Source organism: Melospiza melodia, chromosome 5, assembly GCF_035770615.1.
Source record: "Melospiza melodia melodia isolate bMelMel2 chromosome 5, bMelMel2.pri, whole genome shotgun sequence".
Classification (NCBI taxonomy): domain Eukaryota; kingdom Metazoa; phylum Chordata; class Aves; order Passeriformes; family Passerellidae; genus Melospiza; species Melospiza melodia.
Window position 1 is genome coordinate 54,668,512 of NC_086198.1, and position 285,053 is coordinate 54,953,564.

The following is a 285,053-nucleotide window of genomic DNA, read 5'->3' on the forward strand; positions in this document are numbered from 1 at the left end:
ATGCTGCAAAGTGGCTCCTGCAATCTGCCATCCAGAAGCGGGGTAGCTTACTTTTGTTTGCCAGGGAAACGGGCCGAGCTTTGTGTCTGGGGGCCTATGGCTGGGAGTGACCGGCTGGCTCCTGAAAAGCTACGATAGGCAGGATGGTGACCAGACCCATGGTGGCAGCAGTGCCAAGTTGGGCTGATTTGATTGTAGCAAGTGGCTCCTGCAATCTGCCATCAAAATGTTGGCAGACGAGTTTTGATTTCCAGGGAAAAGCGCCGTTGATTGTGTTTGGGGGCCTGTGGCTGGGAGTGACCGGCTGGCTCCTTAGAATCCACGATACGCAGGATGGTTCCCAGACCCAAGGTGGAACCACTGCCAAGTTGGGCTGGTTTGATAGTACCAAGTGATTCCTGCAATCTGCCGTCCAGATGCGGGGCAGCTTACTTTTGTTTGCCAGGGAAACGGGCCGAGGTTTGTGTCTGGGGGCCTATGGCTGGGAGTGACCGGCTGGCTCCTGAAAAGCTACGATAGGCAGGATGGTGACCAGACCCATGGTGGCACCAGTGCCAAGTTGGGCTGGTTTGATAGTACCAAGTGGCTCCTGCAATCTGCCATCAAAAAGTTGGCAGGCGAGTTTTGTTTTCCAGGGAAAAGCGCCGTTGTTTGTGTTTGGGGGCCTGTGGCTGGGAGTGGCCGGCTGGCTCCTTAGAATCCACGATACGCAGCATGGTTCCCAGACCAGAGGTGGCACCAGTGCCAAGTTGGGCTGGTTTGATAGTACCAAGTGGTTCCTGCAATCTGCCATCCAGAAGCTGGGCAGCTTACTTTTGTTTGCCAGGGAAACGGGCCGAGGTTTGTGTCTGGGGGCCTATGGCTGGGAGTGACCGGCTGGCTCCTGAAAAGCTACGATAGGCAGGATGGTGACCAGACCCATGGTGGCACCAGTGCCAAGTTGGGCTGGTTTGATAGTACCAAGTGGCTCCTGCAATCTGCCATCAAAAAGTTGGCAGGCGAGTTTTGTTTTCCAGGGAAAAGCGCCGTTGTTTGTGTTTGGGGGCCTGTGGCTGGGAGTGGCCGGCTTGCTAATTGGAATCCACGATACGCAGCATGGTTCCCAGACCTGAGGTGGCACCAGGGCCGAGTCGGGCTAGTTTGATGGTGCAAAGTGGCTCCTGCAATCTGCCATCCAGAAGCGGGGCAGCTTACTTTTGTTTGCCAGGGAAAAGGGCCGAGGTTTTTCTCTGGGGGCCTATGGCTGGGAGTGACCGGCTGGCGCCTGAACAGCTACGATAGGCAGGATGGTGACCAGACCCATGGTGGCACCAGTGCCATGTTGGGCTGATTTGATAGTACCAAGTGCCTCCTGCAATCTGCCATCAAAATGTTGGCAGGCGAGTTTGTTTTCCAGGGAAAAGCGCTGTTGTTGTATTTGGGGGCCTGTGGCTGGGAGTGGCCGGCTGGCTCCTTAGAATCCACGATACGCAGGATGGTTCCCAGACCCAAGGTGGCACCAGTGCCAAGTTGGGCTGGTTTGATAGTACCAAGTGGTTCCTGCAATCTGCCATCCAGAAGCGGGGCAGCTTACTTTTGTTTGCCAGGGAAACGGGCCGAGGTTTTTGTCTGGGGGCCTATGGCTGGGAGTGTTTGGCTGGCTCCTGAAAAGCTACGATAGGCAGGATGGTGACCAGACCCATGGTGGCACCAGTGCCAATTTGGGCTGGTTTGATAGTACCAAGTGGCTCCTGCAATCTGCCATCAAAAATTTGGCAGGCGAGTTTTGATTTCCAGGGAAAAGCGCCGTTGTTTTTGTTTGGGGGCCTGTGGCTGGGAGTGGCCGGCTTGCTAATTGGAATCCACGATACGCAGGATGGTTCCCAGACCCAAGGTGGCACCAGTGCCAAGTCGGGCTAGTTTGATGGTGTAAAGTGGCTCCTGCAATCTGCCATCCAGAAGCGGGGTAGGTTACTTTTTTTTGCCAGGGAAACTGGCCGAGGATTTCTCTGGCGCCCTATGGCAGAGAGGGACCGGCTGGCTCCTGAAAAGCTACGATAGGCAGGATGGTGACCAGACCCATGGTGGCAGCAGTGCCAAGTTGGGCTGATTTGATTGTAGCAAGTGGCTCCTGCAATCTGCCATCAAAATGTTGGCAGACGAGTTTTGATTTCCAGGGAAAAGCGCCGTTGATTGTGTTTGGGGGCCTGTGGCTGGGAGTGACCGGCTGGCTCCTTAGAATCCACGATACGCAGGATGGTTCCCAGACCCAAGGTGGAACCACTGCCAAGTTGGGCTGGTTTGATAGTACCAAGTGATTCCTGCAATCTGCCGTCCAGATGCGGGGCAGCTTACTTTTGTTTGCCAGGGAAACGGGCCGAGGTTTGTTTCTGGGGGCCTATGGCTGGGAGTGACCGGCTGGCTCCTGAAAAGCTACGATAGGCAGGATGGTGACCAGACCCATGGTGGCACCAGTGCCAAGTTGGGCTGGTTTGATAGTACCAAGTGGCTCCTGCAATCTGCCATCAAAAAGTTGGCAGGCGAGTTTTGTTTTCCAGGGAAAAGCGCCGTTGTTTGTGTTTGGGGGCCTGTGGCTGGGAGTGGCCGGCTGGCTCCTTAGAATCCACGATACGCAGCATGGTTCCCAGACCAGAGGTGGCACCAGTGCCAAGTTGGGCTGGTTTGATAGTACCAAGTGGTTCCTGCAATCTGCCATCCAGAAGCTGGGCAGCTTACTTTTGTTTGCCAGGGAAACGGGCCGAGGTTTGTGTCTGGGGGCCTATGGCTGGGAGTGACCGGCTGGCTCCTGAAAAGCTACGATAGGCAGGATGGTGACCAGACCCATGGTGGCACCAGTGCCAAGTTGGGCTGGTTTGATAGTACCAAGTGGCTCCTGCAATCTGCCATCAAAAAGTTGGCAGGCGAGTTTTGTTTTCCAGGGAAAAGCGCCGTTGTTTGTGTTTGGGGGCCTGTGGCTGGGAGTGGCCGGCTTGCTAATTGGAATCCACGATACGCAGCATGGTTCCCAGACCTGAGGTGGCACCAGGGCCGAGTCGGGCTAGTTTGATGGTGCAAAGTGGCTCCTGCAATCTGCCATCCAGAAGCGGGGCAGCTTACTTTTGTTTGCCAGGGAAAAGGGCCGAGGTTTTTCTCTGGGGGCCTATGGCTGGGAGTGACCGGCTGGCGCCTGAACAGCTACGATAGGCAGGATGGTGACCAGACCCATGGTGGCACCAGTGCCATGTTGGGCTGATTTGATAGTACCAAGTGCCTCCTGCAATCTGCCATCAAAATGTTGGCAGGCGAGTTTGTTTTCCAGGGAAAAGCGCTGTTGTTGTATTTGGGGGCCTGTGGCTGGGAGTGGCCGGCTGGCTCCTTAGAATCCACGATACGCAGGATGGTTCCCAGACCCAAGGTGGCACCAGTGCCAAGTTGGGCTGGTTTGATAGTACCAAGTGGTTCCTGCAATCTGCCATCCAGAAGCGGGGCAGCTTACTTTTGTTTGCCAGGGAAACGGGCCGAGGTTTTTGTCTGGGGGCCTATGGCTGGGAGTGTTTGGCTGGCTCCTGAAAAGCTACGATAGGCAGGATGGTGACCAGACCCATGGTGGCACCAGTGCCAATTTGGGCTGGTTTGATAGTACCAAGTGGCTCCTGCAATCTGCCATCAAAAATTTGGCAGGCGAGTTTTGATTTCCAGGGAAAAGCGCCGTTGTTTGTGTTTGGGGGCCTGTGGCTGGGAGTGGCCGGCTTGCTAATTGGAATCCACGATACGCAGGATGGTTCCCAGACCCAAGGTGGCACCAGTGCCAAGTCGGGCTAGTTTGATGGTGTAAAGTGGCTCCTGCAATCTGCCATCCAGAAGCGGGGTAGGTTACTTTTTTTTGCCAGGGAAACTGGCCGAGGATTTCTCTGGCGCCCTATGGCAGAGAGGGACCGGCTGGCTCCTGAAAAGCTACGATAGGCAGGATGGTGACCAGACCCATGGTGGCAGCAGTGCCAAGTTGGGCTGATTTGATTGTAGCAAGTGGCTCCTGCAATCTGCCATCAAAATGTTGGCAGACGAGTTTTGATTTCCAGGGAAAAGCGCCGTTGATTGTGTTTGGGGGCCTGTGGCTGGGAGTGACCGGCTGGCTCCTTAGAATCCACGATACGCAGGATGGTTCCCAGACCCAAGGTGGAACCACTGCCAAGTTGGGCTGGTTTGATAGTACCAAGTGATTCCTGCAATCTGCCGTCCAGATGCGGGGCAGCTTACTTTTGTTTGCCAGGGAAACGGGCCGAGGTTTGTGTCTGGGGGCCTATGGCTGGGAGTGACCGGCTGGCTCCTGAAAAGCTACGATAGGCAGGATGGTGACCAGACCCATGGTGGCACCAGTGCCAAGTTGGGCTGGTTTGATAGTACCAAGTGGCTCCTGCAATCTGCCATCAAAAAGTTGGCAGGCGAGTTTTGTTTTCCAGGGAAAAGCGCCGTTGTTTGTGTTTGGGGGCCTGTGGCTGGGAGTGGCCGGCTGGCTCCTTAGAATCCACGATACGCAGCATGGTTCCCAGACCAGAGGTGGCACCAGTGCCAAGTTGGGCTGGTTTGATAGTACCAAGTGGTTCCTGCAATCTGCCATCCAGAAGCTGGGCAGCTTACTTTTGTTTGCCAGGGAAACGGGCCGAGGTTTGTGTCTGGGGGCCTATGGCTGGGAGTGACCGGCTGGCTCCTGAAAAGCTACGATAGGCAGGATGGTGACCAGACCCATGGTGGCACCAGTGCCAAGTTGGGCTGGTTTGATAGTACCAAGTGGCTCCTGCAATCTGCCATCAAAAAGTTGGCAGGCGAGTTTTGTTTTCCAGGGAAAAGCGCCGTTGTTTGTGTTTGGGGGCCTGTGGCTGGGAGTGGCCGGCTTGCTAATTGGAATCCACGATACGCAGCATGGTTCCCAGACCTGAGGTGGCACCAGGGCCGAGTCGGGCTAGTTTGATGGTGCAAAGTGGCTCCTGCAATCTGCCATCCAGAAGCGGGGCAGCTTACTTTTGTTTGCCAGGGAAAAGGGCCGAGGTTTTTCTCTGGGGGCCTATGGCTGGGAGTGACCGGCTGGCGCCTGAACAGCTACGATAGGCAGGATGGTGACCAGACCCATGGTGGCACCAGTGCCATGTTGGGCTGATTTGATAGTACCAAGTGCCTCCTGCAATCTGCCATCAAAATGTTGGCAGGCGAGTTTGTTTTCCAGGGAAAAGCGCTGTTGTTGTATTTGGGGGCCTGTGGCTGGGAGTGGCCGGCTGGCTCCTTAGAATCCACGATACGCAGGATGGTTCCCAGACCCAAGGTGGCACCAGTGCCAAGTTGGGCTGGTTTGATAGTACCAAGTGGTTCCTGCAATCTGCCATCCAGAAGCGGGGCAGCTTACTTTTGTTTGCCAGGGAAACGGGCCGAGGTTTTTGTCTGGGGGCCTATGGCTGGGAGTGTTTGGCTGGCTCCTGAAAAGCTACGATAGGCAGGATGGTGACCAGACCCATGGTGGCACCAGTGCCAATTTGGGCTGGTTTGATAGTACCAAGTGGCTCCTGCAATCTGCCATCAAAAATTTGGCAGGCGAGTTTTGATTTCCAGGGAAAAGCGCCGTTGTTTGTGTTTGGGGGCCTGTGGCTGGGAGTGGCCGGCTTGCTAATTGGAATCCACGATACGCAGGATGGTTCCCAGACCCAAGGTGGCACCAGTGCCAAGTCGGGCTAGTTTGATGGTGTAAAGTGGCTCCTGCAATCTGCCATCCAGAAGCGGGGTAGGTTACTTTTTTTTGCCAGGGAAACTGGCCGAGGATTTCTCTGGCGCCCTATGGCAGAGAGGGACCGGCTGGCTCCTGAAAAGCTATGATAGGCAGGATGGTGACCAGACCCATGGTGGCACCAGTGCCGAGTTGGGCTGATTTGATAGTACCAAGTGGCTCCTGCAATCTGCCATCAAAATGTTGGCAGGCGGGTTTTGTACTCCAGGGAAAAGCGCCGTTGTTTGTGTTTGGGGGCCTGTGGCTGGGAGTGACCGGCTGGCTCCTTAGAATCCACGATACGCAGGATGGTTCCCAGACCAGAGGTGGCACCAGTGCCAAGTTGGGCTGGTTTGATAGTACGAAGTGGCTCCTTCAATCTGCCATCCAGAAGCGGGGCAGCTTACTTTTGTTTGCCAGGGAAACGGGTCGAGCTTTGTGTCTGGGGGCCTATGGCTGGGAGTGACCGGCTAGGACCTGAAAAGCTAAGATAGGCAGGATGGTGACCAGACCCATGGTGGCACCAGTGCCAAGTTGGGCTGGTTTGATAGTACCAAGTGGCTCCTGCAATCTGCCATCAAAAAGTTGGCAGGCGAGTTTTGTTTTCCAGGGAAAAGCGCCGTTGTTTGTGTTTGGGGGCCTGTGGCTGGGAGTGGCCGGCTTGCTAATTGGAATCCACGATACGCAGCATGGTTCCCAGACCTGAGGTGGCACCAGGGCCGAGTCGGGCTAGTTTGATGGTGCAAAGTGGCTCCTGCAATCTGCCATCCAGAAGCGGGGCAGCTTACTTTTGTTTGCCAGGGAAAAGGGCCGAGGTTTTTCTCTGGGGGCCTATGGCTGGGAGTGACCGGCTGGCGCCTGAACAGCTACGATAGGCAGGATGGTGACCAGACCCATGGTGGCACCAGTGCCATGTTGGGCTGATTTGATAGTACCAAGTGCCTCCTGCAATCTGCCATCAAAATGTTGGCAGGCGAGTTTGTTTTCCAGGGAAAAGCGCTGTTGTTGTATTTGGGGGCCTGTGGCTGGGAGTGGCCGGCTGGCTCCTTAGAATCCACGATACGCAGGATGGTTCCCAGACCCAAGGTGGCACCAGTGCCAAGTTGGGCTGGTTTGATAGTACCAAGTGGTTCCTGCAATCTGCCATCCAGAAGCGGGGCAGCTTACTTTTGTTTGCCAGGGAAACGGGCCGAGGTTTTTGTCTGGGGGCCTATGGCTGGGAGTGTTTGGCTGGCTCCTGAAAAGCTACGATAGGCAGGATGGTGACCAGACCCATGGTGGCACCAGTGCCAATTTGGGCTGGTTTGATAGTACCAAGTGGCTCCTGCAATCTGCCATCAAAAATTTGGCAGGCGAGTTTTGATTTCCAGGGAAAAGCGCCGTTGTTTGTGTTTGGGGGCCTGTGGCTGGGAGTGGCCGGCTTGCTAATTGGAATCCACGATACGCAGGATGGTTCCCAGACCCAAGGTGGCACCAGTGCCAAGTCGGGCTAGTTTGATGGTGTAAAGTGGCTCCTGCAATCTGCCATCCAGAAGCGGGGTAGGTTACTTTTTTTTGCCAGGGAAACTGGCCGAGGATTTCTCTGGCGCCCTATGGCAGAGAGGGACCGGCTGGCTCCTGAAAAGCTATGATAGGCAGGATGGTGACCAGACCCATGGTGGCACCAGTGCCGAGTTGGGCTGATTTGATAGTACCAAGTGGCTCCTGCAATCTGCCATCAAAATGTTGGCAGGCGGGTTTTGTACTCCAGGGAAAAGCGCCGTTGTTTGTGTTTGGGGGCCTGTGGCTGGGAGTGACCGGCTGGCTCCTTAGAATCCACGATACGCAGGATGGTTCCCAGACCAGAGGTGGCACCAGTGCCAAGTTGGGCTGGTTTGATAGTACGAAGTGGCTCCTGCAATCTGCCATCCAGAAGCGGGGCAGCTTACTTTTGTTTGCCAGGGAAACGGGTCGAGCTTTGTGTCTGGGGGCCTATGGCTGGGAGTGACCGGCTAGGACCTGAAAAGCTAAGATAGGCAGGATGGTGACCAGACCCATGGTGGCAGCAGTGCCATGTTGGGCTGGTTTGATAGTACCAAGTGGCTCCTGCAATCTGCCATCAAAATTTGGCAGGCGAGTTTTGTTTTCCAGGGAAAAGCGCCGTTGTTTGTGTTTGGGGGCCTGTGGCTTGGAGTGGCCGGCTGGCTCCTTAGAATCCACGATACGCAGGATGGTTCCCAGACCAGAGGTGGCACAAGTGCCAAGTCTGGCTAGTTTGATGGTGCAAAGTGGCTCCTGCAATCTGCCATCCAGAAGCGGGGCAGCTTACTTTTCTTTGCCAGGGAAACGGGCCGAGGTTTTTGTCTGGGGGCCTATGGCTTGGAGTGACCGGCTGGCTCCTGAAAAGCTACGATAGGCAGGATGGTGAGCAGACCCATGGTGGCACCAGTGCCAAGTTGGGCTGGTTTGATAGTACCAAGTGGCTCCTGCAATCTGCCATCAAAATGTTGGCAGGCGAGTTTTGTTTTCCAGGGAAAAGCGCCGTTGTTTGTGTTTGGGCGCCTGTGGCTGGGAGTGGCCGCCTGGCTGCTTAGAATCCACGATACGCAGGATGGTTCCCAGACCAGAGGTGGCACCAGTGCCAAGTTGGGCTGATTTGATAGTACCAAGTGGCTCCTGCAATCTGCCATCAAAAAGTTGGCAGGCGAGTTTTGTTTTCCAGGGAAAAGCGCCGTTGTTTCTGTTTGGGGGCCTGTGGCTGGGAGTGGCCGGCTGGCTCCTTAGAATCCACGATACGCGGCATGGTTCCCAGACCAGAGGTGGCACCAGTGCCAAGTTGGGCTGGTTTGATGGTGCAAAGTGGCTCCTGCAATCTGCCATCCAGAAGCGGGGCAGCTTACTTTTGTTTCCCAGGGAAACGGGCCGAGGTTTTTCTCTGGGGGCCTATGGCTGGGAGTGACCAGCTGGCGCCTGAACAGCTACGATAGGCAGGATGGTGACCAGACCCATGGTGGCACCAGTGCCAAGTTGGGCTGATTTGATAGTAGCCAGTGGCTCCTGCAATCTGCCATCAAAATGTTGGCAGGCGAGTTTTGTTTTCCAGGGAAAAGCGCCGTTGTTTGTGTTTCGGGGCCTGTGGCTGGGAGTGGCCGGCTGGCTCCTTAGAATCCACGATACGCAGCATGGTTCCCAGACCAGAGGTGGCACCAGTGCCAAGTCGGGCTGGTTTGATAGTACCAAGTGGCTCCGGCAATCTGCCATCCAGAAGCGGGGCAGCTTACTTTTGTTTGCCAGGGAAACGGGCCGAGCTTTGTGTCTGGGCGCCTATGGCTGGGAGTGACCTGCTAGGTCCTGAAAAGCTACGATAGGCAGGATGGTGACCAGACCCATGGTGGCACCAGTGCCAAGTTGGGCTGGTTTGATAGTACCAAGTGGCTCCTGCAATCTGCCATCAAAAAGTGGGCAGGCGAGTTTTGTTTTCCAGGGAAAAGCGCCGTTGTTTGTGCTTGGGTGCCTGTGGCAGGGAGTGGCCGGCTGGCTCCTTAGAATCCACGATACGCAGGATGGTTCCCAGAGCCAAGGTGGCACCAGTGCCAAGTTGGGCTGGTTTGATAGTACCAAGTGGTTCCTGCAATCTGCCATCCAGAAGCGGGGTAGCTTACTTTTGTTTGCCAGGGAAACGGGCCGAGTATTGTGTCTGGGGGCCTATGGCTGCGAGTGACCGGCTGGCTCCTGAAAACTACGATAGGCAGGATGGTGACCAGACCCATGGTGGCACCAGTGCCAAGTTGGGCTGATTTGATAGTACCAAGTGGCTCCTGCAATCTGCCATCAAAAATTTGGCAGGCGAGTTTTGTTTTCCAGGGAAAAGCGCCGTTGTTTGTGTCTGGGGGCCTGTGGCTGGAGTGGCCGGCTGGCTCCTTACAATGAACGATACGCAGGATGGTTCCCAGACCTGAGGTGGCACCAGTGCCAAGTCGGGCTAGTTTGATGGTGCAAAGTGGCTCCTGCAATCTGCCATCCAGAAGCGGGGTAGCTTACTTTTGTTTGCCAGGGAAACGGGCCGAGGTTTGTGTCTGGGGGCCTATGGCTGGGAGTGACCGGCTGGCTCCTGAAAAGCTACGATAGGCAGGATGGTGACCAGACCCATGGTGGCAACAGTGCCAAGTTGGGCTGATTTGATAGTACCAAGTGGCTCCTGCAATCTGCCATCAAAATGTCGGCAGGCGAGTTTTGTTTTCCAGGGAAAAGCGCCGTTGTTTGTGTTTGGGGGCCTGTGGCTGGGAGTGGCCGGCTGGCTCCTTAGAATCCACGATACGCGGCATGGTTCCCAGACCAGAGGTGGCACCAGTGCCAAGTTGGGCTGGTTTGATAGTACCAAGTGCGTCCTGCAATCTGCCATCCAGAAGCGGGGCAGCTTACTTTTGTTTGCCAGGGAAACGGGCCGAGGTTTGTGTCTCAGGGCCTATGGCTGGGAGTGACCGGCTGGCTCCTGAAAAGCTACGATAGGCAGGATGGTGACCAGACCCATGGTGGCACCAGTGCCAAGTTGGGCTGGTTTGATAGTACCAAGTGGCTCCTGCACTCTGCCATCAAAAAGTTGGCAGGCGAGTTTGTTATCCAGGGAAAGCGCCGTTGTTTTTGTTTGGGGGCCTGTGGCTGGGAGTGGCCGGCTGGCTCCTTATAATCCACGATACGCAGGATGGTTCCCAGAGCAGAGGTGGCACCAGTGCCAAGTCGGGCTGGTTTGATGGTGAAAAGTGGCTCCTGCAATCTGCCATCCAGAAGCGGGATAACTTACTTTTGTTTGCCAGGGAAACGGGCCGAGATATTTGTCTGGGGGCCTATGGCTGGGAGTGTTTGGCTGGCTCCTGAAAAGCTACGATAGGCAGGATGGTGACCAGACCCATGGTGGCACCAGTGCCAAGTTGGGCTGGTTTGATAGTACCAAGTGGCTCCTGCAATCTGCCATCAAAAAGTTGGCAGGCGAGTTTTGTTTTCCAGGGAAAAGCGCCGTTGTTTGTGTTTGGGGGCCTGTGGGTGGGAGTGGCCGGCTGTCACCTTAGAATCCACGATACGCGGCATGGTTCCCAGACCAGAGGTGGCACCAGTGCCAAGTCGGGCTGGTTTGATGGTGCAAAGTGGTTCCTGCAATCTGCCATCCAGAAGCGGGGTAGCTTACTTTTGTTTGCCAGGGAAACGGGCCGAGGTTTGTGACTGGGGGCCTATGGCTGGGAGTGACCGGCTGGCTCCTGAAAAGCTACGATAGGCAGGATGGTTACCAGACTCATGGTGGCACCAGTGCCAAGTCGGGCTGGTTTGATAATACTAAATAGCTCCTGCAATCTGCCATCCAGACGCGGGGCAGCGGATTTTTGTTTGCTGGAGAAAAGTTCCGTGGTTTTTTTTTGGGGGTATATGGCTGGACGTGGCCGGCTGGCTCCTTAAAAAGCTCGATACGCAGGATTGTTCCCTGACCCAAGGTGGCATCAGTGCCAAGTCGGGCTGTTTTCGTAGTACCAAGTGCGTCCTGCAATTTGCCAGCCAGAAGAGGGGCAGTTGAGTTCTGTTTGCCAGAGAAAAGGGCCGTGGTATATGTTTGGGGGCATATGGTTGAGAGTGGCCGGCTGGCCCCTGAAAATCCACGATAGGCAGGATGGTTCACAGAACCAAGGTGGCACAAGTGCCATGTTGGCCTGGTTTGATAGTACCATGTGGCTCCTGCAATCTGCCATCCAGAAGCGGGGCTGCTTACTTTTGTTTGCCAGGGAAACGGGCCGAGGTATTTGTCAGGGGGCCTATGGCTGGGAGTGACCGGCTGGCTCCTGAAAAGCTACGATAGGCAGGATGGTGACCAGATCCATGGTGGCACCAGTGCCAAGTTGGGCTGGTTTGATAGTACCAAGTGGCTCCTGCAATCTGCCATCAAAAAGTTGTCAGGCGAGTTTTGTTTTCCAGGGAAAAGCGCCGTTGTTTTTGTTTAGAGGCCTGTGGCTGGGAGTGGCCGGCTGCCTCCTTTGAACCCAGGATACGTAGGATGGTTCCCAGAGCCAAGGTGGCACCAGTGCAAAATTGGGCTGGTTTGATAGTACCAAGTGGCTCCTGCAATCTGCCATCAAAAAGTTGTCAGGCGAGTTTTGTTTTCCAGGGAAAAGCGCCGTTGCTTTTGTTTAGAGGCCTGTGGCAGGGAGTGGCCGCCTGTCCTCGTAGAATCTACGTTACGCAGCATGGTTCCCAGAGCCAAGGTGGCACCAGGGCCAAGTCGGGCTGGTTTGATAGTACCAAGTGCATCCTGCAATCAGCCATCCAAAAGTGGGGCAGCTTACTTTTGTTTGCCAGGGAAACGGGCCGAGGTTTGTGTCTGGGCGCCTATGGCTGGGAGTGACCGGCTGGCTCCTGAAAAGCTACGATAGGCAGGATGTTTACCAGACCCATGGTGGCACCAGTGCCAAGTTTGGCTGATTTCATAGTACCAACTGGCTCCTGCAATCTGCCATCCAGAATCGGGGCAGCTTACTTTTGTTTTCCAGGGAAACGGGCCGAGGATTGTGTCTGGGGGCCTGTGGCTGGGAGTGACCGGCTGGCTCCTGAAAAGCTACGATAGGCAGGATGGTGACCAGACCCATGGTGGCACCAGTGCCAAGTTGGGCTGGTTTGATAGTACCAAGTGGCTCCTGCAATCTGCCATCAAAATGTTGGCAGGCGAGTTTTGTTTTCCAGGGAAAAGCGCCGTTGTTTTTGTTTGGGGGCCTGTGGCTGGGACTGGCCGGCTGGCTCCTTAGAATCCACGATACGCAGGATGGTTCCCAGACCCAAGGTGGCACCAGTGCCAAGTTGGGCTGGTTTGACACTACCAAGTGCGTCCTGCACTCTGCCATCCAGAATCGGGGCAGCTTAATTTTGTTTGCCAGGGAAACGGTCCGAGGTTTGTGTCTGGGGGCCTATGGCTGGGAGTGACCGGCTGGCTCCTGAAAAGCTACGATAGGCAGGATGGTTCCCAGATCCAAGATGGCACCAGTGCCAAGTCGGGGTGGTTTGATGGTGCAAAGTGGCTCCTGCAATCTGCCATCCTGACGCGGGGCAGCGGATTTTTGTTTCCAAGAGAAATGGTCTGTGGTTTGTTTTTGGGGCTATATGGCTGGGCGTGGCCTGCTGGCTCCTTAAAAAGCTACGATAGGCAGGATGGTTCCCTGACCCAAGGTGGCACCAGTGCCAAGTCGGGCGGTTTTCGTAGTACAAAGCGCGTCCTAAAATTTGCCATCCAGAAGAGGGTCAGTTGAGTTTTGTTTACCAGAGAAAAGGGCCGTGGTTTGTTTTTGGGGGCATATGGCTGATAGTGGCCGTCTGGCCCCTGAAAATCCACGATACGCAGGATGGTTCCCAGACCAGAGGTGGCACCAGTGCCAAGTCGGGCTGGTTTGATAGTACTAAATAGCACCTGCAATCTGCCATGCAGAAGCGGGGCAGCTTACTTTTGTTTGCCAGGGAAACGGGCCGAGGTTTGTGTCTGGGGGCCTATGGCTGGGAGTGACCGCCTGGCTCCTGAAAAGCTACGATAGGCAGGATGGTGACCAGACCCATGGTGGCACCAGTGCCAAGTTGGGCTGGTTTGATAGTACCAAGTGGCTCCTGCAATCTGCCATCAAAAAGTTGTCAGGCGAGTTTTGTTTTCCAGGGAAAAGCGCCGTTGTTTGTGTTTGGGGGTCTGTGGGTGGGAGTGGCCGGCTGGCTCCTTAGAACACACGATACGCAGGATGGTTCCCAGACCCAAGGTGGCACCAGTGCCACGTCGGGCTGGTTTGATGGTGAAAAGTGGCTCCTGCAATCTGCCATCCTGAAGCGGGGTAGCTTACATTTGTGTACCAGGGAAACGGGCCGAGGTTTATGACTGGGGGCCTAGGGCTAGGAGTGACCGGCTGGCTCCTGAAAAGCAACAATAGGCAGGATGGTTCCCAGACCCAAGGTGGCACCAGTGCCAAGTTGGCTGGTGTGATGGTACCAACTGGCTCCTGCAATCTGCCATCTAAACGATGTCAGGCGAGTTTTGTTTTCCAGGGAAAAGCGCCGTTGATTTTGTTTGGAGGCCGGTGGCTGGCAGTGGCTGCCTGTCGTCTTAGAATCCGGGTTACGCAGCATGGTTCCCAGAGCCAAGGTGGCACCAGTGTCAAGTTGGGCTGGTTTGATAGTACCAAGTGGCTCCTGCAATCTGCCATCCAGAAGCGGGGCAGCTTACTTTTGTTTGCCAGGGAAATGGGCCGAGGTATTTGTCTGGGGACCTATTGCTGGGAGTGACCGGCTGGCTCCTGAAAAGCTAAGATAGGCAGGATGGTGACCAGACCCATGGTGGCACCAGTGCCAAGTTGGGCTGGTTTGATAGTACCAAGTGGCTCCTGCACTCTGCCATCAAAATGTTGGCAGGCGAGTTTTGTTTTCCAGGGAAAAGCGCCGTTGTTTGTGTTTGGGGACCTGTGGCTGGGAGTGGCCGGCTGGCTCCTTAGAACACACGATACGCAGGATGGTTCCCAGACCCAAGGTGGCACCAGTGCCAAGTCGGGCTGGTTTGATAACACCAAGTGGCTCCTGCAATCTGCCATCCAGAAGCAGGGCAGCTTACTTTTGTTTTCCAGGGAAACGGACCGAGATTTTTTTTTTTGGGGGCCTATGGCTGGGAGTGACCGGCTGGCTCCTGAAAAGCTACGATAGGCAGGATGGTGACCAGACCCATGGTGGCACCAGTGCCAAGTTGGGCTGGTTTGATAGTACCAAGTGGCTCCTGCACTCTGCCATCAAAATGTTGGCAGGCGAGTTTTGTTTTCCAGGGAAAAGCGCCGTTGTTTGTGTTTGGGGGCCTGTGGCTGGGAGTGGCCGGCTGGCTCCTTAGAATCCACGATACGCAGCATGGTTCCCAGACCAGAGGTGGCACCAGTGCCAAGTCGGGCTGGTTTGATGGTGCAAAGTGGCTCCTGCAATCTGCCATCCAGAAGCGGGATAGCTTACTTTTGTGTGCCAGGGAAACAGGCCAAGGTTTGTGTCTGGGGGCCTATGGCTGGGAGTGACCGGCTGGCTCCTGAAAAGCTACGATAGGCAGGATGGTGACCAGACCCATGGTGGCACCAGTGCCAAGTTGGGCTGGTTTGATAGTACCAAGTGGCTCCTGCAATCTGCCATCAAAAAGTTGGCAGGCGAGTTTTGTTTTCCAGGGAAAAGCGCCGTTGTGTGTGTTTTGGGGCCTGTGGCTGGGAGTGGCCAGCTGGCTCCTTAGAATCCACGATACGCAGGATGGTTCCCAGACCCAAGGTGGCACCAGTGCCAAGTCGGGCTGGTTTGTTAGTACCAAGTGGTTCCTGCAATCTGCCATCCAGAAGCGGGGCAGCTGAATTTTGTTTGCCAGAGAAAAAGGCTGTTGTTTGTGTTTCGGGGCCTGTGGCTGGCAGTGGCCGGCTGGCTCCTGAAAATCCATGATACGCAGCATGGTTCCCAGACCCAAGGTGGCACCAGTGCCAAGTAGGGCTGGTTTCATAGTACCCAGTGGCTCCTGCAATCTGCCATCCAGAAGAGGGGCAGTTGAGTTTTGTTTTCCAGAGAAAAGGGCCGTGGTTTGTGCTTGGGGCCTATGGCTGAGAGTGACCGGCTGACCCCTGAAAATCCACTATACGCCGGATGGTTCCCAGATCCAAGGTGGCACCAGTGCCATGTTGTGCTGGTGTGATAGTCCCAAGTGGCTCCTGCAATCTGCCATCCAGAAGTGGGGCAGCTGAATTTTGTTTGCCAGAGAAAAAGGCTGTGGTTTTTGTTTGGGGGCCTATGGCTGGGAGTGGCCGGCTGGCTCCTGAAAATCCATGATACGCAGCATGGTTCCCAGACCCAAGGTGGCACCAGTGCCAAGTGGGGCTGGTTTCACAGTGTCAAGTGCCTCCTGCAATCTCCCATCCAGAAGCGGGGCAGCTGAGTTTTGTTTGCCTGTGAAACGGGCCGTTGTTTTTGATTGGGGTCTGTGGCCGAGAGTGTTCAGCTGGCTCCTGACAATCCACAATACGCAGGATGGTTCCCAGACCCAAGGTGGCACCAATGCCAAGTCGTGCTGGTTTGATAGTACCAAGTGGCTCCTGCAATCTGCCATCCAGAAGCGGTGCAGCTGAGTTTTGATTGCCAGAGGACAGGGCCGTGGGTTATGTTCGGGGGCATATGGCTGGGAGTGGCCGGCTGTCTCATTAAAAAGATCGATACGCAGGATGGTTCCCAGACCCAAGGTGGCACCAGTGCCAAGTCGGGCTGTTTTTATAGTACCAAGTGCGTCCTGCAATTTGCCATCCAGAAGAGGGGCAGTTGAGTTTTGTTTGCCAGAGAAAAGCGCCGTTGTTTGTGTTTGGGGGCTTGTGGCTGGGAGTGGCCGACTGGCGCCTTAGAATCTGCGATACGCAGCATGGTTCCCAGACCCAAGGTGGCACCAGTTCCAAGTTGGGCTGGTTTGATAGTACCAAGTGGCTCCTGCAATCTGCCATCCAGAAGCGGGGTAGCTTACTTTTGTTTGCCAGGGAAACGGGCCGAGGTTTGTGACTGGGGGCCTATGGCTGGGAGTGACCGGCTGGCTCCTGAAAAGCTACGATAGGCAGGATGGTGACCAGACCCATGGTGGCACCAGTGCCAAGTTGGGCTGGTTTGATAGTACCAAGTGGCTCCTGCAATCTGCCATCAAAAAGTTGGCAGGCGAGTTTTGTTTTCCAGGGAAAAGCGCCGTTGTTTGTGTCTGGGGGCCTGTGGCTGGAGTGACCGGCTGGCTCCTTAGAATCCACGATACGCAGGATGGTTCCCAGACCAGAGGTGGCACCAGCGCCAAGTCGGGCTGGTTTTATAGTACCAAGTGGTTCCTGCAATCTGCCATCCAGAAGCGGGGCAGCTTACTTTTGTGTGCCAGGGAAACGGGCCGAGCTTTGTGTCTGGGCGCCTGTGGCTGGGAGTGACCGGCTGGCTCCTGAAAAGCTACGATAGGCAGGATGGTGACCACATCCATTGTGGCACCAGTGACAAGTTGGGCTGCTTTGATAGTACCAAGTGGCTCCTGCAATCCGCCATCAAAAAGTTGGCAGGCGAGTTTTGTTTTCCAGGGAAAAGCGCCGTTGTTTGTGTTTGGGCGCCTGTGGCTGGGAGTGGCCGGCTGGCTCCTTAGAATCCACGATACGCGGCATGGTTCCCAGACCAGAGGTGGCACCAGTGACAAGTCGGGCTGGTTTGATAGTACCAAGGGCGTCCTGCAATCTGCCATCCAGAAGCGGGGCAGCTTACTTTTGTTTGCCAGGGAAACGGGCCGAGGTTTGTGTCTGGGGGCCTATGGCTGCGAGTGACCGGCTGGCTCCTGAAAAGCTACGATAGGCAGGATGGTGAGCAGACCCATGGTGGCACCAGTGCCAAGTTGGGCTGGTTTGATAGTACCAAGTGGCTCCTGCAATCTGCCCTCAAAAAGTTGGCAGGCGAGTTTTGTTTTCCAGGGAAAAGCGCCGTTGTTTGTGTTTGGGGGCCTGTGGGTGGGAGTGGCCGGCTGGCTCCTTAGAATCCACGATACGCAGGATGGTTCCCAGACCTGACGTGGCACCAGTGCCAAGTCGGGCTGGTTTTATAACACCAAGTGGTTCCTGCAATCTGCCATCCAGAAGCGGGGCAGCTTACTTTTGTTTGCCAGGGTAACGGGCCGAGGTTTTTCTCTGGGCGCCTATGCCTGGGAGTGACCTGCTAGGTCCTGAAAAGCTACGATAGGCAGGATGGTGACCATATCCATGGTGGCACCAGTGCCAAGTTGGGCTGGTTTGATAGTACCAAGTGGCTCCTGCAATCCGCCATCAAAAAGTTGGCAGGCGAGTTTTGTTTTCCAGGGAAAAGCGCCGTTGTTTGTGTTTGGGTGCCTGTGGCAGGGAGTGGCCGGCGGGCTCCTCAGAATCCACGATACGCAGGATGGTTCCCAGACCCAAGGTGGCACCAGTGCCAAGTTGGGCTGGTTTGATAGTACCAAGTGCGTCCTGCAATCTGCCATCCAGAAGCGGGGTAGCTTATTTTTTTTGCCAGGGAAACGGGCCGAGGTTTTTTTCTCGGGGCCTATGGTTGGGGGTGACCTGCTGGCTCCTGAAAAGCTACGATAGGCAGGATGGTGACCAGACCCATGGTGGCACCAGTGCCAAGTTGGGCTTATTTGATAGTACCAAGTGGCTCCTGCAATCTGCCATCAAAAAGTTGGCAGGCGAGTTTTGTTTTCCAGGGAAAAGCGCCGTTGTTTGTGTTTGGGGGCCTGTGGCTGGGAGTGGCCGGCTGGCTGCTTAGAATCCACGATACGCAGGATGGTTCCCAGACCAGAGGTGGCACCAGTGCCAAGTTGGGCTGGTCTGATAATACCAAGTGCGTCCTGCAATCTGCCATCCAGAAGCGGGACAGCTTACTTTTGTTTGCCAGGGAAACGGGCCGAGGTTTGTGTCTGGGGGCCTATGGCTGGGAGTGACCGGCTGGCTCCTGAAAAGCTACGATAGGCAGGATGGTGACCAGACCCATGGTGGCACCAGTGCCAAGTTGGGCTGGTTTGATAGTACCAAGTGGCTCCTGCAATCTGCCATCAAAAAGTTGGCAGGCGAGTTTGTTATCTAGGGAAAAGCGCCGTTGTTTGTGTTTGGGGGCCTGTGGCTGGGAGTGGCCGGCTGGCTCCTTAGAATCCACGATACGCAGGATGGTTCCCAGACCCATGGTGGCACCAGTGCCAAGTTGGGCTGGTTCGATAGTACCAAGTGGCTCCTGCAATCTGCCATGAAAAAGTTGGCAGGCGAGTTTTGTTTTCCAGGGAAAAGCGCCATTGTTTGTGTTTGGGGGCCTGTGGGTGGGAGTGGCCGGCTGGCTCCTTAGAATCCACGATACGCAGGATGGTTCCCAGACCTGAGGTGGCACCAGTGCCAAGTCGGGCTAGTTTGATGCTGCAAAGTGGCTCCTGCAATCTGCCATCCAGAAGCGGGGTAGCTTACTTTTGTTTGCCAGGGAAACGGGCCGAGCTTTGTGTCTGGGGGCCTATGGCTGGGAGTGACCGGCTGGCTCCGGAAAAGCTACGATAGGCAGGATGGTGACCAGACCCATGGTGGCAGCAGTGCCAAGTTGGGCTGATTTGATTGTAGCAAGTGGCTCCTGCAATCTGCCATGAAAAAGTTGGCAGGCGAGTTTTGTTTTCCAGGGAAAAGCGCCGTTGTTTGTGTTTGGGGGCCTGTGGCTGGGAGTGGCCGGCTGGCTCCTTAGAATCCACGATACGCAGCATGGTATCCAGACCCAAGGTGGCACCAGTACCAAGTTGGGCTGGTTTGATAATACCAAGTGGTTCCTGCAAACTCCATCAAAAAGTTGGCAGGCATGTTTTGTTTTCCAGGGAACAGCGCCGTTGTTTGTGTTTGGGGGCCTGTGGCTGGGAGTGGCCGGCTGGCTCCTTAGAATCCACGATACGCAGCATGGTATCCAGACCCAAGGTGGCACCAGTGCCAAGTTTTGCTGGTTTGATAGTACCAAGTCGTTCCTGCAATCTGCCATCCAGAAGCAGGGCAGCTTACTTTTGTTTGCCAGGGAAACGGGCCGAGGTTTTTCTCTGGGGGCCTATGGCAGGGAGGGACCGGCTGGCTCCTGAAAAGCTACGATAGGCAGGATGGTGACCAGACCCATGGTGGCACCAGTGCCAAGTTGGGCTGATTTGATAGTAGCAAGTGGCTCCTGCAATCTGCCATCAAAATGTTGGCAGGCGAGTTTTGTTTTCCAGGGAAAAGCGCCGTTGTTTGTGTTTGGGGGCCTGTGGCTGGGAGTGACCGGCTGGCTCCTTAGAATCCACGATACGCAGGATGGTTCCCAGACCCAAGGTGGAACCACTGCCAAGTTGGGCTGGTTTGATAGTACCAAGTGATTCCTGCAATCTGCCGTCCAGATGCGGGGCAGCTTACTTTTGTTTGCCAGGGAAACGGGCCGAGCTTTGTGTCTGGGGGCCTATGGCTGGGAGTGACCGGCTGGCTCCTGAAAAGCTACGATAGGCAGGATGGTGACCAGACCCATGGTGGCACCAGTGCCAAGTTGGGCTGGTTTGATAGTACCAAGTGGCTCCTGCAATCTGCCATCAAAAAGTTGGCAGGCGAGTTTTGTTTTCCAGGGAAAAGCGCCGTTGTTTGTTTTGGGGGCCTGTGGCTGGGAGTGGCCGGCTGGCTCCTTAGAATCCACGATACGCAGCATGGTTCCCAGACCAGAGGTGGCACCAGTGACAAGTCGGGCCAGTTTGATGGTGCAAAGTGGCTCCTGCAATCTGCCATCCAGAAGCGGGGCAGCTTACTTTTGTTTTCCAGGGAAAAGGGCCGAGGTTTTTCTCTGGGGGCCTATGGCTGGGAGTGACCGGCTGGCGCGTGAACAGCTACGATAGGCAGGATGGTTCCCAGACCCATGGTGGCACCAGTGCCATGTTGGGCTGATTTGATAGTACCAAGTGGCTCCTGCAATCTGCCATCAAAATGTTGGCAGGCGAGTTTTGTTTTCCAGGGAAAAGCGCCGTTGTTTTTGTTTGGGCGCCTGTGGCTGGGAGTGGCCGGCTGGCTCCTTAGAATCCACGATACGCGGCATGGTTCCCAGACCAGAGGTGGCACCAGTGACAAGTCGGGCTGGTTTGATAGTACCAAGGGCGTCCTGCAATCTGCCATCCAGAAGCGGGGCAGCTTACTTTTGTTTGCCAGGGAAACGGGCCGAGGTTTGTGTCTGGGGGCCTATGGCTGCGAGTGACCGGCTGGCTCCTGAAAAGCTACGATAGGCAGGATGGTGACCAGACCCATGGTGGCACCAGTGCCAAGTTGGGCTGGTTTGATAGTACCAAGTGGCTCCTGCAATCTGCCCTCAAAAAGTTGGCAGGCGAGTTTTGATTTCCAGGGAAAAGCGCCGTTGTTTGTGTTTGGGGGCCTGTGGCTGGGAGTGGCCGGCTTGCTAATTGGAATCCACGATACGCAGGATGGTTCCCAGACCTGACGTGGCACCAGTGCCAAGTCGGGCTAGTTTGATGCTGCAAAGTGGCTCCTGCAATCTGCCATGCAGAAGCGGGGTAGCATACTTTTGTTTGCCAGGGAAAATGGCCGAGGTTTTTGTCTGGGGCCTATGGCTGGGAGTGACCGGCTGGCTCCTGAAAAGCTACGATAGGCAGGATGGTGGCCAGACCCATGGTGGCACCAGTGCCAAGTTGGGCTGATTTGATAGTAGCAAGTGGCTCCTGCAATCTGCCATCAAAAAGTTGGCAGGCGAGTTTTGTTTTCCAGGGAAAAGCGCCGTTGTTTGTGTTTGGGGGCCTGTGGCTGGGAGTGACCGGCTGGTTCCTTAGAATCCACGATACGCAGGATGGTTCCCAGACCAGAGGTGGCACCAGTGCCAAGTCGGGCTGGTTTGATAGTACCAAGTGGCTCCTGCAATCTGCCATCCAGAAGCGGGGTAGCTTACTTTTGTATGCCAGGGAAAGGGGTGGAGGTTTTTGTCTGGGGGCCTATGGCTGGGAGTGACCGGCTGGCTCCTGAAAAGCTACGATAGGCAGGATGGTGACCAGACCCATGGTGGCACCAGTGCCATGTTGGGCTGATTTGATAGTACCAAGTTGCTCCTGCAATCTGCCATCAAAATGTTGGCAGGCGAGTTTTGTTTTCCAGGGAAAAGCGCCGTTGATTTTGTTTGGGGGCCTGTGGCTGGGAGTGACCGGCTGGCTGCTTAGAATCCACGATAAGCAGGATGGTTCCCAGACCCAAGGTGGCACCAGTGCCAAGTTGGGCTGGTTTGATAGTACCAAGTGCGTCCTGCAATCTGCCATCCAGAAGCGGGGTAGCTTACTTTTTTTTGCCAGGGAAACGGGCCGAGGTTTTTGTCTCGGGGCCTATGGCTGAGGGTGACCGGCTGGCTCCTGAAAAGCTACCATAGGCAGGATGGTGACCAGACCCATGGTGACACCAGTGCCAAGTTTGGCTGGTTTGATAGTACCAAGTTGCTCCTGCAATCTGCCATCAAAAAGTTGGCAGGCGAGTTTTGTTTTCCAGGGAAAAGCGCCGTTGTTTGTGTTTGGGGGCCTGTGGGTGGGAGTGGCAGCCTGGCTCCTTAGAATCTGCGATACGCAGCATGGTATCCAGACCCAAGGTGGCACCAGTGCCAAGTCGGGCTGGTTTGATAGTACCAAGTGGCTCCTGAAATCTGCCATCCAGAAGCGGGGCAGCTTACTTTTGTTTGCCAGGGAAACGGGCCGAGGTTTGTGTCTCAGGGCCTATGGCTGGGAGTGACCGGCTGGCTCCTGAAAAGTTACGATAGGCAGGATGGTGACCAGACCCATGGTGGCACCAGTGCCAAGTCGGGCTGGTTTGATAGTACCAAGTGGCTCCTGCAATCTGCCATGAAAATGTTGGCAGGCGAGTTTTGTTTTCCAGGGAAAAGCGCCGTTGTTTGTGTTTGGGGGCCTGTGGCTGGGAGTGGCCGGCTGGCTCGTTAGAATCCACGATACGCAGCATGGTATCCAGACCCAAGGTGGCACCAGTGCCAAGTTGGGCTGGTTTGATAATACCAAGTGGTTCCTGCAAACTCCATCAAAATTTGGCAGGCGTGTTTTGTTTTCCAGGGAACAGCGCCGTTGATTTTGTTTGGGGACCTGTGGCTGGGAGTGGCCGGCTGGCTCCTTAGAATCCACGATACGCAGGATGGTTCCCAGACCCAAGGTGGCACCAGTGCCAAGTCGGGCTGGTTTGATTACACCAAGTGGCTCCTGCAATCTGCCATCCAGAAGTGAGGCAGCTAAGTTTTGTTTGCGAGAAAAAAGGGCCGTGGTTTTTGTTGGGGGCCTGTGGCTGGGAGTAGCCGGCTGGCTCCTTAGAATCCACGATACGCAGGATGGTTCCCAGACCCAAGGTGGCACCAGTGCCAAGTCGGGCTGGTTTGATTACACCAAGTGGCTCCTGCAATCTGCCATCCAGAAGTGAGGCAGCTAAGTTTTGTTTGCCAGAAAAAAGGGCCGTGGTTTTTGTTGGGGGCCTGTGGCTGGGAGTAGCCGGCTGGCTCCTTAAAATCCACGATAGGCAGGATGGTTCCCAGACCCAAGGTGGCACCAGTGCCAAGTCGGGCTGGTTTGATAGTACCAAGTGGCTCCTGCAATCTGCCATCCAGAAGAGGGGCAGCTGAGTTTTGTTTGCCAGAGAAAAAGGGCCGTGGTTTTTGTTGGGGGCCTGTGGCTGGGAGTAGCCGGCTGGCTCCTTAAAATCCACGATAGGCAGGATGGTTCCCAGACCCAAGGTGGCACCAGTGCCAAGTTGGGCTGGTTTGATGGTACCAACTGGCTCCTGCAATCTGCCATCCAGAAGCGGGACAGCTTAATTTTGTTTCCCAGGGAAACGGGCCGAGGTATTTGTCTGGTGGCCTATGGCTGGGAGTGACTGGCTGGCTACTGAAAAGCTACGATAGGCAGGATGTTTACCAGACTCATGGTGGCACCAGTGCCAAGTCGGGCTGGTTTGATAATACTAAATAGCTCCTGCAATCTGCCATCCAGACGGGGGGCAGCGGATTTTTGTTTGCTGGAGAAAAGTTCCGTGGTTTTTTTTTGGGGGTATATGGCTGGACGTGGCGGGCTGGTTTCTTAACAAGCTTGATACGCAGGATTGTTCCCTGACCCAAGGTGGCATCAGTGCCAAGTCGGGCTGTTTTCGTAGTACCAAGTGCGTCCTGCAATTTGCCATCCAGAAGAGGGGCAGTTGAAGTTTTGTTTGCCAGAGAAAAGGGCCGTGGTATATGTTTGGGGGCATATGGTTGAGAGTGGCCGGCTGGCCCCTGAAAATCCACGATAGGCAGGATGGTTCCCAGAACCAAGGTGGCACCAGTGCCATGTTGGCCTGGTTTGATAGTACCATGTGGCTCCTGCAATCTGCCATCCAGAAGCGGGGCTGCTTACTTTTGTTTGCCAGGGAAACGGGCCGAGATATTTGTCTGGGGGCCTATGGCTGGGAGTGAGCGGCTGGCTCCTGAAAAGCTACGATAGGCAGGATGGTGACCAGACCCATGGTGGCACCAGTGCCAAGTTGGGCTGGTTTGATAGTACCAAGTGGCTCCTGCAATCTGCCATCAAAAAGTTGTCAGGCGAGTTTTGTTTTCCAGGGAAAAGCGCCGTTGTTCTTGTTTAGAGGCCTGTGGCTGGGAGTGGCCGGCTGCCTCCTTTGAACCCAGGATACGCAGGATGGTTCCCAGAGCCAAGGTGGCACCAGTGCCAAGTTTTGCTGGTTTGATAGTACCAAGTGGCTCCTGCAATCTGCCATCCAGAAGCGGGACAACTTACTTTTGTTTCCCAGGGAAACGGGCTGAGGTATTTTTCTGGGGGCCTATGGCTGGGAGTGACCGGCTGGCTACTGAAAAGCTACGATAGGCAGGATGGTTACCAGACTCATGGTGGCACCAGTGCCAAGTCGGGCTGGTTTGATAATACTAAATAGCTCCTGAAATCTGCCATTCAGACGCGGGGCAGCGGATTTTTGTTTGCTGGACAAAAGTTCCGTGGTTTTTTTTTGGGGTTATATGGCTGGACGTGGCCGGCTGGCTCCTTAAAAAGCTCGATATGCAGGATTGTTCCCTGACCCAAGGTGGCATCAGTGCCAAGTCGGGCTGTTTTCGTAGTACCAAGTGCGTCCTGCAATTTGCCATCCAGAATAGGGGCAGTTGAGTTTTGTTTGCCAGAGCAAAGGGCCGTGGTATGTGTTTGGGGGCATATGGCTGAGAGTGGCCGGCTGGCCCCTGAAAATCCACGATAGGCAGGATGGTTCCCAGAGCCAAGGTGGCACCAGTGCCATGTTGGCCTGGTTTGATAGTACCATGTGGCTCCTGCAATCTGCCATCCAGAAGCGGGGCAGCTTACTTTTGTTTGCCAGGGAAACGGGCCGAGATATTTGTCTGGGGGCCTATGGCTGGGAGTGACCGGCTGGCTCCTGAAAAGCTACGATAGGCAGGATGGTGACCAGACCCAAAGTGGAACCAGTACCAAGTTGGGCTGGTTTGATAGTACCAAGTGGCTCCTGCAATCTGCCATCAAAAATTTGGCAGGCGAGTTTTGTTTTCCAGGGAAAAGCGCCGTTGTTTTTGTTTAGAGGCCTGTGGCTGGGAGCGGCCGCCTGTCCTCGTAGAATCTACGTTACGCAGCATGGTTCCCAGAGCCAAGGTGGCACCAGGGTCAAGTCGGGCAGGTTTGATAGTACCAAATGCATCCTGCAATCTGCCATCCAAAAGCGGGGCAATTTACTTTTGTTTGCCAGGGAAACGGGCCGAGGTTTGTGTCTGGGGGCCTATGGCAGGGAGTGACCGTCTGGCTCCTGAAAAGCTACGATAGGCAGGATGTTTACCAGACCCATGGTGGCACCAGTGCCAAGTTGGGCTGATTTGATAGTACCAAGTGGCTCCTGCAATCTGCCATCCAGAATCGGGGCAGCTTACTTTTGTTTTCCAGGGAAACGGGCCGAGGTTTGTGTCTGGGGGTCTATGGCTGGGAGTGACCGGCTGGCTCCTGAAAAGCTACGATAGGCAGGATGGTGACCAGACCCATGGTGGCACCAGTGCCAAGTTGGGCTGGTTTGATAGCACCAAGTGGCTCCTGCAATCTGCCATCAAAATGTTGGCAGGCGATTTTTGTTTTCCAGGGAAAAGCGCCGTTGTTTGTGTTTGGGCGCCTGTGGCTGGGAGTGGCCGGGTGGCTGCTTAGAATCCACGATACGCCGGATGGTTCCCAGACCCAAGGTGGCACCAGTGCCAAGTCGGGCTGGTTTGACACTACCAAGTGGCTCCTGCAATCTGCCATCCAGAATCGGGGCAGCTTAAATTGGTTTGCCAGGGAAACGGTCCGAGGTTTGTGTCTGGGGGCCTATGGCTGGGAGTGACCGGCTGGCTCCTGAAATGCTACAATAGGCAGGATGGTTCCCAGACCAATAGTGGCACCAGTGCCAAGTTGGGATGATTTGATAGTACCAAGTGGCTCCTGCAATCTGCCATCAAAAAGCTGGCAGGCGAGTTTTGTTTTCCAGGGAAAAGCGCCGTTGTTTGTGTTTGGGGGCCTGTGGCTGGGAGTGGCCGGCTGGCTCCTTAGAATCCACGATATGCAGGATTGTTCCCAGACCCAAGGTGGCACCAGTGCCAAGTCGGGCTGGTTTGATGGTGCAAAGTGGCTCCTGCAATCTGCCATCCAGACGCGGGGCAGCGGATTTTTGTTTCCATGAGAAATGGTCCGTGGTTTGTTTTTGGGGGTATATGGCTGGGCGTGGCCGGCTGGCTCCTTAAAAAGCTCGATATGCAGGATGGTTCCCTGACACAAGGTGGCACCAGTGCCACGTCGGGCGGTTTTCGTAGTACAAAGTGCGTCCTAAAATTTGCCATCCAGAAGAGGGGCAGTTGAGTTTTGTTTGCCAGAGAAAAGGTCCGTGGTTTGTTTTTGGGGGCATATGGCTGATAGTGGCCGGCTGGCCCCTGAAAATCCACGATAGGCAGGATGGTTCCCAGACCAGAGGTGTCACCAGTGCCAAGTCGGGCTGGTTTGATAGTACTAAATAGCTCCTGCAATCTGCCATGCAGAAGCGGGGCAGCTTACTTTTGGTTGCCAGGGAAACGGGCCGAGGTTTGTGTCTGGGGGCCTATGGCTGCGAGTGACCGGCTGGCTCCTGAAAAGCTACGATAGGCAGGATGGTGACCAGACCCATGGTGGCACCAGTGCCAAGTTGGGCTGGTTTGATAGTACCAAGTGGCTCCGGCAATCTGCCATCAAAAAGTTGGCAGGCGAGTTTTGTTTTCCTGGGAAAAGCGCCGTTGTTTGTGTTTGGGGGCCTGTGGCTGGGAGTGGCCAGCTGGCTCCTTAGAACCCACGATACGCAGGATGGTTCCCAGACCAGAGGTGGCACCAGTGCCAAGTTGGGCTGGTTTGATGGTGCAAAGTGGCTCCTGCAATCTGCCATCCAGAAGCGGGGTAGCTTACTTTTGTTTGCCAGGGAAACGGGCCGAAATATTTGTCTAGGGGCCTCTGGCTGGGGGTGGCTGGCTGGCACCTGAAAAGCTACGATAGGCAGGATGGTGACCAGACCCATGGTGGCACCAGTGCCAAGTTGGGCTGATTTGATAAAACCAAGTGGCTCCTTCAATCTGCCATCAAATGTTTGGAAGGCGAGTTTTGTTTTCCAGGGAAAAGCACCGTTGTGTGTGTTTTGGGGCCTGTGGCTGGGAGTGGCCAGCTGGCTCCTTAGAATCCACGATACGCAGGATGGTTCCCAGACCCAAGGTGGCACCAGTGCCAAGTCAGGCTGGTTTGTTAATACCAAGTGGTTCCTGCAATCTGCCATCCAGAAGCGGGGCAGCTGAATTTTGTTTGCCAGAGAAAAAGGCTGTTGTTTGTGTTTCCGGGCCTGTGGCTGGCAGTGGCCGGCTGGCTCCTTAAAATCCATGATACGCAGCATGGTTCCCAGACCCAAGGTGGCACCAGTGCCCAGTAGGGCTGGTTTCATAGTACCCAGTGGCTCCTGCAATCTCCCATCAGGAAGAGGGGCAGTTGAGTTTTGTTTTCCAGAGAAAAGGGCCGTGGTTTGTGTTTGGGGCCCATGGCTGAGAGTGACCGGCTGGCCCCTGAAAATCCACGATAGGAAGGATGGTTCCCAGATCCAAGGTGGCAGCAGTGCCATGTTGTGCTGGTGTGATAGTCCCAAGTGGCTCCTGCAATGTGCCATCCAGAAGCGGGGCAGCTGAATTTTGTTTGCCAGAGAAAAAGGCTGTGGTTTGTGTTTGGGGGCCTGTGGCTGGGAGTGGCCGGCTGGCTCCTGAAAATCCATGATACGCAGCATGGTTCCCAGACCCAAGGTGGCACCAGTGCCAAGTGGGGCTGGTTTCACAGTGTCAAGTGCCTCCTGCAATCTCCCATCCAGAAGCGGGGCACCTGAGTTTTGTTTGCCTGTGAAACGGGCCGTTGTTTTTGATTGGGGTCTGTGGCCTAGAGTGTTCGGCTGGCTCCTGACAACCCACAATACGCAGGATGGTTCCCAGACCCAAGGTGGCACCAGTGCCAAGTCGGGCTGGTTTGATAGTACCAAGTGGCTCCTGCAATCTGCCATCCAGAAGCGGTGCAGTTGAGTTTTTTTTGCCAGAGAAAAGGGCCGTGGGTTGTGTTTGGGGGCATATGGCTGGGAGTGGCCGGCTGTCTCATTAAAAAGATCGATACGCAGGATGGTTCCCAGAACCAAGGTGGCACCAGTGCCAAGTAGGGCTGTTTTTATAGTACCAAGTGCGTCCTGCAATTTGCCATCCAGAAGAGGGGCAGTTGAGTTTTGTTTGCCAGAGAATAGCGCCGTTGTTTGTGTTTGGGGGCTTGTGGCTGGGAGTGGCCGACTGGCGCCTTAGAATCTGTGTTACGCAGCATGGTATCCAGACCCAAGGTGGCACCAGTGCCACGTCGGGCTGGTTTGATAGTACCAAGTGGCTCCTGCAATCTGCCATCCAGAAGCGGGGCAGCTTACTTTTGTTTGCCAGGGAAACGGGCCGAGGTTTGTGACTTGGGACCTATGGCTGGGAGTGACCGGCTGGCTCCTGGAAAGCTACAATAGGCAGGATGGTGACCAGACCCATGGTGGCACCAGTGCCAAGTTGGGCTGGTTTGATAGTACCAAGTGGCTCCTGCAATCTGCCATCAAAAAGTTGGCAGGCGAGTTTTGTTTTCCAGGGAAAAGCGCCGTTGTTTGTATTTGGGGGCCTATGGCTGGGAGTGGCCGGCTGGCTCCTTTGAACCCACGATACGCAGGATGGTTCCCAGACCAGAGGTGGCACCAGTGCCAAGTTGGGCTGGTTTGATACTACCAAGTGGCTCCTGCAATCTGCCATCCAGAAGCGGGGCAGCTTAATTTTGTTTGCCAGGGAAACGGGCCGTGGGTTTTGTATGGGGGCCTATAGCTGAGAGTGGCCGGCTGGCTCCTGAAAATCCACGCTAGGCAGCATGGTTCCCAGATGCAAGGTGGCACCAGTGCCAAGTCGGGCTGGTTTGATGGTGCAAAGTGGCTCCTGCAATCTGCCATCCAGAAGCGGGGCAGCTGATTGTTGTTTGCCAGAGAAAAATTCCGTGGATTGTTTATGGAGGCATATTGCTGGGAGTGGCCGGCTGGCTCCTTAAAATGCTCGATACGCATGATGATTCCCAGGCCCAAGGTGTCACCACTACCAAGTCGGCCTGCGGTTTTAGTATCAAGTTCATCCTGCAATTTGCCATCCAGAAGAGGGGGAGTTGAGTTTTGTTTGCCAGAGAAACGGGCCGAGGTTTCTGTTTGGGGACATATGGCTGAGAGTGGCCGGGTGGCCCCTGAATATCCACGATACACAGCATGGTTCCCAGATCCAAGGTGGCACCAGTGCCAAGTTGGGCTGGTTTGATAGTACCAAGTGTCTCCTGCAATCTGCCATCCAGAAGCGGGGAAGCTTACTTTTGTTTGCCAGAGAAATAGGCCTAGGTTTTTGTTTGGGGGCCTGTGGCTAGGAGTGGCCAGCTGGCTCCTAAGAATCCACGATACGCAGGATGTTTCCCAGACCCAAGGTGGCACCAGTGCCAAGTCGGGCTGGTTTGATAGTACCAAGTGGCTCCTGCAAACTCCATCAAAATGTTGGCAGACGTGTTTTGTTTTCCAGGGAACAGCGCCGTTGATTTTGTTTGGGGACCTGTGGCTGGGAGTGGCCGGCTGGCTCCTTAGAATCCACGATACGCAGGATGGTTCCCAGACCCAAGGTGGCACCAGTGCCAAGTCGGGCTGGTTTGATTACACCAAGTGGCTCCTGCAATCTGCCATCCAGAAGTGAGGCAGCTAAGTTTTGTTTGCCAGAAAAAAGGGCCGTGGTTTTTGTTGGGGGCCTGTGGCTGGGAGTAGCCGGCTGGCTCCTTAAAATCCACGATAGGCTGGATGGTCCCCAGACCCAAGGTGGCACCAGTGCCAAGTCGGGCTGGTTTGATAGTACCAAGTGGCTCCTGCAATCTGCCATCCAGAAGCGGTGCAGTTGAGTTTTGTTTGCCAGAGAAAAGGGCCGTGGGTTGTGTTTGGGGGCATATGGCTGGGAGTGGCCGGCTGTCTCATTAAAAAGATCGATACGCAGGATGGTTCCCAGAACCAAGGTGGCACCAGTGCCAAGTCGGGCTGTTTTTATAGTACCAAGTGCGTCCTGCAATTTGCCATCCAGAAGAGGGGCAGTGGAGTTTTGTTTGCCAGAGAATAGCGTTGTTGTTTGTGTTTGGGGGCTTGTGGCTGGGAGTGGCCGACTGGCGCCTTAGAATCTGTGTTACGCAGCATGGTTCCCAGACCAGAGGTGGCACCAGTGCCAAGTTGGGCTGGTTTGATAGTACCAAGTGGCTCCTGCAATCTGCCATCCAGAAGCGGGGCAGCTTACTTTTGTTTGCCAGGTAAACGGGCCGAGGTTTCTGACTGGGGACCTATGGCTGGGAGTGACCGGCTGGCTCCTGGAAAGCTACAATAGGCAGGATGGTGACCAGACCCATGGTGGCACCAGTGCCAAGTTGGGCTGGTTTGATAGTACCAAGTGGCTCCTGCAATCTGCCATCAAAAAGTTGGCAGGCGAGTTTTGTTTTCCAGGGAAAAGCGCCGTTGTTTGTATTTGGGGGCCTGTGGCTGGGAGTGGCCAGCTGGCTCCTTTGAACCCACGATACGCAGGATGGTTCCCAGACCCAAGGTGGCACCAGTGCCAAGTCGGGCTGGTTTGATACTACCAAGTGCGTCCTGCAATCTGCCATCCAGATGCGGGGCAGCTTAATTTTGTTTGCCAGGGAAACGGGCCGTGGGTTTTGTATGGGGGCCTATAGCTGAGAGTGGCCGGCTGGCTCCTGAAAATCCACGCTAGGCAGCATGGTTCCCAGATGCAATGTGGCACCAGTGCCAAGTCGGGCTGGTTTGATGGTGCAAAGTGGCTCCTGCAATCTGCCATCCAGAAGCGGGGCAGCTGATTGTTGTTTGCCAGAGAAAAATTCCGTGGATTGTTTTTGGGGGCATATTGCTGGGAGGGGCCGGCTGGCTCCTTAAAATGCTCGATACGCATGATGGTTCCCAGGTCCAAGGTGTCACCACTACCAAGTCGGCCTGCGGTTTTAGTATCAAGTTCATCCTGCAATTTGCCATCCAGAAGAGGGGCAGTTGAGTTTTGTTTGCCAGAGAAACGGGCCGAGGTTTCTGTTTGGGGACATATGGCTGAGAGTGGCCGGGTGGCCCCTGAATATCCACGATACACAGCATGGTTCCCAGATCCAAGGTGGCACCAGTGCCAAGTTGGGCTGGTTTGATAGTACCAAGTGTCTCCTGCAATCTGCCATCCAGAAGCGGGGCAGCTTACTTTTGTTTGCCAGAGAAATAGGCCTAGGTTTTTGTTTGGGGGCCTGTGGCTAGGAGTGGCCGGCTGGCTCCTAAGAATCCACGATACGCAGGATGTTTCCCAGACCCAAGGTGGCACCAGTGCCAAGTCGGGCTGGTTTGATAGTACCAAGTGGCTCCTGCAAACTCCATCAAAATGTTGGCAGACGTGTTTTGTTTTCCAGGGAACAGCGCCGTTGATTTTGTTTGGGGACCTGTGGCTGGGAGTGGCCGGCTGGCTCCTTAGAATCCACGATACGCAGGATGGTTCCCAGACCCAAGGTGGCACCAGTGCCAAGTCGGGCTGGTTTGATTACACCAAGTGGCTCCTGCAATCTGCCATCCAGAAGTGAGGCAGCTAAGTTTTGTTTGCCAGAAAAAAGGGCCGTGGTTTTTGTTGGGGGCCTGTGGCTGGGAGTAGCCGGCTGGCTCCTTAAAATCCACGATAGGCTGGATGGTTCCCAGTCCCAAGGTGGCACCAGTGCCAAGTCGGGCTGGTTTGATAGTACCAAGTGGCTCCTGCAATCTGCCATCCAGAAGCGGTGCAGTTGAGTTTTGTTTGCCAGAGAAAAGGGCCGTGGGTTGTGTTTGGGGGCATATGGCTGGGAGTGGCCGGCTGTCTCATTAAAAAGATCGATACGCAGGATGGTTCCCAGAACCAAGGTGGCACCAGTGCCAAGTCGGGCTGTTTTTATAGTACCAAGTGCGTCCTGCAATTTGCCATCCAGAAGAGGGGCAGTTGAGTTTTGTTTGCCAGAGAATAGCGCCGTTGTTTGTGTTTGGAGCTTGTGGCTGGGAGTGGCCGACTGGCGCCTTAGAATCTGTGTTACGCAGCATGGTTCCCAGACCAGAGGTGGCACCAGTGCCAAGTTGGGCTGGTTTGATAGTACCAAGTGGCTCCTGCAATCTGCCATCCAGAAGCGGGGCAGCTTACTTTTGTTTGCCAGGTAAACGGGCCGAGGTTTCTGACTGGGGACCTATGGCTGGGAGTGACCGGCTGGCTCCTGGAAAGCTACAATAGGCAGGATGGTGACCAGACCCATGGTGGCACCAGTGCCAAGTTGGGCTGGTTTGATAGTACCAAGTGGCTCCTGCAATCTGCCATCAAAAAGTTGGCAGGCGAGTTTTGTTTTCCAGGGAAAAGCGCCGTTGTTTGCATTTGGGGGCCTGTGGCTGGGAGTGGCCAGCTGGCTCCTTTGAACCCACGATACGCAGGATGGTTCCCAGACCCAAGGTGGCACCAGTGCCAAGTCGGGCTGGTTTGATACTACCAAGTGCGTCCTGCAATCTGCCATCCAGAAGCGGGGTAGCTTAATTTTGTTTGCCAGGGAAACGGGCCGTGGGTTTTGTTTGGGGGCCTATGGCTGAGAGTGGCCGGCTGGCTCCTGAAAATCCACGCTAGGCAGCATGGTTCCCAGATGCAAGGTGGCACCAGTGCCAAGTCGGGCTGGTTTGATGGTGCAAAGTGGCTCCTGCAATCTGCCATCCAGAAGCGGGGCAGCTGATTTTTGTTTGCCAGAGAAAAATTCCGTGGATTGTTTTTGGGGGCATATTGCTGGGAGTGGCCGGCTGGCTCCTTAAAATGCTCGATACGCAACATGGCTCCCAGGTCCAAGGTGTCACCACTACCAAGTCGGCCTGCGGTTTTAGTATCAAGTTCATCCTGCAATTTGCCATCCAGAAGAGGGGCAGTTGAGTTTTGTTTGCCAGAGAAACGGGCCGAGGTTTCTGTTTGGGGACATATGGCTGAGAGTGGCCGGGTGGCCCCTGAATATCCACGATACACAGCATGGTTCCCAGATCCAAGGTGGCACCAGTGCCAAGTTGGGCTGGTTTGATAGTACCAAGTGTCTCCTGCAATCTGCCATCCAGAAGCGGGGCAGCTTACTTTTGTTTGCCAGAGAAATAGGCCTAGGTTTTTGTTTGGGGGCCTGTGGCTAGGAGTGGCCGGCTGGCTCCTAAGAATCCACGATACGCAGGATGTTTCCCAGACCCAAGGTGGCACCAGTGCCAAGTCGGGCTGGTTTGATAGTACCAAGTGGCTCCTGCAAACTCCATCAAAATGTTGGCAGGCGTGTTTTGTTTTCCAGGGAACAGCGCCGTTGATTTTGTTTGGGGGCCTGTGGCTGGGAGTGGCCGGCTGGCTCCTTAGAATCCACGATACGCAGGATGGTTCCCAGACCCAAGGTGGCACCAGTGCCAAGTCGGGCTGGTTTGATTACACCAAGTGGCTCCTGCAATCTGCCATCCAGAAGTGAGGCAGCTAAGTTTTGTTTGCCAGAAAAAAGGGCCGTGGTTTTTGTTGGGGGCCTGTGGCTGGGAGTGGCCGGCTGGCTCCTTGGAATCCACCATACGCAGGATGGTTCCCAGACCCAAGGTGGCACCAGTGCCAAGTCGGGCTGGTTTGATAGTCCCAAGTGACTCCTGCAAACTGCCATCCAGAAGCGGGGCAGCTGACTTTTGTTTGCCACTGAAATGGGCCGTTGTTTGTGTTTGGGGGCCTGTGGTTGGGAGTGTTCGGCTGGTTCCTGAATATGTACGATACGCAGGATTGTTCCCAGACCCAAGGTGGCACCAGTGCCAAGTCGGGCTGGTTTGATGGTGCAAAGTGGCTCCTGCAATCTGCCATCCAGACGCGGGGCAGCGGATTTTTGTTTCCATGAGAAATGGTCCGTGGTTTGTTTTTGGGGGTATATGGCTGGGCCTGGCCGGCTGGCTCCTTAAAAAGCTCGATATGCAGGATGGTTCCCTGACACAAGGTGGCACCAGTGCCACGTCGGGCGGTTTTCGTAGTACAAAGTGCGTCCTAAAATTTGCCATCCAGAAGAGGGGCAGTTGAGTTTTGTTTGCCAGAGAAAAGGTCCGTGGTTTGTTTTTGGGGGCATATGGCTGAGAGTGGCTGGCTGGCCCCTGAAAATCCACGATACACAGGATGGTTCCCAGATCCAAGGTGGCACCTGTGCCAAGTCGGGCTGATTTGATAGTACTAAGTAGCTCCTGCAATCTGCCATCCAGAAGCGGGGCAATTTACTTTTGTTTGCCAGGGAAACGGGCCGAGGTTTGTGTTTGGGGGCCTATGGCTGAGAGTGACCGGCTGGCTCCTGAAAAGCTACGATAGGCAGGATGGTGACCAGACCCATGGTGGCACCAGTGCCAAGTTGGGCTGGTTTGATAGTACCAAGTGGTTCCTGCAATCTGCCATCCAGAAGCAGGGCAGCTGAGTTTTGTTTGCCAGAGAAAAGGGCCTTGGTTTGTGTTTGTGGGCATATGGCTGGGTGTGGCCAGCTGGCTCCTTAAAATGCACGATATGCAACATGGCTCCCAGACCCAAGGTGGCACCAGTGCCAAGTTGGGCTGGTTTGATAGTACCAAGTGGCTCCTGCAATCTTCCATGATCACGTGGAGAAATACTTTCTGGTTTCAGCCTCATGCTCTTTCTTCTCTCCCTCAACTTCTCTATCACCTCTCATCTGGTTCACATGCGCTGTCTTCAAGGTCCACAGGCTACTTTTCACAGAATCTTCTGGCCTGATGAAGTAAGAATGATGAATAGAACAGAGCTGGGATCTATTTTCCAGTTTGGATAAAATGCATTCTGCACACAAATCCAAGGAGAACGGGCTGCCCCGATGCCCAGAAAATCTTTCACTCCTGCTAGTGTTCTACGTCAACCGCAACTTAGTCTGAAAGAAAAGCTTTTTCTCTGAGAGCATCTGAGAGGATTGCATGAAGCACTGATATCTGACATATGCAATTTTGAATAGGAGAGGAAAAAGAAAATGGCAAGGAGTTTTTAATTTTAGTGGTTTCAATTTTAATTTCCGTGCACTTTTTCAAAACTTGTCAGCTCAAATGCCCATCAACATCTTTTAGTCATCTGTAAGTCAGTATTCATATAAAATGTGCTTCAAATCCAAAGAATTTCAAATTTGCACTCCAAGCTTCTATGCCTAGATTTATGATTTCCTACACATATTAGATGAAAGGAAGGCCTTTTTTACTGTGGGAGTGCTGGAACACTGGAACAGGTTGCCCAGAGAAGTTGTGGGTGTCCCATCCCTGAAAGTATTCAAGGTCACCTTGGACGGGGCTTGGAGCAGCAACAAAGGAGAAGCTTGATGGTAGAGAAACAAAGTTGGACTATAGAAGAAACTCGGATTGAAGTATAGGATCAAGTTTTCTCTCAGCTCTTGGGGTAAATTCAAAGTTGTACAAAATGACATTTATCTGTGCTATTCACTACTGTAACAGAAAGTTTCATGAAAACTGTACAGAAGATAGTAAATTTTAAAAGAGATAAGAATTACAGCATAAAATCCATGGGATAGGTTACAACATGAGACACTCTCTAAGAGAAAATCTCTTTGTTTCAGCACTTCATCGGGGTAAGATTTCATGAAGTGCCAAAGAAGGCGGCAAAATATCATTCGGGACATTATTTACTGGAATTCAGCCTGGCCATTAGTAGGAACTGCCTTTGAACATATCATGTAGATATACCACACACGCTTTCCCTTCACTGAAAAATTACTGTTTACAACAAATAAGCAATTGACGATCAAAATTGATTGAAAGCATCTTAAACATGTCAAGTATTTCATTGTAGATGATCTGTGATCCAAATGCTTCTTCCACCTTCGAGAGGGACAGAAGAATTCTTCCATATCATGATGGTTTAAAATTGTATCAACCAATGTTTTCTGCTGAAAAGATATCATCTATTTTTTTCTATTTTTGGAAGAAAATATTCCTAGACATACAACAGGTGAGAACTAAGTAATTTTAAAGAAACAAATGAAATGAAAATATTCTGTAAATAGAATGAAATGAAAAGCTGTGTTTTAAATAGGAGCTAAATATTAAACAGAATTTTTGTACCAGGCATTTGAATTACTGCACCAGCTCTTTTGCCCATCAAGAGAGGCATTTAGCATTTCAGTCTTTTCCAAGGTGTTCATGATCTGCTATGCTGATCTCTGTGTGTGCCTAGGTGTGTGTGGAGGGGGGGGCATATGAAGGGGAGTGTGTATGTTTGCTTTACAATTGTTGTGGCAGATTCATGCCTCAGCTCCACATTTTGTTTTAAAAAGGTCACACCGAGTGGATATGAAGTTTACTATCAACAAGAGATCGATTCCCAAATCATCCATTTGACTCTCCCTTATAAATCATGTGCTTTGTTGCATATTTTATCAAATATACTTTCAAGCCAGATGGAGGAAGGAGGATGTGGGAATCCCTCCACCATCTTGCAACTTTTATGTAAGTAGGTTTTCAAGAAAATCATCATTTCTCTTTTAAATATGTCTGGAACAGGCATGATGGTAGTGTCAACCTGTTGGAGTTTTTGTTGCTGGAAGAAGTTGTACAAAAGGATTGGTTTTTACATTGACCAGTTACTGAATCAAGCGCAGGAATACATTGGAAATTTAGCTGGGGGTTCCTTTTCCCAGCAGACTACTTCTAGAACGAGCTTGTACACTGAAGCTGACTCTTTTGCTCTCTTTTTGTTTCTTTCCTATTTTCTTGGCTTCTTTGCCACTATCTAGACAATTTTGGAACTTTGTTCCCAACTAAAATGGTTTCAATAGTCTGATTGTGATCATACATTTTTACAAGGAATTTTTAAAATCTTTCCTCGAGTCCAGAAAGTCAAGGACTTAGATCTTTTTCTTCCCTTATCAATATTGCCATGAAATTGATAAATAAAGACCAACTCTTTATTTTTGTTTTTAACCCACGTAGATAATTCCCATCCATTAATCCATTTTGTGGACCAATAGCTGCCATTCTGATGGAAGCTGTCACTTCTTAACAATAGGCATTCTGTGACTATGTTGACTGCACTTTGGGTGAAGATCCTAACTGGTCTTAGATATACATAGGGAGAAATTTGCTCAGCCAGTGTCAGTTTTAAGCATGCGTATCAGAAGATCTTTCTAGAGCTGGGAATTTTCCCATGAAAGGGATTCAGTTAGGGAAGAGACACTTGTGCCAGAGTTTTACATTCTTCTTGAACACTGCTTAAGGAACTTAGATGCCATGTCCATTTGGATCTCTGTCTGCACAGAACTTTGTCATGCCAGTGCTTTGAAATGCATCTTGAAGAGAATTCACTAGCACAGAATGAAAGAGAGTGGAAGGGGTTGGTGGGGCTAACCAGGCCCAACCCCCCTGCCTAAACCAGGATACCTAGAGCCTCTTGCCCAGGATTCTATCTGGGTGTACTTTTAATGTCTTCAAAGATCCAGGCTCCACAATCTTTCTGGGCAGTCTGTGCCGTGGTTCAGTCACCCTGACAGTAAAGAAACATTTACTGATGTTCAAAGGCAATCTCCTGTATTTCAGTGTGTGCCCACTGCCTCTTGTCTTTTCCCTCAGCATCACTGAAAAGACACTGATTCCCTCCCCTTTGCACTATTGCTTCCATATGTATGTGTGATGCCATGTAGAGGTATGTCAAAAACCTCCCTGAAGCCCAGGCAGATAATATTCCCTTCATCTACCAGTCAAGTTGATTCATCAGAGGAGTTTAAAGTGATGTTCAGCATGAAATTCCCCTGAAAAATCATGCTAACTACATTATTTGGTCATCTGTCATGTGCCTGGCAAGGATTTCCAGGAAGAGCTGCTTCATCAACTTCCTGGGGATAAAAAAGAGGCTGGCTGGTTTGTACTATGGCGAGTCCTCTTAATTGCCTTTTTTGAAGATGGGTGTCATTTGCTAACATCCACTCTTTAGCTCCTCTTCTCATCTACACCTCGGCAAAAAGCTTTTCCACTATGTCTGGCTAGGAAAAACTGTGCCAGCACAGAAAACATCTCCCATCGTGTTCTAGAAGTTGCACGGATGTCTGCCAAGTGTTTGGCAGGAAGAAAAGAAAAGTTGTCCAAAACAGCTTCCAATCGAATGTTCCTGTGATTGAAAAAGTCAGGAGAGTGCAAAGGTACTGTTTTCTATCAGTTGGCAAGGTGCGCACACAATCCCAGTGTTGTACAGCTTGCTTCTTCACCTTCCCGAAGCTGCCGCTCTCGCCGGCTGCCGGAGCCCAAGAAGCGGCTTCTTCGCGCAAAGACGATTGTGCCGCTCACAGTGCTCTCCTTAGCGCGGCTTCTGCCGAAAGACGCCCGGCAGCGGCTCTTACCTCCGGAGAGCATCCTACCTTCGTCGTTAGCTCCTCTTCTCATCTACACCTCGGCAAAACGCTTTTCCACTATGTCTGGCTAGGAAAAACTGTGCCAGCACAGAAAACATCTCCCATCGTGTTCTAGAAGTTGCACGGATGTCTGCCAAGTGTTTGGCAGGAAGAAAAGAAAAGTTGTCCAAAACAGCTTCCAATCGAATGTTCCTGTGATTGGAAAAGTCAGGAGAGTGCAAAGGTACTGTTTTCTATCAGTTGGCAAGGTGCGCACACAATCCCAGTGTTGTACAGCTTGCTTCTTCACCTTCCCGAAGCTGCCGCTCTCGCCGGCTGCCGGAGCCCAAGAAGCGGCTTCTTCGCGCAAAGACGATTGTGCCGCTCACAGGGCTCTCCTTAGCGCGGCTTCTGCCGAAAGACGCCCGGCAGCGGCTCTTACCTCCGGAGAGCATCCTACCTTCGTCTTTCGCGTCTTTTGTAGTCTACATCTTAGCAAAACGCTTTTCCACTATGTCTGGCTAGGAAAAACTGTGCCAGCACAGAAAACATCTCCCATCGTGTTCTAGAAGTTGCACGGATGTCTGCCAAGTGTTTGGCAGGAAGAAAAGAAAAGTTGTCCAAAACAGCTTCCAATCGAATGTTCCTGTGATTGGAAAAGTCAGGAGAGTGCAAAGGTACTGTTTTCTATCAGTTGGCAAGGTGCGCACACAATCCCAGTGTTGTACAGCTTGCTTCTTCACCTTCCCGAAGCTGCCGCTCTCGCCGGCTGCCGGAGCCCAAGAAGCGGCTTCTTCGCGCAAAGACGATTGTGCCGCTCACAGTGCTCTCCTTAGCGCGGCTTCTGCCGAAAGACGCCCGGCAGCGGCTCTTACCTCCGGAGAGCATCCTACCTTCGTCTTTCGCGTCTTTTGTAGTCTACATCTTAGCAAAACGCTTTTCCACTATGTCTGGCTAGGAAAAACTGTGCCAGCACAGAAAACATCTCCCATCGTGTTCTAGAAGTTGCACGGATGTCTGCCAAGTGTTTGGCAGGAAGAAAAGAAAAGTTGTCCAAAACAGCTTCCAATCGAATGTTCCTGTGATTGGAAAAGTCAGGAGAGTGCAAAGGTACTGTTTTCTATCAGTTGGCAAGGTGCGCACACAATCCCAGTGTTGTACAGCTTGCTTCTTCACCTTCCCGAAGCTGCCACTCTCAGGAGATAAGAGCCGCTGCCGGGCGTCTTTCGGCAGAAGCCGCGCTAAGGAGAGCACTGTGAGCGGCACAATCGTCTTTGCGCGAAGAAGCCGCTTCTTGGGCTCCGGCAGCCGGCGAGAGCGGCAGCTTCGGGAAGGTGAAGAAGCAAGCTGTACAACACTGGGATTGTGTGCGCACCTTGCCAACTGATAGAAAACAGTACCTTTGCACTCTCCTGACTTTTCCAATCACAGGAACATTCGATTGGAAGCTGTTTTGGACAACTTTTCTTTTCTTCCTGCCAAACACTTGGCAGACATCCGTGCAACTTCTAGAACACGATGGGAGATGTTTTCTGTGCTGGCACAGTTTTTCCTAGCCAGACATAGTGGAAAAGCGTTTTGCTAAGATGTAGACTACAAAAGACGCGAAAGACGAAGGTAGGATGCTCTCCGGAGGTAAGAGCCGCTGCCGGGCGTCTTTCGGCAGAAGCCGCGCTAAGGAGAGCCCTGTGAGCGGCACAATCGTCTTTGCGCGAAGAAGCCGCTTCTTGGGCTCCGGCAGCCGGCGAGAGCGGCAGCTTCGGGAAGGTGAAGAAGCAAGCTGTACAACACTGGGATTGTGTGCGCACCTTGCCAACTGATAGAAAACAGTACCTTTGCACTCTCCTGACTTTTCCAATCACAGGAACATTCGATTGGAAGCTGTTTTGGACAACTTTTCTTTTCTTCCTGCCAAACACTTGGCAGACATCCGTGCAACTTCTAGAACACGATGGGAGATGTTTTCTGTGCTGGCACAGTTTTTCCTAGCCAGACATAGTGGAAAAGCGTTTTGCCGAGGTGTAGATGAGAAGAGGAGCTAACGACGAAGGTAGGATGCTCTCCGGAGGTAAGAGCCGCTGCCGGGCGTCTTTCGGCAGAAGCCGCGCTAAGGAGAGCACTGTGAGCGGCACAATCGTCTTTGCGCGAAGAAGCCGCTTCTTGGGCTCCGGCAGCCGGCGAGAGCGGCAGCTTCGGGAAGGTGAAGAAGCAAGCTGTACAACACTGGGATTGTGTGCGCACCTTGCCAACTGATAGAAAACAGTACCTTTGCACTCTCCTGACTTTTTCAATCACAGGAACATTCGATTGGAAGCTGTTTTGGACAACTTTTCTTTTCTTCCTGCCAAACACTTGGCAGACATCCGTGCAACTTCTAGAACACGATGGGAGATGTTTTCTGTGCTGGCACAGTTTTTCCTAGCCAGACATAGTGGAAAAGCTTTTTGCCGAGGTGTAGATGAGAAGAGGAGCTAAAGAGTGGATGTTAGCAAATGACACCCATCTTCAAAAAAGGCAATTAAGAGGACTCGCCATAGTACAAACCAGCCAGCCTCTTTTTTATCCCCAGGAAGTTGATGAAGCAGCTCTTCCTGGAAATCCTTGCCAGGCACATGACAGATGACCAAATAATGTAGTTAGCATGATTTTTCAGGGGAATTTCATGCTGAACATCACTTTAAACTCCTCTGATGAATCAACTTGACTGGTAGATGAAGGGAATATTATCTGCCTGGGCTTCAGGGAGGTTTTTGACATACCTCTACATGGCATCACACATACATATGGAAGCAATAGTGCAAAGGGGAGGGAATCAGTGTCTTTTCAGTGATGCTGAGGGAAAAGACAAGAGGCAGTGGGCACACACTGAAATACAGGAGATTGCCTTTGAACATCAGTAAATGTTTCTTTACTGTCAGGGTGACTGAACCACGGCACAGACTGCCCAGAAAGATTGTGGAGCCTGGATCTTTGAAGACATTAAAAGTACACCCAGATAGAATCCTGGGCAAGAGGCTCTAGGTATCCTGGTTTAGGCAGGGGGGTTGGGCCTGGTTAGCCCCACCAACCCCTTCCACTCTCTTTCATTCTGTGCTAGTGAATTCTCTTCAAGATGCATTTCAAAGCGCTGGCATGAGCACTCTCCTGACTTTTCCAATCACAGGAACATTCGATTGGAAGCTGTTTTGGACAACTTTTCTTTTCTTCCTGCCAAACACTTGGCAGACATCCGTGCAACTTCTAGAACACGATGGGAGATGTTTTCTGTGCTGGCACAGTTTTTCCTAGCCAGACATAGTGGAAAAGCGTTTTGCCGAGGTGTAGATGAGAAGAGGAGCTAAAGACGAAGGTAGGATGCTCTCCGGAGGTAAGAGCCGCTGCCGGGCGTCTTTCGGCAGAAGCCGCGCTAAGGAGAGCACTGTGAGCGGCACAATCGTCTTTGCGCGAAGAAGCCGCTTCTTGGGCTCCGGTAGCCGGCGAGAGCGGCAGCTTCGGGAAGGTGAAGAAGCAAGCTGTACAACACTGGGATTGTGTGCGCACTTTGCCAACTGATAGAAAACAGTACCTTTGCACTCTCCTGACTTTTTCAATCACAGGAACATTCGATTGGAAGCTGTTTTGGACAACTTTTCTTTTCTTCCTGCCAAACACTTGGCAGACATCCGTGCAACTTCTAGAACACGATGGGAGATGTTTTCTGTGCTGGCACAGTTTTTCCTAGCCAGACATAGTGGAAAAGCTTTTTGCCGAGGTGTAGATGAGAAGAGGAGCTAAAGAGTGGATGTTAGCAAATGACACCCATCTTCAAAAAAGGCAATTAAGAGGACTCGCCATAGTACAAACCAGCCAGCCTCTTTTTTATCCCCAGGAAGTTGATGAAGCAGCTCTTCCTGGAAATCCTTGCCAGGCACATGACAGATGACCAAATAATGTAGTTAGCATGATTTTTCAGGGGAATTTCATGCTGAACATCACTTTAAACTCCTCTGATGAATCAACTTGACTGGTAGATGAAGGGAATATTATCTGCCTGGGCTTCAGGGAGGTTTTTGACATACCTCTACATGGCATCACACATACATATGGAAGCAATAGTGCAAAGGGGAGGGAATCAGTGTCTTTTCAGTGATGCTGAGGGAAAAGACAAGAGGCAGTGGGCACACACTGAAATACAGGAGATTGCCTTTGAACATCAGTAAATGTTTCTTTACTGTCAGGGTGACTGAACCACGGCACAGACTGCCCAGAAAGATTGTGGAGCCTGGATCTTTGAAGACATTAAAAGTACACCCAGATAGAATCCTGGGCAAGAGGCTCTAGGTATCCTGGTTTAGGCAGGGGGGTTGGGCCTGGTTAGCCCCACCAACCCCTTCCACTCTCTTTCATTCTGTGCTAGTGAATTCTCTTCAAGATGCATTTCAAAGCGCTGGCATGACAAAGTTCTGTGCAGACAGAGATCCAAATGGACATGGCATCTAAGTTCCTTAAGCAGTGTTCAAGAAGAATGTAAAACTCTGGCACAAGTGTCTCTTCCCTAACTGAATCCCTTTCATGGGAAAATTCCCAGCTCTAGAAAGATCTTCTGATACGCATGCTTAAGACTGACACTGGCTGAGCAAATTTCTCCCTATGTATATCTAAGACCAGTTAGGATCTTCACCCAAAGTGCAGTCAACATAGTCACAGAATGCCTATTGTTAAGAAGTGACAGCTTCCATCAGAATGGCAGCTATTGGTCCACAAAATGGATTAATGGATGGGAATTATCTACGTGGGTTAAAAACAAAAATAAAGAGTTGGTCTTTATTTATCAATTTCATGGCAATATTGATAAGGGAAGAAAAAGATCTAAGTCCTTGACTTTCTGGACTCGAGGAAAGATTTTAAAAATTCCTTGTAAAAATGTATGATCACAATCAGACTATTGAAACCATTTTAGTTGGGAACAAAGTTCCAAAATTGTCTAGATAGTGGCAAAGAAGCCAAGAAAATAGGAAAGAAACAAAAAGAGAGCAAAAGAGTCAGCTTCAGTGTACAAGCTCGTTCTAGAAGTAGTCTGCTGGGAAAAGGAACCCCCAGCTAAATTTCCAATGTATTCCTGCGCTTGATTCAGTAACTGGTCAATGTAAAAACCAATCCTTTTGTACAACTTCTTCCAGCAACAAAAACTCCAACAGGTTGACACTACCATCATGCCTGTTCCAGACATATTTAAAAGAGAAATGATGATTTTCTTGAAAACCTACTTACATAAAAGTTGCAAGATGGTGGAGGGATTCCCACATCCTCCTTCCTCCATCTGGCTTGAAAGTATATTTGATAAAATATGCAACAAAGCACATGATTTATAAGGGAGAGTCAAATGGATGATTTGGGAATCGATCTCTTGTTGATAGTAAACTTCATATCCACTCGGTGTGACCTTTTTAAAACAAAATGTGGAGCTGAGGCATGAATCTGCCACAACAATTGTAAAGCAAACATACACACTCCCCTTCATATGCCCCCCCCTCCACACACACCTAGGCACACACAGAGATCAGCATAGCAGATCATGAACACCTTGGAAAAGACTGAAATGCTAAATGCCTCTCTTGATGGGCAAAAGAGCTGGTGCAGTAATTCAAATGCCTGGTACAAAAATTCTGTTTAATATTTAGCTCCTATTTAAAACACAGCTTTTCATTTCATTCTATTTACAGAATATTTTCATTTCATTTGTTTCTTTAAAATTACTTAGTTCTCACCTGTTGTATGTCTAGGAATATTTTCTTCCAAAAATAGAAAAAAATAGATGATATCTTTTCAGCAGAAAACATTGGTTGATACAATTTTAAACCATCATGATATGGAAGAATTCTTCTGTCCCTCTCGAAGGTGGAAGAAGCATTTGGATCACAGATCATCTACAATGAAATACTTGACATGTTTAAGATGCTTTCAATCAATTTTGATCGTCAATTGCTTATTTGTTGTAAACAGTAATTTTTCAGTGAAGGGAAAGTGTGTGTGGTATATCTACATGATATGTTCAAAGGCAGTTCCTACTAATGGCCAGGCTGAATTCCAGTAAATAATGTCCCGAATGATATTTTGCCGCCTTCTTTGGCACTTCATGAAATCTTACCCCGATGAAGTGCTGAAACAAAGAGATTTTCTCTTAGAGAGTGTCTCATGTTGTAACCTATCCCATGGATTTTATGCTGTAATTCTTATCTCTTTTAAAATTTACTATCTTCTGTACAGTTTTCATGAAACTTTCTGTTACAGTAGTGAATAGCACAGATAAATGTCATTTTGTACAACTTTGAATTTACCCCAAGAGCTGAGAGAAAACTTGATCCTATACTTCAATCCGAGTTTCTTCTATAGTCCAACTTTGTTTCTCTACCATCAAGCTTCTCCTTTGTTGCTGCTCCAAGCCCCGTCCAAGGTGACCTTGAATACTTTCAGGGATGGGACACCCACAACTTCTCTGGGCAACCTGTTCCAGTGTTCCAGCACTCCCACAGTAAAAAAGGCCTTCCTTTCATCTAATATGTGTAGGAAATCATAAATCTAGGCATAGAAGCTTGGAGTGCAAATTTGAAATTCTTTGGATTTGAAGCACATTTTATATGAATACTGACTTACAGATGACTAAAAGATGTTGATGGGCATTTGAGCTGACAAGTTTTGAAAAAGTGCACGGAAATTAAAATTGAAACCACTAAAATTAAAAACTCCTTGCCATTTTCTTTTTCCTCTCCTATTCAAAATTGCATATGTCAGATATCAGTGCTTCATGCAAACCTCTCAGATGCTCTCAGAGAAAAAGCTTTTCTTTCAGACTAAGTTGCGGTTGACGTAGAACACTAGCAGGAGTGAAAGATTTTCTGGGCATCGGGGCAGCCCGTTCTCCTTGGATTTGTGTGCAGAATGCATTTTATCCAAACTGGAAAATAGATCCCAGCTCTGTTCTATTCATCATTCTTACTTCATCAGGCCAGAAGATTCTGTGAAAAGTAGCCTGTGGACCTTGAAGACAGCGCATGTGAACCAGATGAGAGGTGATAGAGAAGTTGAGGGAGAGAAGAAAGAGCATGAGGCTGAAACCAGAAAGTATTTCTCCACGTGATCATGGAAGATTGCAGGAGCCACTTGGTACTATCAAACCAGCCCAACTTGGCACTGGTGCCACCTTGGGTCTGGGAGCCATGTTGCATATCGTGCATTTTAAGGAGCCAGCTGGCCACACCCAGCCATATGCCCCCAAACACAAACCAAGGCCCTTTTCTCTGGCAAACAAAACTCAGCTGCCCTGCTTCTGGATGGCAGATTGCAGGAACCACTTGGTACTATCAAACCAGCCCAACTTGGCACTGGTGCCACCATGGGTCTGGTCACCATCCTGCCTATCGTAGCTTTTCAGGAGCCAGCCGGTCACTCTCAGCCATAGGCCCCCAAACACAAACCTCGGCCCGTTTCCCTGGCAAACAAAAGTAAGCTGCCCCGCTTCTGGATGGCAGATTGCAGGAGCTACTTAGTACTATCAAATCAGCCCGACTTGGCACAGGTGCCACCTTGGATCTGTAAACCATCCTGTGTATCGTGGATTTTCAGGGGCCAGCCAGCCACTCTCAGCCATATGCCCCCAAAAACAAACCACGGACCTTTTCTCTGGCAAACAAAACTCAACTGCCCCTCTTCTGGATGGCAAATTTTAGGACGCACTTTGTACTACGAAAACCGCCCGACGTGGCACTGGTGCCACCTTGTGTCAGGGAACCATCCTGCATATCGAGCTTTTTAAGGAGCCAGCCGGCCAGGCCCAGCCATATACCCCCAAAAACAAACCACGGACCATTTCTCATGGAAACAAAAATCCGCTGCCCCGCGTCTGGATGGCAGATTGCAGGAGCCACTTTGCACCATCAAACCAGCCCGACTTGGCACTGGTGCCACCTTGGGTCTGGGAACAATCCTGCATATCGTGGATTCTAAGGAGCCAGCCGGCCACTCCCAGCCACAGGCCCCCAAACACAAACAACGGCCCATTTCCCTGGCAAACAAAAGTCAGCTGCCCCGCTTCTGGATGGCAGTTTGCAGGAGTCACTTGGGACTATCAAACCAGCCCGACTTGGCACTGGTGCCACGTCAGGTCTGGGAACCATCCTGCGTATGGTGGATTCTAAGGAGCCAGCCGGCCACTCCCAGCCACAGGCCCCCAACAAAAACCACGGCCCTTTTTTCTGGCAAACAAAACTTAGCTGCCTCACTTCTGGATGGCAGATTGCAGGAGCCACTTGGTGTAATCAAACCAGCCCGACTTGGCACTGGTGCCACCTTGGGTCTGGGAACCATCCTGCGTATCGTGGATTCTAAGGAGCCAGCTGGCCACTCCCAGCCACAGGCCCCCAAACAAAATCAACGGCGCTGTTCCCTGGAAAACAAAACACGCCTGCCAACATTTTGATGGAGTTTGCAGGAGCCACTTGGTACTATCAAACCAGCCCGACTTGGCACTGGTGCCACCTTGGGTCTGGGAAACATCCTGCGTATCGTGGATTCTTAGGAGCCAGCCGGCCACTCCTAGCCACAGGCCCCCAAACAAAAACCTAGGCCTATTTCTCTGGCAAACAAAAGTAAGCTGCCCCGCTTCTGGATGGCAGATTGCAGGAGACACTTGGTACTATCAAACCAGCCCAACTTGGCACTGGTGCCACCTTGGATCTGGGAACCATGCTGTGTATCGTGGATATTCAGGGGCCACCCGGCCACTCTCAGCCATATGTCCCCAAACAGAAACCTCGGCCCGTTTCTCTGGCAAACAAAACTCAACTGCCCCTCTTCTGGATGGCAAATTGCAGGATGAACTTGATACTAAAACCGCAGGCCGACTTGGTAGTGGTGACACCTTGGACCTGGGAACCATCATGCGTATCGAGCATTTTAAGGAGCCAGCCGGCCACTCCCAGCAATATGCCCCCAAAAACAATCCACGGAATTTTTCTCTGGCAAACAAAAATCAGCTGCCCCGCTTCTGGATGGCAGATTGCAGGAGCCACTTTGCACCATCAAACCAGCCCGACTTGGCACTGGTGCCACCTTGCATCTGGGAACCATGCTGCCTAGCGTGGATTTTCAGGAGCCAGCCGGCCACTCTCAGCCATAGGCCCCCAAACAAAACCCACGGCCCGTTTCCCTGGCAAACAAAATTAAGCTGCCCCGCTTCTGGATGGCAGATTGCAGGACGCACTTGGTAGTATCAAACCAGCCCGACTTGGCACTGGTGCCACCTTGGGTCTGGGAACCATCCTGCGTATCGTGGGTTCAAAGGAGCCAGCCGGCCACTCCCAGCCACAGGCCCCCAAATACAAACAACGGCGCTTTTCCCTGGAAAACAAAACTCGCCTGCCAACTTTTTGATGGCAGATTGCAGGAGCCACTTGGTACTATCAAACCAGCCCAACTTGGCACTGGTGCCACCATGGGTCTGGTCACCATCCTGCCTATTGTAGCTTTCCAGGAGCCAGCCGGTCACTCCCAGCCATAGGTCCCCAGTCACAAACCTCGGCCCGTTTACCTGGCAAACAAAAGTAAGCTGCCCCGCTTCTGGATGGCAGATTGCAGGAGCCACTTGGTACTATCAAACCAGCCCAACTTGGCACTGGTGCCACCTCTGGTCTGGGAACCATGCTGCGTAACACAGATTCTAAGGCGCCAGTCGGCCACTCCCAGCCACAAGCCCCCAAACACAAACAACGGCGCTTTTCTCTGGCAAACAAAACTCCACTGCCCCTCTTCTGGATGGCAAATTGCAGGACGCACTTGGTACTATAAAAACAGCCCGACTTGGCACTGGTGCCACCTTGGGTCTGGGAACCATCCTGCGTATCGATCTTTTTAATGAGACAGCCGGCCACTCCCAGCCATATGCCCCCAAACACAACCCACGGCCCTTTTCTCTGGCAAACAAAACTCAACTGCACCGCTTCTGGATGGCAGATTGCAGGAGCCACTTGGTACTATCAAACCAGCCCGACTTGGCACTGGTGCCACCTTGGGTCTGGGAACCATCCAGCCTATCGTGGATTTTAAGGAGCCAGCCGGCTACTCCCAGCCACAGGCCCCCAACAAAAACCACGGCCCTTTTTTCTGGCAAACAAAACTTAGCTGCCTCACTTCTGGATGGCAGATTGCAGGAGCCACTTGGTGTAATCAAACCAGCCCGACTTGGCACTGGTGCCACCTTGGGTCTGGGAACCATCCTGCGTATCGTGGATTCTAAGGAGCCAGCCGGCCACTCCCAGCCACAGGTCCCCAAACAAAATCAACGGCGCTGTTCCCTGGAAAACAAAACACGTCTGCCAACATTTTGATGGAGTTTGCAGGAGCCACTTGGTACTATCAAACCAGCCCGACTTGGCACTGGTGCCACCTTGGGTCTGGGAAACATCCTGCGTATCGTGGATTCTTAGGAGCCAGCCGGCCACTCCTAGCCACAGGCCCCCAGACAAAAACCTAGGCCTATTTCTCTGGCAAACAAAAGTAAGCTGCCCCGCTTCTGGATGGCAGATTGCAGGAGACACTTGGTACTATCAAACCAGCCCAACTTGGCACTGGTGCCACCTTGGATCTGGGAACCATGCTGTGTATCGTGGATATTCAGGGGCCACCCGGCCACTCTCAGCCATATGTCCCCAAACAGAAACCTCGGCCCGTTTCTCTGGCAAACAAAACTCAACTGCCCCTCTTCTGGATGGCAAATTGCAGGATGAACTTGATACTAAAACCGCAGGCCGACTTGGTAGTGGTGACACCTTGGGCCTGGGAACCATCATGCGTATCGAGCATTTTAAGGAGCCAGCCGGCCACTCCCAGCAATATGCCCCCAAAAACAATCCACGGAATTTTTCTCTGGCAAACAAAAATCAGCTGCCCCGCTTCTGGATGGCAGATTGCAGGAGCCACTTTGCACCATCAAACCAGCCCGACTTGGCACTGGTGCCACCTTGCATCTGGGAACCATGCTGCCTAGCGTGGATTTTCAGGAGCCAGCCGGCCACTCTCAGCTATAGGCCCCCATACAAAACCCACGGCCCGTTTCCCTGGCAAACAAAATTAAGCTGCCCCGCTTCTGGATGGCAGATTGCAGGACGCACTTGGTAGTATCAAACCAGCCCGACTTGGCACTGGTGCCACCTTGGGTCTGGGAACCATCCTGCGTATCGTGGGTTCAAAGGAGCCAGCCGGCCACTCCCAGCCACAGGCCCCCAAATACAAACAACGGCGCTTTTCCCTGGAAAACAAAACTCGCCTGCCAACTTTTTGATGGCAGATTGCAGGAGCCACTTGGTACTATCAAACCAGCCCAACTTGGCACTGGTGCCACCATGGGTCTGGTCACCATCCTGCCTATTGTAGCTTTCCAGGAGCCAGCCGGTCACTCCCAGCCATAGGTCCCAAGTCACAAACCTCGGCCCGTTTCACTGGCAAACAAAAGTAAGCTGCCCCGCTTCTGGATGGCAGATTGCAGGAGCCACTTGGTACTATCAAACCAGCCCAACTTGGCACTGGTGCCACCTCTGGTCTGGGAACCATGCTGCGTAACACAGATTCTAAGGCGCCAGTCGGCCACTCCCAGCCACAAGCCCCCAAACACAAACAACGGCGCTATACTCTGGCAAACAAAACTCAACTGCCCCTCTTCTGGATGGCAAATTGCAGGACGCACTTGGTACTATAAAATCAGCCCTACTTGGCACTGGTGCCACCTTGGGTCTGGGAACCATCCTGCGTATCGATCTTTTTAATGAGACAGCCGGCCACTCCCAGCCAAATGCCTCCAAACACAACCCACGGCCCTTTTCTCTGGCAAACAAAACTCAACTGCACCGCTTCTGGATGGCAGATTGCAAGAGCCACTTGGTACTATCAAACCAGCCCGACTTGGCACTGGTGCCACCTTGGGTCTGGGAACCATCCTGCGTATTGTGGGTTGTCAGGAGCCAGCCGAACACTCTAGGCCACAGACCCCAATCAAAAACAACGGCCCGTTTCACAGGCAAACAAAACTCAGCTGCCCCGCTTCTGGATGGGAGATTGCAGGAGGCACTTGACACTGTGAAACCAGCCCCACTTGGCACTGGTGCCACCTTGGGTCTGGGAACCATGCTGCGTATCATGGATTTTCAGGAGCCAGCCGGCCACTGCCAGCCACAGGCCCCCAAACACAAACCACAGCCTTTTTCTCTGGCAAACAAAATTCAGCTGCCCCGCTTCTGGATGGCAGATTGCAGGAGCCACTTGGGACTATCACACCAGCACAACATGGCACTGCTGCCACCTTGGATCTGGGAACCATCCTTCCTATCGTGGATTTTCAGGGGCCAGCCGGCCACTCTCAGCCATAGTCCCCAAACACAAACCACGGCCCTTTTCTCTGGAAAACAAAACTCAACTGCCCCTCTTCCTGATGGGAGATTGCAGGAGCCACTGGGTACTATGAAACCAGCCCTACTTGGCACTGGTGCCACCTTGGGTCTGGGAACCATGCTGCGTATCATGGATTTTCAGGAGCCAGCCGGCCACTGCCAGCCACAGGCCCCGAAACACAAACAACAGCCTTTTTCTCTGGCAAACAAAATTCAGCTGCCCCGCTTCTGGATGGCAGATTTCAGGAACCACTTGGTACTAACAAACCACCCTGACTTGGCACTGGTGCCACCTTGGGTCTGGGAACCATCCTGCGTATCGTGGATTCTAAGGAGCCAGCTGGCCACTCCCAGCCACAGGCCCCAAAACACACACAACGGTGCTTTTCCCTGGAAAACAAAACTCGCCTTCCAAACATTTGATGGCAGATTGCAGGAGCCACTTGGTTTTATCATATCAGCCCAACTTGGCACTGGTGCCACCATGGGTCTGGTCACCATCCTGCCTATCGTAGCTTTTCAGGTGCCAGCCAGCCACCCCCAGCCAGAGGCCCCTAGACAAATATTTCGGCCCGTTTCCCTGGCAAACAAAAGTAAGCTACCCCGCTTCTGGATGGCAGATTGCAGGAGCCACTTTGCACCATCAAACCAGCCCAACTTGGCACTGGTGCCACCTCTGGTCTGGGAACCATCATGCGTATCGTGGGTTCTAAGGAGCCAGCTGGCCACTCCCAGCCACAGGCCCCCAAACAGAAACAACGGCGCTTTTCCCTGGAAAACAAAACTCGCCTGCCAACTTTTTGATGGCAGATTGCCGGAGCCACTTGGTACTATCAAACCAGCCCGACTTGGCACTGGTGACACCTCTGGTCTGGGAACCATCCTGCCTATCGTGGATTTTCAGGGGCCAGCCGGCCACTATCAGCCATATGCCCCCAAAAACAAACCACGGCCCTTTCTCTGGCAAACAAAACTCAACTGCCCCTCTTCTGGATGGCAAATTTTAGGACGCACTTTGTACTACGAAAACCGCCCGACGTGGCACTGGTGCCACCTTGTGTCAGGGAACCATCCTGCATATCGAGCTTTTTAAGGAGCCAGCCGGCCACGCCCAGCCATATACCCCCAAAAACAAACCACGGACCATTTCTCATGGAAACAAAAATCCGCTGCCCCGCGTCTGGAATGCAGATTGCAGGAGCCACTTTGCACCATCAAACCAGCCCGACTTGGCACTGGTGCCACCTTGGGTCTGGGAACAATCCTGCATATCGTGGATTCTAAGGAGCCAGCCGGCCACTCCCAGCCACAGGCCCCCAAACACAAACAACGGCGCTTTTCCCTGGAAAACAAAACTCGCCTGCCAGCTTTTTGATGGCAGATTGCAGGAGCCACTTGGTACTATCAAATCATCCCAACTTGACACTGGTGCCACTATGGGTCTGGTCACCATCCTGCCTATTGTAGCATTTCAGGAGCCAGCCGGTCACTCCCAGCCATAGGCCCCCAGACACAAACCTCGGACCGTTTCCCTGGCAAACAAAATTAAGCTGCCCCGATTCTGGATGGCAGATTGCAGGAGCCACTTGTTAGTGTCAAACCAGCCCGACTTGGCACTGGTGCCACCTTGGGTCTGGGAACCATCCGGCGTATCGTGGATTCTAAGCAGCCACCCGGCCACTCTGAGCCACAGGCGCCCAAACACAAACAACGGCGCTTTTCCCTGGAAAACAAAAATCGCCTGCCAACATTTTGATGGCAGATTGCAGGAGCCACTTGGTGTTATCAAACCAGCCCAACTTGGCACTGGTGCCACCATGGGTCTGGTCACCATCCTGCCTATCGTAGCTTTTCAGGAGCCAGCCGGTCACTCCCAGCCATAGACCCCCAGACACAAACCTCGGCCCGTTTCCCTGGAAAACAAAAGTAAGCTGCCCCGATTCTGGATGGCAGATTGCAGGAGCCACTTGGTACTATCAAACCAGCCCAACTTGGCACTGGTGCCACCTTGGATCTGGGAACCATGCTGTGTATCGTGGATATTCAGGGGCCACCCGGCCACTCTCAGCCATATGTCCCCAAACAGAAACCTCGGCCCGTTTCTCTGGCAAACAAAACTCAACTGCCCCTCTTCTGGATGGCAAATTGCAGGATGAACTTGATACTAAAACCGCAGGCCGACTTGGTAGTGGTGACACCTTGGGCCTGGGAACCATCATGCGTATCGAGCATTTTAAGGAGCCAGCCGGCCACTCCCAGCAATATGCCCCCAAAAACAATCCACGGAATTTTTCTCTGGCAAACAAAAATCAGCTGCCCCGCTTCTGGATGGCAGATTGCAGGAGCCACTTTGCACCATCAAACCAGCCCGACTTGGCACTGGTGCCACCTTGCATCTGGGAACCATGCTGCCTAGCGTGGATTTTCAGGAGCCAGCCGGCCACTCTCAGCTATAGGCCCCCATACAAAACCCACGGCCCGTTTCCCTGGCAAACAAAATTAAGCTGCCCCGCTTCTGGATGGCAGATTGCAGGACGCACTTGGTAGTATCAAACCAGCCCGACTTGGCACTGGTGCCACCTTGGGTCTGGGAACCATCCTGCGTATCGTGGGTTCAAAGGAGCCAGCCGGCCACTCCCAGCCACAGGCCCCCAAATACAAACAACGGCGCTTTTCCCTGGAAAACAAAACTCGCCTGCCAACTTTTTGATGGCAGATTGCAGGAGCCACTTGGTACTATCAAACCAGCCCAACTTGGCACTGGTGCCACCATGGGTCTGGTCACCATCCTGCCTATTGTAGCTTTCCAGGAGCCAGCCGGTCACTCCCAGCCATAGGTCCCAAGTCACAAACCTCGGCCCGTTTCACTGGCAAACAAAAGTAAGCTGCCCCGCTTCTGGATGGCAGATTGCAGGAGCCACTTGGTACTATCAAACCAGCCCAACTTGGCACTGGTGCCACCTCTGGTCTGGGAACCATGCTGCGTAACACAGATTCTAAGGCGCCAGTCGGCCACTCCCAGCCACAAGCCCCCAAACACAAACAACGGCGCTATACTCTGGCAAACAAAACTCAACTGCCCCTCTTCTGGATGGCAAATTGCAGGACGCACTTGGTACTATAAAATCAGCCCTACTTGGCACTGGTGCCACCTTGGGTCTGGGAACCATCCTGCGTATCGATCTTTTTAATGAGACAGCCGGCCACTCCCAGCCAAATGCCTCCAAACACAACCCACGGCCCTTTTCTCTGGCAAACAAAACTCAACTGCACCGCTTCTGGATGGCAGATTGCAAGAGCCACTTGGTACTATCAAACCAGCCCGACTTGGCACTGGTGCCACCTTGGGTCTGGGAACCATCCTGCGTATTGTGGGTTGTCAGGAGCCAGCCGAACACTCTAGGCCACAGACCCCAATCAAAAACAACGGCCCGTTTCACAGGCAAACAAAACTCAGCTGCCCCGCTTCTGGATGGGAGATTGCAGGAGGCACTTGACACTGTGAAACCAGCCCCACTTGGCACTGGTGCCACCTTGGGTCTGGGAACCATGCTGCGTATCATGGATTTTCAGGAGCCAGCCGGCCACTGCCAGCCACAGGCCCCCAAACACAAACCACAGCCTTTTTCTCTGGCAAACAAAATTCAGCTGCCCCGCTTCTGGATGGCAGATTGCAGGAGCCACTTGGTTTTATCAAATCAGCCCAACTTGGCACTGGTGCCACCATGGGTCTGGTCACCATCCTGCCTATCGTAGCTTTTCAGGTGCCAGCCAGCCACCCCCAGCCAGAGGCCCCTAGACAAATATTTCGGCCCGTTTCCCTGGCAAACAAAAGTAAGCTACCCCGCTTCTGGATGGCAGATTGCAGGAGCCACTTTGCACCATCAAACCAGCCCAACTTGGCACTGGTGCCACCTCTGGTCTGGGAACCATCATGCGTATCGTGGGTTCTAAGGAGCCAGCTGGCCACTCCCAGCCACAGGCCCCCAAACAGAAACAACGGCGCTTTTCCCTGGAAAACAAAACTCGCCTGCCAACTTTTTGATGGCAGATTGCCGGAGCCACTTGGTACTATCAAACCAGCCCGACTTGGCACTGGTGACACCTCTGGTCTGGGAACCATCCTGCCTATCGTGGATTTTCAGGGGCCAGCCGGCCACTATCAGCCATATGCCCCCAAAAACAAACCACGGCCCTTTCTCTGGCAAACAAAACTCAACTGCCCCTCTTCTGGATGGCAAATTTTAGGACGCACTTTGTACTACGAAAACCGCCCGACGTGGCACTGGTGCCACCTTGTGTCAGGGAACCATCCTGCATATCGAGCTTTTTAAGGAGCCAGCCGGCCACGCCCAGCCATATACCCCCAAAAACAAACCACGGACCATTTCTCATGGAAACAAAAATCCGCTGCCCCGCGTCTGGAATGCAGATTGCAGGAGCCACTTTGCACCATCAAACCAGCCCGACTTGGCACTGGTGCCACCTTGGGTCTGGGAACAATCCTGCATATCGTGGATTCTAAGGAGCCAGCCGGCCACTCCAGCCACAGGCCCCCAAACACAAACAACGGCGCTTTTCCCTGGAAAACAAAACTCGCCTGCCAGCTTTTTGATGGCAGATTGCAGGAGCCACTTGGTACTATCAAATCATCCCAACTTGACACTGGTGCCACTATGGGTCTGGTCACCATCCTGCCTATTGTAGCATTTCAGGAGCCAGCCGGTCACTCCCAGCCATAGGCCCCCAGACACAAACCTCGGACCGTTTCCCTGGCAAACAAAATTAAGCTGCCCCGATTCTGGATGGCAGATTGCAGGAGCCACTTGTTAGTGTCAAACCAGCCCGACTTGGCACTGGTGCCACCTTGGGTCTGGGAACCATCCGGCGTATCGTGGATTCTAAGCAGCCACCCGGCCACTCTGAGCCACAGGCGCCCAAACAAAAACAACGGCGCTTTTCCCTGGAAAACAAAAATCGCCTGCCAACATTTTGATGGCAGATTGCAGGAGCCACTTGGTACTATCAAACCAGCCCAACTTGGCACTGGTGCCACCATGGGTCTGGTCACCATCCTGCCTATCGTAGCTTTTCAGGAGCCAGCCGGTCACTCCCAGCCATAGACCCCCAGACACAAACCTCGGCCCGTTTCCCTGGAAAACAAAAGTAAGCTGCCCCGATTCTGGATGGCAGATTGCAGGAGCCACTTGGTACTATCAAATCAGCCCAACTTGGCACTGGTGCCACCATGGGTCTGGTAAACATCCTGCCTATCGTAGCTTTTCAGGAGCCAGACGGTCACTCCCTGCCATAGGCCCCCAGACACAAACCTCGGCCCGTTTCCCTGGCAAACCAAAGTAAATTGCCCCGCTTTTGGATGGCAGATTGCAGGATGCATTTTGTACTATCAAACCTGCCCGACTTGGCCCTGGTGCCACCTTGGCTCTGGGAACCATGCTGCGTAACGTAGATTCTACGAGGACAGGCGGCCACTCCCAGCCACAGGCCTCTAAACAAAAACAACGGCGCTTTTCCCTGGAAAACAAAACTCGCCTGCCAAATTTTTGATGGCAGATTGCAGGAGCCACTTGGTACTATCAAACCAGCCCAACTTGGTACTGGTTCCACTTTGGGTCTGGTCACCATCCTGCCTATCGTAGCTTTTCAGGAGGCAGCCGGTCACTCCCAGCCATAGGCCCCCAGAGAAATATCTCGGCCCGTTTCCCTGGCAAACAAAAGTAAGCTGCCCCGCTTCTGGATGGCAGATTGCAGGAGCCACATGGTACTATCAAACCAGGCCAACATGGCACTGGTGCCACCTTGGCTCTGGGAACCATCCTGCCTATCGTGGATTTTCAGGGGCCAGCCGGCCACTCTCAGCCATATGCCCCCAAACACATACCACGGCCCTTTGCTCTGGCAAACAAAACTCAACTGCCCCTATTCTGGATGGCAAATTGCAGGACGCACTTGGTACTACGAAAACAGCCCGACTTGGCACTGATGCCACCTTGGGTCAGGGAACAATCCTGCGTATCGATCTTTTAAGGAGCCAGCCGGCCACGTCCAGCCATATACCCCCAAAAAAAAACCACGGAACTTTTCTCCAGCAAACAAAAATCCGCTGCCCCGCGTCTGAATGGCAGATTTCAGGAGCTATTTAGTATTATCAAACCAGCCCGACTTGGCACTGGTGCCACCATGAGTCTGGTAACCATCCTGCCTATCGTAGCTTTTCAGTAGCCAGCCGGTCACTCCCAGCCATAGGCCCCCAGAAAAATACCTCGGCCCGTTTCCCTGGGAAACAAAAGTAAGCTGTCCCGCTTCTGGATGGCAGATTGCAGGAGCCACTTGGTACTATCAAACCAGCCCAACTTGGCACTGGTGCCACCTTGGCTCTGGGAACCATCCTGCGTATCCTGGGTTCAAAGGAGGCAGCCGGCCACTCCCAGCCACAGGCCTCTAAACAAGAACAACGGCGCTTTTCCCTGGAAAACAAAACTCGCCTGCCAACTTTTTGATGGCAGATTGCAGGAGCCACTTGGTACTATCAAACCAGCCCAACTTGGCACTGGTGCCACCATGGGTCTGGTCACCATCCTGCCTATCGTAGCTTTTCAGGAGCCAGCCGCTCACTCCCAGCCATAGGCCCCCAGACAAATATCTCGGCCCGTTTCCCTGGCAAACAAAAGTAAGCTGCCCCGCTTCTGGATGGCAGATTGCAGGAGCCACATGGTACTATCAAACCAGGCCAACATGGCACTGGTGCCACCTTGGTTCTGGGAACCATCCTGCCTATCGTGGATTTTCAGGGGCCAGCCGGCCACTCTCAACCATATGCCCCCAAACATATACCACGGCCCTTTTCTCTGGCAAACAAAACTCAACTGCCCCTCTTCTGGATGGCAAATTGCAGGACGCACTTGTTACTACGAAAACAGCCCGACTTGGCACTGATGCCACCTTGGGTCAGGGAACAATCCTGCGTATCGAGCTTTTTAAGGAGCCAGCCAGCCACGTCCAGCCATATACCCCCAAAAAAAAACCACGGAATTTTCTCCAGCAAACAAAAATCCGCTGCCCCCCGTCTGGATGGCAGATTGCAGGAGCTATTTAGTATTATCAAACCAGCCCGACTTGGCACTGGTGCCACCATGAGTCTGGTAACCATCCTGCCTATCGTAGCTTTTCAGTAGCCAGCCAGTCACTCCCAGCCATAGGCCCCCAGACAAATACCTCGGCCCGTTTCCCTGGGAAAGAAAATTAAGCTGTCCCGCTTCTGGATGGCAGATTGCAGGAGCCACTTGGTACTATCAAACCAGCCCAACTTGGCACTGACGCCACCTTGGCTCTGGGAACCATCCTGCGTATCGTGGGTTCAAAGGAGGCAGCCGGCCACTCCCAGCCACAGGCCTCCAAACACAAACAACGGCGCTTTTCCCTGGAAAACAAAACTGGCCTGCCAACTTTTTGATGGCAGATTGCAGGAGCCACTTGCTACTATCAAATCAGCCCAACTTGGCGCTGGTGCCACCATGGGTCTGGTCACCATCCTGCCTATCGTAGCTTTTCAGGAGCCAGCCGGTCACTCCCAGCCATAGGCCCCCAGACAAAAACCTCGGCCATTTTCCCTGGCAAACAAAAGTAAGCTACCCCGCTTCTGCATGGCAGATTGCAGGAGCCACTTTGCAGCATCAAACCAGCCCGACTTGGCACTGGTGCCACCTTGGGTCTGGGAAACATCCTGCGTATCGTGGATTCCAATTAGCAAGCCGGCCACTCCCAGCCACAGGCCCCCAAACACAAACAACGGCGCTTTTCCCTGGAAATCAAAACTCGCCTGCCAAATTTTTGATGGCAGATTGCAGGAGCCACTTGGTACTATCAAACCAGCCCAACTTGGCACTGGTGCCACCATGGGTCTGGTCACCATCCTGCCTATCGTAGCTTTTCAGGAGCCAGCCAAACACTCCCAGCCATAGGCCCCCAGACAAAATCCTCGGCCCGTTTCCCTGGCAAACAAAAGTAAGCTGCCCCGCTTCTGGATGGCAGATTGCAGGAACCACTTGGTACTATCAAACCAGCCCAACTTGGCACTGGTGCCACCTTGGGTCTGGAAACCATCCTGCGTATCGTGGATTCTAAGGAGCCAGCCGGCCACTCCCAGCCACAGGCCCCCAAATACAACAACAGCACTTTTCCCTGGAAAACAAAACTCGCCTGCCAACATTTTGATGGCAGATTGCAGGAGGCACTTGGTACTATCAAATCAGCCCAACATGGCACTGGTGCCACCATGGGTCTGGGAACCATCCTGCCTATCGTAGCTGTTCAGGCGCCAGCCGGTCACTCCCAGCCATAGGCCCCCAGAGAAAAACCTCGGCCCTTTTCCCTGGAAAACACAAGTAAGCTGCCCCGCTTCTGGATGGCAGATTGCAGGAGCCACTTTGCACCATCAAACTGGCCCGACTTGTCACTGGTGCCACCTCAGGTCTGGGAACCATGCTGCGTATCGTGGATTCCAATTAGCAAGCCGGCCACTCCCAGCCACAGGCCCCCAAACAAAATCAACGGCGGTGTTCCCTGGAAAACAAAACACGCCTGCCAACTTTTTGATGGAGTTTGCAGGAACCACTTGGTATTATCAAACCAGCCCAACTTGGCACTGGTGCCACCTTGGGTCTGGATACCATGCTGCGTATCGTGGATTCTAAGGAGCCAGCCGGCCACTCCCAGCCACAGGCCCCCAAACACAAACAACGGCGCTTTTCCCTGGAAAACAAAACTCACCTGACAACATTTTCATGGCAGATTGCAGGAGCCACTTGGTACTATCAAACCAGCCCGACTTGGCACTGGTGCCACCATGGGTCTGGTCACCATCCTGCCTATCGTAACTTTTCAGGAGCCAGCCGGTCACTCCCAGCCATAGGCCCTGAGACACAAACCTCGGCCCGTTTCCCTGGCAAACAAAAGTAAGCTGCCCCGCTTCTGGATGGCAGATTGCAGGAGCCACTTGGTACTATCAAACCAGCCCGACTTGGCACTGGTGCCACCTCTGGTCTGGGAACCATCCTGCGTATCGTGGATTCTAAGGAGCCATCCGGCCACTCCCACCCACAGGCCCCCAAACACAAACAACGGCGCTTTTCCCTGGAAAACAAAAGTAAGCTGCCCCGCTTCTGGATGGCAGATTGCAGGAGCCACTTGGTACTATCAAATCAGCCCGACTAGGCACTGGTGCCACCTCTGGTCTGGGAACAATCCCGCGTATCGTGGATTCTAAGGAGCCAGTCGGCAACTCCCAGCCACAGGCCCCCAAACACAAACAACAGCCCGTTTCCCTGGCAAACAAAAGTAAGCTGCCCCGCTTCTGGATGGCAGACTGCAGAAGCCACTTGGTACTATCAAACTAGCCCAACTTGGCACTGGTGCCACCTCTGGTCTGGGAACCATCCTGCGTATCATGGGTTCTAAGGAGCCAGTCGGCAACTCCCAGCCATAGGCCCCCAAAAAAAACCTCGGCCCGTTTCCCTGGCAAACAAAAGTAAGCTGCCCCGCTTCTGGATGGCAGATTGCAGGACGCACTTGGTACTATCAGACCAGCCCGACTTGGCACTGGTGCCACCTCTGGTCTGGGAACCATCCTGCGTATCGTGGATTCTAAGCAGCCAGCCGGCCACTCCCAGCCACAGGCCCCCAAACACAAACAACGGCGCTTTTCCCTGGAAAACAAAACTCGCCTGCCAACTTTTTGATGGCAGATTGCAGGAGCCACTTGGTACTATCAAACCAGCCCAACTTGGCACTGGTGTCACCATGGGTCTGGTCACCATCCTGCCTATGGTAGCTTTTCAGGAGCCAGCCGGTCACCCTCAGCCATAGGCCCTGAGAAAAAAACCTCGGCCCGTTTCCCTGGCAAAAAAAAGTAAGCTACCCCGCTTCTGGATGGCAGATTGCAGGACGCACTTGGTACTATGAAACCAGCCCAACTTGGCACTGGTGCCACCTTGGGTCTGGGAACCATCCTGCGTATCGTGGATTCTAAGGAGCCAGCCGGTCACTCCCAGCCACAGGCCCACAAACAAAATCAACGGCGCTTTTCCCTGGAAAACAAAACTCGCCTGCCAACATTTTGATGGCAGATTGCAGGAGCCACTTGGTACTATCAAATCAGCCCAACTTGGCACTGGTGCCACCATGGGTCTGGTCACCATCCTGCCTATCGTAGCTTTTCAGGAGCCAGCCGGTCACTCCCAGCTATAGGCCCCCAGACAAAAACCTCGGCCCGTTTCCCTGGCATACAAAAGTAAGCTACCCCGCTTCTGGATGGCAGATTGCAGGAGCCACTTGGTACTATCAAACCAGCCCGACTTGGCACTGGTGCCACCTCTGGTCTGGGAACCATCCTGCGTATCGTGGATTCTAAGGAGCCAGCCGGTCACTCCCAGCCACAGGCCCCCAAACACAAACAACGGCGCTTTTCCCTGGAAAACAAAACTCGCCTGCCAACTTTTTGATGGCAGATTGCAGGAGCCACTTGCTACTATCAAATCAGCCCAACTTGGCACTGGTGCCACCATGGGTCTGGTCACCATCCTGCCTATCGTAGCTTTTCAGGAGCCAGCCGGTCACTCCCAGCCATAGGCCCCCAGACAAAAACCTCGGCCATTTTCCCTGGCAAACAAAAGTAAGCTACCCCGCTTCTGCATGGCAGATTGCAGGAGCCACTTTGCAGCATCAAACTAGCCCGACTTGGCACTGGTGCCACCTTGGGTCTGGGAAACATCCTGCGTATCGTGGATTCCAATTAGCAAGCCGGCCACTCCCAGCCACAGGCCCCCAAACACAAACAACGGCGCTTTTCCCTGGAAATCAAAACTCGCCTGCCAAATTTTTGATGGCAGATTGCAGGAGCCACTTGGTACTATCAAACCAGCCCAACTTGGCACTGGTGCCACCATGGGTCTGGTCACCATCCTGCCTATCGTAGCTTTTCAGGAGCCAGCCAAACACTCCCAGCCATAGGCCCCCAGACAAAAACCTCGGCCCGTTTCCCTGGCAAACAAAAGTAAGCTGCCCCGCTTCTGGATGGCAGATTGCAGGAACCACTTGGTACTATCAAACCAGCCCAACTTGGCACTGGTGCCACCTTGGGTCTGGGAACCATCCTGCGTATCGTGGATTCTAAGGAGCCAGCCGGCCACTCCCAGCCACAGGCCCCCAAATACAACAACAGCGCTTTTCCCTGGAAAACAAAACTCGCCTGCCAACATTTTGATGGCAGATTGCAGGAGGCACTTGGTACTATCAAATCAGCCCAACATGGCACTGGTGCCACCATGGGTCTGGGAACCATCCTGCCTATCGTAGCTGTTCAGGCGCCAGCCGGTCACTCCCAGCCATAGGCCCCCAGAGAAAAACCTCGGCCCTTTTCCCTGGAAAACAAAAGTAAGCTGCCCCGCTTCTGGATGGCAGATTGCAGGAGCCACTTTGCACCATCAAAGTGGCCCGACTTGTCACTGGTGCCACCTCAGGTCTGGGAACCATGCTGCGTATCGTGGATTCCAATTAGCAAGCCGGTCACTCCCAGCCACAGGCCCCCAAACACAAACAACGGCGCTTTTCCCTGGAAAACAAAACTCGCCTGCCAAATTTTTGATGGCAGATTGCAGGAGCCACTTGGTACTATCAAACCAGCCCAACTTGGCACTGGTGCCACCATGGGTCTGGTCACCATCCTGCCTATCGTAGCTTTTCAGGAGCCAGCCGGTCACTCCCAGCCTTAGGCCCCCAGACACAAAGCTCGGCCCGTTTCCCTGGCAAACAAAATTAAGCTGCCCCGCATCTGGACGGCAGATTGCAGGAATCACTTGGTACTATCAAACCAGCCCAACTTGGCAGTGATTCCACCTTGGGTCTGGGAACCATCCTGCGTATCGTGGATTCAAAGGAGCCAGCCGGTCACTCCCAGCCACAGGCCCCCAAACACAATCAACGGCGCTTTTCCCTGGAAAACAAAACACGTCTGCCAACATTTTGTTGGCAGATTGCAGGAGCCACTTGCTACTATCAAATCAGTCCAACTTGGCACTGGTGCCTCCATGGGTCTGGTCACCATCCTTCCTATCGTAGCTTTTCAGGAGCCAGCCGGTCCCTCCCTGCCATAGGCCCCCAGAGAAAAACCTCGGCCCGTTTCCCTGGCAAACAAAAGTAAGCTGCCCCGCTTCTGGATGGCAGATTGCAGGAGCCACTTTGCACCATCAAACTAGCCCGACTTGGCACTGGTGCCACCTCAGGTCTGGGAACCATGCTGCGTATCGTGGAGTCTAAGGAACCAGACGGCCACTCCAGCCACAGGCCCCCAGACACAAACAACGGCGCTTTTCCCTGGAAAACAAAACTCGCCTGCCAACATTTTGATGGCAGATTGCAGGAGCCACTTGGTACTATCAAACCAGCCCAACTTGGCACTGGTGCCACCATGGGTCTGGTCACCATCCTGCCTATCGTAGCTTTTCAGGAGCCAGCCGGTCACTCCCAGCCATAGGCCCCCAGACACAAAGCTCGGCCCGTTTCCCTGGCAAACAAAAGTAAGCTGCCCCGCTTCTGGATGGCAGATTGCAGGAGCCACTTTGCAGCATCAAACTAGCCCGACTTGGCACTGGTGCCACCTCAGGTCTGGGAACCATCCTGCGTATCGTGGATTCTAAGGAGCCAGCCGGCCACTCCCACCCACAGGCCCCCAAACACAAACAATGGCGCTTTTCCCTGGAAAACAAAACTCGCCTGCCAACTTTTTCATGGCAGATTGCAGGAGCCACTTGGTACTATCGAACCAGCCCAACTTGGCACTGGTGCCACCATGGGTCTGGGAACCATCCTGCGTATCGTGGATTCTAAGGAGCCAGCCGGCCACTCCCAGCCACAGGCCCCCAAACACAAACAACGGCGCTTTTCCCTAGATGACAAACTCGCCTGCCAACTTTTTGATGGCAGATTGCAGGAGCCACTTGGTACTATCAAACCAGCGCAACTTGGCACTGGTGCCACCATGGGTCTGGTCACCATCCTGCCTATCGTAGCTTTTCAGGAGCCAGCCGGTCACTCCCAGCCATAGGCCCCCAGACACAAACCTCGGCCCGTTTCCCTGGCAAACAAAAGTAAGCTGTCCCGCTTCTGGATGGCAGATTGCAGGACGCACTTGTTAGTATCAAACCAGCCCGACTTGGCACTGGTGCCACCTCTGGTCTGGGAACCATCCTGCGTATCGTGGATTCTAATTAGCCAGCCGGCCACTCCCAGCCACAGGCCCCCAAACACAAACAACGGCGCTTTTCCCTGGAAAACAAAACTCGCCTGCCAACATTTTGATGGCAGATTGCAGGAGCCACTTGGTACTATCAAATAAGCCCAACTTGGCACTGGTGCCACCATGGGTCTGGTCACCATCCTGCCTATCGTAGCTTTTCAGGAGCCAGCAGGTCACCCCCAGCCATAGGCCCCGAGAAAAAAACCTCGGCCCGTTTCCCTGGCAAAAAAAAGTAAGCTACCCCGCTTCTGGATGGCAGATTGCAGGACGCACTTGGTAGTATCAAACCAGCCCAACTTGGCACTGGTGCCACCTTGGGTCTGGGAACCATCCTGCGTATCGTGGATTCTGAGGAGCCCGCCGGCCACTCCCTGCCACAGGCACCCAAACACAAACAACGGCGCTTTTCCCTGGAAAACAAAACTCGCCTGCCAACTTTTTGATGGCGGATTGCAGGAGCCACTTGGTACTATCAAACCAGCCCAACTTGGCACTGGTGCCACCATGGATATGGTCACCATCCTGCCTATCGTAGCTTTTCAGGACCTAGCAGGTCACTCCCAGCCATAGGCGCCCAGACAAAAACCTCGGCCCGTTACCCTGGCAAACAAAAGTAAGCTGCCCCGCTTCTGGATGGCAGATTGCAGGAACCACTTGGTACTATAAAACCAGCCCGACTTGGCACTGGTGCCACGTCAGGTCTGGGAACCATCCTGCGTATCGTGGATTCTAAGGAGCCAGCCGGCCACTCCCACCCACAGGCCCCCAAACACAAACAACGGCGCTTTTCCCTGGAAAACAAAACTCGCCTGCCAACTTTTTGAGGGCAGATTGCAGGAGCCACTTGGTACTATCAAACCAGCCCAACTTGGCACTGGTGCCACCATGGGTCTGCTCACCATCCTGCCTATCGTAGCTTTTCAGGAGCCAGCCGGTCACTCCCAGCCATAGGCCCCCAGACACAAACCTCGGCCCGTTTCCCTGGCAAACAAAAGTAAGCTGCCCCGCTTCTGGATGGCAGATTGCAGGACGCCCTTGGTACTATCAAACCAGCCCGACTTGTCACTGGTGCCACCTCTGGTCTGGGAACCATGCCGCGTATCGTGGATTCTAAGGAGCCAGCCGGCCACTCCCAGCCACAGGCGCCCAAACACAAACAACGGCGCTTTTCCCTGGAAAACAAAACTCGCCTGCCAGCTTTTTGATGGCGGATTGCAGGAGCCACTTGGTACTATCAAAGCAGCCCAACTTGTCACTGGTGCCACAATGGATGTGGTCACCATCCTGCCTATCGTAGCTTTTCAGGACCTCGCCGGTCACTCCCAGCCATAGGCGCCCAGACACAAAGCTCGGCCCGTTTCCCTGGCACACAAAAGTAAGCTGCCCCGCTTCTGGATGGCAGATTGCAGGAACCACTTGGTACTATAAAACCAGCCCAACTTGGCACTGGTGCCACCTCTGGTCTGGGAACCATCCTGCGTATCGTGGATTCTAAGGAGCCAGCCGGTCACTCCAGCCGCAGGCCCCCAGACACAAACAACGGCGCTTTTCCCTGGAAAACAAAACTCGCCTGCCAACTTTTTGATGGCAGATTGCAGGAGCCACTTGGTACTATCAAACCAGCCCAACTTGGCACTGGTGCCACCATGGGTCTGGTCACCATCCTGCCTATCGTAGCTTTTCAGGAGCCAGCCGGTCACTCCCAGCCATAGGCCCCCAGTCACAAACCTCGGCCCGTTTCCCTGGCAAACAAAAGTAAGCTACCCCGCTTCTGGATGGCAGATTGCAGGAGCCACTTGGTACTATCAAACCAGCCCAACTTGGAACTGGTGCCACCTTGGGTCTGGGAACCATGCTGCGTATCGCAGATTCTAAGGCGCCAGTCGGCCACTCCCAGCCACAAGCCCCCAAACACAAACAACGGCGCTTTTCTCTGGCAAACAAAACTCATCTGCCCCTCTTCTGGATGGCAAATTGCAGGACGCACTTGGTACTATAAAAACAGCCCGACTTGGCACTGGTGCCACCTTGGGTCTGGGAACCATCGTGCGTATCGATCTTTTTAATGAGACAGCCGGCCACTCCCAGCCATATGCCCCCGAACACAACCCACGGCCCTGTCCTCTGGCAATCAAAACTCAGCTGCACCGCTTCTGGATGGCAGATTGCAGGAGCCACTTGGTACTATCAAACCAGCACGACTTGGCACTGGTGCCACCTTGGGTCTGGGAACCATCCTGCGTATTGTGGATTGTCAGGAGCCAGCTGAACACTCTCGGCCACAGACCCCAATCAAAAACAACGGCCCGTTTCACAGGCAAACAAAACTCAGCTGCCCCGCTTCTGGATGGGAGATTGCAGGAGGCACTTGACACTGTGAAACCAGCCCCACTTGGCACTGGTGCCACCTTGGGTCTGGGAACCATGCTGCGTATCATGGATTTTCAGGAGCCAGCCGGCCACTCCCAGCCATAGGCCCCCAAACAAAAACCACAGCCTTTTTCTCTGGCAAACAAAATTCAGCTGCCCCACTTCTGGATGGCAGATTGCAGGAGCCACTTGGGACTATCACACCAGCACAACATGGCACTGGTGCCACCTTGGATCTGGGAACCATCCGGCGTATAGTGGATTTTCAGGGGTCAGCCGGTCACTCTCAGCCATAGGCCCCAAACACAAACCACGGCCCTTTTCTCTGGAAAACAAAACTCAACTGCCCCTCTTCTGGATGGCAGATTGCAGGAGACACTGGGTACTATGAAACCAGCCCTACTTGGCACTGGTGCCACCTTGGGTCTGGGAACCATGCTGCGTATCATGGATTTTCAGGAGCCAGCCGTCCACTGCCAGCCACAGGCCCCGAAACACAAACAACAGCCTTTTTCTCTGGCAAACAAAATTCAGCTGCCCCGCTTCTGGATGGCAGATTGCAGGAACCACTTGGTACTAACAAACCAGCCCGACTTGGCACTGGTGCCACCTTGGGTCTGGGAACCATGCTGCGTATCGTGGATTCTAAGGAGCCAGCTGGCCACTCCCAGCCACAGGCCCCAAAACACACACAACGGCGCTTTTCCCTGGAAAACAAAACTCGCCTGCCAACTTTTTGATGGCAGATTGCAGGAGCCACTTGGTACTATCAAACCAGCCCAACTTGGCACTGGTGCCACCATGGGTCTGGTCACCATCCTGCCTATCGTAGCTTTTCAGGAGCCAGCCGGTCACTCCCAGCCATAGGCCCCCAGACACAAACCTCGGCCTGTTTCCCTGGCACACAAAAGTAAGCTACCGCACTTCTGGATGGCAGATTGCAGGAGCCACTTTGCACCATCAAACCAGCCCGACTTGGCACTGGTGCCACCTCTGGTCTGGGAACCATGCCGCGTATCGTGGATTCTAAGGAGCCAGCCGGCCACTCCCAGCCACAGGCCTCCAAACACAAACAACGGCGCTTTTCCCTGGAAAACAAAACTCGCCTGCCAACATTTTGATGGCAGAGTGCAGGAGCCACTTGGTACTATCAAACCAGCCCAACTTGGCACTGGTGCCACCATGGGTCTGGTCACCATCCTGCCTATCGTAGCTTTTCAGGAGCCAGCCCTTCACTCCCAGCCATAGGCCCCCAGAAAAAAACCTCGGTCCGTTTCCCTGGAAAACAAAAGTAAGCTGCCCTGCTTCTGGATGGCAGATTGCAGGAGCCACTTGGTGTTATCAAACCAGCCCGACTTGGCACTGGTGCCATCTTGGGTCTGGGAACCATCCTGCGTATCGTGGATTCTAAGGAGACAGCCGGCCACTCCCAGCCACAGTCCCCCAAACACAAACAATGGCGCTTTTCCCTGGAAAACAAAACTGGCCTGCCAACTTTTTGATGGCAGATTGCAGGAGCCACTTGGTACTATCAAACCAGCCCAACTTGGCACTGGTGCCACCATGGGTCTGGTCACCATCCTGCCTATCGTAGCTTTTCAGGAGCCAGCCGGTCACTCCCAGCCATAGGTCCCCAGACAAATACCTCGGCCCGTTTCCCTGGCAAACAAAAGTAAGCTGCCCCGCTTCTGGATGGCAGATTGCAGGAGCCACTTGGTACTATCAAACCAGCCCAACTTGACACTGGTGCCACCTTGGCTCTGGGAACCATGCTGCGTAACCCGGATTCTAAGACGACAGGCAGCCACTGCCAGCCACCGGCCTCCAAACAAAATCAACGGCGCTTTTCCCTGGAAAACAAAACTCGCCTGACATCTTTTAGATGGCAGATTGCAGGAGCCAGTTGGTACCATCAAACCAGCCCAACTTGGCACTGGTGCCACCTTGGGTCTGGGAACCATCCTGCCTATTGTTGCTTTTCAGGAGCCAGCCGGTCACTCCTAGCCCTAGGCCCCCAGTCATAAACCTCGGCCCGTTTCCCTGGTACACAAATGTAAGCTACCCCGCTTCAGGATGGCAGATTGCAGGAGCCACTTTTCACCATCAAACCAGCCCAACTTGGCACTGGTGCCACCATGGGTCTGGTCACCATCCTGCCTATCGTAGCTTTTCAGGAGCCAGCCGGTCACTCCCAGCCATAGGCCCCCAGACAAATACCTCGGCCCGTTTCCCTGGCAAACAAAAGTAAGCTACCCCGCTTCTGGATGGCAGATTGCAGGAGCCACTTTGCAGCATCAAACTAGCCCGACTTGGCACTGGTGCCACCTCGGGTCTGGGAACCATCCTGCGTATCGTGGATTCTAAGGAGCCAGCCGGCCACTCCCACCCACAGGCCCCCAAACACAAACAATGGCGCTTTTCCCTGGAAAACAAAACTCGCCTGCCAACTTTTTCATGGCAGATTGCAGGAGCCACTTGGTACTATCGAACCAGCCCAACTTGGCACTGGTGCCACCATGGGTCTGGGAACCATCCTGCGTATCGTGGATTCTAAGGAGCCAGCCGGCCACTCCCAGCCACAGGCCCCCAAACACAAACAACGGCGCTTTTCCCTAGATAACAAACTCGCCTGCCAACTTTTTGATGGCAGATTGCAGGAGCCACTTGGTACTATCAAACCAGCGCAACTTGGCACTGGTGCCACCATGGGTCTGGTCACCATCCTGCCTATCGTAGCTTTTCAGGAGCCAGCCGGTCACTCCCAGCCATAGGCCCCCAGACACAAACCTCGGCCCGTTTCCCTGGCAAACAAAAGTAAGCTGTCCCGCTTCTGGATGGCAGATTGCAGGACGCACTTGTTAGTATCAAACCAGCCCGACTTGGCACTGGTGCCACCTCTGGTCTGGGAACCATCCTGCGTATCGTGGATTCTAATTAGCCAGCCGGCCACTCCCAGCCACAGGCCCCCAAACACAAACAACGGCGCTTTTCCCTGGAAAACAAAACTCGCCTGCCAACATTTTGATGGCAGATTGCAGGAGCCACTTGGTACTATCAAATAAGCCCAACTTGGCACTGGTGCCACCATGGGTCTGGTCACCATCCTGCCTATCGTAGCTTTTCAGGAGCCAGCAGGTCACCCCCAGCCATAGGCCCCGAGAAAAAAACCTCGGCCCGTTTCCCTGGCAAAAAAAAGTAAGCTACCCCGCTTCTGGATGGCAGATTGCAGGACGCACTTGGTAGTATCAAACCAGCCCAACTTGGCACTGGTGCCACCTTGGGTCTGGGAACCATCCTGCGTATCGTGGATTCTGAGGAGCCCGCCGGCCACTCCCTGCCACAGGCACCCAAACACAAACAACGGCGCTTTTCCCTGGAAAACAAAACTCGCCTGCCAACTTTTTGATGGCGGATTGCAGGAGCCACTTGGTACTATCAAACCAGCCCAACTTGGCACTGGTGCCACCATGGATATGGTCACCATCCTGCCTATCGTAGCTTTTCAGGACCTAGCAGGTCACTCCCAGCCATAGGCGCCCAGACAAAAACCTCGGCCCGTTACCCTGGCAAACAAAAGTAAGCTGCCCCGCTTCTGGATGGCAGATTGCAGGAACCACTTGGTACTATAAAACCAGCCCGACTTGGCACTGGTGCCACGTCAGGTCTGGGAACCATCCTGCGTATCGTGGATTCTAAGGAGCCAGCCGGCCACTCCCACCCACAGGCCCCCAAACACAAACAACGGCGCTTTTCCCTGGAAAACAAAACTCGCCTGCCAACTTTTTGATGGCAGATTGCAGGAGCCACTTGGTACTATCAAACCAGCCCAACTTGGCACTGGTGCCACCATGGGTCTGCTCACCATCCTGCCTATCGTAGCTTTTCAGGAGCCAGCCGGTCACTCCCAGCCATAGGCCCCCAGACACAAACCTCGGCCCGTTTCCCTGGCAAACAAAAGTAAGCTGCCCCGCTTCTGGATGGCAGATTGCAGGACGCCCTTGGTACTATCAAACCAGCCCGACTTGTCACTGGTGCCACCTCTGGTCTGGGAACCATGCCGCGTATCGTGGATTCTAAGGAGCCAGCCGGCCACTCCCAGCCACAGGCGCCCAAACACAAACAACGGCGCTTTTCCCTGGAAAACAAAACTCGCCTGCCAACTTTTTGATGGCGGATTGCAGGAGCCACTTGGTACTATCAAAGCAGCCCAACTTGTCACTGGTGCCACAATGGATGTGGTCACCATCCTGCCTATCGTAGCTTTTCAGGACCTCGCCGGTCACTCCCAGCCATAGGCGCCCAGACACAAAGCTCGGCCCGTTTCCCTGGCACACAAAAGTAAGCTGCCCCGCTTCTGGATGGCAGATTGCAGGAACCACTTGGTACTATAAAACCAGCCCAACTTGGCACTGGTGCCACCTCTGGTCTGGGAACCATCCTGCGTATCGTGGATTCTAAGGAGCCAGCCGGTCACTCCAGCCACAGGCCCCCAGACACAAACAACGGCGCTTTTCCCTGGAAAACAAAACTCGCCTGCCAACATTTTGATGGCAGATTGCAGGAGCCACTTGGTACTATCAAACCAGCCCAACTTGGCACTGGTGCCACCATGGGTCTGGTCACCATCCTGCCTATCGTAGCTTTTCAGGAGCCAGCCGGTCACTCCCAGCCATAGGCCCCCAGTCACAAACCTCGGCCCGTTTCCCTGGCAAACAAAAGTAAGCTACCCCGCTTCTGGATGGCAGATTGCAGGAGCCACTTGGTACTATCAAACCAGCCCAACTTGGAACTGGTGCCACCTTGGGTCTGGGAACCATGCTGCGTATCGCAGATTCTAAGGCGCCAGTCGGCCACTCCCAGCCACAAGCCCCCAAACACAAACAACGGCGCTTTTCTCTGGCAAACAAAACTCAACTGCCCCTCTTCTGGATGGCAAATTGCAGGACGCACTTGGTACTATAAAAACAGCCCTACTTGGCACTGGTGCCACCTTGGGTCTGGGAACCATCGTGCGTATTGATCTTTTTAATGAGACAGCCGGCAACTCCCAGCCATATGCCCCCGAACACAACCCACGGCCCTGTCCTCTGGCAATCAAAACTCAGCTGCACCGCTTCTGGATGGCAGATTGCAGGAGCCACTTGGTACTATCAAACCAGCACGACTTGGCACTGGTGCCACCTTGGGTCTGGGAACCATCCTGCGTATTGTGGATTGTCAGGAGCCAGCTGAACACTCTCGGCCACAGACCCCAATCAAAAACAACGGCCCGTTTCACAGGCAAACAAAACTCAGCTGCCCCGCTTCTGGATGGGAGATTGCAGGAGGCACTTGACACTGTGAAACCAGCCCCACTTGGCACTGGTGCCACCTTGGGTCTGGGAACCATGCTGCGTATCATGGATTTTCAGGAGCCAGCCGGCCACTCCCAGCCATAGGCCCCCAAACAAAAACCACAGCCTTTTTCTCTGGCAAACAAAATTCAGCTGCCCCACTTCTGGATGGCAGATTGCAGGAGCCACTTGGGACTATCACACCAGCACAACATGGCACTGGTGCCACCTTGGATCTGGGAACCATCCGGCGTATAGTGGATTTTCAGGGGTCAGCCGGTCACTCTCAGCCATAGGCCCCAAACACAAACCACGGCCCTTTTCTCTGGAAAACAAAACTCAACTGCCCCTCTTCTGGATGGCAGATTGCAGGAGACACTGGGTACTATGAAACCAGCCCTACTTGGCACTGGTGCCACCTTGGGTCTGGGAACCATGCTGCGTATCATGGATTTTCAGGAGCCAGCCGTCCACTGCCAGCCACAGGCCCCGAAACACAAACAACAGCCTTTTTCTCTGGCAAACAAAATTCAGCTGCCCCGCTTCTGGATGGCAGATTGCAGGAACCACTTGGTACTAACAAACCAGCCCGACTTGGCACTGGTGCCACCTTGGGTCTGGGAACCATCCTGCGTATCGTGGATTCTAAGGAGCCAGCTGGCCACTCCCAGCCACAGGCCCCAAAACACACACAACGGCGCTTTTCCCTGGAAAACAAAACTCGCCTGCCAACTTTTTGATGGCAGATTGCAGGAGCCACTTGGTACTATCAAACCAGCCCAACTTGGCACTGGTGCCACCATGGGTCTGGTCACCATCCTGCCTATCGTAGCTTTTCAGGAGCCAGCCGGTCACTCCCAGCCATAGGCCCCCAGACACAAACCTCGGCCTGTTTCCCTGGCACACAAAAGTAAGCTACCGCACTTCTGGATGGCAGATTGCAGGAGCCACTTTGCACCATCAAACCAGCCCGACTTGGCACTGGTGCCACCTCTGGTCTGGGAACCATGCCGCGTATCGTGGATTCTAAGGAGCCAGCCGGCCACTCCCAGCCACAGGCCTCCAAACACAAACAACGGCGCTTTTCCCTGGAAAACAAAACTCGCCTGCCAACATTTTGATGGCAGAGTGCAGGAGCCACTTGGTACTATCAAACCAGCCCAACTTGGCACTGGTGCCACCATGGGTCTGGTCACCATCCTGCCTATCGTAGCTTTTCAGGAGCCAGCCCTTCACTCCCAGCCATAGGCCCCCAGAAAAAAACCTCGGTCCGTTTCCCTGGAAAACAAAAGTAAGCTGCCCTGCTTCTGGATGGCAGATTGCAGGAGCCACTTGGTGTTATCAAACCAGCCCGACTTGGCACTGGTGCCACCATGGGTCTGGGAACCATCCTGCGTATCGTGTGTTCTAAGGAGCCAGCCGGCCACTCCCAGCCACAGTCCCCCAAACACAAACAATGGCGCTTTTCCCTGGAAAACAAAACTGGCCTGCCAACTTTTTGATGGCAGATTGCAGGAGCCACTTGGTACTATCAAACCAGCCCAACTTGGCACTGGTGCCACCATGGGTCTGGTCACCATCCTGCCTATCGTAGCTTTTCAGGAGCCAGCCGGTCACTCCCAGCCATAGGTCCCCAGACAAATACCTCGGCCCGTTTCCCTGGCAAACAAAAGTAAGCTGCCCCGCTTCTGGATGGCAGATTGCAGGAGCCACTTGGTACTATCAAACCAGCCCAACTTGACACTGGTGCCACCTTGGCTCTGGGAACCATGCTGCGTAACCCGGATTCTAAGACGACAGGCAGCCACTGCCAGCCACCGGACTCCAAACAAAATCAACGGCGCTTTTCCCTGGAAAACAAAACTCGCCTGACATCTTTTAGATGGCAGATTGCAGGAGCCAGTTGGTACCATCAAACCAGCCCAACTTGGCACTGGTGCCACCTTGGGTCTGGGAACCATCCTGCCTATTGTTGCTTTTCAGGAGCCAGCCGGTCACTCCTAGCCCTAGGCCCCCAGTCATAAACCTCAGCCCGTTTCCCTGGTACACAAATGTAAGCTACCCCGCTTCAGGATGGCAGATTGCAGGAGCCACTTTTCACCATCAAACCAGCCCAACTTGGCACTGGTGCCACCATGGGTCTGGTCACCATCCTGCCTATCGTAGCTTTTCAGGAGCCAGCCGGTCACTCCCAGCCATAGGCCCCCAGACACAAAGCTCGGCCCGTTTCCCTGGCAAACAAATGTAAGCTACCCCGCTTCTGGATGGCAGATTGCAGGAGCCACTTTGCAGCATCAAACTAGCCCGACTTGGCACTGGTGCCACCTCAGGTCTGGGAACCATCCTGCGTATCGTGGATTCTAAGGAGCCAGCCGGCCACCCCCACCCACAGGCCCCCAAACACAAACAATGGCGCTTTTCCCTGGAAAACGAAACTCGCCTGCCAACTTTTTCATGGCAGATTGCAGGAGCCACTTGGTACTATCGAACCAGCCCAACTTGGCTCTGGTGCCACCATGGGTCTGGGAACCATCCTGCGTATCGTGGATTCTAAGGAGCCAGCCGGCCACTCCCAGCCACAGGCCCCCAAACACAAACAACGGCGCTTTTCCCTAGATAACAAACTCGCCTGCCAACTTTTTGATGGCAGATTGCAGGAGCCACTTGGTACTATCAAACCAGCGCAACTTGGCACTGGTGCCACCATGGGTCTGGTCACCATCCTGCCTATCGTAGCTTTTCAGGAGCCAGCCGGTCACTCCCAGCCATAGGCCCCCAGACACAAACCTCGGCCCGTTTCCCTGGCAAACAAAAGTAAGCTGTCCCGCTTCTGGATGGCAGATTGCAGGACGCACTTGTTAGTATCAAACCAGCCCGACTTGGCACTGGTGCCACCTCTGGTCTGGGAACCATCCTGCGTATCGTGGATTCTAATTAGCCAGCCGGCCACTCCCAGCCACAGGCCCCCAAACACAAACAACGGCGCTTTTCCCTGGAAAACAAAACTCGCCTGCCAACATTTTGATGGCAGATTGCAGGAGCCACTTGGTACTATCAAATAAGCCCAACTTGGCACTGGTGCCACCATGGGTCTGGTCACCATCCTGCCTATCGTAGCTTTTCAGGAGCCAGCAGGTCACCCCCAGCCATAGGCCCCGAGAAAAAAACCTCGGCCCGTTTCCCTGGCAAAAAAAAGTAAGCTACCCCGCTTCTGGATGGCAGATTGCAGGACGCACTTGGTAGTATCAAACCAGCCCAACTTGGCACTGGTGCCACCTTGGGTCTGGGAACCATCCTGCGTATCGTGGATTCTGAGGAGCCCGCCGGCCACTCCCTGCCACAGGCACCCAAACACAAACAACGGCGCTTTTCCCTGGAAAACAAAACTCGCCTGCCAACTTTTTGATGGCGGATTGCAGGAGCCACTTGGTACTATCAAACCAGCCCAACTTGGCACTGGTGCCACCATGGATATGGTCACCATCCTGCCTATCGTAGCTTTTCAGGACCTAGCAGGTCACTCCCAGCCATAGGCGCCCAGACAAAAACCTCGGCCCGTTACCCTGGCAAACAAAAGTAAGCTGCCCCGCTTCTGGATGGCAGATTGCAGGAACCACTTGGTACTATAAAACCAGCCCGACTTGGCACTGGTGCCACGTCAGGTCTGGGAACCATCCTGCGTATCGTGGATTCTAAGGAGCCAGCCGGCCACTCCCACCCACAGGCCCCCAAACACAAACAACGGCGCTTTTCCCTGGAAAACAAAACTCGCCTGCCAACTTTTTGATGGCAGATTGCAGGAGCCACTTGGTACTATCAAACCAGCCCAACTTGGCACTGGTGCCACCATGGGTCTGCTCACCATCCTGCCTATCGTAGCTTTTCAGGAGCCAGCCGGTCACTCCCAGCCATAGGCCCCCAGACACAAACCTCGGCCCGTTTCCCTGGCAAACAAAAGTAAGCTGCCCCGCTTCTGGATGGCAGATTGCAGGACGCCCTTGGTACTATCAAACCAGCCCGACTTGTCACTGGTGCCACCTCTGGTCTGGGAACCATGCCGCGTATCGTGGATTCTAAGGAGCCAGCCGGCCACTCCCAGCCACAGGCGCCCAAACACAAACAACGGCGCTTTTCCCTGGAAAACAAAACTCGCCTGCCAACTTTTTGATGGCGGATTGCAGGAGCCACTTGGTACTATCAAAGCAGCCCAACTTGTCACTGGTGCCACAATGGATGTGGTCACCATCCTGCCTATCGTAGCTTTTCAGGACCTCGCCGGTCACTCCCAGCCATAGGCGCCCAGACACAAAGCTCGGCCCGTTTCCCTGGCACACAAAAGTAAGCTGCCCCGCTTCTGGATGGCAGATTGCAGGAACCACTTGGTACTATAAAACCAGCCCAACTTGGCACTGGTGCCACCTCTGGTCTGGGAACCATCCTGCGTATCGTGGATTCTAAGGAGCCAGCCGGTCACTCCAGCCACAGGCCCCCAGACACAAACAACGGCGCTTTTCCCTGGAAAACAAAACTCGCCTGCCAACATTTTGATGGCAGATTGCAGGAGCCACTTGGTACTATCAAACCAGCCCAACTTGGCACTGGTGCCACCATGGGTCTGGTCACCATCCTGCCTATCGTAGCTTTTCAGGAGCCAGCCGGTCACTCCCAGCCATAGGCCCCCAGTCACAAACCTCGGCCCGTTTCCCTGGCAAACAAAAGTAAGCTACCCCGCTTCTGGATGGCAGATTGCAGGAGCCACTTGGTACTATCAAACCAGCCCAACTTGGAACTGGTGCCACCTTGGGTCTGGGAACCATGCTGCGTATCGCAGATTCTAAGGCGCCAGTCGGCCACTCCCAGCCACAAGCCCCCAAACACAAACAACGGCGCTTTTCTCTGGCAAACAAAACTCAACTGCCCCTCTTCTGGATGGCAAATTGCAGGACGCACTTGGTACTATAAAAACAGCCCTACTTGGCACTGGTGCCACCTTGGGTCTGGGAACCATCGTGCGTATTGATCTTTTTAATGAGACAGCCGGCAACTCCCAGCCATATGCCCCCGAACACAACCCACGGCCCTGTCCTCTGGCAATCAAAACTCAGCTGCACCGCTTCTGGATGGCAGATTGCAGGAGCCACTTGGTACTATCAAACCAGCACGACTTGGCACTGGTGCCACCTTGGGTCTGGGAACCATCCTGCGTATTGTGGATTGTCAGGAGCCAGCTGAACACTCTCGGCCACAGACCCCAATCAAAAACAACGGCCCGTTTCACAGGCAAACAAAACTCAGCTGCCCCGCTTCTGGATGGGAGATTGCAGGAGGCACTTGACACTGTGAAACCAGCCCCACTTGGCACTGGTGCCACCTTGGGTCTGGGAACCATGCTGCGTATCATGGATTTTCAGGAGCCAGCCGGCCACTCCCAGCCATAGGCCCCCAAACAAAAACCACAGCCTTTTTCTCTGGCAAACAAAATTCAGCTGCCCCACTTCTGGATGGCAGATTGCAGGAGCCACTTGGGACTATCACACCAGCACAACATGGCACTGGTGCCACCTTGGATCTGGGAACCATCCGGCGTATAGTGGATTTTCAGGGGTCAGCCGGTCACTCTCAGCCATAGGCCCCAAACACAAACCACGGCCCTTTTCTCTGGAAAACAAAACTCAACTGCCCCTCTTCTGGATGGCAGATTGCAGGAGACACTGGGTACTATGAAACCAGCCCTACTTGGCACTGGTGCCACCTTGGGTCTGGGAACCATGCTGCGTATCATGGATTTTCAGGAGCCAGCCGTCCACTGCCAGCCACAGGCCCCGAAACACAAACAACAGCCTTTTTCTCTGGCAAACAAAATTCAGCTGCCCCGCTTCTGGATGGCAGATTGCAGGAACCACTTGGTACTAACAAACCAGCCCGACTTGGCACTGGTGCCACCTTGGGTCTGGGAACCATCCTGCGTATCGTGGATTCTAAGGAGCCAGCTGGCCACTCCCAGCCACAGGCCCCAAAACACACACAACGGCGCTTTTCCCTGGAAAACAAAACTCGCCTGCCAACTTTTTGATGGCAGATTGCAGGAGCCACTTGGTACTATCAAACCAGCCCAACTTGGCACTGGTGCCACCATGGGTCTGGTCACCATCCTGCCTATCGTAGCTTTTCAGGAGCCAGCCGGTCACTCCCAGCCATAGGCCCCCAGACACAAACCTCGGCCTGTTTCCCTGGCACACAAAAGTAAGCTACCGCACTTCTGGATGGCAGATTGCAGGAGCCACTTTGCACCATCAAACCAGCCCGACTTGGCACTGGTGCCACCTCTGGTCTGGGAACCATGCCGCGTATCGTGGATTCTAAGGAGCCAGCCGGCCACTCCCAGCCACAGGCCTCCAAACACAAACAACGGCGCTTTTCCCTGGAAAACAAAACTCGCCTGCCAACATTTTGATGGCAGAGTGCAGGAGCCACTTGGTACTATCAAACCAGCCCAACTTGGCACTGGTGCCACCATGGGTCTGGTCACCATCCTGCCTATCGTAGCTTTTCAGGAGCCAGCCCTTCACTCCCAGCCATAGGCCCCCAGAAAAAAACCTCGGTCCGTTTCCCTGGAAAACAAAAGTAAGCTGCCCTGCTTCTGGATGGCAGATTGCAGGAGCCACTTGGTGTTATCAAACCAGCCCGACTTGGCACTGGTGCCACCATGGGTCTGGGAACCATCCTGCGTATCGTGTGTTCTAAGGAGCCAGCCGGCCACTCCCAGCCACAGTCCCCCAAACACAAACAATGGCGCTTTTCCCTGGAAAACAAAACTGGCCTGCCAACTTTTTGATGGCAGATTGCAGGAGCCACTTGGTACTATCAAACCAGCCCAACTTGGCACTGGTGCCACCATGGGTCTGGTCACCATCCTGCCTATCGTAGCTTTTCAGGAGCCAGCCGGTCACTCCCAGCCATAGGTCCCCAGACAAATACCTCGGCCCGTTTCCCTGGCAAACAAAAGTAAGCTGCCCCGCTTCTGGATGGCAGATTGCAGGAGCCACTTGGTACTATCAAACCAGCCCAACTTGACACTGGTGCCACCTTGGCTCTGGGAACCATGCTGCGTAACCCGGATTCTAAGACGACAGGCAGCCACTGCCAGCCACCGGACTCCAAACAAAATCAACGGCGCTTTTCCCTGGAAAACAAAACTCGCCTGACATCTTTTAGATGGCAGATTGCAGGAGCCAGTTGGTACCATCAAACCAGCCCAACTTGGCACTGGTGCCACCTTGGGTCTGGGAACCATCCTGCCTATTGTTGCTTTTCAGGAGCCAGCCGGTCACTCCTAGCCCTAGGCCCCCAGTCATAAACCTCAGCCCGTTTCCCTGGTACACAAATGTAAGCTACCCCGCTTCAGGATGGCAGATTGCAGGAGCCACTTTTCACCATCAAACCAGCCCAACTTGGCACTGGTGCCACCATGGGTCTGGTCACCATCCTGCCTATCGTAGCTTTTCAGGAGCCAGCCGGTCACTCCCAGCCATAGGCCCCCAGACACAAAGCTCGGCCCGTTTCCCTGGCAAACAAATGTAAGCTACCCCGCTTCTGGATGGCAGATTGCAGGAGCCACTTTGCAGCATCAAACTAGCCCGACTTGGCACTGGTGCCACCTCAGGTCTGGGAACCATCCTGCGTATCGTGGATTCTAAGGAGCCAGCCGGCCACCCCCACCCACAGGCCCCCAAACACAAACAATGGCGCTTTTCCCTGGAAAACGAAACTCGCCTGCCAACTTTTTCATGGCAGATTGCAGGAGCCACTTGGTACTATCGAACCAGCCCAACTTGGCTCTGGTGCCACCATGGGTCTGGGAACCATCCTGCGTATCGTGGATTCTAAGGAGCCAGCCGGCCACTCCCAGCCACAGGCCCCCAAACACAAACAACGGCGCTTTTCCCTAGATAACAAACTCGCCTGCCAACTTTTTGATGGCAGATTGCAGGAGCCACTTGGTACTATCAAACCAGCGCAACTTGGCACTGGTGCCACCATGGGTCTGGTCACCATCCTGCCTATCGTAGCTTTTCAGGAGCCAGCCGGTCACTCCCAGCCATAGGCCCCCAGACACAAACCTCGGCCCGTTTCCCTGGCAAACAAAAGTAAGCTGTCCCGCTTCTGGATGGCAGATTGCAGGACGCACTTGTTAGTATCAAACCAGCCCGACTTGGCACTGGTGCCACCTCTGGTCTGGGAACCATCCTGCGTATCGTGGATTCTAATTAGCCAGCCGGCCACTCCCAGCCACAGGCCCCCAAACACAAACAACGGCGCTTTTCCCTGGAAAACAAAACTCGCCTGCCAACATTTTGATGGCAGATTGCAGGAGCCACTTGGTACTATCAAATAAGCCCAACTTGGCACTGGTGCCACCATGGGTCTGGTCACCATCCTGCCTATCGTAGCTTTTCAGGAGCCAGCAGGTCACCCCCAGCCATAGGCCCCGAGAAAAAAACCTCGGCCCGTTTCCCTGGCAAAAAAAAGTAAGCTACCCCGCTTCTGGATGGCAGATTGCAGGACGCACTTGGTAGTATCAAACCAGCCCAACTTGGCACTGGTGCCACCTTGGGTCTGGGAACCATCCTGCGTATCGTGGATTCTGAGGAGCCCGCCGGCCACTCCCTGCCACAGGCACCCAAACACAAACAACGGCGCTTTTCCCTGGAAAACAAAACTCGCCTGCCAACTTTTTGATGGCGGATTGCAGGAGCCACTTGGTACTATCAAACCAGCCCAACTTGGCACTGGTGCCACCATGGATATGGTCACCATCCTGCCTATCGTAGCTTTTCAGGACCTAGCAGGTCACTCCCAGCCATAGGCGCCCAGACAAAAACCTCGGCCCGTTACCCTGGCAAACAAAAGTAAGCTGCCCCGCTTCTGGATGGCAGATTGCAGGAACCACTTGGTACTATAAAACCAGCCCGACTTGGCACTGGTGCCACGTCAGGTCTGGGAACCATCCTGCGTATCGTGGATTCTAAGGAGCCAGCCGGCCACTCCCACCCACAGGCCCCCAAACACAAACAACGGCGCTTTTCCCTGGAAAACAAAACTCGCCTGCCAACTTTTTGATGGCAGATTGCAGGAGCCACTTGGTACTATCAAACCAGCCCAACTTGGCACTGGTGCCACCATGGGTCTGCTCACCATCCTGCCTATCGTAGCTTTTCAGGAGCCAGCCGGTCACTCCCAGCCATAGGCCCCCAGACACAAACCTCGGCCCGTTTCCCTGGCAAACAAAAGTAAGCTGCCCCGCTTCTGGATGGCAGATTGCAGGACGCCCTTGGTACTATCAAACCAGCCCGACTTGTCACTGGTGCCACCTCTGGTCTGGGAACCATGCCGCGTATCGTGGATTCTAAGGAGCCAGCCGGCCACTCCCAGCCACAGGCGCCCAAACACAAACAACGGCGCTTTTCCCTGGAAAACAAAACTCGCCTGCCAACTTTTTGATGGCGGATTGCAGGAGCCACTTGGTACTATCAAAGCAGCCCAACTTGTCACTGGTGCCACAATGGATGTGGTCACCATCCTGCCTATCGTAGCTTTTCAGGACCTCGCCGGTCACTCCCAGCCATAGGCGCCCAGACACAAAGCTCGGCCCGTTTCCCTGGCACACAAAAGTAAGCTGCCCCGCTTCTGGATGGCAGATTGCAGGAACCACTTGGTACTATAAAACCAGCCCAACTTGGCACTGGTGCCACCTCTGGTCTGGGAACCATCCTGCGTATCGTGGATTCTAAGGAGCCAGCCGGTCACTCCAGCCACAGGCCCCCAGACACAAACAACGGCGCTTTTCCCTGGAAAACAAAACTCGCCTGCCAACATTTTGATGGCAGATTGCAGGAGCCACTTGGTACTATCAAACCAGCCCAACTTGGCACTGGTGCCACCATGGGTCTGGTCACCATCCTGCCTATCGTAGCTTTTCAGGAGCCAGCCGGTCACTCCCAGCCATAGGCCCCCAGTCACAAACCTCGGCCCGTTTCCCTGGCAAACAAAAGTAAGCTACCCCGCTTCTGGATGGCAGATTGCAGGAGCCACTTGGTACTATCAAACCAGCCCAACTTGGAACTGGTGCCACCTTGGGTCTGGGAACCATGCTGCGTATCGCAGATTCTAAGGCGCCAGTCGGCCACTCCCAGCCACAAGCCCCCAAACACAAACAACGGCGCTTTTCTCTGGCAAACAAAACTCAACTGCCCCTCTTCTGGATGGCAAATTGCAGGACGCACTTGGTACTATAAAAACAGCCCTACTTGGCACTGGTGCCACCTTGGGTCTGGGAACCATCGTGCGTATTGATTTTTTAATGAGACAGCCGGCAACTCCCAGCCATATGCCCCCGAACACAACCCACGGCCCTGTCCTCTGGCAATCAAAACTCAGCTGCACCGCTTCTGGATGGCAGATTGCAGGAGCCACTTGGTACTATCAAACCAGCACGACTTGGCACTGGTGCCACCTTGGGTCTGGGAACCATCCTGCGTATTGTGGATTGTCAGGAGCCAGCTGAACACTCTCGGCCACAGACCCCAATCAAAAACAACGGCCCGTTTCACAGGCAAACAAAACTCAGCTGCCCCGCTTCTGGATGGGAGATTGCAGGAGGCACTTGACACTGTGAAACCAGCCCCACTTGGCACTGGTGCCACCTTGGGTCTGGGAACCATGCTGCGTATCATGGATTTTCAGGAGCCAGCCGGCCACTCCCAGCCATAGGCCCCCAAACAAAAACCACAGCCTTTTTCTCTGGCAAACAAAATTCAGCTGCCCCACTTCTGGATGGCAGATTGCAGGAGCCACTTGGGACTATCACACCAGCACAACATGGCACTGGTGCCACCTTGGATCTGGGAACCATCCGGCGTATAGTGGATTTTCAGGGGTCAGCCGGTCACTCTCAGCCATAGGCCCCAAACACAAACCACGGCCCTTTTCTCTGGAAAACAAAACTCAACTGCCCCTCTTCTGGATGGCAGATTGCAGGAGACACTGGGTACTATGAAACCAGCCCTACTTGGCACTGGTGCCACCTTGGGTCTGGGAACCATGCTGCGTATCATGGATTTTCAGGAGCCAGCCGTCCACTGCCAGCCACAGGCCCCGAAACACAAACAACAGCCTTTTTCTCTGGCAAACAAAATTCAGCTGCCCCGCTTCTGGATGGCAGATTGCAGGAACCACTTGGTACTAACAAACCAGCCCGACTTGGCACTGGTGCCACCTTGGGTCTGGGAACCATCCTGCGTATCGTGGATTCTAAGGAGCCAGCTGGCCACTCCCAGCCACAGGCCCCAAAACACACACAACGGCGCTTTTCCCTGGAAAACAAAACTCGCCTGCCAACTTTTTGATGGCAGATTGCAGGAGCCACTTGGTACTATCAAACCAGCCCAACTTGGCACTGGTGCCACCATGGGTCTGGTCACCATCCTGCCTATCGTAGCTTTTCAGGAGCCAGCCGGTCACTCCCAGCCATAGGCCCCCAGACACAAACCTCGGCCTGTTTCCCTGGCACACAAAAGTAAGCTACCGCACTTCTGGATGGCAGATTGCAGGAGCCACTTTGCACCATCAAACCAGCCCGACTTGGCACTGGTGCCACCTCTGGTCTGGGAACCATGCCGCGTATCGTGGATTCTAAGGAGCCAGCCGGCCACTCCCAGCCACAGGCCTCCAAACACAAACAACGGCGCTTTTCCCTGGAAAACAAAACTCGCCTGCCAACATTTTGATGGCAGAGTGCAGGAGCCACTTGGTACTATCAAACCAGCCCAACTTGGCACTGGTGCCACCATGGGTCTGGTCACCATCCTGCCTATCGTAGCTTTTCAGGAGCCAGCCCTTCACTCCCAGCCATAGGCCCCCAGAAAAAAACCTCGGTCCGTTTCCCTGGAAAACAAAAGTAAGCTGCCCTGCTTCTGGATGGCAGATTGCAGGAGCCACTTGGTGTTATCAAACCAGCCCGACTTGGCACTGGTGCCACCATGGGTCTGGGAACCATCCTGCGTATCGTGTGTTCTAAGGAGCCAGCCGGCCACTCCCAGCCACAGTCCCCCAAACACAAACAATGGCGCTTTTCCCTGGAAAACAAAACTGGCCTGCCAACTTTTTGATGGCAGATTGCAGGAGCCACTTGGTACTATCAAACCAGCCCAACTTGGCACTGGTGCCACCATGGGTCTGGTCACCATCCTGCCTATCGTAGCTTTTCAGGAGCCAGCCGGTCACTCCCAGCCATAGGTCCCCAGACAAATACCTCGGCCCGTTTCCCTGGCAAACAAAAGTAAGCTGCCCCGCTTCTGGATGGCAGATTGCAGGAGCCACTTGGTACTATCAAACCAGCCCAACTTGACACTGGTGCCACCTTGGCTCTGGGAACCATGCTGCGTAACCCGGATTCTAAGACGACAGGCAGCCACTGCCAGCCACCGGACTCCAAACAAAATCAACGGCGCTTTTCCCTGGAAAACAAAACTCGCCTGACATCTTTTAGATGGCAGATTGCAGGAGCCAGTTGGTACCATCAAACCAGCCCAACTTGGCACTGGTGCCACCTTGGGTCTGGGAACCATCCTGCCTATTGTTGCTTTTCAGGAGCCAGCCGGTCACTCCTAGCCCTAGGCCCCCAGTCATAAACCTCAGCCCGTTTCCCTGGTACACAAATGTAAGCTACCCCGCTTCAGGATGGCAGATTGCAGGAGCCACTTTTCACCATCAAACCAGCCCAACTTGGCACTGGTGCCACCATGGGTCTGGTCACCATCCTGCCTATCGTAGCTTTTCAGGAGCCAGCCGGTCACTCCCAGCCATAGGCCCCCAGACACAAAGCTCGGCCCGTTTCCCTGGCAAACAAATGTAAGCTACCCCGCTTCTGGATGGCAGATTGCAGGAGCCACTTTGCAGCATCAAACTAGCCCGACTTGGCACTGGTGCCACCTCAGGTCTGGGAACCATCCTGCGTATCGTGGATTCTAAGGAGCCAGCCGGCCACCCCCACCCACAGGCCCCCAAACACAAACAATGGCGCTTTTCCCTGGAAAACGAAACTCGCCTGCCAACTTTTTCATGGCAGATTGCAGGAGCCACTTGGTACTATCGAACCAGCCCAACTTGGCTCTGGTGCCACCATGGGTCTGGGAACCATCCTGCGTATCGTGGATTCTAAGGAGCCAGCCGGCCACTCCCAGCCACAGGCCCCCAAACACAAACAACGGCGCTTTTCCCTAGATAACAAACTCGCCTGCCAACTTTTTGATGGCAGATTGCAGGAGCCACTTGGTACTATCAAACCAGCGCAACTTGGCACTGGTGCCACCATGGGTCTGGTCACCATCCTGCCTATCGTAGCTTTTCAGGAGCCAGCCGGTCACTCCCAGCCATAGGCCCCCAGACACAAACCTCGGCCCGTTTCCCTGGCAAACAAAAGTAAGCTGTCCCGCTTCTGGATGGCAGATTGCAGGACGCACTTGGTAGTATCAAACCAGCCCGACTTGGCACTGGTGCCACCTCTGGTCTGGGAACCATCCTGCGTATCGTGGATTCTAATTAGCCAGCCGGCCACTCCCAGCCACAGGCCCCCAAACACAAACAACGGCGCTTTTCCCTGGAAAACAAAACTCGCCTGCCAACATTTTGATGGCAGATTGCAGGAGCCACTTGGTACTATCAAATAAGCCCAACTTGGCACTGGTGCCACCATGGGTCTGGTCACCATCCTGCCTATCGTAGCTTTTCAGGAGCCAGCAGGTCACCCCCAGCCATAGGCCCCGAGAAAAAAACCTCGGCCCGTTTCCCTGGCAAAAAAAAGTAAGCTACCCCGCTTCTGGATCGCAGATTGCAGGACGCACTTGGTAGTATCAAACCAGCCCAACTTGGCACTGGTGCCACCTTGGGTCTGGGAACCATCCTGCGTATCGTGGATTCTGAGGAGCCCGCCGGCCACTCCCTGCCACAGGCACCCAAACACAAACAACGGCGCTTTTCCCTGGAAAACAAAACTCGCCTGCCAACTTTTTGATGGCGGATTGCAGGAGCCACTTGGTACTATCAAACCAGCCCAACTTGGCACTGGTGCCACCATGGATATGGTCACCATCCTGCCTATCGTAGCTTTTCAGGACCTAGCAGGTCACTCCCAGCCATAGGCGCCCAGACAAAAACCTCGGCCCGTTACCCTGGCAAACAAAAGTAAGCTGCCCCGCTTCTGGATGGCAGATTGCAGGAACCACTTGGTACTATAAAACCAGCCCGACTTGGCACTGGTGCCACGTCAGGTCTGGGAACCATCCTGCGTATCGTGGATTCTAAGGAGCCAGCCGGCCACTCCCACCCACAGGCCCCCAAACACAAACAACGGCGCTTTTCCCTGGAAAACAAAACTCGCCTGCCAAATTTTTGAGGGCAGATTGCAGGAGCCACTTGGTACTATCAAACCAGCCCAACTTGGCACTGGTGCCACCATGGGTCTGCTCACCATCCTGCCTATCGTAGCTTTTCAGGAGCCAGCCGGTCACTCCCAGCCATAGGCCCCCAGACACAAACCTCGGCCCGTTTCCCTGGCAAACAAAAGTAAGCTGCCCCGCTTCTGGATGGCAGATTGCAGGACGCCCTTGGTACTATCAAACCAGCCCGACTTGTCACTGGTGCCACCTCTGGTCTGGGAACCATGCCGCGTATCGTGGATTCTAAGGAGCCAGCCGGCCACTCCCAGCCACAGGCGCCCAAACACAAACAACGGCGCTTTTCCCTGGAAAACAAAACTCGCCTGCCAACTTTTTGATGGCGGATTGCAGGAGCCACTTGGTACTATCAAAGCAGCCCAACTTGTCACTGGTGCCACAATGGATGTGGTCACCATCCTGCCTATCGTAGCTTTTCAGGACCTCGCCGGTCACTCCCAGCCATAGGCGCCCAGACACAAAGCTCGGCCCGTTTCCCTGGCACACAAAAGTAAGCTGCCCCGCTTCTGGATGGCAGATTGCAGGAACCACTTGGTACTATAAAACCAGCCCAACTTGGCACTGGTGCCACCTCTGGTCTGGGAACCATCCTGCGTATCGTGGATTCTAAGGAGCCAGCCGGTCACTCCAGCCGCAGGCCCCCAGACACAAACAACGGCGCTTTTCCCTGGAAAACAAAACTCGCCTGCCAACTTTTTGATGGCAGATTGCAGGAGCCACTTGGTACTATCAAACCAGCCCAACTTGGCACTGGTGCCACCATGGGTCTGGTCACCATCCTGCCTATCGTAGCTTTTCAGGAGCCAGCCGGTCACTCCCAGCCATAGGCCCCCAGTCACAAACCTCGGCCCGTTTCCCTGGCAAACAAAAGTAAGCTACCCCGCTTCTGGATGGCAGATTGCAGGAGCCACTTGGTACTATCAAACCAGCCCAACTTGGAACTGGTGCCACCTTGGGTCTGGGAACCATGCTGCGTATCGCAGATTCTAAGGCGCCAGTCGGCCACTCCCAGCCACAAGCCCCCAAACACAAACAACGGCGCTTTTCTCTGGCAAACAAAACTCAACTGCCCCTCTTCTGGATGGCAAATTGCAGGACGCACTTGGTACTATAAAAACATCCCGACTTGGCACTGGTGCCACCTTGGGTCTGGGAACCATCGTGCGTATCGATCTTTTTAATGAGACAGCCGGCCACTCCCAGCCATATGCCCCCGAACACAACCCACGGCCCTGTCCTCTGGCAATCAAAACTCAGCTGCACCGCTTCTGGATGGCAGATTGCAGGAGCCACTTGGTACTATCAAACCAGCACGACTTGGCACTGGTGCCACCTTGGGTCTGGGAACCATCCTGCGTATTGTGGATTGTCAGGAGCCAGCTGAACACTCTCGGCCACAGACCCCAATCAAAAACAACGGCCCGTTTCACAGGCAAACAAAACTCAGCTGCCCCGCTTCTGGATGGCAGATTGCAGGAACCACTTGGTACTAACAAACCAGCCCGACTTGGCACTGGTGCCACCTTGGGTCTGGGAACCATGCTGCGTATCATGGATTTTCAGGAGCCAGCCGGCCACTCCCAGCCATAGGCCCCCAAACAAAAACCACAGCCTTTTTCTCTGGCAAACAAAATTCAGCTGCCCCGCTTCTGGATGGCAGATTGCAGGAGCCACTTGGGACTATCACACCAGCACAACATGGCACTGGTGCCACCTTGGATCTGGGAACCATCCGGCGTATAGTGGATTTTCAGGGGTCAGCCGGTCACTCTCAGCCATAGGCCCCAAACACAAACCACGGCCCTTTTCTCTGGAAAACAAAACTCAACTGCCCCTCTTCTGGATGGCAGATTGCAGGAGACACTGGGTACTATGAAACCAGCCCTACTTGGCACTGGTGCCACCTTGGGTCTGGGAACCATGCTGCGTATCATGGATTTTCAGGAGCCAGCCGTCCACTGCCAGCCACAGGCCCCGAAACACAAACAACAGCCTTTTTCTCTGGCAAACAAAATTCAGCTGCCCCGCTTCTGGATGGCAGATTGCAGGAACCACTTGGTACTAACAAACCAGCCCGACTTGGCACTGGTGCCACCTTGGGTCTGGGAACCATCCTGCGTATCGTGGATTCTAAGGAGCCAGCTGGCCACTCCCAGCCACAGGCCCCAAAACACACACAACGGCGCTTTTCCCTGGAAAACAAAACTCGCCTGCCAACTTTTTGATGGCAGATTGCAGGAGCCACTTGGTACTATCAAACCAGCCCAACTTGGCACTGGTGCCACCATGGGTCTGGTCACCATCCTGCCTATCGTAGCTTTTCAGGAGCCAGCTGGTCACTCCCAGCCATAGGCCCCCAGACACAAACCTCGGCCTGTTTCCCTGGCACACAAAAGTAAGCTACCGCACTTCTGGATGGCAGATTGCAGGAGCCACTTTGCACCATCAAACCAGCCCGACTTGGCACTGGTGCCACCTCTGGTCTGGGAACCATGCCGCGTATCGTGGATTCTAAGGAGCCAGCCGGCCACTCCCAGCCACAGGCCTCCAAACACAAACAACGGCGCTTTTCCCTGGAAAACAAAACTCGCCTGCCAACATTTTGATGGCAGAGTGCAGGAGCCACTTGGTACTATCAAACCAGCCCAACTTGGCACTGGTGCCACCATGGGTCTGGTCAGCATCCTGCCTATCGTAGCTTTTCAGGAGCCAGCCCTTCACTCCCAGCCATAGGCCCCCAGAAAAAAACCTCGGTCCGTTTCCCTGGAAAACAAAAGTAAGCTGCCCTGCTTCTGGATGGCAGATTGCAGGAGCCACTTGGTGTTATCAAACCAGCCCGACTTGGCACTGGTGCCACCTTGGGTCTGGGAACCATCCTGCGTATCGTGTGTTCTAAGGAGCCAGCCGGCCACTCCCAGCCACAGTCCCCCAAACACAAACAATGGCGCTTTTCCCTGGAAAACAAAACTGGCCTGCCAACTTTTTGATGGCAGATTGCAGGAGCCACTTGGTACTATCAAACCAGCCCAACTTGGCACTGGTGCCACCATGGGTCTGGTCACCATCCTGCCTATCGTAGCTTTTCAGGAGCCAGCCGGTCACTCCCAGCCATAGGTCCCCAGACAAATACCTCGGCCCGTTTCCCTGGCAAACAAAAGTAAGCTGCCCCGCTTCTGGATGGCAGATTGCAGGAGCCACTTGGTACTATCAAACCAGCCCAACTTGACACTGGTGCCACCTCTGGTCTGGGAACCATGCTGCGTAACCCGGATTCTAAGACGACAGGCAGCCACTGCCAGCCACCGGCCTCCAAACAAAATCAACGGCGCTTTTCCCTGGAAAACAAAACTCGCCTGACATCTTTTAGATGGCAGATTGCAGGAGCCAGTTGGTACCATCAAACCAGCCCAACTTGGCACTGGTGCCACCTTGGGTCTGGGAACCATCCTGCCTATTGTTGCTTTTCAGGAGCCAGCCGGTCACTCCTAGCCCTAGGCCCCCAGTCATAAACCTCGGCCCGTTTCCCTGGCAAACAAATGTAAGCTACCCCGCTTCAGGATGGCAGATTGCAGGAGCCACTTTTCACCATCAAACCAGCCCAACTTGGCACTGGTGCCACCATGGGTCTGGTCACCATCCTGCCTATCGTAGCTTTTCAGGAGCCAGCCGGTCACTCCCAGCCATAGGCCCCCAGACACAAAGCTCGGCCCGTTTCCCTGGCAAACAAAAGTAAGCTACCCCGCTTCTGGATGGCAGATTGCAGGAGCCACTTTGCAGCATCAAACTAGCCCGACTTGGCACTGGTGCCACCTCAGGTCTGGGAACCATCCTGCGTATCGTGGATTCTAAGGAGCCAGCCGGCCACTCCCACCCACAGGCCCCCAAACACAAACAATGGCGCTTTTCCCTGGAAAACAAAACTCGCCTGCCAACTTTTTCATGGCAGATTGCAGGAGCCACTTGGTACTATCGAACCAGCCCAACTTGGCACTGGTGCCACCATGGCTCTGGGAACCATCCTGCGTATCGTGGATTCTAAGGAGCCAGCCGGCCACTCCCAGCCACAGGCCCCCAAACACAAACAACGGCGCTTTTCCCTAGATAACAAACTCGCCTGCCAACTTTTTGATGGCAGATTGCAGGAGCCACTTGGTACTATCAAACCAGCGCAACTTGGCACTGGTGCCACCATGGGTCTGGTCACCATCCTGCCTATCGTAGCTTTTCAGGAGCCAGCCGGTCACTCCCAGCCATAGGCCCCCAGACACAAACCTCGGCCCGTTTCCCTGGCAAACAAAAGTAAGCTGTCCCGCTTCTGGATGGCAGATTGCAGGACGCACTTGTTAGTATCAAACCAGCCCGACTTGGCACTGGTGCCACCTCTGGTCTGGGAACCATCCTGCGTATCGTGGATTCTAATTAGCCAGCCGGCCACTCCCAGCCACAGGCCCCCAAACACAAACAACGGCGCTTTTCCCTGGAAAACAAAACTCGCCTGCCAACATTTTGATGGCAGATTGCAGGAGCCACTTGGTACTATCAAACCAGCCCAACTTGGCACTGGTGCCACCATGGGTCTGGTCACCATCCTGCCTATCGTAGCTTTTCAGGAGCCAGCAGGTCACCCCCAGCCATAGGCCCCGAGAAAAAAACCTCGGTCCGTTTCCCTGGCAAAAAAAAGTAAGCTACCCCGCTTCTGGATGGCAGATTGCAGGACGCACTTGGTAGTATCAAACCAGCCCAACTTGGCACTGGTGCCACCTTGGGTCTGGGAACCATCCTGCGTATCGTGGATTCTGAGGAGCCCGCCGGCCACTCCCTGCCACAGGCACCCAAACACAAACAACGGCGCTTTTCCCTGGAAAACAAAACTCGCCTGCCAACTTTTTGATGGCGGATTGCAGGAGCCACTTGGTACTATCAAACCAGCCCAACTTGGCACTGGTGCCACCATGGATATGGTCACCATCCTGCCTATCGTAGCTTTTCAGGACCTAGCAGGTCACTCCCAGCCATAGGCGCCCAGACAAAAACCTCGGCCCGTTACCCTGGCAAACAAAAGTAAGCTGCCCCGCTTCTGGATGGCAGATTGCAGGAACCACTTGGTACTATAAAACCAGCCCGACTTGGCACTGGTGCCACGTCAGGTCTGGGAACCATCCTGCGTATCGTGGATTCTAAGGAGCCAGCCGGCCACTCCCACCCACAGGCCCCCAAACACAAACAACGGCGCTTTTCCCTGGAAAACAAAACTCGCCTGCCAAATTTTTGAGGGCAGATTGCAGGAGCCACTTGGTACTATCAAACCAGCCCAACTTGGCACTGGTGCCACCGTGGGTCTGGTCAGCATCCTGCCTATCGTAGCTTTTCAGGAGCCAGCCGGTCACTCCCAGCCATAGGCCCCCAGACACAAACCTCGGCCCGTTTCCCTGGCAAACAAAAGTAAGCTGCCCCGCTTCTGGATGGCAGATTGCAGGACGCCCTTGGTACTATCAAACCAGCCCGACTTGTCACTGGTGCCACCTCTGGTCTGGGAACCATGCCGCGTATCGTGGATTCTAAGGAGCCAGCCGGCCACTCCCAGCCACAGGCGCCCAAACACAAACAACGGCGCTTTTCCCTGGAAAACAAAACTCGCCTGCCAACTTTTTGATGGCGGATTGCAGGAGCCACTTGGTACTATCAAAGCAGCCCAACTTGTCACTGGTGCCACAATGGATGTGGTCACCATCCTGCCTATCGTAGCTTTTCAGGACCTCGCCGGTCACTCCCAGCCATAGGCGCCCAGACACAAACCTCGGCCCGTTTCCCTGGCAAACAAAAGTAAGCTGCCCCGCTTCTGGATGGCAGATTGCAGGACGCACTTGGTAGTATCAAACCAGCCCGACTTGGCACTGGTGCCACCTCTGGTCTGGGAACCATCCTGCGTATCGCAGATTCTAAGGCGCCAGTCGGCCACTCCCAGCCACAGGCCCCCAGACACAAACAACGGCGCTTTTCCCTGGAAAACAAAACTCGCCTGCCAACTTTTTGATGGCAGATTGCAGGAGCCACTTGGTACTATCAAACCAGCCCAACTTGGCACTGGTGCCACCATGGGTCTGGTCACCATCCTGCCTATCGTAGCTTTTCAGGAGCCAGCCGGTCACTCCCAGCCATAGGCCCCCAGTCACAAACCTCGGCCCGTTTCCCTGGCAAACAAAAGTAAGCTACCCCGCTTCTGGATGGCAGATTGCAGGAGCCACTTGGTACTATCAAACCAGCCCAACTTGGAACTGGTGCCACCTTGGGTCTGGGAACCATGCTGCGTATCGCAGATTCTAAGGCGCCAGTCGGCCACTCCCAGCCACAAGCCCCCAAACACAAACAACGGCGCTTTTCTCTGGCAAACAAAACTCAACTGCCCCTCTTCTGGATGGCAAATTGCAGGACGCACTTGGTACTATAAAAACAGCCCGACTTGGCACTGGTGCCACCTTGGGTCTGGGAACCATCCTGCGTATCGATCTTTTTAATGAGACAGCCGGCCACTCCCAGCCATATGCCCCCGAACACAACCCACGGCCCTGTCCTCTGGCAATCAAAACTCAGCTGCACCGCTTCTGGATGGCAGATTGCAGGAGCCACTTGGTACTATCAAACCAGCACGACTTGGCACTGGTGCCACCTTGGGTCTGGGAACCATCCTGCGTATTGTGGATTGTCAGGAGCCAGCTGAACACTCTCGGCCACAGACCCCAATCAAAAACAACGGCCCGTTTCACAGGCAAACAAAACTCAGCTGCCCCGCTTCTGGATGGGAGATTGCAGGAGGCACTTGACACTGTGAAACCAGCCCCACTTGGCACTGGTGCCACCTTGGGTCTGGGAACCATGCTGCGTATCATGGATTTTCAGGAGCCAGCCGGCCACTCCCAGCCATAGGCCCCCAAACAAAAACCACAGCCTTTTTCTCTGGCAAACAAAATTCAGCTGCCCCACTTCTGGATGGCAGATTGCAGGAGCCACTTGGGACTATCACACCAGCACAACATGGCACTGGTGCCACCTTGGATCTGGGAACCATCCGGCGTATAGTGGATTTTCAGGGGTCAGCCGGTCACTCTCAGCCATAGGCCCCAAACACAAACCACGGCCCTTTTCTCTGGAAAACAAAACTCAACTGCCCCTCTTCTGGATGGCAGATTGCAGGAGACACTGGGTACTATGAAACCAGCCCTACTTGGCACTGGTGCCACCTTGGGTCTGGGAACCATGCTGCGTATCATGGATTTTCAGGAGCCAGCCGTCCACTGCCAGCCACAGGCCCCGAAACACAAACAACAGCCTTTTTCTCTGGCAAACAAAATTCAGCTGCCCCGCTTCTGGATGGCAGATTGCAGGAACCACTTGGTACTAACAAACCAGCCCGACTTGGCACTGGTGCCACCTTGGGTCTGGGAACCATCCTGCGTATCGTGGATTCTAAGGAGCCAGCTGGCCACTCCCAGCCACAGGCCCCAAAACACACACAACGGCGCTTTTCCCTGGAAAACAAAACTCGCCTGCCAACTTTTTGATGGCAGATTGCAGGAGCCACTTGGTACTATCAAACCAGCCCAACTTGGCACTGGTGCCACCATGGGTCTGGTCACCATCCTGCCTATCGTAGCTTTTCAGGAGCCAGCCGGTCACTCCCAGCCATAGGCCCCCAGACACAAACCTCGGCCTGTTTACCTGGCACACAAAAGTAAGCTACCGCACTTCTGGATGGCAGATTGCAGGAGCCACTTTGCACCATCAAACCAGCCCGACTTGGCACTGGTGCCACCTCTGGTCTGGGAACCATGCTGCGTATCGTGGATTCTAAGGAGCCAGCCGGCCACTCCCAGCCACAGGCCCCCAAACACAAACAACGGCGCTTTTCCCTGGAAAACAAAACTCGCCTGCCAACATTTTGATGGCAGAGTGCAGGAGCCACTTGGTACTTTCAAACCAGCCCAACTTGGCACTGGTGCCACCATGGGTCTGGTCAGCATCCTGCCTATCGTAGCTTTTCAGGAGCCAGCCCTTCACTCCCAGCCATAGGCCCCCAGAAAAAAACCTCGGTCCGTTTCCCTGGAAAACAAAAGTAAGCTGCCCTGCTTCTGGATGGCAGATTGCAGGAGCCACTTGGTGTTATCAAACCAGCCCGACTTGGCACTGGTGCCACCTTGGGTCTGGGAACCATCCTGCGTATCGTGTGTTCTAAGGAGCCAGCCGGCCACTCCCAGCCACAGTCCCCCAAACACAAACAATGGCGCTTTTCCCTGGAAAACAAAACTGGCCTGCCAACTTTTTGATGGCAGATTGCAGGAGCCACTTGGTACTATCAAACCAGCCCAACTTGGCACTGGTGCCACCATGGGTCTGGTCACCATCCTGCCTATCGTAGCTTTTCAGGAGCCAGCCAGTCACTCCCAGCCATAGGTCCCCAGACAAATACCTCGGCCCGTTTCCCTGGCAAACAAAAGTAAGCTGCCCCGCTTCTGGATGGCAGATTGCAGGAGCCACTTGGTACTATCAAACCAGCCCAACTTGACACTGGTGCCACCTTGGCTCTGGGAACCATGCTGCGTAACCCGGATTCTAAGACGACAGGCAGCCACTGCCAGCCACCGGCCTCCAAACAAAATCAACGGCGCTTTTCCCTGGAAAACAAAACTCGCCTGACATCTTTTAGATGGCAGATTGCAGGAGCCAGTTGGTACCATCAAACCAGCCCAACTTGGCACTGGTGCCACCTTGGGTCTGGGAACCATCCTGCCTATTGTTGCTTTTCAGGAGCCAGCCGGTCACTCCTAGCCCTAGGCCCCTAGTCATAAACCTCGGCCCGTTTCCCTGGTACACAAATGTAAGCTACCCCGCTTCAGGATGGCAGATTGCAGGAGCCACTTTTCACCATCAAACCAGCCCGACGTGGCACTGGTGCCACCTTGGGTCTGGGAACCATCCTGCGTATCGTGTGTTCTAAGGAGCCAGCCGGCCACTCCCACCCACAGACCCCCAAACACAAACAACGGCGCTTTTCCCTGGAAAACAAAACTCGCCTGACAACTTTTTGATGGCAGATTGCAGGAGCCACTTGGTACTATCAAACCAGCCCAACTTGGCACTGGTGCCACCATGGGTCTGGTCACCATTCTGCCTATCGTAGCTTTTCAGGAGCCAGGCTGTCACTCCCAGCCATAGGCCCCCAGACACAAACCTCGGCCCGTTTCCCTGGCAAACAAAAGTAAGCTGCCCCGCGTCAGGATGGCAGATTGCAGGAGCCACTTTGCACCATCAAACCACCCCGACTTGGCACTGGTGCCATCTTGGATCTGGGAACCATCCTGCCTATCGTAGCTTTTCAGGAGCCAGCCGGTCACTCCCAGCCATAGGCCCCCAGACACAAACCTCGGACCGTTTCCCTGGCAAACAAAATTAAGCTGCCCCGATTCTGGATGGCAGAGTGCAGGACGCACTTGGTAGTGTCAAACCAGCGCGACTTGGCACTGGTGCCACCTTGGGTCTGGGAACCATCCTGCGTATCGTGGATTCTAAGCAGCCACCCGGCCACTCTGAGCCACAGGCCCCCAAACACAAACAACGGCGCTTTTCCCTGGAAAACAAAACTCGCCTGCCAACATTTTGATGGCAGATTGCAGGAGCCACTTGGTACTATCAAATCAGCCCAACTTGGCACTGGTGCCACCATGGGTCTGGTCACCATCCTGCCTATCGTAGCTTTTCAGGAGCCAGCTGGTCACTCCCAGCCATAGGCCCCCAGACACAAACCTCGGCCCGTTTCCCTGGAAAACAAAAGTAAGCTGCCCCGATTCTGGATGGCAGATTGCAGGAGCCACTTGGTACTATGAAATCAGCCAAACTTGGCACTGGTGCCACCATGGGTCTGGTAAACATCCTGCCTATCGCAGCTTTTCAGGAGCCAGCCGGTCACTCCCAGCCGTAGGCCCCCAGTCACAAACCTCGGCCCGTTTCCCTGGCAAACAAAAGTAAGCTACCCCGCTTCTGGATGGCAGATTGCAGGAACCACTTCGCACCATCAAACCAGCCCGACTTGGCACTGGTGCCACCTCTGGTCTGGGAACCATCCTGCGTATTGTGGATTCTAAGGAGACAGCCGGCCACTCCCACCCACAGGCCCCCAAACACAAACAACGGCGCTTTTCCCTGGAAAACAAAACTCGCCTGCCAACTTTTTGATGGCAGATTGCAGGAGCCACTTGGTACTATCAAACCAGCCCAACTTGGCACTGGTGCCACCATGGGTCTGGTCACCATCCTGCCTATCGTAGCTTTTCAGGAGCCAGCCAAACACTCCCAGCCATAGGCCCCTAGACAAAAACCTCGGCCCGTTTCCCTGGCAAACAAAAGTAAGTTATCCCGCTTCTGGATGGCAGATTGCAGGAGCCACTTTTCACCATCAAACCAGCCCGACTTGGCACTGGTGCCACCTCTGGTCTGGGAACCATGCTGCGTATCGTGGATTCTAAGGAGCCAGCCGGCCACTCCCAGCCACAGGCCCCCAAACACAAACAACGGCGCTTTCCCTGGATAACAAACTCGCCTGCCAACATTTTGATGGCAGATTGCAGGAGCCACTTGGTACTATCAAACCTGCCCAACTTGGCACTGGTGCCACCATGGGTCTGGTCACCATCCTGCCTATCGTAGCTTTTCAGGAGCCAGCCGGTCACTCCCAGCCATAGGCCCTGAGACACAAACCTCGGCCCGTTTCCCTGGCAAACAAAAGTAAGCTGCCCCGCTTCTGGATGGCAGATTGCAGGACGCACTTGGTACTATCAAACCAGCCCAACTTGGCACTGGTGCCACCTCTGGTCTGGGAACCATGCCGCGTATCGTGGATTCTAAGGAGCCAGCCGGCCACTCCCAGCCACAGGCCCCCAAACACAAACAACGGCGCTTTTCCCTGGAAAACAAAACTCGCCTGCCAACTTTTTGATGGCAGATTGCAGGAGCCACTTGGTACTATCAAATCAGCCCAACTTGGCACTGGTGCCACCATGGGTCTGGTCACCATCCTGCCTATCGTAGCTTTTCAGGACCTAGCAGGTCACTCCAAGCCATAGGCGCCCAGACACAAACCTCGGCCCGTTTCCCTGGCAAACAAAAGTAAGCTACCCCGCTTCTGGATGGCAGATTGCAGGAGCCACTTTGCACCATCAAACTAGCCCGACTTGGCACTGGTGCCACCTCAGGTCTGGGAACCATCCTGCGTATCGTTCATTGTAAGGAGCCAGCCGGCCACTCCAGCCACAGGCCCCCAGACACAAACAACGGCGCTTTTCCCTGGAAAACAAAACTCGCCTGCCAAATTTTTGATGGCAGATTGCAGGAGCTTCTTGGTACTATCAAATCAGCCCAACTTGGCACTGGTGCCACCATGGGTCTGGTCACCATCCTGCCTATCGTAGTTTTCAGGAGCCAGCCGGTCACTCGCAGCCATAGGCCCCCAGACACAATACTCGGCCCGTTTCCCTGGCAAACAAAAGTAAGCTACCCCGCTTCTGGATGGCAGATTGCAGGAACCACTTGGTACTATCAAACCAGCCCAACTTGGCACTGGTGCCACCTTGGGTCTGGGAACCATCCTGCGTATCGTGGATTCTAAGCAGCCAGCCGGCCACTCCCTGCCACAGGCACCCAAACACAAACAACGGCGCTTTTCCCTGGAAAACAAAACTCGCCTGCCAGCTTTTTGATGGCGGATTGCAGGAGCCACTTGGTACTATCAAACCAGCCCAACTTGGCACTGGTGCCACCATGGGTCTGGTCACCATCCTGCCTATCGTAGCTTTTCAGGACCTAGCAGGTCACTCCCAGCCATAGGCGCCCAGACACAAAGCTCGGCCCGTTTCCCTGGCAAACAAAAGTAAGCTGCCCCGCTTCTGGATGGCAGATTGCAGGAGCCACTTGGTACTATCAAACCAGCCCGACTTGGCACTGGTGCCACCTCTGGTCTGGGAACCATGCTGCGTATCGTGGATTCTAAGGAGCCAGCCGGCCACTCCCAGCCACAGGCCCCCAAACACAAACAACGGCGCTTTTCCCTGGAAAACAAAACTCGCCTGCCAACATTTTGATGGCAGATTGCAGGAGCCACTTGCTACTATCAAATCAGCCCAACTTGGCACTGGTGCCACCATGGGTCTTGTCACCATCCTGCCTATCGTAGCTTTTCAGGAGCCAGCCGGTCACTCCCAGCCATAGGCCCCCAGAGAAAAACCTCGGCCCGTTTCCCTGGGAAACAAAAGTAAGCTGCCCCGCTTCTGGATGGCAGATTGCAGGAGCCACTTTGCACCATCAAACCAGCCCAACTTGGCACTGGTGCCACCTCTGGTCTGGGAACCATGCCGCGTATCGTGGATTCTAAGGAGCCAGCCGGCCACTCCCAGCCATAGGCCCCCAAACAGAAACAACGGCGCTTTTCCCTGGAAAACAAAACTCGCCTGCCAACTTTTTGATGGCAGATTGCAGGAGCCACTTGGTACTATCAAATCAGCCCAACTTGGCACTGGTGCCACCATGGGTCTGGTCACCATCCTGCCTATCGTAGCTTTTCAGGACCTAGCCGGTCACTCCAAGCCATAGGCGCCCAGACACAAAGCTCGGCCCGTTTCCCTGGCAAACAAATGTAAGCTGTCCCGCTTCTGGATGGCAGATTGCAGGATCCACTAGGTATTTTCAAACCAGCCCGACTTGGCACTGGTGCCACCTCTGGTCTGGGAACCATCCTGCGTATCGTGGATTCTAAGCAGCCAGGCGGCCACTCCCAGCCACAGGCCCCCAAACACAAACAACGGCGCTTTTCCCTGGAAAACAAAACTCGCCTGCCAACATTTTGATGGCAGATTGCAGGAGCCACTTGGTACTATCAAACCAGCCCAACTTGGCACTGGTGCCACCATGGGTCTGCTCACCATCCTGCCTATCGTAGCTTTTCAGGAGCCAGCCGGTCACTCCAAGCCATAGGCCCCCAGACAAAAACCTCGGCCCGTTTCCCTGGCAAAGAAAAGTAAGCTGCCCCGCTTCTGGATGGCAGATTGCAGGAGCCACTTTGCACCATCAAACGAGCCAGACTTGGCACTTGTGCCACCTCTGGTCTGGGAACCATCCTGCGTATCGTGGATTCTAAGGAGCCAGCCGGCCACTCCAAGCCACAGGCCCCCAAACACAAACAACGGCGCTTTTCCCTGGAAAACAAAACTCGCCTGCAAAATTTTGATGGCAGATTGCAGGAGCCACTTGGTACTATCAAACCAGCCCAACATGGCACTGCTGCCACCATGGGTCTGGTCACCATCCTGCCTATCTTAGCTTTTCAGGAGCCAGCCGGTCACTCCCAGCCATAGGCCCCCCAGACACAAAGCTCGACCCGTTTCCCTGGCAAACAAAAGTAAGCTGCCCCGCTTCTGGATGGCAGATTGCAGGAGCCACTTGGTACTATCAAACCAGTCCAACTTGGCACTGGTGCCACCTCTGGTCTGGGAACCATCCTGCGTATCGTGGATTCTAAGGAGCCAGCCGGTCACTCCCAGCCACAGGCCCCCAAACACAAACAACGGCGCTTTTCCCTGGAATACAAAACCCGCCTGCCAACATTTTGATGGCAGATTGCAGGAGCCACTTGGTACTATCAAATCAGCCCAACTCGGCACTGGTGCCACCATGGGTCTGGTCACCATCCTGCCTATCATAGCTTTTCAGGAGCCAGCCGGTCCCTCTCTGCCATAGGGCCCCAGAGAAATCCTCGGCAAGTTTCCCTGGCAAAAAAAAGTAACCTACCCCGCTTCTGGATGGCACATTGCTGGAGCCACTTTACACCATCAAACTAGCCCGACTTGGCACTGGTGCCACCTCAGGTCTGGGAACCATCCTGCGTATCGTGGATTCTAAGGAGCCAGCCGGCCACTCCAGCCACAGGCCCCCAAACACAAACAACGGCGCTTTTCCCTGGAAAACAAAACTCGCCTGCCAAATTTTGATGGCAGATTGCAGGAGCCACTTGGTACTATCAAATCAGCCCAACTTGGCACTGGTGCCACCATGGGTCTGGTCACCATCCTGCCTATCGTAGCTTTTCAGGACCTAGCCGGTCACTCCCAGCCATAGGCCCCCAGACACAAAGCTCGGCCCGTTTCCCTGGGAAACAAAAGCAAGCTGCCCCGCTTCTGGATGGCATATTGCAGGAGCCACTTTGCACCATCAAACTAGCCCGACTCGGCCCTGGTGCCACCTCAGGTCTGGGAACCATGCTGCGTATCGTGGATTCTAATTAGCCATCCGGCCACTCCCACCCACAGGCCCCCAAACAAAATCAACGGCGCTTTTCCCTGGAAAACAAAACTCGCCTGCCAACATTTTGATGGCAGATTGCAGGAGCCACTTGGTACTATCAAACCAGCCCAACTTGACACTGGTGCCACCATGGGTCTGGTCACCATCCTGCCTATCGTAGCTTTTCAGGAGCCAGCCGGTCACTCCCAGCCATAGGCCCCCAGACACAAACCTCGGCCCGTTTCCCTGGCAAACAAAAGTAAGCTACCCCGCTTCTGGATGGCAGATTGCAGGACGCACTTGGTGCTATCAAACCAGCCCAACTTGGCACTGGTGCCACCTTGGGTCTGGGAACCATCCTGCGTATCGTGGATTCTAATTAGCCATCCGGCCACTCCCACCCACAGGCCCCCAAACAAAAACAACGGCGCTTTTCCCTGGAAAACAAAACTCGCCTGCCAACTTTTTGATGGCAGATTGCCGGAGCCACTTGGTACTATCAAACCAGCCCAACTTGACACTGGTGCCACCATGGGTCTGGTCACCATCCTGCCTATCGTAGCATTTCAGGAGCCAGCCGGTCACTCCCTGCCATAGGCCCCCAGACAAAAACCTTGGCCCGTTTCCCTGGCAAACAAAATTAAGTTATCCCGCTACTGGATGGCAGATTGCAGGAGCCACTTTTCACCATCAAACCAGCCCAACTTGGCACTGGTGCCACCTCTGGTCTGGGAACCATGCTGCGTATCGTGGATTCTAAGGAGCCAGCCGGCCACTCCCAGCCACAGGCCCCCAAACAAAAACAACGGCGCTTTTCCCTGGAAAACAAAACTCGCCTGCCAACTTTTTGATGGCAGATTGCAGGAGCCACTTGGTACTATCAAACCAGCCCAACTTGACACTGGTGCCACCATGGGTCTGGTCACCATCCTGCCTATCGTAGCTTTTCAGGAGCCAGCGGGTCACTCCCAGCCATAGGCCCCCAGACACAAAGCTCGGCCCGTTTCCCTGACAAACAAAAGTAAGCTGTCCCGCTTCTGGATGGCAGATTCCAGGAGCCACTTGGTACTATCAAATCAGCCCAACTTGGCACTGGTGCCACCTCTGGTCTGGGAACCATCCTGCGTATCGTGGATTCTAATTAGCCATCCGTCCACTCCCAGCCACAGGCCCCCAAACGCAAACAACGGCGCTTTACCCTGGAAAACAAAACTCGTCTGCCAACTGTTTGATGGCAGATTGCCGGAGCCACTTGGTACTATCAAACCAGCCCAAGTTGGCACTGTTGCCACCTTGGGTCTGGGAACCATGCTGCGTATCGTGGATTATAAGGAGCCAGCCGGCCACTCCCTGCCACAGGCCCCCAAACAGAAACAACGGCGCTTTTCCCTGGAAAACATAATTCCCCGGCCAACTATTTGATGGCAGATTGCAGGAGCCACTTGGTACTATCAAATCAGCCCAACTTGGCACTGGTGCCACCTCAGGTCTGGGAACCATCCTGCCTATCGTAGCTTTTCAGGAGCCAGCCGGTCACTCCCAGCCATAGGCGCCCAGACACAAAGCTCGGCCCGTTTCCCTGGCAAACCAAAGTAAGCTGCCCCGCTTCTTGATGGCAGATTGCAGGAACCACTTTTCACCATCAAAGTAGCCCGACTTGGAACTGGTGCCACCTCTGGTCTGGGAACCATGCTGCGTATCGTGGATTCTAAGGAGCCAGCCGGCCACTCCCAGCCACAGGCCCCCAAACACAAACAACGGCGCTTTTCCCTGGAAAACAAAACTCGCCTGCCAACTTTTTGATGGCAGATTGCAGGAGCCACTTGCTACTATCAAATCAGCCCAACTTGGCACTGGTGCCACCATGGGTCTGGTCACCATCCTGCCTATCGTAGCTTTTCAGGAGCCAGCCGGTCACTCCCAGCCATTGGCCCCCAGACAAAAACCTCGGCCCGTTTCCCTGGCAAACAAAAGTAAGCTGCCCCGCTTCTGCTTGGCAGATTGCAGGAACCACTTGGTATTATAAAAACAGCCCGACTTGGCACTGGTGCCACCTCTGGTCTGGGAACCATGCTGCGTATCGGGGATTCTAAGGAGCCAGCCGGCCACTCCCACCCAAAGGCCCCCAAACACAAACAACGGCGCTTTTCCCTGGAAAACAAAACTCGCCTGCCAACTTTTTGATGGCAGATTGCAGGAGCCACTTGGTACTATCAAACCAGCTCAACTTGGCACTGGTGCCACCATGGGTCTGGTCACCATCCTGCCTATCTTAGCTTTTCAGGACCTAGCAGGTCACTCCCAGCCATAGGTCCCCAGACACAAACCTCGGCCCGTTTCCCTGGCAAACAAAAGTAAGCTGCCCCGTTTCTGGATGGCATATTGCAGGAACCAATTTGCACCATCAAACTAGCCCGACTTGGCACTGGTGCCACCTCAGGTCTGGGAACCATCCTGCGTATCGTGGATTCTAAGGAGCCAGCCGGCCACTCCCAGCCACAGGCCCCCAAACACAAACAACGGCGCTTTTCCCTGGAAAACAAAACTCGCCTGCCAAATTTTGACGGCAGATTGCAGGAGCCACTTGGTATTATCAAATCAGCCCAACTTGGGACTGGTGCCACCATGGGTCTGGTCACCATCCTGCCTATCGTAGCTTTTCAGGAGGCAGCCAGTCACTCCCAGCCATAGGCCCCCAGACAAAAACCTCGGCCCGTTTCCCTGGCAAACAAAAGTAAGCTGCCCTGCTTCTGGATGGCAGATTGCAGGAACCACTTGGTACTATCAAACCAGCAAAACTTGGCACTGGTGCCACCTTGGGTCTGGATACCATGCTGCGTATCGTGGATTCTAAGGAGCCAGCCGGCCACTCCCAGCCACAGGTCCCCAAACACAAACAACGGCGCTTTTCCCTGGAAAACAAAACTCTCCTGCCAACTTTTTGATGGGAGTTTGCAGGAGCCACTTGGTTTTATCAAATCAGACCAACTTGGCACTGGTGCCACCATGGGTCTGGTCACCATCCTGCCTATCGTAGCTTTTCAGGAGCCAGCCGGTCACTCCCAGCCATAGGCCCCCAGACACAAAGCTCGGCCCGTTTCCCTGACAAACAAAAGTAAGTTATCCCGCTTCTGGATGGCAGATTGCAGGAACCACTTGGTACTATCAAACCAGCCCGACTTGGCACTGGTGCCACCTCTGGTCTGGGAACCATCCTGCGTATCGTGGATTCTAATTAGCCATCCGTCCACTCCCAGCCACAGGCCCCCAAACAAAAACAACGGCGCTTTTCCCTGGAAAACAAAACTCGTCTGCCAACTTTTTGAGGGCAGATTGCCAGAGCCACTTGGTACTATCAAACCAGCCCAACTTGGCACTGGTGCCACCTTGGGTCTGGGAACCATGCTGCGTATCGTGGATTATAAGGAGCCAGCCGGCCACTCCCTGCCACAGGCCCCCAAACAGAAACCACAGCGCTTTTCCCTGGAAAACAAAATTCGCCGGCCAAATTTTTGATGGCAGATTGCAGGGGCCACTTGGTACAATCAAATCAGCCAAACTTGGCACTGGTGCCACCATGGGTCTGGTCACCATCCTGCCTATCGTAGCTTTTCAGGAGCCAGCCGGTCACTCCCAGCCATAGGCGCCCAGACACAAAGCCCTGCCCTTTTCCCTGTCAAACCAAAGTAAGCTGCCCCGCTTCTGGATGGCAGATTGCAGGAACCACTTTTCACCATCAAATAGCCCGACTTGGAACTGGTGCCATCTCTGGTCTGGGAACCATGCTGCGTATCGTGGATTCTAAGGAGCCAGCCGGCCACTCCCAGCCACTGGCCCCCAAACACAAACAACGGCGCTTTTCCCTGGAAAACAAAACTCGCCTGCCAACTATTTGATGGCAGATTGCAGGAGCCACTTGGTACTATCAAACCAGCCCAACTTGGCACTTGTGCCACCATGGGTCTGGTCACCATCCTGCCTATCTTAGATTTTCAGGACCTAGCCGGTCACTCCCAGCCATAGGCCCCCAGACACAAAGCTCGACCCGTTTCCCTGGCAAACAAAAGTAAGCTGCCCCGCTTCTGGATGGCAGATTGTAGGAAGCACTTGGTACTATCAAACCAGCCCAACTTGGCACTGGTGCCACCTCTGGTCTGGGAACCATCCTGCGTATCGTGGATTCTAAGGAGCCAGCCGGCCACTCCCAGCCATAGGCACCCAAACACAAACAACGGCGCTTTTCCCTGGAAAACAAAACTCGCCTGCCAACATTTTGATGGCAGATTGCAGGAGCCACTTGGTGCTATCAAACCAGCCCAACTTGGCACTTGTGCCACCATGGGTCTGCTCACCATCCTGCCTATCGTAGCTTTTCAGGAGCCAACCGCTCACTCCCAGCCAGAGGCCCCCCGACAAAAAGCTCGGCCCGTTTCCCTGGCAAACAAAAGTAAGCTGCCCCGCTTCTGGATGGCAGATTGCAGGAGCCACTTTGCACCATCATACTAGCCCGACTTGGCACTGGTGCCACCTTGGGTCTGGGAACCATCCTGCGTATCGTGGATTCTAAGGAGCCAGCCGGCCACTGCCAGCCACAGGCCCCCAAACAGAAACAACGGCGCTTTTCCCTGGAAAACAAAACTCGCCTGCCAAATTTTGACGGCAGATTGTAGGAGCCACTTGGTACTATCAAATCAGCCCAACTTGGGACTGGTGCCACCATGGGTCTGGTCACCATCCTGCCTATCGTAGCTTTTCAGGAGCCAGCCGGTCACTCCCAGCCATAGGCCCCCAGACACAAATCTCGGCCCGTTTCCCTGGCAAACAAAAGTAAGCTGCCCCGCTTCTGGATGGCAGATTGCAGGAGCCACTTGGTACTATCAAACCAGTCCAACTTGGCACTGGTGCCACCTCTGGTCTGGGAACCATCCTGCGTATCGTGGATTCTAAGGAGCCAGCCGGTCACTCCCAGCCACAGGCCCCCAAACACAAACAACGGCGCTTTTCCCTGGAATACAAAACCCGCCTGCCAACATTTTGATGGCAGATTGCAGGAGCCACTTGGTACTATCAAATCAGCCCAACTCGGCACTGGTGCCACCATGGGTCTGGTCACCATCCTGCCTATCATAGCTTTTCAGGAGCCAGCCGGTCCCTCTCTGCCATAGGGCCCCAGAGAAATCCTCGGCAAGTTTCCCTGGCAAAAAAAAGTAACCTACCCCGCTTCTGGATGGCACATTGCTGGAGCCGCTTTACACCATCAAACTAGCCCGACTTGGCACTGGTGCCACCTCAGGTCTGGGAACCATCCTGCGTATCGTGGATTCTAAGGAGCCAGCCGGCCACTCCAGCCACAGGCCCCCAAACACAAACAACGGCGCTTTTCCCTGGAAAACAAAACTCGCCTGCCAAATTTTGATGGCAGATTGCAGGAGCCACTTGGTACTATCAAATCAGCCCAACTTGGCACTGGTGCCACCATGGGTCTGGTCACCATCCTGCCTATCGTAGCTTTTCAGGACCTAGCCGGTCACTCCCAGCCATAGGCCCCCAGACACAAAGCTCGGCCCGTTTCCCTGGGAAACAAAAGCAAGCTGCCCCGCTTCTGATGGCATATTGCAGGAGCCACTTTGCACCATCAAACTAGCCCGACTCGGCCCTGGTGCCACCTCAGGTCTGGGAACCATGCTGCGTATCGTGGATTCTAATTAGCCATCAGGCCACTCCCACCCACAGGCCCCCAAACAAAATCAACGGCGCTTTTCCCTGGAAAACAAAACTCGCCTGCCAACATTTTGATGGCAGATTGCAGGAGCCACTTGGTACTATCAAACCAGCCCAACTTGACACTGGTGCCACCATGGGTCTGGTCACCATCCTGCCTATCGTAGCTTTTCAGGAGCCAGCCGGTCACTCCCAGCCATAGGCCCCCAGACACAAACCTCGGCCCGTTTCCCTGGCAAACAAAAGTAAGCTACCCCGCTTCTGGATGGCAGATTGCAGGACGCACTTGGTGCTATCAAACCAGCCCAACTTGGCACTGGTGCCACCTTGGGTCTGGGAACCATCCTGCGTATCGTGGATTCTAATTAGCCATCCGGCCACTCCCACCCACAGGCCCCCAAACAAAAACAACGGCGCTTTTCCCTGGAAAACAAAACTCGCCTGCCAACTTTTTGATGGCAGATTGCCGGAGCCACTTGGTACTATCAAACCAGCCCAACTTGACACTGGTGCCACCATGGGTCTGGTCACCATCCTGCCTATCGTAGCATTTCAGGAGCCAGCCGGTCACTCCCTGCCATAGGCCCCCAGACAAAAACCTTGGCCCGTTTCCCTGGCAAACAAAATTAAGTTATCCCGCTACTGGATGGCAGATTGCAGGAGCCACTTTTCACCATCAAACCAGCCCAACTTGGCACTGGTGCCACCTCTGGTCTGGGAACCATGCTGCGTATCGTGGATTCTAAGGAGCCAGCCGGCCACTCCCAGCCACAGGCCCCCAAACAAAAACAACGGCGCTTTTCCCTGGAAAACAAAACTCGCCTGCCAACTTTTGATGGCAGATTGCAGGAGCCACTTGGTACTATCAAACCAGCCCAACTTGACACTGGTGCCACCATGGGTCTGGTCACCATCCTGCCTATCGTAGCTTTTCAGGAGCCAGCGGGTCACTCCCAGCCATAGGCCCCCAGACACAAAGCTCGGCCCGTTTCCCTGACAAACAAAAGTAAGCTGTCCCGCTTCTGGATGGCAGATTCCAGGAGCCACTTGGTACTATCAAATCAGCCCAACTTGGCACTGGTGCCACCTCTGGTCTGGGAACCATCCTGCGTATCGTGGATTCTAATTAGCCATCCGTCCACTCCCAGCCACAGGCCCCCAAACGCAAACAACGGCGCTTTACCCTGGAAAACAAAACTCGTCTGCCAACTTTTTGATGGCAGATTGCCGGAGCCACTTGGTACTATCAAACCAGCCCAACTTGGCACTGTTGCCACCTTGGGTCTGGGAACCATGCTGCGTATCGTGGATTATAAGGAGCCAGCCGGCCACTCCCTGCCACAGGCCCCCAAACAGAAACAACGGCGCTTTTCCCTGGAAAACATAATTCCCCGGCCAACTATTTGATGGCAGATTGCAGGAGCCACTTGGTACTATCAAATCAGCCCAACTTGGCACTGGTGCCACCTCAGGTCTGGGAACCATCCTGCCTATCGTAGCTTTTCAGGAGCCAGCCGGTCACTCCCAGCCATAGGCGCCCAGACACAAAGCTCGGCCCGTTTCCCTGGCAAACCAAAGTAAGCTGCCCCGCTTCTTGATGGCAGATTGCAGGAACCACTTTTCACCATCAAAGTAGCCCGACTTGGAACTGGTGCCACCTCTGGTCTGGGAACCATGCTGCGTATCGTGGATTCTAAGGAGCCAGCCGGCCACTCCCAGCCACAGGCCCCCAAACACAAACAACGGCGCTTTTCCCTGGAAAACAAAACTCGCCTGCCAACTTTTTGATGGCAGATTGCAGGAGCCACTTGCTACTATCAAATCAGCCCAACTTGGCACTGGTGCCACCATGGGTCTGGTCACCATCCTGCCTATCGTAGCTTTTCAGGAGCCAGCCGGTCACTCCCAGCCATTGGCCCCCAGACAAAAACCTCGGCCCGTTTCCCTGGCAAACAAAAGTAAGCTGCCCCGCTTCTGCTTGGCAGATTGCAGGAACCACTTGGTATTATAAAAACAGCCCGACTTGGCACTGGTGCCACCTCTGGTCTGGGAACCATGCTGCGTATCGGGGATTCTAAGGAGCCAGCCGGCCACTCCCACCCAAAGGCCCCCAAACACAAACAACGGCGCTTTTCCCTGGAAAACAAAACTCGCCTGCCAACTTTTTGATGGCAGATTGCAGGAGCCACTTGGTACTATCAAACCAGCTCAACTTGGCACTGGTGCCACCATGGGTCTGGTCACCATCCTGCCTATCTTAGCTTTTCAGGACCTAGCAGGTCACTCCCAGCCATAGGTCCCCAGACACAAACCTCGGCCCGTTTCCCTGGCAAACAAAAGTAAGCTGCCCCGTTTCTGGATGGCATATTGCAGGAACCAATTTGCACCATCAAACTAGCCCGACTTGGCACTGGTGCCACCTCAGGTCTGGGAACCATCCTGCGTATCGTGGATTCTAAGGAGCCAGCCGGCCACTCCCAGCCACAGGCCCCCAAACACAAACAACGGCGCTTTTCCCTGGAAAACAAAACTCGCCTGCCAAATTTTGACGGCAGATTGCAGGAGCCACTTGGTATTATCAAATCAGCCCAACTTGGGACTGGTGCCACCATGGGTCTGGTCACCATCCTGCCTATCGTAGCTTTTCAGGAGGCAGCCAGTCACTCCCAGCCATAGGCCCCCAGACAAAAACCTCGGCCCGTTTCCCTGGCAAACAAAAGTAAGCTGCCCTGCTTCTGGATGGCAGATTGCAGGAACCACTTGGTACTATCAAACCAGCAAAACTTGGCACTGGTGCCACCTTGGGTCTGGATACCATGCTGCGTATCGTGGATTCTAAGGAGCCAGCCGGCCACTCCCAGCCACAGGTCCCCAAACACAAACAACGGCGCTTTTCCCTGGAAAACAAAACTCTCCTGCCAACTTTTTGATGGGAGTTTGCAGGAGCCACTTGGTTTTATCAAATCAGACCAACTTGGCACTGGTGCCACCATGGGTCTGGTCACCATCCTGCCTATCGTAGCTTTTCAGGAGCCAGCCGGTCACTCCCAGCCATAGGCCCCCAGACACAAAGCTCGGCCCGTTTCCCTGACAAACAAAAGTAAGTTATCCCGCTTCTGGATGGCAGATTGCAGGAACCACTTGGTACTATCAAACCAGCCCGACTTGGCACTGGTGCCACCTCTGGTCTGGGAACCATCCTGCGTATCGTGGATTCTAATTAGCCATCCGTCCACTCCCAGCCACAGGCCCCCAAACAAAAACAACGGCGCTTTTCCCTGGAAAACAAAACTCGTCTGCCAACTTTTTGATGGCAGATTGCCAGAGCCACTTGGTACTATCAAACCAGCCCAACTTGGCACTGGTGCCACCTTGGGTCTGGGAACCATGCTGCGTATCGTGGATTATAAGGAGCCAGCCGGCCACTCCCTGCCACAGGCCCCCAAACAGAAACCACAGCGCTTTTCCCTGGAAAACAAAATTCGCCGGCCAAATTTTTGATGGCAGATTGCAGGGGCCACTTGGTACAATCAAATCAGCCAAACTTGGCACTGGTGCCACCATGGGTCTGGTCACCATCCTGCCTATCGTAGCTTTTCAGGAGCCAGCCGGTCACTCCCAGCCATAGGCGCCCAGACACAAAGCCCTGCCCTTTTCCCTGGCAAACCAAAGTAAGCTGCCCCGCTTCTGGATGGCAGATTGCAGGAACCACTTTTCACCATCAAATAGCCCGACTTGGAACTGGTGCCATCTCTGGTCTGGGAACCATGCTGCGTATCGTGGATTCTAAGGAGCCAGCCGGCCACTCCCAGCCACTGGCCCCCAAACACAAACAACGGCGCTTTTCCCTGGAAAACAAAACTCGCCTGCCAACTATTTGATGGCAGATTGCAGGAGCCACTTGGTACTATCAAACCAGCCCAACTTGGCACTTGTGCCACCATGGGTCTGGTCACCATCCTGCCTATCTTAGATTTTCAGGACCTAGCCGGTCACTCCCAGCCATAGGCCCCCAGACACAAAGCTCGACCCGTTTCCCTGGCAAACAAAAGTAAGCTGCCCCGCTTCTGGATGGCAGATTGCAGGAGCCACTTTGCACCATCATACTAGCCCGACTTGGCACTGGTGCCACCTTGGGTCTGGGAACCATCCTGCGTATCGTGGATTCTAAGGAGCCAGCCGGCCACTGCCAGCCACAGGCCCCCAAACAGAAACAACGGCGCTTTTCCCTGGAAAACAAAACTCGCCTGCCAAATTTTGACGGCAGATTGTAGGAGCCACTTGGTACTATCAAATCAGCCCAACTTGGGACTGGTGCCACCATGGGTCTGGTCACCATCCTGCCTATCGTAGCTTTTCAGGAGCCAGCCGGTCACTCCCAGCCATAGGCCCCCAGACACAAATCTCGGCCCGTTTCCCTGGCAAACAAAAGTAAGCTGCCCTGCTTCTGGATGGCAGATTGCAGGAACCACTTGGTACTATCAAACCAGCAATACTTGGCACTGGTGCCACCTTGGGTCTGGATACCATGCTGCGTATCGTGGATTCTAAGGAGCCAGCCGGCCACTCCCAGCCACAGGCCACCAAACACAAACAACGGCGCTTTTCCCTGGAAAACAAAACTCTCCTGCCAACTTTTTGATGGCAGATTGCAGGAGCCACTTGGTTTTATCAAATCAGCCCAACTTGGCACTGGTGCCACCATGGGTCTGGTCACCATCCTGCCTATCGTAGCTTTTCAGGACCCAGCCGGTCACTCCCAGCCATAGGCCCCCAGACAAAAAGCTCGGCCCGTTTCCCTGGCAAACAAAAGTAAGCTACCCCGCTTCTGGATGGCAGATTGCAGGAGCCATTTTGCACCATCAAACTAGCCCGTCTTGGCACTGGTGCCACCTCTGGTCTGGGAACCATCCTGCGTATCGTGGATTCTAATTAGCCAGCCGGCCACTCCCTACCACAGGCCCCCAAACAAAAACAACGGCGCATTTCCCTGGAAAACAAAACTCGCCTACCAACTATTTGATGGCAGATTACAGGAGCCACTTGGTACTATCAAACCAGCCCAACTTGGCACTGGTGCCACCATGGGTCTGGTCACCATCCTGCCTATCGTAGTTTTCAGGAGCCAGCCGGTCACTCGCAGCCATAGGCCCCCAGACACAATACTCGGCCCGTTTCCCTGGCAAACAAAAGTAAGCTGCCCCGCTTCTGGATGGCAGATTGCAGGAGCCACTTGGTACTATCAAACCAGCCCGACTTGGCACTCGTGCCACCTCTGGTCTGGGACCCATCCTGCGTATCGTGGATTCTAAGGAGCCAGTCGGCCACTCCCAGCCACAGGCCCCCAAACACAAACAACGGCCCGTTTCCGTGGCAAACAAAAGTAAGCTGCCCCGCTTCTGGATGGCAGATTGCAGGAACCACTTGGTAGTATCAAACCAGCCCAACTTGGCACTGGTGGCACCTCTTGTCTGGTAACCATGCTGCGTATCGTGGTTTCTAAGGAGCCAGCCGGGCACTCCCAACCACAGGCCCCCAAACACACACAATGGCGCTTTTCCCTGGAAAACAAAACTCGCCTGCCAACTTTTTGATGGCAGATTGCAGGAGCCACTTGGTACTATCAAACCAGCCCAACTTGGCACTGGTGCCACCATGGGTGTGGTCACCATCCTGCCTATCGTAGCTTTTCAGGAGCAAGCCGGTCGCTCCCTGCCATAGGCCCCGAGACACAAAGCTCGGCCCGTTTCCCTGGCAAACAAAAGTAAGCACCCCCGCTTCTGGATGGCAGATTGCAGGAGCCACTTGGTACTATCAAACCAGCCCGACTAGGCACTGGTGCCACCTCTGGTCTGGGAACCATCCTGCGTATCGTGGATTTTAAGGAGCCAGTCGGCCACTCCCAGCCATACGCCTCCAAACACAAACAACGGTCCGTTTCCCTGGCAAAGAAAAGTAAGCTGCCCCGCTTCTGGATGGCAGATTGCAGGAACCACTTGTTGCCAAGTTGGGGTGGTTTGATAGTACCAAGTGGCTCCTGCAATCTGCCATCAAAAAGTTGGCAAGCGAGTTTTGTACTCCAGGGAAAATCGCCGTTGTTTGTGTTTGGGGGCCTGTGGCTGGGAGTGGCCAGCTGTCTCCTTAGAATCCACGATACGCAGGATGGGTCCCAGACCAGAGGTGGCACCAGTGCCAAGTCGGGCTGGTTTGATGGTGCAAAGTGACTCCTGCAATCTGCCATCCAGAAGCGGGGTAGCTTACTTTTGTTTGCCAGGGAAACGGGCAGAGCTTTGTGTCTGGGGGCCTATGGCTGGGAGTGACCAGCTGGCTCCTGAAAAGCTACGATAGGCAGGATGGTGACCAGACCCATGGTGGCACCAGTGCCAAGTTGGGCTGGTTTGATAGTACCAAGTGGCTCCTGCAATCTGCCATCAAAAAGTTGGCAGGTGAGTTTTGTTTTCCAGGGAAAAGCGCCGTTGTTTTTGTTTGGGGGCCTGTGGCTGGGAGTGGCCAGCTGGCTCCTTAGAATCCACGATACGCAGGATGGTTCCCAGACCAGAGGTGGCACCAGTGCCAAGTTGGGCTGGTTTGATGGTGCAAAGTGGCTCCTGCAATCTGCCATCCAGAAGCGGGGTAGCTTACTTTTGTTTGCCAGGGAAACGGGCCGAGGTTTGTGACTGGGGGCCAATGGCTGGGAGCACCGGCTGGCGCCTGAAAAGCTACGATAGGCAGGATGGTGACCAGACCCATGGTGGCACCAGTGCCAAGTTGGGCTGGTTTGATAGTACCAAGTGGCTCCTGCAATCTGCCATCAAAAAGTTGGCAGGCCAGTTTTGTTTTCCAGGGAAAAGCGCCGTTGTTTGTGTTTGGAGGCCTGTGGCTGGGAGTGGCCGGCTGCCTCCTTTGAACCCAGGATACGCAGGATGGTTCCCAGAGCCAAGGTGGCGTCAGTGCCAAGTTGGGCTGGTTTGATAGTACCAAGTGGCTCCTGCAATCTGCCATCCAGAAGCGGGACAGCTTAATTTTGTTTCCCAGGGAAACGGGCCGAGGTATTTGTCTGGGGGCCTATGGCTGGGAGTGACTGGCTGGCTACTGAAAAGCTACGATAGGCAGGATGGCTACCAGACTCATGGTGGCACCAGTGCCAAGTCGGGCTGGTTTGATAATACTAAATAGCTCCTGCAATCTGCCATCCAGACGCGGGGCAGCGGATTTTTGTTTGCTGGAGAAAAGTTCCGTGGTTTTTTTTTGGGGGTATATGGCTGGACGTGGCCGGCTGGCTCCTTAAAAAGCTCGATACGCAGGATTGTTCCCTGACCCAAGGTGGCATCAGTGCCAAGTCGGGCTGTTTTCGTAGTACCAAGTGCGTCCTGCAATTTGCCATCCAGAAGAGGGGCAGTTGAGTTTTGTTTGCCAGAGAAAAGGGCCGTGGTGTATTTTTGGGGGCATATGGTTGAGAGTGGCCGGCTGGCCCCTGAAAATCCACGATAGGCAGGATGGTTCCCAGAACCAAGGTGGCACCAGTGCCATGTTGGCCTGGTTTGATAGTACCATGTGGCTCCTGCAATCTGCCATCCTGAAGCGGGGCTGCTTACTTTTGTTTGCCAGGGAAACGGGCCGAGATATTTGTCTGGGGGCCTATGGCTGGGAGTGAGCGGCTGGCTCCTGAAAAGCTACGATAGGCAGGATGGTGACCAGACCCATGGTGGCACCAGTGCCAAGTTGGGCTGGTTTGATAGTACCAAGTGGCTCCTGCAATCTGCCATCAAAAAGTTGTCAGGCGAGTTTTGTTTTCCAGGGAAAAGCGCCGTTGTTCTTGTTTAGAGGCCTGTGGCTGGGAGTGGCCGGCTGCCTCCTTTGAACCCAGGATACGCAGGATGGTTCCCAGAGCCAAAGTGGCACCAGTGCCAAGTTGGGCTGGTTTGATAATACCAAGTGGCTCCTGCAATCTGCCATCCAGAAGCGGGACAGCTTACTTTTGTTTCCCAGGGAAACGGGCCGAGGTATTTGTCTGGGGGCCTATGGCTGGGAGTGACCGGCTGGCTACTGAAAAGCTACGATAGGCAGGATGGTTACCAGACTCATGGTGGCACCAGTGCCAAGTCGGGCTGGTTTGATAATACTAAATAGCTCCTGAAATCTGCCATTCAGACGCGGGGCAGCGGATTTTTGTTTGCTGGAGAAAAGTTCCGTGGTTTTTTTTTGGGGGTATATGGCTGGACGTGGCCGGCTGGCTCCTTAAAAAGAACGATACGCAGGATTGTTCCCTGACCCAAGGTGGCATCACTGCCAAGTCGGGCTGTTTTCGTAGTACCAAGTGCGTCCTGCAATTTGCCATCCAGAAGAGGGGCAGTTGAGTTTTGTTTGCCAGAGCAAAGGGCCGTGGTATGTGTTTGGGGGCATATGGCTGAGAGTGGCCGGCTGGCCCCTGAAAATCCACGATAGGCAGGATGGTTCCCAGAGCCAAGGTGGCACCAGTGCCATGTTGGCCTGGTTTGATAGTACCATGTGGCTCCTGCAATCTGCCATCCAGAAGCGGGGCAGCTTACTTTTGTTTGCCAGGGAAACGGGCCGAGGTTTGTGTCTGGGGGCCTATGGCTGGGAGTGACCGGCTGGCTCCTGAAAAGCTACGATAGGCAGGATGGTGACCAGACCCAAAGTGGAACCAGTACCAAGTTGGGCTGGTTTGATAGTACCAAGTGGCTCCTGCAATCTGCCATCAAAAAGTTGGCAAGCGAGTTTTGTACTCCAGGGAAAATCGCCGTTGTTTGTGTTTGGGGGCCTGTGGCTGGGAGTGGCCAGCTGTCTCCTTAGAATCCACGATACGCAGGATGGGTCCCAGACCAGAGGTGGCACCAGTGCCAAGTCGGGCTGGTTTGATGGTGCAAAGTGACTCCTGCAATCTGCCATCCAGAAGCGGGGTAGCTTACTTTTGTTTGCCAGGGAAACGGGCAGAGCTTTGTGTCTGGGGGCCTATGGCTGGGAGTGACCAGCTGGCTCCTGAAAAGCTACGATAGGCAGGATGGTGACCAGACCCATGGTGGCACCAGTGCCAAGTTGGGCTGGTTTGATAGTACCAAGTGGCTCCTGCAATTTGCCATCAAATGTTGGCAGGTGAGTTTTGTTTTCCAGGGAAAAGCGCCGTTGTTTTTGTTTGGGGGCCTGTGGCTGGGAGTGGCCAGCTGGCTCCTTAGAATCCACGATACGCAGGATGGTTCCCAGACCAGAGGTGGCACCAGTGCCAAGTTGGGCTGGTTTGATGGTGCAAAGTGGCTCCTGCAATCTGCCATCCAGAAGCGGGGTAGCTTACTTTTGTTTGCCAGGGAAACGGGCCGAGGTTTGTGACTGGGGGCCAATGGCTGGGAGCACCGGCTGGCGCCTGAAAAGCTACGATAGGCAGGATGGTGACCAGACCCATGGTGGCACCAGTGCCAAGTTGGGCTGGTTTGATAGTACCAAGTGGCTCCTGCAATCTGCCATCAAAAAGTTGGCAGGCCAGTTTTGTTTTCCAGGGAAAAGCGCCGTTGTTTGTGTTTGGAGGCCTGTGGCTGGGAGTGGCCGGCTGCCTCCTTTGAACCCAGGATACGCAGGATGGTTCCCAGAGCCAAGGTGGCGTCAGTGCCAAGTTGGGCTGGTTTGATAGTACCAAGTGGCTCCTGCAATCTGCCATCCAGAAGCGGGACAGCTTACTTTTGTTTCCCAGGGAAACGGGCCGAGGTATTTGTCTGGGGGCCTATGGCTGGGAGTGACTGGCTGGCTACTGAAAAGCTACGATAGGCAGGATGGCTACCAGACTCATGGTGGCACCAGTGCCAAGTCGGGCTGGTTTGATAATACTAAATAGCTCCTGCAATCTGCCATCCAGACGCGGGGCAGCGGATTTTTGTTTGCTGGAGAAAAGTTCCGTGGTTTTTTTTTGGGGGTATATGGCTGGACGTGGCCGGCTGGCTCCTTAAAAAGCTCGATACGCAGGATTGTTCCCTGACCCAAGGTGGCATCAGTGCCAAGTCGGGCTGTTTTCGTAGTACCAAGTGCGTCCTGCAATTTGCCATCCAGAAGAGGGGCAGTTGAGTTTTGTTTGCCAGAGCAAAGGGCCGTGGTATGTGTTTGGGGGCATATGGCTGAGAGTGGCCGGCTGGCCCCTGAAAATCCACGATAGGCAGGATGGTTCCCAGAGCCAAGGTGGCACCAGTGCCATGTTGGCCTGGTTTGATAGTACCATGTGGCTCCTGCAATCTGCCATCCAGAAGCGGGGCAGCTTACTTTTGTTTGCCAGGGAAACGGGCCGAGGTTCTTGTCTGGGGGCCTATGGCTGGGAGTGACCGGCTGGCTCCTGAAAAGCTACGATAGGCAGGATGGTGACCAGACCCAAAGTGGAACCAGTACCAAGTTGGGCTGGTTTGATAGTACCAAGTGGCTCCTGCAATCTGCCATCAAAAAGTTGGCAAGCGAGTTTTGTACTCCAGGGAAAATCGCCGTTGTTTGTGTTTGGGGGCCTGTGGCTGGGAGTGGCCAGCTGTCTCCTTAGAATCCACGATACACAGGATGGGTCCCAGACCAGAGGTGGCACCAGTGCCAAGTCGGGCTGGTTTGATGGTGCAAAGTGACTCCTGCAATCTGCCATCCAGAAGCGGGGTAGCTTACTTTTGTTTGCCAGGGAAACGGGCAGAGCTTTGTGTCTGGGGGCCTATGGCTGGGAGTGACCAGCTGGCTCCTGAAAAGCTACGATAGGCAGGATGGTGACCAGACCCATGGTGGCACCAGTGCCAAGTTGGGCTGGTTTGATAGTACCAAGTGGCTCCTGCAATCTGCCATCAAAAAGTTGGCAGGTGAGTTTTGTTTTCCAGGGAAAAGCGCCGTTGTTTTTGTTTGGGGGCCTGTGGCTGGGAGTGGCCAGCTGGCTCCTTAGAATCCACGATACGCAGGATGGTTCCCAGACCAGAGGTGGCACCAGTGCCAAGTTGGGCTGGTTTGATGGTGCAAAGTGGCTCCTGCAATCTGCCATCCAGAAGCGGGGTAGCTTACTTTTGTTTGCCAGGGAAACGGGCCGAGGTTTGTGACTGGGGGCCAATGGCTGGGAGCACCGGCTGGCGCCTGAAAAGCTACGATAGGCAGGATGGTGACCAGACCCATGGTGGCACCAGTGCCAAGTTGGGCTGGTTTGATAGTACCAAGTGGCTCCTGCAATCTGCCATCAAAAAGTTGGCAGGCCAGTTTTGTTTTCCAGGGAAAAGCGCCGTTGTTTGTGTTTGGAGGCCTGTGGCTGGGAGTGGCCGGCTGCCTCCTTTGAACCCAGGATACGCAGGATGGTTCCCAGAGCCAAGGTGGCGTCAGTGCCAAGTTGGGCTGGTTTGATAGTACCAAGTGCGTCCTGCAATCTGCCATCCAGAAGCGGGACAGCTTAATTTTGTTTCCCAGGGAAACGGGCCGAGGTATTTGTCTGGGGGCCTATGGCTGGGAGTGACTGGCTGGCTACTGAAAAGCTACGATAGGCAGGATGGCTACCAGACTCATGGTGGCACCAGTGCCAAGTCGGGCTGGTTTGATAATACTAAATAGCTCCTGCAATCTGCCATCCAGACGCGGGGCAGCGGATTTTTGTTTGCTGGAGAAAAGTTCCGTGGTTTTTTTTTGGGGGTATATGGCTGGACGTGGCCGGCTGGCTCCTTAAAAAGCTCGATACGCAGGATTGTTCCCTGACCCAAGGTGGCATCAGTGCCAAGTCGGGCTGTTTTCGTAGTACCAAGTGCGTCCTGCAATTTGCCATCCAGAAGAGGGGCAGTTGAGTTTTGTTTGCCAGAGCAAAGGGCCGTGGTATGTGTTTGGGGGCATATGGCTGAGAGTGGCCGGCTGGCCCCTGAAAATCCACGATAGGCAGGATGGTTCCCAGAGCCAAGGTGGCACCAGTGCCATGTTGGCCTGGTTTGATAGTACCATGTGGCTCCTGCAATCTGCCATCCAGAAGCGGGGCAGCTTACTTTTGTTTGCCAGGGAAACGGGCCGAGGTTCTTGTCTGGGGGCCTATGGCTGGGAGTGACCGGCTGGCTCCTGAAAAGCTACGATAGGCAGGATGGTGACCAGACCCAAAGTGGAACCAGTACCAAGTTGGGCTGGTTTGATAGTACCAAGTGGCTCCTGCAATCTGCCATCAAAAAGTTGGCAAGCGAGTTTTGTACTCCAGGGAAAATCGCCGTTGTTTGTGTTTGGGGGCCTGTGGCTGGGAGTGGCCAGCTGTCTCCTTAGAATCCACGATACGCAGGATGGGTCCCAGACCAGAGGTGGCACCAGTGCCAAGTCGGGCTGGTTTGATGGTGCAAAGTGACTCCTGCAATCTGCCATCCAGAAGCGGGGTAGCTTACTTTTGTTTGCCAGGGAAACGGGCAGAGCTTTGTGTCTGGGGGCCTATGGCTGGGAGTGACCAGCTGGCTCCTGAAAAGCTACGATAGGCAGGATGGTGACCAGACCCATGGTGGCACCAGTGCCAAGTTGGGCTGGTTTGATAGTACCAAGTGGCTCCTGCAATCTGCCATCAAAAAGTTGGCAGGTGAGTTTTGTTTTCCAGGGAAAAGCGCCGTTGTTTTTGTTTGGGGGCCTGTGGCTGGGAGTGGCCAGCTGGCTCCTTAGAATCCACGATACGCAGGATGGTTCCCAGACCAGAGGTGGCACCAGTGCCAAGTTGGGCTGGTTTGATGGTGCAAAGTGGCTCCTGCAATCTGCCATCCAGAAGCGGGGTAGCTTACTTTTGTTTGCCAGGGAAACGGGCCGAGGTTTGTGACTGGGGGCCAATGGCTGGGAGCACCGGCTGGCGCCTGAAAAGCTACGATAGGCAGGATGGTGACCAGACCCATGGTGGCACCAGTGCCAAGTTGGGCTGGTTTGATAGTACCAAGTGGCTCCTGCAATCTGCCATCAAAAAGTTGGCAGGCCAGTTTTGTTTTCCAGGGAAAAGCGCCGTTGTTTGTGTTTGGAGGCCTGTGGCTGGGAGTGGCCGGCTGCCTCCTTTGAACCCAGGATACGCAGGATGGTTCCCAGAGCCAAGGTGGCGTCAGTGCCAAGTTGGGCTGGTTTGATAGTACCAAGTGGCTCCTGCAATCTGCCATCCAGAAGCGGGACAGCTTAATTTTGTTTCCCAGGGAAACGGGCCGAGGTATTTGTCTGGGGGCCTATGGCTGGGAGTGACTGGCTGGCTACTGAAAAGCTACGATAGGCAGGATGGCTACCAGACTCATGGTGGCACCAGTGCCAAGTCGGGCTGGTTTGATAATACTAAATAGCTCCTGCAATCTGCCATCCAGACGCGGGGCAGCGGATTTTTGTTTGCTGGAGAAAAGTTCCGTGTTTTTTTTTGGGGGTATATGGCTGGACGTGGCCGGCTGGCTCCTTAAAAAGCTCGATACGCAGGATTGTTCCCTGACCCAAGGTGGCATCAGTGCCAAGTCGGGCTGTTTTCGTAGTACCAAGTGCGTCCTGCAATTTGCCATCCAGAAGAGGGGCAGTTGAGTTTTGTTTGCCAGAGAAAAGGGCCGTGGTGTATTTTTGGGGGCATATGGTTGAGAGTGGCCGGCTGGCCCCTGAAAATCCACGATAGGCAGGATGGTTCCCAGAACCAAGGTGGCACCAGTGCCATGTTGGCCTGGTTTGATAGTACCAAGTGGCTCCTGCAATCTGCCATCCTGAAGCGGGGCTGCTTACTTTTGTTTGCCAGGGAAACGGGCCGAGATATTTGTCTGGGGGCCTATGGCTGGGAGTGAGCGGCTGGCTCCTGAAAAGCTACGATAGGCAGGATGGTGACCAGACCCATGGTGGCACCAGTGCCAAGTTGGGCTGGTTTGATAGTACCAAGTGGCTCCTGCAATCTGCCATCAAAAAGTTGGCAGGCGAGTTTTGTTTTCCAGGGAAAAGCGCCGTTGTTCTTGTTTAGAGGCCTGTGGCTGGGAGTGGCCGGCTGCCTCCTTTGAACCCAGGATACGCAGGATGGTTCCCAGAGCCAAAGTGGCACCAGTGCCAAGTTGGGCTGGTTTGATAATACCAAGTGGCTCCTGCAATCTGCCATCCAGAAGCGGGACAGCTTACTTTTGTTTCCCAGGGAAACGGGCCGAGGTATTTGTCTGGGGGCCTATGGCTGGGAGTGACCGGCTGGCTACTGAAAAGCTACGATAGGCAGGATGGTTACCAGACTCATGGTGGCACCAGTGCCAAGTCGGGCTGGTTTGATAATACTAAATAGCTCCTGAAATCTGCCATTCAGACGCGCGGCAGCGGATTTTTGTTTGCTGGAGAAAAGTTCCGTGGTTTTTTTTTGGGGGTATATGGCTGGACGTGGCCGGCTGGCTCCTTAAAAAAACGATACGCAGGATTGTTCCCGGACCCAAGGTGGCATCACTGCCAAGTCGGGCTGTTTTCGTAGTACCAAGTGCGTCCTGCAATTTGCCATCCAGAAGAGGGGCAGTTGAGTTTTGTTTGCCAGAGCAAAGGGCCGTGGTATGTGTTTGGGGGCATATGGCTGAGAGTGGCCGGCTGGCCCCTGAAAATCCACGATAGGCAGGATGGTTCCCAGAGCCAAGGTGGCACCAGTGCCAAGTTGGGCTGATTTGATAGTACCAAGTGGCTCCTGCAATCTGCCATCCAGAAGCGGGGCAGCTTACTTTTGTTTGCCAGGGAAACGGGCCGAGGTTTGTGTCTGGGGGCCTATGGCTGGGAGTGACCGGCTGGCTCCTGAAAAGCTACGATAGGCAGGATGGTGACCAGACCCAAAGTGGAACCAGTACCAAGTTGGGCTGGTTTGATAGTACCAAGTGGCTCCTGCAATCTGCCATCAAAAAGTTGGCAGGCGAGTTTTGTTTTCCAGGGAAAAGCGCCGTTGTTTTTGTTTAGAGGCCTGTGGCTGGGAGTGGCCGCCTGTCCTCGTAGAATCTACGTTACGCAGCATGGTTCCCAGAGCCAAGGTGGCACGAGGGCCAAGTCGGGCAGGTTTGATAGTACCAAATGCATCCTGCAATCTGCCATCCAAAAGCGGGGCAGTTTACTTTTGTTTGCCAGGGAAACGGGCCGAGGTTTGTGTCTGGGGGCCTATGGCAGGGAGTGACCGTCTGGCTCCTGAAAAGCTACGATAGGCAGGATGTTTACCAGACCCATGGTGGCACCAGTGCCAAGTTGGGCTGATTTGATAGTACCAAGTCGCTCCTGCAATCTGCCATCCAGAATCGGGGCAGCTTACTTTTGTTTTCCAGGGAAACGGGCCGAGGTTTGTGTCTGGGGGTCTATGGCTGGGAGTGACCGGCTGGCTCCTGAAAAGCTACGATAGGCAGGATGGTGACCAGACCCATGGTGGCACCAGTGCCAAGTTGGGCTGGTTTGATAGCACCAAGTGGCTCCTGCAATCTGCCATCAAAATGTTGGCAGGCGAGTTTTGTTTTCCAGGGAACAGCGCCGTTGTTTGTGTTTGGGCGCCTGTGGCTCACAGTGGCCGGGTGGCTGCTTAGAATCCACGATACGCAGGATGGTTCCCAGACCCAAGGTGGCACCAGTGCCAAGTCGGGCTGGTTTGACACTACCAAGTGGCTCCTGCAATCTGCCATCCAGAATCGGGGCAGCTTAATTTTGTTTGCCAGGGAAACGGTCCGAGGTTTTTGTCTGGGGGCCTATGGCTGAGAGTGACCAGCTGGCTCCTGAAATGCTACAATAGGCAGGATGGTTCCCAGACCCATAGTGGCACCAGTGCCAAGTTGGGATGATTTGATAGTACCAAGTGGCTCCTGCAATCTGCCATCAAAAAGCTGGCAGGCGAGTTTTGTTTTCCAGGGAAAAGCGCCGTTGTTTGTGTTTGGGGGCCTGTGGCTGGGAGTGGCCGGCTGGCTCCTTAGAATCCACGATATGCAGGATTGTTCCCAGACCCAAGGTGGGACCAGTGCCAAGTCGGGCTGGTTTGATGGTGCAAAGTGGCTCCTGCAATCTGCCATCCAGACGCGGGGCAGCGGATTTTTGTTTCCATGAGAAATGATCCGTGGTTTGTTTTTGGGGGTATATGGCTGGGCGTGGCCGGCTGGCTCCTTAAAAAGCTCGATATGCAGGATGCTTCCCTGACACAAGGTGGCACCAGTGCCACGTCGGGCGGTTTTCGTAGTACAAAGTGCGTCCTAAAATTTGCCATCCAGAAGAGGGGCAGTTGAGTTTTGTTTGCCAGAGAAAAGGGCCGTGGTTTGTTTTTGGGGGCATATGGCTGAGAGTGGCCGGCTGGCTCCTGAAAATCCACGATAGGCAGGATGGTTCCCAGACCAGAGGTGTCACCAGTGCCAAGTCGGGCTGGTTTGATAGTACTAAATAGCTCCTGCAATCTGCCATGCAGAAGCGGGGCAGCTTACTTTTGTTTGCCAGGGAAAAGGGCCGAGGTTTGTGTTTGGGGGCCTATGGCTGCGAGTGACCGGCTGGCTCCTGAAAAGCTACGATAGGCAGGATGGTGACCAGACCCATGGTGGCACCAGTGCCAAGTTGGGCTGCTTTGATAGTACCAAGTGGCTCCGGCAATCTGCCATCAAAAAGTTGGCAGGCGAGTTTTGTTTTCCAGGGAAAAGCGCCGTTGTTTGTGTTTGGGGGCCTGTGGCTGGGAGTGGCCAGCTGGCTCCTTAGAACCCACGATACGCAGGATGGTTCCCAGACCAGAGGTGGCACCAGTGCCAAGTTGGGCTGGTTTGATGGTGCAAAGTGGCTCCTGCAATCTGCCATCCAGAAGCGGGGAAGCTTACTTTTGTTTGCCAGGGAAACGGGCCGAAATATTTGTCTAGGGGCCTCTGGCTGGGGGTGGCTGGCTGGCACCTGAAAAGCTACGATAGGCAGGATGGTGACCAGACCCATGGTGGCACCAGTGCCAAGTTGCGCTGGTTTGATAGTACCAAGTGGCTCCTGCAATCTGCCATCAAATGTTTGGCAGGCGAGTTTTGTTTTCCAGGGAAAAGCGCCGTTGTGTGTGTTTTGGGGCCTGTGGCTGGGAGTGGCCAGCTGGCTCCTTAGAATCCACGATACGCAGGATGGTTCCCAGACCCAAGGTGGCACCAGTGCCAAGTCGGGCTGGTTTGACACTACCAAGTGGCTCCTGCAATCTGCCATCCAGAATCGGGGCAGCTTAATTTTGTTTGCCAGGGAAACGGTCCGAGGTTTTTGTCTGGGGGCCTATGGCTGGGAGTGACCGGCTGGCTCCTGAAATGCTACAATAGGCAGGATGGTTCCCAGACCCATAGTGGCACCAGTGCCAAGTTGGGATGATTTGATAGTACCAAGTGGCTCCTGCAATCTGCCATGAAAAAGCTGGCAGGCGAGTTTTGTTTTCCAGGGAAAAGCGCCGTTGTTTGTGTTTGGGGGCCTGTGGCTGGGAGTGGCCGGCTGGCTCCTTAGAATCCACGATATGCAGGATTGTTCCCAGACCCAAGGTGGGACCAGTGCCAAGTCGGGCTGGTTTGATGGTGCAAAGTGGCTCCTGCAATCTGCCATCCAGACGCGGGGCAGCGGATTTTTGTTTCCATGAGAAATGATCCGTGGTTTGTTTTTGGGGGTATATGGCTGGGCGTGGCCGGCTGGCTCCTTAAAAAGCTCGATATGCAGGATGCTTCCCTGACACAAGGTGGCACCAGTGCCACGTCGGGCGGTTTTCGTAGTACAAAGTGCGTCCTAAAATTTGCCATCCAGAAGAGGGGCAGTTGAGTTTTGTTTGCCAGAGAAAAGGGCCGTGGTTTGTTTTTGGGGGCATATGGCTGAGAGTGGCCGGCTGGCTCCTGAAAATCCACGATAGGCAGGATGGTTCCCAGACCAGAGGTGTCACCAGTGCCAAGTTGGGCTGGTTTGATAGTACTAAATAGCTCCTGCAATCTGCCATGCAGAAGCGGGGCAGCTTACTTTTGTTTGCCAGGGAAAAGGGCCGAGGTTTGTGTTTGGGGGCCTATGGCTGCGAGTGACCGGCTGGCTCCTGAAAAGCTACGATAGGCAGGATGGTGACCAGACCCATGGTGGCACCAGTGCCAAGTTGGGCTGCTTTGATAGTACCAAGTGGCTCCGGCAATCTGCCATCAAAAAGTTGGCAGGCGAGTTTTGTTTTCCAGGGAAAAGCGCCGTTGTTTGTGTTTGGGGGCCTGTGGCTGGGAGTGGCCAGCTGGCTCCTTAGAACCCACGATACGCAGGATGGTTCCCAGACCAGAGGTGGCACCAGTGCCAAGTTGGGCTGGTTTGATGGTGTAAAGTGGCTCCTGCAATCTGCCATCCAGAAGCGGGGAAGCTTACTTTTGTTTGCCAGGGAAACGGGCCGAAATATTTGTCTAGGGGCCTCTGGCTGGGGGTGGCTGGCTGGCACCTGAAAAGCTACGATAGGCAGGATGGTGACCAGACCCATGGTGGCACCAGTGCCAAGTTGCGCTGGTTTGATAGTACCAAGTGGCTCCTGCAATCTGCCATCAAATGTTTGGCAGGCGAGTTTTGTTTTCCAGGGAAAAGCGCCGTTGTGTGTGTTTTGGGGCCTGTGGCTGGGAGTGGCCAGCTGGCTCCTTAGAATCCACGATACGCAGGATGGTTCCCAGACCCAAGGTGGCACCAGTGCCAAGTCGGGCTGGTTTGTTAGTACCAAGTGGTTCCTGCAATCTGCCATCCAGAAGCGGGGCAGCTGAATTTTGTTTGCCAGAGAAAAAGGCTGTTGTTTGTGTTTCGGGGCCTGTGGCTGGGAGTGGCCGGCTGGCTCCTGAAAATCCATGATACGCAGCATGGTTCCCAGACCCAAGGTGGCACCAGTGCCAAGTAGGGCTGGTTTCATAGTACCCAGTGTCTCCTGCAATCTGCCATCCAGAAGAGGGGCAGTTGAGTTTTGTTTTCCAGAGAAAAGGGCCGTGGTTTGTGTTTGGGGCCTATGGCTGAGAGTGACCAGCTGGCCCCTGAAAATCCACGATAGGAAGGATGGTTCCCAGATCCAAGGTGGCAGCAGTGCCATGTTGTGCTGGTGTGATAGTCCCAAGTGGCTCCTGCAATCTGCCATCCAGAAGCGGGGCAGCTGAATTTTGTTTGCCAGAGAAAAAGGCTGTGGTTTGTGTTTGGGGGCCTGTGGCTGGGAGTGGCCGGCTGGCTCTTGAACATCCATGATACGCAGCATGGTTCCCAGACCCAAGGTGGCACCAGTGCCAAGTGGGGCTGGTTTCACAGTGTCAAGTGCCTCCTGCAATCTCCCATCCAGAAGCGGGGCAGCTGAGTTTTGTTTGCCTGTGAAACGGGCCGTTGTTTTTGATTGGGGTCTGTGGCCGAGAGTGTTCGGCTGGCTCCTGACAACCCACAATACGCAGGATGGTTCCCAGACCCAAGGTGGCACCAGTGCCAAGTCGGGCTGGTTTGATAGTACCAAGTGGCTCCTGCAATCTGCCATCCAGAAGCGGTGCAGTTGAGTTTTGTTTGCCAGAGAAAAGGGCCGTGGGTTGTGTTTGGGGGCATATGGCTGGGAGTGGCCGGCTGTCTCATTAAAAAGATCGATACGCAGGATGGTTCCCAGACCCAAGGTGGCACCAGTGCCAAGTCGGGCTGTTTTAATAGTACCAAGTGCGTCCTGCAATTTGCCATCCAGGAGAGGGGCAGTGGAGTTTTGTTTGCCAGAGAATAGCGCAGATGTTTGTGTTTGGGGGCTTGTGGCTGGGAGTGGCCGACTGGCGCCTTAGAATCTGTGTTACGCAGCATGGTTCCCAGACCAGAGGTGGCACCAGTGCCAAGTTGGGCTGGTTTGATAGTACCAAGTGGCTCCTGCAATCTGCCATCCAGAAGCGGGGCAGCTTACTTTTGTTTGCCAGGGAAACGGGCCGAGGTTTGTGACTTGGGACCTAAGGCTGGGAGTGACCGGCTGGCTCCTGGAAAGCTACAATAGGCAGGATGGTGACCAGACCCATGGTGGCACCAGTGCCAAGTTGGGCTGGTTTGATAGTACCAAGTGGCTCCTGCAATCTGCCATCAAAATGTTGGCAGGCGAGTTTTGTTTTCCAGGGAAAAGCGCCGTTGTTTGTATTTGGGGGCTTGTGGCTGGGAGTGGCCGGCTCGCTCCTTTGAACCCACGATACGCAGGATGGTTCCCAGACCCAAGGTGGCACCAGTGCCAAGTTGGGCTGGTTTGATACTACCAAGTGCGTCCTGCAATCTGCCATCCAGAAGCGGGGCAGCTTAATTTTGTTTGCCAGGGAAACGGGCCGTGGGTTTTGTATGGGGGCCTATGGCTGAGAGTGGCCGGCTGGCTCCTGAAAATCCACGCTAGGCAGCATGGTTCCCAGATGCAAGGTGGCACCAGTGCCAAGTCGGGCTGGTTTGATGGTGCAAAGTGGCTCCTGCAATCTGCCATCCAGAAGCGGGGCAGCTGATTTTTGTTTGCCAGAGAAAAATTCCGTGGATTGTTTTTGGGGGCATATTGCTTGGAGTGGCCGGCTGGCTCCTTAAAATGCTCGATACGCATGATGGTTCCCAGGCCCAAGGTGTCACCACTACCAAGTCGGCCTGCGGTTTTAGTATCAAGTTCATCCTGCAATTTGCCATCCAGAAGAGGGGCAGTTGAGTTTTGTTTGCCAGAGAAACGGGCCGAGGTTTCTGTTTGGGGACATATGGCTGAGAGTGGCCGGGTGGCCCCTGAATATCCACGATACACAGCATGGTTCCCAGATCAGAGGTGGCACCAGTGCCAAGTCGGGCTGGTTTGATAGTCCCAAGTGTCTCCTGCAATCTGCCATCCAGAAGCGGGGCAGCTTACTTTTGTTTGCCAGAGAAATAGGCCTAGGTTTTTGTCTGGGGGCCTATGGCTAGGAGTGGCCGGCTGGCTCCTAAGAATCCACGATACGCAGGATGTTTCCCAGACCCAAGGTGGCACCAGTGCCAAGTCGGGCTGGTTTGATAGTACCAAGTGGCTCCTGCAAACTCCATCAAAATGTTGGCAGACGTGTTTTGTTTTCCAGGGAACAGCGCCGTTGATTTTGTTTGGGGACCTGTGGGTGGGAGTGGCCGGCTGGCTCCTTAGAATCCACGATACGCAGGATGGTTCCCAGACCCAAGGTGGCACCAGTGCCAAGTCGGGCTGGTTTGATTACACCAAGTGGCTCCTACAATCTGCCATCCAGAAGTGAGGCAGCTAAGTTTTGTTTGCCAGAAAAAGGGCCGTGGTTTTTGTTGGGGGCCTGTGGCTGGGAGTAGCCGGCTGGCTCCTTAAAATCCACGATAGGCTGGATGGTTCCCAGACCCAAGGTGGCACCAGTGCCAAGTCGGGCTGGTTTGATAGTACCAAGTGGCTCCTGCAATCTGCCATCCAGAAGCGGGGCAGCTTACTTTTGTTTGCCAGAGAAATAAGCCTAGGTTTTTGTTTGGGGGCCTGTGGCTAGGAGTGGCCGGCTGGCTCCTAAGAATCCACGATACGCAGGATGTTTCCCAGACCCAAGGTGGCACCAGTGCCAAGTCGGGCTGGTTTGATAGTACCAAGTGGCTCCTGCAAACTCCATCAAAAAGTTGGCAGGCGTGTTTTGTTTTCCAGGGAACAGCGCCGTTGATTTTGTTTGGGGGCCTGTGGCTGGGAGTGGCCGGCTGGCTCCTTAGAATCCACGATACGCAGGATGGTTCCCAGACCCAAGGTGGCACCAGTGCCAAGTCGGGCTGGTTTGATTACACCAAGTGGCTCCTGCAGTCTGCCATCCAGAAGTGAGGCAGCTAAGTTTTGTTTGCCAGAAAAAAGGGCCGTGGTTTTTGTTGGGGGCCTGTGGCTGGGAGTGGCTGGCTGGCTCCTTAGAATCCACCATACGCAGGATGGTTCCCAGACCCAAGGTGGCACCAGTGCCAAGTCGGGCTGGTTTGATAGTCCCAAGTGGCTCCTGCAATCTGCATTCCAGACGCGGGGCAGCGGATTTTTGTTTCCATGAGAAATGGTCCGTGGTTTGTTTTTGGGGGTATATGGCTGGGCCTGGCCGGCTGGCTCCTTAAAAAGCTCGATATGCAGGATGGTTCCCTGACACAAGGTGGCACCAGTGCCACGTCGGGCGGTTTTCGTAGTACAAAGTGCGTCCTAAAATTTGCCATCCAGAAGAGGGGCAGTTGAGTTTTGTTTGCCAGAGAAAAGGTCCGTGGTTTGTTTTTGGGGGCATATGGCTGAGAGTGGCTGGCTGGCCCCTGAAAATCCACGATACACAGGATGGTTCCCAGATCCAAGGTGGCACCTGTGCCAAGTCGGGCTGATTTGATAGTACTAAGTAGCTCCTGCAATCTGCCATCCAGAAGCGGGGCAGCTTACTTTTGTTTGCCAGGGAAACGGGCCGAGGTTTGTGTCTGGGGGCCTATGGCTGAGAGTGACCGGCTGGCTCCTGAAAAGCTACGATAGGCAGGATGGTGACCAGACCCATGGTGGCACCAGTGCCAAGTTGGGCTGGTTTCATAGTACCAAGTGGTTCCTGCAATCTGCCATCCAGAAGCAGGGCAGCTGAGTTTTGTTTGCCAGAGAAAAGGGCCTTGGTTTGTGTTTGGGGGCATATGGCTGGGTGTGGCCAGCTGGCTCCTTAAAATGCACGATATGCAACATGGCTCCCAGACCCAAGGTGGCACCAGTGCCAAGTTGGGCTGGTTTGATAGTACCAAGTGGCTCCTGCAATCTTCCATGATCACGTGGAGAAATACTTTCTGGTTTCAGCCTCATGCTCTTTCTTCTCTCCCTCAACTTCTCTATCACCTCTCATCTGGTTCACATGCGCTGTCTTCAAGGTCCACAGGCTACTTTTCACAGAATCTTCTGGCCTGATGAAGTAAGAATGATGAATAGAACAGAGCTGGGATCTATTTTCCAGTTTGGATAAAATGCATTCTGCACACAAATCCAAGGAGAACGGGCTGCCCCGATGCCCAGAAAATCTTTCACTCCTGCTAGTGTTCTACGTCAACCGCAACTTAGTCTGAAAGAAAAGCTTTTTCTCTGAGAGCATCTGAGAGGTTTGCATGAAGCACTGATATCTGACATATGCAATTTTGAATAGGAGAGGAAAAAGAAAATGGCAAGGAGTTTTTAATTTTAGTGGTTTCAATTTTAATTTCCGTGCACTTTTTCAAAACTTGTCAGCTCAAATGCCCATCAACATCTTTTAGTCATCTGTAAGTCAGTATTCATATAAAATGTGCTTCAAATCCAAAGAATTTCAAATTTGCACTCCAAGCTTCTATGCCTAGATTTATGATTTCCTACACATATTAGATGAAAGGAAGGCCTTTTTTACTGTGGGAGTGCTGGAACACTGGAACAGGTTGCCCAGAGAAGTTGTGGGTGTCCCATCCCTGAAAGTATTCAAGGTCGCCTTGGACGGGGCTTGGAGCAGCAACAAAGGAGAAGCTTGATGGTAGAGAAACAAAGTTGGACTATAGAAGAAACTCGGATTGAAGTATAGGATCAAGTTTTCTCTCAGCTCTTGGGGTAAATTCAAAGTTGTACAAAATGACATTTATCTGTGCTATTCACTACTGTAACAGAAAGTTTCATGAAAACTGTACAGAAGATAGTAAATTTTAAAAGAGATAAGAATTACAGCATAAAATCCATGGGATAGGTTACAACATGAGACACTCTCTAAGAGAAAATCTCTTTGTTTCAGCACTTCATCGGGGTAAGATTTCATGAAGTGCCAAAGAAGGCGGCAAAATATCATTCGGGACATTATTTACTGGAATTCAGCCTGGCCATTAGTAGGAACTGCCTTTGAACATATCATGTAGATATACCACACACACTTTCCCTTCACTGAAAAATTACTGTTTACAACAAATAAGCAATTGACGATCAAAATTGATTGAAAGCATCTTAAACATGTCAAGTATTTCATTGTAGATGATCTGTGATCCAAATGCTTCTTCCACCTTCGAGAGGGACAGAAGAATTCTTCCATATCATGATGGTTTAAAATTGTATCAACCAATGTTTTCTGCTGAAAAGATATCATCTATTTTTTTCTATTTTTGGAAGAAAATATTCCTAGACATACAACAGGTGAGAACTAAGTAATTTTAAAGAAACAAATGAAATGAAAATATTCTGTAAATAGAATGAAATGAAAAGCTGTGTTTTAAATAGGAGCTAAATATTAAACAGAATTTTTGTACCAGGCATTTGAATTACTGCACCAGCTCTTTTGCCCATCAAGAGAGGCATTTAGCATTTCAGTCTTTTCCAAGGTGTTCATGATCTGCTATGCTGATCTCTGTGTGTGCCTAGGTGTGTGTGGAGGGGGGGGCATATGAAGGGGAGTGTGTATGTTTGCTTTACAATTGTTGTGGCAGATTCATGCCTCAGCTCCACATTTTGTTTTAAAAAGGTCACACCGAGTGGATATGAAGTTTACTATCAACAAGAGATCGATTCCCAAATCATCCATTTGACTCTCCCTTATAAATCATGTGCTTTGTTGCATATTTATCAAATATACTTTCAAGCCAGATGGAGGAAGGAGGATGTGGGAATCCCTCCACCATCTTGCAACTTTTATGTAAGTAGGTTTTCAAGAAAATCATCATTTCTCTTTTAAATATGTCTGGAACAGGCATGATGGTAGTGTCAACCTGTTGGAGTTTTTGTTGCTGGAAGAAGTTGTACAAAAGGATTGGTTTTTACATTGACCAGTTACTGAATCAAGCGCAGGAATACATTGGAAATTTAGCTGGGGGTTCCTTTTCCCAGCAGACTACTTCTAGAACGAGCTTGTACACTGAAGCTGACTCTTTTGCTCTCTTTTTGTTTCTTTCCTATTTTCTTGGCTTCTTTGCCACTATCTAGACAATTTTGGAACTTTGTTCCCAACTAAAATGGTTTCAATAGTCTGATTGTGATCATACATTTTTACAAGGAATTTTTAAAATCTTTCCTCGAGTCCAGAAAGTCAAGGACTTAGATCTTTTTCTTCCCTTATCAATATTGCCATGAAATTGATAAATAAAGACCAACTCTTTATTTTTGTTTTTAACCCACGTAGATAATTCCCATCCATTAATCCATTTTGTGGACCAATAGCTGCCATTCTGATGGAAGCTGTCACTTCTTAACAATAGGCATTCTGTGACTATGTTGACTGCACTTTGGGTGAAGATCCTAACTGGTCTTAGATATACATAGGGAGAAATTTGCTCAGCCAGTGTCAGTCTTAAGCATGCGTATCAGAAGATCTTTCTAGAGCTGGGAATTTTCCCATGAAAGGGATTCAGTTAGGGAAGAGACACTTGTGCCAGAGTTTTACATTCTTCTTGAACACTGCTTAAGGAACTTAGATGCCATGTCCATTTGGATCTCTGTCTGCACAGAACTTTGTCATGCCAGCGCTTTGAAATGCATCTTGAAGAGAATTCACTAGCACAGAATGAAAGAGAGTGGAAGGGGTTGGTGGGGCTAACCAGGCCCAACCCCCCTGCCTAAACCAGGATACCTAGAGCCTCTTGCCCAGGATTCTATCTGGGTGTACTTTTAATGTCTTCAAAGATCCAGGCTCCACAATCTTTCTGGGCAGTCTGTGCCGTGGTTCAGTCACCCTGACAGTAAAGAAACATTTACTGATGTTCAAAGGCAATCTCCTGTATTTCAGTGTGTGCCCACTGCCTCTTGTCTTTTCCCTCAGCATCACTGAAAAGACACTGATTCCCTCCCCTTTGCACTATTGCTTCCATATGTATGTGTGATGCCATGTAGAGGTATGTCAAAAACCTCCCTGAAGCCCAGGCAGATAATATTCCCTTCATCTACCAGTCAAGTTGATTCATCAGAGGAGTTTAAAGTGATGTTCAGCATGAAATTCCCCTGAAAAATCATGCTAACTACATTATTTGGTCATCTGTCATGTGCCTGGCAAGGATTTCCAGGAAGAGCTGCTTCATCAACTTCCTGGGGATAAAAAAGAGGCTGGCTGGTTTGTACTATGGCGAGTCCTCTTAATTGCCTTTTTTGAAGATGGGTGTCATTTGCTAACATCCACTCTTTAGCTCCTCTTCTCATCTACACCTCGGCAAAAAGCTTTTCCACTATGTCTGGCTAGGAAAAACTGTGCCAGCACAGAAAACATCTCCCATCGTGTTCTAGAAGTTGCACGGATGTCTGCCAAGTGTTTGGCAGGAAGAAAAGAAAAGTTGTCCAAAACAGCTTCCAATCGAATGTTCCTGTGATTGAAAAAGTCAGGAGAGTGCAAAGGTACTGTTTTCTATCAGTTGGCAAGGTGCGCACACAATCCCAGTGTTGTACAGCTTGCTTCTTCACCTTCCCGAAGCTGCCGCTCTCGCCGGCTGCCGGAGCCCAAGAAGCGGCTTCTTCGCGCAAAGACGATTGTGCCGCTCACAGTGCTCTCCTTAGCGCGGCTTCTGCCGAAAGACGCCCGGCAGCGGCTCTTACCTCCGGAGAGCATCCTACCTTCGTCTTTAGCTCCTCTTCTCATCTACACCTCGGCAAAACGCTTTTCCACTATGTCTGGCTAGGAAAAACTGTGCCAGCACAGAAAACATCTCCCATCGTGTTCTAGAAGTTGCACGGATGTCTGCCAAGTGTTTGGCAGGAAGAAAAGAAAAGTTGTCCAAAACAGCTTCCAATCGAATGTTCATGTGATTGGAAAAGTCAGGAGAGTGCAAAGGTACTGTTTTCTATCAGTTGGCAAGGTGCGCACACAATCCCAGTGTTGTACAGCTTGCTTCTTCACCTTCCCGAAGCTGCCGCTCTCGCCGGCTGCCGGAGCCCAAGAAGCGGCTTCTTCGCGCAAAGACGATTGTGCCGCTCACAGTGCTCTCCTTAGCGCGGCTTCTGCCGAAAGACGCCCGGCAGCGGCTCTTACCTCCGGAGAGCATCCTACCTTCGTCTTTCGCGTCTTTTGTAGTCTACATCTTAGCAAAACGCTTTTCCACTATGTCTGGCTAGGAAAAACTGTGCCAGCACAGAAAACATCTCCCATCGTGTTCTAGAAGTTGCACGGATGTCTGCCAAGTGTTTGGCAGGAAGAAAAGAAAAGTTGTCCAAAACAGCTTCCAATCGAATGTTCCTGTGATTGAAAAAGTCAGGAGAGTGCAAAGGTACTGTTTTCTATCAGTTGGCAAGGTGCGCACACAATCCCAGTGTTGTACAGCTTGCTTCTTCACCTTCCCGAAGCTGCCGCTCTCGCCGGCTGCCGGAGCCCAAGAAGCGGCTTCTTCGCGCAAAGACGATTGTGCCGCTCACAGGGCTCTCCTTAGCGCGGCTTCTGCCGAAAGACGCCCGGCAGCGGCTCTTACCTCCGGAGAGCATCCTACCTTCGTCTTTCGCGTCTTATGTAGTCTACACCTCGGCAAAAAGCTTTTCCACTATGTCTGGCTAGGAAAAACTGTGCCAGCACAGAAAACATCTCCCATCGTGTTCTAGAAGTTGCACGGATGTCTGCCAAGTGTTTGGCAGGAAGAAAAGAAAAGTTGTCCAAAACAGCTTCCAATCGAATGTTCCTGTGATTGGAAAAGTCAGGAGAGTGCAAAGGTACTGTTTTCTATCAGTTGGCAAGGTGCGCACACAATCCCAGTGTTGTACAGCTTGCTTCTTCACCTTCCCGAAGCTGCCGCTCTCGCCGGCTGCCGGAGCCCAAGAAGCGGCTTCTTCGCGCAAAGACGATTGTGCCGCTCACAGTGCTCTCCTTAGCGCGGCTTCTGCCGAAAGACGCCCGGCAGCGGCTCTTACCTCCGGAGAGCATCCTACCTTCGTCTTTCGCGTCTTTTGTAGTCTACACCTCGGCAAAAAGCTTTTCCACTATGTCTGGCTAGGAAAAACTGTGCCAGCACAGAAAACATCTCCCATCGTGTTCTAGAAGTTGCACGGATGTCTGCCAAGTGTTTGGCAGGAAGAAAAGAAAAGTTGTCCAAAACAGCTTCCAATCGAATGTTCCTGTGATTGAAAAAGTCAGGAGAGTGCAAAGGTACTGTTTTCTATCAGTTGGCAAGGTGCGCACACAATCCCAGTGTTGTACAGCTTGCTTCTTCACCTTCCCGAAGCTGCCGCTCTCGCCGGCTGCCGGAGCCCAAGAAGCGGCTTCTTCGCGCAAAGACGATTGTGCCGCTCACAGGGCTCTCCTTAGCGCGGCTTCTGCCGAAAGACGCCCGGCAGCGGCTCTTACCTCCGGAGAGCATCCTACCTTCGTCTTTCGCGTCTTATGTAGTCTACACCTCGGCAAAAAGCTTTTCCACTATGTCTGGCTAGGAAAAACTGTGCCAGCACAGAAAACATCTCCCATCGTGTTCTAGAAGTTGCACGGATGTCTGCCAAGTGTTTGGCAGGAAGAAAAGAAAAGTTGTCCAAAACAGCTTCCAATCGAATGTTCCTGTGATTGGAAAAGTCAGGAGAGTGCAAAGGTACTGTTTTCTATCAGTTGGCAAGGTGCGCACACAATCCCAGTGTTGTACAGCTTGCTTCTTCACCTTCCCGAAGCTGCCGCTCTCGCCGGCTGCCGGAGCCCAAGAAGCGGCTTCTTCGCGCAAAGACGATTGTGCCGCTCACAGTGCTCTCCTTAGCGCGGCTTCTGCCGAAAGACGCCCGGCAGCGGCTCTTACCTCCGGAGAGCATCCTACCTTCGTCTTTCGCGTCTTTTGTAGTCTACACCTCGGCAAAAAGCTTTTCCACTATGTCTGGCTAGGAAAAACTGTGCCAGCACAGAAAACATCTCCCATCGTGTTCTAGAAGTTGCACGGATGTCTGCCAAGTGTTTGGCAGGAAGAAAAGAAAAGTTGTCCAAAACAGCTTCCAATCGAATGTTCCTGTGATTGGAAAAGTCAGGAGAGTGCAAAGGTACTGTTTTCTATCAGTTGGCAAGGTGCGCACACAATCCCAGTGTTGTACAGCTTGCTTCTTCACCTTCCCGAAGCTGCCGCTCTCGCCGTCTGCCGGAGCCCAAGAAGCGGCTTCTTCGCGCAAAGACGATTGTGCCGCTCACAGTGCTCTCCTTAGCGCGGCTTCTGCCGAAAGACGCCCGGCAGCGGCTCTTACCTCCGGAGAGCATCCTACCTTCGTCTTTCGCGTCTTTTGTAGTCTACACCTCGGCAAAAAGCTTTTCCACTATGTCTGGCTAGGAAAAACTGTGCCAGCACAGAAAACATCTCCCATCGTGTTCTAGAAGTTGCACGGATGTCTGCCAAGTGTTTGGCAGGAAGAAAAGAAAAGTTGTCCAAAACAGCTTCCAATCGAATGTTCCTGTGATTGGAAAAGTCAGGAGAGTGCAAAGGTACTGTTTTCTATCAGTTGGCAAGGTGCGCACACAATCCCAGTGTTGTACAGCTTGCTTCTTCACCTTCCCGAAGCTGCCGCTCTCGCCGGCTGCCGGAGCCCAAGAAGCGGCTTCTTCGCGCAAAGACGATTGTGCCGCTCACAGTACTCCCCTTAGCGCGGCTTCTGCCGAAAGACGCCCGGCAGCGGCTCTTACCTCCTGAGAGTGGCAGCTTCGGGAAGGTGAAGAAGCAAGCTGTACAACACTGGGATTGTGTGCGCACCTTGCCAACTGATAGAAAACAGTACCTTTGCACTCTCCTGACTTTTCCAATCACAGGAACATTCGATTGGAAGCTGTTTTGGACAACTTTTCTTTTCTTCCTGCCAAACACTTGGCAGACATCCGTGCAACTTCTAGAACACGATGGGAGATGTTTTCTGTGCTGGCACAGTTTTTCCTAGCCAGACATAGTGGAAAAGCTTTTTGCCGAGGTGTAGACTACATAAGACGCGAAAGACGAAGGTAGGATGCTCTCCGGAGGTAAGAGCCGCTGCCGGGCGTCTTTCGGCAGAAGCCGCGCTAAGGAGAGCACTGTGAGCGGCACAATCGTCTTTGCGCGAAGAAGCCGCTTCTTGGGCTCCGGCAGCCGGCGAGAGCGGCAGCTTCGGGAAGGTGAAGAAGCAAGCTGTACAACACTGGGATTGTGTGCGCACCTTGCCAACTGATAGAAAACAGTACCTTTGCACTCTCCTGACTTTTCCAATCGCAGGAACAGTCGATTGGAAGCTGTTTTGGACAACTTTTCTTTTCTTCCTGCCAAACACTTGGCAGACATCCGTGCAACTTCTAGAACACGATGGGAGATGTTTTCTGTGCTGGCACAGTTTTTCCTAGCCAGACATAGTGGAAAAGCGTTTTGCTAAGATGTAGACTACAAAAGACGCGAAAGACGAAGGTAGGATGCTCTCCGGAGGTAAGAGCCGCTGCCGGGCGTCTTTCGGCAGAAGCCGCGCTAAGGAGAGCACTGTGAGCGGCACAACCGTCTTTGCGCGAAGAAGCCGCTTCTTGGGCTCCGGCAGCCGGCGAGAGCGGCAGCTTCGGGAAGGTGAAGAAGCAAGCTGTACAACACTGGGATTGTGTGCGCACCTTGCCAACTGATAGAAAACAGTACCTTTGCACTCTCCTGACTTTTCCAATCACAGGAACATTCGATTGGAAGCTGTTTTGGACAACTTTTCTTTTCTTCCTGCCAAACACTTGGCAGACATCCGTGCAACTTCTAGAACACGATGGGAGATGTTTTCTGTGCTGGCACAGTTTTTCCTAGCCAGACATAGTGGAAAAGCGTTTTGCCAAGGTGTAGATGAGAAGAGGAGCTAAAGACGAAGGTAGGATGCTCTCCGGAGGTAAGAGCCGCTGCCGGGCGTCTTTCGGCAGAAGCCGCGCTAAGGAGAGCACTGTGAGCGGCACAATCGTCTTTGCGCGAAGAAGCCGCTTCTTGGGCTCCGGCAGCCGGCGAGAGCGGCAGCTTCGGGAAGGTGAAGAAGCAAGCTGTACAACACTGGGATTGTGTGCGCACCTTGCCAACTGATAGAAAACAGTACCTTTGCACTCTCCTGACTTTTCCAATCACAGGAACATTCGATTGGAAGCTGTTTTGGACAACTTTTCTTTTCTTCCTGCCAAACACTTGGCAGACATCCGTGCAACTTCTAGAACACGATGGGAGATGTTTTCTGTGCTGGCACAGTTTTTCCTAGCCAGACATAGTGGAAAAGCGTTTTGCTAAGATGTAGACTACAAAAGACGCGAAAGACGAAGGTAGGATGCTCTCCGGAGGTAAGAGCCGCTGCCGGGCGTCTTTCGGCAGAAGCCGCGCTAAGGAGAGCACTGTGAGCGGCACAATCGTCTTTGCGCGAAGAAGCCGCTTCTTGGGCTCCGGCAGCCGGCGAGAGCGGCAGCTTCGGGAAGGTGAAGAAGCAAGCTGTACAACACTGGGATTGTGTGCGCACCTTGCCAACTGATAGAAAACAGTACCTTTGCACTCTCCTGACTTTTCCAATCACAGGAACATTCGATTGGAAGCTGTTTTGGACAACTTTTCTTTTCTTCCTGCCAAACACTTGGCAGACATCCGTGCAACTTCTAGAACACGATGGGAGATGTTTTCTGTGCTGGCACAGTTTTTCCTAGCCAGACATAGTGGAAAAGCTTTTTGCCGAGGTGTAGATGAGAAGAGGAGCTAAAGACGAAGGTAGGATGCTCTCCGGAGGTAAGAGCCGCTGCCGGGCGTCTTTCGGCAGAAGCCGTGCTAAGGAGAGCACTGTGAGCGGCACAATCGTCTTTGCGCGAAGAAGCCGCTTCTTGGGCTCCGGCAGCCGGCGAGAGCGGCAGCTTCGGGAAGGTGAAGAAGCAAGCTGTACAACACTGGGATTGTGTGCGCACCTTGCCAACTGATAGAAAACAGTACCTTTGCACTCTCCTGACTTTTTCAATCACAGGAACATTCGATTGGAAGCTGTTTTGGACAACTTTTCTTTTCTTCCTGCCAAACACTTGGCAGACATCCGTGCAACTTCTAGAACACGATGGGAGATGTTTTCTGTGCTGGCACAGTTTTTCCTAGCCAGACATAGTGGAAAAGCGTTTTGCTAAGATGTAGACTACAAAAGACGCGAAAGACGAAGGTAGGATGCTCTCCGGAGGTAAGAGCCGCTGCCGGGCGTCTTTCGGCAGAAGCCGCGCTAAGGAGAGCACTGTGAGCGGCACAATCGTCTTTGCGCGAAGAAGCCGCTTCTTGGGCTCCGGCAGCCGGCGAGAGCGGCAGCTTCGGGAAGGTGAAGAAGCAAGCTGTACAACACTGGGATTGTGTGCGCACCTTGCCAACTGATAGAAAACAGTACCTTTGCACTCTCCTGACTTTTCCAATCACATGAACATTCGATTGGAAGCTGTTTTGGACAACTTTTCTTTTCTTCCTGCCAAACACTTGGCAGACATCCGTGCAACTTCTAGAACACGATGGGAGATGTTTTCTGTGCTGGCACAGTTTTTCCTAGCCAGACATAGTGGAAAAGCGTTTTGCCGAGGTGTAGATGAGAAGAGGAGCTAAAGAGTGGATGTTAGCAAATGACACCCATCTTCAAAAAAGGCAATTAAGAGGACTCGCCATAGTACAAACCAGCCAGCCTCTTTTTTATCCCCAGGAAGTTGATGAAGCAGCTCTTCCTGGAAATCCTTGCCAGGCACATGACAGATGACCAAATAATGTAGTTAGCATGATTTTTCAGGGGAATTTCATGCTGAACATCACTTTAAACTCCTCTGATGAATCAACTTGACTGGTAGATGAAGGGAATATTATCTGCCTGGGCTTCAGGGAGGTTTTTGACATACCTCTACATGGCATCACACATACATATGGAAGCAATAGTGCAAAGGGGAGGGAATCAGTGTCTTTTCAGTGATGCTGAGGGAAAAGACAAGAGGCAGTGGGCACACACTGAAATACAGGAGATTGCCTTTGAACATCAGTAAATGTTTCTTTACTGTCAGGGTGACTGAACCACGGCACAGACTGCCCAGAAAGATTGTGGAGCCTGGATCTTTGAAGACATTAAAAGTACACCCAGATAGAATCCTGGGCAAGAGGCTCTAGGTATCCTGGTTTAGGCAGAGGGGTTGGGCCTGGTTAGCCCCACCAACCCCTTCCACTCTCTTTCATTCTGTGCTAGTGAATTCTCTTCAAGATGCATTTCAAAGCGCTGGCATGACAAAGTTCTGTGCAGACAGAGATCCAAATGGACATGGCATCTAAGTTCCTTAAGCAGTGTTCAAGAAGAATGTAAAACTCTGGCACAAGTGTCTCTTCCCTAACTGAATCCCTTTCATGGGAAAATTCCCAGCTCTAGAAAGATCTTCTGATACGCATGCTTAAGACTGACACTGGCTGAGCAAATTTCTCCCTATGTATATCTAAGACCAGTTAGGATCTTCACCCAAAGTGCAGTCAACATAGTCACAGAATGCCTATTGTTAAGAAGTGACAGCTTCCATCAGAATGGCAGCTATTGGTCCACAAAATGGATTAATGGATGGGAATTATCTACGTGGGTTAAAAACAAAAATAAAGAGTTGGTCTTTATTTATCAATTTCATGGCAATATTGATAAGGGAAGAAAAAGATCTAAGTCCTTGACTTTCTGGACTCGAGGAAAGATTTTAAAAATTCCTTGTAAAAATGTATGATCACAATCAGACTATTGAAACCATTTTAGTTGGGAACAAAGTTCCAAAATTGTCTAGATAGTGGCAAAGAAGCCAAGAAAATAGGAAAGAAACAAAAAGAGAGCAAAAGAGTCAGCTTCAGTGTACAAGCTCGTTCTAGAAGTAGTCTGCTGGGAAAAGGAACCCCCAGCTAAATTTCCAATGTATTCCTGCGCTTGATTCAGTAACTGGTCAATGTAAAAACCAATCCTTTTGTACAACTTCTTCCAGCAACAAAAACTCCAACAGGTTGACACTACCATCATGCCTGTTCCAGACATATTTAAAAGAGAAATGATGATTTTCTTGAAAACCTACTTACATAAAAGTTGCAAGATGGTGGAGGGATTCCCACATCCTCCTTCCTCCATCTGGCTTGAAAGTATATTTGATAAAATATGCAACAAAGCACATGATTTATAAGGGAGAGTCAAATGGATGATTTGGGAATCGATCTCTTGTTGATAGTAAACTTCATATCCACTCGGTGTGACCTTTTTAAAACAAAATGTGGAGCTGAGGCATGAATCTGCCACAACAATTGTAAAGCAAACATACACACTCCCCTTCATATGCCCCCCCCTCCACACACACCTAGGCACACACAGAGATCAGCATAGCAGATCATGAACACCTTGGAAAAGACTGAAATGCTAAATGCCTCTCTTGATGGGCAAAAGAGCTGGTGCAGTAATTCAAATGCCTGGTACAAAAATTCTGTTTAATATTTAGCTCCTATTTAAAACACAGCTTTTCATTTCATTCTATTTACAGAATATTTTCATTTCATTTGTTTCTTTAAAATTACTTAGTTCTCACCTGTTGTATGTCTAGGAATATTTTCTTCCAAAAATAGAAAAAAATAGATGATATCTTTTCAGCAGAAAACATTGGTTGATACAATTTTAAACCATCATGATATGGAAGAATTCTTCTGTCCCTCTCGAAGGTGGAAGAAGCATTTGGATCACAGATCATCTACAATGAAATACTTGACATGTTTAAGATGCTTTCAATCAATTTTGATCGTCAATTGCTTATTTGTTGTAAACAGTAATTTTTCAGTGAAGGGAAAGTGTGTGTGGTATATCTACATGATATGTTCAAAGGCAGTTCCTACTAATGGCCAGGCTGAATTCCAGTAAATAATGTCCCGAATGATATTTTGCCGCCTTCTTTGGCACTTCATGAAATCTTACCCCGATGAAGTGCTGAAACAAAGAGATTTTCTCTTAGAGAGTGTCTCATGTTGTAACCTATCCCATGGATTTTATGCTGTAATTCTTATCTCTTTTAAAATTTACTATCTTCTGTACAGTTTTCATGAAACTTTCTGTTACAGTAGTGAATAGCACAGATAAATGTCATTTTGTACAACTTTGAATTTACCCCAAGAGCTGAGAGAAAACTTGATCCTATACTTCAATCCGAGTTTCTTCTATAGTCCAACTTTGTTTCTCTACCATCAAGCTTCTCCTTTGTTGCTGCTCCAAGCCCCGTCCAAGGCGACCTTGAATACTTTCAGGGATGGGACACCCACAACTTCTCTGGGCAACCTGTTCCAGTGTTCCAGCACTCCCACAGTAAAAAAGGCCTTCCTTTCATCTAATATGTGTAGGAAATCATAAATCTAGGCATAGAAGCTTGGAGTGCAAATTTGAAATTCTTTGGATTTGAAGCACATTTTATATGAATACTGACTTACAGATGACTAAAAGATGTTGATGGGCATTTGAGCTGACAAGTTTTGAAAAAGTGCACGGAAATTAAAATTGAAACCACTAAAATTAAAAACTCCTTGCCATTTTCTTTTTCCTCTCCTATTCAAAATTGCATATGTCAGATATCAGTGCTTCATGCAAACCTCTCAGATGCTCTCAGAGAAAAAGCTTTTCTTTCAGACTAAGTTGCGGTTGACGTAGAACACTAGCAGGAGTGAAAGATTTTCTGGGCATCGGGGCAGCCCGTTCTCCTTGGATTTGTGTGCAGAATGCATTTTATCCAAACTGGAAAATAGATCCCAGCTCTGTTCTATTCATCATTCTTACTTCATCAGGCCAGAAGATTCTGTGAAAAGTAGCCTGTGGACCTTGAAGACAGCGCATGTGAACCAGATGAGAGGTGATAGAGAAGTTGAGGGAGAGAAGAAAGAGCATGAGGCTGAAACCAGAAAGTATTTCTCCACGTGATCATGGAAGATTGCAGGAGCCACTTGGTACTATCAAACCAGCCCAACTTGGCACTGGTGCCACCTTGGGTCTGGGAGCCATGTTGCATATCGTGCATTTTAAGGAGCCAGCTGGCCACACCCAGCCATATGCCCCCAAACACAAACCAAGGCCCTTTTCTCTGGCAAACAAAACTCAGCTGCCCTGCTTCTGGATGGCAGATTGCAGGAACCACTTGGTACTATCAAACCAGCCCAACTTGGCACTGGTGCCACCATGGGTCTGGTCACCATCCTGCCTATCGTAGCTTTTCAGGAGCCAGCCGGTCACTCTCAGCCATAGGCCCCCAAACACAAACCTCGGCCCGTTTCCCTGGCAAACAAAAGTAAGCTGCCCCGCTTCTGGATGGCAGATTGCAGGAGCTACTTAGTACTATCAAATCAGCCCGACTTGGCACAGGTGCCACCTTGGATCTGGGAACCATCCTGTGTATCGTGGATTTTCAGGGGCCAGCCAGCCACTCTCAGCCATATGCCCCCAAAAACAAACCACGGACCTTTTCTCTGGCAAACAAAACTCAACTGCCCCTCTTCTGGATGGCAAATTTTAGGACGCACTTTGTACTACGAAAACCGCCCGACGTGGCACTGGTGCCACCTTGTGTCAGGGAACCATCCTGCATATCGAGCTTTTTAAGGAGCCAGCCGGCCAGGCCCAGCCATATACCCCCAAAAACAAACCACGGACCATTTCTCATGGAAACAAAAATCCGCTGCCCCGCGTCTGGATGGCAGATTGCAGGAGCCACTTGGGACTATCAAACCAGCCCGACTTGGCACTGGTGCCACCTTGGGTCTGGGAACCATCCTGCGTATGGTGGATTCTAAGGAGCCAGCCGGCCACTCCCAGCCACAGGCCCCCAACAAAAACCACGGCCCTTTTTTCTGGCAAACAAAACTTAGCTGCCTCACTTCTGGATGGCAGATTGCAGGAGCCACTTGGTGTAATCAAACCAGCCCGACTTGGCACTGGTGCCACCTTGGGTCTGGGAACCATCCTGCGTATCGTGGATTCTAAGGAGCCAGCCGGCCACTCCCAGCCACAGGCCCCCAAACAAAATCAACGGCGCTGTTCCCTGGAAAACAAAACACGTCTGCCAACATTTTGATGGAGTTTGCAGGAGCCACTTGGTACTATCAAACCAGCCCGACTTGGCACTGGTGCCACCTTGGGTCTGGGAAACATCCTGCGTATCGTGGATTCTTAGGAGCCAGCCGGCCACTCCTAGCCACAGGCCCCCAAAGAAAAACCTAGGCCTATTTCTCTGGCAAACAAAAGTAAGCTGCCCCGCTTCTGGATGGCAGATTGCAGGAGCCACTTGGTACTATCAAACCAGCCCGACTTGGCACTGGTGCCACCTTGGGTCTGGGAACCATCCAGCCTATCGTGGATTTTAAGGAGCCAGCCGGCTACTCCCAGCCACAGGCCCCCAACAAAAACCACGGCCCTTTTTTCTGGCAAACAAAACTTAGCTGCCTCACTTCTGGATGGCAGATTGCAGGAGCCACTTGGTGTAATCAAACCAGCCCGACTTGGCACTGGTGCCACCTTGGGTCTGGGAACCATCCTGCGTATCGTGGATTCTAAGGAGCCAGCCGGCCACTCCCAGCCACAGGTCCCCAAACAAAATCAACGGCGCTGTTCCCTGGAAAACAAAACACGTCTGCCAACATTTTGATGGAGTTTGCAGGAGCCACTTGGTACTATCAAACCAGCCCGACTTGGCACTGGTGCCACCTTGGGTCTGGGAAACATCCTGCGTATCGTGGATTCTTAGGAGCCAGCCGGCCACTCCTAGCCATAGGCCCCCAGACAAAAACCTAGGCCTATTTCTCTGGCAAAAAAAGTAAGCTGCCCCGCTTCTGGATGGCAGATTGCAGGAGACACTTGGGACTATCAAACCAGCCCGACTTGGCACTGGTGCCACCTCTGATCTGGGAACCATGCTGTGTATCGTGGATATTCAGGGGCCACCCGGCCACTCTCAGCCATATGTCCCCAAACAGAAACCTCGGCCCGTTTCTCTGGCAAACAAAACTCAACTGCCCCTCTTCTGGATGGCAAATTGCAGGATGAACTTGATACTAAAACCGCAGGCCGACTTGGTAGTGGTGACACCTTGGGCCTGGGAACCATCATGCGTATCGAGCATTTTAAGGAGCCAGCCGGCCACTCCAAGCAATATGCCCCCAAAAACAATCCACGGAATTTTTCTCTGGCAAACAACAATCAGCTGCCCCGCTTCTGGATGGCAGATTGCAGGAGCCACTTTGCACCATCAAACCAGCCCGACTTGGCACTGGTGCCACCTTGCATCTGGGAACCATGCTGCCTAGCGTGGATTTTCAGGAGCCAGCCGGCCACTCCCAGCCATATGCCCCCAAACACAACCCACGGCCCTTTTCTCTGGCAAACAAAACTCAACTGCACCGCTTCTGGATGGCAGATTGCAGGAGCCACTTGGTACTATCAAACCAGCCCGACTTGGCACTGGTGCCACCTTGGGTCTGGGAACCATCCTGCGTATTGTGGGTTGTCAGGAGCCAGCCGAACACTCTCGGCCACAGACCCCAATCAAAAACAACGGCCCGTTTCACAGGCAAACAAAACTCAGCTGCCCCGCTTCTGGATGGGAGATTGCAGGAGGCACTTGACACTGTGAAACCAGCCCCACTTGGCACTGGTGCCACCTTGGGTCTGGGAACCATGCTGCGTATCATGGATGTTCAAGAGCCAGCCGGCCACTCCCAGCCACAGGCCCCCAAACACAAACCACAGCCTTTTTCTCTGGCAAACAAAATTCAGCTGCCCCGCTTCTGGATGGCAGATTGCAGGAGCCACTTGGGACTATCACACCAGCACAACATGGCACTGCTGCCACCTTGGATCTGGGAACCATCCTTCCTATCGTGGATTTTCAGGGGCCAGCTGGTCACTCTCAGCCATAGGCCCCAAACACAAACCACGGCCCTTTTCTCTGGAAAACAAAACTCAACTGCCCCTCTTCTGGATGGCAGATTGCAGGAGCCACTGGGTACTATGAAACCAGCCCTACTTGGCACTGGTGCCACCTTGGGTCTGGGAACCATGCTGCGTATCATGGATTTTCAGGAGCCAGCCGGCCACTCCCAGCCACAGGCCCCGAAACACAAACAACAGCCTTTTTCTCTGGCAAACAAAATTCAGCTGCCCCGCTTCTGGATGGCAGATTGCAGGAACCACTTGGTACTAACAAACCAGCCCGACTTGGCACTGGTGCCACCTTGGGTCTGGGAACCATCCTGCGTATCGTGGATTCTAAGGAGCCAGCTGGCCACTCCCAGGCACAGGCCCCAAAACACACACAACGGTGCTTTTCCCTGGAAAACAAAACTCGCCTGCCAAACATTTGATGGCAGATTGCAGGAGCCACTTGGTACTATCAAACCAGCGCAACTTGGCACTGGTGCCACCATGGGTCTGGTCACCATCCTGCCTATCGTAGCTTTTCAGGTGCCAGCCAGCCACCCCCAGCCAGAGGCCCCTAGACAAATATTTCGGCCCGTTTCCCTGGCAAACAAAAGTAAGCTTCCCCGCTTCTGGATGGCAGATTGCAGGAGCCACTTTGCACCATCAAACCAGCCCAACTTGGCACTGGTGCCACCTCTGGTATGGGAACCATCCTGCGTATCGTGGGTTCTAAGGAGCCAGCTGGCCACTCCCAGCCACAGGCCCCCAAACACAAACCTCGGCCCTTTTCCCTGGCAAACAAAAGTAAGCTGCCCCGCTTCTGCATGGCAGATTGCAGGAGCTATTTAGTACTATCAAACCAGCCCGACTTGGCACTGGTGACACCTCTGGTCTGGGAACCATCCTGCCTATCGTGGATTTTCAGGAGCCAGCCGGCCACTCTCAGCCATATGCCCCCAAAAACAAACCACGGCCCTTTTCTCTGGCAAACAAAACTCAACTGCCCCTCTTCTGGATGGCAAATTTTAGGACGCACTTTGTACTACGAAAACCGCCCGACGTGGCACTGGTGCCACCTTGTGTCAGGGAAGCATCCTGCATATCGAGCTTTTTAAGGAGCCAGCCGGCCACGCCCAGCCATATACCCCCAAAAACAAACCACGGATCATTTCTCATGGAAACAAAAATCCGCTGCCCCGCGTCTGGATGGCAGATTGCAGGAGCCACTTTGCACCATCAAACCAGCCCGACTTGGCACTGGTGCCACCTTGGGTCTGGGAACAATCCTGCATATCGTGGATTCTAAGGAGCCAGCCGGCCACTCCCAGCCACAGGCCCCCAAACACAAACAACGGCGCTTTTCCCTGGAAAACAAAACTCGCCTGCCAGCTTTTTGATGGCAGATTGCAGGAGCCACTTGGTACTATCAAATCATCCCAACTTGGCACTGGTGCCACTATGGGTCTGGGAACCATCCTGCCTATTGTAGCTTTTCAGGACCTAGCCGGTCACTCTCAGCCAGAGGCCCCCAGACAAAAACCTCGGACCGTTTCCCTGGCAAACAAAATTAAGCTGCCCCGATTCTGGATGGCAGATTGCAGGAGCCACTTGGTAGTGTCAAACCAGCCCGACTTGGCACTGGTGCCACCTTGGGTCTGGGAACCATCCTGCGTATCGTGGATTCTAAGCAGCCACCCGGCCACTGTGAGCCACAGGCGCCCAAACACAAACAACGGCGCTGTTCCCTGGAAAACAAAACTCGCCTGCCAACATTTTGATGGCAGATTGCAGGAGCCACTTGGTGCTATCAAACCAGCCCAACTTGGCACTGGTGCCACCATGGGTCTGGTCACCATCCTGCCTATCGTAGCTTTTCAGGAGCCAGCCGGTCACTCCCAGCCATAGACCCCCAGACACAAACCTCGGCCCGTTTCCCTGGAAAACAAAAGTAAGCTGCCCCGATTCTGGATGGCAGATTGCAGGAGCCACTTGGTACTATCAAACCAGCCCAACTTGGTACTGGTTCCACTTTGGGTCTGGTCACCATCCTGCCTATCGTAGCTTTTCAGGAGCCAGCCGGTCACTCGCAGCCATAGGCCCCCAGACACAAACCTCGGCCCGTTTCCCTGGCAAACAAAAGTAAGCTGCCCCGCTTCTGGATGGCAGATTGCAGGAGCCACATGGTACTATCAAACCAGGCCAACATGGCACTGGTGCCACCTTGGCTCTGGGAACCATCCTGCCTATCGTGGATTTTCAGGGGCCAGCCGGCCACTCTCAGCCATATGCCCCCAAACACATACCACGGCCCTTTGCTCTGGCAAACAAAACTCAACTGCCCCTCTTCTGGATGGCAAATTGCAGGATGCACTTGGTACTACGAAAACAGCCCGACTTGGCACTGATGCCACCTTGGGTCAGGGAACAATCCTGCGTATCGATCTTTTTAAGGAGCCAGCCGGCCACGTCCAGCCATATACCCCCAAAAAAAAACCACGGAACTTTCCTCCAGCAAACAAAAATCCGCTGCCGCGCGTCTGAATGGCAGATTTCAGGAGCTATTTAGTATTATCAAACCAGCCCGACTTGGCACTGGTGCCACCATGAGTCTGGTAACCATCCTGCCTATCGTAGCTTTTCAGTAGCCAGCCGGTCACTCCCAGCCATAGGCCCCCAGACAAATACCTCGGCCCGTTTCCCTGGCAAACAAAAGTAAGCTGCCCCGCTTCTGGATGGCAGATTGCAGGAGCCACTTGGTATTATCAAACCAGCCCAACTTGGCACTGGTGCCACTTTGGCTCTGGGAACCATCCTGCGTATCCTGGGTTCAAAGGAGGCAGCCGGCCACTCCCAGCCACAGGCCTCTAAACAAGAACAACGGCGCTTTTCCCTGGAAAACAAAACTCGCCTGACAACTTTTTGATGGCAGATTGCAGGAGCCACTTGGTACTATCAAACCAGCCCAACTTGGCACTGGTGCCACCATGGGTCTGGTCACCATCCTGCCTATCGTAGCTTTTCAGGAGCCAGCCGCTCACTCCCAGCCATAGGCCCCCAGACAAATATCTCGGCCCGTTTCCCTGGCAAACAAAAGTAAGCAGCCCCGCTTCAGGATGGGAGATTGCAGGAGCCACATGGTACTATCAAACCAGGCCAACATGGCACTGGTGCCACCTTGGTTCTGGGAACCATCCTGCCTATCGTGGATTTTCAGGGGCCAGCCGGCCACTCTCAAACATATGCCCCCAAAAATACACCACGGCCCTTTTCTCTGGCAAACAAAACTCAACTGCCCCTCTTCTGGATGGCAAATTGCAGGACGCACTTGTTACTACGAAAACAGCCCGACTTGGCACTGATGCCACCTTGGGTCAGGGAACAATCCTGCGTATCGAGCTTTTTAAGGAGCCAGCCGGCCACGTCCAGCCATATACCCCCAAAAAAAAACCACGGAACTTTTCTCCAGCAAACAAAAATCCGCTGCCCCGCGTCTGGATGGCAGATTGCAGGAGCTATTTAGTATTATCAAACCAGCCCGACTTGGCACTGGTGCCACCATGAGTCTGGTAGCCATCCTGCCTATCGTAGCTTTTCAGTAGCCAGCCAGTCACTCCCAGCCATAGGTCCCCAGACAAATACCTCGGCCCGTTTCCCTGGGAAACAAAATTAAGCTGTCCCGCTTCTGGATGGCAGATTGCAGGAGCCACTTGGTACTATCAAACCAGCCCAACTTGGCACTGGTGCCACCTCTGGTCTGGGAACCATCCTGCGTATCGTGGATTCTAAGGAGCCAGCTGGCCACTCCCAGCCACAGGCCCCCAAACAAAAACAACGGCGCTTTTCCCTGGAAAACAAAACTGGCCTGCCAACTTTTTGATGGCAGATTGCAGGAGCCACTTGGTACTATCAAACCAGCCCAACTTGGCACTGGTGCCACCATGGGTCTGGTCACCATCCTGCCTATCGTAGCTTTTCAGGAGCCAGCTGGTCACTCCCAGCCATAGGCCCCCAGACACAAAGCTCTGCCCGTTTCCCTGGCAAACAAAAGTAAGCTACCCCGCTTCTGGATGGCAGATTGCAGGAGTCACTTTGCACCATCAAACCAGCCCGACTTGGCACTGGTGCCACCTCTGGTCTGGGACCCATCCTGCGTATCGTGGATTCTAAGGAGACAGCTGGCCACTCCCAGCCACAGGCCCCCAAACACAAACAACGGCGATTTTCCCTGGAGTACAAAACTCGCTTGCCAACTTTTTGATGGCAGATTGCAGGAGCCACTTGGTACTATCAAACCACCCCAACTTGGCAACAAGTGGTTCCTGCAATCTGCCATCCAGAAGCGGGGCAGCTTACTTTTCTTTGCCAGGGAAACGGACCGTTGTTTGTGTTTGGAGGCGTATGTCTGGGAGTGGCCGACTGGCTCCTTAAAATCCACGATACGCAGCATGGTTCCCAGACCAGAGGTGGCACCAGTGCCAAGTCGGGCTGGTTTGATAGTACCAAGGGGCTCCTGCAATTTGCCATCCAGAAGCGGGGGTGCTTACTTTTGTTTGCCAGGGAAACGGGTTGAGCTTTGTGTCTCGGGGCCTATGGCAGGGAGCGACCGGCTAGGTCCTGAAAAGCTAAGATAGGCAGGATGGTGACCAGACCCATGGTGGCACCAGTGCCAAGTTGGGCTGGTTTGATAGTACCAAGTGGCTCCTGCAATCTGCCATCAAAAAGTTGGCAGGCGAGTTTTGTTTTCCAGGGAAAAGCGCCATTGTTTGTGTTTGGGGGCCTGTGGTTGGGAGTGCCCGGCTGGCTCCTTAGAAACCACGATACGCAGCATGGTTACCAGACAAGAGGTGCCACCAGTGCCAAGTTGTGCTGGTTTGATACTACCAAGTGGTTCCTGCAATCTGCCATCCAGAAGCGGGGCAGCTTACTTTTGTTTGCCATGGAAACGGGCCGTTGTTTGTGTTTGGGGGCCTGTGGCTGGGAGTGGCCGACTGGCTCCTTAGAATCCACGATACGCAGGATGGGTCCCAGACCAGAGGTGGCACCAGTGCCAAGTCGGGCTGGTTTGATAGTACCAAGTGGCTCCTGCAATCTGCCATCCAGAAGCGGGGCAGCTTACTTTTGTTTGCCAGGGAAACGGGCCGAGGTTTGTGACTGGGGACCTATGGCTGGGAGTGACCGGCTGGCTCCCTAAAAGTTACGATAGGCAGGATGGTGACCAGACCCATGGTGGCACCAGTGCCAAGTTGGGCTGGTTTGATAGTACCAAGTGGCTCCTGTAATCTGCCATCAAATAGTTGGTAGGCGAGTTTTGTTTTCCAGGGAAATGCGACGTTGTTTTTGTTTGGGGGCCTGTGGTAGGGAGTGGCCGGCTGGCTAATTAGAATCCACGATACGCAGGATGGTTCCCAGACCAGAGGTGGCACCAGTGCCAAGACGGGCTAGTTTGATGGTGCAAAATGGCTCCTGCAATCTGCCATCCAGAAGCGGGGTAGCTTATTTTGTTTGCCAGGGAAACGGGCCGAGCTTTTTGTCTGGGGGCCTATGGCTGGGAGTGACCGGCTGGCTCCTGAAAAGCTACGATAGGCAGGATGGTGACCAGACCCATGGTGGCACCAGTGCCAAGTTGGGCTGATTTGATAAAACCAAGTGGCTCCTGCAATCTGCCATCAAAAAGTTGGCAGGAGAGTTTTGTTTTCCAGGGAAAAGCGCCGTTGTTTGTGTTTGGGGGCCTGTGGCAGGGACTGGCCGGCTGGCTCCTTAGAATCCACGATACGCAGCATGGTATCCAGACCCAAGGTGGCACCAGTGCCAAGTATTGCTGGTTTGATAGTACCAAGTGGTTCCTGCAATCTGCCATCCAGATCAGGGCAGCTTACTTTTGTTTGCCAGGGAAACGGGCCGAGGTTTTTGTCTGGGGGCCTATGGCTGGGAGTGACCGGCTGGCTCCTGAAAAGCTACGATAGGCAGGATGGTGACCAGACCCATGGTGGCACCAGTCCCAAGTTGGGCTGATTTGATAGTACCAAGTGGCTCCTACAATCTGCCGTCAAAATTTGGCAGGCGAGTTTTGTTTTCCAGGGAAAAGCGCCGTTGTGTGTGTTTTGGGGCCTGTGGCTGGCAGTGGCCGGCTGGCTCCTTAGAATCCACGATACGCAGGATGGTTCCCAGACCCAAGGTGGCACCAGTGCCATGTCGGGCTAGTATGATGGTGCAAAGTGGCTCCTGCAATCTGCCATCCAGAAGCGGGGCAGCTTACTTTTGTTTGCCAGGGAAACGGGCCGAGCTTTTTGTCGGGGGGCCTATGGCTGGGAGTGAGCGGTTGGCTCCTGAAAAGCTACGATAGGCAGGATGGTGAGCAGACCCATGGTGGCACAAGTGCCAAGTTGGGCTGGTTTGATAGCACCAAGTGGCTCCTGCAATCTGCCATCAAAATGTTGGCAGGCGAGTTTTGTTTTCCAGGGAAAAGCGCCGTTGTTTGTGTTTGGGTGCCTATGGCTGGGAGTGGCCGGCTGGCTCCTTAGAATCCACGATACGCAGGATGGTTCCCAGACCAGAGGTGGCACCAGTGCCAAGTTGGGCTGGTTTGATAGTACCAAGTGCTTCCTACAATCTGCCATCCAGAAGCGGGGCAGCTTACTTTTGTTTGTCAGGGAAACGGGTCGAGCTTTGTGTCTGGGGGCCTATGGCTGGGAGTGACCGGCTAGGTCCTGAAAAGCTAAGATAGGCAGGATGGTGACCAGACCCATGGTGGCACAAGTGCCAAGTTGGGCTGGTTTGATAGTACCAAGTGGCTCCTGCAATCTGCCATCAAAAAGTTGGCAGGCGAGTTTTGTTTTCCAGGGAAAAGCGCCGTTGTTTGTGTTTGGGGGCCTGTGGCTGGGAGTGGCCGGCTGGCTCCTTAGAATCCACGATACGCAGCATGGTTCCCAGACCAGAGATGGCACCAGTTCCAAGTCGGGCTATTTGATGGTGAAAAGTGGTTCCTGCAATTTGCCATCCAGAAGCGGGGCAGCTTACTTTGGTTTGCCAGGGAAAAGGGCAGGGCTTTGTGTCTGGGCGCCTATGGCTGGGAGTGACCGGCTGGCTCCAGAAAAGCTACGATAGGCAGGATGGTGACCAGACCCATGGTGGCACCAGTGCCAAGTTGGGCTGGTTTGATTGTACCAAGTGGCTCCTGCAATCTGCCATCAAAAAGTTGGCCGGCGAATTTTGTTTTCCAGGGAAAAGCGCTGTGGTTTGTGTTTGGGGGCCTGTGGCAGGGAGTGGCCGGCTGGCTCCTTATAATCCACGATACGCAGCATGGTTCCCAGACCCAAGGTGGCACCAGTGCCAAGTTGGGCTGGTTTGATAGTACCAAGTGGTTCTGGCAATCTGCCATCAAAAAGTTGGCAGACGAGTTTTGTTTTCCAGGGAAAAGCGCCGTTGTTTTTGTTTGGGGGCCTGTGGCTGGGAGTGGACGGATGGCTAATTAGAATCCACGATACGCAGGATGGTTCCCAGACCTGAGGTGGCACCAGTGCCAAGTCGGGCTGGTTTGATAGTACCAAGTGGTTCCTGCAATCTGCCATCCTGAAGCGGGATAAATTACTTTTGTTTGTCAGGGAAACGGGCCGAGCTTTGTGTCTGGGGGCCTATGGCTGGGAGTGACCGGCTAGGTCCTGAAAAGCTACGATAGGCAGGATGGTGACCAGACCCATGGTGGCACCAGTGCCAAGTTGGTCTGATTTGATAAAACCAAGTGGCTCCTGCAATCTCCCATCAAAAAGTTGGCAGGAGAGTTTTGTTTTCCAGGGAAAAGCGCCGTTGTTTGTGTTTGGGGACCTGTGGCTGGGAGTGGCCGGCTGGCTCCTTAGAATCCACGATACGCAGCATGGTATCCAGACCCAAGGTGGCACCAGTGCCAAGTTTTGCTGGTTTGATAGTACCAAGTGGTTCCTGCAATCTGCCATCCAGAAGCAGGGCAGCTTACTTTTGTTTGCCAGGGAAACGGGCCGAGGTTTTTGTCTGGGGGCCTATGGCTGGGAGTGACTGGCTGCCTCCAGAAAAGCTACGATAGGCAGGATGGTGACCAGACCCATGGTGGCACCAGTGCCAAGTTGGGCTGGTTTGATAGTACCAAGTGGCTCCTGCAATCTGCCGTCAAAATTTGGCAGGCGAGTTTTGTTTTCCAGGGAAAAGCGCCGTTGTTTTTGTTTGGGGGCCTGTGGCTGGGAGTGGCCGGCTGGCTCCTTAGAATCCACGATACGCAGGATGGTTCCCAGACCTGAGGTGGCACCAGTGCCAAGTCGGGCTAGTTTGATGGTGCAAAGTGGCTCCTGCAATATGCCATCCAGAAACGGGGCAGCTTACTTTTGTTTGCAGGGAAACGGGCCGAGGTTTTTGTCTGGGGACCTATGGCTGGGAGTGACCGTCTGGCTCCTGAAAAGCTACGATAGGCAGGATGGTGACCAGACCCATGATGGCACCAGTGCCAAGTTGAGCTGGTTTGATAGTACCAAGTGGCTCCTGCAATCTGCCATCAAAAAGTTGGCAGGCGAGTTTTGTTTTCCAGGGAAAAGCGCCGTTGTTTGTGTTTGGGTGCCTATGACTGGGAGTGGCCGTCTGGCTCCTTAGAATCCACGATACTCACCATGGTTCCCAGACCAGAGGTGGAACCAGTGCCAAGTCGGGCTGGTTTGATAGTACCAAGTGCGTCCTACAATCTGCCATCCAGAAGCGGGGCAGCTTACTTTTGTTTGCCAGGGAAACGGGCCGAGGTTTGTGTCTGGGGGCCTATGGCAGGGAGTGACCGGCTGGCTCCTGAAAAGCTACGATAGGCAGGATGTTTACCAGACCCATGGTGGCACCAGTGCCAAGTTGGGCTGATTTGATAGTAGCAAGTGGCTCCTGCAATCTGCCATCAAAATGTCGGCAGGCGGGTTTAGTTTTCCAGGGAAAAGCGCTGTGGTTTGTGTTTGGGGGCCTGTGGCTGGGAGTGACCTGCTGGCTCCTTAGAATCCACGATACGCAGGATGGTTCCCAGACCCAAGGTGGCACCAGTGCCAAGTTGGACTGGTTTGATAGTACCAAGTGGCTCCTGCAATCTGCCATCCAGAAGCGGGGCAGCTTACTTTTGTTTGCCAGGGAAACGGGCCGAGCTTTGTGTCTGCGGGCCTATGGCTGGGAGTGACCTGCTAGGTCCTTGTAAGCTAAGATAGGCAGGATGGTGACCAGACCCATGGTGGCAGCAGTGCCAAGTTGAGCTGGTTTGATAGTAGCAAGTGGCTCCTGCAATCTGCCATCAAAAAGTTGGCAGGCGAGTTTTGTTTTCCAGGGAAAAGCGCCGTTGTTTGTGTTTGGGGGCCTGTGGCTGGGAGTGGCCGGCTGGCTCCTTAGAATCCACGATACGCAGCATGGTTCCCAGACCAGAGGTGGCACCAGTACCAAGTCGGGCTACTTTGATGGTGAAAAGTGGTTCCTGCAATCTGCCATCAAGAAGCGGGGCAGCTTACTTTGGTTTGCCAGGGAAACGGGCCGAGCTTTGTGTCTGGGCGCCTATGGCTGGGAGTGACCGGCTGGCTCCTGAAAAGCTACGATAGGCAGGATGGTTCCCAGACCTGAGGTGGCACCAGTGCCAAGTTGGGCTGATTTGATAGTACCAAGTGGCTCCTGCAATCTGCCATCAAATAGTTGGCCGGGGAATTATGTTTTCCAGGGAAAAGCGCCGTTGTTTCTGTTTGGGGGCCTGTGGCAGGGAGTGGCCGGCTGGCTCCTTATAATCCACGATACGCAGCATGGTTCCCAGACCCAAGGTGGCAACAGTGCCAAGTTGGGCTGGTTTGATAGTACCAAGAGGTTCCGGCAATCTGCCATCAAAAAGTTGGCAGACGAGTTTTGTTTTCCAGGGTAAAGCGCCGTTGTTTGCGTTTCGGGGCCTGTGGCTGGGAGTGGACGGATGGCTAATTAGAATCCACGATACGCAGGATGGTTCCCAGACCAGAGGTGGCACCAGTGCCAAGTTGGGCTGATTTGATAGTACCAAGTGGCTCCTGGAATCTGCCATCCAGAAGCGGGACAGCTTACTTTTGTTTGTCAGGGAAACGGGCCGAGCTTTGTGTCTGGGGGCCTATAGCTGGGAGTGACCGGCTGGCTCCTGAAAAGCTAAGATAGGCAGGATGGTGACCAGACCCATGGTGGCACCAGTGTCAAGTTGGGCTGGTTTGATAGTACCAAGTGGCTCCTGCAATCTGCCATCAAATGTTGGCAGGCGAGTTTTGTTTTCCAGGGAAAAGCGCCGTTGTTTTTGTTTGGGGGCCTGTGTCTGGGAGTGGACGGATGGCTAATTAGAATCCACGATACGCAGGATGGTTCCCAGACCCAAGGTGGCACCAGTGCCAAGTTGGGCTGGTTTGATAGTACCAAGTGCGTCCTGCAATCTGCCATCCAGAAGCGGGGTAGCTTACTTTTGTTTGCCAGGGAAACGGGCCGAGGTTTGTGTCTGGGGGCCTATGGCTGGGAGTGACCGGCTGGCTCCTGAAAAGCTACGATAGGCAGGATGGTGACCAGACCCATGGTGGCACCAGTGTCAAGTTGGGCTGGTTTGATAGTACCAAGTGGCTCCTGCAATATGCCATCAAAATTTGGCAGGCGAGTTTTGTTTTCCAGGGAAAAGCGCCGTTGTTTTTGTTTGGGGGCCTGTGGGAGGCAGTGGCCGGATGGCTAATTAGAATCCACGATACGCAGCATGGTTCCCAGACCTGAGGTGGCACCAGGGCCGAGTCGGGCTAGTTTGATGGTGCAAAGTGGCTCCTGCAATATGCCATCCAGAAGCGGGGCAGCTTGCTTTTGTTTGCCAGGGAAACGGGCCGAGCTTTGTGTCTGGGGGCCTATGGCTGGGAGTGACCGGCTAGGTCCTGAAAAGCTACGATAGGCAGGATGGTGACCAGACCCATGGTGGCACCAGTGCCAAGTTGGGCTGATTTGATAGTACCAAGTGGCTCCTGCAATCTGCCATCAAAATTTGGCAGGCGAGTTTTGTTTTCCAGGGAAAAGCGCCGTTGTTTGTGTTTGGGGGCCTGTGGCTGGAGTGGCCGGTTGGCTCCTTAGAATCCACGATACGCAGGATGGTTCCCAGACCTGAGGTGGCACCAGTGCCAAGTCGGGCTAGTTTGATGGTGTAAAGTGGCTCCTGCAATCTGCCATCCAGAAGCGGGGTAGGTTACTTTTTTTTGCCAGGGAAACTGGCCGAGGATTTCTCTGGGGCCCTATGGCAGAGAGGGACCGGCTGGCTCCTGAAAAGCTATGATAGGCAGGATGGTGACCAGACCCATGGTGGCACCAGTGCCGAGTTGGGCTGATTTGATAGTACCAAGTGGCTCCTGCAATCTGCCATCAAAATGTTGGCAGGCGGGTTTTGTATTCCAGGGAAAAGCGCCGTTGTTTGTGTTTGGGGGCCTGTGGCTGGGAGTGACCGGCTGGCTCCTTAGAATCCACGATACGCAGGATGGTTCCCAGACCCAAGGTGGCACCAGTGCCAAGTTGGACTGGTTTGATAGTACCAAGTGGCTCCTGCAATCTTCCATCCAGAAGCGGGGCAGCTTACTTTTGTTTGCCAGGGAAACGGGTCGAGCTTTGTGTCTGGGGGCCTATGGCTGGGAGTGACCGGCTAGGACCTGAAAAGCTAAGATAGGCAGGATGGTGACCAGACCCATGGTGGCAGCTGTGCCATGTTGGGCTGGTTTGATAGTACCAAGTGGCTCCTGCAATCTGCCATCAAAATTTGGCAGGCGAGTTTTGTTTTCCAGGGAAAAGCGCCGTTGTTTGTGTTTGGGGGCCTGTGGCTTGGAGTGGCCGGCTGGCTCCTTAGAATCCACGATACGCAGGATGGTTCCCAGACCAGAGGTGACACAAGTGCCAAGTCTGGCTAGTTTGATGGTGCAAAGTGGCTCCTGCAATCTGCCATCCAGAAGCGGGGCAGCTTACTTTTCTTTGCCAGGGAAACGGGCCGAGGTTTTTTTCTGGGGGCCTATGGCTTGGAGTGACCGGCTGGCTCCTGAAAAGCTACGATAGGCAGGATGGTGAGCAGACCCATGGTGGCACCAGTGCCAAGTTGGGCTGGTTTGATAGTACCAAGTGGCTCCTGCAATCTGCCATCAAAATGTTGGCAGGCGAGTTTTGTTTTCCAGGGAAAAGCGCCGTTGTTTGTGTTTGGGGGCCTGTGGCTGGGAGTGGCCGCCTGGCTGCTTAGAATCCACGATACGCAGGATGGTTCCCAGACCAGAGGTGGCACCAGTGCCAAGTCGGGCTGGTTTGATAATACCTAGTGCATCCTGCAATCTGCCATCCAGAAGCGGGACAGCTTACATTTGTTTGCCAGGGAAACGGGCCGAGCTTTGTGTCTGGGCGCCTATGGCTTGGAGTGACCGGCTAGGTCCTGAAAAGCTACGATAGGCAGGATGGTGACCAGACCCATGGTGGCACCAGTGCCAAGTTGGGCTGATTTGATAGTACCAAGTGGCTCCTGCAATCTGCCATCAAAAAGTTGGCAGGCGAGTTTTGTTTTCCAGGGAAAAGCGCCGTTGTTTCTGTTTGGGGGCCTATGGCTGGGAGTGGTCGGCTGGCTCCTTAGAATCCACGATACGCGGCATGGTTCCCAGACCAGAGGTGGCAACAGTGCCAAGTTGGGCTGGTTTGATGGTGCAAAGTGGCTCCTGCAATCTGCCATCCAGAAGCGGGGCAGCTTACTTTTGTTTCCCAGGGAAACGGGCCGAGGTTTTTGTCTGGGGGCCTATGGCTGGGAGTGACCGGCTGGCGCCTGAACAGCTACGATAGGCAGGATGGTGACCAGACCCATGGTGGCACCAGTGCCAAGTTGGGCTGATTTGATAGTAGCAAGTGGCTCCTGCAATCTGCCATCAAAATGTTGGCAGGCGAGTTTTGTTTTCCAGGGAAAAGCGCCGTTGTTTGTGTTTGGGGGCCTGTGGCTGGGAGTGGCCGGCTGGCTCCTTAGAATCCACGATACGCAGCATGGTTCCCAGACCAGAGGTGGCACCAGTGCCAAGTCGGGCTGGTTTGATAGTACCAAGTGGCACCGGCAATCTGCCATCCAGAAGCGGGGCAGCTTACTTTTGTTTGCCAGGGAAACGGGCCGAGCTTTTTGTCTAGGCGCCTATGGCTGGGAGTGACCTGCTAGGTCCTGAAAAGCTACGATAGGCAGGATGGTGACCAGACCCATGGTGGCACCAGTGCCAAGTTGGGCTGGTTTGATAGTACCAAGTGGCTCCTGCAATCCGCCATCAAAAAGTGGACAGGCGAGTTTTGTTTTCCAGGGAAAAGCGCCGTTGTTTGTGTTTGGGTGCCTGTGGCAGGGAGTGGCCGGCTGGCTGCTTAGAATCCACGATACGCAGGATGGTTCCCAGACCCAAGGTGGCACCAGTGCCAAGTTGGGCTGGTTTGATAGTACCAAGTGGTTCCTGCAATCTGCCATCCAGAAGCGGGGTAGCTTACTTTTGTTTGCCAGGGAAACGGGCCGAGTATTGTGTCTGGGGGCCTATGGCTGCGAGTGACCGGCTGGCTCCTGAAAACTACGATAGGCAGGATGGTGACCAGACCCATGGTGGCACCAGTGCCAAGTTGGGCTGATTTGATAGTACCAAGTGGCTCCTGCAATCTGCCATCAAAAATTTGGCAGGCGAGTTTTGTTTTCCAGGGAAAAGCGCCGTTGTTTGTGTCTGGGGGCCTGTGGCTGGAGTGGCCGGCTGGCTCCTTACAATGAACGATACGCAGGATGGTTCCCAGACCTGAGGTGGCACCAGTGCCAAGTCGGGCTAGTTTGATGGTGCAAAGTGGCTCCTGCAATCTGCCATCCAGAAGCGGGGTAGCTTACTTTTGTTTGCCAGGGAAACGGGCCGAGCTTTGTGTCTGGGCGCCTATGGCTTGGAGTGACCGGCTAGGTCCTGAAAAGCTACGATAGGCAGGATGGTGACCAGACCCATGGTGGCACCAGTGCCAAGTTGGGCTGATTTGATAGTACCAAGTGGCTCCTGCAATCTGCCATCAAAAAGTTGGCAGGCGAGTTTTGTTTTCCAGGGAAAAGCGCCGTTGTTCGTGTTTGGGGGCCTGTGGCTGGGAGTGGCCGGCTGGCTCCTTAGAATCCACGATACGCGGCATGGTTCCCAGACCAGAGGTGGCACCAGTGCCAAGTTGGGCTGGTTTGATAGTACCAAGTGCGTCCTGCAATCTGCCATCCAGAAGCGGGGCAGCTTACTTTTGTTTGCCAGGGAAACGGGCCGAGGTTTGTGTCTCAGGGCCTATGGCTGGGAGTGACCGGCTGGCTCCTGAAAAGCTACGATAGGCAGGATGGTGACCAGACCCATGGTGGCACCAGTGCCAAGTTGGGCTGGTTTGATAGTACCAAGTGGCTCCTGCAATCTGCCATCAAAAAGTTGGCAGGCGAGTTTGTTATCCAGGGAAAGCGCCGTTGTTTGTGTTTGGGGGCCTGTGGGTGGGAGTGGCCGGCTGTCTCCTTAGAATCCATGATACGCAGGATGGTTCCCAGACCAGAGGTGGCACCAGTGCCAAGTCGGGCTGGTTTGATGGTGCAAAGTGGCTCCTGCAATCTGCCATCCAGAAGCGGGATAACTTACTTTTGTTTGCCAGGGAAACGGGCCGAGGTTTTTGTCTGGGGGCCTATGGCTTGGAGTGTTTGGCTGGCTCCTGAAAAGCTACGATAGGCAGGATGGTGACCAGACCCATGGTGGCACCAGTGCCAAGTTGGGCTGGTTTGATAGTACCAAGTGGCTCCTGCAATCTGCCATCAAAAAGTTGGCAGGCGAGTTTTGTTTTCCAGGGAAAAGCGCCGTTGTTTGTGTTTGGGGGCCTGTGGGTGGGAGTGGCCGGCTGTCTCCTTAGAATCCACGATACGCAGGATGGTTCCCAGACCAGAGGTGGCACCAGTGCCAAGTCGGGCTGGTTTGATGGTGCAAAGTGGTTCCTGCAATCTGCCATCCAGAAGCGGGGTAGCTTACTTTTGTTTGCCAGGGAAACGGGCCGAGGTTTTGGACTGGGGGCCTATGGCTGGGAGTGACCGGCTGGCTCCTGAAAAGCTACGATAGGCAGGATGGTTACCAGACTCATGGTGGCACCAGTGCCAAGTCGGGCTGGTTTGATGATACTAAATAGCTCCTGCAATCTGCCATCCAGACGCGGGGCAGCGGATTTTTGTTTGCTGGAGAAAAGTTCCGTGGTTTTTTTTTGGGGGTATATGGCTGGACGTGGCCGGCTGGCTCCTTAAAAAGCTCGATACGCAGGATTGTTCCCTGACCCAAGGTGGCATCAGTGCCAAGTCGGGCTGTTTTCGTAGTACCAAGTGCGTCCTGCAATTTGCCATCCAGAAGAGGGGCAGTTGAGTTCTGTTTGCCAGAGAAAAGGGCCGTGGTATATGTTTGGGGGCATAGGGTTGAGAGTGGCCGGCTGGCCCCTGAAAATCCACGATAGGCAGGATGGTTCACAGAACCAAGGTGGCACAAGTGCCATGTTGGCCTGGTTTGATAGTACCATGTGGCTCCTGCAATCTGCCATCCAGAAGCGGGGCTGCTTACTTTTGTTTGCCAGGGAAACGGGCCGAGGTATTTGTCAGGGGGCCTATGGCTGGGAGTGACCGGCTGGCTCCTGAAAAGCTACGATAGGCAGGATGGTGACCAGATCCATGGTGGCACCAGTGCCAAGTTGGGCTGGTTTGATAGTACCAAGTGGCTCCTGCAATCTGCCATCAAAAAGTTGTCAGGCGAGTTTTGTTTTCCAGGGAAAAGCGCCGTTGTTTTTGTTTAGAGGCCTGTGGCTGGGAGTGGCCGGCTGCCTCCTTTGAACCCAGGATACGTAGGATGGTTCCCAGAGCCAAGGTGGCACCAGTGCAAAATTGGGCTGGTTTGATAGTACCAAGTGGCTCCTGCAATCTGCCATCAAAAAGTTGTCAGGCGAGTTTTGTTTTCCAGGGAAAAGCGCCGTTGCTTTTGTTTAGAGGCCTGTGGCAGGGGGTGGCTGCCTGTCCTCGTAGAATCTACGTTACGCAGCATGGTTCCCAGAGCCAAGGTGGCACCAGGGCCAAGTCGGGCTGGTTTGATAGTACCAAGTGCATCCTGCAATCAGCCATCCAAAAGCGGGGCAGCTTACTTTTGTTTGCCAGGGAAACGGGCCGAGGTTTGTGTCTGGGGGCCTATGGCTGGGAGTGACCGGCTGGGTCCTGAAAAGCTACGATAGGCAGGATGTTTACCAGACCCATGGTGGCACCAGTGCCAAGTTTGGCTGATTTCATAGTACCAAGTGGCTCCTGCAATCTGCCATCCAGAATCGGGGCAGCTTACTTTTGTTTTCCAGGGAAATGGGCCGAGGTTTGTGTCTGGGGGCCTATGGCTGGGAGTGACCGGCTGGCTCCTGAAAAGCTACGATAGACAGGATGGTGACCAGACCCATGGTGGCAGCTGTGCCAAGTTGGGCTGGTTTGATAGTACCAAGTGGCTCCTGCAATCTGCCATCAAAATGTTGGCAGGCGAGTTTTGTTTTCCAGGGAAAAGCGCCGTTGTTTGTGTTTGGGGGCCTGTGGCTCAGAGTGGCCGGGTGGCTGCTTAGAATCCACGATACGCAGGATGGTTCCCAGACCCAAGGTGGCACCAGTGCCAAGTCGGGCTGGTTTGACACTACCAAGTGCGTCCTGCACTCTGCCATCCAGAATCGGGGCAGCTTAATTTTGTTTGCCAGGGAAACGGTCCGAGGTTTGTGTATGGGGGCCTATGGCTGGGAGTGACCGGCTGGCTCCTGAAAAGCTACGATAGGCAGGATGGTTCCCAGATCCAAGATGGCACCAGTGCCAAGTCGGGGTGGTTTGATGGTGCAAAGTGGCTCCTGCAATCTGCCATCCTGACGCGGGGCAGCGGATTTTTGTTTCCAAGAGAAATGGTCTGTGGTTTGTTTTTGAGGCTATATGGCTGGGCGTGGCCTGCTGGCTCCTTAAAAAGCTACGATGGGCAGGATGGTTCCCTGACCCAAGGTGGCACCAGTGCCAAGTCGGGCGGTTTTAGTAGTACAAAGTGCGTCCTAAAATTTGCCATCCAGAAGAGGGTCAGTTGAGTTTTGTTTACCAGAGAAAAGGGCCGTGGTTTGTTTTTGGGGGCATATGGCTGATAGTGGCCGTCTGGCCCCTGAAAATCCACGATAGGCAGGATGGTTCCCAGACCAGAGGTGGCACCAGTGCCAAGTCGGGCTGGTTTGATAGTACTAAATAGGACCTGCAATCTGCCATGCAGAAGCGGGGCAGCTTACTTTTGTTTGCCAGGGAAACGGGCCGAGGTTTGTGTCTGGGGGCCTATGGCTGGGAGTGACCGGCTGGCTCCTGAAAAGCTACGATAGGCAGGATGGTGACCAGACCCATGGTGGCACCAGTGCCAAGTTGGGCTGGTTTGATAGTACCAAGTGGCTCCTGCAATCTGCCATCAAAATTTGTCAGGCGAGTTTTGTTTTCCAGGGAAAAGCGCCGTTGTTTGTGTTTGGGGGTCTGTGGGTGGGAGTGGCCGGCTGGCTCCTTAGAACACACGATACGCAGGATGGTTCCCAGACCCAAGGTGGCACCATTGCCACGTCGGGCTGGTTTGATGGTGAAAAGTGGCTCCTGCAATCTGCCATCCTGAAGCGGGGTAGCTTACATTTGTGTACCAGGGAAACGGGCCGAGGTTTATGACTGGGGGCCTAGGGCTAGGAGTGACCGGCTGGCTCCTGAAAAGCAACAATAGGCAGGATGGTGACCAGACCCATGGTGGCACCAGTGCCAAGTTGGGCTGGTTTGATAGTACCAAGTGGCTCCTGCAATCTGCCATCAAAATGTTGGCAGGCCAGTTTTGTTTTCCAGGGAAAAGCGCCATTGTTTGTGTTTGGGGGACTGTGGCTGGGAGTGGCCGGCTGGCTCCTTAGAACACACGATACGCAGGATGGTTCCCAGACCCAAGGTGGCACCAGTGCCAAGTCGGGCTGGTTTGATAACACCAAGTGGCTCCTGCAATCTGCCATCCAGAAGCAGGGCAGCTTACTTTTGTTTTCCAGGGAAACGGACCGAGGTTTTTTTCTGGGGGCCTATGGCTGGGAGTGAAGGGCTGGCTACTGAAAAGCTACGATAGGCAGGATGGTGACCAGACCCATGGTGGCACCAGTGCCAAGTTGGGCTGGTTTGATAGTACCAAGTGGCTCCTGCACTCTGCCATCAAAATGTTGGCAGGCGAGTTTTGTTTTCCAGGGAAAAGCGCCGTTGTTTGTGTTTGGAGGCCTATGGCTGGGAGTGGCCGGCTGGCTCCTTAGAATCCACGATACGCAGGATGGTTCCCAGACCAGAGGTGGCACCAGTGCCAAGTCGGGCTGGTTTGATGGTGCAAAGTGGCTCCTGCAATCTGCCATCCAGAAGTGCGGTAGCTTACTTTTGTGTGCCAGGGAAACAGGCCGAGGTTTGTGTCTGGGGGCCTATGGCTGGGAGTGACCGGCTGGCTCCTGAAAAGCTACGATAGGCAGGATGGTGACCAGACCCATGGTGGCACCAGTGCCAAGTTGGGCTGGTTTGATAGTACCAAGTGGCTCCTGCAATCTGCCATCAAAAAGTTGGCAGGCGAGTTTTGTTTTCCAGGGAAAAGCGCCGTTGTGTGTGTTTTGGGGCCTGTGGCTGGGAGTGGCCAGCTGGCTCCTTAGAATCCACGATACGCAGGATGGTTCCCAGACCCAAGGTGGCACCAGTGCCAAGTCGGGCTGGTTTGTTAGTACCAAGTGGTTCCTGCAATCTGCCATCCAGAAGCGGGGCAGCTGAATTTTGTTTGCCAGAGAAAAAGGCTGTTGTTTGTGTTTCGGGGCCTGTGGCTGGCAGTGGACGGCTGGCTCCTGAAAATCCATGATACGCAGCATGGTTCCCAGACCCAAGGTGGCACCAGTGCCAAGTAGGGCTGGTTTCATAGTACCCAGTGTCTCCTGCAATCTGCCATGCAGAAGAGGGGCAGTTGAGTTTTGTTTTCCAGAGAAAAGGGCCGTGGTTTGTGTTTGGGGCCTATGGCTGAGAGTGACCGGCTGACCCCTGAAAATCCACTATACGCCGGATGGTTCCCAGATCCAAGGTGGCAGCAGTGCCATGTTGTGCTGGTGTGATAGTCCCAAGTGGCTCCTGCAATCTGCCATCCAGAAGTGGGGCAGCTGAATTTTGTTTGCCAGAGAAAAAGGCTGTGGTTTTTGTTTGGGGGCCTATGGCTGGGAGTGGCCGGCTGGCTCCTGAAAATCCATGATACGCAGCATGGTTCCCAGACCCAAGGTGGCACCAGTGCCAAGTGGGGCTGGTTTCACAGTGTCATGTGCCTCCTGCAATCTCCCATCCAGAAGCGGGGCAGCTGAGTTTTGTTTGCCTGTGAAACGGGCCGTTGTTTTTGATTGGGGTCTGTGGCCGAGAGTGTTCAGCTGGCTCCTGACAATCCACAATACGCAGGATGGTTCCCAGACCCAAGGTGGCACCAGTGCCAAGTCGGGCTGGTTTGATAGTACCAAGTGGCTCCTGCAATCTGCCATCCAGAAGCGGTGCAGCTGAGTTTTGATTGCCAGAGGACAGGGCCGTGGGTTGTGTTCGGGGGCATATGGCTGGGAGTGGCCGGCTGTCTCATTAAAAAGATCGATACGCACGATGGTTCCCAGACCCAAGGTGGCACCAGTGCCAAGTCGGGCTGTTTTTATAGTACCAAGTGCGTCCTGCAATTTGCCATCCAGAAGAGGGGCAGTTGAGTTTTGTTTGCCAGAGAAAAGCGCCGTTGTTTGTGTTTGGGGGCTTGTGGCTGGGAGTGGCCGACTGGCGCCTTAGAATCTGCGATACGCAGCATGGTTCCCAGACCCAAGGTGGCACCAGTTCCAAGTTGGGCTGGTTTGATAGTACCAAGTGGCTCCTGCAATCTGCCATCCAGAAGCGGGGTAGCTTACTTTTGTTTGCCAGGGAAACGGGCCGAGGTTTGTGACTGGGGGCCTATGGCTGGGAGTGACCGGCTGGCTCCTGAAAAGCTACGATAGGCAGGATGGTGACCAGACCCATGGTGGCACCAGTGCCAAGTTGGGCTGGTTTGATAGTACCAAGTGGCTCCTGCAATCTGCCATCAAAAAGTTGGCAGGCGAGTTTTGTTTTCCAGGGAAAAGCGCCGTTGTTTGTGTCTGGGGGCCTGTGGCTGGAGTGACCGGCTGGCTCCTTAGAATCCACGATACGCAGGATGGTTCCCAGACCAGAGGTGGCACCAGTGCCAAGTCGGGCTGGTTTGATACTACCAAGTGCGTCCTGCAATCTGCCATGCAGAAGCGGGGCAGCTTACTTTTGTTTGCCAGGGAAACGGGCCGAGGTTTGTGTCTGGGGGCCTATGGCTGGGAGTGACCGGCTGGCTCCTGAAAAGCTACGATAGGCAGGATGGTGACCAGACCCATGGTGGCACCAGTGCCAAGTTGGGCTGGTTTGATAGTACCAAGTGGCTCCTGCAATCTGCCATCAAAAAGTTGTCAGGCGAGTTTTGTTTTCCAGGGAAAAGCGCCGTTGTTTTTGTTTGGGGGTCTGTGGGTGGGAGTGGCCGGCTGGCTCCTTAGAACACACGATACGCAGGATGGTTCCCAGACCCAAGGTGGCACCAGTGCCACGTCGGGCTGGTTTGATGGTGAAAAGTGGCTCCTGCAATCTGCCATCCTGAAGCGGGGTAGCTTACATTTGTGTACCAGGGAAACGGGCCGAGGTTTATGACTGGGGGCCTAGGGCTAGGAGTGACCGGCTGGCTCCTGAAAAGCAACAATAGGCAGGATGGTTCCCAGACCCAAGGTGGCACCAGTGCCAAGTTGGGCTGGTTTGATGGTACCAACTGGCTCCTGCAATCTGCCATCTAAAAGATGTCAGGCGAGTTTTGTTTTCCAGGGAAAAGCGCCGTTGATTTTGTTTGGAGGCCGGTGGCTGGCAGTGGCTGCCTGTCGTCTTAGAATCCGGGTTACGCAGCATGGTTCCCAGAGCCAAGGTGGCACCAGTGTCAAGTTGGGCTGGTTTGATAGTACCAAGTGGCTCCTGCAATCTGCCATCCAGAAGCGGGGCAGCTTACTTTTGTTTGCCAGGGAAACGGGCCGAGGTATTTGTCTGGGGACCTATGGCTGGGAGTGACCGGCTGGCTCCTGAAAAGCTACGATAGGCAGGATGGTGACCAGACCCATGGTGGCACCAGTGCCAAGTTGGGCTGGTTTGATAGTACCAAGTGGCTCCTGCAATCTGCCATCAAAAAGTTGGCAGGCCAGTTTTGTTTTCCAGGGAAAAGCGCCATTGTTTGTGTTTGGGGGACTGTGGCTGGGAGTGGCCGGCTGGCTCCTTAGAACACACGATACGCAGGATGGTTCCCAGACCCAAGGTGGCACCAGTGCCAAGTCGGGCTGGTTTGATAACACCAAGTGGCTCCTGCAATCTGCCATCCAGAAGCAGGGCAGCTTACTTTTGTTTTCCAGGGAAACGGACCGAGGTTTTTTTCTGGGGGCCTATGGCTGGGAGTGAAGGGCTGGCTCCTGAAAAGCTACAATAGGCAGGATGGTGACCAGACCCATGGTGGCACCAGTGCCAAGTTGGGCTGGTTTGATAGTACCAAGAGGCTCCTGCACTCTGCCATCAAAATGTTGGCAGGCGAGTTTTGTTTTCCAGGGAAAAGCGCCGTTGTTTGTGTTTGGAGGCCTGTGGCTGGGAGTGGCCGGCTGGCTCCTTAGAATCCACGATACGCGGCATGGTTCCCAGACCAGAGGTGGCACCAGTGCCAAGTCGGGCTGGTTTGATGGTGCAAAGTGGCTCCTGCAATCTGCCATCCAGAAGTGCGGTAGCTTACTTTTGTGTGCCAGGGAAACAGGCCGAGGTTTGTGTCTGGGGGCCTATGGCTGGGAGTGACCGGCTGGCTCCTGAAAAGCTACGATAGGCAGGATGGTGACCAGACCCATGGTGGCACCAGTGCCAAGTTGGGCTGGTTTGATAGTACCAAGTGGCTCCTGCAATCTGCCATCAAAAAGTTGGCAGGCGAGTTTTGTTTTCCAGGGAAAAGCGCCGTTGTGTGTGTTTTGGGGCCTGTGGCTGGGAGTGGCCAGCTGGCTCCTTAGAATCCACGATACGCAGGATGGTTCCCAGACCCAAGGTGGCACCAGTGCCAAGTCGGGCTGGTTTGTTAGTACCAAGTGGTTCCTGCAATCTGCCATCCAGAAGCGGGGCAGCTGAATTTTGTTTGCCAGAGAAAAAGGCTGTTGTTTGTGTTTCAGGGCCTGTGGCTGGCAGTGGACGGCTGGCTCCTTAGAATCCACGATACGCAGCATGGTTCCCAGACCCAAGGTGGCACCAGTGCCAAGTAGGGCTGGTTTCATAGTACCCAGTGTCTCCTGCAATCTGCCATCCAGAAGAGGGGCAGTTGAGTTTTGTTTTCCAGAGAAAAGGGCCGTGGTTTGTGTTTGGGGCCTATGGCTGAGAGTGACCGGCTGACCCCTGAAAATCCACTATACGCCGGATGGTTCCCAGATCCAAGGTGGCACCAGTGCCATGTTGTGCTGGTGTGATAGTCCCAAGTGGCTCCTGCAATCTGCCATCCAGAAGTGGGGCAGCTGAATTTTGTTTGCCAGAGAAAAAGGCTGTGGTTTTTGTTTGGGGGCCTATGGCTGGGAGTGGCCGGCTGGCTCCTGAAAATCCATGATACGCAGCATGGTTCCCAGACCCAAGGTGGCACCAGTGCCAAGTGGGGCTGGTTTCACAGTGTCAAGTGCCTCCTGCAATCTCCCATCCAGAAGCGGGGCAGCTGAGTTTTGTTTGCCTGTGAAACGGGCCGTTGTTTTTGATTGGGGTCTGTGGCCGAGAGTGTTCAGCTGGCTCCTGACAATCCACAATAAGCAGGATGGTTCCCAGACCCAAGGTGGCACCAGTGCCAAGTCGTGCTGGTTTGATAGTACCAAGTGGCTCCTGCAATCTGCCATCCAGAAGCGGTGCAGCTGAGTTTTGATTGCCAGAGGACAGGGCCGTGGGTTGTGTTCGGGGGCATATGGCTGGGAGTGGCCGGCTGTCTCATTAAAAAGATCGATACGCACGATGGTTCCCAGACCCAAGGTGGCACCAGTGCCAAGTCGGGCTGTTTTTATAGTACCAAGTGCGTCCTGCAATTTGCCATCCAGAAGAGGGGCAGTTGAGTTTTGTTTGCCAGAGAAAAGCGCCGTTGTTTGTGTTTGGGGGCTTGTGGCTGGGAGTGGCCGACTGGCGCCTTAGAATCTGCGATACGCAGCATGGTTCCCAGACCCAAGGTGGCACCAGTTCCAAGTTGGGCTGGTTTGATAGAACCAAGTGGCTCCTGCAATCTGCCATCCAGAAGCGGAGTAGCTTACTTTTGTTTGCCAGGGAAACGGGCCGAGGTTTGTGACTGGGGGCCTATGGCTGGGAGTGACCGGCAGGCTCCTGAAAAGCTACGATAGGCAGGATGGTGACCAGACCCATGGTGGCACCAGTGCCAAGTTGGGCTGGTTTGATAGTACCAAGTGGCTCCTGCAATCTGCCATCAAAAAGTTGGCAGGCGAGTTTTGTTTTCCAGGGAAAAGCGCCGTTGTTTGTGTCTGGGGGCCTGTGGCTGGAGTGACCGGCTGGCTCCTTAGAATCCACGATACGCAGGATGGTTCCCAGACCAGAGGTGGCACCAGTGCCAAGTTGGGCTGGTTTTATAGTACCAAGTGGTTCCTGCAATCTGCCATCCAGAAGCGGGGCAGCTTACTTTTGTGTGCCAGGGAAACGGGCCGAGCTTCGTGTCTGGGCGCCTATGGCTGGGAGTGACCGGCGAGGTCCTGAAAAGCTACGATAGGCAGGATGGTGACCACATCCATTGTGGCACCAGTGACAAGTTGGGCTGCTTTGATAGTACCAAGTGGCTCCTGCAATCCGCCATCAAAAAGTTGGCAGGCGAGTTTTGTTTTCCAGGGAAAAGCGCCGTTGTTTGTGTTTGGGCGCCTGTGGCTGGGAGTGGCCGGCTGGCTCCTTAGAATCCACGATACGCGGCATGGTTCCCAGACCAGAGGTGGCACCAGTGACAAGTCGGGCTGGTTTGATAGTACCAAGGGCGTCCTGCAATCTGCCATCCAGAAGCGGGGCAGCTTACTTTTGTTTGCCAGGGAAACGGGCCGAGGTTTGTGTCTCAGGGCCTATGGCTGGGAGTGACCGGCTGGCTCCTGAAAAGCTACGATAGGCAGGATGGTGACCAGACCCATGGTGGCACCAGTGCCAAGTTGGGCTGGTTTGATAGTACCAAGTGGCTCCTGCAATCTGCCCTCAAAAAGTTGGCAGGCGAGTTTTGTTTTCCAGGGAAAAGCGCCGTTGTTTGTGTTTGGGGGCCTGTGGGTGGGAGTGGCCGGCTGGCTCCTTAGAATCCACGATACGCAGGATGGTTCCCAGACCTGACGTGGCACCAGTGCCAAGTCGGGCTGGTTTTATAGTACCAAGTGGTTCCTGCAATCTGCCATCCAGAAGCGCGGCAGCTTACTTTTGTTTGCCAGGGTAACGGGCCGAGGTTTTTGTCTGGGCGCCTATGGCTGGGAGTGACCTGCTAGGTCCTGAAAAGCTACGATAGGCAGGATGGTGACCATATCCATGGTGGCACCAGTGCCAAGTTGGGCTGGTTTGATAGTACCAAGTGGCTCCTGCAATCCGCCATCAAAAAGTTGGCAGGCGAGTTTTGTTTTCCAGGGAAAAGCGCCGTTGTTTGTGTTTGGGTGCCTGTGGCAGGGAGTGGCCGGCTGGCTGCTTAGAATCCACGATACGCAGGATGGTTCCCAGACCCAAGGTGGCACCAGTGCCAAGTTGGGCTGGTTTGATACTACCAAGTGCGTCCTGCAATCTGCCATCCAGAAGCGGGGTAGCTTACTTTTTTTTGCCAGGGAAACGGGCCGAGGTTTTTTTCTCGGGGCCTATGGCTGGGGGTGACCTGCTGGCTCCTGAAAAGCTACGATAGGCAGGATGGTGACCAGACCCATGGTGGCACCAGTGCCAAGTTAGGCTTATTTGATAGTACCAAGTGGCTCCTGCAATCTGCCATCAAAATGTTGGCAGGCGAGTTTTGTTTTCCAGGGAAAAGCGCCGTTGTTTGTGTTTGGGGGCCTGTGGCTGGGAGTGGCCGGCTGGCTAATTAGAATCCACGATACGCAGGATGGTTCCCAGACCAGAGGTGGCACCAGTGCCAAGTCGGGCTGGTTTGATACTACCAAGTGCGTCCTGCAATCTGCCATCCAGAAGCGGGACAGCTTACTTTTGTTTGCCAGGGAAACGGGCCGAGGTTTGTGTCTGGGGGCCTATGGCTGGGAGTGACCGCCTGGCTCCTGAAAAGCTACGATAGGCAGGATGGTGACCAGACCCATGGTGGCACCAGTGCCAAGTTGGGCTGGTTTGATAGTACCAAGTGGCTCCTGCAATCTGCCATCAAAAAGTTGGCAGGCGAGTTTGTTATCTAGGGAAAAGCGCCGTTGTTTGTGTTTGGGGGCCTGTGGCTGGGAGTGGCCGGCTGGCTCCTTAGAATCCACGATACGCAGGATGGTTCCCAGACCAGAGGTGGCACCAGTGCCAAGTTGGGCTGGTTCGATAGTACCAAGTGGCTCCTGCAATCTGCCATCAAAAAGTTGGCAGGCGAGTTTTGTTTTCCAGGGAAAAGCGCCATTGTTTGTGTTTGGGGGCCTGTGGCTGGCAGTGGCCGGCTGGCTCCTTAGAATCCACGATACGCAGGATGGTTCCCAGACCTGAGGTGGCACCAGTGCCAAGTCGGGCTAGTTTGATGCTGCAAAGTGGCTCCTGCAATCTGCCATCCAGAAGCGGGGTAGCTTACTTTTGTTTGCCAGGGAAACGGGCCGAGGTTTGTGTCTGGGGGCCTATGGCTGGGAGTGACCGGCTGGCTCCTGAAAAGCTACGATAGGCAGGATGGTGACCAGACCCATGGTGGCACCAGTGCCAAGTTGGGCTGGTTTGATAGTACCAAGTGGCTCCTGCAATCTGCCATCAAAATGTTGACAGGCGAGTTTTGTTTTCCAGGGAAAAGCGCCGTTGTTTGTGTTTGGGGGCCTGTGGCTCAGAGTGGCCGGGTGGCTGCTTAGAATCCACGATACGCAGGATGGTTCCCAGACCCAAGGTGGCACCAGTGCCAAGTCGGGCTGGTTTGACACTACCAAGTGCGTCCTGCACTCTGCCATCCAGAATCGGGGCAGCTTAATTTTGTTTGCCAGGGAAACGGTCCGAGGTTTGTGTCTGGGGGCCTATGGCAGGGAGGGACCGGCTGGCTCCTGAAAAGCTACGATAGGAAGGATGGTGACCAGACCCATGGTGGCACCAGTGCCAAGTTGGGCTGATTTGATAGTAGCAAGTGGCTCCTGCAATCTGCCATCAAAATGTTGGCAGACGAGTTTTGTTTTCCAGGGAAAAGCGCCGTTGATTGTGTTTGGGGGCCTGTGGCTGGGAGTGACCGGCTGGCTCCTTTGAATCCACGATACGCAGGATGGTTCCCAGACCCAAGGTGGAACCACTGCCAAGTTGGGCTGGTTTGATAGTACCAAGTGATTCCTGCAATCTGCCGTCCAGATGCGGGGCAGCTTACTTTTGTTTGCCAGGGAAACGGGCCGAGCTTTGTGTCTGGGGGCCTATGGCTGGGAGTGACCGGCTGGCTCCTGAAAAGCTACGATAGGCAGGATGGTGACCAGACCCATGGTGGCACCAGTGCCAAGTTGGGCTGGTTTGATAGTACCAAGTGGCTCCTGCAATCTGCCATCAAAAAGTTGGCAGGCGAGTTTTGTTTTCCAGGGAAAAGCGCCGTTGTTTGTGTTTGGGGGCCTGTGGCTGGGAGTGACCGGCTGGCTCCTTAGAATCCACGATACGCAGGATGGTTCCCAGACCAGAGGTGGCACCAGTGCCAAGTCGGGCTGGTTTGATAGTACCAAGTGGCTCCTGCAATCTGCCATCCAGAAGCGGGGTAGCTTACTTTTGTATGCCAGGGAAACGGGCCGAGGTTTGTGTCTGGGGGCCTATAGCTGGGAGTGACCGGCTGGCTCCTGAAAAGCTACGATAGGCAGGATGGTGACCAGACCCATGGTGGCACCAGTGCCAAGTTGGGCTGATTTGATAGTACCAAGTGGCTCCTGCAATCTGCCATCAAAATGTTGGCAGGCGAGTTTTGTTTTCCAGGGAAAAGCGCCGTTGATTTTGTTTGGGGGCCTGTGGCTGGGAGTGACCGGCTGGCTCCTTAGAATCCACGATACGCAGGATGGTTCCCAGACCCAAGGTGGCACCAGTGCCACGTTGGGCTGGTTTGATACTACCAAGTGCGTCCTGCAATCTGCCATCCAGAAGCGGGGTAGCTTACTTTTTTTTGCCAGGGAAACGGGCCGAGGTTTTTGTCTCGGGGCCTATGGCTGAGGGTGACCGGCTGGCTCCTGAAAAGCTACCATAGGCAGGATGGTGACCAGACCCATGGTGACACCAGTGCCAAGTTGGGCTGGTTTGATAGTACCAAGTGGCTCCTGCAATCTGCCATCAAAATGTTGGCAGGCGAGTTTTGTTTTCCAGGGAAAAGCGCCGTTGTTTGTGTTTGGGGGCCTGTGGCTGTGAGTGGCCGGCTGGCTGCTTAGAATCCACGATACGCAGGATGGTTCCCAGACCAGAGGTGGCACCAGTGCCAAGTCGGGCTGGTTTGATAGTACCAAGTGCGTCCTGCAATCTGCCATCCAGAAGCGGGGCAGCTTACTTTTGTTTGCCAGGGAAAGGGGCCGAGGTTTGTGTTTGGGGGCCTGTGGCTGGGAGTTGCCGACTGGCTCCTTAGAACCCATGATACGCAGGATGGTTCCCAGACCAGAGGTGGCACCAGCGCCAAGTTGGGCTAGTTTGATAGTACCAAGTGGCTTCTGCAATCTGCCATCCAGAAGCGGGGCAGCTTACTTTTGTTTGCCAGGGAAACGGGCTGTTGTTTGTGTTTTGGGGCCTGTGGCTGGGAGTTGCCGACTGGCTCCTTAGAATCCACGATACGCAGGATGGTTCCCAGACCAGAGGTGGCACCAGTGCCAAGTCGGGCTGGTTTGATAGTACCAAGTGGCTCCTGCAATCTGCCATCCAGAAGCGGGACAGCTTACTATTGTTTGCCAGGGAAACGGGCCGAGGTTTGTGTCACAGGGCCTATGGCTGGGAGTGACCGGCTGGCTCCTGAAAAGCTACGATAGGCAGGATGGTGACCAGACCCATGGTGGCACCAGTGCCAAGTCGGGCTGGTTTGATAGTACCAAGTGGCTCCTGCAATCTGCCATCAAAAAGTTGGCAGGCGAGTTTTGTTTTCCAGGGAAAAGCGCCGTTGTTTGTGTTTGGGGGCCTGTGGCTGGGAGTGGCCGGCTGGCTCCTTAGAATCCACGATACGCAGCATGGTATCCAGACCCAAGGTGGCACCAGTGCCAAGTTGGGCTGGTTTGATAATACCAAGTGGTTCCTGCAAACTCCATCAAAAAGTTGGCAGACGTGTTTTGTTTTCCAGGGAACAGCGCCGTTGATTTTGTTTGGGGGCCTGTGGCTGGGAGTGGCCGGCTGGCTCCTTAGAATCCACGATACGCAGGATGGTTCCCAGACCCAAGGTGGCACCAGTGCCAAGTCGGGCTGGTTTGATTACACCAAGTGGCTCCTGCAATCTGCCATCCAGAAGTGAGGCAGCTAAGTTTTGTTTGCGAGAAAAAAGGGCCGTGGTTTTTGTTGGGGGCCTGTGGCTGGGAGTAGCCGGCTGGCTCCTTAAAATCCACGATAGGCAGGATGGTTCCCAGACCCAAGGTGGCACCAGTGCCAGTCGGGCTGGTTTGATAGTACCAAGTGGCTCCTGCAATCTGCCATCCAGAAGCGGGGCAGCTGAGTTTTGTTTGCCAGAGAAAAAGGCTGTGGTTTTTGTTTGGGGGCCTGTGGCTGGCAGTGGCCGGCTGGCTCCTGAAAATCCACGATACGCAGCATGGTTCCCAGACCCAAGGTGGCACCAGTACAAAGTGGGGCTCGTTTGACAGTGTCAAGTGCCTCCTGCAATCTCCCATCCAGAAGCGGGGCAGCTGAGTTTTTTTTGCCAGGGAAACGGACCTTTGTTTTTGATTGGGGTCTGTGGCCGAGAGTGGTCGGCTGTCTCCTGACAATCCACAATACGCAGGATGGTTCCCAGACCCAAGGTGGCACCAGTGCCAAGTCGGGCTGTTTTTATAGTACCAAGTGCGTCCTGCAATTTGCCATCCAGAAGAGGGGCAGTTGAGTTTCGTTTGCCAGAGAAAAGCGCCGTTGTTTGTGTTTGGGGGCTTGTGGCTGGGAGTGGCCGACTGGCGCCTTAGAATCTGCGATACGCAGCATGGTTCCCAGACCCAAGGTGGCACCAGTTCCAAGTTGGGCTGGTTTGATAGTACCAAGTGGCTCCTGCAATCTGCCATCCAGAAGCGGGGTAGCTTACTTTTGTTTGCCAGGGAAACGGGCCGAGGTTTGTGACTGGGGGCCTATGGCTGGGAGTGACCGGCAGGCTCCTGAAAAGCTACGATAGGCAGGATGGTGACCAGACCCATGGTGGCACCAGTGCCAAGTTGGGCTGGTTTGATAGTACCAAGTGGCTCCTGCAATCTGCCATCAAAAAGTTGGCAGGCGAGTTTTGTTTTCCAGGGAAAAGCGCCGTTGTTTGTGTCTGGGGGCCTGTGGCTGGAGTGACCGGCTGGCTCCTTAGAATCCACGATACGCAGGATGGTTCCCAGACCAGAGGTGGCACCAGTGCCAAGTTGGGCTGGTTTTATAGTACCAAGTGGTTCCTGCAATCTGCCATCCAGAAGCGGGGCAGCTTACTTTTGTGTGCCAGGGAAACGGGCCGAGCTTTGTGTCTGGGCGCCTATGGCTGGGAGTGACCGGCGAGGCCCTGAAAAGTTACGATAGGCAGGATGGTGACCACATCCATTGTGGCACCAGTGACAAGTTGGGCTGCTTTGATAGTACCAAGTGGCTCCTGCAATCCGCCATCAAAAAGTTGGCAGGCGAGTTTTGTTTTCCAGGGAAAAGCGCCGTTGTTTGTGTTTGGGCGCCTGTGGCTGGGAGTGGCCGGCTGGCTCCTTAGAATCCACGATACGCGGCATGGTTCCCAGACCAGAGGTGGCACCAGTGACAAGTCGGGCTGGTTTGATAGTACCAAGGGCGTCCTGCAATCTGCCATCCAGAAGCGGGGCAGCTTACTTTTGTTTGCCAGGGAAACGGGCCGAGGTTTGTGTCTGGGGGCCTATGGCTGGGAGTGACCGGCTGGCTCCTGAAAAGCTACGATAGGCAGGATGGTGACCAGACCCATGGTGGCACCAGTGCCAAGTTGCGCTGGTTTGATAGTACCAAGTGGCTCCTGCAATCTGCCCTCAAAAAGTTGGCAGGCGAGTTTTGTTTTCCAGGGAAAAGCGCCGTTGTTTTTGTTTGGGGGCCTGTGGGTGGGAGTGGCCGGCTGGCTCCTTAGAATCCACGATACGCAGGATGGTTCCCAGACCTGACGTGGCACCAGTGCCAAGTCGGGCTGGTTTTATAGTACCAAGTGCGTCCTGCAATCTGCCATCCAGAAGCGGGGCAGCTTACTTTTGTTTGCCAGGGAAACGGGCCGAGGTTTGTGTCTGGGCGCCTATGGCTGGGAGTGACCTGCTAGGTCCTGAAAAGCTACGATAGGCAGGATGGTGACCATATCCATGGTGGCACCAGTGCCAAGTTGGGCTGGTTTGATAGTACCAAGTGGCTCCTGCAATCCGCCATCAAAAAGTTGGCAGGCGAGTTTTGTTTTCCAGGGAAAAGCGCCGTTGTTTGTGTTTGGGTGCCTGTGGCAGGGAGTGGCCGGCGGGCTCCTCAGAATCCACGATACGCAGGATGGTTCCCAGACCCAAGGTGGCACCAGTGCCAAGTTGGGCTGGTTTGATACTACCAAGTGCGTCCTGCAATCTGCCATCCAGAAGCGGGGTAGCTTACTTTTTTTTGCCAGGGAAACGGGCCGAGGTTTTTTTCTCGGGGCCTATGGCTGGGGGTGACCTGCTGGCTCCTGAAAAGCTACTATAGGCAGGATGGTGACCAGACCCATGGTGGCACCAGTGCCAAGTTAGGCTTATTTGATAGTACCAAGTGGCTCCTGCAATCTGCCATCAAAATGTTGGCAGGCGAGTTTTGTTTTCCAGGGAAAAGCGCCGTTGTTTGTGTTTGGGGGCCTGTGGCTGGGAGTGGCCGGCTGGCTAATTAGAATCCACGATACGCAGGATGGTTCCCAGACCAGAGGTGGCACCAGTGCCAAGTCGGGCTGGTTTGATACTACCAAGTGCGTCCTGCAATCTGCCATCCAGAAGCGGGACAGCTTACTTTTGTTTGCCAGGGAAACGGGCCGAGGTTTGTGTCTGGGGGCCTATGGCTGGGAGTGACCGCCTGGCTCCTGAAAAGCTACGATAGGCAGGATGGTGACCAGACCCATGGTGGCACCAGTGCCAAGTTGGGCTGGTTTGATAGTACCAAGTGGCTCCTGCAATCTGCCATCAAAAAGTTGGCAGGCGAGTTTGTTATCTAGGGAAAAGCGCCGTTGTTTGTGTTTGGGGGCCTGTGGCTGGGAGTGGCCGGCTGGCTCCTTAGAATCCACGATACGCAGGATGGTTCCCAGACCAGAGGTGGCACCAGTGCCAAGTTGGGCTGGTTCGATAGTACCAAGTGGCTCCTGCAATCTGCCATCAAAATGTTGGCAGGCGAGTTTTGTTTTCCAGGGAAAAGCGCCATTGTTTGTGTTTGGGGGCCTGTGGGTGGGAGTGGCCGGCTGGCTCCTTAGAATCCACGATACGCAGGATGGTTCCCAGACCTGAGGTGGCACCAGTGCCAAGTCGGGCTAGTTTGATGCTGCAAAGTGGCTCCTGCATTCTGCCATCCAGAAGCGGGGTAGCTTACTTTTGTTTGCCAGGGAAACGGGCCGAGCTTTGTGTCTGGGGGCCTATGGCTGGGAGTGACCGGCTGGCTCCTGAAAAGCTACGATAGGCAGGATGGTGACCAGACCCATGGTGGCACCAGTGCCAAGTTGGGCTGGTTTGATAGTACCAAGTGGCTCCTGCAATCTGCCATCAAAATGTTGGCAGGCGAGTTTTGTTTTCCAGGGAAAAGCGCCGTTGTTTGTGTCTGGGGGCCTGTGGCTGGAGTGGCCGTCTGGTTCCTTAGACTCCACGATACGCAGCATGGTTCCCAGACCTGAGGTGGCACCAGTGCCAAGTCGGGCTAGTTTGATGGTGCAAAGTGGCTCCTGCAATCTGCCATCCAGAAGCGGGGCAGCTTACTTTTGTTTGCCAGGGAAACGGGCCGAGGTTTTTCTCTGGGGGCCTATGGCAGGGAGGGACCGGCTGGCTCCTGAAAAGCTACGATAGGAAGGATGGTGACCAGACCCATGGTGGCACCAGTGCCAAGTTGGGCTGATTTGATAGTAGCAAGTGGCTCCTGCAATCTGCCATCAAAATGTTGGCAGACGAGTTTTGTTTTCCAGGGAAAAGCGCCGTTGATTGTGTTTGGGGGCCTGTGGCTGGGAGTGACCGGCTGCCTCCTTTGAATCCACGATACGCAGGATGGTTCCCAGACCCAAGGTGGAACCACTGCCAAGTTGGGCTGGTTTGATAGTAACAAGTGATTCCTGCAATCTGCCGTCCAGATGCGGGGCAGCTTACTTTTGTTTGCCAGGGAAACGGGCCGAGCTTTGTGTCTGGGGGCCTATGGCTGGGAGTGACCGGCTGGCTCCTGAAAAGCTACGATAGGCAGGATGGTGACCAGACCCATGGTGGCACCAGTGCCAAGTTGGGCTGGTTTGATAGTACCAAGTGGCTCCTGCAATCTGCCATCAAAAAGTTGGCAGGCGAGTTTTGTTTTCCAGGGAAAAGCGCTGTTGTTTGTGTTTGGGGGCCTGTGGCTGGGAGTGACCGGCTGGCTCCTTAGAATCCACGATACGCAGGATGGTTCCCAGACCCAAGGTGGCACCAGTGCCAAGTTGGGCTGGTTTCATAGTACCAAGTGCGTCCTGCAATCTGCCATCCAGAAGCGGGGTAGCTTACTTTTTTTTGCCAGGGAAACGGGCCGAGGTTTTTGTCTCGGGGCCTATGGCTGAGGGTGACCGGCTGGCTCCTGAAAAGCTACGATAGGCAGGATGGTGACCAGACCCATGGTGACACCAGTGCCAAGTTGGGCTGGTTTGATAGTACCAAGTGGCTCCTGCAATCTGCCATCAAAAAGTTGGCAGGCGAGTTTTGTTTTCCAGGGAAAAGCGCCGTTGTTTGTGTTTGGGGGCCTGTGGCTGTGAGTGGCCGGCTGGCTGCTTAGAATCCACGATACGCAGGATGGTTCCCAGACCAGAGGTGGCACCAGTGCCAAGTCGGGCTGGTCTGATAGTACCAAGTGCGTCCTGCAATCTGCCATCCAGAAGCGGGGCAGCTGAATTTTGTTTGCCAGGGAAACGGGCCGAGGTTTGTGTTTGGGGGCCTGTGGCTGGGAGTTGCCGACTGGCTCCTTAGAACCCATGATACGCAGGATGGTTCCCAGACCAGAGGTGGCACCAGTGCCAAGTTGGGCTAGTTTGATAGTACCAAGTGGCTTCTGCAATCTGCCATCCAGAAGCGGGGCAGCTTACTTTTGTTTGCCAGGGAAACGGGCTGTTGTTTGTGTTTTGGGGCCTGTGGCTGGGAGTTGCCGACTGGCTCCTTAGAATCCACGATACGCGGGATGGTTCCCAGACCAGAGGTGGCACCAGTGCCTAGTCGGGCTGATTTGATAGTACCAAGTGGCTCCTGCAATCTGCCATCCAGAAGCGGGGCAGCTTACTTTTGTTTTCCAGGGAAAAGCGCCGTTGTTTGTGTTTGGGGGCCTGTGGGTGGGAGTGGCCGGATGGCTCCTTAGAATCCACGATACGCAGGATGGTTCCCAGACCAGAGGTGGCACCAGTGCCAAGTCGGGCTGGTTTGATAGTACCAAGTGGCTCCTGCAATCTGCCATCCAGAAGCGGGGCAGCTTACTATTGTTTGCCAGGGAAACGGGCCGACGTTTGTGTCTCAGGGCCTATGGCTGGGAGTGACCGGCTGGCTCCTGAAAAGTTACGATAGGCAGGATGGTGACCAGACCCATGGTGGCACCAGTGCCAAGTCGGGCTGGTTTGATAGTACCAAGTGGCTCCTGCAATCTGCCATCAAAAAGTTGGCAGGCGAGTTTTGTTTTCCAGGGAAAAGCGCCGTTGTTTGTGTTTGGGGGCCTGTGGCTGGGAGTGGCCGGCTGGCTCCTTAGAATCCACGATACGCAGCATGGTATCCAGACCCAAGGTGGCACCAGTGCCAAGTTGGGCTGGTTTGATAATACCAAGTGGTTCCTGCAAACTCCATCAAAAAGTTGGCAGGCGTGTTTTGTTTTCCAGGGAACAGCGCCGTTGATTTTGTTTGGGGGCCTGTGGCTGGGAGTGGCCGGCTGGCTCCTTAGAATCCACGATACGCAGGATGGTTCCCAGACCCAAGGTGGCACCAGTGCCAAGTCGGGCTGGTTTGATTACACCAAGTGGCTCCTGCAATCTGCCATCCAGAAGTGAGGCAGCTAAGTTTTGTTTGCGAGAAAAAAGGGCCGTGGTTTTTGTTGGGGGCCTGTGGCTGGGAGTAGCCGGCTGGCTCCTTAAAATCCACGATACGCAGGATGGTTCCCAGACCCAAGGTGGCACCAGTGCCAGTCGGGCTGGTTTGATAGTACCAAGTGGCTCCTGCAATCTGCCATCCAGAAGCGGGGCAGCTGAGTTTTGTTTGCCAGAGAAAAAGGCTGTGGTTTTTGTTTGGGGGCCTGTGGCTGGCAGTGGCCGGCTGGCTCCTGAAAATCCACGATACGCAGCATGGTTCCCAGACCCAAGGTGGCACCAGTACAAAGTGGGGCTCGTTTGACAGTGTCAAGTGCCTCCTGCAATCTCCCATCCAGAAGCGGGGCAGCTGAGTTTTTTTTGCCAGGGAAACGGACCTTTGTTTTTGATTGGGGTCTGTGGCCGAGAGTGGTCGGCTGTCTCCTGACAATCCACAATACGCAGGATGGTTCCCAGACCAAAGGTGGCACCAGTGCCAAGTCGGGCTGGTTTGATAGTACCAAGTGCCTCCTGCAATCTGCCATCCAGAAGCGGGGCAGCTGAGTTTTGTTTGCCAGAGAAAAGGGCCGTGGGTTGTGTTTGGGGGCATATGGCTGGGAGTGGCCACCTGGCTCCTTAAAATGCACGATACGCCGCATGGTAACCAGACGCAAGGTGGCACCAGTGCCAAGTCGGGCTGTTTTTGTAGTACCCAGTGGCTCCTGCAATTTGCCATCCAGAAGCGGGGCAGCTAAATTTTGTTTGCTAGAGAAAAGGGCTGTGGTTTGTGTTTGGGGGCCTATGGCCGAGAGTGGTAGGCTGGCCCCTGAAAATCAACGATAGGCAGGATGGTTCCCAGATCCAAGGTGGCACCAGTGCCAAGTAAGGCTGGTTGTATGGTTCAAAGTGACTCCTGCAATCTGCCATCCAGAAGCGGGGAAGCTTACTTTTGTTTGCCAGGGAAACGGGCCGAGGTTTGTATCTGGGGGCCTATGGCTTGGAGCAACCAGCTGGCTCCTGAAAAGCTACGATAGGCAGGATGGTGACCAGACCCATGGTGGCACCAGTGCCAAGTTGGGCTGGTTTGATAGTACCAAGTGGCTCCTGCAATCTGCCATCAAAATGTTGGCAGGCGAGTTTTGTTTTCCAGGGAAAAGCGCCGTTGTTTGTGTTTGGGGGCCTGTGGCTTGGAGTGGCCGGCTGGCTCCTTAGAATCCACGATACGCAGCATGGTTCCCAGACCAGAGGTGGCACCAGTGCCAAGTCGGGCTGGTTTGATAGTACCAAGTGCGTCCTGCAATCTGCCATCCAGAAGCGGGGCAGCTTACTTTTGTTTGCCAGGGAAACGGGCCGAGCTTTGTGTCTCGGGGCCTATGGCTGGGAGTGGCCGGCTGGCTAATTAGAATCCACGACAGGCAGGATGGTTCCCAGACCAGCTGTGGCACCAGTGCCAAGTCGGGCTAGTTTGATGGTGCAAAGTGGCCCCTGCAATCTGCCATCCAGAAGCGGGGCAGCTTACTTTTGTTTGCCAGGGAACCGACCGAGGTTTTTGTCTGGGGGCCTATGGCTGGGAGTGACCGGCTGGCTCCTGAAAAGCTACGATAGGCAGGATGGTGACCAGACCCATGGTGGCACCAGTGCCAAGTTGGGCTGGTTTGATAGTACCACGTGGCTCCTGTAATCAGCCATCAAAATGTTGGCAGGCGAGTTTTGTTTTCAGGGAAAAGCGCCGTTGTTTGTGTTTGGGGGCCTGTGGCTGGGAGTGGCCAGCTGGCTGCTTAGAATCCACGATACGCAGCATGGTTCCAAGACCCAAGGTGGCACCAGTGCCAAGTCGGGCTGATTTGATAGTACCAAGTGGTTCCTGCAATCTGCCATCCAGAAGCAGGGCAGCTTACTTTTGTTTGCCAGGGAAACGGGCCGAGCTTTGTGTCTGGGGGCCTATGGCTGGGAGTGACCGGCTGGCTCCTGAAAAGCTACGATAGGCAGGATGGTGAGCAGACCCATGGTGGCACCAGTGCCAAGTTGGGCTGGTTTGATAGTAGCAAGTGGCTCCTGCAATCTGCCATCAAAATGTTGGCAGGCGAGTTTTGTTTTCCAGGGAAAAGCGCCGTTGTGTGTGTTTGGGGGCCTGTGGCTGGGAGTGGCCGGCTGGCTCCTTAGAATCCACGATACGCACCATGGTTCCCAGACCAGAGGTGGCACCAGTGCCAAGTTGGGCTGGTTTGATAGTACCAAGTGCGTCCTGCAATCTGCCATCCAGAAGCGGGGCAGCTTACTTTTGTTTGCCTGGGAAACGGGCCTAGGTTTTTGTCTGGGCGCCTATGGCTGGGAGTGACCGGCTGGCTCCTGAAAAGCTACGATAGGCCGGATGGCGATCCGACCAGAGGTGGCACCAGTGCCAAGTTGGGCTGATTTGATAGTACCAAGTAGCTCCTGCAATCTGCCATCAAATTTGGCAGGCGAGTTTTGTTTTCCAGGGAAAAGCGCCGTTGTTTGTGTTTGGGGGCCTGTGGCTGGGAGTGGCCGGCTGGCTCCTTAGAATCCACGATACGCAGCATGGTTCCAAGAGCCAAGGTGGCACCAGGGCCAAGTCGGGCTAGTTTGATTGTGCAAAGTGGCTCCTGCAATCTGCCATCCAGTAGCGGGGTAGCTTACTTTTTTTTGCCAGGGAAACGGGCCGAGGTTTTTGTCTGGAGGCCTATGGCTGAGAGTGACCGGCTGGCTCCTGAAAAGCTACGATAGGCAGGATGGTGACCAGACCCATGGTGACACCAGTGCCAAGTTGGGCTGATTTGATAGTACCAAGTGGCTCCTGCAATCTGCCATCAAAAAGTTGGCAGGCGAGTTTTGTTTTCCAGGGAAAAGCGCCGTTGTTTGTGTTTGCGGGCCTGTGGCAGGGAGTGGCCGGCTGGCTGCTTAGAATCCACGATACGCAGGATGGTTCCCAGACCCAAGATTGCACCAGTGCCAAGTGGGGCTGGTTTGACAGTGTCAAGTGCCTCATGCAATCTCCCATCCAGAAACGGGGCAGCTGAGTTCTTTTGCCTGTGAACCGGCCGTTGTTTTTGATTGGGGTCTGTGGCCGAGAATGGTCGACTGGCTCCTGACAATCCACAATACGCAGGATGGTTCCCAGACTCAAGGTGGCACCAGGGCCAAGTCGGGCTGGTTTGATAGTACCAAGTGCGTCCTGCAATGTGCCATCCTGACGCGGGGCAGCGGATCTTTGTTTGCCAGAGTAAAGGTCCGTGGTTTGTTTTTGGGGGCATATGGCTGGGAGTGGCCGGCTGGCTCCTTAAGAAGTTCGATACGCAGGATGGTTCCCAGATCGAAGGTGGCACCATCGCCAAGTTTGGCTGTTTTTGTAGTACCAAGTGCGTCCTGCAATTTTCCATCCAGAAGAAGGGCAGTTGAGTTTTCTTTTCCAGGGAAAAGCGCCGTTGTTTTTGTTTGGAGGCCTGTGGCTGGGAGTGGCCGGCTGGCTCCTTTCAACACACGATACGCCGGATGGTTCCCAACCCAAGGTGGCACCAGTGCCAAGTCGGGCTGGTTTGATACTACCAAGTGGCTCCTGCAATCTGCCATCCAGAAGCGGGGCAGCTTACGTTTTTTTGCCAGGGAAACGGGCCGAGGTTTGTGTCTGGGGGCCTATGGCTGGGAGTGACCGGCTGGCTCCTGAAAAGCTACGATAGGCAGGATGGTGATCAGACCCATGGTGACACCAGTGCCAAGTTGGGCTGGTTTGATAGTACCAAGTGGCTCCTGCAATCTGCCATCAAAAAGTTGGCAGGCGAGTTTTGTTTTCCAGGGAAAAGCGCCGTTGTTTTTGTTTGGAGGCCTGTGGCTGGGAGTGACCGGCTGGCTCCTTAGAATCCACGATACGCAGCATGGTTCCCAGACCAGAGGTGGCACCAGTGCCAAGTTGGGCTGGTTTGATAGTACCAAGTGCGTCCTGCAATCAGACAGCCAGAAGAGGGGCAGCTTAATTTTGTTTGCCAGGGAAAAAGGCCGAGGTATTTGTCTGGGGCCCTATGGCTGGGAGTGACCGGCTGGCTCCTGAAAAGCTACGATAGGCAAGATGGTGACCAGACCCATGGTGGCACAAGTGCCAAGTTGGGCTGGTTTGATAGTACCAAGTGGCTCCTGCAATCTGCCATCAAAATTTGGCAGGCGAGTTTTGTTTTCCAGGGAAAAGCGCCGTTGTTTGTGTTTTGGGGCCTGTGGCGGGGAGTGGCCAGCTGTCTCCTTAGAATCCACGATACGCAGGATGGTTCCCAGACCAGAGGTGGCAGCAGTGCCAAGTCGGGCTGGTTTGATGGTGAAAAGTGGCTCCTGCAATCTGCCATCCAGAAGCGGGATAACTTACTTTTGTTTGCCAGGGAAACGGGCCGAGGTTTGTGTCTGGGGGCCTATGGCTGGGAGTGACCGGCTGGCTCCTGAAAAGCTACGATAGGCAGGATGGTGACCAGACCCATGGGGGCACCAGTGCCAAGTTGGGCTGGTTTGATAGTACCAAGTGGCTCCTGCAATCTGCCATCAAAAAGTTGGCAGGCGAGTTTTGTTTTCCAGGGAAAAGCTCCGTTGTTTGTGTTTGGGGGCCTGTGGCTGGGAGTGGCCAGCTGTCTCCTTAGAATCCACGATACGCAGGATGGTTCCCAGACCAGAGGTGGCACCAGTGCCAAGTCGGGCTGGTTTGATGATACTAAATAGCTCCTGCAATCTGGCATCCAGACGCGGGGCAGCGGATTTTTGTTTGCTGGAGAAAAGTTCCGTGGTTTTTTTTTGGGGGTATATGGCTGGACGTGGCCGGCTGGCTCCTTAAAAAGCTCGATACGCAGGATTGTTCCCTGACCCAAGGTGGCGTCAGTGCCAAGTCGGGCTCTTTTCGTAGTACCAAGTGCGTCCTGCAATTCGCAATCCAGAAGAGTGGCAGTTGAGTTTTGTTTGCCAGAGAAAAGGGCCGTGGTATGTGTTTGGGGGCATATGGCTGAGAGTGGCCGGCTGGCCCCTGAAAATCCACGATAGGCAGGATGGTTCCCAGAACCAAGGTGGCACCAGTGCCATGTTGGCCTCTTTGATAGTACCATGTGGCTCCTGCAATTTGCCATCCAGAAGCGGGGCTGCTTACTTTTGTTTTCCAGGGAAAGGGGCCGAGGTATTTGTCAGGGGGCCTATGGCTGGGAGTGACCGGCTGGCTCCTGAAAAGCTACGATAGGCAGGATGGTGACCAGACCCATGGTGGCACCAGTGCCAAGTTGGGCTGATTTGATAGTACCAAGTGGCTCCTGCAATCTGCCATCAAAAAGTTGTCAGGCGAGTTTTGTTTTCCAGGGAAAAGCGCCGTTGTTTGTGTTTGCGGGCCTGTGGCTGGGAGTGGCCGGCTGGCTCCTTAGAATCCACGATACGTAGGATGGTTCCCAGAGCCAAGGTGGCACCAGTGCAAAATTGGGCTGGTTTGATAGTACCAAGTGGCTCCTGCAATCTGCCATCCAGAAGCGGGGCAGCTTACTTTTGTTTCCCAGGGAAACGGGCCGAGCTATTTGTCTGGGGGCCTATGGCTGGGAGTGACCGGCTGGCTCCTGAAAATCCATGATACGCAGCATGGTTCCCAGACCCAAGATGGCACCAGTGCCAAGTCGGGCTGGTTTATAATACTAAATAGCTCCTGAAATCTGCCATTCAGACGCGGGGCAGCGGATTTTTGTTTGCTGGAGAAAAGTTCCGTGGTTCTTTTTGGGGGTATATGGCTGGGCGGGGCCGGCTGGCTCCGTAAAAAGATCGATACGCAGGATTGTTCCCTGACCCAAGGTGGCATCAGTGCCAAGTCGGGCTGTTTTCGTAGTACCAAGTGGGTCCTGCAATTTGCCATCCAGAGTAGGGGCAGTTGAGTTTTGTTTGCCAGAGAAAAGGGCCGTGGTATGTGTTTGGGGGCATATGGCTGAGAGTGGCCGGCTGGCCCCTGAAAATCCAAGATAGGCAGGATGGTTCCCAGAGCCAAGGTGGCACCAGTGCCATGTTGGCCTGGTTTGATAGTACCATGTGGCTCCTGCAATCTGCCATCCAGAAGCGGGGCAGCTTACTTTTGTTTGCCAGGGAAACGGGCCGAGGTATTTGTCTGGGGGCCTATGACTGGGAGTGACCGGCTGGCTCCTGAAAAGCTACGATAGGCAGGATGGTGACCAGACCCATGGTGGCAGCTGTGCCAAGTTGGGCTGGTTTGATAGTACCAAGTGGCTCCTGCAATCTGCCATCAAAAAGTTGGCAGGCGAGTTTTGTTTTCCACGGAAAAGCGCCGTTCCTTTTGTTTAGAGGCCTGTGGCAGGGAGTGGCCGCCTGTCCTCGTAGAATCTACGTTACGCAGCATGGTTCCCAGAGCCAAGGTGGCACGAGGGCCAAGTCGGGCTGGTTTGATAGTACTAAGTGCATCCTGCAATCAGCCATCCAAAAGCGGGGCAGCTTACTTTTGTTTGCCAGGGAAACGGGCCGAGGTTTGTGTCTGGGGGCCTATGGCAGGGAGTGACCGGCTGGCTCCTGAAAAGCTACGATAGGCAGCATGTTTACCAGACCCATGGTGGCACCAGTGCCAAGTTGGGCTGATTTCATAGTACCAAGTGGCTCCTGCAATCTGCCATCCAGAATCGGGGCAGCTTACTTTTGTTTTCCAGGGAAACGGGCCGAGGTTTGTGTCAGGGGGCCTATGGCTGGGAGTGACCGGCTGGCTCCTGAAAAGCTACGATAGGCAGGATGGTGACCAGACCCATGGTGGCACCAGTGCCAAGTTGGGCTGGTTTGATAGTACCAAGTGGCTCCTGCAATCTGCCATCAAAATGTTGGCAGGCGAGTTTTGTTTTCCAGGGAAAAGCGCCGTTGTTTGTGTTTGGGGGCCTGTGGCTCAGAGTGGCCGGGTGGCTGCTTAGAATCCACGATACGCAGGATGGTTCCCAGACCCAAGGTGGCACCAGTGCCAAGTCGGGCTGTTTTGACACTAACAAGTGGCTCCTGCACTCTGCCATCCACAATCGGGGCAGCTTAATTTTGTTTGCCAGGGAAACAGGCCGAGGTTTGTGTCTGGGGGCCTATGGCTGGGAGTGACCGGCTGGCTCCTGAAATGCTACAATAGGCAGGATGGCTCCCAGACCCATAGTGGCACCAGTGCCAAGTTGGGCTGATTTGATAGTACCAAGTGGCTCCTGCAATCTGCCATCAAAATGTTGGCAGGCGAGTTTTGTTTTCCAGGGAAAAGCGCCGTTGTTTGTGTTTGGGGGCCTGTGGCTGGGAGTGACCGGCTGGCTCCTTAGAATCCACGATACGCAGGATGGTTCCCAGACCCAAGGTGGCACCAGTGCCAAGTTGGGCTGGTTTCATAGTACCAAGTGCGTCCTGCAATCTGCCATCCAGAAGCGGGGTAGCTTACTTTTTTTTGCCAGGGAAACGGGCCGAGGTTTTTGTCTCGGGGCCTATGGCTGAGGGTGACCGGCTGGCTCCTGAAAAGCTACGATAGGCAGGATGGTGACCAGACCCATGGTGACACCAGTGCCAAGTTGGGCTGGTTTGATAGTACCAAGTGGCTCCTGCAATCTGCCATCAAAAAGTTGGCAGGCGAGTTTTGTTTTCCAGGGAAAAGCGCCGTTGTTTGTGTTTGGGGGCCTGTGGCTGTGAGTGGCCGGCTGGCTGCTTAGAATCCACGATACGCAGGATGGTTCCCAGACCAGAGGTGGCACCAGTGCCAAGTCGGGCTGGTCTGATAGTACCAAGTGCGTCCTGCAATCTGCCATCCAGAAGCGGGGCAGCTGAATTTTGTTTGCCAGGGAAACGGGCCGAGGTTTGTGTTTGGGGGCCTGTGGCTGGGAGTTGCCGACTGGCTCCTTAGAACCCATGATACGCAGGATGGTTCCCAGACCAGAGGTGGCACCAGTGCCAAGTTGGGCTAGTTTGATAGTACCAAGTGGCTTCTGCAATCTGCCATCCAGAAGCGGGGCAGCTTACTTTTGTTTGCCAGGGAAACGGGCTGTTGTTTGTGTTTTGGGGCCTGTGGCTGGGAGTTGCCGACTGGCTCCTTAGAATCCACGATACGCGGGATGGTTCCCAGACCAGAGGTGGCACCAGTGCCTAGTCGGGCTGATTTGATAGTACCAAGTGGCTCCTGCAATCTGCCATCCAGAAGCGGGGCAGCTTACTTTTGTTTTCCAGGGAAAAGCGCCGTTGTTTGTGTTTGGGGGCCTGTGGGTGGGAGTGGCCGGATGGCTCCTTAGAATCCACGATACGCAGGATGGTTCCCAGACCAGAGGTGGCACCAGTGCCAAGTCGGGCTGGTTTGATAGTACCAAGTGGCTCCTGCAATCTGCCATCCAGAAGCGGGGCAGCTTACTATTGTTTGCCAGGGAAACGGGCCGAGGTTTGTGTCTCAGGGCCTATGGCTGGGAGTGACCGGCTGGCTCCTGAAAAGTTACGATAGGCAGGATGGTGACCAGACCCATGGTGGCACCAGTGCCAAGTCGGGCTGGTTTGATAGTACCAAGTGGCTCCTGCAATCTGCCATCAAAAAGTTGGCAGGCGAGTTTTGTTTTCCAGGGAAAAGCGCCGTTGTTTGTGTTTGGGGGCCTGTGGCTGGGAGTGGCCGGCTGGCTCCTTAGAATCCACGATACGCAGCATGGTATCCAGACCCAAGGTGGCACCAGTGCCAAGTTGGGCTGGTTTGATAATACCAAGTGGTTCCTGCAAACTCCATCAAAAAGTTGGCAGGCGTGTTTTGTTTTCCAGGGAACAGCGCCGTTGATTTTGTTTGGGGGCCTGTGGCTGGGAGTGGCCGGCTGGCTCCTTAGAATCCACGATACGCAGGATGGTTCCCAGACCCAAGGTGGCACCAGTGCCAAGTCGGGCTGGTTTGATTACACCAAGTGGCTCCTGCAATCTGCCATCCAGAAGTGAGGCAGCTAAGTTTTGTTTGCGAGAAAAAAGGGCCGTGGTTTTTGTTGGGGGCCTGTGGCTGGGAGTAGCCGGCTGGCTCCTTAAAATCCACGATACGCAGGATGGTTCCCAGACCCAAGGTGGCACCAGTGCCAGTCGGGCTGGTTTGATAGTACCAAGTGGCTCCTGCAATCTGCCATCCAGAAGCGGGGCAGCTGAGTTTTGTTTGCCAGAGAAAAAGGCTGTGGTTTTTGTTTGGGGGCCTGTGGCTGGCAGTGGCCGGCTGGCTCCTGAAAATCCACGATACGCAGCATGGTTCCCAGACCCAAGGTGGCACCAGTACAAAGTGGGGCTCGTTTGACAGTGTCAAGTGCCTCCTGCAATCTCCCATCCAGAAGCGGGGCAGCTGAGTTTTTTTTGCCAGGGAAACGGACCTTTGTTTTTGATTGGGGTCTGTGGCCGAGAGTGGTCGGCTGTCTCCTGACAATCCACAATACGCAGGATGGTTCCCAGACCAAAGGTGGCACCAGTGCCAAGTCGGGCTGGTTTGATAGTACCAAGTGCCTCCTGCAATCTGCCATCCAGAAGCGGGGCAGCTGAGTTTTGTTTGCCAGAGAAAAGGGCCGTGGGTTGTGTTTGGGGGCATATGGCTGGGAGTGGCCACCTGGCTCCTTAAAATGCACGATACGCCGCATGGTAACCAGACGCAAGGTGGCACCAGTGCCAAGTCGGGCTGTTTTTGTAGTACCCAGTGGCTCCTGCAATTTGCCATCCAGAAGCGGGGCAGCTAAATTTTGTTTGCTAGAGAAAAGGGCTGTGGTTTGTGTTTGGGGGCCTATGGCCGAGAGTGGTAGGCTGGCCCCTGAAAATCAACGATAGGCAGGATGGTTCCCAGATCCAAGGTGGCACCAGTGCCAAGTAAGGCTGGTTGTATGGTTCAAAGTGACTCCTGCAATCTGCCATCCAGAAGCGGGGAAGCTTACTTTTGTTTGCCAGGGAAACGGGCCGAGGTTTGTATCTGGGGGCCTATGGCTTGGAGCAACCAGCTGGCTCCTGAAAAGCTACGATAGGCAGGATGGTGACCAGACCCATGGTGGCACCAGTGCCAAGTTGGGCTGGTTTGATAGTACCAAGTGGCTCCTGCAATCTGCCATCAAAATGTTGGCAGGCGAGTTTTGTTTTCCAGGGAAAAGCGCCGTTGTTTGTGTTTGGGGGCCTGTGGCTTGGAGTGGCCGGCTGGCTCCTTAGAATCCACGATACGCAGCATGGTTCCCAGACCAGAGGTGGCACCAGTGCCAAGTCGGGCTGGTTTGATAGTACCAAGTGCGTCCTGCAATCTGCCATCCAGAAGCGGGGCAGCTTACTTTTGTTTGCCAGGGAAACGGGCCGAGCTTTGTGTCTCGGGGCCTATGGCTGGGAGTGGCCGGCTGGCTAATTAGAATCCACGACAGGCAGGATGGTTCCCAGACCAGCTGTGGCACCAGTGCCAAGTCGGGCTAGTTTGATGGTGCAAAGTGGCCCCTGCAATCTGCCATCCAGAAGCGGGGCAGCTTACTTTTGTTTGCCAGGGAACCGACCGAGGTTTTTGTCTGGGGGCCTATGGCTGGGAGTGACCGGCTGGCTCCTGAAAAGCTACGATAGGCAGGATGGTGACCAGACCCATGGTGGCACCAGTGCCAAGTTGGGCTGGTTTGATAGTACCACGTGGCTCCTGTAATCAGCCATCAAAATGTTGGCAGGCGAGTTTTGTTTTCAGGGAAAAGCGCCGTTGTTTGTGTTTGGGGGCCTGTGGCTGGGAGTGGCCAGCTGGCTGCTTAGAATCCACGATACGCAGCATGGTTCCAAGACCCAAGGTGGCACCAGTGCCAAGTCGGGCTGATTTGATAGTACCAAGTGGTTCCTGCAATCTGCCATCCAGAAGCAGGGCAGCTTACTTTTGTTTGCCAGGGAAACGGGCCGAGCTTTGTGTCTGGGGGCCTATGGCTGGGAGTGACCGGCTGGCTCCTGAAAAGCTACGATAGGCAGGATGGTGAGCAGACCCATGGTGGCACCAGTGCCAAGTTGGGCTGGTTTGATAGTAGCAAGTGGCTCCTGCAATCTGCCATCAAAATGTTGGCAGGCGAGTTTTGTTTTCCAGGGAAAAGCGCCGTTGTGTGTGTTTGGGGGCCTGTGGCTGGGAGTGGCCGGCTGGCTCCTTAGAATCCACGATACGCACCATGGTTCCCAGACCAGAGGTGGCACCAGTGCCAAGTTGGGCTGGTTTGATAGTACCCAGTGGTTCCTGCAATCTGCCATCCAGAAGCGGGGCAGCTTACTTTTGTTTGCCTGGGAAACGGGCCTAGGTTTTTGTCTGGGCGCCTATGGCTGGGAGTGTCCGGCTGGCTCCTGAAAAGCTACGATAGGCCGGATGGCGATCCGACCAGAGGTGGCACCAGTGCCAAGTTGGGCTGATTTGATAGTACCAAGTAGCTCCTGCAATCTGCCATCAAATTTGGCAGGCGAGTTTTGTTTTCCAGGGAAAAGCGCCGTTGTTTGTGTTTGGGGGCCTGTGGCTGGGAGTGGCCGGCTGGCTCCTTAGAATCCACGATACGCAGCATGGTTCCAAGAGCCAAGGTGGCACCAGGGCCAAGTCGGGCTAGTTTGATTGTGCAAAGTGGCTCCTGCAATCTGCCATCCAGTAGCGGGGTAGCTTACTTTTTTTTGCCAGGGAAACGGGCCGAGGTTTTTGTCTGGAGGCCTATGGCTGAGAGTGACCGGCTGGCTCCTGAAAAGCTACGATAGGCAGGATGGTGACCAGACCCATGGTGACACCAGTGCCAAGTTGGGCTGATTTGATAGTACCAAGTGGCTCCTGCAATCTGCCATCAAAAAGTTGGCAGGCGAGTTTTGTTTTCCAGGGAAAAGCGCCGTTGTTTGTGTTTGCGGGCCTGTGGCAGGGAGTGGCCGGCTGGCTGCTTAGAATCCACGATACGCAGGATGGTTCCCAGACCCAAGATTGCACCAGTGCCAAGTGGGGCTGGTTTGACAGTGTCAAGTGCCTCATGCAATCTCCCATCCAGAAACGGGGCAGCTGAGTTCTTTTGCCTGTGAACCGGCCGTTGTTTTTGATTGGGGTCTGTGGCCGAGAATGGTCGACTGGCTCCTGACAATCCACAATACGCAGGATGGTTCCCAGACTCAAGGTGGCACCAGGGCCAAGTCGGGCTGGTTTGATAGTACCAAGTGCGTCCTGCAATGTGCCATCCTGACGCGGGGCAGCGGATCTTTGTTTGCCAGAGTAAAGGTCCGTGGTTTGTTTTTGGGGGCATATGGCTGGGAGTGGCCGGCTGGCTCCTTAAGAAGTTCGATACGCAGGATGGTTCCCAGATCGAAGGTGGCACCATCGCCAAGTTTGGCTGTTTTTGTAGTACCAAGTGCGTCCTGCAATTTTCCATCCAGAAGAAGGGCAGTTGAGTTTTCTTTTCCAGGGAAAAGCGCCGTTGTTTTTGTTTGGAGGCCTGTGGCTGGGAGTGGCCGGCTGGCTCCTTTCAACACACGATACGCCGGATGGTTCCCAACCCAAGGTGGCACCAGTGCCAAGTCGGGCTGGTTTGATACTACCAAGTGGCTCCTGCAATCTGCCATCCAGAAGCGGGGCAGCTTACGTTTTTTTGCCAGGGAAACGGGCCGAGGTTTGTGTCTGGGGGCCTATGGCTGGGAGTGACCGGCTGGCTCCTGAAAAGCTACGATAGGCAGGATGGTGATCAGACCCATGGTGACACCAGTGCCAAGTTGGGCTGGTTTGATAGTACCAAGTGGCTCCTGCAATCTGCCATCAAAAAGTTGGCAGGCGAGTTTTGTTTTCCAGGGAAAAGCGCCGTTGTTTTTGTTTGGAGGCCTGTGGCTGGGAGTGACCGGCTGGCTCCGTAGAATCCACGATACGCAGCATGGTTCCCAGACCAGAGGTGGCACCAGTGCCAAGTTGGGCTGGTTTGATAGTACCAAGTGCGTCCTGCAATCAGACAGCCAGAAGAGGGGCAGCTTAATTTTGTTTGCCAGGGAAAAAGGCCGAGGTATTTGTCTGGGGCCCTATGGCTGGGAGTGACCGGCTGGCTCCTGAAAAGCTACGATAGGCAAGATGGTGACCAGACCCATGGTGGCACAAGTGCCAAGTTGGGCTGGTTTGATAGTACCAAGTGGCTCCTGCAATCTGCCATCAAAATTTGGCAGGCGAGTTTTGTTTTCCAGGGAAAAGCGCCGTTGTTTGTGTTTTGGGGCCTGTGGCTGGGAGTGGCCAGCTGTCTCCTTAGAATCCACGATACGCAGGATGGTTCCCAGACCAGAGGTGGCAGCAGTGCCAAGTCGGGCTGGTTTGATGGTGAAAAGTGGCTCCTGCAATCTGCCATCCAGAAGCGGGATAACTTACTTTTGTTTGCCAGGGAAACGGGCCGAGGTTTGTGTCTGGGGGCCTATGGCTGGGAGTGACCGGCTGGCTCCTGAAAAGCTACGATAGGCAGGATGGTGACCAGACCCATGGGGGCACCAGTGCCAAGTTGGGCTGGTTTGATAGTACCAAGTGGCTCCTGCAATCTGCCATCAAAATGTTGGCAGGCGAGTTTTGTTTTCCAGGGAAAAGCTCCGTTGTTTGTGTTTGGGGGCCTGTGGCTGGGAGTGGCCAGCTGTCTCCTTAGAATCCACGATACGCAGGATGGTTCCCAGACCAGAGGTGGCACCAGTGCCAAGTCGGGCTGGTTTGATGATACTAAATAGCTCCTGCAATCTGGCATCCAGACGCTGGGCAGCGGATTTTTGTTTGCTGGAGAAAAGTTCCGTGGTTTTTTTTTGGGGGTATATGGCTGGACGTGGCCGGCTGGCTCCTTAAAAAGCTCGATACGCAGGATTGTTCCCTGACCCAAGGTGGCGTCAGTGCCAAGTCGGGCTCTTTTCGTAGTACCAAGTGCGTCCTGCAATTCGCAATCCAGAAGAGGGGCAGTTGAGTTTTGTTTGCCAGAGAAAAGGGCCGTGGTATGTGTTTGGGGGCATATGGCTGAGAGTGGCCGGCTGGCCCCTGAAAATCCACGATAGGCAGGATGGTTCCCAGAACCAAGGTGGCACCAGTGCCATGTTGGCCTCTTTGATAGTACCATGTGGCTCCTGCAATTTGCCATCCAGAAGCGGGGCTGCTTACTTTTGTTTTCCAGGGAAAGGGGCCGAGGTATTTGTCAGGGGGCCTATGGCTGGGAGTGACCGGCTGGCTCCTGAAAAGCTACGATAGGCAGGATGGTGACCAGACCCATGGTGGCACCAGTGCCAAGTTGGGCTGATTTGATAGTACCAAGTGGCTCCTGCAATCTGCCATCAAAAAGTTGTCAGGCGAGTTTTGTTTTCCAGGGAAAAGCGCCGTTGTTTGTGTTTGCGGGCCTGTGGCTGGGAGTGGCCGGCTGGCTCCTTAGAATCCACGATACGTAGGATGGTTCCCAGAGCCAAGGTGGCACCAGTGCAAAATTGGGCTGGTTTGATAGTACCAAGTGGCTCCTGCAATCTGCCATCCAGAAGCGGGGCAGCTTACTTTTGTTTCCCAGGGAAACGGGCCGAGCTATTTGTCTGGGGGCCTATGGCTGGGAGTGACCGGCTGGCTCCTGAAAATCCATGATACGCAGCATGGTTCCCAGACCCAAGATGGCACCAGTGCCAAGTCGGGCTGGTTTATAATACTAAATAGCTCCTGAAATCTGCCATTCAGACGCGGGGCAGCGGATTTTTGTTTGCTGGAGAAAAGTTCCGTGGTTGTTTTTTGGGGGTATATGGCTGGGCGGGGCCGGCTGGCTCCGTAAAAAGATCGATACGCAGGATTGTTCCCTGACCCAAGGTGGCATCAGTGCCAAGTCGGGCTGTTTTCGTAGTACCAAGTGGGTCCTGCAATTTGCCATCCAGAGTAGGGGCAGTTGAGTTTTGTTTGCCAGAGAAAAGGGCCGTGGTATGTGTTTGGGGGCATATGGCTGAGAGTGGCCGGCTGGCCCCTGAAAATCCAAGATAGGCAGGATGGTTCCCAGAGCCAAGGTGGCACCAGTGCCATGTTGGCCTGGTTTGATAGTACCATGTGGCTCCTGCAATCTGCCATCCAGAAGCGGGGCAGCTTACTTTTGTTTGCCAGGGAAACGGGCCGAGGTATTTGTCTGGGGGCCTATGACTGGGAGTGACCGGCTGGCTCCTGAAAAGCTACGATAGGCAGGATGGTGACCAGACCCATGGTGGCAGCTGTGCCAAGTTGGGCTGGTTTGATAGTACCAAGTGGCTCCTGCAATCTGCCATCAAAAAGTTGGCAGGCGAGTTTTGTTTTCCACGGAAAAGCGCCGTTGCTTTTGTTTAGAGGCCTGTGGCAGGGAGTGGCCGCCTGTCCTCGTAGAATCTACGTTACGCAGCATGGTTCCCAGAGCCAAGGTGGCACGAGGGCCAAGTCGGGCTGGTTTGATAGTACTAAGTGCATCCTGCAATCAGCCATCCAAAAGCGGGGCAGCTTACTTTTGTTTGCCAGGGAAACGGGCCGAGGTTTGTGTCTGGGGGCCTATGGCAGGGAGTGACCGGCTGGCTCCTGAAAAGCTACGATAGGCAGCATGTTTACCAGACCCATGGTGGCACCAGTGCCAAGTTGGGCTGATTTCATAGTACCAAGTGGCTCCTGCAATCTGCCATCCAGAATCGGGGCAGCTTACTTTTGTTTTCCAGGGAAACGGGCCGAGGTTTGTGTCAGGGGGCCTATGGCTGGGAGTGACCGGCTGGCTCCTGAAAAGCTACGATAGGCAGGATGGTGACCAGACCCATGGTGGCACCAGTGCCAAGTTGGGCTTGTTTGATAGTACCAAGTGGCTCCTGCAATCTGCCATCAAAATGTTGGCAGGCGAGTTTTGTTTTCCAGGGAAAAGCGCCGTTGTTTGTGTTTGGGGGCCTGTGGCTCAGAGTGGCCGGGTGGCTGCTTAGAATCCACGATACGCAGGATGGTTCCCAGACCCAAGGTGGCACCAGTGCCAAGTCGGGCTGTTTTGACACTAACAAGTGGCTCCTGCACTCTGCCATCCAGAATCGGGGCAGCTTAATTTTGTTTGCCAGGGAAACAGGCCGAGGTTTGTGTCTGGGGGCCTATGGCTGGGAGTGACCGGCTGGCTCCTGAAATGCTACAATAGGCAGGATGGCTCCCAGACCCATAGTGGCACCAGTGCCAAGTTGGGCTGATTTGATAGTACCAAGTGGCTCCTGCAATCTGCCATCAAAAAGTTGTCAGGCGAGTTTTGTTTTCCAGGGAAAAGCGCCGTTGTTTGTGTTTGCGGGCCTGTGGCTGGGAGTGGCCGGCTGGCTCCTTAGAATCCACGATACGTAGGATGGTTCCCAGAGCCAAGGTGGCACCAGTGCAAAATTGGGCTGGTTTGATAGTACCAAGTGGCTCCTGCAATCTGCCATCCAGAAGCGGGGCAGCTTACTTTTGTTTCCCAGGGAAACGGGCCGAGCTATTTGTCTGGGGGCCTATGGCTGGGAGTGACCGGCTGGCTCCTGAAAATCCATGATACGCAGCATGGTTCCCAGACCCAAGATGGCACCAGTGCCAAGTCGGGCTGGTTTATAATACTAAATAGCTCCTGAAATCTGCCATTCAGACGCGGGGCAGCGGATTTTTGTTTGCTGGAGAAAAGTTCCGTGGTTGTTTTTTGGGGGTATATGGCTGGGCGGGGCCGGCTGGCTCCGTAAAAAGATCGATACGCAGGATTGTTCCCTGACCCAAGGTGGCATCAGTGCCAAGTCGGGCTGTTTTCGTAGTACCAAGTGGGTCCTGCAATTTGCCATCCAGAGTAGGGGCAGTTGAGTTTTGTTTGCCAGAGAAAAGGGCCGTGGTATGTGTTTGGGGGCATATGGCTGAGAGTGGCCGGCTGGCCCCTGAAAATCCAAGATAGGCAGGATGGTTCCCAGAGCCAAGGTGGCACCAGTGCCATGTTGGCCTGGTTTGATAGTACCATGTGGCTCCTGCAATCTGCCATCCAGAAGCGGGGCAGCTTACTTTTGTTTGCCAGGGAAACGGGCCGAGGTATTTGTCTGGGTGCCTATGACTGGGAGTGACCGGCTGGCTCCTGAAAAGCTACGATAGGCAGGATGGTGACCAGACCCATGGTGGCACCAGTGCCAAGTTGGGCTGGTTTGATAGTACCAAGTGGCTCCTGCAATCTGCCATCAAAAAGTTGGCAGGCGAGTTTTGTTTTCCACGGAAAAGCGCCGTTGCTTTTGTTTAGAGGCCTGTGGCAGGGAGTGGCCGCCTGTCCTCGTAGAATCTACGTTACGCAGCATGGTTCCCAGAGCCAAGGTGGCACGAGGGCCAAGTCGGGCTGGTTTGATAGTACTAAGTGCATCCTGCAATCAGCCATCCAAAAGCGGGGCAGCTTACTTTTGTTTGCCAGGGAAACGGGCCGAGGATTGTGTCTGGGGGCCAATGGCAGGGAGTGACCGGCTGGCTCCTGAAAAGCTACGATAGGCAGCATGTTTACCAGACCCATGGTGGCACCAGTGCCAAGTTGGGCTGATTTCATAGTACCAAGTGGCTCCTGCAATCTGCCATCCAGAAGTGGGGCAGCTTACTTTTGTTTTCCAGGGAAACGGGCCGAGGTTTGTGTCAGGGGGCCTATGGCTGGGAGTGACCGGCTGGCTCCTGAAAAGCTACGATAGGCAGGATGGTGACCAGACCCATGGTGGCACCAGTGCCAAGTTGGGCTTGTTTGATAGTACCAAGTGGCTCCTGCAATCTGCCATCAAAATGTTGGCAGGCGAGTTTTGTTTTCCAGGGAAAAGCGCCGTTGTTTGTGTTTGGGGGCCTGTGGCTCAGAGTGGCCGGGTGGCTGCTTAGAATCCACGATACGCAGGATGGTTCCCAGACCCAAGGTGGCACCAGTGCCAAGTCGGGCTGTTTTGACACTAACAAGTGGCTCCTGCACTCTGCCATCCAGAATCGGGGCAGCTTAATTTTGTTTGCCAGGGAAACAGGCCGAGGTTTGTGTCTGGGGGCCTATGGCTGGGAGTGACCGGCTGGCTCCTGAAATGCTACAATAGGCAGGATGGCTAGCAGACCCATAGTGGCACCAGTGCCAAGTTGGGATGATTTGATAGTACCAAGTGGCTCCTGCAATCTGCCATCAAAAAGTTGGCAGGCGAATTTTGTTTTCCAGGGAAAAGCGCCGTTGTTTGTGTTTGGGGGCCTGTGGCTGGGAGTGGCCGGCTGGCTCCTTAGAATCCACGATATGCAGGATTGTTCCCAGACCCAAGGTGGCACCAGTGCCAAGTCGGGCTGGTTTGATAATACCAAGTGGCTCCTGCAATCTGCCATCCAGACGCGGGGCAGCGGATTTTTGTTTCCAAGAGAAATGATCCGTGGTTTGTTTTTGGGGGTTTATGGCTGGGCGTGGCCGGCTGGCTCCTTAAAAAGTTCGATATGCAGGATGGTTCCCTGACACAAGGTGGCACCAGTGCCACGTCGGGCGGTTTTCGTAGTACAAAGTGCGTCCTAAAATTTGCCATCCAGAAGAGGGGCAGTTGAGTTATGTTTGCCAGAGAAAAGGGCCGTGGTTTGTTTTTGGGGGCATATGGCTGAGAGTGGCCAGCTGGCTCCTGAAAAGCTACGATAGGCAGGATGTTTACCAGACCCATGGTGGCACCAGTGCCAAGTTGGGCTGTTTTTATAGTACCAAGTGGCTCCTGCAATCTGCCATCCAGAATCGGGGTAGCTTACTTTTGTTTTCCAGGGAAACGGGCCGAGGTTTGTGTCTGGGGGTCTATGGTTGGGAGTGGCCGGCTGGCTCCTTAGAAACCACGATACGCAGCATGGTTCCCAGACAAGAGGTGCCACCAGTGCCAAGTTGGGCTGGTTTGATACTACCAAGTGGTTCCTGCAATCTGCCATCCAGAAGCGGGGCAGCTTACTTTTGTTTGCCTGGGAAACGGGCCGAGGTTTTTGTCTGGGGGGCTATGGCTGGGACTGACCGGCTGGCTCCTTAAAATCCACGATACGCAGGATGGTTCCCAGACCAGAGTTGGCACCAGTGCCAAGTCGGGCTGGTTTGATAGTACCAAGTGGCTCCTGCAATCTGCCATCCAGAAGCGGGGCAGCTTACTTTTGTTTGCCGGGGTAACGGGCCGAGGTTTTTCTCTGGGGGCCTATGGCAGGGAGGGACCGGCTGGCTCCTGAAAAGCTACGATAGGCAGGATGGTGACCAGACCCATGGTGGCACCAGTGCCAAGTTGGGCTGATTTGATAGTAGCAACTGGCTCCTGCAATCTGCCATCAAAATGTTGGCAGGCGAGTTTTGTTTTCCAGGGAAAAGCGCTGTGGTTTGTGTTTGGGGGCCTGTGGCTGGGAGTGACCGGCTGGCTCCTTAGAATCCACGATACGCAGGATGGTTCCCAGACCCAAGGTGGCACCAGTGCCAAGTTGGGCTGGTTTGATAGTACCAAGTGGCTCCTGCAATCTGCCATCCAGAAGCGGGGCAGCTTACTTTTGTTTGCCAGGGAAACGGGTCGAGCTTTGTGTCTGGGGGCCTATGGCTGGGAGTGACCGGCTGGCTCCTGAAAAGCTACGATAGGCAGGATGGTGACCAGACCCATGGTGGCACCAGTGCCAAGTTGGGCTGATTTGATAGTACCAAGTGGCTCCTGCAATCTGCCATCAAAAAGTCGGCAGGCGAGTTTTGTTTTCCAGGGAAAAGCGCCGTTGTTTGGGTCTGGGGACCTGTGGCAGGGAGTGACCGGCTGGCTAATTAGAATCCACGATACGCAGCATGGTTCCCAGACCTGAGGTGGCACCAGTGCCAAGTTGGGCTGGTTTGATAGTACCAAGTGCGTCCTGCAATCTGCCATCCAGAAGCAGGGCAGCTTACTTTTGTTTGCCAGGGAAACGGGCCGAGGTTTTTCTCTGGGGGCCTATGGCAGGGAGGGACCGGCTGGCTCCTGAAAACTACGATAGGCAGGATGGTGACCAGACCCATGGTGGCACGAGTGCCAAGTTGGGCTGATTTGATAGTAGCAAGTGGCTCCTGCAATCTGCCATCAAAATGTTGGCAGGCGAGTTTTGTTTTCCAGGGAAAAGCGCTGTGGCTTTTGTTTGGGGGCCTGTGGCTGGGAGTGACCGGCTGGCTCCTTAGAATCCACGATACGCAGGATGGTTCCCAGACCCAAGGTGGCACCAGTGCCAAGTTGGGCTGGTTTGATAGTACCAAGTGGCTCCTGCAATCTGCCATCCAGAAGCAGGGCAGCTTACTTTTGTTTGCCAGGGAAACGGGTCGAGCTTTGTGTCTGGGGGCCTATGGCTGGGAGTGACCGGCTGGCTCCTGAAAAGCTACGATAGGCAGGATGGTGACCAGACCCATGGTGGCACCAGTGCCAAGTAGGGCTGGTTTGATAGTACCAAGTGGCTCCTGCAATCTGCCATCAAAAAGTTGGCAGGCAAGTTTTGTTTTCCAGGGAAAAGCGCCGTTGTTTGTGTTTGGGGGACTGTGGGTGGGAGTGGCCGGCTGGCTCCTTAGAACACACGATACGCAGGATGGTTCCCAGACCTGAGGTGGCACCAGTGCCAAGTTGGGCTGGTTTGATAGTAGCAAGTGGTTCCTGCAATCTGCCATCCAGAAGCGGGGCAGCTTACTTTTGTTTGCCAGGGAAACGGGCCGAGCTTTGTGTCTGGGGTCCTATGGCTGGGAGTGACCGGCTGGCTCCTGAAAAGCTACGATAGGCAGGATGGTGACCAGACCCATGGTGGCACCAGTGCCAAGTTGGGCTGGTTTGATAGTACCAAGTGGCTCCTGCAATCTGCCATCAAAAAGTTGGCAGGCGAGTTTTGTTTTCCAGGGAAAAGCGCCGTTGTTTGTGTTTGGGGGCCTGTGGCAGGGAGTGGCCGGCTGGCTCCTTAGAATCCACGATACGCAGCATGGTTCCCAGACCAGAGGTGGCACCAGTGCCAAGTCGGGCTGGTTTGATAATACCTAGTGGATCCTGCAATCTGCCATCCAGAAGCGGGACAGCTTACTTTTGTTTGCCAGGGAAACCGGCCGAGGTTTGTGTCTGGGGGCCTATGGCTGGGAGTGACCGTCTAGGTCCTGAAAAGCTACGATAGGCAGGATGGTGACCAGACCCATGGTGGCACCAGTGCCAAGTTGGGCTGGTTTGATAGTACCAAGTGGCTCCTGCAATCTGCCATCAAAAAGTTGGCAGGCGAGTTTTGTTTTCCAGGGAAAAGCGCCGTTGTTTGTGTTTGGGGGCCTGTGGCTGGGAGTGGACGGATGGCTCCTTAGAATCCACAATACGCAGCATGGTTCCCAGACCAGAGGTGGCACCAGTGCCAAGTCGGGCTAGTTTGATGGTGCAAAGTGGTTCCTGCAATCTGCCATCCAGAAGCGGGGTAGCTTACTTTTGTTTGCCAGGGAAACGGGCCGAGCTTTGTGTCTGGGGGCCTATGGCTGCGAGTGACCGGCTAGGTCCTGAAAAGCTACCATAGGCAGGATGGTGACCAGACCCATGGTGGCACCAGTGCCAAGTTGGGCTGGTTTGATAGTACCAAGTGGCTCCTGCAATCTGCCATCAAAAAGTTGGCAGGCGAGTTTTGTTTTCCAGGGAAAAGCGCCGTTGTTTGTGTTTGGGGGCCTGTGGCTGGGAGTGGACGGATGGCTAATTAGAATCCACGATACGCAGGATGGTTCCCAGACCAGAGGTGGCACCATTGCCAAGTCGGGCTAGTTTGATGGTGAAAAGTGGCTCCTGCAATCTGATATCCAGAATCGGGGCAGCTTACTTTTGTTTGCCAGGGAAACGGGCAGAGCTTTGTGTCTGGGGCCCTATAGCTGGGAGTGACCGGCTGGCTCCTGAAAAGCTACGATAGGCAGGATGGTGACCAGACCCATAGTGGCACCAGTGCCAAGTTGGGCTGATTTGATAGTACCAAGTGGCTCCTGCAATCTGCCATCAAAATGTCGGCAGGCGAGTTTTGATTTCCAGGGAAAGGCGCCGTTGTTTGTGTTTGGGCGCCTGTGGCAGGGAGTGGCCGGCTGGCTCCTTAGAATCCACGATACGCAGCATGGTTCCCAGACCCAAGGTGGCACCAGTGCCAAGTCGGGCTGGCTTGATAGTACCCAGTGGTTCCTGCAATCTGCCATCCAGAAGCGGGGCAGCTTACTTTTGTTTGCCAGGGAAACGGGCAGAGCTTTGTGTCTGGGGGCCTATGGCTGGGATTGACCGGCTGGCTCCTGAAAAGCTACGATAGGCAGGATGGTGACCAGACCCATGGTGGCATCAGTGCCAAGTCGGGCTGGTTTGATAGTACCAAGTGGCTCCTGCAATCTGCCATCAAAAAGTTGGCAGGCGAGTTTTGTTTTCCAGGGAAAAGCGCCGTTGTTTATGTTTGGGGGCCTGTGGCTGGGAGTGGCCGGCTTGATAATTGGAATCCCCGGGACGCAGGATGGTTCCCAGACCAGAGGTGGCACCAGTGCCAAGTCGGGCTAGTTTGATGGTGCAAAGTGGCTCCTGCAATCTGCCATCCAGAAGCGGGGCAGCTTACTTTTGTTTGCCAGGGAAATGGGCCGAGGTTTGTGTCTGGGGGCCTATGGCTGGGAGTGACCGGCTGGCTCTTGAAAAGCTACGATAGGCAGGATGGTGACCAGACCAATGGTGGCACCAGTGCCAAGTTGGGCTGATTCGATAGTACCAAGTGGCTCCTGCAATCTGCCATCAAAAAGTTGGCAGGCGAGTTTTGTTTTCCAGGGAAAAGCGCCGTTGTTTGTGTCTGGGGGCCTGTGGCTGGAGTGGCCGGCTGGCTCCTTAGAATGAACGATACGCAGGATGGTTCCCAGACCTGAGGTGGCACCAGTGCCAAGTCGGGCTAGTTTGATGGTAAAAAGTGGCTCCTGCAATCTGCCATCCAGAAGCGGGGTAGCTTACTTTTGTTTTCCAGGGAAACGGGCCGAGCTTTGTGTCTGGGCGCCTATGGCTTGGAGTGACCGGCTAGGTCCTGAAAAGCTACGATAGGCAGGATGGTGACCAGATCCATGGTGGCACCAATGCCAAGTTGGGCTGGTTTGATAGTACCAAGTGGCTCCTGCAATCTGCCATCAAATGTTTGGCAGGCGAGTTTTGTTTTCCAGGGAAAAGCGCCGTTGTTTTTGTTTGGGGGCATATGGCTGAGAGTGGCGGGATGGCTAATTAGAATCCACGATACGCAGGATGGTTCCCAGACCAGAGGTGGCACCATTGCCAAGTCGGGCCAGTTTGATGGTGCAAAGGGGCTCCTGCAATCTGCCATCGAGAAGCAGGGCAGCTTACTTTTGTTTGCCAGGGAAACGGGCCGAGGATTTTGTCTGGGGGCCTATGGCTGGGAGTGACCGGCTGGCTCCTGAAAAGCTACGATAGGCAGGATGGTGACCAGACCCATGGTGGCACCAGTGCCAAGTTGGGCTGGTTTGATAGTACCAAGTGGCTCCTGCAATCTGCCATCAAAATGTTGGCAGGCGAGTTTTGTTTTCCAGGGAAAAGCGCCGTTGTTTGTGTTTGGGGGCCTGTGGCAGGGAGTGGCCGGCTGGCTCCTTAGAATCCACGATACGCAGCATTGTTCCCAGACCAGAGGTGGCACCAGTGCCAAGTTGAGCTGGTTTGATAATACCTAGTGGATCCTGCAATCTGCCATCCAGAAGCGGGACAGCTTACTTTTGTTTGCCAGGGAAACCGGCCGAGCTTTGTGTCTGGGGGCCTATGGCTGGGAGTGACCGGCTGGCTCCTGAAAAGCTACGATAGGCAGGATGGTGACCAGACCCATGGTGGCACCAGTGCCAAGTTGGGCTGGTTTGATAGTACCAAGTGGCTCCTGCAATCTGCCATCAAAAAGTTGGCAGGCGAGTTTTGTTTTCCAGGGAAAAGCGCCGTTGTTTGTGTTTGGGGGCCTGTGGCTGGGAGTGGACGGATGGCTCCTTAGAATCCACGATACGCAGCATGGTTCCCAGACCAGAGGTGGCACCAGTGCCAAGTCGGGCTAGTTTGATGGTGCAAAGTTGTTCCTGCAATCTGCCATCCAGAAGCGGGGCAGCTTACTTTTGTTTGCCAGGGAAACGGGCCGAGCTTTGTGTCTGGGGGCCTATGGCTGGGAGTGACCGGCTAGGTCCTGAAAAGCTACGATAGGCAGGATGGTGACCAGACCCATGGTGGCACCAGTGCCAAGTTGGGCTGGTTTGATAGTACCAAGTGGCTCCTGCAATCTGCCATCAAAAAGTTGGCAGGCGAGTTTTGTTTTCCAGGGAAAAGCGCCGTTGTTTGTGTTTGGGGGCCTGTGGCTGGGAGTGGCCGGCTGGCTCCTTAGAATCCACGATACGCAGGATGGTTCCCAGACCAGAGGTGGCACCAGTGCCAAGTTGGGCTGGTTTGATAGTACCAAGTTGCTCCTGCAATCTGCCATCCAGAAGCTGGACAGCTTACTTTTGTTCACCAGGGAAACGGGCCGAGGTTTGTGTCTGGGGGCCTATGGCTGGGAGTGACCGGCTGGCTCCTGAAAAGCTACGATAGGCAGGATGGTGACCAGACCCATGGTGGCACCAGTGCCAAGTTGGGCTGGTTTGATAGTACCAAGTGGCTCCTGCAATCTGCCATCAAAAAGTTGGCAGGCGAGTTTTGTTTTCCAGGGAAAAGCGCCGTTGTTTTTGTTTGGGGGCCTGTGGCTGGGAGTGGCCGGCTGGCTCCTTAGAATCCACGATACGCAGGATGGTTCCCAGACCAGAGGTGGCACCAGTGCCAAGTTGGGCTGGTTTGATAGTACCAAGTGCGTCCTGCAATCTGCCATCCAGAAGCGGGGCAGCTTACTTTTGTTTGCCAGGGAAACGGGCCGAGATTTGTGTCTGGGCGCCTATGGCTGGGAGTGACCGGCTGGCTCCTGGAAAGCTACGATAGGCAGGATGGTGACCAGACCCATGGTGGCACCAGTGACAAGTTGAGCTGGTTTGATAGTACCAAGTGGCTCCTGCAATCTGCCATCAAAAAGTTGGCAGGCGAGTTTTGTTTTCCAGGGAAAAGCGCCGTTGTTTGTGTTTGCGGGCCTGTGGCTCAGAGTGGCCGGGTGGCTGCTTAGAATCCACGATACGCAGGATGGTTCCCAGACCCAAGGTGGCACCAGTGCCAAGTCGGGCTGTTTTGACACTAACAAGTGGCTCCTGCACTCTGCCATCCAGAATCGGGGCAGCTTAATTTTGTTTGCCAGGGAAACAGGCCGAGGTTTGTGTCTGGGGGCCTATGGCTGGGAGTGACCGGCTGGCTCCTGAAATGCTACAATAGGCAGGATGGCTAGCAGACCCATAGTGGCACCAGTGCCAAGTTGGGATGATTTGATAGTACCAAGTGGCTCCTGCAATCTGCCATCAAAAAGTTGGCAGGCGAATTTTGTTTTCCAGGGAAAAGCGCCGTTGTTTGTGTTTGGGGGCCTGTGGCTGGGAGTGGCCGGCTGGCTCCTTAGAATCCACGATATGCAGGATTGTTCCCAGACCCAAGGTGGCACCAGTGCCAAGTCGGGCTGGTTTGATAATACCAAGTGGCTCCTGCAATCTGCCATCCAGACGCGGGGCAGCGGATTTTTGTTTCCAAGAGAAATGATCCGTGGTTTGTTTTTGGGGGTTTATGGCTGGGCGTGGCCGGCTGGCTCCTTAAAAAGTTCGATATGCAGGATGGTTCCCTGACACAAGGTGGCACCAGTGCCACGTCGGGCGGTTTTCGTAGTACAAAGTGCGTCCTAAAATTTGCCATCCAGAAGAGGGGCAGTTGAGTTATGTTTGCCAGAGAAAAGGGCCGTGGTTTGTTTTTGGGGGCATATGGCTGAGAGTGGCCAGCTGGCTCCTGAAAAGCTACGATAGGCAGGATGTTTACCAGACCCATGGTGGCACCAGTGCCAAGTTGGGCTGTTTTTATAGTACCAAGTGGCTCCTGCAATCTGCCATCCAGAATCGGGGTAGCTTACTTTTGTTTTCCAGGGAAACGGGCCGAGGTTTGTGTCTGGGGGTCTATGGTTGGGAGTGGCCGGCTGGCTCCTTAGAAACCACGATACGCAGCATGGTTCCCAGACAAGAGGTGCCACCAGTGCCAAGTTGGGCTGGTTTGATACTACCAAGTGGTTCCTGCAATCTGCCATCCAGAAGCGGGGCAGCTTACTTTTGTTTGCCTGGGAAACGGGCCGAGGTTTTTGTCTGGGGGGCTATGGCTGGGACTGACCGGCTGGCTCCTTAAAATCCACGATACGCAGGATGGTTCCCAGACCAGAGTTGGCACCAGTGCCAAGTCGGGCTGGTTTGATAGTACCAAGTGGCTCCTGCAATCTGCCATCCAGAAGCGGGGCAGCTTACTTTTGTTTGCCGGGGTAACGGGCCGAGGTTTTTCTCTGGGGGCCTATGGCAGGGAGGGACCGGCTGGCTCCTGAAAAGCTACGATAGGCAGGATGGTGACCAGACCCATGGTGGCACCAGTGCCAAGTTGGGCTGATTTGATAGTAGCAACTGGCTCCTGCAATCTGCCATCAAAATGTTGGCAGGCGAGTTTTGTTTTCCAGGGAAAAGCGCTGTGGTTTGTGTTTGGGGGCCTGTGGCTGGGAGTGACCGGCTGGCTCCTTAGAATCCACGATACGCAGGATGGTTCCCAGACCCAAGGTGGCACCAGTGCCAAGTTGGGCTGGTTTGATAGTACCAAGTGGCTCCTGCAATCTGCCATCCAGAAGCGGGGCAGCTTACTTTTGTTTGCCAGGGAAACGGGTCGAGCTTTGTGTCTGGGGGCCTATGGCTGGGAGTGACCGGCTGGCTCCTGAAAAGCTACGATAGGCAGGATGGTGACCAGACCCATGGTGGCACCAGTGCCAAGTTGGGCTGATTTGATAGTACCAAGTGGCTCCTGCAATCTGCCATCAAAAAGTCGGCAGGCGAGTTTTGTTTTCCAGGGAAAAGCGCCGTTGTTTGGGTCTGGGGACCTGTGGCAGGGAGTGACCGGCTGGCTAATTAGAATCCACGATACGCAGCATGGTTCCCAGACCTGAGGTGGCACCAGTGCCAAGTTGGGCTGGTTTGATAGTACCAAGTGCGTCCTGCAATCTGCCATCCAGAAGCAGGGCAGCTTACTTTTGTTTGCCAGGGAAACGGGCCGAGGTTTTTCTCTGGGGGCCTATGGCAGGGAGGGACCGGCTGGCTCCTGAAAACTACGATAGGCAGGATGGTGACCAGACCCATGGTGGCACGAGTGCCAAGTTGGGCTGATTTGATAGTAGCAAGTGGCTCCTGCAATCTGCCATCAAAATGTTGGCAGGCGAGTTTTGTTTTCCAGGGAAAAGCGCTGTGGCTTTTGTTTGGGGGCCTGTGGCTGGGAGTGACCGGCTGGCTCCTTAGAATCCACGATACGCAGGATGGTTCCCAGACCCAAGGTGGCACCAGTGCCAAGTTGGGCTGGTTTGATAGTACCAAGTGGCTCCTGCAATCTGCCATCCAGAAGCAGGGCAGCTTACTTTTGTTTGCCAGGGAAACGGGTCGAGCTTTGTGTCTGGGGGCCTATGGCTGGGAGTGACCGGCTGGCTCCTGAAAAGCTACGATAGGCAGGATGGTGACCAGACCCATGGTGGCACCAGTGCCAAGTAGGGCTGGTTTGATAGTACCAAGTGGCTCCTGCAATCTGCCATCAAAAAGTTGGCAGGCAAGTTTTGTTTTCCAGGGAAAAGCGCCGTTGTTTGTGTTTGGGGGACTGTGGGTGGGAGTGGCCGGCTGGCTCCTTAGAACACACGATACGCAGGATGGTTCCCAGACCTGAGGTGGCACCAGTGCCAAGTTGGGCTGGTTTGATAGTAGCAAGTGGTTCCTGCAATCTGCCATCCAGAAGCGGGGCAGCTTACTTTTGTTTGCCAGGGAAACGGGCCGAGCTTTGTGTCTGGGGTCCTATGGCTGGGAGTGACCGGCTGGCTCCTGAAAAGCTACGATAGGCAGGATGGTGACCAGACCCATGGTGGCACCAGTGCCAAGTTGGGCTGGTTTGATAGTACCAAGTGGCTCCTGCAATCTGCCATCAAAAAGTTGGCAGGCGAGTTTTGTTTTCCAGGGAAAAGCGCCGTTGTTTGTGTTTGGGGGCCTGTGGCAGGGAGTGGCCGGCTGGCTCCTTAGAATCCACGATACGCAGCATGGTTCCCAGACCAGAGGTGGCACCAGTGCCAAGTCGGGCTGGTTTGATAATACCTAGTGGATCCTGCAATCTGCCATCCAGAAGCGGGACAGCTTACTTTTGTTTGCCAGGGAAACCGGCCGAGGTTTGTGTCTGGGGGCCTATGGCTGGGAGTGACCGTCTAGGTCCTGAAAAGCTACGATAGGCAGGATGGTGACCAGACCCATGGTGGCACCAGTGCCAAGTTGGGCTGGTTTGATAGTACCAAGTGGCTCCTGCAATCTGCCATCAAAAAGTTGGCAGGCGAGTTTTGTTTTCCAGGGAAAAGCGCCGTTGTTTGTGTTTGGGGGCCTGTGGCTGGGAGTGGACGGATGGCTCCTTAGAATCCACAATACGCAGCATGGTTCCCAGACCAGAGGTGGCACCAGTGCCAAGTCGGGCTAGTTTGATGGTGCAAAGTGGTTCCTGCAATCTGCCATCCAGAAGCGGGGTAGCTTACTTTTGTTTGCCAGGGAAACGGGCCGAGCTTTGTGTCTGGGGGCCTATGGCTGCGAGTGACCGGCTAGGTCCTGAAAAGCTACCATAGGCAGGATGGTGACCAGACCCATGGTGGCACCAGTGCCAAGTTGGGCTGGTTTGATAGTACCAAGTGGCTCCTGCAATCTGCCATCAAAAAGTTGGCAGGCGAGTTTTGTTTTCCAGGGAAAAGCGCCGTTGTTTGTGTTTGGGGGCCTGTGGCTGGGAGTGGACGGATGGCTAATTAGAATCCACGATACGCAGGATGGTTCCCAGACCAGAGGTGGCACCATTGCCAAGTCGGGCTAGTTTGATGGTGAAAAGTGGCTCCTGCAATCTGATATCCAGAATCGGGGCAGCTTACTTTTGTTTGCCAGGGAAACGGGCAGAGCTTTGTGTCTGGGGCCCTATAGCTGGGAGTGACCGGCTGGCTCCTGAAAAGCTACGATAGGCAGGATGGTGACCAGACCCATAGTGGCACCAGTGCCAAGTTGGGCTGATTTGATAGTACCAAGTGGCTCCTGCAATCTGCCATCAAAATGTCGGCAGGCGAGTTTTGATTTCCAGGGAAAGGCGCCGTTGTTTGTGTTTGGGCGCCTGTGGCAGGGAGTGGCCGGCTGGCTCCTTAGAATCCACGATACGCAGCATGGTTCCCAGACCCAAGGTGGCACCAGTGCCAAGTCGGGCTGGCTTGATAGTACCCAGTGGTTCCTGCAATCTGCCATCCAGAAGCGGGGCAGCTTACTTTTGTTTGCCAGGGAAACGGGCAGAGCTTTGTGTCTGGGGGCCTATGGCTGGGATTGACCGGCTGGCTCCTGAAAAGCTACGATAGGCAGGATGGTGACCAGACCCATGGTGGCATCAGTGCCAAGTCGGGCTGGTTTGATAGTACCAAGTGGCTCCTGCAATCTGCCATCAAAAAGTTGGCAGGCGAGTTTTGTTTTCCAGGGAAAAGCGCCGTTGTTTATGTTTGGGGGCCTGTGGCTGGGAGTGGCCGGCTTGATAATTGGAATCCCCGGGACGCAGGATGGTTCCCAGACCAGAGGTGGCACCAGTGCCAAGTCGGGCTAGTTTGATGGTGCAAAGTGGCTCCTGCAATCTGCCATCCAGAAGCGGGGCAGCTTACTTTTGTTTGCCAGGGAAATGGGCCGAGGTTTGTGTCTGGGGGCCTATGGCTGGGAGTGACCGGCTGGCTCTTGAAAAGCTACGATAGGCAGGATGGTGACCAGACCAATGGTGGCACCAGTGCCAAGTTGGGCTGATTCGATAGTACCAAGTGGCTCCTGCAATCTGCCATCAAAAAGTTGGCAGGCGAGTTTTGTTTTCCAGGGAAAAGCGCCGTTGTTTGTGTCTGGGGGCCTGTGGCTGGAGTGGCCGGCTGGCTCCTTAGAATGAACGATACGCAGGATGGTTCCCAGACCTGAGGTGGCACCAGTGCCAAGTCGGGCTAGTTTGATGGTAAAAAGTGGCTCCTGCAATCTGCCATCCAGAAGCGGGGTAGCTTACTTTTGTTTTCCAGGGAAACGGGCCGAGCTTTGTGTCTGGGCGCCTATGGCTTGGAGTGACCGGCTAGGTCCTGAAAAGCTACGATAGGCAGGATGGTGACCAGATCCATGGTGGCACCAATGCCAAGTTGGGCTGGTTTGATAGTACCAAGTGGCTCCTGCAATCTGCCATCAAATGTTTGGCAGGCGAGTTTTGTTTTCCAGGGAAAAGCGCCGTTGTTTTTGTTTGGGGGCATATGGCTGAGAGTGGCGGGATGGCTAATTAGAATCCACGATACGCAGGATGGTTCCCAGACCAGAGGTGGCACCATTGCCAAGTCGGGCCAGTTTGATGGTGCAAAGGGGCTCCTGCAATCTGCCATCGAGAAGCAGGGCAGCTTACTTTTGTTTGCCAGGGAAACGGGCCGAGGATTTTGTCTGGGGGCCTATGGCTGGGAGTGACCGGCTGGCTCCTGAAAAGCTACGATAGGCAGGATGGTGACCAGACCCATGGTGGCACCAGTGCCAAGTTGGGCTGGTTTGATAGTACCAAGTGGCTCCTGCAATCTGCCATCAAAATGTTGGCAGGCGAGTTTTGTTTTCCAGGGAAAAGCGCCGTTGTTTGTGTTTGGGGGCCTGTGGCAGGGAGTGGCCGGCTGGCTCCTTAGAATCCACGATACGCAGCATTGTTCCCAGACCAGAGGTGGCACCAGTGCCAAGTTGAGCTGGTTTGATAATACCTAGTGGATCCTGCAATCTGCCATCCAGAAGCGGGACAGCTTACTTTTGTTTGCCAGGGAAACCGGCCGAGCTTTGTGTCTGGGGGCCTATGGCTGGGAGTGACCGGCTGGCTCCTGAAAAGCTACGATAGGCAGGATGGTGACCAGACCCATGGTGGCACCAGTGCCAAGTTGGGCTGGTTTGATAGTACCAAGTGGCTCCTGCAATCTGCCATCAAAAAGTTGGCAGGCGAGTTTTGTTTTCCAGGGAAAAGCGCCGTTGTTTGTGTTTGGGGGCCTGTGGCTGGGAGTGGACGGATGGCTCCTTAGAATCCACGATACGCAGCATGGTTCCCAGACCAGAGGTGGCACCAGTGCCAAGTCGGGCTAGTTTGATGGTGCAAAGTTGTTCCTGCAATCTGCCATCCAGAAGCGGGGCAGCTTACTTTTGTTTGCCAGGGAAACGGGCCGAGCTTTGTGTCTGGGGGCCTATGGCTGGGAGTGACCGGCTAGGTCCTGAAAAGCTACGATAGGCAGGATGGTGACCAGACCCATGGTGGCACCAGTGCCAAGTTGGGCTGGTTTGATAGTACCAAGTGGCTCCTGCAATCTGCCATCAAAAAGTTGGCAGGCGAGTTTTGTTTTCCAGGGAAAAGCGCCGTTGTTTGTGTTTGGGGGCCTGTGGCTGGGAGTGGCCGGCTGGCTCCTTAGAATCCACGATACGCAGGATGGTTCCCAGACCAGAGGTGGCACCAGTGCCAAGTTGGGCTGGTTTGATAGTACCAAGTTGCTCCTGCAATCTGCCATCCAGAAGCTGGACAGCTTACTTTTGTTCACCAGGGAAACGGGCCGAGGTTTGTGTCTGGGGGCCTATGGCTGGGAGTGACCGGCTGGCTCCTGAAAAGCTACGATAGGCAGGATGGTGACCAGACCCATGGTGGCACCAGTGCCAAGTTGGGCTGGTTTGATAGTACCAAGTGGCTCCTGCAATCTGCCATCAAAAAGTTGGCAGGCGAGTTTTGTTTTCCAGGGAAAAGCGCCGTTGTTTTTGTTTGGGGGCCTGTGGCTGGGAGTGGCCGGCTGGCTCCTTAGAATCCACGATACGCAGGATGGTTCCCAGACCAGAGGTGGCACCAGTGCCAAGTTGGGCTGGTTTGATAGTACCAAGTGCGTCCTGCAATCTGCCATCCAGAAGCGGGGCAGCTTACTTTTGTTTGCCAGGGAAACGGGCCGAGATTTGTGTCTGGGCGCCTATGGCTGGGAGTGACCGGCTGGCTCCTGGAAAGCTACGATAGGCAGGATGGTGACCAGACCCATGGTGGCACCAGTGACAAGTTGAGCTGGTTTGATAGTACCAAGTGGCTCCTGCAATCTGCCATCAAAAAGTTGGCAGGCGAGTTTTGTTTTCCAGGGAAAAGCGCCGTTGTTTGTGTTTGCGGGCCTGTGGCTGGAGTGGCAGGCTGGCTCCTTAGAATCCACGATACGCAGCATGGTTCCCAGACCCAAGGTGGCACCAGTGCCAAGTTGGGCTTGTTTGATAGTACCAAGTGGTTCCTGCAATCTGCCATCAAAAAGTTGGCAGGCGAGTTTTGTTTTCCAGGGAAAAGCGCCGTTGTTTTTGTTTGGGGGCCTGTGGCTGGGAGTGGCCGGCTGGCTCCTTAGAATCCACGATACGCAGGATGGTTCCCAGACCCAAGGTGGCACCAGTGCCAAGTTGGGCTGGTTTGATAGTACCAAGTGGTTCCTGCAATCTGCCATCAAAAAGTTGGCAGGCGAGTTTTGTTTCCCAGGGAAAATCGCCGTTGTTTTTGTTTGGGGGCCTGTGGCTGGGAGTGGCCGGCTGGCTAATTAGAATCCACGACAGGCAGGATGGTTCCCAGACCAGAGGTGACACCAGTGCCAAGTCGGGCTAGTTTGATGGTAAAAAGTGGCTCCTGCAATCTGCCATCCAGAAGCGGGTTAACTTACTTTTGTTTGCCAGGGAAAAGGGCCGAGGTTTTTGTCTGGGGGCCTATGGCTGGGAGTGACCGGCTGTCTCCTGAAAAGCTACGATAGGCAGGATGGTGACCAGACCCATGGTGGCACCAGTGCCAAGTTGGGCTGGTTTGATAGTACCAAGTGGCTCCGGCAATCTGCCATCAAAAAGTTGGCAGGCGAGTTTTGTTTTCCAGGGAAAAGCGCCGTTGTTTGTGTTAGGGGGCCTGTGGCTGGGAGTGGCCGGCTGGCTAATTAGAATCCACGATACGCAGGATGGTTCCCAGACCCAAGGTGGCACCAGTGCCAAGTTGGGCTGGTTTGATAGTAGCAAGTGGTTCCTGCAATCTGCCATCCAGAAGCGGGGCAGCTTACTTTTGTTTGCCAGGGAAACGGGCCGAGCTTTGTGTCTGGGGGCCTATGGCTGGGAGTGACCGGCTGGCTCCTGAAAAGCTACGATAGGCAGGATGGTGACCAGACCCATGGTGGCACCAGTGCCAAGTCGGGCTGGTTTGATAATACTAAATAGCTCCTGCAATCTGCCATCCAGACGCGGGGCAGCGGATTTTTGCTTGCTGGAGAAAAGTTCCGTGGGTTTTTTTTGGGGGTATATGGCTGGACTTTGCCGGCTGACTCCTTAAAAACATCGATACGCAGGATGGTTCCATGACCCAAGGTGGCATCACTGCCAAGTCGGGCTGTTTTCGTAGTACCAAGTGCGTCCTGCAATTTGCCATCCAGAAGAGGGGCAGTTGAGTTTTGTTTACCAGAGAAAAGGGCCGTGGTTTGTGTTTGGGGGCCTGTGGCTGGGAGTGGCCGGCTGGCTCCTTAGAATCCACGATACGCAGGATGGTTCCCAGACCCAAGGTGGCACCAGTGCCAAGTTGGGCTGGTTTGATAGTAGCAAGTGGTTCCTGCAATCTGCCATCCAGAAGCGGGGCAGCTTACTTTTGTTTGCCAGGGAAATGGGCCGAGCTTTGTGTCTGGGGGCCAATGGCTGGGAGAGACCGGCTGGCTCCTGAAAAGCTACGATAGGCAGGATGGTGACCAGACCCATGGTGGCACCAGTGCCATGTTCGGCTGATTTCATAGTACCAAGTGGCTCCTGCAATCTGCCATCAAAAAGTCGGCAGGCGAGTTTTGTTTTCCAGGGAAAAGCGCCGGTGTTTGTGTCTGCGGGCCTGTGGCTGGAGTGGCCGGCTGGCTCCTTAGAATCCACGATACGCAGCATGGTTCCCAGACCCAAGGTGGCACCAGTGCCAAGTTGGGCTGGTTTGATAGTACCAAGTGGTTCCTGCAATCTGCCATCAAAAAGTTGGCAGGCGAGTTTTGTTTTCCAGGGAAAAGCGCCGTTGTTTTTGTTTGGGGGCCTGTGGCTGGGAGTGGCCGGCTGGCTCCTTAGAATCCACGATACGCAGGATGGTTCCCAGACCCAAGGTGGCACCAGTGCCAAGTTGGGCTGGTTTGATAGTACCAAGTGCGTCCTGCAATCTGCCATCCAGAAGCGGGGCAGCTTACTTTTGTTTGCCAGGGAAACGGGCCGAGGTTTGTGTCTGGGGGCCTATGGCTGGGAGTGACCGGCTGGCTCCTGAAAAGCTACGATAGGCAGGATGGTGACCAGACCCATGGTGGCACCAGTGCCAAGTTGGGCTGGTTTGATAGTACCAAGTGGCTCCTGCAATCTGCCATCCAAAACTTGGCAGGCGAGTTTTGTTTCCCAGGGAAAAGCGCCGTTGTTTGTGTTTGGGGGCCTGTGGCTGGGAGTGGCCGGCTGGCTAATTAGAATCCACGACAGGCAGGATGGTTCCCAGACCAGAGGTGACACCAGTGCCAAGTCGGGCTGGTTTGATGGTGAAAAGTGGCTCCTGCAATCTGCCATCCAGAAGCGGGTTAACTTACTTTTGTTTGCCAGGGAAAAGGGCCGAGGTTTTTGTCTGGGGGCCTATGGCTGGGAGTGACCGGCTGTCTCCTGAAAAGCTACGATAGGCAGGATGGTGACCAGACCCATGGTGGCACCAGTGCCAAGTTGGGCTGGTTTGATAGTACCAAGTGGCTCCTGCAAGCTGCCATCAAAATGTTGGCAGGCGAGTTTTGTTTTCCAGGGAAAAGCGCCGTAGATTGTGTTTGGGGGCCTGTGGCTGGGAGTGGCCGGCTGGCTCCTTAGAATCCAAAATACGCAGGATGGTTCCCAGACCTGAGGTGGCACCAGTGCCAAGTTGGGCTGGTTTGATAGTAGCAAGTGGTTCCTGCAATCTGCCATCCAGAAGCGGGTTAACTTACTTTTGTTTTCCAGGGAAAAGCGCCGTTGTGTGTGTTTTTGGGCCTGTGGCTGGGAGTGGCCAGCTGGCTCCTTAGAATCCACGATACGCAGGATGGTTCCCAGACCCAAGGTGGCACCAGTGCCAAGTCGGTCTGGTTTGTTAGTACCAAGTGGTTCCTGCAATCTGCCATCCAGAAGCGGGGCAGCTGAATTTTGTTTGCCAGAGAAAAAGGCTGTTGTTTGTGTTTCGGGGCCTGTGGCTGGCAGTGGACGGCTGGCTCCTGAAAATCCATGATACGCAGCATGGTTCCCAGACCCAAGGTGGCACCAGTGCCAAGTAGGGCTGGTTTCATAGTACCCAGTGGCTCCTGCAATCTGCCATCCAGAAGAGGGGCAGTTGAGTTTTGTTTTCCAGAGAAAAGGGCCGTGGTTTGTGTTTGGGGCCTATGGCTGAGAGTGACCGGCTGGCTCCTGAAAAGCTACGATAGGCAGGATGGTGACCAGACCCATGGTGGCACCAGTGCCAAGTCGGGCTGGTTTGATAATACTAAATAGCTCCTGCAATCTGCCATCCAGACGCGGGGCAGCGGATTTTTGCTTGCTGGAGAAAAGTTCCGTGGGTTTTTTTTGGGGGTATATGGCTGGACGTTGCCGGCTGACTCCTTAAAAACATCGATACACAGGATGGTTCCCTGACCCAAGGTGGCATCACTGCCAAGACGGGCTGTTTTCGTAGTACCAAGTGCGTCCTGCAATTTGCCATCCAGAAGAGGGGCAGTTGAGTTTTGTTTACCAGAGAAAAGGGCCGTGGTTTGTGTTTGGGGGCATATGGCTGAGAGTGGCCGGCTGGCGCCTGAAAATCCACGATAGGCAGGATGGTGACCCGACCCATGGTGGCACCAGTGCCAAGTTGGCCTGGTTTGATAGTACCAAGTGGCTCCTGCAATCTGCCATCCAGAAGCGGGGCAGCTTACTTTTGTTTGCCAGGGAAACGGGCCGAGGTATTTGTCTGGGGGCCTATGGCTGGGAGTGACCGGCTGGCTCCTGAAAAGCTACGATAGGCAGGATGGTGACCAGACCCATGGTGGCACCAGTGCCAAGTTGGGCTGGTTTGATAGTACCAAGTGGCTCCTGCAATCTGCCATCAAAAAGTTGGCAGGCGAGTTTTGTTTTCCAGGGTAACGCGCCGTTGTTTTTGTTTAGAGGCCTGTGGCTGGGAGTGTCCGCCTGTCCTCTTAGAATCTACGTTACGCAGCATGGTTCCCAGAGCCAAGGTGGCACCAGTGCCAAGTTGGGCTGGTTTGATAGTAGCACGTGGTTCCTGCAATCTGCCATCCAGAAGAGGGGCAGCTTACTTTTGTTTGCCAGGGAAACAGGCCGAGGTTTTTCTCTGGGGGCCTATGGCAGGGAGTGACCGGCCGGCTCCTGAAAAGCTAAGATAGGCAGGATGCTTACCAGACCCATGATGGCACCAGTGCCAAGTTGGGCTGGTTTGATACTACCAAGTGCGTCCTGCAATCTGCCATCCAGAAGCGGGGCAGCTTACTTTTGTTTTCCATGGAAACGGGCCGAGGTTTGTGTCTGGGCGTTTATGGCTGGGAGTGACCGGCTGGCTCCTGAAAAGCTACGATAGGCAGGATGGTGACCAGACCCATGGTGGCACCAGTGCCAAGTTGGGCTGGTTTGATAGTACCAAGTGGCTCCTGCAATCTGCCATCAAAAAGTTGGCAGGCGAGTTTTGTTTTCCAGGGAAAAGCGCCGTTGTTTGTGTTTGGGCGCCTGTGGCACGGAGTGGCCGGGTGGCTGCTTAGAATCCACGATACGCAGGATGGTTCCCAGACCCAAGGTGGCACCAGTGTTAAGTCGGGCTGTTTTGACACTACCAAGTGGCTCCTGCAATCTGCCATCCAGAATCGGGGTAGCTTAATTTTGTTTGCCAGGGAAACGGTCCGAGGTTTGTGTCTGGGGGCCTATGGCTGGGAGTGACCGGCTGGCTCCTGAAATGCTACAATAGGCAGGATGGTTCCCAGACCCATAGTGGCACCAGTGCCAAGTTGGGATGATTTGATAGTACCAAGTGGCTCCTGCAATCTGCCATCAAAAAGCTGGCAGGCGAGTTTTGTTTTCCAGGGAAAAGCGCCGTTGTTTGTATTTGGGGGCCTGTGGCTGGGAGTGGCCGCCTGGCGCCTTAGAATCTACGTTACGCAGCATGGTTCCCAGACCCAAAGTGGCACCAGTGTCAAGTTGGGCTGGTTTGATAGTACCAAGTGGCTCCTGCAATCTGCCATCCAGAAGCGGGATAGCTTACTTTTGTTTGCCAGGGAAACGGGCAGGCTTTCTGTCTGGGGGCCTATGGTTGGGAGTCACCGCCTGGCTCCTGAAAAGCTACGATAGGCAGGATGGTTCCCAGATCCAAGATGGCACCAGTGCCAAGTCGGGGTGGTTTGATGGTGCAAAGTGGCTCCTGCAATCTGCCATCCTGACGCGGGGCAGCGGATTTTTGTTTCCAAGAGAAATGGTCCGTGGTTTGTTTTTGGGTCTATATGGCTGGGCGTGGCCTGCTGGCTCCTTAAAAAGCTACGATAGGCGGGATGGTTCCCTGAACCAAGGTGGCACCAGTGCCAAGTCGGGCGGTTTTCGTAGTACAAAGTGCGTCCTGCAATTTGCCATCCAGAAGAGGGGCAGTTGAGTTTTGTTTACCAGAGAAAAGGGCCGTGGTTTGTTTTTGGGGGCATATGGCTGATAGTGGCCGTCTGGCCCCTGAAAATCCACGATAGGCATGATGGTTCCCAGACCAGAGGTGGCACCAGTGCCAAGTCGGGCTGGTTTGATAGTACTAAATAGCACCTGCAATCTGCCATGCAGAAGCGGGGCAGCTTACTTTTGTTTGCCAGGGAAACGGGCCGAGGTTTGTGTCTGGGGGCCTATGGCTGGGAGTGACCGCCTGGCTCCTGAAAAGCTACGATAGGCAGGATGGTGACCAGACCCATGGTGGCACCAGTGCCAAGTTGGGCTGGTTTGATAGTACCAAGTGGCTCCTGCAATCTGCCATCAAAAAGTTGTCAGGCGAGTTTTGTTTTCCAGGGAAAAGCGCCGTTGTTTGTGTTTGGGGGACTGTGGGTGGGAGTGGCCGGCTGGCTCCTTAGAACACACGATACGCAGGATGGTTCCCAGACCCAAGGTGGCACCAGTGCCACGTCGGGCTGGTTTGATGGTGAAAAGTGGCTCCTGCAATCTGCCATCCTGAAGCGGGGTAGCTTACATTTGTGTGCCAGGGAAACGGGCCGAGGTTTTTGACTGGGGGCCTAGGGCTAGGAGTGACCGGCTGGCTCCTGAAAAGCAACAATAGGCAGGATGGTTCCCAGACCCAAGGTGGCACCAGTGCCAAGTTGGGCTGGTTTGATGGTACCAACTGGCTCCTGCAATCTGCCATCTAAAAGTTGTCAGGCGAGTTTTGTTTTCCAGGGAAAAGCGCCGTTGATTTTGTTTGGAGGCCTGTGGCTGGCAGTGGCTGCCTGTCGTCTTAGAATCCGGGTTACGCAGCATGGTTCCCAGAGCCAAGGTGGCACCAGTGTCAAGTTGGGCTGGTTTGATAGTACCAAGTGGCTCCTGCAATCTGCCATCCAGAAGCGGGGCAGCTTACTTTTGTTTGCCAGGGAAACGGGCCGAAGTATTTGTCTGGGGACCTATGGCTGGGTGTGACCGGCTGGCTCCTGAAAAGCTACGATAGGCAGGATGGTGACCAGACCCATGGTGGCACCAGTGCCAAGTTGGGCTGGTTTGATAGTACCAAGTGGCTCCTGCAATCTGCCATCAAAACGTTGGCAGGCCAGTTTTGTTTTCCAGGGAAAAGCGCCGTTGTTTGTGTTTGGGGGACTGTGGCTGGGAGTGGCCGGCTGGCTCCTTAGAACACACGATACGCAGGATGGTTCCCAGACCAGAGGTGGCACCAGTGCCAAGTCGGGCTGGTTTGATAGCACCAAGTGGCTCCTGCAATCTGCCATCCAGAAGCGGGGCAGCTGAATTTTGTTTGCCAGAGAAAAAGGCTGTTGTTTTTGTTTCGGGGCCTGTGGCTGGGAGGGGCCGGCTGGCTCCTGAAAATCCATGATACGCAGCATGGTTCCCAGACCCAAGGTGGCACCAGTGCCAAGTAGGGCTGGTTTCATAGTACCCAGTGGCTCCTGCAATCTGCCATCCAGAAGAGGGGCAGTTGAGTTTTGTTTTCCAGAGAAAAGGGCCGTGGTTTGTGTTTGGGGCCTATGGCTGAGAGTGACCGGCTGGCTCCTGAAAAGCTACGATAGGCAGGATGGTGACCAGACCCATGGTGGCACCAGTGCCAAGTCGGGCTGGTTTGATAATACTAAATAGCTCCTGCAATCTGCCATCCAGACGCGGGGCAGCGGATTTTTGCTTGCTGGAGAAAAGTTCCGTGGGTTTTTTTTGGGGGTATATGGCTGGACGTTGCCGGCTGACTCCTTAAAAACATCGATACGCAGGATGGTTCCCTGACCCAAGGTGGCATCACTGCCAAGACGGGCTGTTTTCGTAGTACCAAGTGCGTCCTGCAATTTGCCATCCAGAAGAGGGGCAGTTGAGTTTTGTTTACCAGAGAAAAGGGCCGTGGTTTGTGTTTGGGGGCATATGGCTGAGAGTGGCCGGCTGGCGCCTGAAAATCCACGATAGGCAGGATGGTTCCCAGAGCCAAGGTGGCACCAGTGCCATGTTGGCCTGGTTTGATAGTACCATGTGGCTCCTGCAATCTGCCATCCAGAAGCGGGGCAGCTTACTTTTGTTTGCCAGGGAAACGGGCCGAGGTATTTGTCTGGGGGCCTATGGCTGGGAGTGACCGGCTGGCTCCTGAAAAGCTACGATAGGCAGGATGGTGACCAGACCCATGGTGGCACCAGTGCCAAGTTGGGCTGGTTTGATAGTACCAAGTGGCTCCTGCAATCTGCCATCAAAAAGTTGGCAGGCGAGTTTTGTTTTCCAGGGTAACGCGCCGTTGTTTTTGTTTAGAGGCCTGTGGCTGGGAGTGTCCGCCTGTCCTCTTAGAATCTACGTTACGCAGCATGGTTCCCAGAGCCAAGGTGGCACCAGTGCCAAGTTGGGCTGGTTTGATAGTAGCACGTGGTTCCTGCAATCTGCCATCCAGAAGAGGGGCAGCTTACTTTTGTTTGCCAGGGAAACAGGCCGAGGTTTTTCTCTGGGGGCCTATGGCAGGGAGTGACCGGCCGGCTCCTGAAAAGCTAAGATAGGCAGGATGCTTACCAGACCCATGATGGCACCAGTGCCAAGTTGGGCTGGTTTGATACTACCAAGTGCGTCCTGCAATCTGCCATCCAGAAGCGGGGCAGCTTACTTTTGTTTTCCATGGAAACGGGCCGAGGTTTGTGTCTGGGCGTTTATGGCTGGGAGTGACCGGCTGGCTCCTGAAAAGCTACGATAGGCAGGATGGTGACCAGACCCATGGTGGCACCAGTGCCAAGTTGGGCTGGTTTGATAGTACCAAGTGGCTCCTGCAATCTGCCATCAAAAAGTTGGCAGGCGAGTTTTGTTTTCCAGGGAAAAGCGCCGTTGTTTGTGTTTGGGCGCCTGTGGCACGGAGTGGCCGGGTGGCTGCTTAGAATCCACGATACGCAGGATGGTTCCCAGACCCAAGGTGGCACCAGTGTTAAGTCGGGCTGTTTTGACACTACCAAGTGGCTCCTGCAATCTGCCATCCAGAATCGGGGTAGCTTAATTTTGTTTGCCAGGGAAACGGTCCGAGGTTTGTGTCTGGGGGCCTATGGCTGGGAGTGACCGGCTGGCTCCTGAAATGCTACAATAGGCAGGATGGTTCCCAGACCCATAGTGGCACCAGTGCCAAGTTGGGATGATTTGATAGTACCAAGTGGCTCCTGCAATCTGCCATCAAAAAGCTGGCAGGCGAGTTTTGTTTTCCAGGGAAAAGCGCCGTTGTTTGTATTTGGGGGCCTGTGGCTGGGAGTGGCCGCCTGGCGCCTTAGAATCTACGTTACGCAGCATGGTTCCCAGACCCAAAGTGGCACCAGTGTCAAGTTGGGCTGGTTTGATAGTACCAAGTGGCTCCTGCAATCTGCCATCCAGAAGCGGGGTAGCTTACTTTTGTTTGCCAGGGAAACGGGCAGGCTTTCTGTCTGGGGGCCTATGGTTGGGAGTCACCGCCTGGCTCCTGAAAAGCTACGATAGGCAGGATGGTTCCCAGATCCAAGATGGCACCAGTGCCAAGTCGGGGTGGTTTGATGGTGCAAAGTGGCTCCTGCAATCTGCCATCCTGACGCGGGGCAGCGGATTTTTGTTTCCAAGAGAAATGGTCCGTGGTTTGTTTTTGGGTCTATATGGCTGGGCGTGGCCTGCTGGCTCCTTAAAAAGCTACGATAGGCGGGATGGTTCCCTGAACCAAGGTGGCACCAGTGCCAAGTCGGGCGGTTTTCGTAGTACAAAGTGCGTCCTGCAATTTGCCATCCAGAAGAGGGGCAGTTGAGTTTTGTTTACCAGAGAAAAGGGCCGTGGTTTGTTTTTGGGGGCATATGGCTGATAGTGGCCGTCTGGCCCCTGAAAATCCACGATAGGCATGATGGTTCCCAGACCAGAGGTGGCACCAGTGCCAAGTCGGGCTGGTTTGATAGTACTAAATAGCACCTGCAATCTGCCATGCAGAAGCGGGGCAGCTTACTTTTGTTTGCCAGGGAAACGGGCCGAGGTTTGTGTCTGGGGGCCTATGGCTGGGAGTGACCGCCTGGCTCCTGAAAAGCTACGATAGGCAGGATGGTGACCAGACCCATGGTGGCACCAGTGCCAAGTTGGGCTGGTTTGATAGTACCAAGTGGCTCCTGCAATCTGCCATCAAAAAGTTGGCAGGCGAGTTTTGTTTTCCAGGGAAAAGCGCCGTTGTTTGTGTTTGGGGGACTGTGGGTGGGAGTGGCCGGCTGGCTCCTTAGAACACACGATACGCAGGATGGTTCCCAGACCCAAGGTTGCACCAGTGCCACGTCGGGCTGGTTTGATGGTGAAAAGTGGCTCCTGCAATCTGCCATCCTGAAGCGGGGTAGCTTACATTTGTGTGCCAGGGAAACGGGCCGAGGTTTATGACTGGGGGCCTAGGGCTAGGAGTGACCGGCTGGCTCCTGAAAAGCAACAATAGGCAGGATGGTTCCCAGACCCAAGGTGGCACCAGTGCCAAGTTGGGCTGGTTTGATGGTACCAACTGGCTCCTGCAATCTGCCATCTAAAAGTTGTCAGGCGAGTTTTGTTTTCCAGGGAAAAGCGCCGTTGATTTTGTTTGGAGGCCTGTGGCTGGCAGTGGCTGCCTGTCGTCTTAGAATCCGGGTTACGCAGCATGGTTCCCAGAGCCAAGGTGGCACCAGTGTCAAGTTGGGCTGGTTTGATAGTACCAAGTGGCTCCTGCAATCTGCCATCCAGAAGCGGGGCAGCTTACTTTTGTTTGCCAGGGAAACGGGCCGAAGTATTTGTCTGGGGACCTATGGCTGGGTGTGACCGGCTGGCTCCTGAAAAGCTACGATAGGCAGGATGGTGACCAGACCCATGGTGGCACCAGTGCCAAGTTGGGCTGGTTTGATAGTACCAAGTGGTTCCTGCAATCTGCCATCAAAAAGTTGGCAGGCCAGTTTTGTTTTCCAGGGAAAAGCGCCGTTGTTTGTGTTTGGGGGACTGTGGCTGGGAGTGGCCGGCTGGCTCCTTAGAACACACGATACGCAGGATGGTTCCCAGACCAGAGGTGGCACCAGTGCCAAGTCGGGCTGGTTTGATAGCACCAAGTGGCTCCTGCAATCTGCCATCCAGAAGCGGGGCAGCTGAATTTTGTTTGCCAGAGAAAAAGGCTGTTGTTTTTGTTTCGGGGCCTGTGGCTGGGAGGGGCCGGCTGGCTCCTGAAAATCCATGATACGCAGCATGGTTCCCAGACCCAAGGTGGCACCAGTGCCAAGTAGGGCTGGTTTCATAGTACCCAGTGGCTCCTGCAATCTGCCATCCAGAAGAGGGGCAGTTGAGTTTTGTTTTCCAGAGAAAAGGGCCGTGGTTTGTGTTTGGGGCCTATGGCTGAGAGTGACGGGCTGGCTCCTGAAAAGCTACGATAGGCAGGATGGTGACCAGACCCATGGTGGCACCAGTGCCAAGTCGGGCTGGTTTGATAATACTAAATAGCTCCTGCAATCTGCCATCCAGACGCGGGGCAGCGGATTTTTGCTTGCTGGAGAAAAGTTCCGTGGGTTTTTTTTGGGGGTATATGGCTGGACGTTGCCGGCTGACTCCTTAAAAACATCGATACGCAGGATGGTTCCCTGACCCAAGGTGGCATCACTGCCAAGTCGGGCTGTTTTCGTAGTACCAAGTGCGTCCTGCAATTTGCCATCCAGAAGAGGGGCAGTTGAGTTTTGTTTACCAGAGAAAAGGGCCGTGGTTTGTGTTTGGGGGCATATGGCTGAGAGTGGCCGGCTGGCGCCTGAAAATCCACAATAGGCAGGATGGTTCCCAGAGCCAAGGTGGCACCAGTGCCATGTTGGCCTGGTTTGATAGTACCATGTGGCTCCTGCAATCTGCCATCCAGAAGCGGGGCAGCTTACTTTTGTTTGCCAGGGAAACGGGCCGAGGTATTTGTCTGGGGGCCTAAGGCTGGGAGTGACCAGCTGGCTCCTGAAAAGCTACGATAGGCAGGATGGTGACCAGACCCATGGTGGCACCAGTGCCAAGTTGGGCTGGTTTGATAGTACCAAGTGGCTCCTGCAATCTGCCATCAAAAAGTTGGCAGGCGAGTTTTGTTTTCCAGGGTAACGCGCCGTTGTTTTTGTTTAGAGGCCTGTGGCTGGGAGTGTCCGCCTGTCCTCTTAGAATCTACGTTACGCAGGATGGTTCCCAGAGCCAAGGTGGCACCAGTGCCAAGTTGGGCTGGTTTGATAGTAGCAAGTGGTTCCTGCAATCTGCCATCCAGAAGAGGGGCAGCTTACTTTTGTTTGCCAGGGAAACCGGCCGAGGTATTTCTCTGGGGGCCTATGGCACGGAGTGACCGGCCGGCTCCTGAAAAGCTAAGATAGGCAGGATGTTTACCAGACCCATGATGGCACCAGTGCCAAGTTGGGCTAATTTGATACTACCAAGTGGCTCCTGCAATCTGCCATCCAGAAGCGGGGCAGCTTACTTTTGTTTGCCAGGGAAACGGGCCGAGGTTTTTCTCTGGGGGTTTATGGCTGGGAGTGACCGGCTGGCTCCTGAAAAGCTACGATAGGCAGGATGGTGACCAGACCCATGGTGGCACCAGTGCCAAGTTGGGCTGATTTGATAGTAGCAAGTGGCTCCTGCAATCTGCCATCAAAAAGTTGGCAGGCGAGTTTTGTTTTCCAGGGAAAAGCGCCGTTGTTTGTTTTTGGGCGCCTGTGGCACGGAGTGGCCGGGTGGCTGCTTAGAATCCACGATACGCAGGATGGTTCCCAGACCCAAGGTGGCACCAGTGCCAAGTCGGGCTGGTTTGATGGTGCAAAGTGGCTCCTGCAATCTGCCATCCAGAAGTGCGGTAGCTTACTTTTGTGTGCCAGGGAAACCGGCCGATGTTTGTGTCTGGCGGCCTATGGCTGGGAGTGACCGGCTGTCTCCTGAAAAGCTACGATAGGCAGGATGGTGACCAGACCCATGGTGGCACCAGTGCCATGTTCGGCTGATTTCATAGTACCAAGTGGCTCCTGCAATTTGCCATCAAAAAGTCGGCAGGCGAGTTTTGTTTTCCAGGGAAAAGCGCCGTTGTTTGTGTCTGCGGGCCTGTGGCTGGAGTGGCCGGCTGGCGCCTTAGAATCCACGATACGCAGGATGGTTCCCAGACCCAAGGTGGCACCAGTGCCAAGTCGGTCTGGTTTGCTAGTACCAAGTGGTTCCTGCAATCTGCCATCCAGAAGCGGGGCAGCTGAATTTTGTTTGCCAGAGAAAAAGGCTGTTGTTTGTGTTTCGGGGCCTGTGGCTGGCAGTGGACGGCTGGCTCCTGAAAATCCATGATACGCAGCATGGTTCCCAGACCCAAGGTGGCACCAGTGCCAAGTAGGGCTGGTTTCATAGTACCCAGTGGCTCCTGCAATCTGCCATCCAGAAGAGGGGCAGTTGAGTTTTGTTTTCCAGAGAAAAGGGCCGTGGTTTGTGTTTGGGGCCTATGGCTGAGAGTGACCGGCTGGCTCCTGAAAAGCTACGATAGGCAGGATGGTGACCAGACCCATGGTGGCACCAGTGCCAAGTCGGGCTGGTTTGATAATACTAAATAGCTCCTGCAATCTGCCATCCAGACGCGGGGCAGCGGATTTTTGCTTGCTGGAGAAAAGTTCCGTGGGTTTTTTTTGGGGGTATATGGCTGGACGTTGCCGGCTGACTCCTTAAAAACATCGATACGCAGGATGGTTCCCTGACCCAAGGTGGCATCACTGCCAAGACGGGCTGTTTTCGTAGTACCAAGTGCGTCCTGCAATTTGCCATCCAGAAGAGGGGCAGTTGAGTTTTGTTTACCAGAGAAAAGGGCCGTGGTTTGTGTTTGGGGGCATATGGCTGAGAGTGGCCGGCTGGCGCCTGAAAATCCACGATAGGCAGGATGGTTCCCAGAGCCAAGGTGGCACCAGTGCCATGTTGGCCTGGTTTGATAGTACCATGTGGCTCCTGCAATCTGCCATCCAGAAGCGGGGCAGCTTACTTTTGTTTGCCAGGGAAACGGGCCGAGGTATTTGTCTGGGGGCCTATGGCTGGGAGTGACCGGCTGGCTCCTGAAAAGCTACGATAGGCAGGATGGTGACCAGACCCATGGTGGCACCAGTGCCAAGTTGGGCTGGTTTGATAGTACCAAGTGGCTCCTGCAATCTGCCATCAAAAAGTTGGCAGGCGAGTTTTGTTTTCCAGGGTAACGCGCCGTTGTTTTTGTTTAGAGGCCTGTGGCTGGGAGTGTCCGCCTGTCCTCTTAGAATCTACGTTACGCAGCATGGTTCCCAGAGCCAAGGTGGCACCAGTGCCAAGTTGGGCTGGTTTGATAGTAGCACGTGGTTCCTACAATCTGCCATCCAGAAGAGGGGCAGCTTACTTTTGTTTGCCAGGGAAACAGGCCGAGGTTTTTCTCTGGGGGCCTATGGCAGGGAGTGACCGGCCGGCTCCTGAAAAGCTAAGATAGGCAGGATGCTTACCAGACCCATGATGGCACCAGTGCCAAGTTGGGCTGGTTTGATACTACCAAGTGCGTCCTGCAATCTGCCATCCAGAAGCGGGGCAGCTTACTTTTGTTTTCCATGGAAACGGGCCGAGGTTTGTGTCTGGGCGTTTATGGCTGGGAGTGACCGGCTGGCTCCTGAAAAGCTACGATAGGCAGGATGGTGACCAGACCCATGGTGGCACCAGTGCCAAGTCGGGCTGGTTTGATAGTACCAAGTGGCTCCTGCAATCTGCCATCAAAATGTTGGCAGGCGAGTTTTGTTTTCCAGGGAAAAGCGCCGTTCTTTCTGTTTGGGGGCCTGTGGCTGGGAGTGGCCGGGTGGCTGCTTAGAATCCACGATACGCAGGATGGTTCCCAGACCCAAGGTGGCACCAGTGTTAAGTCGGGCTGTTTTGACACTACCAAGTGGCTCCTGCAATCTGCCATCCAGAATCGGGGTAGCTTAATTTTGTTTGCCAGGGAAACGGTCCGAGGTTTGTGTCTGGGGGCCTATGGCTGGGAGTGACCGGCTGGCTCCTGAAATGCTACAATAGGCAGGATGGTTCCCAGACCCATAGTGGCACCAGTGCCAAGTTGGGATGATTTGATAGTACCAAGTGGCTCCTGCAATCTGCCATCAAAAAGCTGGCAGGCGAGTTTTGTTTTCCAGGAAAAAGCGCCGTTGTTTGTATTTGGGGGCCTGTGGCTGGGAGTGGCCGCCTGGCGCCTTAGAATCTACGTTACGCAGCATGGTTCCCAGACCCAAAGTGGCACCAGTGTCAAGTTGGGCTGGTTTGATAGTACCAAGTGGCTCCTGCAATCTGCCATCCAGAAGCCGGGTAGCTTACTTTTGTTTGCCAGGGAAACGGGCAGGCTTTCTGTCTGGGGGCCTATGGTTGGGAGTAACCGCCTGGCTCCTGAAAAGCTACGATAGGCAGGATGGTTCCCAGATCCAAGATGGCACCAGTGCCAAGTCGGGGTGGTTTGATGGTGCAAAGTGGCTCCTGCAATCTGCCATCCTGACGCGGGGCAGCGGATTTTTGTTTCCAAGAGAAATGGTCCGTGGTTTGTTTTTGGGTCTATATGGCTGGGCGTGGCCTGCTGGCAACTTAAAAAGCTACGATAGGCGGGATGGTTCCCTGAACCAAGGTGGCACCAGTGCCAAGTCGGGCGGTTTTCGTAGTACAAAGTGCGTCCTAAAATTTGCCATCCAGAAGAGGGGCAGTTGAGTTTTGTTTACCAGAGAAAAGGGCCGTGGTTTGTTTTTGGGGGCATATGGCTGATAGTGGCCGTCTGGCCCCTGAAAATCCACGATAGGCAGGATGGTTCCCAGACCAGAGGTGGCACCAGTGCCAAGTCGGGCTGGTTTGATAGTACTAAATAGCACCTGCAATCTGCCATGCAGAAGCGGGGCAGCTTACTTTTGTTTGCCAGGGAAACGGGCCGAGGTTTGTGTCTGGGGGCCTATGGCTGGGAGTGACCGCCTGGCTCCTGAAAAGCTACGATAGGCAGGATGGTGACCAGACCCATGGTGGCACCAGTGCCAAGTTGGGCTGGTTTGATAGTACCAAGTGGCTCCTGCAATCTGCCATCAAAAAGTTGTCAGGCGAGTTTTGTTTTCCAGGGAAAAGCGCCGTTGTTTGTGTTTGGGGGACTGTGGGTGGGAGTGGCCGGCTGGCTCCTTAGAACACACGATACGCAGGATGGTTCCCAGACCCAAGGTGGCACCAGTGCCACGTCGGGCTGGTTTGATGGTGAAAAGTGGCTCCTGCAATCTGCCATCCTGAAGCGGGGTAGCTTACATTTGTGTGCCAGGGAAACGGGCCGAGGTTTATGACTGGGGGCCTAGGGCTAGGAGTGACCGGCTGGCTCCTGAAAAGCAACAATAGGCAGGATGGTTCCCAGACCCAAGGTGGCACCAGTGCCAAGTTGGGCTGGTTTGATGGTACCAACTGGCTCCTGCAATCTGCCATCTAAAAGTTGTCAGGCGAGTTTTGTTTTCCAGGGAAAAGCGCCATTGATTTTGTTTGGAGGCCTGTGGCTGGCAGTGGCTGCCTGTCGTCTTAGAATCCGGGTTACGCAGCATGGTTCCCAGAGCCAAGGTGGCACCAGTGTCAAGTTGGGCTGGTTTGATAGTACCAAGTGGCTCCTGCAATCTGCCATCCAGAAGCGGGGCAGCTTACTTTTGTTTGCCAGGGAAACGGGCCGAAGTATTTGTCTGGGGACCTATGGCTGGGTGTGACCGGCTGGCTCCTGAAAAGCTACGATAGGCAGGATGGTGACCAGACCCATGGTGGCACCAGTGCCAAGTTGGGCTGGTTTGATAGTACCAAGTGGCTCCTGCAATCTGCCATCAAAAAGTTGGCAGGCCAGTTTTGTTTTCCAGGGAAAAGCGCCGTTGTTTGTGTTTGGGGGACTGTGGCTGGGAGTGGCCGGCTGGCTCCTTAGAACACACGATACGCAGGATGGTTCCCAGACCAGAGGTGGCACAAGTGCCAAGTCGGGCTGGTTTGATAGCACCAAGTGGCTCCTGCAATCTGCCATCCAGAAGCGAGGCAGCTGAATTTTGTTTGCCAGAGAAAAAGGCTGTTGTTTTTGTTTCGGGGCCTGTGGCTGGGAGGGGCCGGCTGGCTCCTGAAAATCCATGATACGCAGCATGGTTCCCAGACCCAAGGTGGCACCAGTGCCAAGTAGGGCTGGTTTCATAGTACCCAGTGGCTCCTGCAATCTGCCATCCAGAAGAGGGGCAGTTGAGTTTTGTTTTCCAGAGAAAAGGGCCGTGGTTTGTGTTTGGGGCCTATGGCTGAGAGTGACGGGCTGGCTCCTGAAAAGCTACGATAGGCAGGATGGTGACCAGACCCATGGTGGCACCAGTGCCAAGTCGGGCTGGTTTGATAATACTAAATAGCTCCTGCAATCTGCCATCCAGACGCGTGGCAGCGGATTTTTGCTTGCTGGAGAAAAGTTCCGTGGGTTTTTTTTGGGGGTATATGGCTGGACGTTGCCGGCTGACTCCTTAAAAACATCGATACGCAGGATGGTTCCCTGACCCAAGGTGGCATCACTGCCAAGTCGGGCTGTTTTCGTAGTACCAAGTGCGTCCTGCAATTTGCCATCCAGAAGAGGGGCAGTTGAGTTTTGTTTTCCAGAGAAAAGGGCCGTGGTTTGTGTTTGGGGGCATATGGCTGAGAGTGGCCGGCTGGCGCCTGAAAATCCACGATAGGCAGCATGGTTCCCAGAGCCAAGGTGGCACCAGTGCCATGTTGGCCTGGTTTGATAGTACCATGTGGCTCCTGCAATCTGCCATCCAGAAGAGGGGCAGTTGAGTTTTGTTTTCCAGAGGAAAGGGCCGTGGTTTGTGTTTGGGGCCTATGGCTGAGAGTGACGGGCTGGCTCCTGAAAAGCTACGATAGGCAGGATGGTGACCAGACCCATGGTGGCACCAGTGCCAAGTCGGGCTGGTTTGATAATACTAAATAGCTCCTGCAATCTGCCATCCAGACGCGGGGCAGCGGATTTTTGCTTGCTGGAGAAAAGTTCCGTGGGTTTTTTTTGGGGGTATATGGCTGGACGTTGCCGGCTGACTCCTTAAAAACATCGATACGCAGGATGGTTCCCTGACCCAAGGTGGCATCACTGCCAAGTCGGGCTGTTTTCGTAGTACCAAGTGCGTCCTGCAATTTGCCATCCAGAAGAGGGGCAGTTGAGTTTTGTTTACCAGAGAAAAGGGCCGTGGTTTGTGTTTGGGGGCATATGGCTGAGAGTGGCCAGCTGGCGCCTGAAAATCCACGATAGGCAGGATGGTTCCCAGAGCCAAGGTGGCACCAGTGCCATGTTGGCCTGGTTTGATAGTACCATGTGGCTCCTGCAATCTGCCATCCAGAAGCGGGGCAGCTTACTTTTGTTTGCCAGGGAAACGGGCCGAGGTATTTGTCTGGGGGCCTATGGCAGGGAGTGACCGGCTGGCTCCTGAAAAGCTACGATAGGCAGGATGGTGACCAGACCCATGGTGGCACCAGTGCCAAGTTGGGCTGGTTTGATAGTACCAAGTGGCTCCTGCAATCTGCCATCAAAAAGTTGGCAGGCGAGTTTTGTTATCCAGGGTAACGCGCCGTTGTTTTTGTTTAGAGGCCTGTGGCTGGGAGTGTCCGCCTGTCCTCTTAGAATCTACGTTACGCAGCATGGTTCCCAGAGCCAAGGTGGCACCAGTGCCAAGTTGGGCTGGTTTGATAGTAGCAAGTGGTTCCTGCAATCTGCCATCCAGAAGAGGGGCAGCTTACTTTTGTTTGCCAGGGAAACGGGCCGAGGTATTTCTCTGGGGGCCTATGGCACGGAGTGACCGGCCGGCTCCTGAAAAGCTAAGATAGGCAGGATGTTTACCAGACCCATGATGGCACCAGTGCCAAGTTGGGCTAATTTGATACCACCAAGTGGCTCCTGCAATCTGCCATCCAGAAGTGGGGCAGCTTACTTTTGTTTGCCAGGGAAACGGGCCGAGGTTTTTCTCTGGGGGTTTATGGCTGGGAGTGACCGGCTGGCTCCTGAAAAGCTACGATAGGCAGGATGGTGACCAGACCCATGGTGGCACCAGTGCCAAGTTGGGCTGGTTTGATAGTACCAAGTGGCTCCTGCAATCTGCCATCAAAATGTTGGCAGGCGAGTTTTGTTTTCCAGGGAAAAGCGCCGTTGTTTGTTTTTGGGCGCCTGTGGCACGAAGTGGCCGGGTGGCTGCTTAGAATCCACGATACGCAGGATGGTTCCCAGACCCAAGGTGGCACCAGTGCCAAGTCGGGCTGGTTTGATGGTGCAAAGTGGCTCCTGCAATCTGCCATCCAGAAGTGCGGTAGCTTACTTTTGTGTGCCAGGGAAACCGGCCGATGTTTGTGTCTGGGGGCCTATGGCTGGGAGTGACCGGCTGGCTCCTGAAAAGCTACGATAGGCAGGATGGTGACCAGACCCATGGTGGCACCAGTGCCATGTTCGGCTGATTTCATAGTACCAAGTGGCTCCTGCAATTTGCCATCAAAAAGTCGGCAGGCGAGTTTTGTTTTCCAGGGAAAAGCGCCGTTGTTTGTGTCTGCGGGCCTGTGGCTGGAGTGGCCGGCTGGCTCCTTAGAATCCACGATACGCAGCATGGTTCCCAGACCCAAGGTAGCACCAGTGCCAAGTTGTGCTGGTTTGATAGTACCAAGTGGTTCCTGCAATCTGCCATCAAAAAGTTGGCAGGCGAGTTTTGTTTTCCAGGGAAAAGCGCCGTTGTGTCTGTTTTTGGGCCTGTGGCTGGGAGTGGCCAGCTGGCTCCTTAGAATCCACGATACGCAGGATGGTTCCCAGACCCAAGGTGGCACCAGTGCCAAGTCGGTCTGGTTTGTTAGTACCAAGTGGTTCCTGCAATCTGCCATCCAGAAGCGGGGCAGCTGAATTTTGTTTGCCAGAGAAAAAGGCTGTTGTTTGTGTTTCGGGGCCTGTGGCTGGCAGTGGACGGCTGGCTCCTGAAAATCCATGATACGCAGCATGGTTCCCAGACCCAAGGTGGCACCAGTGCCAAGTAGGGCTGGTTTCATAGTACCCAGTGGCTCCTGCAATCTGCCATCCAGAAGAGGGGCAGTTGAGTTTTGTTTTCCAGAGAAAAGGGCCGTGGTTTGTGTTTGGGGCCTATGGCTGAGAGTGACCGGCTGGCTCCTGAAAAGCTACGATAGGCAGGATGGTGACCAGACCCATGGTGGCACCAGTGCCAAGTCGGGCTGGTTTGATAATACTAAATAGCTCCTGCAATCTGCCATCCAGACGCGGGGCAGCGGATTTTTGCTTGCTGGAGAAAAGTTCCGTGGGTTTTTTTTGGGGGTATATGGCTGGACGTTGCCGGCTGACTCCTTAAAAACATCGATACGCAGGATGGTTCCCTGACCCAAGGTGGCATCACTGCCAAGACGGGCTGTTTTCGTAGTACCAAGTGCGTCCTGCAATTTGCCATCCAGAAGAGGGGCAGTTGAGTTTTGTTTACCAGAGAAAAGGGCCGTGGTTTGTGTTTGGGGGCATATGGCTGAGAGTGGCCGGCTGGCGCCTGAAAATCCACGATAGGCAGGATGGTTCCCAGAGCCAAGGTGGCACCAGTGCCATGTTGGCCTGGTTTGATAGTACCATGTGGCTCCTGCAATCTGCCATCCAGAAGCGGGGCAGCTTACTTTTGTTTGCCAGGGAAACGGGCCGAGGTATTTGTCTGGGGGCCTATGGCTGGGAGTGACCGGCTGGCTCCTGAAAAGCTACGATAGGCAGGATGGTGACCAGACCCATGGTGGCACCAGTGCCAAGTTGGGCTGGTTTGATAGTACCAAGTGGCTCCTGCAATCTGCCATCAAAAAGTTGGCAGGCGAGTTTTGTTTTCCAGGGAAAAGCGCCGTTGTTTGTGTTTGGGCGCCTGTGGCACGGAGTGGCCGGGTGGCTGCTTAGAATCCACGATACGCAGGATGGTTCCCAGACCCAAGGTGGCACCAGTGTTAAGTCGGGCTGTTTTGACACTACCAAGTGGCTCCTGCAATCTGCCATCCAGAATCGGGGTAGCTTAATTTTGTTTGCCAGGGAAACGGTCCGAGGTTTGTGTCTGGGGGCCTATGGCTGGGAGTGACCGGCTGGCTCCTGAAATGCTACAATAGGCAGGATGGTTCCCAGACCCATAGTGGCACCAGTGCCAAGTTGGGATGATTTGATAGTACCAAGTGGCTCCTGCAATCTGCCATCAAAAAGCTGGCAGGCGAGTTTTGTTTTCCAGGGAAAAGCGCCGTTGTTTGTATTTGGGGGCCTGTGGCTGGGAGTGGCCGCCTGGCGCCTTAGAATCTACGTTACGCAGCATGGTTCCCAGACCCAAAGTGGCACCAGTGTCAAGTTGGGCTGGTTTGATAGTACCAAGTGGCTCCTGCAATCTGCCATCCAGAAGCGGGGTAGCTTACTTTTGTTTGCCAGGGAAACGGGCAGGCTTTCTGTCTGGGGGCCTATGGTTGGGAGTCACCGCCTGGCTCCTGAAAAGCTACGATAGGCAGGATGGTTCCCAGATCCAAGATGGCACCAGTGCCAAGTCGGGGTGGTTTGATGGTGCAAAGTGGCTCCTGCAATCTGCCATCCTGACGCGGGGCAGCGGATTTTTGTTTCCAAGAGAAATGGTCCGTGGTTTGTTTTTGGGTCTATATGGCTGGGCGTGGCCTGCTGGCTCCTTAAAAAGCTACGATAGGCGGGATGGTTCCCTGAACCAAGGTGGCACCAGTGCCAAGTCGGGCGGTTTTCGTAGTACCAAGTGCGTCCTAAAATTTGCCATCCAGAAGAGGGGCAGTTGAGTTTTGTTTACCAGAGAAAAGGGCCGTGGTTTGTTTTTGGGGGCATATGGCTGATAGTGGCCGTCTGGCCCCTGAAAATCCACGATAGGCAGGATGGTTCCCAGACCAGAGGTGGCACCAGTGCCAAGTCTGGCTGGTTTGATAGTACTAAATAGCACCTGCAATCTGCCATGCAGAAGCGGGGCAGCTTACTTTTGTTTGCCAGGGAAACGGGCCGAGGTTTGTGTCTGGGGGCCTATGGCTGGGAGTGACCGCCTGGCTCCTGAAAAGCTACGATAGGCAGGATGGTGACCAGACCCATGGTGGCACCAGTGCCAAGTTGGGCTGGTTTGATAGTACCAAGTGGCTCCTGCAATCTGCCATCAAAAAGTTGTCAGGCGAGTTTTGTTTTCCAGGGAAAAGCGCCGTTGTTTGTGTTTGGGGGACTGTGGGTGGGAGTGGCCGGCTGGCTCCTTAGAACACACGATACGCAGGATGGTTCCCAGACCCAAGGTTGCACCAGTGCCACGTCGGGCTGGTTTGATGGTGAAAAGTGGCTCCTGCAATCTGCCATCCTGAAGCGGGGTAGCTTACATTTGTGTGCCAGGGAAACGGGCCGAGGTTTATGACTGGGGGCCTAGGGCTAGGAGTGACCGGCTGGCTCCTGAAAAGCAACAATAGGCAGGATGGTTCCCAGACCCAAGGTGGCACCAGTGCCAAGTTGGGCTGGTTTGATGGTACCAACTGGCTCCTGCAATCTGCCATCTAAAAGTTGTCAGGCGAGTTTTGTTTTCCAGGGAAAAGCGCCGTTGATTTTGTTTGGAGGCCTGTGGCTGGCAGTGGCTGCCTGTCGTCTTAGAATCCGGGTTACGCAGCATGGTTCCCAGAGCCAAGGTGGCACCAGTGTCAAGTTGGGCTGGTTTGATAGTACCAAGTGGCTCCTGCAATCTGCCATCCAGAAGCGGGGCAGCTTACTTTTGTTTGCCAGGGAAACGGGCCGAAGTATTTGTCTGGGGACCTATGGCTGGGTGTGACCGGCTGGCTCCTGAAAAGCTACGATAGGCAGGATGGTGACCAGACCCATGGTGGCACCAGTGCCAAGTTGGGCTGGTTTGATAGTACCAAGTGGTTCCTGCAATCTGCCATCAAAAAGTTGGCAGGCCAGTTTTGTTTTCCAGGGAAAAGCGCCGTTGTTTGTGTTTGGGGGACTGTGGCTGGGAGTGGCCGGCTGGCTCCTTAGAACACACGATACGCAGGATGGTTCCCAGACCAGAGGTGGCACCAGTGCCAAGTCGGGCTGGTTTGATAGCACCAAGTGGCTCCTGCAATCTGCCATCCAGAAGCGGGGCAGCTGAATTTTGTTTGCCAGAGAAAAAGGCTGTTGTTTTTGTTTCGGGGCCTGTGGCTGGGAGGGGCCGGCTGGCTCCTGAAAATCCATGATACGCAGCATGGTTCCCAGACCCAAGGTGGCACCAGTGCCAAGTCGGGCTGGTTTCATAGTACCCAGTGGCTCCTGCAATCTGCCATCCAGAAGAGGGGCAGTTGAGTTTTGTTTTCCAGAGAAAAGGGCCGTGGTTTGTGTTTGGGGCCTATGGCTGAGAGTGACGGGCTGGCTCCTGAAAAGCTACGATAGGCAGGATGGTGACCAGACCCATGGTGGCACCAGTGCCAAGTCGGGCTGGTTTGATAATACTAAATAGCTCCTGCAATCTGCCATCCAGACGCGGGGCAGCGGATTTTTGCTTGCTGGAGAAAAGTTCCGTGGGTTTTTTTTGGGGGTATATGGCTGGACGTTGCCGGCTGACTCCTTAAAAACATCGATACGCAGGATGGTTCCCTGACCCAAGGTGGCATCACTGCCAAGTCGGGCTGTTTTCGTAGTACCAAGTGCGTCCTGCAATTTGCCATCCAGAAGAGGGGCAGTTGAGTTTTGTTTACCAGAGAAAAGGGCCGTGGTTTGTGTTTGGGGGCATATGGCTGAGAGTGGCCGGCTGGCGCCTGAAAATCCACGATAGGCAGGATGGTTCCCAGAGCCAAGGTGGCACCAGTGCCATGTTGGCCTGGTTTGATAGTACCATGTGGCTCCTGCAATCTGCCATCCAGAAGCGGGGCAGCTTACTTTTGTTTGCCAGGGAAACGGGCCGAGGTATTTGTCTGGGGGCCTAAGGCTGGGAGTGACCAGCTGGCTCCTGAAAAGCTACGATAGGCAGGATGGTGACCAGACCCATGGTGGCACCAGTGCCAAGTTGGGCTGGTTTGATAGTACCAAGTGGCTCCTGCAATCTGCCATCAAAAAGTTGGCAGGCGAGTTTTGTTTTCCAGGGTAACGCGCCGTTGTTTTTGTTTAGAGGCCTGTGGCTGGGAGTGTCCGCCTGTCCTCTTAGAATCTACGTTACGCAGGATGGTTCCCAGAGCCAAGGTGGCACCAGTGCCAAGTTGGGCTGGTTTGATAGTAGCAAGTGGTTCCTGCAATCTGCCATCCAGAAGAGGGGCAGCTTACTTTTGTTTGCCAGGGAAACCGGCCGAGGTATTTCTCTGGGGGCCTATGGCACGGAGTGACCGGCCGGCTCCTGAAAAGCTAAGATAGGCAGGATGTTTACCAGACCCATGATGGCACCAGTGCCAAGTTGGGCTAATTTGATACTACCAAGTGGCTCCTGCAATCTGCCATCCAGAAGCGGGGCAGCTTACTTTTGTTTGCCAGGGAAACGGGCCGAGGTTTTTCTCTGGGGGTTTATGGCTGGGAGTGACCGGCTGGCTCCTGAAAAGCTACGATAGGCAGGATGGTGACCAGACCCATGGTGGCACCAGTGCCAAGTTGGGCTGGTTTGATAGTACCAAGTGGCTCCTGCAATCTGCCATCAAAAAGTTGGCAGGCGAGTTTTGTTTTCCAGGGAAAAGCGCCGTTGTTTGTTTTTGGGCGCCTGTGGCACGGAGTGGCCGGGTGGCTGCTTAGAATCCACGATACGCAGGATGGTTCCCAGACCCAAGGTGGCACCAGTGCCAAGTCGGGCTGGTTTGATGGTGCAAAGTGGCTCCTGCAATCTGCCATCCAGAAGTGCGGTAGCTTACTTTTGTGTGCCAGGGAAACCGGCCGATGTTTGTGTCTGGCGGCCTATGGCTGGGAGTGACCGGCTGTCTCCTGAAAAGCTACGATAGGCAGGATGGTGACCAGACCCATGGTGGCACCAGTGCCATGTTCGGCTGATTTCATAGTACCAAGTGGCTCCTGCAATTTGCCATCAAAAAGTCGGCAGGCGAGTTTTGTTTTCCAGGGAAAAGCGCCGTTGTTTGTGTCTGCGGGCCTGTGGCTGGAGTGGCCGGCTGGCTCCTTAGAATCCACGATACGCAGCATGGTTCCCAGACCCAAGGTAGCACCAGTGCCAAGTCGGGCTGGTTTGATAGTACCAAGTGGTTCCTGCAATCTGCCATCAAAAAGTTGGCAGGCGAGTTTTGTTTTCCAGGGAAAAGCGCCGTTGTGTCTGTTTTTGGGCCTGTGGCTGGGAGTGGCCAGCTGGCTCCTTAGAATCCACGATACGCAGGATGGTTCCCAGACCCAAGGTGGCACCAGTGCCAAGTCGGTCTGGTTTGCTAGTACCAAGTGGTTCCTGCAATCTGCCATCCAGAAGCGGGGCAGCTGAATTTTGTTTGCCAGAGAAAAAGGCTGTTGTTTGTGTTTCGGGGCCTGTGGCTGGCAGTGGACGGCTGGCTCCTGAAAATCCATGATACGCAGCATGGTTCCCAGACCCAAGGTGGCACCAGTGCCAAGTAGGGCTGGTTTCATAGTACCCAGTGGCTCCTGCAATCTGCCATCCAGAAGAGGGGCAGTTGAGTTTTGTTTTCCAGAGAAAAGGGCCGTGGTTTGTGTTTGGGGCCTATGGCTGAGAGTGACCGGCTGGCTCCTGAAAAGCTACGATAGGCAGGATGGTGACCAGACCCATGGTGGCACCAGTGCCAAGTCGGGCTGGTTTGATAATACTAAATAGCTCCTGCAATCTGCCATCCAGACGCGGGGCAGCGGATTTTTGCTTGCTGGAGAAAAGTTCCGTGGGTTTTTTTTGGGGGTATATGGCTGGACGTTGCCGGCTGACTCCTTAAAAACATCGATACGCAGGATGGTTCCCTGACCCAAGGTGGCATCACTGCCAAGACGGGCTGTTTTCGTAGTACCAAGTGCGTCCTGCAATTTGCCATCCAGAAGAGGGGCAGTTGAGTTTTGTTTACCAGAGAAAAGGGCCGTGGTTTGTGTTTGGGGGCATATGGCTGAGAGTGGCCGGCTGGCGCCTGAAAATCCACGATAGGCAGGATGGTTCCCAGAGCCAAGGTGGCACCAGTGCCATGTTGGCCTGGTTTGATAGTACCATGTGGCTCCTGCAATCTGCCATCCAGAAGCGGGGCAGCTTACTTTTGTTTGCCAGGGAAACGGGCCGAGGTATTTGTCTGGGGGCCTATGACTGGGAGTGACCGGCTGGCTCCTGAAAAGCTACGATAGGCAGGATGGTGACCAGACCCATGGTGGCACCAGTGCCAAGTTGGGCTGGTTTGATAGTACCAAGTGGCTCCTGCAATCTGCCATCAAAAAGTTGGCAGGCGAGTTTTGTTTTCCAGGGTAACGCGCCGTTGTTTTTGTTTAGAGGCCTGTGGCTGGGAGTGTCCGCCTGTCCTCTTAGAATCTACGTTACGCAGCATGGTTCCCAGAGCCAAGGTGGCACCAGTGCCAAGTTGGGCTGGTTTGATAGTAGCACGTGGTTCCTACAATCTGCCATCCAGAAGAGGGGCAGCTTACTTTTGTTTGCCAGGGAAACAGGCCGAGGTTTTTCTCTGGGGGCCTATGGCAGGGAGTGACCGGCCGGCTCCTGAAAAGCTAAGATAGGCAGGATGCTTACCAGACCCATGATGGCACCAGTGCCAAGTTGGGCTGGTTTGATACTACCAAGTGCGTCCTGCAATCTGCCATCCAGAAGCGGGGCAGCTTACTTTTGTTTTCCATGGAAACGGGCCGAGGTTTGTGTCTGGGCGTTTATGGCTGGGAGTGACCGGCTGGCTCCTGAAAAGCTACGATAGGCAGGATGGTGACCAGACCCATGGTGGCACCAGTGCCAAGTCGGGCTGGTTTGATAGTACCAAGTGGCTCCTGCAATCTGCCATCAAAATGTTGGCAGGCGAGTTTTGTTTTCCAGGGAAAAGCGCCGTTCTTTCTGTTTGGGGGCCTGTGGCTGGGAGTGGCCGGGTGGCTGCTTAGAATCCACGATACGCAGGATGGTTCCCAGACCCAAGGTGGCACCAGTGTTAAGTCGGGCTGTTTTGACACTACCAAGTGGCTCCTGCAATCTGCCATCCAGAATCGGGGTAGCTTAATTTTGTTTGCCAGGGAAACGGTCCGAGGTTTGTGTCTGGGGGCCTATGGCTGGGAGTGACCGGCTGGCTCCTGAAATGCTACAATAGGCAGGATGGTTCCCAGACCCATAGTGGCACCAGTGCCAAGTTGGGATGATTTGATAGTACCAAGTGGCTCCTGCAATCTGCCATCAAAAAGCTGGCAGGCGAGTTTTGTTTTCCAGGAAAAAGCGCCGTTGTTTGTATTTGGGGGCCTGTGGCTGGGAGTGGCCGCCTGGCGCCTTAGAATCTACGTTACGCAGCATGGTTCCCAGACCCAAAGTGGCACCAGTGTCAAGTTGGGCTGGTTTGATAGTACCAAGTGGCTCCTGCAATCTGCCATCCAGAAGCCGGGTAGCTTACTTTTGTTTGCCAGGGAAACGGGCAGGCTTTCTGTCTGGGGGCCTATGGTTGGGAGTAACCGCCTGGCTCCTGAAAAGCTACGATAGGCAGGATGGTTCCCAGATCCAAGATGGCACCAGTGCCAAGTCGGGGTGGTTTGATGGTGCAAAGTGGCTCCTGCAATCTGCCATCCTGACGCGGGGCAGCGGATTTTTGTTTCCAAGAGAAATGGTCCGTGGTTTGTTTTTGGGTCTATATGGCTGGGCGTGGCCTGCTGGCTCCTTAAAAAGCTACGATAGGCGGGATGGTTCCCTGAACCAAGGTGGCACCAGTGCCAAGTCGGGCGGTTTTCGTAGTACAAAGTGCGTCCTAAAATTTGCCATCCAGAAGAGGGGCAGTTGAGTTTTGTTTACCAGAGAAAAGGGCCGTGGTTTGTTTTTGGGGGCATATGGCTGATAGTGGCCGTCTGGCCCCTGAAAATCCACGATAGGCAGGATGGTTCCCAGACCAGAGGTGGCACCAGTGCCAAGTCGGGCTGGTTTGATAGTACTAAATAGCACCTGCAATCTGCCATGCAGAAGCGGGGCAGCTTACTTTTGTTTGCCAGGGAAACGGGCCGAGGTTTGTGTCTGGGGGCCTATGGCTGGGAGTGACCGCCTGGCTCCTGAAAAGCTACGATAGGCAGGATGGTGACCAGACCCATGGTGGCACCAGTGCCAAGTTGGGCTGGTTTGATAGTACCAAGTGGCTCCTGCAATCTGCCATCAAAAAGTTGTCAGGCGAGTTTTGTTTTCCAGGGAAAAGCGCCGTTGTTTGTGTTTGGGGGACTGTGGGTGGGAGTGGCCGGCTGGCTCCTTAGAACACACGATACGCAGGATGGTTCCCAGACCCAAGGTGGCACCAGTGCCACGTCGGGCTGGTTTGATGGTGAAAAGTGGCTCCTGCAATCTGCCATCCTGAAGCGGGGTAGCTGAATTTTGTTTGCCAGAGAAAAAGGCTGTTGTTTGTGTTTCGGGGCCTGTGGCTGGCAGTGGACGGCTGGCTCCTGAAAATCCATGATACGCAGCATGGTTCCCAGACCCAAGGTGGCACCAGTGCCAAGTAGGGCTGGTTTCATAGTACCCAGTGGCTCCTGCAATCTGCCATCCAGAAGAGGGGCAGTTGAGTTTTGTTTTCCAGAGAAAAGGGCCGTGGTTTGTGTTTGGGGCCTATGGCTGAGAGTGACCGGCTGGCTCCTGAAAAGCTACGATAGGCAGGATGGTGACCAGACCCATGGTGGCACCAGTGCCAAGTCGGGCTGGTTTGATAATACTAAATAGCTCCTGCAATCTGCCATCCAGACGCGGGGCAGCGGATTTTTGCTTGCTGGAGAAAAGTTCCGTGGGTTTTTTTTGGGGGTATATGGCTGGACGTTGCCGGCTGACTCCTTAAAAACATCGATACGCAGGATGGTTCCCTGACCCAAGGTGGCATCACTGCCAAGACGGGCTGTTTTCGTAGTACCAAGTGCGTCCTGCAATTTGCCATCCAGAAGAGGGGCAGTTGAGTTTTGTTTACCAGAGAAAAGGGCCGTGGTTTGTGTTTGGGGGCATATGGCTGAGAGTGGCCGGCTGGCGCCTGAAAATCCACGATAGGCAGGATGGTTCCCAGAGCCAAGGTGGCACCAGTGCCATGTTGGCCTGGTTTGATAGTACCATGTGGCTCCTGCAATCTGCCATCCAGAAGCGGGGCAGCTTACTTTTGTTTGCCAGGGAAACGGGCCGAGGTATTTGTCTGGGGGCCTATGACTGGGAGTGACCGGCTGGCTCCTGAAAAGCTACGATAGGCAGGATGGTGACCAGACCCATGGTGGCACCAGTGCCAAGTTGGGCTGGTTTGATAGTACCAAGTGGCTCCTGCAATCTGCCATCAAAAAGTTGGCAGGCGAGTTTTGTTTTCCAGGGTAACGCGCCGTTGTTTTTGTTTAGAGGCCTGTGGCTGGGAGTGTCCGCCTGTCCTCTTAGAATCTACGTTACGCAGCATGGTTCCCAGAGCCAAGGTGGCACCAGTGCCAAGTTGGGCTGGTTTGATAGTAGCACGTGGTTCCTACAATCTGCCATCCAGAAGAGGGGCAGCTTACTTTTGTTTGCCAGGGAAACAGGCCGAGGTTTTTCTCTGGGGGCCTATGGCAGGGAGTGACCGGCCGGCTCCTGAAAAGCTAAGATAGGCAGGATGCTTACCAGACCCATGATGGCACCAGTGCCAAGTTGGGCTGGTTTGATACTACCAAGTGCGTCCTGCAATCTGCCATCCAGAAGCGGGGCAGCTTACTTTTGTTTTCCATGGAAACGGGCCGAGGTTTGTGTCTGGGCGTTTATGGCTGGGAGTGACCGGCTGGCTCCTGAAAAGCTACGATAGGCAGGATGGTGACCAGACCCATGGTGGCACCAGTGCCAAGTCGGGCTGGTTTGATAGTACCAAGTGGCTCCTGCAATCTGCCATCAAAATGTTGGCAGGCGAGTTTTGTTTTCCAGGGAAAAGCGCCGTTCTTTCTGTTTGGGGGCCTGTGGCTGGGAGTGGCCGGGTGGCTGCTTAGAATCCACGATACGCAGGATGGTTCCCAGACCCAAGGTGGCACCAGTGTTAAGTCGGGCTGTTTTGACACTACCAAGTGGCTCCTGCAATCTGCCATCCAGAATCGGGGTAGCTTAATTTTGTTTGCCAGGGAAACGGTCCGAGGTTTGTGTCTGGGGGCCTATGGCTGGGAGTGACCGGCTGGCTCCTGAAATGCTACAATAGGCAGGATGGTTCCCAGACCCATAGTGGCACCAGTGCCAAGTTGGGATGATTTGATAGTACCAAGTGGCTCCTGCAATCTGCCATCAAAAAGCTGGCAGGCGAGTTTTGTTTTCCAGGAAAAAGCGCCGTTGTTTGTATTTGGGGGCCTGTGGCTGGGAGTGGCCGCCTGGCGCCTTAGAATCTACGTTACGCAGCATGGTTCCCAGACCCAAAGTGGCACCAGTGTCAAGTTGGGCTGGTTTGATAGTACCAAGTGGCTCCTGCAATCTGCCATCCAGAAGCCGGGTAGCTTACTTTTGTTTGCCAGGGAAACGGGCAGGCTTTCTGTCTGGGGGCCTATGGTTGGGAGTAACCGCCTGGCTCCTGAAAAGCTACGATAGGCAGGATGGTTCCCAGATCCAAGATGGCACCAGTGCCAAGTCGGGGTGGTTTGATGGTGCAAAGTGGCTCCTGCAATCTGCCATCCTGACGCGGGGCAGCGGATTTTTGTTTCCAAGAGAAATGGTCCGTGGTTTGTTTTTGGGTCTATATGGCTGGGCGTGGCCTGCTGGCTCCTTAAAAAGCTACGATAGGCGGGATGGTTCCCTGAACCAAGGTGGCACCAGTGCCAAGTCGGGCGGTTTTCGTGGTACAAAGTGCGTCCTAAAATTTGCCATCCAGAAGAGGGGCAGTTGAGTTTTGTTTACCAGAGAAAAGGGCCGTGGTTTGTTTTTGGGGGCATATGGCTGATAGTGGCCGTCTGGCCCCTGAAAATCCACGATAGGCAGGATGGTTCCCAGACCAGAGGTGGCACCAGTGCCAAGTCGGGCTGGTTTGATAGTACTAAATAGCACCTGCAATCTGCCATGCAGAAGCGGGGCAGCTTACTTTTGTTTGCCAGGGAAACGGGCCGAGGTTTGTGTCTGGGGGCCTATGGCTGGGAGTGACCGCCTGGCTCCTGAAAAGCTACGATAGGCAGGATGGTGACCAGACCCATGGTGGCACCAGTGCCAAGTTGGGCTGGTTTGATAGTACCAAGTGGCTCCTGCAATCTGCCATCAAAAAGTTGTCAGGCGAGTTTTGTTTTCCAGGGAAAAGCGCCGTTGTTTGTGTCTGGGGGACTGTGGGTGGGAGTGGCCGGCTGGCTCCTTAGAACACACGATACGCAGGATGGTTCCCAGACCCAAGGTGGCACCAGTGCCACGTCGGGCTGGTTTGATGGTGAAAAGTGGCTCCTGCAATCTGCCATCCTGAAGCGGGGTAGCTTACATTTGTGTGCCTGGGAAACGGGCCGAGGTTTATGACTGGGGGCCTAGGGCTAGGAGTGACCGGCTGGCTCCTGAAAAGCAACAATAGGCAGGATGGTTCCCAGACCCAAGGTGGCACCAGTGCCAAGTTGGGCTGGTTTGATGGTACCAACTGGCTCCTGCAATCTGCCATCTAAAAGTTGTCAGGCGAGTTTTGTTTTCCAGGGAAAAGCGCCGTTGATTTTGTTTGGAGGCCTGTGGCTGGCAGTGGCTGCCTGTCGTCTTAGAATCCGGGTTACGCAGCATGGTTCCCAGAGCCAAGGTGGCACCAGTGTCAAGTTGGGCTGGTTTGATAGTACCAAGTGGCTCCTGCAATCTGCCATCCAGAAGCCGGGCAGCTTACTTTTGTTTGCCAGGGAAACGGGCCGAAGTATTTGTCTGGGGACCTATGGCTGGGTGTGACCGGCTGGCTCCTGAAAAGCTACGATAGGCAGGATGGTGACCAGACCCATGGTGGCACCAGTGCCAAGTTGGGCTGGTTTGATAGTACCAAGTGGCTCCTGCAATCTGCCATCAAAAAGTTGGCAGGCCAGTTTTGTTTTCCAGGGAAAAGCGCCGTTGTTTGTGTCTGGGGGACTGTGGCTGGGAGTGGCCGGCTGGCTCCTTAGAACACACGATACGCAGGATGGTTCCCAGACCAGAGGTGGCACCAGTGCCAAGTCGGGCTGGTTTGATAGCACCAAGTGGCTCCTGCAATCTGCCATCCAGAAGCGGGGCAGCTGAATTTTGTTTGCCAGAGAAAAAGGCTGTTGTTTGTGTTTCGGGGCCTGTGGCTGGGAGGGGCCGGCTGGCTCCTGAAAATCCATGATACGCAGCATGGTTCCCAGACCCAAGGTGGCACCAGTGCCAAGTAGGGCTGGTTTCATAGTACCCAGTGGCTCCTGCAATCTGCCATCCAGAAGAGGGGCAGTTGAGTTTTGTTTTCCAGAGAAAAGGGCCGTGGTTTGTGTTTGGGGCCTATGGCTGAGAGTGACGGGCTGGCTCCTGAAAAGCTACGATAGGCAGGATGGTGACCAGACCCATGGTGGCACCAGTGCCAAGTCGGGCTGGTTTGATAATACTAAATAGCTCCTGCAATCTGCCATCCAGACGCGGGGCAGCGGATTTTTGCTTGCTGGAGAAAAGTTCCGTGGGTTTTTTTTGGGGGTATATGGCTGGACGTTGCCGGCTGACTCCTTAAAAACATCGATACGCAGGATGGTTCCCTGACCCAAGGTGGCATCACTGCCAAGTCGGGCTGTTTTCGTAGTACCAAGTGCGTCCTGCAATTTGCCATCCAGAAGAGGGGCAGTTGAGTTTTGTTTACCAGAGAAAAGGGCCGTGGTTTGTGTTTGGGGGCATATGGCTGAGAGTGGCCGGCTGGCGCCTGAAAATCCACAATACGCAGGATGGTTCCCAGAGCCAAGGTGGCACCAGTGCCATGTTGGCCTGGTTTGATAGTACCATGTGGCTCCTGCAATCTGCCATCCAGAAGCGGGGCAGCTTACTTTTGTTTGCCAGGGAAACGGGCCGAGGTATTTGTCTGGGGGCCTAAGGCTGGGAGTGACCGGCTGGCTCCTGAAAAGCTACGATAGGCAGGATGGTGACCAGACCCATGGTGGCACCAGTGCCAAGTTGGGCTGGTTTGATAGTACCAAGTGGCTCCTGCAATCTGCCATCAAAAAGTTGGCAGGCGAGTTTTGTTTTCCAGGGTAACGCGCCGTTGTTTTTGTTTAGAGGCCTGTGGCTGGGAGTGTCCGCCTGTCCTCTTAGAATCTACGTTACGCAGCATGGTTCCCAGAGCCAAGGTGGCACCAGTGCCAAGTTGGGCTGGTTTGATAGTAGCAAGTGGTTCCTGCAATCTGCCATCCAGAAGAGGGGCAGCTTACTTTTGTTTGCCAGGGAAACGGGCCGAGGTATTTCTCTGGGGGCCTATGGCACGGAGTGACCGGCCGGCTCCTGAAAAGCTAAGATAGGCAGGATGTTTACCAGACCCATGATGGCACCAGTGCCAAGTTGGGCTAATTTGATACTACCAAGTGGGTCCTGCAATTTGCCATCCAGAAGAGGGGCAGTTGAGTTTTGTTTGCCAGAGAAACGGGCCGAGGTTTCTATTTGGGGGCATATGGCTGAGAGTGGCCGGCTGGCCCCTGAAAATCCACGATACACAGCATGGTTCCCAGATCCAAGGTGGCACCAGTGCCAAGTTGGGCTGCTTTGATAGTCCCAAGTGTCTCCTGCAATCTGCCATCCAGAAGCGGGGCAGCTTACTTTTGTTTGCCAGAGAAATAGGCCTAGGTTTTTGTTTGGGGGCCTGTGGCTAGGAGTGGCCGGCTGGCTCCTAAGAATCCACGATACGCAGGATGTTTACCAGACCCATGGTGGCACCAGTGCCAAGTTGGGCTGGTTTGATAGTACCAAGTGGCTCCTGCAAACTCCATCAAAAAGTTGGCAGGCGTGTTTTGTTTTCCAGGGAACAGCGCCGTCGATTTTGTTTGGGGGCCTGTGGCTGGGAGTGGCCGGCTGGCTCCTTAGAATCCACGATACGCAGGATGGTTCCCAGACCCAAGGTGGCACCAGTGCCAAGTCGGGCTGGTTTGATTACACCAAGTGGCTCCTGCAATCTGCCATCCAGAAGTGAGGCAGCTAAGTTTTGTTTGCGAGAAAAAAGGGCCGTGGTTTTTGTTGGGGGCCTGTGGCTGGGAGTAGCCGGCTGGCTCCTTAAAATCCACGATAGGCAGGATGGTTCCCAGACCCAAGGTGGCACCAGTGCCAAGTCGGGCTGGTTTGATAGTACCAAGTGGCTCCTGCAATCTGCCATCCAGAAGCGGGGCAGCTGAGTTTTGTTTGCCAGAGAAAAAGGCTGTGGTTTTTGTTTGGGGGCCTGTGGCTGGCAGTGGCCGGCTGGCTCCTGAAAATCCACGATACGCAGCATGGTTCCCAGACCCAAGGTGGCACCAGTACAAAGTGGGGCTCGTTTGACAGTGTCAAGTGCCTCCTGCAATCTCCCATCCAGAAGCGGGGCAGCTGAGTTTTTTTTGCCAGGGAAACGGACCTTTGTTTTTGATTGGGGTCTGTGGCCGAGAGTGGTCGGCTGTCTCCTGACAATCCACAATACGCAGGATGGTTCCCAGACCAAAGGTGGCACCAGTGCCAAGTCGGGCTGGTTTGATAGTACCCAGTGGCTCCTGCAATTTGCCATCCAGAAGCGGGGCAGCTAAATTTTGTTTGCTAGAGATAAGGGCTGTGGTTTGTGTTTGGGGGCCTATGGCCGAGAGTGGTAGGCTGGCCCCTGAAAATCAACGATAGGCAGGATGGTTTCCAGATCCAAGGTGGCACCAGTGCCAAGTAAGGCTGGTTGTATGGTTCAAAGTGACTCCTGCAATCTGCCATCCAGAAGCGGGACAGCTGAGTTTTTTTTGCCAGAGAAAAGGCCCGTGGTTTCTTTTTGGGGCATACGGCTGGGAATTGCCGGCTGGCTCCTTAAAATGCTCGATACGCAGGATGGTTCCCAGAGCCAAGGTGGCACCACTGCCAAGTCGGGCTCTTTTTGTAGTACCAAGTGCGTCCTGCAATTTGCCATCCAGAAGAGGGGCAGTTGAGTTTTGTTTGCCAGAGAAAAGGGCCGAGGTTTGTGTTTGGGAGCATATGGCTGGGAATGACCGGCTGGCCCCTGAAAATCCACGATACGCCGGATGGTTCCCAGATCCAAGGTGGTACCATTACCAAGTCGGGCTGGTTTGATAGTCCCAAGTGGCTCCTGCAAACTGCCATCCAGAAGCGGGGCAGCTGAGTTTTGTTTGCCAGGGAAATGGGCCGTTGTTTGTGTTTGGGGGCCTGTGGCTGGGAGTGTTCGGCTGGTTCCTGAATATGTACGATACGCAGGATTGTTCCCAGATCCAAGGTGGCAGCAGTGCCATGTTGTGCTGGTGTGATAGTCCCAAGTGGCTCCTGCAATCTGCCATCCAGAAGTGGGGCAGCTGATTTTTGTTTGCCAGAGAAAAGGTCCGTGGTTTGTGTTTGGTGCATATGGCTGAGAGTGGCCGGCTGGCCCCTGAAAATCCACGATACACAGGATGGTTCCCAGATCCAAGGTGGCACCTGTGCCAAGTCGGGCTGATTTGATAGTACTAAGTAGCTCCTGCAATCTGCCATCCAGAAGCGGGGCAGCTTACTTTTGTTTGCCAGGGAAACGGGCCGAGATTTCTGTTTGGGGGCCTATGGCTGGGAGTGACCGGCTGGCTCCTGAAAAGCTACAATAGGCAGGATGGTTCCCAGAGCCAAGGTGGCACCAGTGCCAAGTTGGGCTGGTTTGATAGTACCAAGTGCGTCCTGCAATCTGCCATCCAGAAGCAGGGCAGCTGAGTTTTGTTTGCCAGAGAAAAGGGCTTGGTTTGTGTTTGGGGGCATATGGCTGGGTGTGTCCAGCTGGCTCCTTAAAATGCACGATATGCAACATGGCTCCCAGACCCATAGTGGCACCAGTGCCAAGTCGGGCTGGTTTGATAGTACCAAGTGGCTCCTGCAATCTTCCATGATCACGTGGAGAAATACTTTCTGGTTTCAGCCATATGCTCTTTCTTCTCTCCCTCAACTTCTCTATCACCTCTCATCTGGTTCACCTGCGCTGTCTTCAAGGTCCACAGGCTACTTTTCACAGAATCTTCTGGCCTGATGAAGTAAGAATGATGAATAGAACAGAGCTGGGATCTATTTTCCAGTTTGGATAAAATGCATTCTGCACACAAATCCAAGGAGAACGTGCTGCCCCAATGCCCAGAAAATCTTTCACTCCTGCTAGTGTTCTACGTCAACCGCAACTTAGTCTGAAAGAAAAGCTTTTTCTCTGAGAGCATCTGAGAGGTTTGCATGAAGCACTGATATCTGACATATGCAATTTTGAATAGGAGAGGAAAAAGAAAATGGCAAGGAGTTTTTAATTTTAGTGGTTTCAATTTTAATTTCCGTGCACTTTTTCAAAACTTGTCAGCTCAAATGCCCATCAACATCTTTTAGTCATCTGTAAGTCAGTATTCATATAAAATGTGCTTCAAATCCAAAGAATTTCAAATTTGCACTCCAAGCTTCTATGCCTAGATTTATGATTTCCTACACATATTAGATGAAAGGAAGGCCTTTTTTACTGTGGGAGTGCTGGAACACTGGAACAGGTTGCCCAGAGAAGTTGTGGGTGTCCCATCCCTGAAAGTATTCAAGGTCACCTTGGACGGGGCTTGGAGCAGCAACAAAGGAGAAGCTTGATGGTAGAGAAACAAAGTTGGACTATAGAAGAAACTCGGATTGAAGTATAGGATCAAGTTTTCTCTCAGCTCTTGGGGTAAATTCAAAGTTGTACAAAATGACATTTATCTGTGCTATTCACTACTGTAACAGAAAGTTTCATGAAAACTGTACAGAAGATAGTAAATTTTAAAAGAGATAAGAATTACAGCATAAAATCCATGGGATAGGTTACAACATGAGACACTCTCTAAGAGAAAATCTCTGTGTTTCAGCACTTCATCGGGGTAAGATTTCATGAAGTGCCAAAGAAGGCGGCAAAATATCATTCGGGACATTATTTACTGGAATTCAGCCTGGCCATTAGTAGGAACTGCCTTTGAACATATCATGTAGATATACCACACACGCTTTCCCTTCACTGAAAAATTACTGTTTACAACAAATAAGCAATTGACGATCAAAATTGATTGAAAGCATCTTAAACATGTCAAGTATTTCATTGTAGATGATCTGTGATCCAAATGCTTCTTCCACCTTCGAGAGGGACAGAAGAATTCTTCCATATCATGATGGTTTAAAATTGTATCAACCAATGTTTTCTGCTGAAAAGATATCATCTATTTTTTTCTATTTTTGGAAGAAAATATTCCTAGACATACAACAGGTGAGAACTAAGTAATTTTAAAGAAACAAATGAAATGAAAATATTCTGTAAATAGAATGAAATGAAAAGCTGTGTTTTAAATAGGAGCTAAATATTAAACAGAATTTTTGTACCAGGCATTTGAATTACTGCACCAGCTCTTTTGCCCATCAAGAGAGGCATTTAGCATTTCAGTCTTTTCCAAGGTGTTCATGATCTGCTATGCTGATCTCTGTGTGTGCCTAGGTGTGTGTGGAGGGGGGGGCATATGAAGGGGAGTGTGTATGTTTGTTTTACAATTGTTGTGGCAGATTCATGCCTCAGCTCCACATTTTGTTTTAAAAAGGTCACACCGAGTGGATATGAAGTTTACTATCAACAAGAGATCGATTCCCAAATCATCCATTTGACTCTCCCTTATAAATCATGTGCTTTGTTGCATATTTTATCAAATATACTTTCAAGCCAGATGGAGGAAGGAGGATGTGGGAATCCCTCCACCATCTTGCAACTTTTATGTAAGTAGGTTTTCAAGAAAATCATCATTTCTCTTTTAAATATGTCTGGAACAGGCATGATGGTAGTGTCAACCTGTTGGAGTTTTTGTTGCTGGAAGAAGTTGTACAAAAGGATTGGTTTTTACATTGACCAGTTACTGAATCAAGCGCAGGAATACATTGGAAATTTAGCTGGGGGTTCCTTTTCCCAGCAGACTACTTCTAGAACGAGCTTGTACACTGAAGCTGACTCTTTTGCTCTCTTTTTGTTTCTTTCCTATTTTCTTGGCTTCTTTGCCACTATCTAGACAATTTTGGAACTTTGTTCCCAACTAAAATGGTTTCAATAGTCTGATTGTGATCATACATTTTTACAAGGAATTTTTAAAATCTTTCCTCGAGTCCAGAAAGTCAAGGACTTAGATCTTTTTCTTCCCTTATCAATATTGCCATGAAATTGATAAATAAAGACCAACTCTTTATTTTTGTTTTTAACCCACGTAGATAATTCCCATCCATTAATCCATTTTGTGGACCAATAGCTGCCATTCTGATGGAAGCTGTCACTTCTTAACAATAGGCATTCTGTGACTATGTTGACTGCACTTTGGGTGAAGATCCTAACTGGTCTTAGATATACATAGGGAGAAATTTGCTCAGCCAGTGTCAGTCTTAAGCATGCGTATCAGAAGATCTTTCTAGAGCTGGGAATTTTCCCATGAAAGGGATTCAGTTAGGGAAGAGACACTTGTGCCAGAGTTTTACATTCTTCTTGAACACTGCTTAAGGAACTTAGATGCCATGTCCATTTGGATCTCTGTCTGCACAGAACTTTGTCATGCCAGCGCTTTGAAATGCATCTTGAAGAGAATTCACTAGCACAGAATGAAAGAGAGTGGAAGGGGTTGGTGGGGCTAACCAGGCCCAACCCCCCTGCCTAAACCAGGATACCTAGAGCCTCTTGCCCAGGATTCTATCTGGGTGTACTTTTAATGTCTTCAAAGATCCAGGCTCCACAATCTTTCTGGGCAGTCTGTGCCGTGGTTCAGTCACCCTGACAGTAAAGAAACATTTACTGATGTTCAAAGGCAATCTCCTGTATTTCAGTGTGTGCCCACTGCCTCTTGTCTTTTCCCTCAGCATCACTGAAAAGACACTGATTCCCTCCCCTTTGCACTATTGCTTCCATATGTATGTGTGATGCCATGTAGAGGTATGTCAAAAACCTCCCTGAAGCCCAGGCAGATAATATTCCCTTCATCTACCAGTCAAGTTGATTCATCAGAGGAGTTTAAAGTGATGTTCAGCATGAAATTCCCCTGAAAAATATTGCTAACTACATTATTTGGTCATCTGTCATGTGCCTGGCAAGGATTTCCAGGAAGAGCTGCTTCATCAACTTCCTGGGGATAAAAAAGAGGCTGGCTGGTTTGTACTATGGCGAGTCCTCTTAATTGCCTTTTTTGAAGATGGGTGTCATTTGCTAACATCCACTCTTTAGCCTCTCTTGTCGTCTACATCTTAGCAAAACGCTTTTCCACTATGTCTGGCTAGGAAAAACTGTGCCAGCACAGAAAACATCTCCCATCGTGTTCTAGAAGTTGCACGGATGTCTGCCAAGTGTTTGGCAGGAAGAAAAGAAAAGTTGTCCAAAACAGCTTCCAATCGAATGTTCCTGTGATTGGAAAAGTCAGGAGAGTGCAAAGGTACTGTTTTCTATCAGTTGGCAAGGTGCGCACACAATCCCAGTGTTGTACAGCTTGCTTCTTCACCTTCCCGAAGCTGCCGCTCTCGCCGGCTGCCGGAGCCCAAGAAGCGGCTTCTTCGCGCAAAGACGATTGTGCCGCTCACAGGGCTCTCCTTAGCGCGGCTTCTGCCGAAAGACGCCCGGCAGCGGCTCTTACCTCCGGAGAGCATCCTACCTTCGTCTTTCGCGTCTTTTGTAGTCTACATCTTAGCAAAACGCTTTTCCACTATGTCTGGCTAGGAAAAACTGTGCCAGCACAGAAAACATCTCCCATCGTGTTCTAGAAGTTGCACGGATGTCTGCCAAGTGTTTGGCAGGAAGAAAAGAAAAGTTGTCCAAAACAGCTTCCAATCGAATGTTCCTGTGATTGGAAAAGTCAGGAGAGTGCAAAGGTACTGTTTTCTATCAGTTGGCAAGGTGCGCACACAATCCCAGTGTTGTACAGCTTGCTTCTTCACCTTCCCGAAGCTGCCGCTCTCGCCGGCTGCCGGAGCCCAAGAAGCGGCTTCTTCGCGCAAAGACGATTGTGCCGCTCACAGTGCTCTCCTTAGCGCGGCTTCTGCCGAAAGACGCCCGGCAGCGGCTCTTACCTCCGGAGAGCATCCTACCTTCGTCTTTAGCTCCTCTTCTCATATACACCTCGGCAAAAAGCTTTTCCACTATGTCTGGCTAGGAAAAACTGTGCCAGCACAGAAAACATCTCCCATCGTGTTCTAGAAGTTGCACGGATGTCTGCCAAGTGTTTGGCAGGAAGAAAAGAAAAGTTGTCCAAAACAGCTTCCAATCGAATGTTCCTGTGATTGGAAAAGTCAGGAGAGTGCAAAGGTACTGTTTTCTATCAGTTGGCAAGGTGCGCACACAATCCCAGTGTTGTACAGCTTGCTTCTTCACCTTCCCGAAGCTGCCGCTCTCGCCGGCTGCCGGAGCCCAAGAAGCGGCTTCTTCGCGCAAAGACGATTGTGCCGCTCACAGTGCTCTCCTTAGCGCGGCTTCTGCCGAAAGACGCCCGGCAGCGGCTCTTACCTCCGGAGAGCATCCTACCTTCGTCTTTAGCTCCTCTTCTCATCTACACCTCGGCAAAAAGCTTTTCCACTATGTCTGGCTAGGAAAAACTGTGCCAGCACAGAAAACATCTCCCATCGTGTTCTAGAAGTTGCACGGATGTCTGCCAAGTGTTTGGCAGGAAGAAAAGAAAAGTTGTCCAAAACAGCTTCCAATCGAATGTTCCTGTGATTGGAAAAGTCAGGAGAGTGCAAAGGTACTGTTTTCTATCAGTTGGCAAGGTGCGCACACAATCCCAGTGTTGTACAGCTTGCTTCTTCACCTTCCCGAAGCTGCCGCTCTCGCCGGCTGCCGGAGCCCAAGAAGCGGCTTCTTCGCGCAAAGACGATTGTGCCGCTCACAGGGCTCTCCTTAGCGCGGCTTCTGCCGAAAGACGCCCGGCAGCGGCTCTTACCTCCGGAGAGCATCCTACCTTCGTCTTTCGCGTCTTTTGTAGTCTACATCTTAGCAAAACGCTTTTCCACTATGTCTGGCTAGGAAAAACTGTGCCAGCACAGAAAACATCTCCCATCGTGTTCTAGAAGTTGCACGGATGTCTGCCAAGTGTTTGGCAGGAAGAAAAGAAAAGTTGTCCAAAACAGCTTCCAATCGAATGTTCCTGTGATTGGAAAAGTCAGGAGAGTGCAAAGGTACTGTTTTCTATCAGTTGGCAAGGTGCGCACACAATCCCAGTGTTGTACAGCTTGCTTCTTCACCTTCCCGAAGCTGCCGCTCTCGCCGGCTGCCGGAGCCCAAGAAGCGGCTTCTTCGCGCAAAGACGATTGTGCCGCTCACAGGGCTCTCCTTAGCGCGGCTTCTGCCGAAAGACGCCCGGCAGCGGCTCTTACCTCCGGAGAGCATCCTACCTTCTTCTTTAGCTCCTCTTCTCATCTACACCTCGGCAAAACGCTTTTCCACTATGTCTGGCTAGGAAAAACTGTGCCAGCACAGAAAACATCTCCCATCGTGTTCTAGAAGTTGCACGGATGTCTGCCAAGTGTTTGGCAGGAAGAAAAGAAAAGTTGTCCAAAACAGCTTCCAATCGAATGTTCCTGTGATTGGAAAAGTCAGGAGAGTGCAAAGGTACTGTTTTCTATCAGTTGGCAAGGTGCGCACACAATCCCAGTGTTGTACAGCTTGCTTCTTCACCTTCCCGAAGCTGCCGCTCTCGCCGGCTCCCGGAGCCCAAGAAAGCGGCTTCTTCGCGCAAAGACGATTGTGCCGCTCACAGGGCTCTCCTTAGCGCGGCTTCTGCCGAAAGACGCCCGGCAGCGGCTCTTACCTCCGGAGAGCATCCTACCTTCGTCTTTCGCGTCTTATGTAGTCTACATCTTAGCAAAACGCTTTTCCACTATGTCTGGCTAGGAAAAACTGTGCCAGCACAGAAAACATCTCCCAACGTTTTCTAGATATTGCAGAGATGTCTGCCAATTGTTTGGGAGGAAGAAAAGAAACGTTGTCCAAAAGAGCTTCCAATCTAATGTTCATGTGATTGGAAAAGTCAGGAGTGCAAAGGTACTGTTTTCTATCAGTTGGCAAGGTGCGCACACAATCCCAGTGTTGTACAGCTTGCTTCTTCACCTTCCCGAAGCTGCCACTCTCAGGAGGTAAGAGCCGCTGCCGGGCGTCTTTCGGCAGAAGCCGCGCTAAGGAGAGCCCTGTGAGCGGCACAATCGTCTTTGCGCGAAGAAGCCGCTTCTTGGGCTCCGGCAGCCGGCGAGAGCGGCAGCTTCGGGAAGGTGAAGAAGAAAGCTGTACAACACTGGGATTGTGTGCGCACCTTGCCAACTGATAGAAAACAGTACCTTTGCACTCTCCTGACTTTTCCAATCACAGGAACATTCGATTGGAAGCTGTTTTGGACAACTTTTCTTTTCTTCCTGCCAAACACTTGGCAGACATCCGTGCAACTTCTAGAACACGATGGGAGATGTTTTCTGTGCTGGCACAGTTTTTCCTAGCCAGACATAGTGGAAAAGCGTTTTGCCGAGGTGTAGACTACAAAAGACGCGAAAGACGAAGGTAGGATGCTCTCCGGAGGTAAGAGCCACTGCCGGGCGTCTTTCGGCAGAAGCCGCGCTAAGGAGAGCCCTGTGAGCGGCACAATCGTCTTTGCGCGAAGAAGCCGCTTCTTGGGCTCCGGCAGCCGGCGAGAGCGGCAGCTTCGGGAAGGTGAAGAAGCAAGCTGTACAACACTGGGATTGTGTGCGCACCTTGCCAACTGATAGAAAACAGTACCTTTGCACTCTCCTGACTTTTCCAATCACAGGAACATTCGATTGGAAGCTGTTTTGGACAACTTTTCTTTTCTTCCTGCCAAACACTTGGCAGACATCCGTGCAACTTCTAGAACACGATGGGAGATGTTTTCTGTGCTGGCACAGTTTTTCCTAGCCAGACATAGTGGAAAAGCGTTTTGCTAAGATGTAGACTGCAAAAGACGCGAAAGACGAAGGTAGGATGCTCTCCGGAGGTAAGAGCCGCTGCCGGGCGTCTTTCGGCAGAAGCCGCGCTAAGGAGAGCCCTGTGAGCGGCACAATCGTCTTTGCGCGAAGAAGCCGCTTCTTGGGCTCCGGCAGCCGGCGAGAGCGGCAGCTTCGGGAAGGTGAAGAAGCAAGCTGTACAACACTGGGATTGTGTGCGCACCTTGCCAACTGATAGAAAACAGTACCTTTGCACTCTCCTGACTTTTCCAATCACAGGAACATTCGATTGGAAGCTGTTTTGGACAACTTTTCTTTTCTTCCTGCCAAACACTTGGCAGACATCCGTGCAACTTCTAGAACACGATGGGAGATGTTTTCTGTGCTGGCACAGTTTTTCCTAGCCAGACATAGTGGAAAAGCTTTTTGCCGAGGTGTAGATGAGAAGAGGAGCTAAAGACGAAGGTAGGATGCTCTCCGGAGGTAAGAGCCGCTGCCGGGCGTCTTTCGGCAGAAGCCGCGCTAAGGAGAGCCCTGTGAGCGGCACAATCGTCTTTGCGCGAAGAAGCCGCTTCTTGGGCTCCGGCAGCCGGCGAGAGCGGCAGCTTCGGGAAGGTGAAGAAGCAAGCTGTACAACACTGGGATTGTGTGCGCACCTTGCCAACTGATAGAAAACAGTACCTTTGCACTCTCCTGACTTTTCCAATCACAGGAACATTCGATTGGAAGCTGTTTTGGACAACTTTTCTTTTCTTCCTGCCAAACACTTGGCAGACATCCGTGCAACTTCTAGAACACGATGGGAGATGTTTTCTGTGCTGGCACAGTTTTTCCTAGCCAGACATAGTGGAAAAGCGTTTTGCCGAGGTGTAGATGAGAAGAGGAGCTAAAGACGAAGGTAGGATGCTCTCCGGAGGTAAGAGCCGCTGCCGGGCGTCTTTCGGCAGAAGCCGCGCTAAGGAGAGCCCTGTGAGCGGCACAATCGTCTTTGCGCGAAGAAGCCGCTTCTTGGGCTCCGGCAGCCGGCGAGAGCGGCAGCTTCGGGAAGGTGAAGAAGCAAGCTGTACAACACTGGGATTGTGTGCGCACCTTGCCAACTGATAGAAAACAGTACCTTTGCACTCTCCTGACTTTTCCAATCACAGGAACATTCGATTGGAAGCTGTTTTGGACAACTTTTCTTTTCTTCCTGCCAAACACTTGGCAGACATCCGTGCAACTTCTAGAACACGATGGGAGATGTTTTCTGTGCTGGCACAGTTTTTCCTAGCCAGACATAGTGGAAAAGCGTTTTGCTAAGATGTAGACTGCAAAAGACGCGAAAGACGAAGGTAGGATGCTCTCCGGAGGTAAGAGCCGCTGCCGGGCGTCTTTCGGCAGAAGCCGCGCTAAGGAGAGCCCTGTGAGCGGCACAATCGTCTTTGCGCGAAGAAGCCGCTTCTTGGGCTCCGGCAGCCGGCGAGAGCGGCAGCTTCGGGAAGGTGAAGAAGCAAGCTGTACAACACTGGGATTGTGTGCGCACCTTGCCAACTGATAGAAAACAGTACCTTTGCACTCTCCTGACTTTTCCAATCACAGGAACATTCGATTGGAAGCTGTTTTGGACAACTTTTCTTTTCTTCCTGCCAAACACTTGGCAGACATCCGTGCAACTTCTAGAACACGATGGGAGATGTTTTCTGTGCTGGCACAGTTTTTCCTAGCCAGACATAGTGGAAAAGCGTTTTGCCGAGGTGTAGATGAGAAGAGGAGCTAAAGACGAAGGTAGGATGCTCTCCGGAGGTAAGAGCCGCTGCCGGGCGTCTTTCGGCAGAAGCCGCGCTAAGGAGAGCCCTGTGAGCGGCACAATCGTCTTTGCGCGAAGAAGCCGCTTCTTGGGCTCCGGCAGCCGGCGAGAGCGGCAGCTTCGGGAAGGTGAAGAAGCAAGCTGTACAACACTGGGATTGTGTGCGCACCTTGCCAACTGATAGAAAACAGTACCTTTGCACTCTCCTGACTTTTCCAATCACAGGAACATTCGATTGGAAGCTGTTTTGGACAACTTTTCTTTTCTTCCTGCCAAACACTTGGCAGACATCCGTGCAACGTCTAGAACACGATGGGAGATGTTTTCTGTGCTGGCACAGTTTTTCCTAGCCAGACATAGTGGAAAAGCTTTTTGCCGAGGTGTATATGAGAAGAGGAGCTAAAGACGAAGGTAGGATGCTCTCCGGAGGTAAGAGCCGCTGCCGGGCGTCTTTCGGCAGAAGCCGCGCTAAGGAGAGCACTGTGAGCGGCACAATCGTCTTTGCGCGAAGAAGCCGCTTCTTGGGCTCCGGCAGCCGGCGAGAGCGGCAGCTTCGGGAAGGTGAAGAAGCAAGCTGTACAACACTGGGATTGTGTGCGCACCTTGCCAACTGATAGAAAACAGTACCTTTGCACTCTCCTGACTTTTCCAATCACAGGAACATTCGATTGGAAGCTGTTTTGGACAACTTTTCTTTTCTTCCTGCCAAACACTTGGCAGACATCCGTGCAACTTCTAGAACACGATGGGAGATGTTTTCTGTGCTGGCACAGTTTTTCCTAGCCAGACATAGTGGAAAAGCGTTTTGCTAAGATGTAGACTACAAAAGACGCGAAAGACGAAGGTAGGATGCTCTCCGGAGGTAAGAGCCGCTGCCGGGCGTCTTTCGGCAGAAGCCGCGCTAAGGAGAGCCCTGTGAGCGGCACAATCGTCTTTGCGCGAAGAAGCCGCTTCTTGGGCTCCGGCAGCCGGCGAGAGCGGCAGCTTCTGGAAGGTGAAGAAGCAAGCTGTACAACACTGGGATTGTGTGCGCACCTTGCCAACTGATAGAAAACAGTACCTTTGCACTCTCCTGACTTTTCCAATCACAGGAACATTCGATTGGAAGCTGTTTTGGACAACTTTTCTTTTCTTCCTGCCAAACACTTGGCAGACATCCGTGCAACTTCTAGAACACGATGGGAGATGTTTTCTGTGCTGGCACAGTTTTTCCTAGCCAGACATAGTGGAAAAGCGTTTTGCTAAGATGTAGACTACAAAAGACGCGAAAGACGAAGGTAGGATGCTCTCCGGAGGTAAGAGCCGCTGCCGGGCGTCTTTCGGCAGAAGCCGCGCTAAGGAGAGCCCTGTGAGCGGCACAATCGTCTTTGCGCGAAGAAGCCGCTTCTTGGGCTCCGGCAGCCGGCGAGAGCGGCAGCTTCGGGAAGGTGAAGAAGCAAGCTGTACAACACTGGGATTGTGTGCGCACCTTGCCAACTGATAGAAAACAGTACCTTTGCACTCTCCTGACTTTTCCAATCACAGGAACATTCGATTGGAAGCTGTTTTGGACAACTTTTCTTTTCTTCCTGCCAAACACTTGGCAGACATCCGTGCAACTTCTAGAACACGATGGGAGATGTTTTCTGTGCTGGCACAGTTTTTCCTAGCCAGACATAGTGGAAAAGCGTTTTGCTAAGATGTAGACTACAAAAGACGCGAAAGACGAAGGTAGGATGCTCTCCGGAGGTAAGAGCCGCTGCCGGGCGTCTTTCGGCAGAAGCCGCGCTAAGGAGAGCACTGTGAGCGGCACAATCGTCTTTGCGCGAAGAAGCCGCTTCTTGGGCTCCGGCAGCCGGCGAGAGCGGCAGCTTCGGGAAGGTGAAGAAGCAAGCTGTACAACACTGGGATTGTGTGCGCACCTTGCCAACTGATAGAAAACAGTACCTTTGCACTCTCCTGACTTTTCCAATCACAGGAACATTCGATTGGAAGCTGTTTTGGACAACTTTTCTTTTCTTCCTGCCAAACACTTGGCAGACATCCGTGCAACGTCTAGAACACGATGGGAGATGTTTTCTGTGCTGGCACAGTTTTTCCTAGCCAGACATAGTGGAAAAGCTTTTTGCCGAGGTGTAGATGAGAAGAGGAGCTAAAGACGAAGGTAGGATGCTCTCCGGAGGTAAGAGCCGCTGCCGGGCGTCTTTCGGCAGAAGCCGCGCTAAGGAGAGCCCTGTGAGCGGCACAATCGTCTTTGCGCGAAGAAGCCGCTTCTTGGGCTCCGGCAGCCGGCGAGAGCGGCAGCTTCGGGAAGGTGAAGAAGCAAGCTGTACAACACTGGGATTGTGTGCGCACCTTGCCAACTGATAGAAAACAGTACCTTTGCACTCTCCTGACTTTTCCAATCACAGGAACATTCGATTGGAAGCTGTTTTGGACAACTTTTCTTTTCTTCCTGCCAAACACTTGGCAGACATCCGTGCAACTTCTAGAACACGATGGGAGATGTTTTCTGTGCTGGCACAGTTTTTCCTAGCCAGACATAGTGGAAAAGCGTTTTGCTAAGATGTAGACGACAAGAGAGGCTAAGGAGTGGATGTTAGCAAATGACACCCATCTTCAAAAAAGGCAATTAAGAGGACTCGCCATAGTACAAACCAGCCAGCCTCTTTTTTATCCCCAGGAATTTGGTGAAGCAGCTCTTCCTGGAAATCCTTGCCAGGCACATGAAAGATGATCAAATAATGTAGTTAGCATGATTTTTCAGGGGAATTTCATGCTGAACATCACTTTAAACTCCTCTGATGAATCAACTTGACTGGTAGATGAAGGGAATATTATCTGCCTGGGCTTCAGGGAGGTGTTTGACATACCTCTACATGGCATCACACATACATATGGAAGCAATAGTGCAAAGGGGAGGGAATCAGTGTCTTTTCAGTGATGCTGAGGGAAAAGACAAGAGGCAGTGGGCACACACTGAAATACAGGAGATTGCCTTTGAACATCAGTAAATGTTTCTTTACTGTCAGGGTGACTGAACCACGGCACAGACTGCCCAGAAAGATTGTGGAGCCTGGATCTTTGAAGACATTAAAAGTACACCCAGATAGAATCCTGGGCAAGAGGCTCTAGGTATCCTGGTTTAGGCAGGGGGGTTGGGCCTGGTTAGCCCCACCAACCCCTTCCACTCTCTTTCATTCTGTGCTAGTGAATTCTCTTCAAGATGCATTTCAAAGCACTGGCATGACAAAGTTCTGTGCAGACAGAGATCCAAATGGACATGGCATCTAAGTTCCTTAAGCAGTGTTCAAGAAGAATGTAAAACTCTGGCACAAGTGTCTCTTCCCTAACTGAATCCCTTTCATGGGAAAATTCCCAGCTCTAGAAAGATCTTCTGATACGCATGCTTAAGACTGACACTGGCTGAGCAAATTTCTCCCTATGTATATCTAAGACCAGTTAGGATCTTCACCCAAAGTGCAGTCAACATAGTCACAGAATGCCTATTGTTAAGAAGTGACAGCTTCCATCAGAATGGCAGCTATTGGTCCACAAAATGGATTAATGGATGGGAATTATCTACGTGGGTTAAAAACAAAAATAAAGAGTTGGTCTTTATTTATCAATTTCATGGCAATATTGATAAGGGAAGAAAAAGATCTAAGTCCTTGACTTTCTGGACTCGAGGAAAGATTTTAAAAATTCCTTGTAAAAATGTATGATCACAATCAGACTATTGAAACCATTTTAGTTGGGAACAAAGTTCCAAAATTGTCTAGATAGTGGCAAAGAAGCCAAGAAAATAGGAAAGAAACAAAAAGAGAGCAAAAGAGTCAGCTTCAGTGTACAAGCTCGTTCTAGAAGTAGTCTGCTGGGAAAAGGAACCCCCAGCTAAATTTCCAATGTATTCCTGCGCTTGATTCAGTAACTGGTCAATGTAAAAACCAATCCTTTTGTACAACTTCTTCCAGCAACAAAAACTCCAACAGGTTGACACTACCATCATGCCTGTTCCAGACATATTTAAAAGAGAAATGATGATTTTCTTGAAAACCTACTTACATAAAAGTTGCAAGATGGTGGAGGGATTCCCACATCCTCCTTCCTCCATCTGGCTTGAAAGTATATTTGATAAAATATGCAACAAAGCACATGATTTATAAGGGAGAGTCAAATGGATGATTTGGGAATCGATCTCTTGTTGATAGTAAACTTCATATCCACTCGGTGTGACCTTTTTAAAACAAAATGTGGAGCTGAGGCATGAATCTGCCACAACAATTGTAAAGCAAACATACACACTCCCCTTCATATGCCCCCCCCTCCACACACACCTAGGCACACACAGAGATCAGCATAGCAGATCATGAACACCTTGGAAAAGACTGAAATGCTAAATGCCTCTCTTGATGGGCAAAAGAGCTGGTGCAGTAATTCAAATGCCTGGTACAAAAATTCTGTTTAATATTTAGCTCCTATTTAAAACACAGCTTTTCATTTCATTCTATTTACAGAATATTTTCATTTCATTTGTTTCTTTAAAATTACTTAGTTCTCACCTGTTGTATGTCTAGGAATATTTTCTTCCAAAAATAGAAAAAAATAGATGATATCTTTTCAGCAGAAAACATTGGTTGATACAATTTTAAACCATCATGATATGGAAGAATTCTTCTGTCCCTCTCGAAGGTGGAAGAAGCATTTGGATCACAGATCATCTACAATGAAATACTTGACATGTTTAAGATGCTTTCAATCAATTTTGATCGTCAATTGCTTATTTGTTGTAAACAGTAATTTTTCAGTGAAGGGAAAGCGTGTGTGGTATATCTACATGATATGTTCAAAGGCAGTTCCTACTAATGGCCAGGCTGAATTCCAGTAAATAATGTCCCGAATGATATTTTGCCGCCTTCTTTGGCACTTCATGAAATCTTACCCCGATGAAGTGCTGAAACACAGAGATTTTCTCTTAGAGAGTGTCTCATGTTGTAACCTATCCCATGGATTTTATGCTGTAATTCTTATCTCTTTTAAAATTTACTATCTTCTGTACAGTTTTCATGAAACTTTCTGTTACAGTAGTGAATAGCACAGATAAATGTCATTTTGTACAACTTTGAATTTACCCCAAGAGCTGAGAGAAAACTTGATCCTATACTTCAATCCGAGTTTCTTCTATAGTCCAACTTTGTTTCTCTACCATCAAGCTTCTCCTTTGTTGCTGCTCCAAGCCCCGTCCAAGGCGACCTTGAATACTTTCAGGGATGGGACACCCACAACTTCTCTGGGCAACCTGTTCCAGTGTTCCAGCACTCCCACAGTAAAAAAGGCCTTCCTTTCATCTAATATGTGTAGGAAATCATAAATCTAGGCATAGAAGCTTGGAGTGCAAATTTGAAATTCTTTGGATTTGAAGCACATTTTATATGAATACTGACTTACAGATGACTAAAAGATGTTGATGGGCATTTGAGCTGACAAGTTTTGAAAAAGTGCACGGAAATTAAAATTGAAACCACTAAAATTAAAAACTCCTTGCCATTTTCTTTTTCCTCTCCTATTCAAAATTGCATATGTCAGATATCAGGGCTTCATGCAAACCTCTCAGATGCTCTCAGAGAAAAAGCTTTTCTTTCAGACTAAGTTGCGGTTGACGTAGAACACTAGCAGGAGTGAAAGATTTTCTGGGCATTGGGGCAGCACGTTCTCCTTGGATTTGTGTGCAGAATGCATTTTATCCAAACTGGAAAATAGATCCCAGCTCTGTTCTATTCATCATTCTTACTTCATCAGGCCAGAAGATTCTGTGAAAAGTAGCCTGCGGACCATGAAGACAGCGCATGTGAACCAGATGAGAGGTGATAGAGAAGTTGAGGGAGAGAAGAAAGAGCATATGGCTGAAACCAGAAAGTATTTCTCCACGTGATCATGGAAGATTGCAGGAGCCACTTGGTACTATCAAACCAGCCCGACTTGGCACTGGTGCCACTATGGGTCTGGGAGCCATGTTGCATATCGTGCATTTTAAGGAGCCAGCTGGCCACACCCAGCCATATGCCCCCAAACACAAACCAAGCCCTTTTCTCTGGCAAACAAAACTCAGCTGCCCTGCTTCTGGATGGCAGATTGCAGGAGCCACTTGGTACTATCAAACCAGCCCAACTTGGCACTGGTGCCACCTTGGCTCTGGGAACCATCCTGCCTATTGTAGCTTTTCAGGAGCCAGCCGGTCACTCCCAGCCATAGGCCCCCAAACAGAAACCTCGGCCCGTTTCCCTGGCAAACAAAAGTAAGCTGCCCCGCTTCTGGATGGCAGATTGCAGGAGCTACTTAGTACTATCAAATCAGCCCGACTTGGCACAGGTGCCACCTTGGATCTGGGAACCATCCTGTGTATCGTGGATTTTCAGGGGCCAGCCGGCCACTCTCAGCCATATGCCCCCAAACACAAACCACGGACCTTTTCTCTGGCAAACAAAACTCAGCTGCCCCACTTCTGGATGGCAGATTGCAGGAGCCACTTGGGACTATCACACCAGCACAACATGGCACTGCTGCCACCTTGGATCTGGGAACAATCCTGCGTATCGTACATATTCAGGAACCAGCCGAACACTCCCAGCCACAGGCCCCCAAACACAAACAACGGCCCATTTCCCTGGCAAACAAAACTCAGCTGCCCCGCTTCTGGATGGCAGATTGCAGGAGCCACTTGGGACTATCAAACCAGCCCGACTTGGTAATGGTACCACCTTGGATCTGGGAACCATCCGGCGTATCGTGGATTTTCAGGGGCCAGCCGGTCATTCCCAGCCATATGCTCCCAAACACAAACCTCGGCCCTTTTCTCTGGCAAACAAAACTCAACTGCCCCTCTTCTGGATGGCAAATTGCAGGACGCACTTGGTACTACAAAAAGAGCCCGACTTGGCAGTGGTGCCACCTTGGCTCTGGGAACCATCCTGCGTATCGAGCATTTTAAGGAGCCAGCCGGCAATTCCCAGCCGTATGCCCCAAAAAGAAACCACGGACCTTTTCTCTGGCAAAAAAAACTCAGCTGTCCCGCTTCTGGATGGCAGATTGCAGGAGTCACTTTGAACCATACAACCAGCCTTACTTGGCACTGGTGCCACCTTGGATCTGGGAACCATCCTGCCTATCGTTGATTTTCAGGGGCCAGCCTACCACTCTCGGCCATAGGCCCCCAAACACAAACCACAGCCCTTTTCTCTAGCAAACAAAATTTAGCTGCCCCGCTTCTGGATGGCAAATTGCAGGAGCCACTGGGTACTACAAAAACAGCCCGACTTGGCACTGGTGCCACCTTGCGTCTGGTTACCATGCGGCGTATCGTGCATTTTAAGGAGCCAGGTGGCCACTCCCAGCCATATGCCCCCAAACACAACCCACGGCCCTTTTCTCTGGCAAACAAAACTCAGCTGCCCCGCTTCTGGATGGCAGATTGCAGGAGACACTTGGTACTATCAAACCAGCCCGACTTGGCACTGGTGCCACCTTTGGTCTGGGAACCATCCTGCGTATTGTGGATTGTCAGGAGACAGCCGACCACTCTCGGCCACAGACCCCAATCAAAAACAAAGGTCCGTTTCCCTTGCAAAAAAAACTCAGCTGCCCCGCTTCTGGATGGGAGATTGCAGGAGGCACTTGACACTGTCAAACGAGCCCCACTTTGTACTGGTGCCACCTTGGGTCTGGGAACCATGCTGCGTATCGTGGATTTTCAGGAGCCAGCCGGCCACTGCCAGCCACAGGCCCCCAAACAAAAACCACAGCCTTTTTCTCTGGCAAACAAAACTCAGCTGCCCCGCTTCTGGATGGCAGATTGCAGGAGCCACTTGGTACTATCAAACCAGCCCGACTTGGCACTGGTGCCACCTTGGGTCTGGGAACCATCCTGCCTATCGTGGATTTTAAGGAGCCAGCCGGCTACTCCCAGCCACAGGCCCCCAACAAAAACCACGGCCCTTTTTTCTCGCAAACAAAACTTAGCTGCCTCACTTCTGGATGGCAGATTGCAGGAGCCACTTGTTGTAATCAAACCAGCCCAACTTGGCACTGGTGCCACCTTGGATCTGGGAACCATGCTGTGTATCGTGGATTTTCAGGGGCCAGCCGGCCACTCTCAGCCATATGCCCCCAAACAGAAACCTCGGCCCGTTTCTCTGGCAAACAAAACTCAACTGCCCCTCTTCTGGATGGCAAATTGCAGGATGAACTTGATACTAAAACCGCAGGCCGACTTGGTAGTGGTGACACCTTGGGCCTGGGAACCATCATGCGTATCGAGCATTTTAAGGAGCCAGCCGGCCACTCCCAGCAATATGCCCCCAAAAACAATCCACGGAATTTTTCTCTGGCAAACAAAAATCAGCTGCCCCGCTTCTGGATGGCAGATTGCAGGAGCCACTTTGCACCATCAAACCAGCCCGACTTGGCACTGGTGCCACCTTGCATCTGGGAACCATGCTGCCTAGCGTGGATTTTCAGGGGCCAGCTGGCCACTCTCAGCTATATGCCCCCAAACAAAACCCACGGCCCGTTTCCCTGGCAAACAAAAGTAAGCTGCCCCGCTTCTGGATGGCAGATTGCAGGAACCACTTGGTAGTATCAAACCAGCCCGACTTGGCACTGGTGCCACCTTGGGTCTGGGAACCATCCTGCGTATCGTGGATTCTAAGGAGCCAGCCGGCCACTCCCAGCCACAGGCCCCCAAACACAAACAACGGCGCTTTTCCCTGGAAAACAAAACTCGCCTGCCAACTTTTTGATGGCAGATTGCAGGAGCAACTTGGTACTATCAAACCAGCCCAACTTGGCACTGGTGCCACATTGGGTCTGGGAACCATCCTGCCTATTGTAGCTTTCCAGGAGCCAGCCGGTCACTCCCAGCCATAGGCCCCCAGTCACAAACCTCGGCCCGTTTCCCTGGCAAACAAAAGTAAGCTGCCCCGCTTCTGGATGGCAGATTGCAGGAGCCACTTGGTACTATCAAACCAGCCCGACTTGGCACTGGTGCCACCTTGGGTCTGGGAACCATGCTGCGTATCGCAGATTCTAAGGCGCCAGTCGGCCACTCCCAGCCACAAGCCCCCAAACACAAACAATGGCGCTTTTCTCTGGCAAACAAAACTCAACTGCCCCTCTTCTGGATGGCAAATTGCAGGACGCACTTGGTACTATCAAACCAGCACGACTTGGCACTGGTGCCACCTTGGGTCTGGGAACCATCCTGCGTATTGTGGATTGTCAGGAGCCAGCTGAACACTCTCGGCCACAGACCCCAATCAAAAACAACGGCCCGTTTCACAGGCAAACAAAAGTAAGCTGCCCCGCTTCTGGATGGGAGATTGCAGGAGGCACTTGACACTGTGAAACCAGCCCCACTTGGCACTGGTGCCACCTTGGGTCTGGGAACCATGCTGCGTATCATGGATTTTCAGGAGCCAGCCGGCCACTCCCAGCCATAGGCCCCCAAACAAAAACCACAGCCTTTTTCTCTGGCAAACAAAATTCAGCTGCCCCGCTTCTGGATGGCAGATTGCAGGAGCCACTTGGGACTATCACACCAGCACAACATGGCACTGGTGCCACCTTGGATCTGGGAACCATCCTTACTATCGTGGATTTTCAGGGGCCAGCCGGTCACTCTCAGCCATAGGCCCCAAACACAAACCACGGCCCTTTTCTCTGGAAAACAAAACTCAACTGCCCCTCTTCTGGATGGCAGATTGCAGGAGCCACTGGGTACTATGAAACCAGCCCTACTTGGCACTGGTGCCACCTTGGGTCTGGGAACCATGCTGCGTATCATGGATTTTCAGGAGCCAGCCGTCCACTGCCAGCCACAGGCCCCAAAACACAAACAACGGCGCTTTTCCCTGGAAAACAAAACTGGCCTGCCAACTTTTTGATGGCAGATTGCAGGAGCCACTTGGTACTATCAAACCAGCCCAACTTGGCACTGGTGCCACCATGGGTCTGGTCACCATCCTGCCTATGGTAGCTTTTCAGGAGCCAGCCGGTCACTCCCTGCCATAGGCCCCCAGACACAAAGCTCAGCCCGTTTCCCTGGCAAACAAAAGTAAGCTGCCCCGCTTCTGGATGGCAGATTGCAGGAGCCACTTGGTACTATCAAACCAGCCCGACTTGGCACTGGTGCCACCTTGGGTCTGGGAACCATCCTGCCTATCGTGGATTTTAAGGAGCCAGCCGGCTACTCCCAGCCACAGGCCCCCAACAAAAACCACGGCCCTTTTTTCTCGCAAACAAAACTTAGCTGCCTCACTTATGGATGGCAGATTGCAGGAGCCACTTGTTGTAATCAAACCAGCCCGACTTGGCACTGGTGCCACCTTGGGTCTGGGAACCATCCTGCGTATCGTGGATTCTAAGGAGCCAGCCGGCCACTCCCAGCCACAGGCCCCCAAACAAAATCAACGGCGCTGTTCCCTGGAAAACAAAACACGCCTGCCAACTTTTTGATGGAGTTTGCAGGAGCCACTTGGTACTATCAAACCAGCCCAACTTGGCACTGGTGCCACCATGGGTCTGGTAAACATCCTGCGTATCGTGGATTCTTAGGAGCCAGCAGGCCACTCCTAGCCACAGGCCCCCAAACAAAAACCTGGGCCTATTTCTCTGGCAAACAAAAGTAAGCTGCCCCGCTTCTGGATGGCAGATTGCAGGAGACACTTGGGACTATCAAACCAGCCCAACTTGGCACTGGTGCCACCTTGGATCTGGGAACCATGCTATGTATCGTGGATTTTCAGGGGCCAGCCGGCCACTCTCAGCCATATGCCCCCAAACAGAAACCTCGGCCCGTTTCTCTGGCAAACAAAACTCAACTGCCCCTCTTCTGGATGGCAAATTGCAGGATGAACTTGATACTAAAACCGCAGGCCGACTTGGTAGTGGTGACACCTTGGGCCTGGGAACCATCATGCATATCGAGCATTTTAAGGAGCCAGCCGGCCACTCCCAGCAATATGCCCCCAAAAAAAATCCACGGAATTTTTCTCTGGCAAACAAAAATCAGCTGCCCCGCTTCTGGATGGCAGATTGCAGGAGCCACTTTGCACCATCAAACCAGCCCGACTTGGCACTGGTGCCACCTTGCATCTGGGAACCATGCTGCCTAGCGTGGATTTTCAGGGGCCAGCCGGCCACTCTCAGCTATATGCCCCCAAACAAAACCCACGGCCCGTTTCCCTGGCAAACAAAAGTAAGCTGCCCTGCTTCTGGATGGCAGATTGCAGGAACCACTTGGTAGTATCAAACCAGCCCGACTTGGCACTGGTGCCACCTTGGGTCTGGGAACCATCCTGCGTATCGTGGATTCTAAGGAGCCAGCCGGCCACTCCCAGCCACAGGCCCCCAAACACAAACAACGGCGCTTTTCCCTGGAAAACAAAACTCGCCTGCCAACTTTTTGATGGCAGATTGCAGGAGCAACTTGGTACTATCAAACCAGCCCAACTTGGCACTGGTGCCACCATGGGTCTGGTCACCATCCTGCCTATTGTAGCTTTCCAGGAGCCAGCCGGTCACTCCCAGCCATAGGCCCCAAAACACAAACCTCGGCCCGTTTCCCTGGCAAACAAAAGTAAGCTGCCCCGCTTCTGGATGGCAGATTGCAGGAGCCACTTGGTACTATCAAACCAGCCCGACTTGGCACTGGTGCCACCTTGGGTCTGGGAACCATGCTGCGTATCGCAGATTCTAAGGCGCCAGTCGGCCACTCCCAGCCACAAGCCCCCAAACACAAACAACGGCGCTTTTCTCTGGCAAACAAAACTCAACTGCCCCTCTTCTGGATGGTAAATTGCAGGAGCCACTTGGGACTATCACACCAGCACAACATGGCACTGGTGCCACCTTGGATCTGGGAACCATCCTTACTATCGTGGATTTTCAGGGACCAGCCGGTCACTCTCAGCCATAGGCCCCAAACACAAACCACGGCCCTTTTCTCTGGAAAACAAAACTCAACTGCCCCTCTTCTGGATGGCAGATTGCAGGAGCCACTGGGTACTATGAAACCAGCCCTACTTGGCACTGGTGCCACCTTGGGTCTGGGAACCATGCTGCGTATCATGGATTTTCAGGAGCCAGCCGTCCACTGCCAGACACAGGCCCCAAAACACAAACAACGGCGCTTTTCCCTGGAAAACAAAACTGGCCTGCCAACTTTTTGATGGCAGATTGCAGGAGCCACTTGGTACTATCAAACCAGCCCAACTTGGCACTGGTGCCACCATGGGTCTGGTCACCATCCTGCCTATGGTAGCTTTTCAGGAGCCAGCCGGTCACTCCCTGCCATAGGCCCCCAGACACAAAGCTCAGCCCGTTTCCCTGGCAAACAAAAGTAAGCTGCCCCGCTTCTGGATGGCAGATTGCAGGAGCCACTTGGTACTATCAAACCAGCCCGACTTGGCACTGGTACCACCTTGGGTCTGGGAACCATCCTGCCTATCGTGGATTTTAAGGAGCCAGCCGGCTACTCCCAGCCACAGGCCCCCAACAAAAACCACGGCCCTTTTTTCTGGCAAACAAAACTTAGCTGCCTCACTTATGGATGGCAGATTGCAGGAGCCACTTGTTGTAATCAAACCAGCCCGACTTGGCACTGGTGCCACCTTGGGTCTGGGAACCATCCTGCGTATCGTGGATTCTAAGGAGCCAGCCGGCCACTCCCAGCCACAGGCCCCCAAACAAAATCAACGGCGCTGTTCCCTGGAAAACAAAACACGCCTGCCAACTTTTTGATGGAGTTTGCAGGAGCCACTTGGTACTATCAAACCAGCCCAACTTGGCACTGGTGCCACCATGGGTCTGGTAAACATCCTGCGTATCGTGGATTCTTAGGAGCCAGCAGGCCACTCCTAGCCACAGGCCCCCAAACAAAAACCTGGGCCTATTTCTCTGGCAAACAAAAGTAAGCTGCCCCGCTTCTGGATGGCAGATTGCAGGAGACACTTGGGACTATCAAACCAGCCCAACTTGGCACTGGTGCCACCTTGGATCTGGGAACCATGCTATGTATCGTGGATTTTCAGGGGCCAGCCGGCCACTCTCAGCCATATGCCCCCAAACAGAAACCTCGGCCCGTTTCTCTGGCAAACAAAACTCAACTGCCCCTCTTCTGGATGGCAAATTGCAGGATGAACTTGATACTAAAACCGCAGGCCGACTTGGTAGTGGTGACACCTTGGGCCTGGGAACCATCATGCATATCGAGCATTTTAAGGAGCCAGCCGGCCACTCCCAGCAATATGCCCCCAAAAAAAATCCACGGAATTTTTCTCTGGCAAACAAAAATCAGCTGCCCTGCTTCTGGATGGCAGATTGCAGGAGCCACTTTGCACCATCAAACCAGCCCGACTTGGCACTGGTGCCACCTTGCATCTGGGAACCATGCTGCCTAGCGTGGATTTTCAGGGGCCAGCCGGCCACTCTCAGCTATATGCCCCCAAACAAAACCCACGGCCCGTTTCCCTGGCAAACAAAAGTAAGCTGCCCTGCTTCTGGATGGCAGATTGCAGGAACCACTTGGTAGTATCAAACCAGCCCGACTTGGCACTGGTGCCACCTTGGGTCTGGGAACCATCCTGCGTATCGTGGATTCTAAGGAGCCAGCCGGCCACTCCCAGCCACAGGCCCCCAAACACAAACAACGGCGCTTTTCCCTGGAAAACAAAACTCGCCTGCCAACTTTTTGATGGCAGATTGCAGGAGCCACTTGGTACTATCAAACCAGCCCAACTTGGCACTGGTGCCACCATGGGTCTGGTCACCATCCTGCCTATTGTAGCTTTCCAGGAGCCAGCCGGTCACTCCCAGCCATAGGCCCCAAAACACAAACCTCGGCCCGTTTCCCTGGCAAACAAAAGTAAGCTGCCCCGCTTCTGGATGGCAGATTGCAGGAGCCACTTGGTACTATCAAACCAGCCCAACTTGGAACTGGTGCCACCTTGGGTCTGGGAACCATGCTGCGTATCGCAGATTCTAAGGCGCCAGTCGGCCACTCCCAGCCACAAGCCCCCAAACACAAACAACGGCGCTTTTCTCTGGCAAACAAAACTCAACTGCCCCTCTTCTGGATGGCAAATTGCAGGACGCACTTGGTACTATAAAAACAGCCCGACTTGGCACTGGTGCCACATTGGGTCTGGGAACCATCGTGCGTAGCGATCTTTTTAATGAGACAGCCGGCCACTCCCAGCCATATGCCCCCGAACACAACCCACGGCCCTTTCCTCTGGCAAACAAAACTCAGCTGCACCGCTTCTGGATGGCAGATTGCAGGAGCCACTTGGTACTATCAAACCAGCACGACTTGGCACTGGTGCCACCTTGGGTCTGGGAACCATCCTGCGTATTGTGGATTGTCAGGAGCCAGCTGAACACTCTCGGCCACAGACCCCAATCAAAAACAACGGCCCGTTTCACAGGCAAACAAAACTCAGCTGCCCCGCTTCTGGATGGGAGATTGCAGGAGGCACTTGACACTGTGAAACCAGCCCCACTTGGCACTGGTGCCACCTTGGGTCTTGGAACCATCCTTCCTATCGTGGATTTTCAGGAGCCAGCCGGCCACTCCCAGCCATAGGCCCCCAAACAAAAACCACAGCCTTTTTCTCTGGCAAACAAAATTCAGCTGCCCCACTTCTGGATGGCAGAGTGCAGGAGCCACTTGGGACTATCACACCAGCACAACATGGCACTGGTGCCACCTTGGATCTGGGAACCATCCTTACTATCGTGGATTTTCAGGGGCCAGCCGGTCACTCTCAGCCATAGTCCCCAAACACAAACCACGGCCCTTTCCTCTGGAAAACAAAACTCAACTGCCCCTCTTCTGGATGGCAGATTGCAGGAGCCACTGGGTACTATGAAACCAGCCCTACTTGGCACTGGTGCCACCTTGGGTCTGGGAACCATGCTGCGTATCATGGATTTTCAGGAGCCAGCCGTCCACTGCCAGCCACAGGCCCCGAAACACAAACAACAGCCTTTTTCTCTGGCAAAAAAAATTCAGCTGCCCCGCTTCTGGATGGCAGATTGCAGGAACCACTTGGTACTAACAAACCAGCCCGACTCGGCACTGGTGCCACCTTGGGTCTGGGAACCATCCTGCGTATCAAGGATTCTAAGGAGCCAGCTGGCCACTCCCAGCCACAGGCCCCAAAACACACACAACGGCGCTTTTCCCTGGAAAACAAAACTCGCCTGCCAACATTTTGATGGCAGATTGCAGGAGCCACTTGGTACTATGAAACCAGCCCAACTTGGCACTGGTGCCACCATGGGTCTGGTCACCATCCTGCCTATCGTAGCTTTTCAGGAGCCAGCCGGTCACTCCCAGCCATAGGCCCCCAGAAAAAAACCTCGGTCCGTTTCCCTGGAAAACAAAAGTAAGCTGCCCTGCTTCTGGATGGCAGATTGCAGGAGCCACTTGGTGTTATCAAACCAGCCCGACTTGGCACTGGTGCCACCTTGGGTCTGGGAACCATCCTGCGTATCGTGTGTTCTAAGGAGACAGCCGGCCACTCCCAGCCACAGTCCCCCAAACACAAACAACGGCGCTTTTCCCTGGAAAACAAAACTGGCCTGCCAACTTTTTGATGGCAGATTGCAGGAGCCACTTGGTACTATCAAACCAGCCCAACTTGGCACTGGTGCCACCATGGGTCTGGTCACCATCCTGCCTATCGTAGTTTTTCAGGAGCCAGCCGGTCACTCCCAGCCATAGGTCCCCAGACAAATACCTCGGCCCGTTTCCCTGGCAAACAAAAGTAAGCTGCCCCGCTTCTGGATGGCAGATTGCAGGAGCCACTTGGTACTATCAAACCAGCCCAACTTGACACTGGTGCCACCTTGGCTCTGGGAACCATGCTGCGTAACCCGGATTCTAAGACGACAGGCAGCCACTGCCAGCCACAGGCCTCCAAACAAAATCAACGGCGCTTTTCCCTGGAAAACAAAACTCGCCTGACAACTTTTAGATGGCAGATTGCAGGAGCCAGTTGGTACCATCAAACCAGCTCAACTTGGCACTGGTGCCACCTTGGGTCTGGGAACCATCCTGCCTATTGTTGCTTTTCAGGAGCCAGCCGGTCACTCCTAGCCCTAGGCCCCCAGTAATAAACCTCGGCCCGTTTCCCTGGCACACAAATGTAAGCTACCCCGCTTCAGGATGGCAGATTGCAGGAGCCACTTTTCACCATCAAACCAGCCCGACGTGGCACTGGTGCCACCTTGGGTCTGGGAACCATCCTGCGTATCGTGTGTTCTAAGGAGCCAGCCGGCCACTCCCACCCACAGTCCCCCAAACACAAACAACGGCGCTTTTCCCTGGAAAACAAAACTTGCCTGCCAACTTTTTGATGGCAGATTGCAGGAGCCACTTGGTACTATCAAACCAGCCCTACTTGGCACTGGTGCCACCATGGGTCTGGTCACCATCCTGCCTATCGTAGCTTTTCAGGAGCCAGCCGGTCCCTCCCTGCCATAGGCCCCCAGAGAAAAACCTCGACCCGTTTCCCTGGCAAACAAAAGTAAGCTGCCCTGCTTCTGGATGGCAGATTGCAGGACGCACTTGGTACTATCAAACCAGCCCAACTTGGCACTGGTGCCACCTCTGGTCTGGGAACCATGGTGCGTATCGTGGATTCTAAGGAGCCACCCGGTCACTCCCAGCCACAGGCCCCCAGACACAAACAAAGGCGCTTTTCCCTGGAAAACAAAACTCGCCTGCCGACTTTTTGATGGCAGATTGCAGGAGCCACTTGGTACTATCAAATCAGCCCAACTTGGCACTGGTGCCAACTCTGGTCTGGGAACCATCCTGCGTATCGTGGATTTTAAGGAGCCAGCCGGTCAGTCCCAGCCATAGGCCCCCAGACAAAAACCTCGGCCCGTTTCCCAGGCAAACAAAAGTAAGCTGCCCCGCTTCTGGATGGCAGATTGCAGGAACCACTTGGTAGTATCAAACCAGCCCAACTTGGCACTGGTGGCACCTCTTGTCTGGGAACCATGCTGCGTATCGTGGTTTCTAAGGAGCCAGCCGGCCACTCCCAACCATAGACCCCCAGACACAAACCTCGGCCCGTTTCCCTGGAAAACAAAAGTAAGCTACCCCGATTCTGGATGGCAGATTGCAGGAGCCACTTGGTACTATAAAAACAGCCCAACGTGGCACTGGTTCCACCATGGGTCTGGTAAACATCCTGCCTATCGTAGCTTTTCAGGAGCCAGCTGGCCACTCTCAGCCATATGCCCCCAAAAACAAACCACGGCCCTTTTCTCTGGCAAACATAACTCAACTGCCCCTCTTCTGGATGGCAAATTTTAGGACGCACTTTGTACTACGAAAACCGCCCGACGTGGCACTGGTGCCACCTTGTGTCAGGGAACCATCCTGCATATCGAACTTTTTAAGGAGCCAGCCGGCCACGCCCAGCCATAAACCCCCAAAAAAAAACCACGGATCATTTCTCTTGGAAACAAAAATCCGCTGCCCCGCGTCTGGATGGCAGATTGCAGGAGCCACTTTGCACCATCAAACCAGCCCGACTTGGCACTGGTGCCACCTTGGGTCTGGGAACAATCCTGCATATCGTGGATTCTAAGGAGCCAGCCGGCCACTCCCAGCCACAGGCCCCCAAACACAAACAACGGCGCATTTCCCTGGAAAACAAAACTCGCCTGCCAACTTTTTGATGGCAGATTGCAGGAGCCACTTGGTACTATCAAATCATCCCAACTTGGCACTGGTGCCACTATGGGTCTGGGAGCCATCCTGCCTATTGTAGCATTTCAGGAGCCAGCCGGTCACTCCCAGCCATAGGCCCCCAGACACAAACCCCGGCCCGTTTCCCTGGCAAACAAAATTAAGCTGCCCCGATTCTGGATGGCAGAGTGCAGGAGCCAGTTGTTAGTGTCAAAACAGCCCGACTTGGCACTGGTGCCACCTTGGGTCTGGGAACCATCCTGCGTATCGTGGATTCTAAGCAGCCACCCGGCCACTCTGAGCCACAGGCCCCCAAACACAAACAACGGCGCTTTTCCCTGGAAAACAAAACTCGCCTGCCAACATTTTGATGGCAGATTGCAGGAGCCACTTGGTACTATCAAACAAGCCCAACTTGGCACTGGTGCCACCTTGGGTCTGGTCACCATCCTGCCTATCGTAGCTTTTCAGGAGCCAGCCGGTCACTCCCAGCCATAGGCCCCCAGACACAAACCTCGGCCCGTTTCACTGGAAAACAAAAGTAAGCTGCCCCGATTCTGGATGGCAGATTGCAGGAGCCACTTGGTACTATGAAATCAGCCCAACTTGGCACTGGTGCCACCATGGGTCTGGTAAACATGCTGCCTATCATAGCTTTTCAGGAGCCAGCCGGTCACTCCCTGCCATAGGCCCCCAGACACAAACCACGGCCCGTTTCCCTGGCAAACAAAAGTAAGCTGCCCCGCTTTTGGATGGCTGATTGCAGGATGCACTTAGTACTATCAAACCAGCCCGACTTGGCCCTCTTGCCACCTTGGCTCTGGGAACCATGCTGCGTAACGTAGATTCTACGAGGACAGGCGGCCACTCCCTGCCACAGGCCTCTAAACAAAAGCAACGGCGCTTTTCCGTGGAAAACAAAACTCGCCTGCCAACTTTTTGATGGCAGATTGCAGGAGCCACTTGGTACTATCAAACCAGCCCAACTTGGCACTGGTGCCACCATGGGTCTGGTCACAATCCTGCCTATCGTAGCTTTTCAGGAGCCAGCCGGTCACTCCCAGTCATAGGCCCCCAGACAAATACCTCGGCCCGTTTCCCTGGCAAACAAAAGTAAGCTGCCCCGCTTCTGGATGGCAGATTGCAGGAGCCACATGGTACTATCAAACCAGGCCAACATGGCACTGGTGCCACCTTGGCTCTGGGAACCATCCTGCCTATCTTGGATTTTCAGGGGCCAGCAGTCCACTCTCAGCCATATGCCCCCAAACACATACCACGGCCCTTTTCTCTGGCAAACAAAACTCAACTGCCCCTACTCTGGATGGCAAATTGCAGGACCCACTTGGTACTACGAAAACAGCCCGACTTGGCACTGATGCCACCTTGGGTCAGGGAACAATCCTGCGTATCGATCTTTTTAAGGAGCCAGCCGGCCACGTCCAGCCATATAACCCCAAAAAACAACCACGGAACTTTTATCCAGCAAACAAAAATCCGCTGACCCGCGTCTGAATGGCAGATTTCAGGAGCTATTTAGTATTATAAACCAGCCCGACTTGGCACTGGTGCCATCTTGGGTCTGGGAACCATGCTGCGTATCATGGATTTTCAGGAGCCAGCCGGTCACTCCCAGCCATAGGCCCCCAGACAAATAGCTCGGCCCGTTTCCCTGGGAAACAAAAGTAAGCTGCCCCGCTTCTGGATGGCAGATTGCAGGAGCCACTTGGTACTATCAAACCAGCCCAATTTTGCACTGGTGCCACCTTGGCTCTGGGAACCATCCTACGTATCGTGGATTCTAAGGAGCCAGCCGGCCACTCTCAGCCATATGCCCCCAAACACATACCACGGCCCTTTTCTCTGGCAAACAAAACTCAACTGCCCCTCTTCTGGATGGCGAATTGCAGGACGCACTTCGTACTACGAAAAGAGCCCGACTTGGCACTGATGCCACCTTGGGTCAGGGAACAATCCTGCGTATCGAGCTTTTTAAGGAGCCAGCCGGCCACGTCCAGCCATATACCCCCAAAAAAAAACCACGGAATTTTTCTCCAGCAAACAAAAATCCGCTGCCCCGCGACTGGATGCCAGATTGCAGGAGCTATTTAGTATCATCAAACCAGCCCGACTTGGCACTGGTGCCACCTCTGGTCTGGGAACCATCCTGCGTATCGTGGATTCTAAGGAGACAGCTGGCCACTCCCAGCCACAGGCCCCCAAACACAAACAACGGAGCTTTTCCCTGGAAAACAAAACTCGCCTGCCAACATTTTGATGGCAGATTGCAGGAGCCACTTGGTACTATCAAACCAGCCCAACTTGGCACTGGTGCCACCATGGGTCTGGTCACCATCCTGCCTATCGTAGCTTTTCAGGAGCCAGCCGGTCACTCCCAGCCATAGGCCCCCAGACACAAACCTCGGCCCGTTTCCCTGGCAAACAAAAGTAAGTTATCCCGCTTCTGGATGGCAGATTGCAGGAGCCACTTTTCACCATCAAACCAGCCCGACTTGGCACTGCTGCCACCTCTGGTCTGGGAACCATCCTGCGTATCGTGGATTCTAAGGAGACAGCTGGCCACTCCCCGCCACAGGCCCCAAAACACACACAACGGCGCTTTTCCCTGGAAAACAAAACTCGCCTGCCAACTTTTTGATGGCAGATTGCAGGAGCCACTTGGTACTATCAAACCAGCCCAACTTGGCACTTGTGCCACCATGGGTCTGGTCACCATCTTGCCTATCGTAGCTTTTCAGGAGCCAGCCGGTCACTCCCAGCCATAGGGCCCCAGACAAATACCTCGGCCCGTTTCCCTGGCAAACAAAATTAAGCTGCCCCTCTTCTGGCTGTCTGATTGCAGGACGCACTTGGTACTATCAAACCAGCCCAACTTGGCACTGGTGCCACCTCTGGTCTGGGAACCATGCTGCGTATCGTGGATTCTAAGGAGCCAGCCGGCCACTCCCAGCCACAGGCCCCCAAACAAAAACAACGGCGCTTTTCCCTGGAAAACAAAACTCGCCTGCCAACTTTTTGATGGCAGATTGCAGGAGCCACTTGGTACTATCAAACCAGCCCAACTTGGCACTGGTGTCACCATGGGTCTGATCACCATCCTGCCTATCGTAGCTTTTCAGGAGCCAGCCGGTCACTCCCAGCCATAGGCCCCCAGACAAAAACCTCGGCCCGTTTCCCTGGCAAAAAAAGTAAGCTGCCCCGCTTCTGGATGGCAGATTGCAGGAGCCACTTGGTAGTATCAAACCAGCCCGACTTGGCACTGGTGCCACCTTGGGTCTTGGAACCATGCTGCGTATCGTGGATTCTAAGGAGCCAGCCGGCCACTCCCAGCCACAGGCCCCCAAACACAAACAACGGCGCTTTTCCCTGGAAAACAAAACTCGCCTGCCAACATTTTGATGGCTGATTACAGGAGCCACTTGGTACTATCAAACCAGCCCAACTTGGCACTGGTGCCACCATGGGTCTGGTCACCATCCTGCCTATCGTAGCTTTTCAGGAGCCAGCCGGTCACTCCCAGCCATAGGCCCCCAGACAAAAACCTCGGTCGGTTCCTTGGCAAACAAAAGTAAGCTGCCCCGCTTCTGGATGGCAGATTGCAGGGGCCACTTTGCACCATAAAACTAGCCCGACTTGGCACTGGTGCCACATCTGGTCTGGGAACCATCCTGCCTGACGTGGATTCTAATTAGCCAGCCGGCCACTCCCAGCCATAGGCCCCGAGACACAAAGCTCGGCCCGTTTCCCTGGCAAACAAAAGTAAGCTGCCCCGCTTCTGGATGGCAGATTGCAGGACGCACTTGGTACTATCAAACCAGCCCGACTTGGCACTGGTGCCACCTCTGGTCTGGGAACCATGCTGCGTATCGTGGATTCTAAGGAGCCAGCCGGCCACTCCCAGCCACAGGCCCCCAAACACAAACAACGGCGCTTTTCCCTGGAAAACAAAACTCGCCTGCCAACATTTTGATGGCAGATTGCAGGAGCCACTTGGTACTATCAAACCAGCCCAACTTGGCACTGGTGCCACCATGGGTCTGGTCACCATCCTGCCTATCGTAGCTTTTCAGGAGCCAGCTGGTTACTCCCAGCCATAGGCCCCCAGATACAAACCTCGGCCCGTTTCCCTGGCAAACAAAAGTAAGCTTCCCCGCTTCTGGATGGCAGATTGCAGGAGCCACTTGGTAGTATCAAACCAGCCCGACTTGGCACTGGTGCCACCTCTGGTCTGGGAACCATGCTGCGTATCGTGGATTCTAAGGAGCCAGCCGGCCACTCCCTGCCACAGGCCCCCAAACACAAACAACGGCGCTTTTCCCTGGAAAACGAAATTCGCCTGCCGACTCTTTGATGGCAGATTGCAGGAGCCACTTGGTACTATCAAATCAGCCCAACTTGGCACTGGTGCCACCATGGGTCTGGTCACCATCCTGCCTATCGTAGCTTTTCAGGAGCCAGCCGGTCACTCCCAGCCATAGGCCTCCAGACAAAAACCTCGGCCCGTTTCCCTGGCAAAAAAAAGTAAGCTACCCCGCTACTGGATGGCAGATTGCAGGAGCCACTTTGCACCATCAAACTAGCCCGACTTGGCCCTGGTGCCACCTTGGGTCTTGGAACCATGCTGCGTATCGTGGATTCTAAGGAGACAGCTGGCCACTCCCAGCCACAGGCCCCCAAAACACAAACAACGGCGCTTTTCCCTGGAAAACAAAACTCGCCTGCCAAATTTGATGGCAGATTGCAGGAGCTACTTGGTACTATCAAATCAGCCCAACTTGGCACTGGTGCCACCTCAGGTCTGGGAACCATGCTGCGTATCGTGGATTCTAAGGAGCCAGCCGGCCACTCCCAGCCACAGGCCCCCAAACACAAACAACGGCGCTTTTCCCTGGAAAACAAAACTCGCCTGCCAACTTTTTGATGGCAGATTGCAAGAGCCACTTGGTACTATCAAACCAGCCCGACTTGGCACTGGTGCCACCTTGGGTCTGGGAACCATGCTGCGTATCGTGGATTCTAAGGAGCCAGCCGGCCACTCCCTGGCACAGGGCCCCAAACACAAACCTCGGCCCGTTTCCCTGGAAAACAAAAGTAAGCTGCCCCGATTCTGGATGGCAGATTGCAGGAGCCACTTGGTACTATGAAATCAGCCCAACTTGGCACTGGTGCCACCATGGGTCTGGTAAACATGCTGCCTATCGTAGCTTTTCAGGAGCCAGCCGGTCACTCCCTGCCATAGGCCCCCAGACACAAACCTCGGCCCGTTTCCCTGGCAAACAAAAGTAAGCTGCCCCGCTTTTGGATGGCTGATTGCAGGATGCACTTAGTACTATCAAACCAGCCCGACTTGGCCCTCGTGCCACCTTGGCTCTGGGAACCATGCTGCGTAACGTAGATTCTACGAGGACAGGCGGCCACTCCCTGCCACAGGCCTCTAAACAAAAGCAACGGCGCTTTTCCGTGGAAAACAAAACTCGCCTGCCAACTTTTTGATGGCAGATTGCAGGAGCCACTTGGTACTATCAAACCAGCCCAACTTGGCACTGGTGCCACCATGGGTCTGGTCACCATCCTGCCTATCGTAGCTTTTCAGGAGCCAGCCGGTCACTCCCAGTCATAGGCCCCCATACAAATACCTCGGCCCGTTTCCCTGGCAAACAAAAGTAAGCTGCCCCGCTTCTGGATGGCAGATTGCAGGAGCCACATGGTACTATCAAACCAGGCCAACATGGCACTGGTGCCACCTTGGCTCTGGGAACCATCCTGCCTATCTTGGATTTTCAGGGGCCAGCCGGCCACTCTCAGCCATATGCCCCCAAACACATACCACGGCCCTTTTCTCTGGCAAACAAAACTCAACTGCCCCTCTTCTGGATGGCAAATTGCAGGACCCACTTGGTACTACGAAAACAGCCCGACTTGGCACTGATGCCACCTTGGGTCAGGGAACAATCCTGCGTATCGATCTTTTTAAGGAGCCAGCCGGCCCCGCCCAGCCATATACCCCCAAAAACAATCACGGAACTTTTCTCCAGCAAACAAAAATCCGCTGCCCCGCGTCTGAATGGCAGATTTCAGGAGCTATTTAGTATTATAAACCAGCCCGACTTGGCACTGGTGCCATCTTGGGTCTGGGAACCATGCTGCGTATCATGGATTTTCAGGAGCCAGCCAGTCACTCCCAGCCATCGGCCCCCAGACAAATAGCTCGGCCCGTTTCCCTGGGAAACAAAAGTAAGCTGCCCCGCTTCTGGATTGCAGATTGCAGGAGCCACTTGGTACTATCAAACCAGCCCAATTTTGCACTGGTGCCACCTTGGCTCTGGGAACCATCCTACGTATCGTGGATTCTAAGGAGCCAGCCGGCCACTCCCAGCCACAGGCCCGCAAACACAAACAACGGCGCTTTTCCCTGGAAAACAAAACTCGCCTGACAACTTTTTGATGGCAGATTGCAGGAGCCACTTGGTACTATCAAATCAGCCCAACTTGGCACTGGTGCCACCATGGGTCTGGTCACCATCCTGCCTATCGTAGCTTTTCAGGAGCCAGCCGGTCACTCCCAGCCATAGGCCCCCTGACAAATACCTCGGCCCCTTTCCCTGGAAAACAAAAGTAAGCAGCCCCGCTTCTGGATGGCAGATTGCAGGAGCCACATGGTACTATCAAAGAGGCCAACATGGCACTGGTGCCACCTTGGTTCTGGGAACCATCCTGCCTATCGTGGATTTTCAGGGGCCAGCCGGCCACTCTCAGCCATATGCCCCCAAACACATACCACTGCCCTTTTCTCTGGCAAACAAAACTCAACTGCCCCTCTTCTGGATTGCGAATTGCAGGACGCACTTGGTACTACGAAAAGAGCCCGACTTGGCACTGACGCCACCTTGGGTCAGGGAACAATCCTGCGTATCGAGCTTTTTAAGGAGCCAGCCGGCCACGTCCAGCCATATACCCCCAAAAAAAAACCACGGAACTTTTCTCCAGCAAACAAAAATCCGCTGCCCCGCGTCTCGATGCCAGATTGCAGGAGCTATTTAGTATCATCAAACCAGCCCGACTTGGCACTGGTGCCACCTCTGGTCTGGGAACCATCCTGCGTATCGTGGATTCTAAGGAGACAGCTGGCCACTCCCAGCCACAGGCCCCCAAACACAAACAACGGAGCTTTTCCCTGGAAAACAAAACTCGCCTGCCAACTTTTAGATGGCAGATTGCAGGAGCCACTTGGTACTATCAAACCAGCTCAACTTGGCACTGGTGCCACCATGGGTCTGGTCACCATCCTGCCTATCGTAGCTTTTCAGGAGCCAGCCGGTCACTCCCAGCCATAGGCCCCCAGACACAAACCTCGGCCCGTTTCCCTGGCAAACAAAAGTAAGTTATCCCGCTTCTGGATGGCAGATTGCAGGAGCCACTTTTCACCATCAAACCAGCCCGACTTGGCACTGCTGCCACCTTGGGTCTGGGAACCATCCTGCGTATCGTGGATTCTAAGGAGACAGCTGGCCACTCCCCGCCACAGGCCCCAAAACACAAACAACGGCGCTTTTCCCTGGAAAACAAAACTCGCCTGCCAACTTTTTGATGGCAGATTGCAGGAGCCACTTGGTACTATCAAACCAGCCCAACTTGGCACTTGTGCCACCATGGGTCTGGTCACCATCTTGCCTATCGTAGCTTTTCAGGAGCCAGCCGGTCACTCCCAGCCATAGGGCCCCAGACAAATACCTCGGCCTTTTTCCCTGGCAAACAAAATTAAGCTGCCCCTCTTCTGGCTGTCTGATTGCAGGACGCACTTGGTACTATCAAACCAGCCCAACTTGGCACTGGTGCCACCTCTGGTCTGGGAACCATGCTGCGTATCGTGGATTCTAAGGAGCCAGCCGGCCACTCCCAGCCACAGGCCTCCAAACAAAAACAACGGCGCTTTTCCCTGGAAAACAAAACTCGCCTGCCAACTTTTTGATGGCAGATTGCAGGAGCCACTTGGTACTATCAAACCAGCCCAACTTGGCACTGGTGTCACCATGGGTCTGATCACCATCCTGCCTATCGTAGCTTTTCAGGAGCCAGCCGGTCACTCCCAGCCATAGGCCCCCAGACACAAACCTCGGCCCGTTTCCCTGGCAAAAAAACGTAAGCTGCCCCGCTTCTGGATGGCAGATTGCAGGAGCCACTTGGTAGTATCAAACCAGCCCGACTTGGCACTGGTGCCACCTTGGGTTGGGAACCATCCGGCGTATCGTGTGTTGAAAGGAGCCAGCCGGCCACTCCCAGCCACAGGCCTCCAAACACAAACAACGGCGCTTTTCCCTGGAAAAGAAAACTCAACTGCCCTTCTTCTGGATGGAAAATTGCAGGACGCACTTGGTACTACAAAAACAGCCAAACTTGGCGATGGTGCCACCTTCGATCTGGGAACCATCCTGCGTATCGAACTTCTTAAGGAGCCAGCCGGCCACTCCCAGCCATATGCCCCCAAAAACAAACCACGGACCTTTACTCAGGCAAACAAAGATCCGCTGCCCCGCGTCAGGATGGCAGATTGCAGGACGCACTTGGTACTATCAAACCAGCCCGACTTGGCCCTGGTGCCACCTTGAGTCTGGGAACCATCCTGCGTATTGTGGATTGTCAGGAGCCAGTCGACCATTCTCGGCCACAGACCCCAATCAAAAACAACGGCCGGTTCACAGGCAAAAGAACTCAGCTGCCCCGTTTCTGGATGGGAGATTGCATGAGGCACTTGACACTGTCAAACCAGCCCCACTTGGCACTGGTGCAATCTTGGGTCTGGGAACCATGCTGCGTATCATGGATTTTCAGGAGCCAGCCGGCCACTGCCAGCCATAGGCCCCCAGACAAAAACCTCGGCCCGTTTCCCTGGCAAACAAAATTCAGCTGCCCTGCTTCTGGATGGCAGATTGCAGGAACCACTTGGTACTATCAAACCAGCCCGACTTGGCACTGGTGCCATCTTGGGTCTGGGAACCATCCTGCGTATCGTGGATTCTAAGCAGCCAGCCGGCCACTCCCTGCCACAGGCCCGCAAACACAAACAACGGCGCTTTTCCCTGGAAAACAAAACTCGCCTGCCAACATTTTGATGGCAGATTGCAGGAGCCACTTGGTACTATCAAATCAGCCCAACTTGGCACTGGTGCCACCATGGGTCTGGTCACCATCCTGCCTATCGTAGCTTTTCAGGAGCCAGCCGGTCACTCCCAGCCATAGGCCTCCAGACAAAAACCTCGGCCCGTTTCCCTGGCAAAAAAAAGTAAGCTACCCCGCTACTGGATGGCAGATTGCAGGAGCCACTTGGTAGTATCAAACTAGCCCGACTTGGCACTGGTGCCACCTTGGGTCTTGGAACCATGCTGCGTATCGTGGATTCTAAGGAGCCAGCTGGCCACTCCCAGCCACAGGCCCCCAAACACAAACAACGGCGCTTTTCCCTGGAAAACAAAACTCGCCTGCCAAATTTGATGGCAGATTGCAGGAGCTACTTGGTACTATCAAATCAGCCCAACTTGGCACTGGTGCCACCTCTGGTCGGATCGCCATCCGGCCTATCGTAGCTTTTCAGGAGCCAGGCGGTCACTCCCAGCCATAGGCCCCCAGACAAAAACCTAGGCCCGTTTCCCAGGCAAACAAAAGTAAGCTGCCCCGCTTCTGGATGGCAGATTGCAGGACGCACTTGGTACTATCAAACCAGCCCAACTTGGCACTGGTGCCACCTCTGGTCTGGGAACCATGGTGCGTATCGTGGATTCTAAGGAGCCAGCCGGCCACTCCCAGCCACAGGCCCCCAAACACACACAACGGCGCTTTTCCCTGGAAAACAAAACTCGCCTGCCAACTTTATGATGGCAGATTGCAGGAGCCACTTGCTACTATCAAACCAGCTCAACTTGGCACTGGTGCCACCATGGGTCTGCTCACCATCCTGCCTATCGTAGCTTTTCAGGAGCCAGCCGGTCACTCCCAGCCATAGGCCCCCAGACACAAAGCTCGGCCCGTTTCCCTGGCAAACAAAAGTAAGCTGCCCTGCTTCTGGATGGCAGATTGCAGGAACCACTTGGTACTATCAAATCAGCCCGACTTGGCACTGGTGCCACCTTGGGTCTTGGAACCATGCTGCGTATCGTGGATTCTAAGGAGCCAGCTGGCCACTCCCAGCCACAGGCCCCCAAACACAAACAACGGCGCTTTTCCCTGAAAACAAAACTCGCCTGCCAACATTTTGATGGCTGATTACAGGAGCCACGTGGTACTATCAAACCAGCCCAACTTGGCACTGGTGCCACCATGGGTCTGGTCACCATCCTGCCTATCGTAGCTTTTCAGGAGCCAGCCGGTCACTCCCAGCCATAGGCCCCCAGACAAAAACCTCGGTCGGTTCCCTGGCAAACAAAAGTAAGCTGCCCTGCTTCTGGATGGCAGATTGCAGGGGCCACTTTGCACCATCAAACTAGCCCGACTTGGCACTGGTGCCACATCTGGTCTGGGAACCATCCTGCCTGTCGTGGATTCTAATTAGCCAGCCGGCCACTCCCAGCCATAGGCCCCGAGACACAAAGCTCGGCCCGTTTCCCTGGCAAACAAAAGTAAGCTGCCCCGCTTCTGGATGGCAGATTGCAGGACGCACTTGGTACTATCAAACCAGCCCGACTTGGCACTGGTGCCACCTCTGGTCTGGGAACCATGCTGCGTATCGTGGATTCTAAGGAGCCAGCCGGCCACTCCCAGCCACAGGCCCCCAAACACAAACAACGGCGCTTTTCCCTGGAAAACAAAACTCGCCTGCCAACATTTTGATGGCAGATTGCAGGAGCCACTTGGTACTATCAAACCAGCCCAACTTGGCACTGGTGCCACCATGGGTCTGGTCACCATCCTGCCTATCGTAGCTTTTCAGGAGCCAGCTGGTTACTCCAAGCCATAGGCCCCCAGATACAAACCTCGGCCCGATTCCCTGGCAAACAAAAGTAAGCTTCCCCGCTTCTGGATGGCAGATTGCAGGAGTCACTTTGAACCATACAACCAGCCTTACTTGGCACTGGTGCCACCTTGGATCTGGGAACCATCCTGCCTATCGTTGATTTTCAGGGGCCAGCCTACCACTCTCGGCCATAGGCCCCCAAACA